The sequence below is a fragment of the Myxine glutinosa genome, chromosome 12 (genome assembly GCF_964187855.1).
Source record: "Myxine glutinosa chromosome 12, kmMyxGlut1.1, whole genome shotgun sequence".
Taxonomy (NCBI): Eukaryota; Metazoa; Chordata; class Myxini; order Myxiniformes; family Myxinidae; genus Myxine; species Myxine glutinosa.
In genome coordinates, this window is record NC_136272.1 from 69,209,065 (window position 1) to 69,492,755 (window position 283,691).

At 46.9% G+C, this 283,691-nt stretch overlaps 2 protein-coding genes across 5 annotated transcripts; both read left to right on the forward strand.

The window, feature by feature from the left end:
- Positions 1 to 14,946: 14,946 nt before the first annotated feature.
- Positions 14,947 to 25,737, forward strand: LOC137437502 (ATP synthase F(0) complex subunit C2, mitochondrial). Of its 2 annotated transcripts, none has more exons than XM_068131872.2 (5): positions 14,947 to 15,014; positions 15,225 to 15,302; positions 17,091 to 17,168; positions 19,346 to 19,536; positions 25,497 to 25,737. In XM_068131872.2, the coding sequence occupies exons 2-5, from the start codon at positions 15,264 to 15,266 to the stop codon at positions 25,609 to 25,611; spliced, it is 423 nt and encodes a 140-aa protein (XP_067987973.1). In that variant the 5' UTR covers positions 14,947 to 15,014; positions 15,225 to 15,263; the 3' UTR covers positions 25,612 to 25,737. The 2 variants fall into 2 exon arrangements, with proteins under 2 accessions (XP_067987973.1, XP_078622120.1); XM_078765994.1 differs by having other exon boundaries at positions 15,014 to 15,070.
- Positions 25,738 to 65,470: 39,733 nt separating this feature from the next.
- On the forward strand, positions 65,471 to 237,964 carry LOC137437184 (cyclic AMP-dependent transcription factor ATF-7-like). Of its 3 annotated transcripts, none has more exons than XM_078765995.1 (13): positions 65,471 to 65,817; positions 68,314 to 68,420; positions 71,827 to 71,923; positions 143,186 to 143,301; positions 145,733 to 145,855; positions 159,802 to 159,980; positions 169,044 to 169,164; positions 172,751 to 172,876; positions 188,562 to 188,657; positions 189,484 to 189,531; positions 206,606 to 206,818; positions 211,244 to 211,349; positions 237,176 to 237,964. In XM_078765995.1, the coding sequence occupies exons 2-13, from the start codon at positions 68,373 to 68,375 to the stop codon at positions 237,400 to 237,402; spliced, it is 1,500 nt and encodes a 499-aa protein (XP_078622121.1). In that variant the 5' UTR covers positions 65,471 to 65,817; positions 68,314 to 68,372; the 3' UTR covers positions 237,403 to 237,964. The 3 variants fall into 3 exon arrangements, with proteins under 3 accessions (XP_078622121.1, XP_078622122.1, XP_078622123.1); XM_078765996.1 differs by having other exon boundaries at positions 145,736 to 145,855; XM_078765997.1 differs by lacking the exon at positions 188,562 to 188,657.
- Positions 237,965 to 283,691: the final 45,727 nt, after the last annotated feature.

Below are 283,691 nucleotides of genomic sequence, written 5' to 3' on the forward strand. Positions count from 1 at the left end.
AGAGTATGATATCCAGCACGGACGTCGGGACGTTTTGATTTGGTTGGACAGTTCAATGGTTTGGCTGAACGTTCCTGGCATAAAGCACAAAGACTCCAGTCAATAGGTTCATTTGTGGCCGCAGGTGATCTTAATGTCTCTCTATGAACAAGCTTGCACTTCTTGCGTGTCGACATGATTTCAGTCACTTCTGTTCAGTCACCTACAACGAAAAAAACATTAATATTATAACGACAATAACCTATTTCGTTTTCCCACACCTAATTACTACAAGATCCTGCAAGGCACGATGGACAATCTAAGCCAAACGATGATGCAATGAGGTGAGGGTATCATTGTATTCCTCCTGTTTGGAAGGACATATTCATACGATATACATATTTTGGGGAAGATATGACACTCGGTATGGGTGCCGCATGACACAAATCACAACCATGTTATTGTTTTTTTTATTGATGGTGCGACTGTGGCTGAAATATGTATACTGTCTTGATATGTATATATGTATATAATGTATATATGTATATAAATATGTATATAAAATACACTTCATCCATGGTGTGATATGAATTACTGTGTATAATATGACATTTGCTAGATATCGACAAATCGAATGGTGGCGATCTTGAATTTCAACCTGAAATTGACCATTATATTGATTTATATGCATTTTTCAAAGCAAATAATGGTTCCATTGGATTCGTCATGTACAGAAACATACAAAAAGACACTTCATTCAGGTTTCTGCGTTGACTATTCATAAAGATATGACAATTAACAGATATTTCGAATCGGCCGGCGGCCATTTTGGATTTTTCCACTTTATGGGCTTCTCGGAAAAAAATCCTGCTTGGTACTATATCTAAAATCAATTAGTAGGTCCTTAACATCATATATGCCAATTTTGGTGCTTTTACCACAAAACCCACAATCCTTATGGATATTTACACAAACCTGCCCCACTATGGAGGAGAGGAAGAAGGTATTTGGAAAACATGCATTGAAGATGAGTATGGAGAAGATGGACGTGATGTGGGATGGACAGCAGAGAAAAGACATGAATATCAGGTAAGAGGGGAAGGAGATCAGACAAGTAAATAGGTTTTAATATTCGGGTGGAACAGTGACTGGGGATGGTAAGTCAGAGGCAGAGATGCGGAGGAGAATTCAGGTGTGGGTGAATGCATGGAGGGTGTAATGGCAGACAGAAAGATATTGTTACGGACACGACTTTGATGTTATGGTGGGCCGAGCGGAATGGCCGCCGTGTCCGCACAAGTTACCCGATTATACTCGAACCTTGGCCGAGTCGCGCTACGCTAGATCAATGAAGGAAAAGACACAACGGCTGGGTTAAAAATGATACGACACCAGGGGTACGGTTCTCAAGACCTCCGGATGAGGTTATAATATTGCGGAAGGTTAGATTACAGGGATGAGAGGGACAGCATAGTAAGGTAGGCACTTAATTACGGTCTTATAGTAGCGCCGACAGACGACAGATAAACAGGACAAAACTGACTCACACGGGGATTGATGGCAAGGAAAGCGGGTAGTCGATGGCTCAAGGTGCACTCTTGGCTCAGGGACAGAATCGACCCGGTCCGGTCCAGAGATGCGGGAGGTCTCACTCAGCGCTCGGAGGTGGCGACTGGCTCTTCTTCAAGCTCGGGGCGCATCTCGCGTCACGTCCGGTAAGTCGCTGCGTATATCCGGCGGGGAGTGACACGCCCTCGGCTAGTTAGCTCCGCCCCAGATGGAATCGGTCCGCCCTTCTTATTGGGTGCGGGGGGGTTACCGGCTCCGCCCCTGACGAGGAGCTGACAGCCAGCCCCTTTGTGGTAACCCCGTGGAGCGCATGGGCAATGGCGGCTAACCACGCCGGAGTGAGGACGCACACTCCCCGCGCCGCACCGCCCCCAATCTCCTCTGTTGTTGTAGTTGTTGTTGTTGTTGTTGTTGTTTCATGGGGAAGATGGGAGGAGGTAAGGGGAGGTCCTAAACTCACTACTGGTGCCATACAATCACATTCTGGTGCAACGAAGAGTCAGAATTAATGGAAACGAGTCCTTAACTGACATAGACTAAGAATAACTAGCAAGATGTCCGAAAGTTGTCTACGTGAGATGCGGTGGACCTGGGCACGACATTTAATGGGGGAAAAAGGGGAAGGTCGGTTCTACAGAGTGTTATTTACAGGCAATGGGACTAGGGAATGGGGGATTGGGGATAGTTGGGGAGTATTGGGGAAATAGGGGAATATTTACAAGCGGATATGGAGGCCAAATGCCATATCCGCAACATTGCACCCTTCTCTACCCTCGGGGCGTCCCGACCCGATAAATTTTTACCTATTTTAGTGTGGCACTCAGATGTAGTTCCCTCTACTATTAACTCTACCCTGAGTGCGACAGTTTTACAGATATTCACAAATGAGTAAATATGTCCCCCTGCGACGTTGAACCCTTGTCCTCACAGAAACACGCCCACAGGATAACCGAATCGCGGAAAGAATTCGCAAACTAAACATACAGCCGGTAGGGAGCATCATTTACAAGACTACGCTGATATTTACACTACGATCCAGGACCTGTTTTTGGAGGAACACATGCAGATGTTATGCATAGAGAGAGAGCACGCATGCCAGCATCGATACACCAACCCACGAGTGCTCTGTGGCCTTACGGCCTTTAATAATGTGCAGAGCACCCCTTCCAAGCACCAAAAGCACCACCCCATCACACAGTCAGCACCATCCGGTGCAGTCACCATTGTTCAATGAATAAAAATAAATTCAACAACCCCTAACCCTGCAGGTGTCTCTTGCTCTTCGTGTGGTGCACTTGGCCTTCTGGCTTCTTTCAAAAATAAAGAAAGGCGCCAACCGCGTCCATTTCTGTATTGTGGCCTTCAGTGGTGTCAACTAAAAGTGGTTCACCTGTATGGCATAGGTGCCACGTTGACCCATAGGTCCATCCACGGGTGGTGCTTGGCCGCAAAAGAACTGCGGTCCATTGTGGGTGGCCACAAACATTGCGGTCCATATGGTGTATCGATCCAGGCAGCAAGCAGCGAAAGTGCAGGCCCACAACTGCGGAGCCAGCACCTCTCTCTCCTCTCTCTCTGCCCCAAAACCAGATCCTCGGAGGTGGGAGACAAAAGAAGAAAACAAGTGAGTAAGGTGGTAAGGGCGCAAAAGTGCACGCAATATAAGATGATGCACACTGGGGGCACATGGGAACCAGGTGAGACAGGTACGTTCCTACTGTACGCCCCCCCCCCCCACCAGGTAACCTACATGGCCCCTCCCTTACCCCTTACTGTGTCCAGACAACACAACACTACCCATAAACATCTACTTTACAAATCAACAAACGTCCCTACTGTCTTCCCCGTTCCTCCCATAAACCAAATTCGTCATCTCTCCCTCCTAACCAATCAAATTTGCCATTTTCAACTCTCATCAAAATTTGCCATCTCCAACTCAACATCATAATTTGCTATCACCAATTCATCATCAGTCCCTCCTAGGGAGGGAGAGATGGAATCACCCCAATGTCTCATCCACGTCGTGATGCGTCTCACAATCCAAAACATTTGCATCAAAAATAATTAAACATGGCATGGTGCGGAGTACCTGTCACCTCAGGTGAGTGGATGCAGATGGTGCGAGGAGACTTCATCCTAACTACTTTCTAAATGACTTTAACACACTTTACACTACCCGGGGTCTCTCCCTGCCAATCCATTGGCCAACTTACACTATGGGTTCTAAAAACCAATTCCCATTGACCAAACTGTGGTGCTTCTCAATTTGGGGTCTCACTCCCCCGATTCATCTCCCGGTGCCCTCGCACAATTTCTGGGCTGTGGCGTGTACCTCTCCCAGTGGGTCTACCCACCTGCACACCTCCACCACTGCAGTTGCCTCCGAGCTTACCTGCTCCTTACCCTAACCTAACTACCTGGGGAAGGCCCTCTGGCGCTCTCCCCACTCGGTGCCCTCTCTGGCACTGGGCTACCCGATCCACACCCGGGATCCTCAGGCACCCACTGACACTAACGGCTCCCAGAGCCCACCTGCGGCCTCACCTGGCCGACATCCTCACAGTGGTGGAGTGCCCAACCAACTACACACACTAACAGGCTACACGCCCAGCCATTTCCACAACACTAATGCACCCATCCACAACACCATTCTGCAACCGCACCACAGATGCCAATATCCAACCACAATTTACCTATACCCTCTACCTAACACTTACACTACCCGCCCCGGGTACTCGTGAAAGGGGTCCACTCTTCCCCCATCCACACCTTCGCACCATGCACACCACTCCGTACCACTTACTCCAACTCTCTCCACACACCTGTACCTGCACACCTGTGCTCTCACACCTGGTGCCACCTGCACCCTTCTCTCCAACAAGCGCATTTGCGCTGATCCACACACTCACTACTCACACACTGCTCCACACACCTGTCCAGTTGCACACCTGTGCAATCACGCCTGTTCAATCACACCTGTTCAATCACACCTGTTCAATTCTCACACACACGGCATCATCTCAGCTAACTACTCCCTTCTGAAACTTGCGCTTCCCAGTCGTCCCTTTAAACTATTGTGCTCCCACGTCATTATAATCCACACTAATCTACCTGCGTCCCCACTACAGGTATCAGTCACTAACTAAACTTAACGTTACCTAATGTCATCTCTTCTAGATCCCTACAATATAACCTAACCCACCCGGGCTAGTTTTCACTGCCATACACCCCATAAGCTATTGCGCATTTGCCCCACCTATGGGAAGGGTGGCAGGGATGCCACCCTTACCCACCGGGCCCATCGCTCACTACCAATTTTGCACATCAAATTTCAACAAATCCAAAATTTGCCAATCACTACCCATCATCTGCCAATCACTACTGCCAATCCCTTGCCAATCATCAAATTTTGTTTTTCTCTAATTTTGGGGCCAAAACACTAACCTCATCACCCAGTCTACTCACTAATGCCTCTCGGTGCGCCAATCCCTGTCCAAAGCCCGGCTTCGTAAAGCCAAGCCATGAATGCGGGTTGTTTGGTGCCAGCGGCTGGATACGTCCCGCACTCGGTGCAGGAACGGAGGTTTACCCGGGCCGAGATCCCACGCACCATCTCGGCGTGGAGCCATCCAATGTCCCGATCTCGACCTGCCGGACTGCCTCAACAAAAAGTGGTCGCCATGACGACCCTTTCTATCGGGCTGCCCGCTCCGCCTAGTGGAGCACGGACGCGGCCGTTCAAAGCGAGGCCCAGCACGCACCGAGGGCCCGATTCGGCTAAAAGTCGCTCTAACCGCTAACCCGTTTAACGTCGATGCTTCACCTGCACGCTTACACCCCGCAGCCCGTTCCTTGCTCACACATCCAGCCGTTTCCATGCTCCTCGTACCTTTCCTTACACACCCAGGTACACCCATTCCACTCACAGCCTTGGTCACACACCTGACCACCGAACACTTTGGCACACATTCGTTGGTCGCACACCTCACCAACACACCTCTTCGCGCCCCCTCCTCGGTCACCTCCTCTGTGACAATCACAGGTGTGCTCTCATTCGCACACCCAACCACGTGCCTCACTACCAACTCCAGCGTGCATTCCCACTCACGCTCTACCATTCCAGGTGTGCATCCTTCCATCCCAGGTGTACATCCTCGCTCACCTGTCACAACCAACTCACTCTCCTTGTCACTCTCACTACTCTCACCTCCATTCTTGACAGCGCACTCACCCTTACTCTTGACAGCGCACTCTTTCCTCATGCACCCGTCCGTTACACACCTTTCTCACGCACACTCTCCCGTTACACCCTCTGTAACACTCACCACAGGTGTGCATTCTTCCTTGCCTTTGACAGCGCACTCTTTCCCCATGCACCCGTCCGTCACACACCTTTCTCGCGCACACTCTTGCGCACACTCTCCCGTCACACCCTCTGTAACACTTACCACACCGCGCTTCCATGTGCTCCCTCGCACACGCGCTACGACCGACTCATTCTCGCCAGCACCCTCACTCCTTGGCACGCACTTTTTCCTCACACACCCCAGAGTCGGACTTTCTTGCACACCTCCTTTTTCGCACACCAGACCTGTCGCACACTTCACCAACGGCCTCTCACGAACATCCGGGTCTATCTCGACCCCCAAGCTTATTAAATCCCCTGGCGCATCATACGCACGACCATATTGGTCACCACTTACACCGGGTCCTCTTCCTCTTCGCTTCTCCTCCATCACCTGCGAATCCCTCATCCGGTTAATGAGCACATCATCACGATCCGAACACAGACTTTGGACCAATTCTTTTACCTCCTCCTTTATCTCTTTCTTATCCTCTCTCCATCGCTTCTTAATTTCGCTCACCCCTTCTTCCACTTCTTCTAATTTCTGCTTCACCTCTTTTATTCCCCGGTACGTCTCCTCAAGCTCGTCCTCCAAGGCTACCTTGACCGTTTCCATGTGCGTCCTCACCTGCCGGTCCTTCGTCTCCATTACCTCTATCACCTCGTCCAGCCTCGTTGTCAGTCCCTCACGTACCATCTGACATTCCCTCTTCGTCGCTACCAAGTCATCTTTTAGTTCTTTCTGTGTCGCTTTTAAACCTCCTAATACCGCAGTGTTCCTTTGAACCTGCTCCACTAACTCCGTCTGTCCCACCGTCAGCTGCTCCACCTCCTGCGTCAGGTCCTCTATGCCCCCTTGTAACTTTACAGTCCCCTTTCTCACCTCCTTCTCCATGTGCTCCTTACAGTGCCTCACCTCCTCGCGCACTCCTCCGACCTCCTCACTCACTCCTCTTCTGATCTCCTCTCCCATCACTTGCATCTCCTGCCCAGATGCCACCCTCATCTGCTCCATTTCCTCCCTGTGAGCATCCAGTTTGGTTTCTACCCCCATTCTGACCCCCTCTATCTGCTGCCCCATTTGGTTAACTTCCCTTTCCGCTTGGTCCCTCATGTCCCTCAATATGCCTTCCATCCTGTTTTCTAACCCCTCTAACCCATTTTTCACTCCCTCTATCTGATTCTCCTGGGCAGCCATTCTATTTTCTACCCCCATTAACCCATTTTTCACCTCTTTTATCCCGTTGTCTAACCCCTCACCGGTACCCCTCGCTTCGTCCCTCATTACCCCCATTTGGTTTCCCATTACCCCCATTTGGTTTCCCAACCGCTCACTATCAGCCCTCATTCCCACAATTTGGTCTCCCATTCGTTCCATAAGGGCCCTCATTTGCAACATAAAAAGGTTCGGATCCACCAGGGGCGCTGCCACGGTCGCGGGCGCGGTCGTCGTGACCAGCGAGGCGCCATTTTGCGCGCCCGCAACGTCGGGCGCAACGACGCTATTTTGTGCGTCTGCTACCCTCACTGCTTCGCTCTCCTCACGTCCCTCAATTTGGTCCTGGACCGACCCTGCCTCACTCTCCTCTACCGGAACCCAGCCGACTTGGTCTGCCGTAGCGCGACTTTCAAAATTCGGGTTTTTACTTTCGTAAAACAAAATCAAATTTCGCCGTTATAATTTCGAGCGCGGGAAACGCGCTCCGGATCGAAATCTACTTCCCAACACCAAAATGTTACCCTAATGGTACACTTGGTGTTCCAAAATTTGGGCCTAATAAATTTAGTCCCAGGTCCGAATTCCACTCCTCGACACCAATTGTTATGGACACGACTTTGATGTTATGGTGGGCCGAGCGGAATGGCCGCCGTGTCCGCACAAGTTACCCGATTATACTCGAACCTTGGCCGAGTCGCGCTACGCTAGATCAATGAAGGAAAAGACACAACGGCTGGGTTAAAAATGATACGACACCAGGGGTACGGTTCTCAAGACCTCCGGAGGAGGTTATAATATTGCGGAAGGTTAGATTACAGGGATGAGAGGGACAGCATAGTAAGGTAGGCACTTAATTACGGTCTTATAGTAGCCCCGACAGACGACAGATAAACAGGACAAAACTGACTCACACGGGGATTGATGGCAAGGAAAGCGGGTAGTCGATGGCTCAAGGTGCACTCTTGGCTCAGGGACAGAATCGACCCGGTCCGGTCCAGAGATGCGGGAGGTCTCACTCAGCGCTCGGAGGTGGCGACTGGCTCTTCTTCAAGCTCGGGGCGCATCTCGCGTCACGTCCGGTAAGTCGCTGCGTATATCCGGCGGGGAGTGACACGCCCTCGGCTAGTTAGCTCCGCCCCAAATGGAATCGGTCCGCCCTTCTTATTGGGTGCGGGGGGGTTACCGGCTCCGCCCCTGACGAGGAGCTGACAGCCAGCCCCTTCGTGGTAACCCCGTGGAGCGCATGGGCAATGGCGGCTAACCACGCCGGAGTGAGGACGCACACTCCCCGCGCCGCGCCGCCCCCAATCTCCTCTGTTGTTGTAGTTGTTGTTGTTGTTGTTGTTGTTGTTTCATGGGGACGATGGGAGGAGGTAAGGGGAGGTCCTAAACTCACTACTGGTGCCATACAATCACATTCTGGTGCAACGAAGAGTCAGAATTAATGGAAACGAGTCCTTAACTGACATAGACTAAGAATAACTAGCAAGATGTCCGAAAGTTGTCTACGTGAGATGCGGTGGACCTGGGCACGACATTTAATGGGGGAAAAAGGGGAAGGTCGGTTCTACAGAGTGTTATTTACAGGCAATGGGACTAGGGAATGGGGGATTGGGGATAGTTGGGGAGTATTGGGGAAATAGGGGAATATTTACAAGCGGATATGGAGGCCAAATGCCATATCTGCAACAATATCATGGAAATTAAAAGGGAAGGTTCTGATGTCGTGTGTAACACTGGCCTACCTTTACCATCTGGAGACGGTGGCACTGACAGAGACACCAACAGAGGCTGCACGTGTGCGAGAACAACTGGCTCAGGCGGATTGCGGGAGTGAAGATGGTGGGTAAAAGGAGGATGGATGAAATGGAGAAGGAGATTGGTGTGCAGATCGTTTTGATGGGGAGATTGGTGAAATGCCGGCTGAGATGGGCTGGATATTTGGTGTGGATTGGGGAAGAGAGAATGGCAAAGAGAGCGGATAGGTTGAGGGAATAAGGTAGGAGGAAAAGAGGAAGACCACGGTTGAGATGGGAGGATTGTGTGAGGAGGGATATCAGTAAGGTGCGGATGGTTGCACAGTGGAGAGAGTTGGCTGAGGTCAAAGTGGAGGAGTCTCATGGTCAAGGCAGGGCAGAAGCTTGGTGCCATTGGACCTACCCCTTATGAAGGGAAGAGGAGGAGAGGAAGAGATGTTGGACCTTTTTAGACCCATTTAGACAGATTAGTCCTTTTAGATCCCTTAAAACCCTTTTAGACTCCTTAAGACCTTTTTTGGGGAGTTTGGGGTTTGAGAGGGGTAAGAGCAGTACACGGAGAGTGACAAATGGAGTTTTATATGTACAGCACAACTCCGCCGCCAGGACGGGGTTCAGATCGATCAACCCGGAGGAGACAACAGCCAGGGAGAGACACTAAGAATTCAGGGACGTCCTGTGAGAAGGAGTCGGTTAACCAGACGATGTCCGGCAGCAGCCTGGATTGAGAGATCTGTCAGGTTGGAATGGAGGCCTCGGATGATTGAAGTTTTAAGACCCATTTTAAACCCCTTAGACCCCAAGAGAGATTTAATTTTACCCCTTTGACCATTAGACCTTCAGACACATTGGACCCATTTAGACCCTAACAGCCTAAACTGCTATTAGAAAATACCCATTTGATCTTTAGATTCCTTAAGGCCCTTATAGACCCCCCTATAGATCCTTTGGACCACCACTTATACCCTTAGACATTTACACCCCTTTGACATCTTATTGTGGCGGACACGAAAGCTCACTGGCGCGAGGGCATCATTCCGCGCACCAAGTGGGTGGCGGCCACGCCCGAGGGGTAGGCGTGGCCGCGGGATATACACAGGGCGCGCAGCCCGGAACGCTCCAGTGTTACAGTGGAGCTCTTGAATAAAGACTCTTACAACTTACCGCGTTGTCTGCTTCCTCCTTGCTTACAAGCAGCGCGCGTAACACCGCGCTTCATTGGTGACCTCCGACGTTCTGGTCAGCCGTCACTGACCACCCGAACCCGCCACAGCCATGGCAACCAACGCGGTAGCGATAAAGCTCCCCGAGTTCTGGGAAGCTCAGGCGGAGATCTGGTTCCTGCAGGCCGAAGCCCAGTTCAGGCTTCGACGCATCACGGCGGACGAGACACGCTACTGCCACGTGGTCGCCTTCCTCGGGGCCGGCGCGGCCGCCCGCGTCGTGTCGGTCCTGAGGAACCCACCGGCCGACGACAGGTACGAGGCGATCAAGCGTCTCCTCGCCACGTTCGGCCTCACGGTGGACGCATGGGCCGATCGCCTCTTGGACCTCCCCGAGCTCGGTGACACGCGACCGTCAGTCCGAATGGACCATATGCTGTCGCTCATGGGCGACGACACCCCGAACGCTCTATTCCGGGCGTTATTTCGACGCCAGCTGCCGGCACGAGTACGCCTCGCGTTGGCCGGTTCCGCGACAATGGAACCCCGTGCGTTTGCGGCCGAGGCCGACAAGTTTTACGTGGCTTTGGACACGCAGGCGAGTTTCGGTGCGGCCGTAGCGGCTCCCGAGCCCGAAACTGCTGCGGGTGCCCACCCCTACTACGCGACGCACCGCGTAGCCGCTGAACCTCCTGCGGGTGCCCACCCCTGCTCCGAGGGGCGCCTTGTGGTGGCCGCCACGCCCCGCCCACCACCACCGCGGAAACCGCGGCCTCCGGCTTCGCCGCAAACCTGGTGCCATTTCCACGCTAGGTTCGGCCACGAGGCTCGGCAATGTCGCCCGCCGTGCTCATTCGGCAGGTCGGGAAACGCCCGGGCCGGCCCTCGGTAGTGGCACTGAGCGCCGGCCGATTAAACAGCCTCCTGTACATAACGGACACCTTATCCGGGTGCCGTTACCTGTGCGACACGGGAGTGCAGTTGAGTGTCGTTCCTGCCGGTACGTCCGACAAGGCCGGGGCCCCGCGCTGCTTGCTGCCAACGGTACGCCCATTCGCACATATGGAAAACGCTGCCTTTCTCTGCGGTTCGGAGGGCAGGTTTTCCGATGGTCGTTCGTGACTGCCGACGTGCCTATGGCACTGCTCGGCGCGGACTTCCTCTGTGCCAATGGCCTGTTGGTCGACGTCAAGCACAGAAGGCTTGTCCAGGCTGAGACGTTCAGCTCGCTCGCTTGCGCGCAGCCCGCCTCGTTGAGCAGCTCACGGAGCGGCTCATCAAGCGGCTCGCCGAGCGGCTTGCTGAGCAGTTCGGTTCCGGCCAGGTTCATCTGCACGCTTCCGGCAGCGGATGAATTCACCCGCCTCCTCGCCCGTTTCCCGGCCCTCACGAGGCCCACCTTCTCGGCAGGGACCGTCAAGCACGGGGTGGAACATCACATACCCACCGCCGGGCCACCGGTCTACGCCCGGGCACGCCGCCTCGAGCCGACGAAGCTCGCGGTAGCTAAAGCGGAGTTTGCTACGCTGGAGCGGCTCGGCATCGTGCGGCGCTCCGAGAGCGCTTGGGCGTCGCCGCTCCACATCGTGCCCAAGCCCGGCGGGGGATGGCGACCGTGCGGGGACTACCGCCGTCTCAACGTCACCACCACCCCCGACCGCTACCCCGTCCCCCATATTCAGGACTTTTCTGCCCGCTTGGCGAATATGTCATTCTTCTCGAAGGTGGACCACATACGCGGTTACCACCAGGTCCCCGTCAGGCCGGAGGACATCCCGAAGACGGCTGTCATCACGCCGTTCGGGCTTTTCAAATTTCTTCGGATGCCCTTCGGTTTGAAGAATGGGGCTCAGGCATTCCAGCGCCTCATGGACAGCGTCTTGCGCGACTTAGATTTCATCTACGTCTATCTGGATGACATCCTCGTCGCAAGCGCATCCCGCGAAGAGCACCTACACCATCTCCGCACGCTCTTCGAATGTCTGGGCCAGCACAGCCTGATCGTGAACCCCGCCAAGTGCCGGTTCGGTGTCTCTGAAATCGACTTTTTGGGGCACCGCGTCACCAGGCACGGGGCCGTCCCCCTACAGGCCAAGGTGGAGGCGGTGAAGGGGTTTCCGCGCCCCCCCATGATCAGGGGGCTCCAGGAGTTCCTGGGCATGGTAAACTTTTACCACCGTTTCCTGCCCCGCATCGCCCAGCTCCTGCGCCCCTTGCACGAGGCCCTCCGAGGGAAGCTGGGCAAAGGTGACGTCACCTGGACCGAGCAGATGGACGCGGCATTCGTGGGCGCGAAGCTCGCCTTGGCTAACGCCACCATGCTCGAGCACCCGGCGCCCGATGCACCGATCGCCCTCACCACCGACGCCTCGGACTACGCGGTGGGCGCGGTGCACGAGCAATGGGTGCGTGGAGCTTGGCAACTGCTGGCGTTCTTCAGCCGGCAGCTTCGCCCGCCCGAACGCCGGTACAGTACCTTCGACCGCGAGTTGCTCGGGCTCCACTTGGCGGTCAGGCACTTCTGCCATCTGCTCGAGGGCCGTGCGTTCACGGCCTTCGTCGACCACAAGCCACTGGTGTTCGCGATGGGTAAGGTCGCCGAGCCGTGGTCGGCCCGGCAGCAGCGTCACTTCTCGGCCGTGTCCGAATACACGACGGACATCCGGCACGTCGTGGGGAAGGACAACCCGGTGGCAGATTGCCTTTCCCGGTACGTTGCCCACGTGGTCCACCTCAGCATCGACTATGCCCGGATGGCGGCGGACCAGGCCGCCGACCCCGACGTCCAGGCCTTGCGGACCGCCGTTACGGGCCTCCGCGTCACCGAGGTGCCATTCAATGGCGCAGGCATGGCCCTCTGGTGCGACGTCTCCCTCGGGCTGCCTCGCCCCATCGTGCCCGCGGGCTGGCAGCGCCGGATTTTCGACTCCATCCACGGCCTGTCCCACCCGGGCACGAGGGCCTCCCAGAGGTTGATCGCCGACAAGTTTGTCTGGCATGGCCTCCGGAAGGCCGTCCGCGGCTGGGCCAGGACGTGCCTCGCGTGCCAGCGCGCGAAGGTGCACCGACACACCCAGGCCCCATTGGCCCCGTTTGCGGTGCCGGAACATCGGTTTGACCACGTTCACGTGGACCTGGTGGGACCTCTGCCCCCCCTCGTGGGGTTTCACCCACATCCTGACCATGATGGACCGCACCACCCGGTGGCCGGAGGCCGTGCCTTTGGCGTCAACGATGGCGGCGGACGTCGCGCAGGCGTTCATCGCCACCTGGGTCGCCCGGTTCAGTGCCCCCAGGGACATCTCGTCCGACCGCGGTCCCCAGTTCACCTCGGAGCTCTGGGGGGCGGTCGCGCGGGGGCTTGGGGTCCAGCTGCACCGCACAACGGCCTACCACCCCCAGGCTAACGGCCTGTGTGAGCGGTTCCACCGCTCGTTGAAGGCCGCGCTCCTGGCGACCCTCCGCGACGGCGGCTGGGTCGACAGGCTCCCCTGGGTGCTGCTGGGCCTCCGGACGGCGCCCAAGGATGACCTGCGCGCATCCGCGGTGGAGTTGGTCTTCGGGCAACCACTGCGGGTGCCGGGCGAGTTCCTACCCGACTCCACGGCATCATGGTCCGCGGCGCAGGAGCGCTCCGCGCTGCAGGAGACCGCCCAGAGGTTCGCCCCGGTGCCCACGGCGCACCACGAGCACCCACCTACGCACGTCGCCCCGGAGCTTCGCACCGCGGAGTACGTCTTCATCCGGCACAACGCCCACCGGACACCACTGCGGCCCCCGTACGACGGGCCTTTCCGCATGCTGGAGACCGGGGTGAAACATTTCACCTTGGACATCGGCGGCACTCCTGACCGGGTCTCCATAGACCGCCTCAAGCCGGCCCACCTCGACGTGGACCACCCACCGCCGGTGGCTCAGCCCCCGCGTCGGGGCTGCCCCCCGGCGGGCGGACCCCCAGCACCACCCGGCCCCGCCGGCACGCCGCCCCCCGAGCCTGCACCCATCCCGGGTGCAGCCGGAGGCATCCCAGCTGGCATCCCTGCACCCCGGACGCCGCCAGTCGCCAGAGGGCGTTTCGGCCGGGTCATCCGTTTGCCCCGCAAACTGGCCCTCCAGGTGCGCGGGAATTCTGGGGGGGGGGGTGGGGGGGGGGGGAGGGGTGCGTGTGGCGGACACGAAAGCTCACTGGCGCGAGGGCATCAATCCGCTTACCAAGTGGCGGCGGCCACGCCCGAAGTGTAGGCGTGGCCGCGGGATATACACCGGGCGCGCAGCCCGGAACGCTCCAGTGTTGTAGTGGAGCTCTTGAATAAAGACTCTTACAACTTATCGCGTTGTCCGCTTCCTCCTTGCTTACAAGCAGCGCGCGTAACACCGCGCTTCACTATACTTTTTTCAGGATTTTTTTTTTATACATCGTCATGGTCAAGGCTCGTGGAAGAGCTCGGCCACGGAACAGATCAGGACACAACATAATGGAGTAAGGGGAACAGCAACATCAGGGCGGAGGGAGAAGGTAGTCGGCGACGGACAACCAAGGGTTGCAGGTAAAGATGAGTAGGGAGAACACAAGCGGTGGACAATATGGACATATAAACAAGATTTTTGAGAGGGGTGGTGGTGGCTTAACGGGTGTAGGAAAGATCATGATTTTGTATGGGGAAGATGACATCACTGCTCGTAGTTTAAATAATTATCTGTTGTTCTTGTCGTCATTCAGAAAATTAGGGTGTATTGGTGTATTCCGTACGGCGAGGCTGGCTTTTTCGCTCTTTAGTTTCCTTATACCGGACATATAACAATTCCAAGATAAAATTTTAGCTAATTTAATTTAAACTCAGGGTGAATTTTAGTTTACAAACTTTTAATTTATCTAAGAGACGGATTTAGCGAATTATATTTCCTCCCGTTTTACTCGTTCCTCGTCACGCAGGAGTAAAGTTTGCGCATGCGCAAAGTCAAATATCCTCTAGACGTCTGTGGTAAGTCATGCAGGCCTAAGCTCGGTATTTTCGTGGAATCTTTTGCATCTGCTTTGGTAACCGATTCGAGCACGTTTTCCAAAGCGTTTTCCTAATGTTTGCTGTTCTGCCGCTCGCAAAGCGCATGCATTGTTTTGTTTGTAATGAACGTGCCGATCGCTTCTGAAAGGCGAGACCGCTGAATGACCTCCATGTTCCTTTGCATTGCAGCAATTCGGAGCTTTGTTCCGTGTAATTCGGCATCTCAACATGATCTCCTGCGCCAAGTTCGTCTCCACACCCGTGTTGGTTCGTGCCCTTTTCTCCCTTTGGTGGTTTATCATGAGGGGGTCGAACGTGTTTTGTATTAATTGCATTAGCAGATTCATATAAATATTCACTTGAAATACAGTTGTGTAGATTTGCAATCTGGAAACGAGTTTAAATTTCTGCAGCTGCTGAAACAGAATTGTTGATTATTATACTTGACATGCGGAGTTTTGTGGCGGTTGACAGGACGGACACCTTTGCTTGTTTTAACCACTCGTATGTGCGGTGTCCGCCCAGCCGTGGTTTTTCAACCACCTTAGTTCTGTTTAGTTGATGTTTTAAAATGAGTTGGGTTCGGGAGGATAGGGGGTCGACGAAGATTAGAGGGGGGTTTGTGCGTGGGCGGCGGCGGAGGGGGGTTTGTGCGTGGGCGGTGGCGGAGGGGGGTTTGTGCGTGGGCGGCGGCGGAGGGGGGGTTTGTGCGTGGGCGGCGGCGGAGGGGGGGTTTGTGCGTGGGCGGCGACGGAGGGAGGTTTGTGCGTGGGCGGTGGCGGATGGGGGTTTGTGCGTGGGCGGTGGCGGAGGGGGGGGGTTTGTGCGTGGGCGGCGGCGGAGGGGGGGTTTGTGCGTGGGCGGCGGCGGAGGGGGGGGTTTGTGCGTGGGCGGCGGCGGAGGGGGGTTTCTGCGTGGGCTGCGGCGGAGGGGGAGGGGGGTTTGTGCGTGGGTGGCGGCGGAGGGGGGTTTCTGCGTGGGCGGCGGCGGCGGAGGGGGGTTTCTGCGTGGGCGGCGGCGGAGGGGGGTTTCTGCGTGGGCGGCGGCGGAGGGGGGTTTCTGCGTGGGCGGCGGCGGAGGGGGGTTTCTGCGTGGGCGGCGGCGGAGGGGGGTTTCTGCGTGGGCGGCGGCGGAGGGGGGTTTCTGCGTGGGCGGCGGCGGAGGGGGGTTTCTGCGTGGGCGGCGGCGGAGGGGGGTTTCTGCGTGGGCGGCGGCGGAGGGGGGTTTCTGCGTGGGCGGCGGCGGAGGGGGGTTTCTGCGTGGGCGGCGGCGGAGGGGGGTTTCTGCGTGGTCGGCGGCGTAGGAAGGTTTCTGCGTGGGTGGCGGCAGAGGGGGGTTTCTGCGTGGTCGGCGGCGTAGGAGGGTTTCTGTGTGGTCGGCAGTGAAAGAGGGTCTTGGCATGGGCGGCGGCGGAAGAGGAGCTCGGCGTGGTCGGCGGCGGAAGAGGTGGTCGGCGGCGGAGGAGGGGCTCGGAGTGGTCGGCAATGGAATAGGGGCTCGGCGTGGTCGACAATGGAATAGGGGCTCGGCGTGGTCGGTGGCGGAAGAGGGGCTCGGCGTGGTCGGCGGCGGAAGAGGCTCGGCGTGGTCGGCGGCGGAGGAGGGGCTCGGCGTGGTCGGCAATGGAATAGGGGCTCGGCGTGGGCGGTGGCTGAGGTAGGTCAGGGTGGTTTGCTTGTGCACATATCCTGGAAAGGCTTCAGGACTCATTCAAAACAGCTCGGCGACCCAACTTTGGGTCACGACCCAGAGTTTAAGAAACGCTGATCTCGTCACAACCTCTTGTGCTCGCTCCTTCAGAATAGCATTTTCTGGACTTCTTTCTGGTTACCATCTCGCACCTCCACCCATCTCGTGATGTGGCTGGTTGTGTAAACAACTGGATTGGAAACTGGATTAGTGATTGGAAAACAGATTGGCTGTGAGTGGGAGGTTGTAAGTTGTGGGATACTTTGGGGATCAGATGGGACTGTTATTATTTCAAATATACATAAATGGTTAATCATTGATCAAATGAAATTGTTGGTTTGAAACAAACATCACTTTCTCACTTAGGTACGCTGTGCGTCTCGAGCACTCCTACGACCCATTTCGGCCACGACTTTCGGTCAAGGCGAGGTCGAAAGCAAACAGGTGAGTTGCACCGAAGGTTGTTCAAAATTCCCACTCTATTTTGGCTGAATTGGTGGAAGGCTGTTTACATTCATTTGTCACACGTACATGCAGGGTTTACCCTCTGGAATGAGATTTTGGCATTTTCGTGCTCTTGGGAAAGAAAACGTTTGACTTCTTTGGCAATAATTTTTATTGATGGGTGAATATTCATTGAGAAACATTCAACAAAGAAAATCGATTTGTCTTGATAGCGAGCACAATATGAAGATGACCCCTGACCTTGTCATGGTCATTGTTTTCTGCTCGGTTTCCATTAGTGCACTTTACCCATGTCCATGTGTTCAGACTGGAATATTACTCCGAGCTTATTGATCAATCAGTGGGACAACACAGACAATAGTAAACATTTCAAACACTTCCAAATCCACTTTTACCATTTTTTTTTGTCATTGCTGTTCTTTGCACCCATTAGGAGCCTTTTTGGATTTATTTTTTTTAGCCGCGTCGCAGACGCTGGTCATAGAGTGTCCTCTGCTGTTGTTGTTGTTCTTCTTCTTGTTCTTGCAGAGAAGACAAAACCTCAAAGCTCCACCCATTCTGGGAACCATAGCTCCACCCATTCTGGGAGAGCCTTCATATAAACAAATATCCACCATTTTATTAACTCGCATAGCTTTGAGGCCTGTTTTGTAGGCCCGTGGTGTCTTCCTCTCACACAGTTTTATTTCAAATCAAATTCGATATATCATTTCATTTTTCACAGTCGCTAACATAGTTTTAGACTCGGTTGAAAAAAAACGGGAAGGAAATCCGATGAAAGTTGCCCTTTATAGAACTAAATGAATTCTCAAAGGCCTGTAACTTCAAGTCCATTGAGATATATCTTTTTTAAATCGCGGCATGGTCAGTCATACACCGCCTGAAATAACAGACGGGAAAATGCCGAGATATATTAAAAATTCGTCCATTTGATGACAATCGTCACGATGAAATATTTAATTTATACGTTGTCACAATAATGTGGAGAGAGGAGCATAGCTTCGTTCACGTGTCGCCACACACGGGAAATTGCCGAGATATAGTTTTTTTTTCAATCGCGGCATGGTCAGTCATACACCGCCTGCAATAACAGATGGGAAAATGCCGAGATATATTAAAAATTCGTCGCCACACACTGGAAATTGCCGAGATATATTTTCACTTTGCACAAAAATAACATCAAGTAATCGAATCAATAGGAATGTCCTGTGCCTATAACATCGAGGTTATAGGCACAGCTGCATCTAGGCATTGTGTAACATCGATGCGGCTTTTGTTTTAATTAAAACTTTTTGTACTTGTTTTTTTTTGTATACAAGATCGAGCGAGGCTCGTGAAAGAGCTAACATTAATCACACAGAAAGACAAACCGACACATAAAACATATAACATGGGGAGCGGTAGACAAGATGGGGAGAAAGGGGGAAGGACACAAACACAACATTTGAGAGCAGGGACATCGAGAGATCTGTGGGAGGGAGAGGGCTTTGGGGGGGGGGGGGGCATGTGAAGGTGGGGTGGGAGAGGTTTAAAACATATGGACACTGCCAGGACTTCCAGGAAAGAAGTTGGAATTTCAAACAAGGTGGATCTGGGGTGAATTAGCGGGGGTAGAAAAGATCAAGGTTTTGGATGGGGGAAGATAAGAGATGGTGGTGAGCACCTGGAGGGAGGAGTGGGATTGATGGGATTGATGGGAGTGTGGGAGTTTGTTCCAGGAGTTTGATCCTGGAGTTTGATCCATGACACGAGAATGATCCAAGACCCGATCTACTTTGAATATTGTAAATAAAACATAAAAATAAGAAAATGTGTAATTTACAGTGTATGGGTTTGATATCACTTCAGTTTTTCGGAACGCATCCAACGTAAATCATCGACTTGCTTTTATACACATCGTTTAAAGTAGATAAAGACGGATGTTTTCAGCAAGCACGAGGCGTTAGAAAACTACTGTTGCTGAACTGAAGTGTTTCTTATCGGTCATTGTTCTGTAATGTGTCCTCACATTTATGGAATCGTTATAACCATGAGAATTCTGAAGTATAATTTGAGATTATAAGCAGATTTAAATTATGCTGTTTGTTAATTTTACTACATCCGGCTTGTTGCCCCCTCTTGATCGCTCTTTGTTTATCTTTTGGCCCTGACTGCAGATTGAATCGTGTTTACCGGTAGCCAGTGGTCACTTCTTGCCGTTCGCCCGCCGTATCCAGACCAGCGCGTGCACGCGCGATATCGACACGGCCGCAAAGTTCATCGGCGCTGGCGCTGCAACCGTGGGAGTCGCTGGTTCTGGTGCTGGAATTGGCACCGTTTTTGGGAGTCTCATCATCGGTTATGCACGGTACATTACGCTTGTCATTAACATTCGATTTTGAGTTCGGTTCACCATTTCGCGAGAGTAGGAGCGGTACCTGAGCAGTAGCAAATGTCCGTTTCGGTGTGAGGTGTCAAATTGACCGTACAAGCTTAGAAACTGAAATTTTGTCCATTTGATTTTGATTCCACCCCGTTGACATTACAAACTTTATATAAACCTGAGGCCAGAGGGACTCGGATTTCACATGTAATCGCTTGGTGCGGAATGACAAGATGCATAAAGATAATTTGGTTATCGTCGTCACCATCACAAAATGATTTCAAAACCTTGATCTGCCATCATTTTGTATTCCCTCTACCTCCTCCACTGAAGGTGGACGGAGGTTATGGTTTCACGTCTGTCTGTTGTCTTTGAGCAGGATATCTCAAAGTTGTGGGCAGATTCAGTCAACACTTAGTGGCGAGGTTGGCAATGTGATGAGGACACATTGACTAGATTTTGGTGAAGTTCCGGTCCAGATTCTGGAAATTTTAAAAGTGATTCTTCATTGAGAGATGGCGCCAAAAACAAAATGAAGCATGATATTTCCAAAAGGTATGGACAGGACGGAGTTGGACAAAACTTGGTGGATGAGTTGGTTGACAAGAACAAGCCGATTTGATTTTGGTTCAGTTTCAGTTTCAGATCCAGCCTATCAGTAGGATACAAAACAAACTGTTCAGCCAGGTGGAGGTATATGCTGTACCGAGTGCCGTTCTATGTTGTTATTATTATTATTATTTTTACTGTTTTGAAAATGTATTTTCACTAGTCAGGAGACGACGATGGTTCAGGAGCCAGCGGTATTCAATGACAAAGGACAGACTATAACCGAAACAGGCCCAGACTGTCGGCCCCCGACATGCGGTGTACATGCCTATTTACAAAGGGTCCCAATGCGCTGCGTGCGCAGGCCTTTAAGAGCCAGCTGTACGTAATTGTGTGTGGTGCTGGCCTGGAAATATCAAAACGAAGGTTACTGACCTTGAAATGAGATAGAAAATAATGTATAATCAGTTATGAGGTTAGTTAGCTACACAATACCGAAAATTCGGTTCGATTCCGACAACTTTGAAAATTTGACCTTTGTGACCTTCAAAGGTCGAAGATTCTGAAATTTGTTGGAAAACTTTTATTTCATGATGTATGTGATAATATAAGATCATGTACGACATTTCACCCTATCAGGAAGCGAACAATATAATAAAACCATCAAAAATCGACTTTTCTAAATTTTGTGACCTTATGACCTTGACCTTGGGGCGAAAATGAAAAATCGAGCTCCGTGGGGCTAGGCACAAGACATTGGCCTAACCAACTATCAAAACCCCTGACAGATTCCACCAACTCCCTCGGAGAAGATGTAGCTTGAACTCGATTACCCCATAAAAAGACATCTTTTCCGGGCGTGGCTCCGCCCACAATGGGCACAATACGCCCACTCAAGGCAGGACACAACCAGATCATGATATCAACCTCCCACGCAAGTTTCATCAAGATCGGATTATATCATCGGGTAGTTATGCTGCGGACAGACAGCGACACAGACACACGCCCATGACGAATATAGTGGTCACTCTGTTTGATAACACGTGAAACAATATTCCTTTGTTCAGCCATTGCACTCATTTCAACTAAAGTGAAACAAGTCAGATTTGAACCCTGGGCATTTCTATATCTGATCTGGTTTTTACTCTATTTTCCTATCAAAAACCACTAATCTGTGAATGTGACTTAGTGGAATTGGAGTCAACAAGTTGTAAACATCTCCCTGATGTGTGTGCACTGATGCAACTGCTGGCGTGGGGGGCCTGATGTCATTTTGCATTCATCAATTTTGAATTGTCTGGTTAGTTGCAAATGTGATGTTTCTGTAATTCGACCATAATTTGCATCTTTTTAAAAAAAACTTGCACAAAACTCTTTCCATTTAGTGTTGCACTGGCAAATGTACCCGGCTAATAATTAATTGTTTTATGACTGGAATATGAAGAGAGGGGGGGATGAGAGGGGAAGAGAAGAGAAGAGAAGAGAAGAGAAGGGGAAGGGGAGGGGGAGGAAGGGGAGGGGGAGGAAGGGGAAGAGGAGGAAGGGGAGAGGGAGGGAATGGGAGGAGAAGGGAAAAGGGGAGGAGGAAGGAAAGGGAGAGCGGTAAGGGAAGGGAGGGAAACGGTGAGAAGGGAGGGGGAGGAAAGGAAAGGGAGTGGAGGGAGGAGAGAAGGGAGGGGGAAAGGGGAAGACAGGAGGGAGGGGAGTGGGAAGGAGGGTGGAGCAAGGAAGTGGGGGGGGGGGGGGGGGGGGAGGGGGAGGAAGCAGAGAGTGACTATATCGCACAAAAATGTTAGTCGATGAAAAAATGGGTACGTAAAAATAAAAAGGGAGCTCTGTCTACTGTAACGCCATGGCTCACAAAAGCAGCCTGAATAGCATTCACCAAGTGGTGGGTCACCTCGTTAATCATATTCAAAAAGGGTATTGTCTCACACACACAAACTTCCCCGGCCTTGTGACTAATTAATTAAGCACACAGGCATTTCTCACTTAATTTGCAGAGCATTCACAAAGCAGCTTAAGCACTCCAGCAAGCGTTCCAACAAAATGGATGATGAGGAACGGCTGGCTTAGCAAGCTGATTGCTTCTGGTTGAAATGGCCGAAAATATTTGGGACACCAACTCTTAAATTAATACAATGAAAGTATATCGCACAAAAATGTCAGTCAATAAAAAATGGGTACTTAAAAACAAAAAGGGAGCTCTGTCTACTGTAACACCATGGCTTGCAAAAGCAGCCTGAATAGCATTCAAGTGGTGGTTAATCATATTCAAAAACATATGCAATGTGGGTCCATCATCTGGAGGGAAATTTAAAAACCTGTCAAATTGTCGTCCCTCGTAACTACCCATAAGGTGTGTGTGTGTGTGTGTGTGTGTGTGTGTGTGTGTGTGTGTGTGTGTGTGTGTGTGTGTGTGTGTGTGTGTGTGTGTGTGTGTGTGTGTGTGTGTGTGTGTGCGTGCGTGCGTGCGTGCGTGCGTGCGTGCGCGTGCCAGGGCTGTAACCTTTTACCATTTGAGTTGTGTCATCAAATTTTCTCAAAAGCATTTATTATGAGAATATGGAGAAGGCAAATTAATAATTTTGTCAAAATGTCAGCATCACCAAAAATCATCAATTTTCATGCGATTGACCTGACATTTTAAGAATTTACATATTGGGTCAATTAATTTGTTCACCAATCAATAGCTAGAAGCAGATTGTTTTTTTTTTAGATCTAAAGCTCAAATGTCAAGGTTGCATTAAATTGTCAATTAATTTTTTTACTGTTTTTGTTATTTTGAGCATACGGAAGAAGAAGAAGATGTCTGAATACAAACGGACGTGGACGGGCTTTGCATTTTCAGATGCATTCTGGGTTTAGCAGTTGGAACTGCTGTTTAGCTCGATTCCGCTCTTTGGATTTCGAGGTTCGCGTTGGGAGTTTGTGGAACGCGTTGCATTTTGGTTTTAAAACGTTGTGCGGAAATAAGTTAAGGCACGAGCACTGCCATGTCAGGACTCTATGTACACTGTACAGGGACCGACATCCTCTTACCCCCACCCCCCCCCCCACCACTCCATCCTCATACAACTCTCCCTCCATCCCCTCTTCCCACTCCTCCCTCCACCCCCATACAACACTCCGGACTTCACGGGGTGGTGTTCGTACATTTATTTCATTTTCACACACGGTTGAGAGCTGAAATGCAATGCGCTCTACGGGCTCTTGATCTGAACCGATTTTCAAGGTTTGAACTGCGGAGTTAAGCTTAACAGCGGTTCCGACGACTAAAACAAGTGTTCATTTGCTAAAAATATTTCATTAAAACAATGCGTCTCCAGGCAGTGGGTGTTTGGCTGACCAGAAGTGTACCCCCCCCCCCGCCCCCCAAAGTGCCGCTCGGGGCGGCCGCCACCTTCCCACTACCTTCGCTATGCCAGTGCAGTGGAGTCGCACCCTATCCGATGGAAGTATGAATGAAGTTAAAAATTATCAAGTTAAATTTTTTAAAAACTAACCCCAGAAGGAGAGTGGCAGCCTCGCTTAAAAACAAACAAAAAAAACACCTTTAGAGGCCATTTCCCCCCGCAAAGCAGGGGTTGGCCTTTTTCGGGCACCATGGTCCCCTTTTTGAAGCAATGTTTTACGGTCGGATGCCCTTCCTGTCACCTTTTACGACAAACAGGGAATTACCAGTGAACTGGTACTCAATTTGCCGACCTCGGAAGGATGACAGGCTGAGTCAACCCCCCGGCGTTAATTCAGCGATCGACCGGGATTCGAACCCAGGATCCTAGGATCCTAAGCTGGCACCCTAGCCGCTAAGCCAACACCAGGCTCGCTGTGCGAGCACCAGTGGCAGCCTCGCTTAAATAAATGAATATATACACTTGGTTATCGGAATCACTAGATATGGTAAATTTTATCAGATTTCACTCCAGATTTGGACATTTATTTCGTCTACAGGATCCAATCCTCATACCCGATTTTGATTATAGCCGGCGAAGCCGGTGTTGTCAATAAACGCGTACGTATTATGTCGAAAACCAGATTATGCTGTATCCCTTGGCTTGAGATTTCCGAAGCGCAATGGAGGCCGCCATCTTGCGGATGCGGAAGTATGCATAACAAATTGAAAAACGTTCAATAGGAGTTTCACCCGTCGTTGTTTGATTCACAATCTTATGCACCTCTAATATATAATTAAAATACTTTAAGACCAACCTCGGCCCGCACGGGCCTGGTTATCTTCAACGAAAAGCGTCACCAAACACCGGAACCAATGAGATTCGAGCATTTGAAAAAATATTTCTAAAACCAAATCACGCAATGGAGGCCGCCATCGACCAGATGCGGAAGTTTGCATAAAACAATTGCGAAAAAGTTCAAAAGGAGTTTGTTTCACCCGTCGTTGTTTGATTCACAATCTAATGCACCTCTAATTTGTAATTAAAATACGTTGACCAACCTCGTTATCTTCAACGAAAATCGTCACCAAACACCGGAACCAATGAGATTCGAGCATTTGAAAAATATTTTTAAAAAGCTTATTACGCGTTTCGGAGGGTGAAAACAGCAGCAAATATTCTAAAATTGACGAAGAATTATTTTTTAGAAATCTCGCGGCCATAGGGGATAGTTTTTCATGGCCGGAAATATCCGAAGTTGAGACGGAATTCACCGAATTCATCAAGAAGTAAATTTTATCAATTTTAATCTCATCCAGAATGCAAATGGTACCTACTACACCTACTACACCGACGGTACCTACTACACCTACCTACTACCAAATACCTAACCTACTGATGCCACAGTGATGGGTAAAATAGTGGCAAGAGGCTTTGGCTTCGCCGGCTCATTGCGGCTTTGCAGTCGGGTACTAGTACACTTCAATAATTATGTAATGATATAATAGATCATGTTTCCAATGCAAGGCACGTTTGAATAGGCTGAAATAAAATGGCGGCTTAAGAACCCAGTGAGTGGCAGTGGGCTGACCAAGATGGCGGGCCGCCATATTGGTTAGGCTTTTTCGGGTTTTTTCTTAGCACCTCGTTAATCGTCTTCAAAAAGGGTGTTATAACACACCCAGTTTTCATCATTGCAATCTGTTGGAGGTACAGGTGTATGCATGGAAAGTTTGGGGCCGCTAGGTTTCATTGTTTTGGAGTTATGGAGGAGACGGACGGACACTGCCTTTTATTATTATAGATAACGGGGACAAAATTATCTTCTCCCCTCCTAAGTTGCTCCATTCTGTGTTAAGGAAATGGTTTGTGACATCACAAGGTCCCTGAAGATTGTTATGACGACCGATGAGTTTATAAGACGATTTGTCATTTTGGTGGTTTTTTTTGGCTTTGTTATTTTCACTACAAACCAAACCTGTTTGATCGTTGTCTTTACAGGAACCCATCGCTAAAACAGCAGTTGTTTTCGTATGCCATCCTGGGCTTTGCACTCTCCGAAGCCATGGGGTTGTTCTGCCTCATGGTGGCATTCCTCATTCTGTTTGCCATGTGAAGTGAAATCTCAACTTGCTGCCAACTTCGTTATGCCTTCCTTTTTGTTGTACAGCTGATCACCCTGAACAGCGAAATGTTTGCTCATTTCTAGATCTGTCACCAATAAATGTTTAATTTCTCCTGATCATTTGCTGTGCTGTTTTGATTTTCGTTTTGGTTTTTAAGTCTTGCACTCGCACCTTTGCACCTCCCTTGAACAACTCTGAAGTCTTTAATCTTTTTGGACTTGTACTCTCATTTCCCAAGTTTGTTCATTGTGTTCAAATTATGTTTAACTTTGAATGGATAACTGTTCGGTGGTAATCGAGAGAACCCTTCGGAATTAAAAAAAAAAAGAAAAAAAAAAGATGGAGTCTTGCTCATGAAGGGTAGTAGTTGTCGGACATGTAGAACAATGGATGGAATCAACAGACCATTGGTCAAAGTACGATAACTACCGTGGGAAGCAAGACAGAGTTTTCGGGCGTTAACCCTTTGTTGAAGCTGAACCAAAAAGGGGAGCCTGCCTGGAGCTGATCTTGTAACTATAAGAGAGATGTTTGTCTGTCTGTCGCCATTTTTCAGACTGTCGAACGGATCTTAGTCAAATTGAGGTTCATCAGTGAGGGTCTTGGGAGGGTTTTAAGCGAAAAAACACTTTGAAAGAAAAGTTTGATTTTCTTCTTTTGTTTTTCAATTGCTCTATAGTTCTTAAACCTTTGTATTTATGTGAAAGGTAATATTAAATGATCCCTGGCCCCATTATTTAGTGGGTGTACTGAAGTGTTTTCGACCCCCCACAAAAATAGCAAAGAAAACCAATTTGATTTATTTAAAATGCCAACAGGATAGCTCGCCTTCTCTTCATGGACACTGTGGGATATTTAACATCCACCAACTAATGCTTCCAGACGAGTGCCCGTTTAATGACGGCACACACCCTGCCGGTGAAAGCCTGGGATGACAGTTTATATCTGGGCCAAATTCAAACCCAGGTTGGACAACTTAGAGGTGAGTGTGTGTACCTTTTAGGCCATACTGCGACCCTTTTTGTCAGCCATCATTGCTGCTTATATATGGGGCTCCAAAAAAATAAAATAATCACTTCTGCTTCACTGGAAAAGACATGTTGGATTATTTGTTTTGAACCTCTGCTTAAAATGATTGAAATGAAACGTTCTGTAAATATCGAATTATTCTCACTCAGATGTCAACACCATAATGCATATTTAGTAATCGTTTAAACCTTATGAAAGAAGATGATTTGTAATACCAGATGCCACTGGGTGGCGCTGTATGATACACATTTACATAGAGAATTGGGGTCTTCCACCTTACCTTGAAACCCCTACGCCATATATTCTACCCAAACAGAAACCATACTTGGAGACTGGGGTAACCTCAGCAACATGCAAAATTCTGTTGGATATGGTTCAGTATATATATACATTTATATATATTTTTGTAGTTTTTGAAGCATATATAAACAAATTAACATTTATCGTAAAGATTTATATATAAATGTGAATGTGTGTGTCTCTCTCTCTCGCTCCTCTCTCTTTCCTCTCTCTCTCCTCTCTCTCTCTTTCCTCTCTCTTTCCTCTCTCTTTCCTCTCTCTTTCCTCTCTCTTTCCTATCTCTTTCCTCTCTCTTTCCTCTCTCTCTCTCTCTCTCTCTCTCTCTCTCTCTCTTCCTCTCTCGCTCTTTCCTCTCTCGCTCTTTCCTCTCTCTTTCCTCTTTCCTCTCTCTCTCTCTCTCTCTCTCTCTCTCTCTCTCTCTCTCTCTCTCTCTCTCTCTCTCTCTCTCTCTCTTTTTCCTCTCTGTCTGTTATGCATGGCTATTAATGCTACAATCTCCATATTAGTGTTGTTGAGGAGGGGGGATTATGCACATTACCTGAATCTGAGTACCCCCAGCAAAAATGCAAAATTTGGTGGAGAGGGGTGTGGAATTGTATAAAAACAAAGAAATAGGTATCACACAAACACATCCACACACCTCGCTTATATATATATATATATCTATATATATATATATATATATATATATATATATATATATATATATATATATATATACTACTGTGTTCAAAAAGTATCCGACCTTTATTTTTCGTGCGTAAAAAAAAAAGAAGCTCGGGAGGCGTTGATTGGTGCACGTATGTAGGCGATCCTAATGCGCACGCGTGAATTTTTTCCCACCTGCAGAAGCTGTCATTCGACGGCAGACCGCCGATGAGTGAGGACATGTAAGCGAGCGCCATCGGATTTTCGTTTTTGACAAAATGACGGAAAAACTTGAACAACGCTACTGCATCAAATTTTGTGTAAAGCTTGGCGATTCCCAAGTGGAAACGATCCGCAAGATTTAACACCGTTCATTCCATTATGAAGGAGGATTTGGGCTTCAGGAGAATCTCAGCGAAGTTCGTACCAAAGCTGCTAACGATTGAGCAGAAGCAACTCAGTTTGGAGATCGCACAGGACATGCTGGAGACTGAACAGCGATCCCAGCTTCCTCAACACAGTGATCACTGGCGATGAGTCCTGGGTTTATGGGTACGACCCAGAAACCAAGTTGCAGTCATCACAATGGAAGCATCCAACATCCCGAGGCCAAAAAAAGCAAGGCAGGTCCGCAGCAATGTCAAAGTCATGCTGACCGTCTTCTTCGACTCCAGAGAAGACATCATGCGGAATGCGACGGACCAGCTGCGCGCCATCCCAAAAGAGGCGTTCCAGCGCTGCTTCCGACAGTGGCAGAACCGTTGGGAGAAGTGTGGCAGCCTAAGGGGACTACTTTGAAGGAGATTATTATAAAAATTTTTTTATCTGGATACGAGTATCTTTTATGAACAAAGGTCGGCTAATTTTTGAACACACCTCGTGTGTGTGTGTGTATATATATATATATCTATATATATATATATATATATATATATCTATATCTATATATATATATATATATATATATATATATATATATATATATATATATATGTATATACAGTATATATGTATATATGTATATATGTATATATATATATATATATATGTATATATATATATATATATATATTATATATGTATATACAGTATATATGTATATATGTATATATGTATATATATATATATATATATGTATATATATATATATATATATATTATATATATATATATAATATATATATATATATATATATATATATATATATATATATATATATATATATATATATATTGTAACGGTTTTGAGAAGTGTAACGAATTTGAGAAGTGTAACGGTTTTTGAGAAGTGTAACAATTTTGGAGGAAGTGTAACGAATGTGAAAAGTATGGTTTTGTTATGTGTAACACCCTCGTAATGTAAATAATGGTCGCAGCCGTCCTCCTAGTTAATTCCATGAAACTTACACGCAGGCCACGATATATCTTTTTAAATAGTGTATTTCCTTATTCTATGTAGGCTAAATATGTGTTTCCCACTAGATTGACTTTGCATTGTATCAAACAAAATAAGCGTAGGCCCTTTCAATTTCCCCAAACATCTCCGCTCTCCAAAGTTCCTTTCAAAAGGGGTGCGAGTGGTGTTCACTCCCGCAAGCCGCCATTGCCCATGTGCTAATCTCGGAGAAGAAAGGCGTGTCCTCCACCTCGTCATAGAGGGGAGGAGTGAGCCAACCCCACTTGGCCAACCAGCACCAGCGGTTAGCGACCCGGTAGGCGTGCCCTCGCAGCCGGCGGCTTGATTCCGCCCGGAGTAATAAAAGGGGCTGGAAGGGACTGCTTCACTAGATCAGATGACCTGGGAGATTGAGCGAAGAGGCGGCACCAAGAGGAGCGGTGAGATGCGAAACGCTCCAAGCCAAAGAGGAGAGGTACTCGGAAAGGAAACCAGCTTTGGAGAGACGCGCTGAAAGGAGGGAGACGGCTCCACCAGAAGGAGAGGAGCAGGTGTGCCCGAGCCAGCGCGTGACGTCTAAAGCATCGGCAGCGGATACGCGACGAAGGGTTTTCCCGCCAAAAACCGCGAGGAATTGAGAGCTGCTGCCTCCGACCCTCCTCCCTCTCCAGCAATCCACCTCAAGCCCTACCTGCAATATCCCCCGTGTAAGTGTGAACGTCGTCTGTCCTACTCGTTGTCTTGGGGTTAAGTAAAATGAATAGAATAAGCTAACGATGCACTGTGTGACTGCTTTCTCCATCCATTGCTTGTAAATAATTTTGGTCGTTCTTTCTTTTTGCTTGTGTGTGTATAATAAATCTGTTCTTCCTCCGTACTCTGTCTTCTTCTCTTTTCCTTCTCTTTCGGTCGCTTTAGAGGTTTCCCGATTGAATATCTGCGGTGCGATCTGGTCAACGTCGGGTGGAATCGGGTTCTAATCGGGGAGTAACTGTTCGGACGCGGTAATACCAACCGCTCGGTAAAATAACATCTTTAACCGCGTCTGTAACAATATATATATATATATATATATATATATATATATATATATATATATATATATATATATATATATATATATATTGTTGCGGATCTCCGACGTCGGCTCTCCCCTTATGAAGAGGGGGTTAATCCCCTTGTCTCTTATCTGGCCGACGCAATCCTGGGGGTTATAACGTCCTTCCCGGGCAGCGTTAGGTAGGGTTTTTATGCCGAGGGATTCGCTACTACCTAAGTACTAACGCTGACCGGAAACGAGGGAATAACTCCCGCTCGAATCACGGATATTGATGGAAACGCCGAGCGGATAGCGATCCGCGATCCGAGCTGTTAACAAGTGACGACCCGATTCTAAGCGGTTCCTAATCGTGCCACGTTTACCCAATGGAGAAAAGACTAGGACGATCGGATTAAGGAGAAACCAGAAAGAACAAGGAATTTATTAACAATGTACAAATAAGAAGAGGAAACGAAAGAATGTACAAGAAAGAAAGAGGAAGGAAAAGTACACAGGGCAGCCTTAGACAGTCTTATTCTATTCCCTTGGACTCGGGCCCGCTCGCTCTCAGATTCGGTCTCAGACTCAAGACTCACGCGGGGATGTAGATGGTAGGGTGGAAGGTCCGGCGATTGTGTCCAGGCTCCGGTCCGGCTCTGGTCCTCGACCTGTACCAGCAGACGAAACCCGGCAGGCAGCTCTCCACGTAGTGTAGCGTGAGCGGACAATTATGATGGGGAAAGGTAAGCTGAGCTATTGGCGTACGTAATATGCGTACCGGTGCTTTTGTACTCGCGCTACCGGTCTTACTCGCTCCAAGCGCCCCCTCCCCAATGTCCTTCGGCACGCTGCAGTTCTCAGCAATGCGTGCCGCGCGCTCGCCCCGTCAGCCCTCTCCTGAAGTGCAATTCCTTCAAGTCCTTTCACCATCAAAATTCCCCCAGTGAGTCCTTTGTAATACCAATGCTTGGCTTCAGTCTTTGGGAATGAGCACTGCTCCGTAGGTCCTCAAGTTCTCACTTGGTAATCGCATTAGTCCTCTCGAAGGGCTTTGCGTGCGCGCTTTTATCAGCCAAGCCAGCGAACGCTCTGAAAGCCCAAACCACGCCTGTCAGGCGATCTCACTCCAGCCCTGGTTGGCTGGTTATGGCTTACCAGATGCCAGACAACGGTGAATGGTGAACTGTGAATTGAGAAATGTGTTTTGTGTATTGTGCATTGCTGTGCTTTCTCTCCCCTCCAATCTTCTTTCCACAAAGAACAGGTCCTGGGTTATAGAAATGTAAATAATTAGGTTTTGTGGTTGTAAATAAGATGCTACCCACCGGCTTTATGTGTAGTTTGAAATTAATTCCGCAATTCGGTTAATTGTGGGTGCGAGTCTGTTAGAGTTAGTTACACAATGCAGTAGGTGGGACATATCTAGTGTTGTAAAACTGTCACAAACACGGGTTGGAGTAAATGTTAGGGGGAACCACATCTAAGTGTCACACGTAATTAAAAGCTAGTCCCAAGTCTTGCTCAAAACCGGTCGTTCCCACTGGGGTAGGTTCGACTCGGGGACGAGTCTGACGAGGGAGGGTGGCAGTGCTATGGTTTTGAGGTTTGTAAAGTGAGCTCAATAAAGGTTAACGGTTTCCCCCCATGGATAGTCACACAAGCAACATGTAGCCTCGTTTGTATTATAGTTATGTCTTAGTCTGTGTGAGAGTAGGCCCTTTCCAGTGTTAATTATGCGTTGTGTAAAGACAAGAGAATAGGTCCTACTTCTGCAAACCATTCTACCTCTATAGGCGATCCATTTTGCTACCCTTTGCTTGCTCACTAGTCGAGTTAACACGAGGTAGGCCTAGGAAGGTGGAGGCGGCGTTGAGGTCAGAGCGGCAGAGGCGATGACGGTAAGCATGGGCCGCCAATCAGAGCTCAGAGGTGGTTGCATCAGAGGGCGTGGTGAGAAGAGTTTGGTGAGTTCCAACAGGTTTGCGGGGCGGGCCTATATAATCCGATGTGCAAAGCCCTCAAGAGGACTTGCAGAGGGAAGAGAGGACTTGCAGACGGAAGGGAGGACTTGCAGAGGAGAGAGGGGGCTGCGGCGTTGTAAAGGACTTGCGACACAGGACTTGATGAGAGAACTCGCATTGTACCGCTTGATGAACTTGACTATCGCATGAGAACGCGTGCGCTAACCAACACCAAGGCATTGAGGAAGAAGAGTTGGTCGTTAGATATACGCGGGCGCAGCCAGGCGCGTTTATAACGAACTTGCGCCTTTCAGCCAAGCGAGTGAGCGAGGCTGAGTAACCGCCCTTTGCCGTAAAAGCCGTCCCGCCTTTGCCGTAAAAGTCCTCCCTACCGTTCGCCCCGATATATCGCCTTTGCTCAAGAGACGCGCTACGTGGCCCTGCCTTCGCCAATCACCATGTTCGCGTACGTGCCGGGGACCGTGGAGAGCTGGACGAGAACCATCCTTGGACGCGCTGGGGAACACCTGCCCATCTGCAATACCCCGTGTGAGTGTGTGAGACGGGCCAGTTGTCTCTGGGATAATTAAGACTGTATAAGGATTTCTCTGTGTCTTCGTCCTTGAGCTGTATATACGTCTAATAGTAATTAAACCAATCTGTTCTTTCTTGATTCAATCGTCTTTGTGGTTTCATCATTGACTAAGCGTGGCACGAATAAGATCGCTTAAATCGGGGCCCATTAATTATAACTGCACGGATCACGTGTACGCAAACCGCTCGGCGTATTCCAACCTCACGTGGTTCGTGCGAGGCTTGTTTCCTCGCTTCCAGGGCAGCGCGAGTACTTATGTAGGTACGAGCGAGAATTTGGTCCCGAAACCCTATTTGGCACTGTACGGAAGGACGTTGCAAGCCCCGGTTCTGCCAGGCCCAGTAAAGACAAGGGGATTAATCTCCCCTTGATAAGGGGAGAAGGCCGGCGGGAGAACCGCAAAAAAAAAAAAAAAAAAAAATATTTAGATGGATATATAGATAGATAGATATATACACAAAATATTATATATTGTAACGAATTTGAGAAGTGTAATGGTTTTGGAGAAGTGTAACAATTTTGGAGAAAGTGTAACGAATGTGAAAAGTATGGTTTTGTTGTGTGTAACACCCTCGTAATGTAAATAATGGTCGCAGCCGTCCTCCTAGTTAATTCCATGAAACTTACACACAGGCCACGATATATCTTTTCAAATAGTTTATTTCCTTATTCTATGTAGGCTAAATATGTGTTTCCCACTAGATTGACTCTGCATTGTATCAAACGAAATAAGCGTAGGCCCCTTTCAATTTCCCCAATCATCTCCGCTCCGCAAAGTTCCTTTCAAAAGCGGTGCGAGTGGTGTTCAATCCCGCAAGCCGCCATTGCCCATGTGCTCATCTCGGAGAAGAGGGGGGTAGGAGCCGCCAACTCACAGGCGTGGCACGTCGTCATGATCAAAGGAGGAATCGGACAGCCCTAACAGCCAACCAGCACCGCGGTTAGCGACCCGGTAGGCGTGCCCTCGCAGCCGGCGGCTTGATTCCGCCCCGAGTAATAAAAGCGACTGGAAGGGACTGCTTCAGGAGATGACATGAGAGAGGACATGAGAGATGAGCTGTGAGCTGTGAGATGAGAGACGCTCTAAACCAAAAAGGAGAGATACTTGGAGAGGAAACAAGCTTTGGAGAGACGCGCTGAGAGGAGGGAGACGGCTCCACCAGAAGGAGAGGAGCAGGTGTGACCGAGCCAGCGCGTGACGTCTACAGCATCAGCAGCGTCGACGCGACCGAGGGTTTTCCCGCCAAAAACGCGAAGAATTGGGAGCTGCTACCTCCAGCCCTGCCGGTTGCAGGGACCTGACCCTGCCGCCCTCTCCAGCAACCCACCTCCGCCATTCCTGCCTGCAATTTCCCCCGTGTAAGTGTGAACGTCGTCTGTCTTGAATGTTGTCCTGGGGTTAAGTAAATTGAATAGTATAAGCTAACGATTCACTGTGTGACTGCTTCTTCCATTCATTGCTTGTAAATAACTTTGGTCGCTCCTTCTTTTTGCTTGTGTGTGTATAATAAATCTGGTCTTCCTCCGCACTCTGTCTTCTTCTCTTTTCCTTCTCTTTCGGTCGCTTTAGAGGTTTCCCGATTGAATATCTGTGGTGCGATCTGGTCAACGTTGGGGGAGTCGGGCCAATTGGGGATCCTGTAACGGTCGCGGTTGGACCATCCGCTCGGCCCATCATAACATCTAAACCGCGATCCGTAACAATTGGTGTCTGGGGGTGAGATACGGACCCGAAGCGCGCTTAACGCGCTCAAAATTACAAGCTGCCGAAATTTGTTTTGTTTTAAAGAAAAAACCCGAATTTTGAAATCGCGCCATGGACAATCAAGGCGATCGGATGTCGGTGGGGGAGATAGACGGGTTAGGGGTAACCCAGGACTTAGGGGAAGAAAGGGAGGAGGAGAGCAATGAGGTGGTTGAGGGTGTATCAGGTGCACAAAATGGCGGCCTCGCGCACATGGTTATTGTGGCGCCAAATTTAGCCACGCCAGTGACCGTAGCAGCGCCGCCGATGGATTGGGGCCTATTTATGGAACAAATAAAGGCCTTTCTGGTTAAGTCGGGTGAAGAAATGAAGGACGAGATGAGGGCAAAGTCAGCAATTGGGAAACCAAATTGTGGGATTGAGGGCTGATAGTGAGCGATTAGAGGGCCAAATGAGGGACGAAGCGAGGAGTACCGGTGAGGGGTTAGACAAGAAATTTGGGAAGTTAGACAATAATTTTGAGGGGTTAGACAACGGGATAAAAGAGGTGAAAAATGGGTTAATGGGGTTAGAAAATAGGATGGAAGACAAATTGCGGGAAATAGGGGAACAATCTGCCAGGGAAATCAAACGAATGGGGAACCAGATAGAGGAGGTGCAAATCGGGTTAGAAAGTAAACTGGATGCTCAGAGGGATGAATTGGGACAGATGAGGGTGGCATCTACAAAAGAGATTGAGGAGATGAAAGAGGGGATACGACGAGGTGTAAGTGAGGAGGTTTCGGGGCTACGCGAGGAGGTAAAGCGAGGTGAGAAGCGTATGGAGAAAGAGGTGAGGAATAATACGGCTAGGTTACAGGGGGGAATAGAGGATCTGACGAAGGGAGTAGAACAGCTGACAGTCGGACAAAGGGAACTAGCGGACCAAGTGGAAAAGAACACTGCAATCATCGGGGGTTTAAAAGCGACACAAAAGGACATTAAAAACGAATTAATAGCAACACAAAAGGAATGTCATATGGTACATGAGGGGTTGACGAAGAAGTTGGAGGAGGTGACAGAAGTAATGGAGACGAAGGACCGAGAGGTGAGGACGCACATAGAAACGGTTAAGGTGGCGTTAGAGGAAGAGATAGAGGGGGCGCACCGGGAGATGAAGGAGGTAAAGGAAAAATTAGAGGAGGTGGAAGAGGGGGTGAGTGAAATTAAGAAGAGACGGAGGGAAACTAAGAGGGAGATAAAGGAGGAAGTCATGGAATATGTACAAGGTCTGTGTTCAAATCATGATGAGGTGCTCACTAACCAAATAAAAAGTTTGCAGGTGGCAGAGGAGGTGTGACGACGAGGTACGGAGGTGAGTGGCAATGTATATGATGTGAGGGGAGATTCAGTCGGCTTGGGGGGTGGTGTAGACCCGGGTGTTCGTGAGGGACCAATGGTAAGATGTATGACTGGTCCGGAGTGGATGGACAGGGGAGGTGTGCAAGGAGGTTTGGCTATGGGGAGTGAGGGGGGTGCTGGTGAGCAAGGATGTGGGGGTATGGCGTGGGTAGCGGGTTGCGGAGGGGCGACCCAGGCATCGACACCAGGAGGGGTAGTGTTTGGAGGGACGGGGGACGCGCGGGAGCCCCCCGGGAATAGCGTACTGTGGGAGCCCGAACGGGCTGGTCCCGCGTTGATCCCGCAAGGAGTGACGCGCGGGGTCCGACCTTCGGGCGCCCACAAGGTCCCACTCGCGCCGTATGACGGCAAGAGTGATTTGAGGGCGTACCTGGCGCAGTTTGAGTACGTGTGTAAAGGCAACGGTTGGAATCCGGACGAAGGTGGAGTACACCTGGTGGGGGCACTGCGCGGTGCGGCGGCGGAGGTGCTGACGGCTTTACCACCAGGTGCTCTCACCCTGTCAGCTCTCCGTGCGGCATTAATTAATCGGTTCGGCATTGAACAGCAAAGCGAGCTTGTTAAAGCCCAACTTGCGCAGCGAAAACGCAAGCCCCAGGAGACCATCGGGGAACTTGCTCACGATATTCGCCGCGCGGTCGGGATTGCACACGCGGACATGGCAGCGAGTTCCCAGGAAAGCCTGGCTCTGGATCACTTTATTCAGGCCCTTCCGGATCTGGAGCTCCGGCAACAGCTCGCCATGTGGCGCCCGCAAACCATGAGTCAGGCGGCCGACGCTGCAGCCCGTTGGGAAGCAGCGAGGCCCCTGGCCCGGGGAGGCGAGCGCCACGCAGTGGCGGTGCGTCAGATGGGGCCTGTGATGGGGGGCGGCCCCCCAAGGGGGCCCGCCCCCGACGGGGGCCCTGACCTGGAGAGCATGGTCCGGAGGTTAGTGGATCGGCGCCTGGCGGGACCTGGACCATGGCAGGCGGCCCCAGCGGTGGCACCCGGTAGTCCCCGACAGAGTACCCCAATTCGGACATACAGGGGGGGGGGGGGGAATTTGGAATACCGGAGGCAAGCACCTTACCAGGTGAGGTGCTATAATTGTGCTCGGATGGGTCACCGTGCATGGGAGTGTCGAGCTCCGCGCCGGGACGTTTCCCGCCAACCGATGCCCTCAACTCCGCCCCGTATAGATCGGCCTAGACGACCTCAGACACCCCCCCCCCCCCCCCCCGCCAGAGCCCGGGAAACTAGAACGTGCCGGGCATGCAGGGCGGTGTTCGGCAGTAGGGGATGGAGAGAAGCCCTCGTTGACGCGACAGGTCATTCATTGTGGCCGAATTGGGATGGGTAGTTTGACAATTCGGTGCAAAATTGCCGGCGTGGGGGTAGACGCCGTGGTGGACACGGGAGCCAGCGCCACGATCATCAGCCCCGTGGTCCTTAATTCGAGTGCAGACGGCTGGGGTAAAATCCAGCGTCTGGAAAATCATAGTTTGCAGTTGGCTACCGGGGCAACGGCTCCGATCATAGGGCGTGGTTTTGTGACCCTCAAGTTGGGATCGGTAAAGCAAGAGATAGAGGTTTGGGTGGTGGAGGTGTGCGACCCATGCTTAATAGGGTTGGATTTGTTGACTGCCAGCGGTTGTAAAATCGACTTGAGTCGGGGGATCCTGCGATGGGGAGTGGAAGAGCTACCATTGGAGGGGGTGAGCACGGCCGAGAGGGTGGAGCTGGAGGCTCCTGAGGCCGTGACCATCCCTCCGGGGGCCGAGGCCATAGTGCCGGCCCGATGGTCAGCTCGCCCGACATGGCAGGAATCCTGCGGCCTGGTCGAACCGGTGGCAGCGCTATCCATACCTGGTTTAATCGTGGGCCGTACCCTTGTAAAAACGGACGGGCCGGTGGTGGCCGTCCGAGTAATTAATATTAGCACAGAACCACGCACTATAGTGAGGGGCACGAAGGTAGCTGGCTGCACCCCAGTTAGAGAAGTCGCGTCAGTGAGGGGCGAGAACGTCCAGCCGAGCCGGCCCCAGGGGGAGCCTTCAATAAGTTCTAGGAATTGGCCCGATCCCATTTGCGAGATGGTAAATCGTAGTAGTGTAGAGTTGGGAGGTACCCAGAGGGAGGCCTTACACAAACTGGTTAGGTCCCATTTGGACCTCTTCTCCTTGTCCACCGAGGATATTGGACGTACGGGCCTGGTGAAACATCAGATCCACACCGGTGAGGCCCGGCCTATTCGTCAGGCCGCCCGACGGCTCCCTTGGAGCAAGAGAGCGGAAGCTGACGAGCAGGTTGAAAAAATGCTCGACGCAGGTGTGATCGAGCCCTCGGGAAGTCCTTGGATGTCACCTGTTGTGCTGGTCAAAAAGAAGGATGGGACCACGCGGTTCTGCGTGGACTATCGCCAGCTAAACAACGTGACACTCAAGGACTCATATCCCCTGCCAAGGATTGATGACACCCTCGATGCCGTTGCGGGCTCAAATTGGTTCTCAACTTTGGACCTCAAGAGTGGGTATTGGCAGGTGGAGATGGATAGGGCAGGGAAGGAGAAAACGGCATTTTCCACAGGTAAGGGACTGTATCAGTTTACTGTGATGCCGTTTGGGTTGTGCAACGCCCCCGCCACCTTTGAAAGATTGATGGAACATGTACTAGGCGGCATGCCATGGCAATCATGCCTGGTGTACCTGGATGACGTCCTAGTACATGCCAAAACGTTCCCCCAGGCAGTAGCTAATTTGGACCAGGTGTTCGGGTGCCTCAGACAGGCAGGGTTGAAGCTGAACCCGAGTAAGTGCACTTTGTTAGCAAGAGAGTTGGCCTATCTAGGTCACGTGATCGGCCGCGAGGGGGTAAAAACGGACCCAGACAAAATTAAAGCGGTAGAGGAGTGGCCCGCACCACGTACCATCAAGGAGGTGCGGGGATTTTTGGGACTCTGCTCCTACTACCGGCGCTTTGTGGCGAAATTTGCGGAGTTGGCCCGTCCCCTCCACCGGCTTACGGAGAAGGGGACGCGATTTAATTGGACACGGGAGTGCCACGAGGCCTTCCAAAAATTGAAGGGGTGTCTAACATCCGCACCCCTTCTAGCTTACCCCACTAGCAACGGGGCATTTACCCTGGACACGGATGCGAGCCAGGAAGGATTGGGCGCAGTTTTGTCTCAGACACAGGAGGGCGTGGAGAGAGTGATTGGTTACTATAGTCGGGCCTTAAGTAGGCCCGAGCGAAATTATTGTGTCACTCGCAAAGAGTTATTGGCTATGCTGGCTGCCATGAACCATTTCCACCCAGGCGGAAATTTTTGGTTAGAACTGACCATTCCTCCTTGCAATGGCTCCTTCGGTTCAAGGAACCGGAGGGCCAAATTGCAAGGTGGTTGGAAAAGTTGCAGCAGTACGATTTTGATGTGGCCCATAGGGCCGGGAAGGCCCATGGTAATGCGGACGCACTCTGTCGGCGTCCTTGTCTGGGGGAAAACTGTAAAATTTTGTGCGAGACACGAGGAGAGGGAGCAATTGGGCGATTCCGCCCCGATTCTCATCGTCCGGGCAACCCGGGTGAGAGGGCCAATTTTGCCACTAACCGCGGACGAGGAATTTGGAGAGTTGGCTTGGAGCACGGCCCAGCAGGAGGATCCTGTTCTGGGGCCGGTGTTCCAATGGGTCAAATTGGGGCAAAGACCAAAGGGGGAAGAGGTCACCCCCCTCGGGGCGCAAACAAAGGCGTATTGGGCTCAGTGGCAGACCCTGGAATTGAAAGGCAACATCTTGTATCGCAAGTGGGTGGAGGTTCCCTCTGATAGAACTTCCTGGCTGGTGATAGTCCCTGACAAATTCAAGAACGTCATATTGCAACAGGTGCATGGTACCCGCTCCGGCGGCCATTTGGGCAGGACAAAGACAATATCTCGGGTCCGCCGGAGGTTCTATTGGGTGAATATGGGGCGCGACATACAGGACTGGTGTCGGAGATGCGACGCCTGTTCTGCCAAAAAGGGACCAGCACGGAGGATGAGGGCCCCCCTCCAATTACATCAGGTGGGGGCCCCCCTTGAGCGGGTGGCTATGGATATTCTAGGACCGCTGCCCTGCACCCGCCAAGGTAATAAGTATATCCTCGTTGTAATGGACTATTTCACCAAGTGGCCGGAGGCCTATGCCCTCCCCAACCAAGAAGCAGGGGTGGTAGCACAGGCCTTCGTAGAAGGATTTGTATGTCGGCACGGGATTCCACAGGAGCTGCACACCGATCAGGGTCGAAATTTTGAAAGTCAATTGCTAAAAGATGTGTGCAGACTCCTGTCAATTCGGAAAACCAGGACCACGCCCTTGCGGCCACAATCTGACGGGATGGTGGAAAGATTCAACCGAACTTTAATCCAACAACTGGCACTGTTCACCGCCACCCGTCAGGATGACTGGGACGAACATCTCCCTTATTTGCTCATGGCCTACCGAACTAGCCAGCACGGGGCCACCGCATGCAGTCCAGCGTTGCTTATGTATGGGCGGGAGTTACGGGCTCCCGCCGACTTGCTATGCGGTCCCGTGCCAGACACCACGGATACACCGCCGAGGGAGGGTTACGCACGTCACCTGGAGGAAGGCATGGAGTGGGTCCATGCCTTCGCCCGCCGCCAGCTCCATCTGGCGGGGGCCAAGATGAAGCGTAGGTACGACGACCGGAGCCAGGGGAGTCAATACGCTCCGGGGATGAAGATTTGGTTCTTTAATCCCCGGAGGCGGAAGGGCAGGCCCAAAACTCACCTCCCCCTGGCAAGGCCCGGGAGTCGTCCTGTCGCAAATCTGTGACGTGGTCATTAAAATCAAAATGGGGCCACGGGCCCCCCCTCGGATCGTCCATGCCGACCGGATAAGACCTTATGCCGGCGAGCAGGCGCCCTCATGGATCGCCTCGGCTCTAGATGCCGAGGCAGGACCCAGTACCTCTTGCGACGGGGGCTCGTAGCGTCAGAGGACTGGGGGGGATGATAGTGGGAACGCCCCCCATGTGGTGGGATGGCAACTCTGTCATCCCTCACAGGGGGGGGCAAAGGAGCACTAGGTTTATGGGGTTGATGGCAGTGAAAACTAGCCCGGGTGGGTTAGGATATATCGTGTGTAGGGATCTAGCGAAGATGACATTAGGTAACGTTAAGGTTAGTTAGTGACCGATACCTGTAGTGGGGACGCAGGTAGATTAGTGTGGATAATAATGACGTGGTATGTGCTTAGTTTAAAGGGAAGACGGGGAGCACTAAGTTAGCAGGGTAACAGTTAGATGAGATGATGCCATGTGTGTGAGGATTGAACAGGTGTGATTGCACAGGTGTGCAACTGAACAGATGGATGGAGCAGTGTATGAGTGAGTGATGGTGATGTGTATTGTGATGACCAAATGGTCCAGGAAGAAAGGAGGGTGCAGGTGGCACCAGGTGTGAGGGCAAAGGTGTGCAACAACAGGTATGGAGAATGGTAGTGTGGAATAAATGGAGTATTGGAATGAGTGGTGTGGAGAGAGTTGGGGTAAGTGGTACGGAGTGGTGTGCATGGTGCGAAGGTGTGGATGGGGGAAGAGTGGACCCCTTTCACGAGTACCCGGGGCGGGTAGAGTAAGTGTTAGGTAGAGGGTACAGGTAAATAGTGGTTGGATATTGGCATCTGTGGTGCAGGTGAAAGAATGGTCTTTGGATGGGTGCATTAGTGTTGTGGAAATGGCTGGGCGTGTAGCCTGTTAGTGTGTGTAGTTGGTTTGGGCACTCCACCACTGTGAGGATGTCGGCCAGGTGAGGCCGCAGGTGGGCTCTGGGAGCCAGTAGTTGTGGATGGGGCCTGAGGATCCGGAGGACGGACCCGGGTAGCCCAGTGCCAGAGGGCACCAAGGGGTGACAGAGCCAGGAGGGGTCTTCCCCAGTTAGTTAGGTTAGGGTGAGGAGCAAGGTAAGCTCGGGTGGCAACTACCGTGGTGGAGGTGTGCAGGTGGGTAGACCTGCTGGGAGAGCTACACGTCACAGCCCAGAAATTGTGCAAGGGCACCGGGAGATGAATCGGGGGAGTGAGACCCCAAATTGAGAAGCACCACAGTTTGGTCAATGGGAATTGGTTTTTAGAACCCATAGTGTAAGTGGCCAATGGATTGGCAGGGAAAGACCCCGGGTAGTGTAAAGTGTGTTAAAATCATTTAGAGGATAGTTAGGATGAAGGATCTCCTCGCACCATCTGCATCCACTCACCTGAGGTGACAGGTACTCCGCACCATGCCATGTTTAATTATTTTTGATGATGCAAATGTTTTGGATTGTGAGACGCATCATGACGTGGGTGTGACATTGTGCGTAATTCCATCTCTCCCTCCTTATGAGGATTGATGATGAATTGGTGATGGCAAATTTTGAAGTAGAGGGATTGGAGACGAATTTGGTGTAGAAGGGAAAGATGGGGAAGACAAGACGTAGTGACAAATTTGTAAAGGTGTCAATTCTTGTAAATATGGGGTAAGGGCAAGGGTAGTGTAGGTGACAGGGGGGATGACGTACGGTAGGGACGAGTTTTTCTCACTTCGCTCTCCGTACGCACTTCACCCTGCATTGCATTTATTGACGTGTACCCTTGTGACCTTACCCCTCGCTCATTTGTCTTCCCCCCTTTTGTCTCCCACTTGAGGACCTGTGCGCCATTGGGCGCCGAGGGGAGCGTGCGTGAGGTGGCCATTGTGCGCACGAGATTCCCAGAACCAGCATGCATTGCGTTGATGTACCACTTTATGGACCGCTGTTCTGCGGCCAAGTACCACTTGATGGACCCCAGGTTCTGGGGCAGGGCACCTCTGTTGGAGACCGGCCATAGTGGCCAGGGAATCTTGCTTGCGGACCTCGGTAAGGTGGCACCTATGCCAAACAGGTGGACCACCCTTAGTTGGCCCCTGAGGCCCTAAATAAAAATGAACACAAGTTGTGCTTTTTATTATTTCCAAGTAGGCCGCATGAAGCCAGAAGACGTCGGGAAGAACATCGGCCCAGCAGAGAAAGAGAAGACCACCACCAGTTGTTTTGTTGTGTTTATTATGAACCATGGTGACTGTGCACCGAGTGGTGCTTTGTGGTGCTTTTGGGTGCTTTGGTGGTATTGGTACTGGTGCATCGATGCAATGCGTGCTGTCTCCTCCCTCCCAACAGGAATTTCTTTTTCTTGTTCCCTAAAAAGAAAAAAAAAACACAGGTCCTGGGTTGCATTGTAAATAAGAAATAACGTCATTGTAAATAATGCTCCCCACCGTAAATGTATAGTTTGAGAACAATTCCGTAATTCGGTTCGCTGTGGGCTTGAGTCTGTTAGACAGGGTGCAATGCAATAGGGGGACATACTTATTTGTGTTTTAAGATTGTCACACTCAGGGTCAGGTTAATTGTAGAGGGAATTACACCTACGTGTCACACTAAGTTAAAGTTTTGTAGGCCCGAGTACGGGCCTGAAGAAAGGAGGGTGCAGTGTAACGAATTTGAGAAGTGTAACGGTTTTGGAGAAGTGTAACAATTTTGGAGAAAGTGTAACGAATGTGAAAAGTATGGTTTTGTTGTGTGTAACACCCTCATAATGTAAATAATGGTCGCAGCCGTCCTCCTAGTTAATTCCATGAAACTTACACACAGGCCACGATATATCTTTTCAAATAGTTTATTTCCTTATTCTATGTAGGCTAAATATGTGTTTCCCACTAGATTGACTCTGCATTGTATCAAACGAAATAAGCGTAGGCCCCTTTCAATTTCCCCAATCATCTCCGCTCCCCAAAGTTCCTTTCAAAAGCGGTGCGAGTGGTGTTCAATCCCGCAAGCCGCCATTGCCCATGTGCTCATCTCGGAGAAGAGGGGGGTAGGAGCCGCCAACTCACAGGCGTGGCACGTCGTCATGATCAAAGGAGGAATCGGACAGCCCTAACAGCCAACCAGCACCGCGGTTAGCGACCCGGTAGGCGTGCCCTCGCAGCCGGCGGCTTGATTCCGCCCCGAGTAATAAAAGCGACTGGAAGGGACTGCTTCAGGAGATGACATGAGAGATGAGCTGTGAGCTGTGAGATGAGAGACGCTCTAAACCAAAAAGGAGAGATACTTGGAGAGGAAACAAGCTTTGGAGAGACGCGCTGAGAGGAGGGAGACGGCTCCACCAGAAGGAGAGGAGCAGGTGTGACCGAGCCAGCGCGTGACGTCTACAGCATCAGCAGCGTCGATGCGACCGAGGGTTTTCCCGCCAAAAACGCGAAGAATTGGGAGCTGCTACCTCCAGCCCTGCCGGTTGCAGGGACCTGACCCTGCCGCCCTCTCCAGCAACCCACCTCCGCCATTCCTGCCTGCAATTTCCCCCGTGTAAGTGTGAACGTCGTCTGTCTTGAATGTTGTCCTGGGGTTAAGTAAATTGAATAGTATAAGCTAACGATTCACTGTGTGACTGCTTCTTCCATTCATTGCTTGTAAATAACTTTGGTCGCTCCTTCTTTTTGCTTGTGTGTGTATAATAAATCTGGTCTTCCTCCGCACTCTGTCTTCTTCTCTTTTCCTTCTCTTTCGGTCGCTTTAGAGGTTTCCCGATTGAATATCTGTGGTGCGATCTGGTCAACGTTGGGGGAGTCGGGCCAATTGGGGATCCTGTAACGGTCGCGGTTGGACCATCCGCTCGGCCCATCATAACATCTAAACCGCGATCCGTAACAATATGTATATAAAATATTATATTGACGAGGATAAATGTCTTGATGTCCATTAAAAAAGCGTTTGTATGGGCAAAAAGGACCGCTTGGAGTTTGTAAAAAAGCACCTAAAGGACTCTCAGACTGAGAAACAAGATTCTGTGGGCTTTCATGTGTCTCACTGAGGAGAGGTTTCCGTCTGGCCACTCTGCCATGGAGCCAGGATCGGTGGGGTGTTGCAGTGATGGTTGTCCTTCTGGAAGTTTCTCCCATCACACAGGATCTCTGGAGCTCAGCCAGAGTGACCATCAGGTTCTTGGTCACCTCTTACCAAGGCCCTTCTCCCCTGATTGCTCAGTTTGGCCGGGCGGCCAGCTCTAGGAAGAGTCCTGGTTCCAAACTTCTTCCATTTAAGAATTATGGAGGCCACTGTGCTTTTGGGAACCTTCATAGCAGCAGCATTTTTTTTTTTTTTGTAGGCTTCCCCAGATCTGTGCCTCGACACAATCCTGTCTCTGAGCTCTGCAGGCAGTTCCTTCGACCTCATGGCTTGGTTTTTGCTCTGATATGCATTGCCAGCTGTGAGACCTTACATAGACAGATGTGTGCCTTTCTAAATCATGACCAATCAATTGAATTTACCACAGGTGGACTCCAATCAAGGTGCAGAAACATCTCAAAGATGATCAAGAGAAATGGGAGGCACCTGAGCTAAATTTCAAGTGTCATAGCAAGGGGTCTGAATACTTATGTCAATGTGATTGTTCAGTTTTTTCTTTTTAATAAATTTGCAAAACTTTCTAAAATCCTGTTTTCTCTTTGTCATTATGGGTGATTGAGTGTAGATTGATGAGGGAAAAAGTGAATTTAAACGATTTCAGCATAAGGCTGCAACATAACAAAATGTGAAAAAGTGAAGGGGTCTGAATACTTTCTGAATGCACTGCACCCTTATATAAAGGGGCCTTTTCTATGCCCCTGGAATTTTACCTAAGAATTACTGTAGGCAAGCACTTCCTGTAGCCATGAATGAGCTTCCTACACCTCTCTAATGGCAGTTTGGCCACTACATGTGCAAACTGCTCCAGTTCTCCCAGATTTGAAGGGTGCCTTCTTACAACTGCTGTTTTCAGATCTCTCCACAGGTGTTCAATGGGATTTAGATCTGGACTCATTGCTGGGCACTTCAGAACAGTCCAGTATTTTGTCTTGAACCATTCCTGGGTGCTTTTTGAAGTGTGTTTGGGGTCATTGTCCTGCTGCAAGTCCCATCAACTTTGACGGAGACCCAGCTTTCTCACACTGGGTTGAACATTGCACTCAAAAATGCCTTGGTAATCTCATTTCATGATGCCATGCACATATTCAAGGCACCCATTGCCAGAGGCAGCACAGCAACCCCAAAGCATCACTGAACCTCCTCCATGTTTGACTGTAGGGAAGGTGTTCTTTTCTTTGAAGGCTTCATTTTGTTTTCTGTAAACATAGAGATGATGTGCTTTACCAAAAAGCTCTAATTTGGTCTCATCTGTCCACGACATTCTCCCAGAAGGATTTTGGCTTGTTCAGGTGTGTTTTGGAAAACTCCACAGTCTGGATTTCTTCGGTCGCTCTCTCAGCAGTGGGGTCCTCCTGGGTCTCCTGTCATAGAACCCCCTTTCATTGAGTTGGTGACGGATGGTGCGAGTTTAAACTGTTGTACCTTGTGTCTGAAGATCAGCTTGAATCTGTTTGGCAGTTGATTGTTGTGCTTTCTCCACCATTCAAACAATCCTTTGCTGCAATCTTCGATCAAGTTTTCTCTTGCGGCCCCGTCCAGGGAGGTTGGCTACAGTGCAATGGGCCTTAAACTTCATGATAACATTGCGTATGGTGGAGACGAACATCAAGGTCTCTGGAAATGGACTTGGAGCTTGGAGATTGTCCATTCATAGCTACAATATTGTGTCTGACCTACTCAGACAATTCTCTGGTTTTCTGTCTTTTGTCCATGCTCATTGTGGTACACACAGTGACACAAAACAGCATAATGACTCCTTTTCTCTATTCAAACTGGTTGAATGAGTGATTTTTATATTGCAGGCACCTGCAACTTACCACAGGTGAGTTCAATTCCAAAGTAAAGGAGAATCACCTGCTTGAAATCTAATTATTTCTAACTCATAATAAAAGGTGCCAATATTGTCCAGGCCATTTTAGGATTTCTGTGCGGAATAAGCATGGATTTTGTAATTTTTTCACCTTTTTTGTTTTGCTTCACTGCAAACAAAGTAATACATATGTGGATACCAAAATATTTTTTTATTTCAACAATTTTCTGGTAGAAATGGTGCATTATTTGAAAAAAGTGCAAGGGTGCCAATATTTTTGGCCATGACTGTACATTGTGCAAATTTATGTCAAATCCTTAAATACATTAAATACTGAGATGATAAATTAATACTGCAACGAGCGAGTTCGACATAGCTGGTTTACCTGGACCAGAAAATGCTGCACGTTATCGTTTGCTATGTGTGCATTTCCAATTCCTCTTGTCTTGTAGAACGCTAAGTTTGGTATCAAACTTGACCCGATACTATGGGGTTGGAAGAAAGTTAATGAACAACTGCAACCAGTTATAACCGACATGAGTCCACCACCACACCACTCCCCCCATACATTGCAAAACATGATCAGTTGCACTCATAAAACTGATGTGGATGAACCATGTGTTACTCGATGTATGCTGTTATTACGACCGCCACAGAAGGTGGACAGAGGTTATGTTTTCACCCGTTTGCCTGTCTGTTTTTGAGCAGGATATCTCAAAAGTTATGGATGGATTCCAGACGAAACTTGGTGGACATGGTGGGTGTGTGACAAGGAAGAATTAATTCCATTTTGGTGAAGTTCTAGATGCGAGATTTTCACTTTTTTTCCAAGTCATTTTTCACCACTGAGAGACAGGGCCAAAAACGCTATCTAGCACGATATAAAAAAACAACGCATATCATGATATTAAAAACTATAGTTTGCATGATATCAAAAATAATATATAGCACGATGTAAAAACGATATATAGCACAATATCAAAAATGCTATATAGCATGATATCAAAAGCTATTGTTGCGTTTGTGGGGGTATATCATGGACAACCATAGTACAGGCAGGAATGTATCGGTATAGCATGAACCGTGGACGAGTCGGAGACATCTCGATGTATTTAAGCAGGGAATATGGAGCTTAAGATTGTATGTCTTCACACGGGGGTGGGGGGTGAAGCTGTGTTAAGTAGATTGGGGTTAAGATTAGTTTCCACAAGTATGTGATTGCCCCCTTGTGGCTTCCCCCCCCTTCCAGGTTTTTACAAACTACAACAAGACCGGCCATAAAACCATCCATAAAAACTCATGTTTTTAACAATCTGGCAAGTCAGGCAAAGCCGTTGGGCAACTAAGCCCCGCCTCTAGTAAGAGCAGAGCCGGCAGGACAAGCCCCAAAGTTCGTCATTGGTCAAGCAAGACCATGCAGTGTTTCGAGAGAGCTTGGCCATTGGTCGGTGTGACGTCAGAGAGCGAGAAGGGTCCAAATTTTATAGTTAATCGATGTCGGGAAGAACGCAAAAACAACGCATTGTCAAATTTAAGAGCTTTTTTTTTTCTGAGGTAAATAAGATTCGCGAGTGGCAAAAGCTGCTCTGCACATAATGGCGGATGTGCACGAAATGGCAGAGCGGCTGGAAGGAGGTGAAGTGGAAGAAAGCGAGTTGCTGTTTGATGTCCAACCAGGTCTTGTTTCAATTATTAATGTAACAAATGAATGCTCAAAGTGAAAAAATGGAAGGTAGGATGAATTAACAAATTAATGAATTGAAGGGAAAAGTGAAGGGAATGAATGAACAATTGGAAAACAAAATTGATGGAATGGAAAACAAAATTAATGGATTGAAGGGAGAATTAAAAGAGGGAATGAACGAATTAAAAGAGGAAATAACAACAGTGAACAATTGAATGGACAAATTGGTGGATTGGAGGGCAAAATTGATGGAATGAATGAACAAAATGAGGGAGATTAATGAACAATTGGAAGGAAAAATTGAGGGGAAAATAAAAGACATTATTGATCAAATGAACGAAATTAAGGAGGGAATAACACAGGAACTGGGGGTACAAATGGATAGCATAGAGGAAAGAGTGGAATTCCAAATGAAAGACAGACTGGGAGAATTGGAGACTAAATTTGAGACTCAATTTGGGGAAATGGTGAAAGAATTGGCGTTAGAATTTGAATTAAAACGGGAAGAAATGGCATTGAAAAGAGATGAGGGTAAAACCCAGGCTGTTTGAATGGGGGAAAAGTTGGAAGAAAAAATTGGGTCAACAAATGGTATGTAAAATAATTGAAAAGTAAATAAGGACCTGGAGGGCTATTGCACCTGTTTGGATGCCAGAATGCAACAACAGGTAGAGGAATGGGGGATTTGTGAAGCACCAGGGTGGTGGTTTGGCAGAGGAGGTGAAATAATTGGAAGCCCGTGTAATAGAACAAGAGCGGGTGTTTATTGATGAAGGCCTGTGGTGGCCACAATTGACTGGCGAAAGGATGGATTAGATGTTATAGGAGCGGCTGAACACTTTGGACAATACCATCAAGGGTGAGGTTTCTCGAGTCCAACAGAGTCTGCTGGACGAGGTGAGTCAGTCCGTTAAGCATCTCCAGGATGAGATTAAAGTGACCCAGGTGACCCTCACCACGAGCCACATTTTGGCACCGGAGCCTCCAAAATTGAATACCCAGCTGGAGGAGTGTTTTGGCCATGAGCTAGATTTGGACATTGGGGAGTCAGGGGGAAGAGCCTTAGGAAAAGCGATCCCCCTAGTAAATTTGGAACAGCTGCAGGTAGGGGCAGAAAAGCCCGAAAAAGGGGTTTTAACATGCAGCTGCGGTTGGACATGCGAGGCCAAATTTTTTAAAATAAAATTTAAAATTAAACTAATTTATATGGGAATTTAATTTGACGCAGCCTTGGAGGGAGTTGGTCCTTGGGCTGCAGAATTCAGACCAGTGGATACTAAAGGGGCCGGCCTCGTGGTACATTGCCCCACTGGGAAATTGAGTAGTGCCAGGCAGCTGGGAGATTTGGACATGGGGTCCGACCACGGGTGGTGTGGCACGACCCGGGCCCCACGGGGAGTCTGGTGGACTGTGGCATCCCTGGTCCATCGGGGCGCCGGCCGAGCGGGTGTCTTGGGCCGGCAGGGTCGCTGGACCCTGGAGGGGGTTGAGACTTCCGGGGGGTCCGAGGTGGTCTCTCATGGGCATCTACCATCGTGCATCATGAGGACCATCGTACATCATGACAGTCTCTCCCTGAGACTATGGGACAGCCAGCATGTGATGACCTGCCATGCTGTGCTGGTCTGTGGACGTGGGTGAAGGCATGATAATTAGGTAGGGTCTAAGGGTAGTTCTCCCAGTATGTGATTGCCTCCTGTGATTTCACCTATGTTCTTACAATTATAACAAGCCGGCCATAAAAACCCACATCTTTACAATTACAATAACAACAATAACGAGCGCTCTATTAAACAACAACTACTGGCATAAATTCAGACAGAAATCCGGACATTCCCGATCGGGTTGACCCCAGCCATACCATCGACGACAGGATCCGAACATTACGATCAACAAATAAACCACGCCTCGAAGGAATCGTAATTGGCAACTAAGCCCTGCCCAGTAGAGACGGAGAATCGGTGGGTGGTCAAGAGGGCCTTGAGCCCCCGCCCCCGAGGTGCATGATTGGTCAGGGTGACATCATTGAGAGACTTCGAGACAAAGGAGAAAGACTCACTCTCTCCCTCTCTCTCTCTCTCTCTGTCGCTGGCTGTCCGTGCGTTGGGTGTGGCGTCATGGCGGCTGTGTGCTGAGCTGTGAGTACGGTGCTGTGTTGGCATCCTTCCCATCCCTATTTCGCTCCCTTTGTGTCTTGTACGTGTTTGTGGAGTTTTCCCCATGTTTTCCTCTCTTTGTTGAGACAAGAGAGAGAGCGAGAGCAGCTATTTGGAGGCATTGGCGGTAGGCCTTTCCCTGTTCTGGGCGTTGGTTATCGCGATTAAAATTTGGTTTCGTTTTTTTTGTCTGTCGTTAATCCGGCATTTTGCCGGAGTATCGACGTTCCACTTTAAATCATATTTATTTTCTTTCGTTTGGTTTAATTATTACTACCTTTCCTTTTTTTCTTTTCAATCTCCTCAACCCGAGTTGTTCGGGTAAAACGGAGTTCTTTTGTTTTAGTTATGGCGACGACTCGTTCGCAGCAAGACGCTGCATTCGAATCGTTAACCCGCAAACATGCTCTGGTTTGTGCCCCTCCTGAAGGGATTCCGACCGAAGAGATCGTCTTGGCGGTTGGAGAGGTTATCGGAATCGAACATGTACGTGCTGCATCACGTATGAACCAGAAGGTTGTGGTCTTCGTTGCGGATGAGCATCTAGTTCACGATGTCGTGAGTTCTGGGTTAACCACAGAGAGTGGTCACTTTGTTATGGTCTCCCCGATGGATGTCCCTGCAATGAAAATAATCGTTTCAAATTGTCCTCCTTTCGTGTCCAATGAAAAACTCGTGTCTGTGTTGTCTCAATATGGTTCAATCGTTTCGAGAATCTCGATGATCCCCCTCGGGTGCCGCCATGAAAAAGCGAAGCACGTGATGAGCTTTCGACGCAGCTTCACATGGTTCTTCCAGACCGTGGGGATGATACGGGTTTAAAGATTTCATTTAAGATTAAAATTGATGACAGTGATTATCAAATATACGCTTCATCAGCGACCTTAACATGTTTTCTTTATGGGGCTTTTGGGCCCCACCCAAAATCACGTTGATCAAGATTGTAAAACAGTTAACAACCCACTACCTCGTGTGGTGGAGGAGGTGACACCCAGCGTCTCAAATGTTTCCGCTGACACTGTGTCCTTACTGAGTTAGGAGGGTTTTGTGACTGGCAAAAAAACGTAGAGCCTCCGCTCCTCGTGGCTCCACTAGTGCCCCCAAAGTAGTTGTACTGGATACGAGTGGTGCAGTCACTAAGGAACCTCAAGGTAGTGAGAAAAAAGATGGATTACCTTCCAATGATGGAATTTTAATCCAAAGTGCACGAGGTGGTACGGTTCCATCAAATATTTGTACAAATGAAGGGTCTATTATTATAGATCATCACCATCATCATCATCATCATCACCACCACTACCTGAGCCTCAACAAAATAGTGCGTCAATCCTTCCTTATGTTCCCATTGCAACAAATGATCAGAATACAGGTTGTGTGGCCCCGACGGAGGTGCCCAACGTAGTTGTACAAGAGGGTGGTGCAACAGCCCCATCTCTCATGTCGAAGTAGACCCCCCTAGGTCCCCCCAGACCCAAGACCAGTCCATAAACGAGTTGGTAAAGGTCCAAACTGAAATTTACGAACCTGGTGTAATGCTATCTGGGCTGTCTGCTTCAGATGATGACATGGAGGTGACTGAGCCGTCACAGTTGTCATCTGAGCAGTTACAAATACCCCCCGAGGTTATTGTGACCTTTCTAAACGAGACATTTAGGCAGCGAAAGGTCATGATTCAAAAACATTTTCCTGACTTGCTTTTCTTCATGCAGATTGCAAAATGTATAGTTAGAAATTCTAAAGATTTTGAAGCAACAAAAGCACAAATACATCGACTGAGGAAATTCATTACAAAAGCAAGGTTGGAACTGTCTCAACAGCAGCTAAACCCCCCTTGATAAGGCATGAAAAGGAAGGAAGTGCTGTTTGGCACCTTAAACATAAATGGCGGTGGTGCTAACCATTTACGTCAGCTCCAAGTTAAAAACCTATTGTTTCAGAAACATATCGATATATGTTTATTGCAGGAAACACACATAACAGAGACTTCACAGCCTGACTGGCTTCGCCTTAATACTGGGCAGTGCTTCTTCAGCAATCTGTCCTCTGTTTCTGCGGGAATTGCTTTCTTGATTCGTCCGGGGTTTGTTCCTGACTCTTGTAATTTTAATGAAATAGTTATAGGACACTTAGCATCCTTAGAGGTGGTCTATCAAGGTTTTCACCTCACCCTACTCAATGTATATGCTCCGAGTAGCAGCTGAGCTCGTAAAGATTTTTTCACACGTCTGGCCAATTACCTTCACACAGTAGCCTTTGATCATTGTATCTGTATAGGAGGAGATTTCAATTGCACCTTTGAACCTAGTTTAGATAGAAATACACCAGAACCACATCCAGAATCTCATAAAGATTTATTGAATTGTTTCTTATCACTTGGTCTACTTGACGCATGGCGTATACAGCACCCTACAACATCTCAGTACACATGGTGCCGTTGTGCTTGTGGGTTAATAACACTTGCAAGGCTTGATAGATGGTATATTAATTCCACTTTTTGAAACGTACTCGTGTCTTGTAATCATTTCCCTTCTACTTTCTCTGATCACCACCTGGTTGTACTTGGTCTATCCTTTTCTCAGTCAACTCATAAAAGTGCGTATTGGACTTTCAATACCAGCTTGTTGGAGGATTGCTGTTTTAAGGATGCTTTTCGTAGTTTTTGGGAAACACTCATCCAAAGAAAACCTTGTTACTCTTCTGTTCAGTTATGGTGGGATAACGTGAAAGCCCAGATTCGCGTCTTTTGTCAATATTTTAAGTCCCTTTCCACAAGCAAGAGTAAGATTGCCGTTTCGCTCTTAGAAACTGAAATTTTACACTTGGAGGAATACTTGGCTAAGTCTCAAAATGGCAGGAAACTTCAATTATTATTGGAGAAAAAAGCTTATTTAAGAGAACTGATTCATGAAAAAGTAATGGGGATGTCAGTTAGACTCAGAATTCAAAATGTGAAGTTCTCTGACACCCCAAACAAAAGTTTTTTCCAGTTAGAAGGGGTTAAGAAGTCCCAAAGGCAAATGTTTTCCTTGCTAGATGCTAAGGGGAATATTACACAAAATGAAAGTGATGTTAAGATGCTTGTGAAAAGGTTTTTTTCTGGCTTATTTGCAGAGAAAGCTGTGTGTAAAGATATGGTTGATGATATGACGAATTACCTGCCTTCGTTGAGTTGTGACCAGTGTCAAGGTCTTGAAGAGCCGTTTACTATGGAGGAGCTAAGCACAGCTCTGCGTAGCTTTGAACACGGAAAAGCCCCTGGGATCGACGGCCTTCCAGTGGAATCTTTTGCAGCGTTTTGGGATATTTTAGGTCCAGAAGTACTGCTGGTGCTACAAGAAAGCCTACACTCTGGCATACTACCCCTCAGCTGTAGAAGAGCAGTTGTATGCCTTCTGTATGACAAGCCGTGTAAAGTTGGACTTTGCTTTTTTTTCCATAACAGGAAGGCTGCCACAGTTTGAGGCCAAATGGTATGTGAAAGAAGTCATTTGTAAAATCTTGGAGAAACGTTTATTGTTTTGTGAAATGTTTTGTGCATAATTTTACTGTATTAATATTTTTTGGTTTGTTTTTCTCCTTGAAATGAGAATGTGACCCCTATTTGGGGGTTTTCTTTTCTATTTTTATAATAAAAACATACAAAAGTCAAAGTCTTTCTCTCTCTCTCTCTCTCTCTCTCTGGCTTCGTGGCGGGCGGTCGCATTTCTTGTGTGCGCTTTTTGTGAAAACATTTCGGAGCTTTGTGGAGCCTTTGCTATGTGGAAGGAGGGGGTGTTGTTTGATTCGGTGCTCTTCGGGGGAGCTGGGGACCGTGTTGTGCTGGCTGGCCCGGGATCGAGCGGGTGACGTTTGGCTGCCTGCTGCACGGCTCGGTGTGCTGGCGCGATTGACTGGCGCCATTGTTTGGGCGCTTTGACACGTGGTCCTCTCGTCGACCGACCCCACCAAAGTGTTTGTCGAAACCAGAGCTGAGTGCCGGGAAAAAGGGGGGATTTTCTTTTATTTCCTTTAATCATTCCCCTATCAGTTTTCATGTCTGAGTAGAAACGTCTCAGATTAGGAAATATTCAATTTACCTCACCGTTTATTTTTATTCTTTGCTTTATTTCATCAAATTCCTCACTGTGAATTTTCTGTTGTGTCTTGTTTTCATGGTCTTGGGTCCGAGGATAAACCCGTGTGGCTTTCGTCCGTGCAGGTAAGCACCCCGTTGCCTTTTGTCCCACGCGCCAAAAAAGTACCGCCAATTTTCAGCTTGACCGCCTTGGAGTAAAGACTGACCGAACGGCCTCGGAGTAAAGTCTTCATTGGTCGCAGACGTGACAATATTGTGATGGAAAGATGAACTGATTAGATTTCGGTAGCAAAGGTCATGTCAGGTAAAAATGTGATGCTTGAGAACCGCTGAAGGGATTTAAAGCAAACTATGCGAAATGATGTAATAATGTGGGCGGAGGCATAGGCAAAAACGTCACGACATCCAGGAGCGACGCCACGACGTCCAAGAGTGGTGGCGTTCAGGTCATTTTTAAATTTTCTATTCCTGTAACTAATTATGTTTGGGTTCCGGCTTCCGGTCCCTCGAGCGATGAGGCTTGCTTCGATCTCTCCACGGCATCAAAGTTTGAGTGTTTTCCCGTTTGTGTCTTTGTCAAATTTCTGCTGGGTATTTTGTTGTGGATGTGTTATTGTGTGTTTCTATTTGGTTTTGGTTTTGTAGTTGCAAATTTGTGTGTAATTAGTCGTTTTTTTGTTCGCGCCTCGTGCGTGGCCTGGTCTCTCCGGGCTCCCTCCCCCCCGTCAGTGTTTTGTGAATAAGGGTTCTTTCCTTCATAGTATTAGCTTGTTTCTTTGATTTTCTTTTCTCAGTCTTTGCAACAACCAAGAGGGCTCCCTCATGGCCTTTTGATCTGTCACGAACCGAAGAGGTGGAGGTCACGGATTCAGAGAGTTATTATTGGTGATGCCCGGTCAGCTGGTGGGGGCTGGACACCTAGACAGCAGGCCGAATGGCCATTTTTATCCCATCGATCAACGAGGACGTAACAAAGCCGCAATTTGACGTTCCATTTTAAAGCCGCTCATATGTACGTGTATTGTGTACATGTCCGGTTCGTTTGGCTGTGCCCGTCTTGCGATGACCCCCACTGCCCATCTACGCAATATCCATTGTCCATTGTTGGTTGGCATTGCAAATGGTTGTCTGAAAGGGTGCCGAAAACGACGATTATTTGTGAAACGTTCCTCGATAACTGATTGTTTTGTGCATTGTAGAACTCCGTTTGCTTTGTTACCTCATACATTTACCCTTGCATTTGTTACCCCTCAGGACCCTGCCTCTGCAGCATTACCGCATTCGAGGCCGGCCACCTTGCCCTTGCCTCGGCCAGGGACTCTCCCACTGTACTTGTCAGGCTATAGTCCTGGTGTGGTTGTTCAACAAGCTTTTCCTTCACCTTCCTCTCCGTCGGTCATCACACAAGCGCCGTCATCCAATCGGCATCTCACGTGAGTTTTTGAGGATGGAGATGTTTTGGTGGTCTTTTTGATCGAGACCCAATCACTGAGATACTTGCAAAAGTTTTCTTCCATCTTGTATTTGAAATTCGCTAAGACTGCGTACCGTATCCCTGCGTGTCGTAAGAGACGACTAAGAGGGTTGGCGTCAGGAAGGGCATCCGGCCATAAAAAACATTGCCTCAAAAAGAGAACCATGACAATTACAACTACATATTGGCAGGGTGCAGCCCGAAGTGGAGATCGGTTTCTGAGGTTTGGGACATGGAATGTAGGTACAATAATAATAATAATAATAATGCATTTATTTTATATAACGCTTTTCAGGAAGCCCAAAGACGCTTTGACAGAGTGCAAAACATAATGCATAGCAAAACATAAAAACAATTGCAAAAAAGAAGAATCAATAGGGAAATATTCAAAGCACAAAGGAGGGAGAAGGAGAGGAGATAGTCAGGGGTTAGATGCTGTGGGTTAAATGTTGAATGCAGTGTTGAACAGGTGGGTCTTGAGTGATGTTTTGAATGTGGTGAGTGAGGAGGAGTCTCTGATGGTGTGAGGTAGCGAGTTCCAGAGGGTGGGAGCAGCGATGGAGAAGACCCTGTCCCCCCAGGATCTAAATTTGGTCCGGATGGGGGGGGGGGGGGGGGGTCAGGAGGTTGGTACCAGCAGAGCGGAGGTTGCGGGTGGGAGTGTGTCTGGAAAGGAGGTCAGCCAGGTAGGATGGGGCCAGGTTATGGAGGGCTTTGTAGGTCAAGAGGAGGATTTTGTACTGGATTCTCTGGGAGATGGGGAGCCAGTGAAGCTTGTAAAGGACGGGGGTGATGTGGTCACGGGTCCGGGAATGGGTGAGTAGACGGGCAGCGGAGTTCTGAATGTATTGGAGTTTATTGGTGATTGTTGAGGGTGAACCATAAAGGAGGCTATTGCAGTAGTCCAGACGGGAAGTGATGAAGGCGTGGATGAGGGTTTCTGCAGCCACGGAGGAGAGGGATGGACGGAGACGGGCGATGTTTTTCAGGTGAAAGAAGGCTGTCTTTGTGATCTGTTTAGTGTATTTGTCGAAGGAGAGGGTTTGGTCAAAGATGATGCCAAGATTCCGGATGTGAGGGGAGGTGGATACTGGGAAACCGTCGATGTTGAGGGCAAAGTTATGGGTGGACTTGGTGAGCGTTTTTGGGCCAATGATGATTATTTCAGATTTATCACAGTTAAGTTTGAGGAAGTTGATTTGAAGCCAGGATTTTATTTCAGTGATGCAGTTTGTCAGGATAGAGTGGGTGGCGGTGGAGATGGACTTGGTGGAGATGAAAAGCTGGATGTCATCGGCGAAGCAGTGGAATTGGAGACCATGACGGCGGATTAAGTGACCGAGGGGGACAGGTAAAGGATGAAGAGGAGGGGGCCAAGAACTGAACCTTGGGGGACACCTTGGGGGAGGGGAGCAGTGGGGGATTTGCAGTTATTGATGGAGATGAACTGACGTCTGTCAGAGAGGTATGATTCACAATGACAGGGAGATCAGGAGAAGTGGTGGAAGTATTGGTCAGAAGAAGAGTGGACATATGTTGTGTGCAAGAGACGAGATGGAAGGGAAGTGGTGTGAGAATGGTGAAGGGTAGGCAGGGACAGAAATACAAGTTTGTGTGGCAAGGGTGCCCGGAGAGCGTGAATGGTGTTGGTGTCCTGTTTTCTGAGGAGTTTGTACACAGTGTGGTGAGTGTGACTAGAGTGAGTGATAGGTTGATGATGGTGAAAATGATGATTGGAAAGCTCTTGGTGAACGTCAGGTTGGTCGAAGCGATGAAGAGAAGGACAAGTTCTGGTGTGTGATGGAGAAGCTGATGGAAAACGTGAAAGATGAAGAAGTTGTTGTGGTCGGAGGAGACCTAAATGGACATGTGGGAAGGAGTATGGATGGTTTTGTGGGAGTTCATGGGGGTTACGGATATGGTGTGAGAAATGGAGAAGGTGAAAGGATTTTGGAGTTTGCTGATGGAGCTGATTTAGTCAGGTTCACTATGTCAATAAATTATATTTCGTTCAAAATCATGGTAGATTAGCAAACCTATACATTTTTGGAAAGGTTATAGCATAAGGAAACTAATAATCAATGTTTACATTTGGAGAGATACCTGTATGGCGGCCATTTTGGATTTTCAAAATGGCCACTGTAAAATACATATTTTGTTCTATTTCTGCCTCTAATTACCCTAAAAACTTTTAAAAATATACTAAACCTATATTTTCAGGGACAAGGAATCCAATGAACGTATCAAATTAGTGCTATGGGGAATGGTAAGACACGAATCAAAGGTTTTCAATTGCAAAATACTGTCTTTATATTCGTGATAAGTTGCATAATCAAATACATGTTATCATTTTGTACAGGCAGTTAATAACATCAAAATGTGTCACAATAATTCATATCACCAAACATACACAGGCAGTCAGCAAAATCATATATACACATGCAGTCAGTATAACTTCACATCTACACAGGCAGTCAATGACAAAATATACACAGGCAGTCAATGGCATCAAACATACACGATTACAGAATATGCCATTTAGAGTTCGTCATCACTGTCCTGTGTGTCGTATCCGACAATATAGTCCGCATCGTTTTCACAGTCCGTTCCACACAAGCAAAGGTCGGTCAATTTGATTGGCAAATCGAATTGGTCGAATGGTCGATCGAATCGAATTTGATGAATCGAATCGAATCGATCGAATTGGTCGAATGGTCGATCGATGCGATTGGTCGAATTGGTCGAATGGAATTGGTCGATTTGGTCGAATTGGTCGAATCAAATTGGTCGGAATTGGCAAATGTAAACATTGATTTTCAGATTTTCCATGTAATAACGTTTCCAAAAATGTATAGGTTTGCTAATCTACCATGATTTTGAACGAAAAAACATAGTGAACCTGACTAATTTGTTGATTTGTAATACTCAGTTCCAGAAAGAGGATAACAAGCTTGTTACATACACGTCAGGTGGGTCGACGACAACCGTTGACTACCTGATGGTGCGTAGGCGAAATAGGGCGAACCTCTGGGACACAAAGGTGATCCCAGGGGAGGAGGCTGTTTCACAGCACCACTTGGTTGTCTGCGACATAAGGGTGAAAGGTGCGAGGAGAGCTCGTCGGGTGAAGTACCAACCGAGAATGAAGGTGTGGAGGTTGAAAGAGGTGACAGTAAGGGAGGCATTAAAAGAGAGGGTGAGTAGGGTCGAGGATGATGTGGTTGAGCTTGAAAGTGGTTGGATGTCAATGAAAGCTAGTCTGTTGGGAGCCGTTGGTGAGGTATGTGGATGGACAAAAGGACCACCGAGGCACTCGGAAGCATGGTGGTGGGATGATGAAGTTGGAAAGGGGCTTGACGAGAAGAGGAAGAAGTTCAAGGAGTGGCAGAAGGCGAAGGGTACGGGAGCAGAAACAGCAGAGCATGAAAGTTAGAAGGCAGCCAGGAAGGCTGCAAAGAAAGAGGTAGCAAAGGCGCAGGAGGCATGGAGGAAAATGTTTGGAGAACGCTTGGATTCGGAAGAGGGTCAGAAAGCAGTATTCAGGATTGCAAAGCAGATAGCGAAAGAGAGGTGTGATGTGATGGGGGTGAGTTGCTTGAAGGATGAAGTGGGACAAATCGTTGTCGACCCAGATGGAATTAAAGGAAGATGGAAAAGATATATGGAAATGCTGTTGAATAGAGAGAATGAATGGGATGGCAACATAGAGAGTAACCCAGTTTTAGGACCGGCAGAGAAGATAACTGAGAAGGAAGGAAGTTGAGGAAGCGATAAAAGCAATGAAGATTAGAAAAGCGGGAGGGCCGACGGGAGTTGTGGGAGATATGTTGAAGGCAGCAGGAAGTTGGGGTGTGAAGAGAATGACAGAGATCTGTAATCTGGTGGTGAAAGAAGGCCGCATTCCAGTGGATTGGGAACTGAGTACCCTCATCCCTCTATACAAGGGGAAAGGTGACCCTCGGGAGTGTGGCTCGTACCGAGCGATAAAGTTATTGGAGCATGGAATGAAGGTATTGGAAAGGGTGCTGGAGAGGAGGATAAGGAAGAAAGTGAAGATCGACGAAATGCAGTTTGGATTTATGCCAGGAAGAGGAACGACAGACGCGCTTTTCATTGTGAGGCAGTTGCAGGAGAAGTACATGGAGAAGAGGAAGAAGTTGTTTCTTGGGTTTGTTGATCTGGAGAAAGCATTCGATTGGGTTCCAAGCAAAGTATTGACATGGGCAATGAGGAAGTTAGGAGTGGAGGAATGGTTGATCAGAGTAGTGATGGCAATGTACAAAAGAGCACACACTGCTGTAAGGACGAAGGACGGGAACAGTGGTGAGTTTGAGGTGAAGGTGGGAGTGCATCAGGGGTCGGTACTAAGTCCACTACTATTTGTAGCTGTGATGGAGGTGCTGGCTCAGAACGTAAAGGAGGGTTTACCGTGGGAGTTGTTGTATGCAGATGATCTGGTGTTGATTGCGGAAAGTATGGATGGACTGAAGGAAAAGATGAACAAGTGGAAGGAATGTATGGAGACAAAAGGTCTGAAGGTGAATATCGGAAAGATGAAGGTGATGGCAAGTGGTAAAGCATGTGGTGAGGTGGAAAGAACTGGGAAGTGGCCCTGTGCTGTGTGTAGGAAGGGTGTCGGAGTGAACTCGATTCAATGTACAATGTGCGCTGAGTGGGTTCATCAAAAATGTAGTGGTCTGAGAGGGTCATTAACCAGTGTGGCAGCTACATTCCAATGTAAGGTGTGCACAGAGGGAGCTGCAGATGGAGGAAATGTTGAGTTGGATCTTGGAGACGGCATGAAGCTGGAAGGTGTGAAAACATTTTGCTACCTCGGAGACATGCTGAATGGAGAAGGTGGATCAGACTCGGCAACGGTTGCTGGAGTGAGATGTGCATGGAAGAAGTTTCGGGAACTGAGTGGCGTGCTGATGATGAGGGGAGTGTCGTTGAAGCTGAAGGGAAAGGTGTATGCTGTATGTGTGAGAAGTGTTATGATTTTTGGGAGAGAGACATGGGTAATGAACGTAGAGCAGCAACGAAGGCTGGAAAGGGTGGAAATGCGAATGGTTTGGTGGGTGTGCGGAGTATCGTTGAGAGAGAGGAAGACAAATGATGAATTGCGAAAGATGATGGGAATAGAGCCTGTGATTGATGCTGTGAAGAGGAACAGGTTGAGATGGTTTGGTCATGTGTTGAGGAAGGATGAAATTGACTGGTTGAGAAGAGTGATGGAAATGAATGTCGAAGGAAGTAGAGGATGGGTAAGACCGAGAAAGACTTGGCTAAAGATGCTGGAAGAAGAAATGCGGGCAAGGGGGTTAACAAGGGGAGATGTAGAAAATAGGGCAAAATGGAGAAGATTGTCATGGGGACCGCAAGGCTAACCCCCGCTCTCGTAAGGAAAATGGCCTTAAAATGCATGTTGTTGTTGTTGTGTTGTAAGTATTTATGTTTCCTACCTTATCGATCATGTTTATCACTATCAGTTCCTCCATTTTAGGTTCTCGACCCCGTTGTTACCTAAAAATGGTCTAATTACCCTTGCCAGAGGAGAGGGTATTGCATTTGAGTCCGTTTTTTGTTACTTGCTGGAAAAGATCCCGGTAAGTAAGGTTGTTTGGTTTGTTTGTCTGTCCGCCTGTTTGTGCGCAGTACGACGTCTACATCGTTGCACATAGTATCGCCATACTTTACACACATATTTGTCTTGCCCTGGAATAGAATGTGCCCAATTTTTAACTCTCTAGGCCCAAGGTCAAGCTCAAGGTCACCAACAACGTGAAATCAGGGGGGTCGAATTTTCATTTAAAATACATTTCAAACCACGATAACTCTAAAAGTGCAAGAGATATGCATACACTTACTCAGTTACCTTCCATTATTTAGCTTAGCGAGGGGGGGGGGCCTGGGTGGAGGGAGGGGGGTGAGGGGGGCACAATCCTACACGGGTTTACATTCCGGCACAGCCAATGCCCATCATGAAAACACTGAACCCTTTTTACCCCCGAAATGATTCCCTTTTTTTATAGACACAAAACCACGCTGTGAACACCATTCATCCAATCACCATTCAAGTTGACATCTATCGATATATAACAAGAGGCTATAACTTTGTCCTCATATATTATATTTACTTTCCCGTTCTTTGAAGGATCATAAAACTTCCACTTTGCTTTAAATCGTTTTCCCAATAACCTGTACTTATTTTGAATTCCTTTCACGAAAGTTTTATTTTACCTTTGCAGCTTTACTCCTTCGGGTACGACAACCAATGTCTTCCCGCTAAACCTCCACACGACGTCATAACCTTCTTTCAGTATCTCTTACCGACACCAACCGTGGGTGGGATGGAGTACGATCATTTCTGCCAAATGAAGAATCTATATTTACGACATTTGTCGTTTTGTGTTCTCTCAAAATTCATTCCTCTTCCTACAAATGGCAAATCTCCGTCCTACCCACGGCCGCCTGCTGCTCACCCCCATCCCCAATCCTCGGCAAAGTTCGCCCCCACCCACTGCTCCCCATGCCACACCCCCGCCTGCGGCTTGCCCCCATGCACTGCTCGCACACTCGTCGCCGCCTCCTGCTGCTTGCCCACATTCCCACTCCTTGCTTAAGCCCGCCCACAACCTTCGTCAAAGTCCGCCATTTGCTCCTCGCCTCCACCCCTCGGCTGGGTCCGCCGCTCCGCCCCCCACCCAGTGCTCATCCCGAGAGTCCATACAGGGCCTCTACTCATCCCCACCCCTACCCCTCACCCAAGCTTGCCCCATCCTCAATCCCCTGCTAGGTCCACCCCCACCCGCTGCTCACCCCACCCCCCCCCTAGCTTGCCCCACCCTCAATCCCCTGCTAGGTCCACCCCCACCCGCTGCTCACCCCCACCCTCCCCCTACCTTGCCCCACCCTCAATCCCCTGCTGGGTCCACCCCCACCCGCTGCTCACCCCCACCCCTCGTCTAAGCTTTCCCCACCCTCAATCCCCTGCTGCGTCCGCCCCCACCCGCTGCTCACTCCCACCCTCCCCCTAGATTGCCCCACCCTCAATCCCCTGCTGGGTCCGCCCCCACCCCTCCCCCTAGCTTTCCCCACCCTCAATCCCCTGCTGGGTCCGCCCCCACCCGCTGCTCACCCCCACCCCTCCCCCTAGCTTTCCCCACCCTCAATCCCCTGCTGGGTCCGCCCCCACACGCTGCTCACCCCCACCCCTCGCCCTAGCTTGCCCCAACCTCAAGCCCCTGCTGGGTCCGCCCCCACCCGCTGCTCACCCCCACCCCTCGCCCTAGCTTGCCCCAACCTCAAGCCCCTGCTGGGTCCGCCCCCACCCGCTGCTCACCCCCACCCCTCCCCCTAGCTTGCCCCAACCTCAAGCCCCTGCTGGGTCCGCCCCCACCCGCTGCTCACCCCCACCCCTCGCCCTAGCTTGTCCCAACCTCAAGCCCCTGCTGGGTCCGCCCCCACCCGCTGCTCACCCCCACCCCTCGCCCTAGCTTGCCCCAACCTCAAGCCCCTGCTGGGTCCGCCCCCACCCGCTGCTCACCCCCACCCCTCGCCCTAGCTTGTCCCAACCTCAAGCCCCTGCTGGGTCCGCCCCCACCCATTTCTAAGTGCTAACTCACCCCCACACCTCCACACCTCCACCCCTTACGTAAGCCCGCCCACAACCGTCTCCAGGGTCCGCCGCTCACTCCTCGGCCTCACCCAAGTAACCATTGCACCTTCCCGCGCTCACTCCTCGCCCTCACCCAAGTAACCAACGCACCTTCCCGCGCTCACTCCTCGCCCTCACCCAAGTAACCAACGCACCTTCCCGCGCTCACCCCTCGCCCTCACCCAAGTAACCAATGCACCTTCCAGCGCTCACCCCTCGCCCTCACCCAAGTAACCAACGCACCTTCCCTCGCTCACTCCTCGCCCTCACCCAAGTAACCAACGCACCTTCCCGCGCTCACCCCTCGCCCTCACCCAAGTAACCAATGCACCTTCCCTCGCTCACTCCTCGCCCTCACCCAAGTAACCAACGCACCTTCCCTCGCCCTCACCCAAGTAACCAACGCACCTTCCCGCGCTCACTCCTCGCCCTCACCCAAGTAACCAACGCGCCTTCCCTCGCTCAGACGCTCACTCCTCGCCTTCACCCAAGTAACCAACGCACCTTCCCTCGCTCACTCCTCGGCCTCACCCAAGTAACTAACGCACCTTCCCGCGCTCACTCCTCGCCCTCACCCAAGTAACTAACGCACCTTCCCGCGCTCACTCCTCGCCCTCACCCAAGTAACCAACGCACCTTCCCGCGCTCACTCCTTGCCCTCACCCAAGTAACTAACGCACCTTCCCGCGCTCACTCCTCGCCCTCACCCAAGTAACCAACGCACCTTCCCGCGCTCACTCCTCGCCCTCACCCAAGTAACCAACGCACCTTCCCGCGCTCACTCCTCGCCCTCACCCAAGTAACCAACGCACCTTCCTACGCTCACTCCTCGCCCTCACCCAAGTAACTAACGCACCTTCCCTCGCTCACTCCTCGCCCTCACCCAAGTAACTAACGCACCTTCCCGCGCTCACTCCTCGCCCTCACCCAAGTAACCAACGCACCTTCCCGCGCTCACTCCTCGCCCTCACCCAAGTAACCAACGCACCTTCCTGCGCTCACTCCTCGCCCTCACCCAAGTAACCAACGCACCTTCCCTCGCTCACTCCTCGCCCAAGTAACCAACGCACCTTCCCGCGCTCACTCCTCGGCCTCACCCAAGTAACCAACGCACCTTCCCGCGCTCACTCCTCGCCCTCACCCAAGTAACCAACGCACCTTCCCTCGCTCACTCCTCGCCCTCACCCAAGTAACCAACGCACCTTCCCGCGCTCACTCCTCGCCCTCATCCAAGTAACCAACGCACCTTCCCTCGCTCACTCCTCGCCCTCACCCAAGTAACCAACGCACCTTCCCGCCCTCACTCCTCGCCCTCACCCAAGTAACCAACGCACCTTCCCGGCTCCCGCGCTCACTCCCAGTTCACACTCCTCGACCTCCACTTGCATTTGACGTTCTTCACATCCGTTAACAAACGAATTAGTATTGTGTGCAGTTTGCAAATGATTCATCCTCCGTTACCTTTTACAAAGTGGCGGTTCCGTTCCCTCCACCTTTCGATCAACCTTTGGTGTGAAATTTTCCCATTTCACCCCAAACAAGATCATCCTCTATTCCCCCTTTGCCCCAATACCTCACAAATCGATTACAGTCGGTTTCTGTAACCTAATCCTTATTATTCGATGGACTCCCTCGTTTTGACTAATTAATTCCCCATTCCCAAGCACCTTTTGCATGAGGGTCGAACACCAATCGCGTAAGCATCGGTCTTCCCAGCGGAATAACTTGTGGCGAAATTATTCCAGAAATTTCAAAGCATTGCAAGTTTGGATTTGGATCAAAAATGGCTCCCAAAACACGTGTCACCATATTGACCAATCGGAGCACGGCAGGGATGTGCGAAGGATGACCATTCAGCGATCGAGCTGTTTCGGTCATCCTCCCTGAGGCAAATTATCGCGATAGTTGAGCGCGCGAGCGGGACTCGCGTTTTGCATTCCAGTTTTCCAGTGCAGTGGGTTGTGGCTGTGGGAGTGTGGGTGGATTCAGTGTGCGATCGCGACGTTAGGGGAGGGAGGGGTTCATGCCGTGTGCGCTGTCTTTTCAACCCCGAACCCCACACTCACTTTTTATCACTATTCGCACGCTCCTGGTTTGTGTTTTACTCCACCCACTTCACCCCCACCCTCCCCTAACCCCTCACCTCCCCTCTCGCCCCTCGCTCGCCACGCGGCCCGATTGAGTTGAGTCTCCTCAAGTTGCAGCGACCCCACCTCGGGTGGACGGACAATCTCGGTTTCCTGCGAGGTCTGATTCCCGCATCGTGGTGGAGCGACCGCGACCGGCGGACTGAACCAGGTATTCAACCCGAACTCCTTCACCGTTACGAGGATCTTTGGATTTGGCGTGGGTGCGTTGAAGGAAGTTTATTGTACTGTTAGTTACTGTTACTGTACTGGATTCCGCTATTTCACTCAGGCTTGGGAGGAGGAAGGGAGACTTGGTGATTGGGAGCGGTGTGTGTGTGTGTGTGTGTGTGTGTGTGTGTGTGTGTGTGTGTGTGTGTGTGTGTGTGTGTGTGTGTGTGTGTGTGTGTGTGTGTGTGTGTGTGTGTGTGTGTGTGTGTGTGTGTTTTTGTGTGTGTACGTGTATGTGTGTGTCCGTCCGTCCGTGCCCAGCTGATGATCCATGCAGTCGGGAAACTAGTCAGTTGCTTACGGGTTAAGGTTCTTGCTTTAGGTGGAGAAACTATGTTTGAGGTTTACAATTTAAATAAAGTTGAATATGGGATGTTATGAAATTAACATCATTTACAGTAATCCTTTAAATTATTTAAGTTTAGGAACAACCGATACTGTACACGTGTGTGTGTTTGTGTGTGTGCCTTGTGCCTGTGGGGAGGGGGGGGGGGGGGTGTTTTGTGTTTTTGGGTGGGGGTAGTGAGGGTGTGGTGTGTGTTTTTGCGGGGCGGGGCGGGGTGTGTGTGTGTGTTTTTTTGGGGGGCGGGGCGGGGTGTGTGTGTGTGTGTGGTTTTGCGGGGCGGGTGTGTGTGTGTGTGGTTTTGGGGGACGGGGCGGGTGTGTGTGTGTGGTTTTGCGGGGTGGGGCGGGGAGTGTGTGTGGTTTTGGGGGGCGGGGCGGGGTGTGTGTGTGTGTGTTTTTGCGGGGCGGGGTGTGTGTGTGTGTGTTTGTTACAATTAATTAAATGCATTTTAAAATAAGAATTGAAAAAGGGAAATTAGAGTTGAAAATCATATTTGATAGAATTGTGAGAAACAAAAATATGAAAAAACAAGGTGTGTGTGTGTGTGTGTGTGTGTGTGTGTGTGTGTGTGTGTGTGTGTGTGTGTGTGTGTGTGTGTGTGTGTGTGTGTGTGTGTGTGTGTGTGTGTGTGTGTGTGTGTGTGTGTGTGTGTGTGTGTGTGTGTGTGTGTGTGTACACGTGTGCGTTTTGGGGAGGGAGTGGGATGCGGGGTAGTTAGTGAGTGTAGATCTTTGGGGGAGGTGGGGGGGAAGTGGAGTCGGTGCTTTGGGGGTAGGGTGTGGAGAGTTTGCATGAGTCTGGGAGGGAGGGGGTGTGGGTGGGGATGGGGGAAGCCATGGAGTTTGGGTTAGTTTGGGCTCTTTTGGTGTGGGTGGGTGGGAAGCATGGGCCCTTGTGGGGTCGGTGGGTGGGGAGAGTGGGCCCTTTTGTGGTGGGTGGGTTGTTTAGTGTTGGCCGTTGTGGGTTTGATGGGTGGGGAGAGTGGGTGTTTTTGTGGTAGATGGGTGGGGAGCATGGGCCATTTTGGGGTAGGTCGGTGGAGAGAGAGAGGGCTCTTTTGGTGTGGATGTGGGTTTGGGTGGGGAAGCATGGGCCCTTTTGGGGTGGGTGGGTGTGGAGAGTTGCTGCTTTTGGGTGTGAGAGTGTTCCGAGGGAGTGTGGGTGGAATTGGCGTGTTTGTGAGAGTGGAGTTTTTGTCTCTGAGCTTGTACGCGACTCGGACGTGATTCACGGGCCGAGATCCTCATGAGGAAGTGTCTTCGGGATGATGGTTCAGAGAGTGTGGAGTTGTTTGAAGTGTCCTCAATTAACGGGGCACTGTTTCGGGCTGCACCCTCAGAAACCTTAAGCTTGAGCTAAAGTTACACGGATGGGACTAAATCCGTCCTGGACGGAGTTAAAACACCAGGGCAGTGTGGCCTGGATCGCTCGCTCCCGTTCTCTCTCCATTCGCTCGGTCCGGTTTTCTCACCCCATGTTGACCAACACCACATGTTCGATCCGGTTTTCTCACCCCATGTTGACCTACACATCACATGTTCGATCCGGTTTTCTCACCCCATGTTGACCTACACATCACATGTTCGATCCGGTTTTCTCACCCCATGTTGACCGACACATCACATGTTCGATCCGGTTTTCTCACCCCATGTTGACCAACACATCACATGTTCGATCCGGTTTTCTCACCCCATGTTGACCTACACATCACATGTTCGATCCGGTTTTCTCACCCCATGTTGACCAACACATCACATGTTCGATCCGGTTTTCTCACCCCATGTTGACCTACACATCACATGTTCGATCCGGTTTTCTCACCCCATGTTGACCAACACATTACATGTTCGATCCGGTTTTCTCACCCCATGTTGACCTACACATCACATGTTCGATCCGGTTTTCTCACCCCATGTTGACCTACACATCACATGTTCGATCCGGTTTTCTCACCCCATGTTGACCAACACATCACATGTTCGATCCGGTTTTCTCACCCCATGTTGACCTACACATCACATGTTCGATCCGGTTTTCTCACCCCATGTTGACCTACACATCACATGTTCGATTTTCTTCGTTTACACGCAGGGAGGTTCATCGGTAACGAATCGGAACTTTGAATTCCACGACCATCCAGCGCGGCGAACATGAACGATGAGAAGTCGTACACGTGCAGCGCGGCGGGCTGTGGACAGGTATTGTTACCTTCGCAAAAGCGGAAGGTTATGTTTTGATCGCTGTGTATTTATTTGTATGTCTGTGTGTGTGTGTGTATGTTATTCGCATAACTCAAAAAGTATTCAACCGAATTGCATGAAATTTGGTGGGATGATTGGTTATTATACGGGACACATTTGATTAGATTTTGGGAGCAATCGGGTCAAAGGTCAAGGTCAAGGTCACGAAAAGGTCAAAATCGTATTTTTACCAAGTACAGAACAGTAGCTGCGGCGAAGGTATGCGCTCTACCGAGTGCCCGTTCTAGTTTATTGTGTGATTTACATCATAATATCTCTGTAAACTGCATTCTGAACACAGTTGTGTTCCGAATATTTGAATAAATCTTTATGATCAACTTTTCTGAACTTTTGTGAACTCATGTAACTAATAAGTTTGCCCGTTGCTCTCTACCCCCATTACCCTCTACCCCCGTTGCCCTCTACCCCCGTTGCCCTCTACCCCCGTTGCCCTCTACCCCCGTTGCCCTCTACCCCCGTTGCCCTCTTCCCCCGTTGCCCTCTTCCCCCGTTGCCCTCTTCCCCCGTTGCCCTCTTCCTCCGTTGCCCTCTTCCCCCGTTGCCCTCTTCCCCCGTTGCCCTCTTCCCCCATTGCCCTCTACCCCCGTTGCCCTCTATCCCCATTGCCCTCTTACCCCCTGCCCCCTGCCGGCCTGCCCTCTACCCCTTGCCCTCTACCCCCTGCCCTCTACCCTCTGCCCTCTCCTCCCTGCCCTCTACCCCCTCCCCTCTACCCGCTCCCCTCTACCCGATGCCCTCTACCCGCTGCCCTCTACCCGCTGCCCTCTACTCGCTGCCCTCTACTCGCTGCCCTCTACTCGCTGCCCTCTACTCGCTCCCCTCTACCCGCTGCCGTCTACCCGCTGCCGTCTACCCGCTGCCCTCTACTCGCTGCCCTCTACTCGCTGCCCTCTACTCGCTGCCCTCTACTCGCTGCCCTCTACCCGCTGCCGTCTACCCGCTGCCCTCTACTCGCTGCCCTCTACTCGCTGCCCTCTACTCGCTCCCCTCTACTCGCTCCCCTCTACTCGCTCCCCTCTACCCCGCTGCCCTCTACCCCGCTGCCCTATACCCCGCTGCCCTATACCCCGCTGCCCTATACCCCGCTGCCCTATACCCCCCTGCCCTATACCCCCCTGCCCTATACCCCGCTGCCCTATACCCCGCTGCCCTATAACCCGCTGCCCTATAACCCGCTGCCCTATAACCCGCTGCCCTTTACGTGCACAGGTGAATTGGATGTCTATTTGTAAGTGTGGTCTGTCTGTCCGTGCACATTGTGCTTGTACTGATCTCATGGAAGGTGTGCGTCACTATGAAATCCATTCTTCTCTTGCATAGTTTACACTGCAGACGTTTTCAATTAGTGATTATTTTTCCAAAGTATGTCAACGGGATTGCAGGAGGATCTGTTTTTTTCATGAAGTCTGCATGCACGTCCTGGTGCATGTCGCAGATGTGTTCAGAGCAGTTGATTGCTTTAATATAGCACACTCGCAGAAGTACCCGGCATTGCCGGGCGGGTAGGGGAACGGGGGGGAGGGGAACGGGGGGGAGGGGAGGGGAGGGGAACGGGGGGGGAGGGGGTGGGAGGGGGAAAAGGGAAGGGGTGGGAGTGGGAGGGGGAGGGGGAAAAGGGAGGGGAGGGGGAAAAGGGAGGAGGAGGGGGAAAATGGAGGGGAGGGGAGAAGGGGAGGGTTAGGGTGGAGGGGGAAGGGAAGGGGGATGGAAGGGGATGGCCAGTCAACAACGACGTTGCAGTTCTCATGGTCGGAGAGCAGCACAACAATCGGACATAGTCCTGCATATTCGCAACAGCACGAAGCGGATTTTGGAAGCTCACTCGGACAAAAACCTCGCACAAATTACACCGTGAAGGCCCAATGGTCATGTCTATGCCACAAATCACGGGCGCACTGAATTGAAAATACTAGGGCATGCCCGTACTATATCTATATCTAAAATTATATCCCCCCCCTCTATTTACATGAAATGGTTTGGTCCAAAGCGAACGGCTTGCGAGTGGTGACAATCCCCCCCCTCTATTTACATGCAATGGTTTGGTCCAAAGCGAACGGCTTCCGGAGTTTGGTAAAGCAATCGCCATCGCGTGCACAAACGCGCAGGAAAGCGAATGAATCGCAAATTCGTTTTTATTAGTTGTAAAACATAGTTTAACGCCAACATAGTTTGCAAACGTGAAATAAATGAATACGCTGTCAAATGTGCCATCCGAGGCAGAGTGTGCCCGCCACGTTCGGCACACGCGATCGTTCGCTGCTCTCTGATTGGTTGAATCGTTTTTTGGACATAGCTCGGTAAGTAATTGTCCGATTAATATGAAACCTTGAAAAGGCACATCCTCGGGTCCCCAGCAATATACCTGGCAAGTTAAAAGTATATCGGACCCGTGGTTGTCGAGAAACAGCGGTCACAGACAAACAAACAAACGTACAGACGTACAGACGTACAGACAGAGATTACTGGAATTATAGATAGATATAGAACGCTCATACTCCGTGAAAAGTGAAGCCGCCGTGTCGCCATCTTGGTCAGCACGACTCGACCAACTCGCTTCGCGGATCTCGTTTTGTGCGGCAAGAAACTGCTCCAATCGGTTACGGAAGGGTTGTGGAAAGACGTTTCACAGCTGTTTCAAAGACGTCTTTAATTCATATCGCACAAAATCGATACAAAACACGATCGCATAAAAGGTGAAGTGACGTGTGACGGGATGGAACATCACGTGATCGCTCTGAGCGGTGGGAATGGAACATCATGTGATCGCTCTGAGCGAATCAGCGAGCTGCTCTGGAACCGGCTGAGATTAGCGGGTACTTCGCTGAAATGCGCTGAGGTAAATATGAATAAAAAATATGGATCGTCAAATATTTTGAGTTCGGCCATGTTCCTCAGACGCTCAATGGCCATGTCTATGTCAAATATCAAGCACGTAAGCCTCTCCGTTTAGGAGTCTATCGGTAACATTACACACACACACACACACACACGCACACACACACACACACACACACACACACACACACACACACACACACACACACGCACAAACTGTGTTTTATATATATAGATTAACTGTTTGTTCCATTATTTTCAGATTCCTCTGTTCGTTCATGTTTTTGCCGTAAACCTGGTGCGGGGCGTTTATTCGTAACGGTTTAAAACGCTCACTCCCTCTTTCCTTCCTGCCTTTTTCCTCCCACCTTGCTCGATTCCCCATAATTCAGGACTTGAGTCCCATCACCATGAGGTTTTTCAACAATGCAAGTCTGTTTTGTTTTCTCGTTTACCTGCCTGGTGTGGAATCACGTTTGCCGTTCTGTCCTCCATGCACATCCCCCAGTGCTTCGTCAGCGCGGACCACCTTGCAGTTCATCGGCACAAGCATGAGATGACGCTCAAGTTTCCACCCCTCAGGAACGACTCTGTTATTGTGGCAGGTTTGTCCCGGTGAACTCTGGCTCCTTGTTATAACAGATCTTATTTTGGGGGTAATCCCTAAGAAGATGGAAACTGTGTGATTTCCAAATGACTGAATGGGCATCAGTTGAAACTTTGTCTTGGTATGACTTGGATTTCAATTGGTAGAGCGGTTGTGCCACTTTGTTGGTGGATTACGGTGCCAGTAGGAAAGTATTTGCGCTCATTTTGTTTTAGAAGCTGTTCAAAGTGTTGGTTTCTTGGCAGCAAACTGTCGCTGTTTGCTTATTTGTTTTGGTTTGCCTTTGGGTCTTTTGCATGAAATGGGTCTCACTCCCTAGAAATGCATTCCCCAACAGTGTAACCACGCCACGTGCTCCAGTGCAGTCTATTTTATCCACTTCCAATTTACTTGATCTGTGCTTCTTTTCCTTCACATAGTCGCTTTCACTTAAGGTATTTTGTGCATTGTGTATGGGGTTTTGCAAACATTTGTCTGTCTGTCACATAGAAATAAGCCTTATCCGCCCATCAGCTGCAGCGCTGAGAGACGGTCAGGTTTTTTGTTTTTTTCTTCACTTCCGTGTTTCTTATTTGTTTATAACCATTCGAACCTCAGCGTGTCTGTCCAGGGCATAACTTTTTACTATTTGAGCTTTAGTCATCAAATTTTTGACAAACTTTTCTTATGAAAGGATGGACAGCACTAATAAGACTAGCAAGTTGCCCGGGCCTGCATGGGATTCTAAACGGGGTAGGGATAGAGACGGCGAAAATGCAAACGCCATCTTCTGTCATCGAGCCTGCAAGCTGGGATCACCAATTCACATTTATTGGCGCATCTGATGCAATTTAAATGCTCTAGTGTGGTTGAGGTGCCCCATTTGAAACTGTTTGTTTGATATACACATAGCTTTTTGTGGCCGAGCGTCCGTAATAAAAAATTGTATTGGCCTCACAACCAGTGACCAATTACAATGAATAAAGGATAAAATAAAGAATTTATCGCCAGGCTTTTTGAAAAAAAAAATGGGGAATATTGTAATCCACTCCATCTGTCTGTCTATTTGTCTGTCTTTCTATTTGTGTCGTTATGTCCTCCTAAACGGTTTGCGGAAATTTGCCAAACTTGGTAGTTGTGATAATCGTCACATGGTAAGAAGTTGCAAGAGCAGTATCACTTTTGGCCACACCCCCTGGGGCTCTGGGGAAGGGTCAATAGGTCAAATTCCGTAAAATGCAATGAGCGGCACATTTTAAACCATTTTTAAATGAAATGTATATACAATCAACATTAGGGGACGCATCACATATATGTAATGTTTTTTTTTTATTTGACCCCCGGTTCATGCCTGAACTTTGCTTCAGGTGGGAAGCGTGGGGATTTGCGATGAGCTTCATCGACTTCGCGTGAGTTCTTTTTGTGTCGGGATCATGGAGTAGCTTGCCCATTTATCAGGTACAAGACAGAGCAAGTTGACGCAGTACAAGGGATTTTAATCTGGGACCTGAGCATAGTGAGCTCGGATCGGAATGCAAAACATGTGCGATACTACTTTGTTCAGTCTTTCTTGCAAAGTGGATTGGTCAGAAAGTTTTACCAAATCGATCCCATTCGGGGATGATGTGATTCGGCGTCCATGTTCATCTCGGGAATGAACTGGTTGACTCGGGGATAGAATCTTGCCACAATTTTGTAAAAAATAAATTAATTAATGAAAAAACGCAGTCGTATTGCAATCGAGCCTGTCTGTGTCTATCTGTCCATGTTTGTCTCCTCCCAAACGGATGTGCATAAATTCATCAAACTTGGTTGTTATAATCACATGGCAAGAAGGTGCGATAGCAGTATCAATTTTTGCCCCTGCCCCTGGTACACAGGGGGCAGGGTCAAAAGTTCAAATACCAAAACAATGCAATTGCAGGCACATTCGAAAGCATTTTAACCTCTGCCACCGAAGGTTTATTTATTTATTTATTTATTTTCAATTTTTTATTTTTTATTATTATTAATTAATTTTTTCAACTTTACCATGACTTCTAAAACCAGGCATGTTCCTTCATCGGAGGTTGTTGGGCTGTAGCACCCTTCCCCCTGCCCCCATTTGTTTCTACATAGTCTTTACACACACACACACACACACACACACATACACACACCTACATAAAAGCAATTGACTGGTTTCCTGGCCACACGGTTCATCAGCTGGCAACACGATTCTTCCTTGGGGTTTCGATCCTTTCAGCATAGAACCAGCCTCTCCAAACAGTGGATCCACATCAGTGGATTATCTACACTAGAGAAATACCCGTGCTACGCACGGGTGGGAGGCCAGAAGCAAACAGGCAATGCAGATACGGTGAATGCTAAAGCATGAACCCAATAAATTCCACATTCCTGTGGCACCTTCAGTCGCACGTCAGACATGGACAGCAAGTTTGTGAAGGACTTCCATGAAAAACGTACCCGTTCGCAAACAAACGGGTACGTTCACGTAGAGAAACATCGATCGTGGGTCCGTGGCGAATCTGGATATGGCGATGGGAAAATATCAGAAATTGAAGGCTTTTTTATTTTAAACGATTCATATAAACATTCGTTGAATCGTATCACACGCAAATCATCAAAATCTAAACGGTATCTTTAGAATTTCAATAAAAGCCACATCACTGTTCATATCGGTAAATATTATTCCATCGTGTTTCAAATCGTGATCGATACACTATAATGGTGATGATCGTGATCGTGAATCGTGATCGATAATCGTGTTCACAATCGCTATGTCGTATGTACTCCCGATACGTGTACCAAATTCCCGATATGTGCAACTGTACCAAATCAACAGTTACAAGGATTTTGAGCCGATAGGTGTTACGGCCTTGGCAAGATCGATGGAGACAGCGATCTGTTAGATCTGATCCTCCTTCATGCTGAAGTGCAGATCCTCCTTCATGCCACATCTGATCGATGCAGTCGTGCAGCGATCGGTGCAGTCGTTTGTGCGGCACACGGTGCAGCGATCGGTGCAAACGTGGACTCCCACACTGCCACATCCTGCTGATACTTGCTCCCGCATGACGTTATTTTCCCGGGTGCCGCACAAACGACCACCGATCGAGATTTAACGGATGTTTATATAAATCGTTAAAAGAAAAAAAACCATCAATTTCCGATATTTAGCCTTTTCATTTGGGCCTCCCAATTGAAGCCCCGCCCTTAGGGCGGGTACCGTTGCTCGATGTAAGAAGACGTCACAATGAACGTCATGCAAACGCGAATGTTATGCGGGAGTCCAAACCTGAGAATACTGGAGACTAAAGCTGAAATTGGGAAAACTAAATAGCCTATTTTACTCCTGGGGATCCCAGGATTATCCACCAAAAATATCTTTGCGATCGGTTCAGCAGTTCTTACAGTACCTTCGAATGGACGGACAGACATTTGGTGAATTATAGTAAGACTTGTGGGGTCACCCGTGGGAATCCCACGGGCATGGACGTGTGTGACATTTCGACATATTGAGTTCGATGCTGCAGCGGCACATTCAGTTTCACAAAATGGTTACTGGCAATTTATCAGATGCACAAATGATGTAATCTACACAATGTATTTACTTCTGATAACATGTGAATGCATGTGCGTGCACACCCACACACACATACACACATATACACACACAAACACATGTACACCCACACACATATATACACATACACACACACACACATATATATGCACATATGCATGCACGCACACACACACACACACACACACACACACACACACACACACACACACACACACACACACACACACACGTACACACACACGTACACACACACACACACACACACACGGACACACATACACACATACACCTACACATGTCCCACGGCACATGTATATATCCCACATCCCACATGTATATACATGTTTAAAGTGTACGTGCGCCTCCCTCCTCCCTCCTCCATCCCCCGCCCGGCAACGCCGGGTACTTCTGCACGTAACTAATAAAATAAAAACGAAGAAATATCTCTCAGCAATTTCCTGTCTGTTAATTTATATATTTTACAAATGTGAATTACACGTCCATGCACACGTGAAATGGAGTTTGTTTTTTCACACGTGAAATGAACACGTGAACCTTTACTTCCGGATAATAATGTTGAATGAAATAAGAACGAAGAAATATATGTCGGCATCAATGTTGACGTTTTTGTGACGACAAAAGTAATATATCTTAACAGAAAAGAAAAAGCGAATTTTTAATATATGTCGTCATTTTCCCCGACTGTTATTTTAGGCTGTGTATTTTCGTGTCATCATGGCGCGATTTTAAAAAATATATCTCTGCATTTTCCCGTGTGTGCGTGAATGTTCTCAATTATTTCTGACACCGAGTCTAAAACCATCGATAAAAATTAAATCAGATGGTGAATTCGATATAAAATCGTGAGGGTGACTCAATGAATGGGCTTTATTTTACAGGCCTTTGATAATTCATTTCGTTCTATAAACGGAAACTTTCATCGGATTTTCTTCCCGTTTTTTTTCAACCGAGTCTAAAACTATGTTAGCGACTGTTAAAAATGAAATGATATATCGAATTTGAGTTGAAATAAACCTGTGTGAGAGAGAAAGACAGCACGGGCCTAACTAAACAGGCCTCAAAGTTATTCGAGTTAATAAAATGGTGGATATTTGTTTACATGAAGCCTCCAAGAATGGGTGGAGCTATGGGTGGACCTACTCTGCAAATGGAGTAAGCCACACCCTGGACAGACAGACAGACAGAAGCACCTTCGCCTATTATAATAATAATAATAATAATAATAATAATAATACATTTATTTTATATAACGCTTTTCAAGAAGCCCAAAGACGCTTTGACAGAGTACAAAAAAACAAGTGCAAAAAGACAAAAATCAACAGGTAAATAATCAAAGCAAAAGGAAGGAGAAGGAGAAGGAGAAGAGATAGTCAGGGGTTAAATGCTGTGGGTTAAATGTTGAATGCAGTGTTGAACAGGTGGGTCTTGAGTGATGTTTTGAATGTGGTGAGTGAGAAGGAGTCACTGATGGTGTAAGGTAGTGAGTTCCAGAGGGAGGGAGCAGCGATGGAGAAGGCCCTGTCCCCCCAGGATCTGAATTTGGTCCGCATGGGGGGGGGGGGGGGGGTCAGGAGGTTGGTACCAGCAGAGTGGAGGTTGCGGGTGGGAGTGTGTCTGGAGAGGAGGTCAGTCAGGTAGGATGGGGCCAGGTTATGGAGGGCTTTGTCAGTCAAGAGGAGGATTTTGTACTGGATTCTCTGGGGGATGGGAAGCCAGTGAAGCTTGTAAAGGACGGGGGTGATGTGGTCACGGGTCCGGGAATGGGTGAGTAGACGGGCAGCGGAGTTCTGAATGTATTGGAGTTTATTGATGATTATTGAGGGTGAACCATAGAGGAGGCTGTTGCAGTAGTCCAGACGGGAGGTGATGAAGGCGTGGATGAGGGTTTCTGCAGCCGTGGAGGAGAGGGATGGACGGAGACGGGCGATGTTTTTCAGGTGAAAGAAGGCTGTCTTTGTGATCTGTTTAGTGTATTTGTCAAAGGAGAGGGTTTGGTCAAAGATGATGCCAAGATTCCGGATGTGAGGGGAGGTGGATACTGGGAAACCATCGATGTTGAGTGCAAAGTTATGGGTGGATTTGGTGTGCGTTTTTGGGCCAATGATGATTATTTCAGATTTATCATAGTTAAGTTTGAGGAAGTTGATTTGAAGCCAGGATTTTATTTCAGTGATGCAGTTTGTCAGGATAGAGTGGGTGGCGGTGGAGATGGACTTGGTGGAGATGAAAAGCTGGATGTCATCGGCGAAGCAGTGGAATTGGAGACCATGATGGCGGATTAAGTGACCAAGGGGGGACAGGTACAGGATGAAGAGGAGGGGGCCAATAACTGAACCTTGGGGAACACCTTGGGGGAGGGGAGCAGTGGGGGATTTGCAGTTATTGATGGAGATGAACTGGCGTCTGTCGGAGAGGTATGATTTGATCCAAGAGAGGGCAGTGCCGGTAATGTTAAAGGTGGTTTCAAGTCCGGTGAGGAGGATGGTGTGATTGATGGTGTCAAAGGCAGCGCTGAGGTCGAGGAGGATGAGAATGTTGAGGTTGCCAGCGTCAGAGGAGAGGAGAAGGTCTTTGGTGATTTTGAGGAGAGCAGTTTCAGTACTGTGGTTGGAGCGGAATCTGGATTGGAATGTTTCATACAGGTTATTGGCAGAGAGGTGATGTTTAAGTTGAGTGGCTACAGCGCGTTCCAAAACTTTTGACAGAAAGGGTAGGTTGGAGATGGGTCTGAAGTTGTTTTGAGTGTCAGGGTTGAGTCCAGGTTTTTTCAGAATGGGGGTAACAGCAGCAATTTTGAGGGATGGTGGGACGATGCCTGTAGACAGGGAGGAGAGATGATAAGTGGAGAGAGAGCAGGAAGGGAGGCCTTGACAAAGCTGGAGGGGATGGGGTCAAGAGTGCAGGTGGCAGTTTTCATTCCTATGAGGAGTTCAGAGAGGTCAGTAGGGGAGACTGGGGAGAACTGAGACAGGGGTTGGCAGGATAAGGGCGGGCAGGTGGTTTGAGGGGGAGCAGGTGCGGTGGTGGTTAAGCTGCTGTAGATGTTGTCAATTTTGCTTTGGAAGAATGAAAGGAAGGAGATGCAGTTGTCTACTGTGAATGACTGGGTGGTGGTGTCCAGGGGGCTGAGGAGTTTGTTTATTGTAGAGAAGAGTGCTTTTGGGTTTCCAGAGCCAGAGTGGATAATTTGAGAGTAGTAGGCGGAGCGGGTGTGGGAGAGGGCATCTCTGTAGTGTTGTAGGTGGTCCTTGTAGGCTTGGGAGTGAATTGTGAGACCTGTTTTATTGCGGAGTCTTTCAAGTTGGCGAGCACGAGTTTTCATCAGGCGGAGTTCAGGGGTAAACCAGGGAGCAGAATGGGTGAAAGAAACTGTTTTGGTTTTTATAGGCGCAAGCTGGTCAAGGCAGGAGGAGAGAGTGTGTTTGTAGTAGTCAGTGAGGTCAGAAGGGGTGTGGAGGTCAACGAAGGGAGAAGTGGACATTTTTTCAGAGAGGGTGGATGAGAATGAGGTAGGTGAAAGAGCGTTTAGCTTACGGAAGTTGATAGTGCGATAATGCCTTGGTGCTGGGGTGGGGATGTTGATGTTGATGTTGATGTTGATGTTGATGTTGATGGTCATAGTGATGGCGAAGTGGTCAGAGAGGGTGAGGTCGGAGCCAGAGAGATGGTGCAAAATTAATCCAGTAGAGCAGACAAGGTCCAGAATGTGCCCACGGTTATGGGTAGGAAAGTTGACATGTTGAGTGAGGTTAAAGCAGGTGAGTAAATCAGTGAAGTCGGTGGTTATTGTGGAGTCAGTGGAGTCCATGTGGAAATTGAAATCACCGATGAGGAGGATTGAGGGGGAGAGGGAACAGAGCTGGGTCAGAAAGTAGGAGAAGTCAGACAGGAATGATGGTGTGGTTTGGGAGGGCGGTAGACGACAGCCATGACTGACTGTGTGTGACCAGAGAGTTTAAAAGCCAGGTGTTCTAATGATGGAGCAGATGAGATGGAGATGAGGCTGGTCTTGATGTCCTGTTGGTGAATTACGGCAATTCCACCACCTCGGCCCTCCGAGCGTGGTTTATTGATGTAAGAATATCCATTGGGTGTAGTGAGGTTGAGTGAGAAGTAGTCCAGAGGTTGTTGCCAGGTTTCAGTGAGACAGAGAAAGTCCAGTTTATTTTCCAGAATGTAGTCGTTCAGGATGAGGCTTTTGTTGTTGAGGGACCGGGTATTGAACAGGGTGAGCTTGATGTTGCTTTGTACGGTGGGGATGAACTCAGGCGATTTAGCCAGGGTTTGCAGACAGGAGTGCGATCGTGTGCGTTGCTGTGCGCTAGGTGCGCTGGGATGATGAGTAGGAGTGCGCTGAGCCGACCAGAGTACGGGAATGAAGTGACCTGTTTGTAAATAAACAAACTTACGAACGGAGCCTCGATGAATGTATCTGGGTCGTCGCAGGAGTCCGTGGGATTTGATTGCAGAGATGCATGATGGGGTGGAGTGAGTATTGAGCAGAAGAAGCCTTGCGGCGGAGTACCTTAGAGCCATGCCAGGCAGGAGCGAAGGGACGAGTGAGAGGCCAAGGTTGAGGAGGACGAGTAGGCCTTGCCGCAGCGGCAAACGACCGCAGCCGCTAATCAAGACAGCAAAGGCCGCAGCGGCAAACGACCGCAGCCGCTAATCAAGCAAACCACGACCGCAGCGGCAAACTGCCACAGCCGCAAACAACGGGAGCGGGCCTGAGGAAACAGTGGAAGAGCCGGGCAGGCGGAGCCAGGGGCAGAGCCGGGGCCGAGCAGAGGGCAGACCCAACGGCCAAAAAGCCGCCACGACCACCAGAAAAGCAGACTATATACAATGACTGTTACGTGGTCCTCCCGGTAACTACCTGGTCTTGGTGACCCCCGGACCGTGGGAGGACCCCGCCAGAAAGATATCTGATTTATACGCTTTCGTAGCGCAATCAATATGAAAGACACAATAATTCAAGTCAATAAGAAACCCCACACCAAGGATCCGGATTACTTAATAATATATTCTCCATCCATCATCAGCAATCAACAATCCATCAACAATCTTACTAAGATGGCCATCTCATAAATTTCCCCCCTTTCCCCACTCATGACCCCTCAATGGTCACTGTCCCTCACAATGTCTCTGGGCCCCTCCAGACCAAGGTGAAGGTCGACTTCTCCGCACACGGGCGGTTGAACGAACCCCTGGCTGACGTGTTCCAAACGTGCACGTCGCGTACCGGGAACAGCTGCTGCAGCGCACACCTCCTTGCAAAGCAAAGCGGGCAAAGCAAAGCGCGGCTTGCAAAGCGCGCGAGGCCCAAGGTGCGACCCGTACGCGTCCTTGAAGACGTTGAGGCGAACTGTGCCGGACGCTTGGTTCCGTGCACGAACCCACGGCAACTTGACGTGTAATCGGTAATTACCCCGCGCAGGTAACTCCTTTCGCCAGATGGGCTTTCAAACGCAGCGTCCCCCACGCTGCTCAATATTGACACCGCTCGCGTCGGAGCTGGGCGAGGAAGAAGAAGATCGCCGCTTCTCCCGGACCTCGTATCTTTTTCTTCTTCCGGTTCACTATCCCGTTTCCGGTCTCCTGTTATCCGGAGCCTCTCTAACCCTTTAACCACAACAACCTTTAATAGAATAAACATTAATAAGCAATGACATGAATAGTAACTCCTCTAAATCCTGGATCCGTAACATGACCCAGTCGGAGAAGCGGCGAACAAGTAACGCCAGCGTCCTCTCCAGACCGGACCGGAAGCGGAAGATGTACATTATTATAATATAGATAAGTAGATCCATAACCTCAGTTGCGTCCAGTCAGTCAACCCATCAATGCAATGTCACAAACTAAACTTTAATCACTAGAGGATTTGATGTATTATCACATATTTACAACTCTCATCACACTTCCCATTATATGATAACACATGAAATGATGTACATCTTACCATAACTATATTTCCATGACCCAGCAGGTACACCCACTCACCTCTGAATCAGTATTACTCAAATATTCAAATGGTTATTTATAACCTGCTTTCTTACATGCTGCCTTGTCTCCTAGCAACCACTGGAAATGGTTAAAAAAAAGAATATAAAGATAGTGTGTGTATATATATATATATATATATATATATATATATATAGTGTGTATAGTGTATATATATATATATATATATATATATATATATATATATATGTATATATATATATATATATATATATATATATATATATATATATATATATATATATATATATATATATATATATATATATATATATATATATATTGTTACTGATCGCGGTTTAGATGGTATGATGGGCCGAGCGGATGGTCCAACCGCGACCGAACAGTTATTCCCCGATTAGAACCCGATTCCACCCAAACGTTGGCCGGATCACATCGCAGCTATTCAATAGGGAAAAGACAAAGGCGACACGGATGTGAAGAAGAAGAAGAAGAAGACAAAAAGGTTGGAAATACTACTAAATTTATTTCTACTATTTACATGCTCAAAGTAACCAAGGAGAAGGAAAGATAATAAAATAATATACAGAAGAATCAGAGACACAGTGCAATTATTAACTTATACAAGCTTAATTAACCCCAGGGACAAGACACACAGAACAAACTCACGTACACAAGAAGGGTGGAAAGGCAGGAGGTGGATGGCTGGAGGGAGAGGAAGGTCCAAGGGGGTCCTGCAGCACAACCGGCGCGTTTAGCAGCCGCCGTTCCTTCACGGCCCTGCTCCAAACCGCCGTTCAGGCCCCCAAGCTGCTGTTGTGGCTGCTGTGGACGTCGCGTGCTTTGCCAGGCCTTGTCCGACTCGTCTGGTCCAAACCCTCAACTCTTTCTTGGTCCACTCACTCTTTACCACTGACTCCTCACCGCAACCAACGCAACCAACTGACCACCACCACCGACTCCTCACCGCAACCAACGCAACCAACTGACCACCGACTCCACTGACTGACTCCTCACGACTCTCTCCCTTGCTTCTTGCGTGCGCGCCTTTTATAGCGCCTCCAGCGATCAAGCCGCCGGCCTTCAGGACACGCCCATCGGTGTGCTCACCTCGGCCCTGGTTGGTCACGCGACCCTCTCGCTCCGCCCTTGATGACGACGGGCGGGCACGCCCCTCTTCCCCTCTATGACGAGGTGGAGACACGCCTTTCTTCTCCGACCCTGCCTCGTGGTCAATGGCGGTTATTGGAGGGGAGGTAATTGGCAATCGAGGGTTGGCAATCACCAGAGGGGATGTAAAAGGGAATGGAGATTTTGGGGATGGGAATGAAAGGGGATCTATTCTTTTTCACTGGTGCAATGGAGTACTTTAATTAATGGGAGACACAGCCTTACCCTAAAACACAGAATAAGAGATAACTATCAAACAGGGGTATTCTATTATTTGGCTGACGTGTATGCTTGTGGACTAATTATGGGATGCCCTTTCACCTTTACACAGCTCCGGAGGTAGGGGGGCGCAGAATAAACAATAATAATAATAATACAGCACACAATCAAAAAAATACAGTCCTCATCTCCGCAACACTGCACCCTCCTCCTCTTAGGCACGGCCCGGGCCTACAACTTTTATTTAGTGTGACACGTAGGTGTAGTTCCCTCTACTTTTAACCTGACCCTGAGTGCGACAGTTTTAAAACATAAATAAATGTGTCCCGCTGCTCCATTGCACCCTGCCTAACAGACTTACGCCCACAGTTAACCGAATTGCGGAATGGTCTTCAAACTACACACTGACGGTGGGAAGCATTATTTACAAGGACGCTATTTTTATTTACAAAACTAACCCAGGACCTGTGATTGTTCTTTCTGGGGGGGAAACAGTCTGCTCTGCATCGACGCACCATTAAAGCACCTAAAAACGCACCAATAAACACCCAAGCACCAATCGGTGCAGTCACCACAGTTCAACAATGTTCAATAATAAAAAATAAATCAACAACCCCTAACCCTGCAGGTGATCTCTTGCTCTTCGGCTCCCTCTGCTGGTTATTATTATTTGGTCTTCCAGTTGTTGTCATTCCTTTGCTTTGCTTACTGGCGGCCTATTTGCAATAAAGTGTGCCCAATGTGTCCTTTTTATTTTCTTTATTTATGGCCCACAGGGCCGACTAGTGTGGTTCACCTGTGGGGCATCGGTGCCCTGTGGCCAAGGTCCGCCAGCAAGATTTCGGGCCCTCATGGCCGGTTCCAGCAGAGGGGCCATGCCCCAACCCATGGGGTCCATCAGTGGTGCTCGGCCACAGGCATGTGGTCCATAATGTGGTGCATCGATGCAGACAGCTGGTTCTGGGAATTTCGGGTGCACAATGGCCGACCCACGCACGCTCCCCTCGGCGCCCAATGGCGCACAGGTCATGTGGGAGACAAAAAAAAGAGACAATTGAGCGAGGGGTAAGGTCACAAGGGTACACATCAATAAGGCAATGCAAGGCGAAATGCGTACGGAGGGCGAAGTGAGAAAGCTCGTCCCTACCGTACGTCACCCCCCTGTCACCTACACTACCCTTGCCCTTACCCCATATTTACAAAATCTACCCATTTACAAATTCGTCACTACTGTCACGTCTTCCCCATATTTCTCCTATACCAAATTCGTCTCCACAATCCCTCTACTTCAAAATTTGCCATCACCAATTCATCATCAATCCTCATAAGGAGGAAGAGATGGAACATCAAAGCACAATGTCACAGTTGTCACACCCACGTCATGATGCGTCTCACAATCCAAACATTTGCACAGTAAAAAATAATCAAAACATGGCATGGTGTGGAGTTCCTGTCACCTCAGGTGAGTGGATGCAGATGGTGCGAGGAGACTTCATCCTAACTACTTTCTAAATGACATTAACACACTTTACACTACCCGGGGTCTTTCCCTGCCAATCCATTGGCCAACTTACACTATGGGTTCTAAAAACCAATTCCCATTGACCAAACTGTGGTGCTTCTCAATTTGGGGTCTCACTCCCCCGATTCATCTCCCGGTGCCCTCGCACAATTTCTGGGCTGCGACGTGTAGCTCTCCCAGCAGGTCTACCCACCTGCACACCTCCACCACTGCAGTTGCCACCCGAGCTTACCTAGCTCCTCACCCTAACCTAACTAACTGGGGAAAGCCCCTCCTGGCTCTGTCACCCCACTCGGTGCCCTCCGGCACTCGGCTACCCGGGTCCGTCCTCCGGATCCTCGGGCCTCATCCACAACAACTACTACCGGCTCCCAGAGCCCACCTGCGGCCTCACCTGGCCGACATCCTCACAGTGGTGGAGCGCCCAACCAACTACACACACTAACAGGCTACACGCCCAGCCATTTCCACAACACTAATGCACCCATCCAAAGACCATTCTTTCACCCGCACCACAGATGCCAATATCCAACCACAATTTACCTGTACCCTCTACCTAACACTTACACTACCCGCCCCGGGTATCCGTGATGGGGGTCCACTCTTCCCCCATTCACACCTTCGCACCATCCACTCCACTCCACAATTTCCACCATACTCACTCCACGACCATCCATTCCTATACTCCATTTATTCCACGCTCCATGTATTTCACACAACCATTCTCCATACACCTGTCGTTGCACACCTGTGCAATCATACCTGGTGCCACCTGCACCCTCCTTTCTTCCTGGACCATTTGGTCAGCACAATACACAATCACCTTCACTCACTCATACACTGCTCCACACACCTGTTCAGTTGCACACCTGTGCAATCACACCTGTTCAATCCTCACACACACGGCATCATCTCATCTAACTACTCCCCTCTGAAACTTGCGCTTCCCAGTCGTCCCTTTAAACTATTGCGCTCCCACGTCATTATCATCCACACTAAACTACCTGCGTCCCCACTACAGGTATCCTTGTCACTAACTAACCTTAACGTTACCTAATGTCATCTTCGCTAGATCCCTACACACATATCCTAACCCACCCGGGCTAGTTTTCACTGCCATACACCCCATAAACTATAGCGCATTTGCCCCCACCTGTGAGGGATGGTGGATTTGCCATCCCACCACATCGGGGAGGTCCTATCAATTTCGCTTGGTGTCCAAATCCAACAAATCAAAAATTTGTCATTTACTGCTAATCACCGTACCAATCATCAAATTTAGCTTCTTTTTTATAATTTCGGGGCCAAAACACTATCCTCATCACCCGTCTACTTATTACATCCTCTCGGTGCGCCAATTCCCTTCTAAAGCTCGGCTTCGTACAGCCGAGCAATGAACGCGGGTTCTTTGGTGCCGGCGGCTGGATGCGTCCGGCACTCGGTGCAGGGACGGGGGCTTACCCGTGCCGAGATCCCACGCACCACCTCGGCGCGTAGCCATCCAATTTCCCGATCTCGACCTGCCGGCACGTATCAACAAAAAGTGGTCGCCCTGACGACCCTTCCTATCGGGCTGCCCGTTCCGCCTAGCGGAGCACGGACGCGGCCGTTCGAAACGCGGCCCAGCGTGGATCACGTACGGCGGTCCTTTCGAACCCGCCGTGGCTCGGATCCCCGCTGGTTCTCGCGGCACGCGAAGCCCGGCACGCACCGAGGGCCCGATTCGGCTATAAGTCGCCCTAACCGCTAACCCGGTTACCGTCGATGCCTCACCTGGATGCTTACATGCATACGCTACCCCTTTCTTGCTCATACCTCCAGCTGTTCCCATGCTCTTCGTACCTTTCCTTACACACCTCGGTACACTCATTCCGCTCACAGACTTGGTCACACACCTGACCACCGAACACCTTGGCACACATTCGTCGCTCGCACACCTCACCAACACACCTCTTCGCGCCCCTTCCTCGGTCACCTCCTCTGTGACCATCACAGGTGTGCTTTCACTCGTACACCCAACCACGTGCCTCATGACCAACTCAAGTGTGCATTCCCACACACGCTCTACCATTCCAGGTGTGCATCCTTCCATTCCAGGTGTACATCCTCGCTCACCTGTCACAACCAACTCATGCTCCGTGTCACTCTCACTACTTTCACCTCCATTCTTGACAGCGCACTCACCCTTACTCTCGACAGCACACTCTTTCCTCATGCACCCGTCCGTTACACACCTTTCTCACGCACACTCTTGCGCACACTCTCCCGTTACACCCCCTGTAACACTCACCACAGGCGTGCATTCTCCCTTACTCTTGACAGCATGCGCTTTCCCCATGCACCCGTCCGTTACACACCTTTCTCGCGCATCCTCTTGCGCACACTTTTTCGTTACTTCCTCCGTAACACTCCCCACACCGCGCTTCCATGTGCTCCCTCGCACACGCGCTACTACCAACTCACTCTTGACGGCACACTCACTCCTCGGCGTGCACTTTTTCCTCACACACCCATGGTCGGACATTCTCGCACACCTCTTTTTTTGCACACCAGACCTGTCGCACACTTCACCAACGGCCTCTCACGAACACCCGGATCCAAACCAATCCCCAAGCCGACTGAAGCTTTCCTCACATCATGTACATTTCCGATTATATCGCCACTCACCTTGGCACCTCGTCTCCGCACCTCCTTTGCCACCTGCAAACTCTTTATTTGGTTAGTGAGCAGCACATCACGATTCGAGCACAGACCTTGTACCAATTCCATTACTTCCTCCTTTATCTCCCTCTTAGTTTCTGTCCGTCCCTTCTTAATTTCACTCACCTCTTCTTCCACTTCCTCTAATTTTTGCTTCACCTCTTTTATTCCCCGGTGCATCTCCTCAAGTTCGTCCTCTAAGGCTACCGTGACCGTCTCTATGTGCATCCTCACCTCTCGGTCCTTCGTCTCCATTATCTCTGTCACCTCGTCCACCCTCATTGTCAGTTCCTCACGTACCATCTGACATTGGCTCTGTGTCGCTATTAATTCGTTTTTAATTTCTTTTTGTGTCGCCTTTAACCCTCCTAGTACCGCAGTGTTCTTTTGAACCTGCTCCACTAACTCCGTCTGTCCCTCTGTCAGCTGTTCCACCTCCTCCGTCAGATCTTCTATTCCCCCTTGTAACTTCGCCGTATTATTTCTCACCTCTTTCTCCATACGCTTCTCACCTCGGTTTACCTCCTCGCGTAGCCCCGAAACCTCCTCACTTACACCTCGTCGTATCTCCTCCATCTCTTTTGTAGATGCCACTCTCATCTGTCCCAATTCATCCCTCTGAGCATCCAATTTGGTTTCTACCCCGATTTTCACCTCCTCTATCTGCTCTCCCATTCGTTTGATTTCCCTGGCAGATTGTTCCCCTATTTCCCGCAATTTGTCCTCCATCCTATTTTCTAACCCCATTAACCCATTTTTCACCTCTTTTATCCCGTTGTCTAACCCCTCAAAATTATTGTCTAACTTCTCACCGGTACCCCTTACTTCGTCCCTCATTACCCCCATCATTCTGCTTTCCATTTTCTCACTATCAGCCCTTGCTTCGTCCCTCATTTTGTCCATAAGGGCCCCGATTTGTAGCAACAAAAGGTCCGAATCCAACGGCGGCGCTGCTACTGTCGCGGGCGTGGCAAAATTTGGTGCCGCTACACCCACGTGCGCGAGGACGCCATTTTGCGCGCCTGATACTCCCTCAACCGCCTCCTCATTGCTCCCCTCCATTTGATCCTGGGTTACTCCTAACCCCTCTATCTCTCCCACCGGCATCCCGTCGCCTTGACCAGCCATGGCGCGATTTCAAAGTTCAGGTTTTGTAAAACAAAACAAATTTCGGCCGCTCCAAATTTTGACCAAATTTTTTTTTTAGATGTTTTAAAAATTTGGTTCGGGCCCCGAATCTCACTCCCAGACACCAATTGTTACTGATCGCGGTTTAGATGGTATGATGGGCCGAGCGGATGGTCCAACCGCGACCGAACAGTTATTCCCCGATTAGAACCCGATTCCACCCAAACGTTGGCCGGATCGCACCGCAGCTATTCAATAGGGAAAAGACAAAGGCGACACGGATGTGAAGAAGAAGAAGAAGAAGACAAAAAGGTTGGAAATACTACTAAATTTATTTCTACTATTTACATGCTCAAAGTAACCAAGGAGAAGGAAAGATAATAAAATAATATACAGAAGAATCAGAGACACAGTGCAATTATTAACTTATACAAGCTTAATTAACCCCAGGGACAAGACACACAGAACAAACTCACGTGCACAAGAAGGGTGGAAAGGCAGGAGGTGGATGGCTGGAGGGAGAGGAAGGTCCAAGGGGTCCTGCAGCACAACCGGCGCGTTTAGCAGCCGCCGTTCCTTCACGGCCCTGCTCCAAACCGCCGTTCAGGCCCCCAAGCTGCTGTTGTGGCTGCTGTGGACGTCGCGTGCTTTGCCAGGCCTTGTCCGACTCGTCTGGTCCAAACCCTCAACTCTTTCTTGGTCCACTCACTCTTTACCACCGACTCCTCACCGCAACCAACGCAACCAACTGACCACCACCACCGACTCCTCACCGCAACCAACGCAACCAACTGACCACCGACTCCACTGACTGACTCCTCACGACTCTCTCCCTTGCTTCTTGCGTGCGCGCCTTTTATAGCGCCTCCAGCGATCAAGCCGCCGGCCTTCAGGACACGCCCATCGGTGTGCTCACCTCGGCCCTGGTTGGTCACGCGACCCTCTCGCTCCGCCCTTGATGACGACGGGCGGGCACGCCCCTCTTCCCCTCTATGACGAGGTGGAGACACGCCTTTCTTCTCCGACCCTGCCTCGTGGTCAATGGCGGTTATTGGAGGGGAGGTAATTGGCAATCGAGGGTTGGCAATCACCAGAGGGGATGTAAAAGGGAATGGAGATTTTGGGGATGGGAATGAAAGGGGATCTATTCTTTTTCACTGGTGCAATGGAGTACTTTAATTAATGGGAGACACAGCCTTACCCTAAAACACAGAATAAGAGATAACTATCAAACAGGGGTATTCTATTATTTGGCTGACGTGTATGCTTGTGGACTAATTATGGGATGCCCTTTCACCTTTACACAGCTCCGGAGGTAGGGGGGCGCAGAATAAACAATAATAATAATAATACAGCACACAATCAAAAAAATACAGTCCTCATCTCCGCAACTATATATATATATATATATATATATATATATATACGTATATATATATATATATATATATATATATATATATATATATATATATATATATATATATATATATATTGTTGCGAATATGGAATTTGGCCTCCATATCCGCTTGTAAATATTCCCCTATTTCCCCAATACTCCCCAACTATCCCCAATCCCCCATTCCCTAGTCCCATTGTCTGTAAACAACAATCAGTAGAGCCGACCTTCCCCTTTTTCCCCCATTAAATGTCGTGCCCAGGTCCACCGCACCACACGTAGACAACTTTCGGACATCTTGCTAGTTATTCTTAGTCTATGTCAGTTAAGGACTCGTTTCCATTAATTATGACTCTTCGTTGCACCAGAATGTGATTATATGGCACCAGTAGTGAGTTTAGGACCTTTCCCATACCTCCTCCCATCTTCTTCCCCAAACAACAACAATAACAACAACTACAACAACAATTACAACTACAACTACGACTACAACAACAGAGGGGCGGGGAGTGTGCGTCCTCACACCGGCTCGGTTACCCGCCATGACCATGCGCTCCACGGCGTTACCCCGAAGGGGCTGGCTGTCAGCTCCTCGTCAGGGGCGGAGCCAGTAACCCCCCCACGCACCCAATGAGAAGCAACGTGCCGATTCCATCTGGGGCGGAGCTAACGAGCCGAGGGCGTGTCACTCCCCGCCGGATATACGCGGCCACGTACCGGACGTGACGTCAGATGCGCCCCCAGCCTGGAGAGAGAAGTTGCCACGTACGAGCGCTGAATACCTCCCCGCATCTCTGGACCGGACCGAGTCGATTCTGACCTTTGAGCCCAGGTGCACCTGGAGCCATCGATCCTGCCTTTCCTAGCCATCAATCCCCGTGTGAGTCAGCCTTTTGTCCCGTTTATCTGTCGTCTGTTGGGGTTAATATAAGATTGTGTCTAAGTGCTTGTCTTTCTATGCTGTACCTCTCGTCCCTGTAATCTGACCTTCCGCCCTAATATAATCTCCTCCGGAGGTCTTGAGAACCGTATCCCTGGTGTCGCGTCAATTTAATCCCAGCCGTGTGTCTTTTCCTTCATTGACCTAGCGTAGCGCGATTAGTCAACGTTCGGGTATAATCGGGTAACTTGTGCAGACGTGGTCATACCAAAACCGCTCGGTAAATAACATCTAAGCCACGTCGGTAACAATTGGTGTCGAGGAGTGGAATTCGAACCCGGGACTAAATTTATTAGGCCCAAATTGGTAATAGAATCGATTCGGAGCGCGTTTCCCGCGCGAAATTATAACGGCGAAATTTGAATTTGTTTTACGAAAATAAAAACCCGAATTTTGAAAGTCGCGCTATGGCAGACCAAGACAGCTGGGGTCCGGTAGGGGAGAGTGAGGCAGGGTCGGTCCAGGACCAAATTGAGGGACGCGAGGAGAGCGAAGCAGCGAGGGTAGCAGACGCACAAAATGGCGCCTCGCTGGTCACCGCGCCCGCGACCGTGGTAGCGCCGCCGATGGATTGGGGCCTATTTATGGAACAAATAAAGGCCTTTATGGTTAAGTCGGGTGAAGAAATGAAGGACGAGATGAGGGCTAATAGTCAGCAATTGGGAAACCAAATTGTGGGATTGAGGGCTGATAGTGAGCGATTAGAGGGCCAAATGGGGGTAATGAGGGACGAAGCGAGGGGTACTGGTGAGGGATTAGACAATAATTTTAAGGGATTAGACAATAATTTTAAGGGATTAGACAATAATTTTAGGGGATTAGACAATAATTTTAAGGGATTAGACGAGAAATTTGGGAAATTAGACAATAGATTAGGGGAAATACAGGAGGGGTTAATGGGGGTAGAAAACAGAATGGCCGCTCAAGAGAATCAAATGGAAGGGATGCAAAAGGGGTTAGAGGGGGTAGAAAATAGAATGGCTGCCCAGGAGAATCAGATAGAGGGAGTGAAAAATGGGTTAGAGGGGTTAGAAAACAGTATGGAAGGCAAATTGAGGGACATGAGGGGCCAAGCGGAAAGGGAAGTTAACCAAATGGGGCAGCAGATAGAGGGGGTCAGAATGGGAGTAGAAGCCAAACTGGATGCTCACAGGGAGGAAATGGAGCAGATGAGGGTGGCATCTGGGCAGGAGATGCAAGTGATGGGAGAGGAGATCAGAGGAGGAGTGAGTGAGGAGGTCGGAGGAGTGCGCGAGGAGGTGAGGCACTGTAAGGAGCACATGGAGAAGGAGGTGAGAAAGGGGACTGTAAAGTTACAAGGGGGCATAGAGGACCTGACGCAGGAGGTGGAGCAGCTGACGGTGGGACAGACGGAGTTAGTGGAGCAGGTTCAAAGGAACACTGCGGTATTAGGAGGTTTAAAAGTGACACAGAAAGAACTAAAAGACGACTTGATAGCGACGAAGAGGGAATGTCAGATGGTACGTGAGGGACTGACAACGAGGTTGGACGAGGTGATAGAGGTAATGGAGACGAAGGACCGGCAGGTGAGGACGCACATGGAAACGGTCAAGGTAGCCTTGGAGGATGAGCTTGAGGAGACGTACCGGGGAATAAAAGAGGTGAAGCAGAAATTAGAAGAAGTGGAAGAAGGGATGAGCGAAATTAAGAAGCGACGGAGAGGGGATAAGAAAGAGATAAAAGAGGAGATAAAAGAATTGGTCCAAAGTCTGTGTTTGGATCGTGATGATGTGCTCATTAACCGGATGAGGGATTCGCAGGTGATGGAGGAGAAGCGAAGAGGAAGAGGACTCGGTGTAAGTGGTGACCAATATGGTCGTGCGTATGATGCGCCAGGGGATTTAATAAGCTTGGGGGTCGAGATAGACCCGGGTGTTCGTGAGAGGCCGTTGGTGAAGTGTGCGACAGGTCTGGTGTGCGAAAGAGGAGGTGTGCGAGAAAGTCCGACTCTGGGGTGTGTGAGGAAAAAGTGCACGCCAAGGAGTGAGTGTGCTGGCGAGAGTGAGTCGGTCGTAGCGCGTGTGCGAGGGAGCGCATGGAAGCGCGGTGTGGTAAGTGTTACAGAGGGTGTGACGGGAGAGTGTGCGCGAGAAAGGTGTGTGACGGACAGGTGCATGGGGAAAGAGTGCGCTGTCAAAAGTAAGGAAGAATGCACACCTGTGGTGAGTGTTACAGAGGGTGTAACGGGAGAGTGTGCGCGAGAAAGGTGTGTAACGGACAGGTGCATGAGGAAAGAGTGCGCTGTCAAGAGTAAGGGTGAGTGCGCTGTCAAGAATGGAGGTGAGAGTAGTAAGAGTGACACGGAGCGTGAGTTGGTTGTGACAGGTGAGCGAGGATGTACACCTGGGATGGAAGGATGCACACCTGGAATGGTAGAGCGTGAGTGGGAATGCACGCTGGAGTTGGTGGTGAGGCACGTGGTTGGGTGTGCGAATGAGAGCACACCTGTGATTGTCACAGAGGAGGGGGCGCGAAGAGGTGTATTGGTGAGGTGTGCGACCAACGAATGTGTGCCAAAGTGTTCGGTGGTCAGGTGTGTGACCAAGGCTGTGAGTGGAATGAGAGTACCGAGGTGTGTAAGGAAAGGTACGAGGAGCATGGAGACGGCTGGATGTGTGAGCAAGGAACGGGCTGCGGGGTGTAAGAATCCAGGTGAAGCATCGACGGTAACCAGGTTAGAGGTTAGGTCGACTTTTAGCCGAAGCGGGCCCTCGGTGCGTGCCGGGCCTCGCTTTGAACGGCCGCGTCCGTGCTCCACTAGGTGGAGCGGGCAGCTGGATAGGAAGGGTCGTCATGGCGACCACGTTTTGTTGAGACGTGCCGGCAGGTCGAGATCGGGACATTGGATGGCTCCACGCCGAGGTGGTGCGTGGGATCTCGGCCCGGGTAAGCCCCCGTCCCTGCCCCGAATGCCGGACGCATCCAGCCGCCGGCACAAAACAACCAGCATCCATTGCTTGGCTTTACGAAGCCGGGCTTTGGACAGGAATTGGCGCACCGAGAGGCATTAGTGAGTAGACTGGGTGATGAGGTTAGTGTTTTGGCCCCAAAATTAGAGAAAAACAAAATTTGATGATTGGCAAAGGATTGGCAGAGTGATGATTGGTAATGGTACAGTGATTGGCAAATTTTTAACTTGTTGAAATTTGATGTGCAAAATTGGTAGTGAGAGACCCCCGATGGGGTGGGCTGGCATCCCTGCCGCCCTTCCCATAGTGGGGGCAAATGCGCAATAGCTTATGGGGTTGATGGCAGTGGAAACTAGCCCGGGTGGGTTAGGTTATTAGTAGGGATCTAGAAGAGATTGACATTAGGTAACGTTAAGTTTAGTTAGTGACTGATACCTGTAGTGGGGACGCAGGTAGATGAGTGTGGATGATAATGACGAGGGAGCGCAATAGTTTAAAGCGACGACTGGGAAGCGCAAGTTTCAGAAGGGAGTAGTTAGCTGAGATGATGCCGTGTGTGTGAGAATTGAACAGGTGTGATTGCACAGGTGTGCAACTGGACAGGTGTGTGGAGCAGTGTGTGAGTAGTGAGTGTTGTAGATCAGCGCGAATGCGCTTGGGGAGAGAAGGGTGCAGGTGGCACCAGGTGTGAGAGCACAGGTGTGCAAGTACAGGTGTGTGGAGAGAGTTGGAGTAAGTGGTACGGAGTGGTGTGCATGGTGCGAAGGTGTGGATGGGGGAAGAGTGGACCCTTTTCACGAGTACCCGGGGCGGGTAGTGTAAGTGTTAGGTAGAGGGTACAGGTAAATTGTGGTTGGATATTGGCATCTGTGGTGCGGTTGCAGAATGGTGTTGTGGATGGGTGCATTAGTGTTGTGGAAATGGCTGGGCGTGTAGCCTGTTAGTGTGTGTAGTTGGTTGGGCACTCCACCACTGTGAGGATGTCGGCCAGGTGAGGCCGCAGGTGGGCTCTGGGAGCCGGTAGTTGTGAGTGGGTGCCTGAGGATCCCGGGTGTGGATCGGGTAGCCCAGTGCCAGAGAGGGCACCGAGTGGGGAGAGCGCCAGAGGGCCTGCCCCAGTTAGTTAGGTTAGGGTGAGGAGCTAGGTAAGCTCGGGTGGCAACTGCAGTGGTGGAGGTGTGCAGGTGGGTAGACCCGCTGGGAGAGGTACACGCCACAGCCCGGAAATTGTGCGAGGGCACCGGGAGATGAATCGGGGGAGTGAGACCCCAAATTGAAAAGCACCACAGTTTGGCCAATGGGAATTGGTTTTTAGAACCCATAGTGTAAGAGGGCCAATGGTTTGGCCGGAGAGAGACCCCGGGTAGTGTAAAGTTGTTAAAGTCATTTAGGAAATAGTTAGGATTGATGAACCTGTCGCACCACACGCAGCCACTTACCTGTGGTGATGATGATGACTCCACACCTGTGTTTTCTTTGTTTTGTTGCAGGAAATGAAATTGCTGTGTGGATTGTGAGACGCATCACGACGTGGATGAGACATTGGGGTGATTCCATCTCTCCCTCCCTAGGAGGGACTGATGATGAATTGGTAATGGCAAATTATGATGTTGAGTTGAAAATGGCAAATTTGATTGGTTAGGAGGGAGAGAAGACGAATTTGGTTTATGGGAGGAACGGGGAAGACAGTAGGGATGTTTGTTGATTTGTAAAGTAGATGTTTATGGGTAGTGTTGTGTTGTGTGGATACAGTAAGGGGTAAGGGAGGGGCCATGAAGGTTACCTGGTGGGGGGGGGGGGCGTACGATAGAAACGTACCTGTCTCACCTGGTTCCCATGTGCCCCCAGTGTGCATCATCTTACATTGCGTGCACTTTTGCGCCCTTACCACCTTACTCACTTGTCTTTTCTTTTGTCTCCCACCTCCGAGGATCTGGCTTTGGGGTAGAGAGAGAGGAGAGAGAGGTGCTGGCTACGCAGTTGTGGGCCTGCACTTTCGCTGCTTGCTGCTTGGATCGATACACCATATGGACCGCAATGTTTGTGGCCACCCACCATGGACCGCAGCTCTTTTGCGGCCAAGCACCACCCGTGGATGGACCTATGGGTCAACGTGGCACCTATGCCATGCAGGTGAACCACTTTTAGTTGACACCACTGAAGGCCACAATATAGAAATGGACGCGGTTGGCGCCTTTCTTTATTTTTTGAAAGAGGCAAGAAGGCCAAGTGCACCACACGAAGGCAAGACCAGCGGCAGAACATCGGCCGGCTGCGACACCACCGGTGATTTATAGACACTTTATTGGTGCACCGGATGGTGCTCACTGTGTGATGGGGTGGTGCTTGATGCTTGGAAGGGGTGCTCTGCACATTATTAAAGGCCGTAGGCCACAGAGCACTCGTGGGTTGGTGTATCGATGCTAGCATGCGTGCTCTCTCTATGCATAACATCTGCATGTGTTCCTCCAAAAACAGGTCCTGGATCGTAGTGTAAAAATCAGCGTAGTCTTGTGTAAATAATGCTCCCTACCGGCTGTATGTTTAGTTTGAGGATTCTTTCCGGATTCGGTTATCCTGTGGGTGTGTTTCTGTGAGGAGAAGGGTGCAACGTCGCAGGGGGACATATTTACTCATTTGTGAATATCTGTAAAACTGTCGCACTCAGGGTAGAGTTAATAGTAGAGGGAACTACATTGCGTGCCACACTAAAGTAGGTAAAAATTTATCGGGTCGGGACGCCCCGAGGGTAGAGAAGGGTGCAATGTTGCGAATATGGAATTTGGCCTCCATATCCGCTTGTAAATATTCCCCTATTTCCCCAATACTCCCCAACTATCCCCAATCCCCCATTCCCTAGTCCCATTGTCTGTAAACAACAATCAGTAGAGCCGACCTTCCCCTTTTTCCCCCATTAAATGTCGTGCCCAGGTCCACCGCACCACACGTAGACAACTTTCGGACATCTTGCTAGTTATTCTTAGTCTATGTCAGTTAAGGACTCGTTTCCATTAATTTATGACTCTTCGTTGCACCAGAATGTGATTATATGGCACCAGTAGTGAGTTTAGGACCTTTCCCATACCTCCTCCCATCTTCTTCCCCAAACAACAACAATAACAACAACTACAACAACAATTACAACTACAACTACGACTACAACAACAGAGGGGCGGGGAGTGTGCGTCCTCACACCGGCTCGGTTACCCGCCATGACCATGCGCTCCACGGCGTTACCCCGAAGGGGCTGGCTGTCAGCTCCTCGTCAGGGGCGGAGCCAGTAACCCCCCCACGCACCCAATGAGAAGCAACGTGCCGATTCCATCTGGGGCGGAGCTAACGAGCCGAGGGCGTGTCACTCCCCGCCGGATATACGCGGCCACGTACCGGACGTGACGTCAGATGCGCCCCCAGCCTGGAGAGAGAAGTTGCCACGTACGAGCGCTGAATACCTCCCCGCATCTCTGGACCGGACCGAGTCGATTCTGACCTTTGAGCCCAGGTGCACCTGGAGCCATCGATCCTGCCTTTCCTAGCCATCAATCCCCGTGTGAGTCAGCCTTTTGTCCCGTTTATCTGTCGTCTGTTGGGGTTAATATAAGATTGTGTCTAAGTGCTTGTCTTTCTATGCTGTACCTCTCGTCCCTGTAATCTGACCTTCCGCCCTAATATAATCTCCTCCGGAGGTCTTGAGAACCGTATCCCTGGTGTCGCGTCAATTTAATCCCAGCCGTGTGTCTTTTCCTTCATTGACCTAGCGTAGCGCGATTAGTCAACGTTCGGGTATAATCGGGTAACTTGTGCAGACGTGGTCATACCAAAACCGCTCGGTAAATAACATCTAAGCCACGTCTGTAACAATATATATATATATATATATATATATATATATATATATATATATATATATATATATATATATATATATATATATATATATATATACATATATATACATATATATATATATATATATATATATATATATATATATATATATATATATATATATATATATATATATATATATACATACACACACACACACACACACACACACACACACACACACACACACACACACACACATATATATATATATATATATATATATATATATACGTATATATATACACACACACACACACACACACACACACACACACACACACACACACACACATACAGTGGAACCTTGACTTACGAGTTTAATTCGTTCTGTGACCGAGCTCGTAACTCAATTTGCTCGTTTCTCAAATCAAATTTCCCCATTGAAATGCTATTAATCCGTTCCAGCCCGCCAAAAACCACAACAATTTTTTTTTAAATATACAGTATATATAAAAAATATCTCGCGCTTTATATTTCACCTGTATGCAGCATACAAGTTGGCAGGATGGCCTGGACTGGAGGTACGCACACTTGACTCTAAACTGTCCAGCCTGGGTTTGAATCCCGACCCAGCTATAACCTGTCATGTCGGTGTTTCACAGGCAGGGTGATTCATCAATGTGTGTACCGCTAAACTGGGCACCCCGTTTGCGTCCCATTAGTTGTTGGATGTTGAGGATCTCACCGTGTCTTCCACAAAGAGAAGGCGAGCTATCGCCGGCACTCTGAACAAGTTGTGGCCTGGCATGCTCTTCTCCTCTGCCGTTATATACGTCCTCCTCGGCATCTTTTTCCAGAAGAGCCCTGTCTCGTCACAGTTGAAGATTTGCTGGGGGATGTATCGTTCGGCTTCTATCAGTTCGGCAAAAGTTATAATAAAATCTTCAGCTGCCTTCACATCCGCCTCACAAAGTCGACAACACGCACACCTCGCTCATGTTTTTCGACGATTGCGTGTTTTATATCCAAGCACATCATCCTCTTCTTCTTCTCAGTACTGCCTTGGCACTCAATTTCTTAGGACCCATGGTTAAAACTAAGAAAATTTTCCAAAATAACCAAAATGCGAAAACAAAACAGCAGCGATATACGGCAGAGATGCTTGCACGGCAAGATAACCACGTGACCAGAACCCACCTGGTGGCGTAAGCTCCAAAATAACCAAAATGCGAAAACAAAACAGCAGCGATATGCGGCAGAGATGCTTGCACGGCAAGATAACCACGTGACCAGAACCCACCTGGTGGCGTAAGCTCCAAAATAACCAAAATGCGAAAACAAAACAGCAGCGATATACGGCAGAGATGCTTGCACGGCAAGATAACCACGTGACCAGAACCCACCTGGTGGCGTAAGCTCCAAAATAACCAAAATGCGAAAACAAAACAGCAGCGATATACGGCAGAGATGCTTGCACGGCAAGATAACCACGTGACCAGAACCCACCTGGTGGCGTAAGCTCCAAAATAACCAAAATGCGAAAACAAAACAGCAGCGATATATGGCAGAGATGCTTGCACGGCAAGATAACCACGTGACCAGAACCCACCTGGTGGCGTAAGCTCCAAAATAACCAAAATGCGAAAACAAAACAGCAGCGATATACGGCAGAGATGCTTGCACGGCAAGATAACCACGTGACCAGAACCCACCTGGTGGCGTAAGCTCCAAAATAACCAAAATGCGAAAACAAAACAGCAGCGATATACGGCAGAGATGCTTGCACGGCAAGATAACCACGTGACCGGAAACCACTTGGTGGCGTAAGCTCCAAAATAACCAAAATGCGAAAACAAAACAGCAGCGATATACGGCAGAGATGCTTGCACGGCAAGATAACCACGTGACCGGAACCCACTTGGTGGCGTAAGCTCCAAAATAACCAAAATGCGAAAACAAAACAGCAGCGATATACGGCAGAGATGCTTGCACGGCAAGATAACCACGTGACCGGAACCCACTTGGTGGCGGGTGGCATAAGCTCGTAACTCAGATCTCGGCTCGCATCTCAAAGCAATAAACCGCCCGAGCGACGGCTCGTATCTCGGAAAACTCGTAAGTTGGTGCACTCGTAAGTCAAGGTTCCACTGTGTGTATGTATATATATATATATATATATATATATATATATATATATATATATATAATATATATATATATTGTTACGGATCTTAACGTCGGCCTTTTTACCCCCCCTTAAGAAGGGGGGATTAATCCCGATTAATCCCCTTGTGTGCGACTGACCGACGTGAGTCCTGAAGTTGCGCAGCTCCCTCGGAGAGGCAGGTGAGCAACCTCGTTCGTGACATTGACCTCCTTTTTCTCTTCTTGTTTTCCCACTTATTCTCAATAAATAAGGCCATATTTGGGACGGAAATTTAAGGAAACAATATCAGCCTTGGCTCCCCCATTTTCTCTGTTGCAACGGACACCAAGCGTTATGTGCGAATCTTGTTTTTCTGGCGGACCTACAACGCATTGGAAACTTGACTGTTGAACACAAAACATGATCAACACATAGTAGTGACATCCAGTTTTATTTAAGATTAACTACATTGAAAATAATCAACAGGAACGACACATGCAATGAGAAAAACATTTTAAAGAGCACAAATGTAACATTTCTTTTTATTATAAAGGCCATTTTTTGACATACTTATATTCATATTATAAAAATCATAATTAAATCATTTGTATTGCTGGTTTCTCCAGGTCCACCAAGGTGTCTGCCTTCACATCTGACAATTAGTTTTGTATCTAGGCACCTCATTTTTATTTTCTGGGGGAATTCTTGCAAGCATAGTAAGTGTACCCACTATCTGAGCCATGCACCTATACATTATCCTAACCCTCCTGGCTAGTTTTCACTGCCAAACCCCATAAACCTATAGCTCATGTGCCCCATTGTGAGGGATGGCAAAGTTGCCATCCCACCACATCGGGCATCTTCTACTATCAATTTGGCCCATCCAATTTCCAGCCAATCAAAATTTTTCCAATCACTGCCAATCCTTCTACCAATCCCATTCACTTATTCCAAAATTTCGAATCCAAAACACTATCATCATCACAGTCCACTATATCTGAGCCTCGGTGCGTCGTTACCTCATTAAAACTCGGCTTCGCAAAGCCGAGCAATGAATTCGGGTGTTTGGTCGCCTGCAGGTTGAATCCGTCCGGCATTCGATTCAGGGGGGGGCGGTTTGGTCGGGCCGAGATTCCACGCACCATCTCGGCGCGGATCCTTGCGGCCTCCGGCCCGATGGCTCAATCTCGCCCGGTCGGGACCCCGCCCCCACAAGGGGGTGAAGGTCCGACCTGGCCCCCCTCCCCCGGAATCGTGCCGATCGCCGCTCTGACGCGGCACCGACCATTCAGTGCGGGACCCGGCCCGAATCGCGCACGACGCTCCGAAGAGCGACGCGCTTACAGTCCCGGCGGTCCTCGCTGCAAACAAAGCGTACGCGCACGGAGTGCTCGCCTCGGCTATCCGTCGCCCTAACTGCTAACCCGGTTAACGTCGATGCCTTACTCGCATGCTCACACGCACACACTACCCTTTTCACGCTCACCAAACCTGGCGTTCCAACGCCGCCCATACATTCCACACACTCCGTCCATTTCACCACCGCAGTCCCTGTTACACACCACACCTCTCATGCACACTCGTCGTTCGCACACTTCCTTAACACACCTCGTGCACCGTCTTGCGCACTCTCCCTTGGTACGTACTCCGTACGACTTATGGGGGTGCACTCTTGCATCCACCCACTCACGCGCTTCAATGGGCTCTCCCACACCCGCGCCACAACCAACTCAGGTGTGCTTTCTCGCACACTCTCGCCGTCCATTCCAGGTGTGCATTCTCGCACCCGCTCCACCACCAACTCACTCTCCGTGTCACTCTCACCCTCGCATGTACACTCCGTATCGCTCTCACTCTCTGTGTCACACTCCGTACACCTTATAACACGCTCACTCTTTGATGCACACTTTTTCCTCACAAGCGCGCCATTTCCACTCGCAGGGGACCCATCACCAACGCCCGGATGCTTTCTCGATCCCAAGCGCGCGAAAATTATTTTGTCGCCAAACATCCTCCTGCAAAATCTCCCTGCACAATACACAGCACGACTCACCTGGGCGCTTCTTCTTCTTCGCTCCAACACCTGCAAACTTTCATTTGGGTTAAGCACAGCATCGTGATGTGAACATGGACTTTGTACAGGCTCCATTTCTCCCTTCAATTCCTGGGCTATCTCCGTCGTCTTTTCAAGTTCAATTTCAACTATACCCATTATTTTTTCTTTACTCACCTCGACCACCGCTGGCTGTATTAAAATTCCCGCTACCTCAGCGGTCGCCGGCTGCCCCATACCCCGGGTCGCGATCTCTATACCCGTCATTTTACCCGCGCTTTCCTCCGCCTCGCTCAACCAGCGCTTCTCGATCCGCGTTACCTCGTCGTGCACCCTTGGGACCCTCTCGCTCAACATGCGATCCATGGTCTCCCCACATTTTTGTGCGCTCTCCCCACATTTTTGGATCTGGCTTCCCATATCATTCCTCAATTCCCCTATTTGATTTTCTAATCCCCCAAATTTACTGTCCAACTTCCCAATTTGGGCGCTGGTACCCCGCGTTTCGTTCCTCATTGCTCCCATTTGGCCTCCCAATCGCTCACTATCAGCCCTCAATCCTGCCCTTAATTTGTTCCCCTCTATTCTCAGCATCGCGGTGAATTGCGCCACGAAGTCCCCCACATCAAAGCCCGCTGCTGCGGTCACGTGCGCCGCGCCATTTGGTGCTGCTGCCAACTCGTGCGCGAGGGCGCCATTTTGTGCGCCTGAACCCTCTGCATCCACATCCTCACTGCTCTCCTCCTCCATCATTACTCCCACCTCCTCCCTGGGGTCCTGGGTCGACTCTACCCCCCCTTCTAACTCTAACTCACCCACCAGCACCCGATCGCCTTGACTATCCATGGCACGATTTTAAATTTGGATGTTAAATAACATAAAATCTTGGGCCACTCGTAATTTTGAGTGCGCTAAGCGCACTTCGGGTCCGAATCTCGCTCCTGACACCAATTGTTACGGATCTCAACGTCAGCCTTTTTTTTTCCCCTTAAGAAGGGAGTATTAATCCCCTTGTGTGCGACTGACCGACGTGAGTCCTGAAGTTGCGCAGCTCCCTCCGGAGAGGCAGGTGAGCAACCTCGTTCGGGACCGCGGACAAGATGTTAATTGCCGAGCGGATTAGCAGCCGCGGCACGAACCATTAGTAAGTAACTAGACCCGATTCTGAAACGTTGGCCAAATCGTGCCACAAGTATCCAATGGGGAAATCACGAAAACGAAACGGATGTAAAGGAAAGAAGGCAAGGTAGGAAGAACAAATATAATTTATTACTAATATTTACACAATCAAAGGAACCAAGGAGAAGGAAAGATACGAAAATAAAGACAGAAGGATGGAAGGATCAGAAGACACAGTGCAATTTCTAGCTTATCTAAACAGGCTTAACTTATACCCCAGGACAACACAGAAGACGGACGACAATCAGACTTACACAAATGGGGGAGGAAGGCAGGAACGAATGGCTGGAAGGAGAGGAAGGTTCAGGTGGGACTGCAGAACGGCCGGGCCGGGAGCGAGCAGCCGCCGACTTTCCACACTCGGGTCCACACGGCCGGGATGCTCGCAGCAACACGTCGGAGCTTGTCTTGGCAAGGCTGGTTGGAACAGCGTCTCCTTTCCCAGAGCTCTCTATTCGGGCTCCTTCAACTCTCTGGCTTCCTCAATGACTTCGTCCTTCACCTCTTTCACCAAGCAGTCCCTCCACTGAACTCTTGCGCGCATCTCTCTCCCTCAATCATCTCCGGTGGGGGCGTCGCGCCACGGGTTATATGACACGCCCTACCAAGCCATACCCACTGATTTCTGGTTGGGTGCAAGGGCTTCCTGGCTCCACCTCCTGAAGACGATGGGTCGGCCACGCCCTTCTCCCCCGAGTTGACCGCGTGCGTAATGGAGTCTTGGGGTGAAGAAAACCGCCCAAAGCAGTCGTGGCGAACGCCGCAGAAAACCGCCCAATGCAACGGCGGCGAAGAGATGAGTTGGGGGAAACTTGAAAAGGGAACTATCTTATGTCATTTGGTGCAATGCAGTCAATTAATGGGAAACACAACCTTAAACTACATAGAATAAAGAAATAACTATTTAGAAGGGAATATGGTGGCCTACGTGCATGTATATGGACTAACTAAGAGGACGACCTTTGACCTTTACACTACGAAGGTATTTACAAGGAATCATTACACTTAGAGGGTGATATTTACAACAATTACACAGGATTCTCAGATCCGCAACACTATATATATATATATATATATCTATATATATATATATATATATATATATATATATATATACACATATCTCAAATGAATCCATTTTAAGTTCTCCAACCTTTAATGAGCAAATAAACAACTGCTCGACGTTTTGATCAGCAACACGGACAAACGTGCATCCACTGACCTTTCTCAAGATGAAGACCAATGGCTACCTGGACAGATTATTACCAAAAAGGGATGCGATCTTGGCGAAGCCTCGCAACAGGTCTTTCACACAGGTACAACCAAAAGGTTATTGTGTTTTGCCTTTTGTGCCGGGGGTGTTCCAAAGGATTGGCAGAGTGTTAAAATTGGCAGGTGTGAGGGTAAGTTACAAACCTATGTTCACCATGAAACAGGCACTAATGCATGTTAAGGATAAGCTTCCAAGGAATGACCGGGCAGGGGTGGTATACAGGGTTCCCTGTGTTTGTGGGGCTGAATATATTGGTGGGACAGGGAGAACATTAAGACAACGTGTCAATGAGCACCGCAAGGCCTTCGAGTGCAACTATCCAAAGAGATCTGCCATTGCCAAACATGGTCTGAAGGCTGGCCATGTTCTGCAATGGGATAATGCCAGCATTTTGGGGGCAACCCCCAGTAAACGAAGGAGGATTTTGGAGGCATGGCATGTGGAGGAGTCTGTGGTGTCGCTCACAGAGGAGGTGTTGGATTTACCACTAGCTTTTGGCCCCGCTCTCGCAGGGAAAATGGCCTTTAAAATGCATGTTGTGTTGTTGTTGTGTTTTGGCCCTCTCATGCAGAAACATACCAGGGAAACTGTGTCACTGTAGCGACCCATGGGTCCCCCAAGCGAGACCAGCAGCAGAATCTCCTTGCTCCAGCCGGTGACGTCACCGGCGGACAACCTCGGTGTCGGGGTGGCTGGTCACGTGACCACCAAAGCGTGCCGCGCGTGCGGTTACCATCCTTTGCACCTGTCGGTCACGTGTCCACCGAAACACGCCTCGCCTGAGAGGCGTGGCTTTCGGTTTCGGTTGTGCTTTCTGGTTGTGATATATATGCAGCCCGATAAACGGGCTTTACAGAGTTCCCGAGTTGGTTTTTACAATAAACATCTTCTCGGACGAGTTTGTGTCTTGCCCGTCACTTTGTCCGTCTCAAGCAAGAGCCCGGCTCTTCACTGGTGACCTACCGGCGTGATCTGAACACGCAACCCCGACTGCCCCCGCACGGATGCGGGGGCTGCGAGCGGACACGGAAAGCGCGCCCTAGCCAGGGAAGCCACCTAGGCTGGTGACGCCGGCTTCTCCCGCACGGCTTCGGGCGCAGTTTCGACCGCGGTTTCGACATGCCGGAGTTTCAGTAACGACGACGGCCATGACTATGAGGTTCGCGCACCGCGCTCGGCTCCTCCTCTACGACCGGAGGGGCGAACCTATTCCAAGACCCTCCGAAGGCACGGCTGCTTCGTCACCTTCGCGCGCACTGACGTTGGTGGAACGGCTGCTTCGTCACCTTCGCGCGCACTGACTTCGGTGGGTGGGTGGGTGGGTGGGTGGGTGGGGGGGGGGGGGGGGAGTTTAATTAGTGTGTGCACTAAGGGCCCATCTAAGTGTCTGTAAGAGTGCATTGCCATAAGGGACTCAGGTATGTTCACAGAGAGAACGACCCACAATGCAGTTAGCATATTCCCTAATTCTAGTAACCAAGCCCCGCCCCCTCGTGGCGGGGACACTGATACGCAGCTTACTCCGAAATACGGGCTGCAGGTCCTCTACCTATTTACATCGAGGTGGTTCTAGCTACCCACGACAGACGAAGCATGATACCTACTCAGATCTACCTAAATCTATGTATGTCTACCCTAAAATTCATAACAATATATATATATATATATACAGTATATATATATATATATATATATATATATATATATATATATATATATATATATATATATATATATATATATATATATATATATATATATATACATATACATATATATATATATATATATATATATATATATATATATATATATATACATACATACATACATACATACATACATACATACATACATACATACATACATACATACATACATACATACATACATAATCATCAGCACAACATACTGCAAATTGTTTATTTGTGACCAATCTAAGCCATTAATATACACAGATTGAACCCCCTAACTTGACTAGGAAGCAAGGCACAGATTGAGTCTCACCCCAGCAATTGCTGCCAACCTGTCAGCAACAAGTGTTGCCTGCCACGCTGACTCATTGTCTCTGCCCTGCTCACAACGGTTAGGAGGTTTGCAGTCAGAAACATTACATTTAACTAAGGAAGCACACTAACCCTATGACATGACGCTGACAAACAATTTGCAGTATGTTGTCCTGATGAACCCAGAGTGAGGGCGAAATCGAGATCGACATCTCTGCCTTTGTCTATTTGTGACCATAGAGCTTTTGTCTCAGTCTGCAAAGACTTGAGTACTGTACCACGTGGATGCCTCCTAGTTTGGAGGTGATGTGTTGGTATAATTTATGCACACGATGTCAGCGTCATGTCATAGGGTCAGTGCGCTTCCTTCGTTAAATATATATATATATATATATATATATATGGACCAGCAGTTGCAGAGAAAAAATATTCTTACTGATCAGATCAAGCGTTGTGCTTGTCGAATTATGACGTCATAATGAAGGCACCGATGACATCATCATTAACATATATTTATTCCCTTCGGGATTACTTGACAATGAGCCATGTCTCAATTTTTTTCCATGAGCGGTTTCGAAGATATCGAGGTGCAACGGTTTTCCAAGATCGTGTCTGTACCACGTGATCTATGACGTCATAATTGTGAATAAAAATTCTACAGGCGGATGCGCTCCTATGGTGAAAATTTAGTGTTAATCGGACCAACGGTTGTCGAGAAAATGAATTTTAAAAATGCAGACGCACATACGCCACACGTACACATGCAGCCGATTGCTTAACCCTGCTTTTCGCTTTGCGAGCGCAGGGTAATAAAGTTTCCTTACTTGTGCAAAGTGATGCTTTTTGTCACTTTCAACTCCCGGGAATGCTTGTGATTGCAGCTGAAAGCACAACACTGAACATGAACACCATGCTTTTAACTGAAACCAGTGAGCTGAATAGCCTACCTGGGCGATGGTAATCCAAGATGGAGGTAATGACTAATCGCTGGTGCTACTCTCTGCCTACGTATGACCACAGCGGGATTTGCTCCTGTTATAGATTCAGCTCAGTCCGTGTGTTCCATTACAAAACAGCTTGTAGAGCGCTTGCTTAAGCACTCAAGCTAACACTCCAACAAAACAGTTAAGGGAAGTTGATTGGTAATGGGACACACCTGGATCCGATTTTTGTGCTAGTTTGTTTTTGCCCGGTATGTTAGGTGAGATTAATCATTATGATTATGAGGCTGCTGTTATCATAATCTCACAAAATAATTTACAATATATCCAGGGGAGTGGTAGGGGAGGGAGTTGTCAGGGGGGGGGGGGGGGGGGTTGTGGAGGGGATCACTTTATTATTTTTAATACTGCCAATTATTGTACTATTATTTTAATGCACCATTTGAAGTGGCTGTAGAAAAATGCCACAATGTGGAACGATACTCAAGCTGCTATATATGCACCCATAAGTACTTATTGTTATGCCGGTGGGGTAGGTGGTGATTACCTTGGACCAAGTAGATTTGTATAGGTAGGTGCTCCGAATGTCATGTCAGAACCACCATGTAATAAGTACTTATTTATTTTCTTTCTCATCTGGGCAATATCTCAGGCACCTTTTGAGCTCGAAATGAAAGCGTGTTGGTCATTTGTTCCAAACCATGGGATGTCCTTCCTATATCTGTAGGACAGACACACTGCTCTCCAGAGCTTCAAGGCCACAACCTGCCGTATCTCATAAAAAAAATTAAAAAAAACACATTTAGAGGCCATTTTTCCCCGCAAAGCGGGGGTTGGCCTTTTTCGAGGACCGTGGTTGTTGTTGTTTTTTTCGTCCCCTTTTTGAAGCAATGTTTTACCGCCGGATGCCCTTGCTGCCGCCAACCCTTTTTGTCGCCTTTTTTTTTACGACAAGCAGGGAATTACCAGTGAACTGGTACTCAATTAGCCGACCTCGGAAGGATGACAGGCTGAGTCAACCCCCCTGGCATTAATATAGCGATCGACCGGGATTCGAACCCAGGATCCTGGGATCCTAAGCTGGCACCCTATCTCATTCCTATCCACAATTGCCTTCACCCCTGCCAATCCTCCTCTCTGTGTACGCACCTTTGTGTTCCATCGTATTTTATCATATATGATATTTTATCATGTTTTATCTGTACATTCGTCCATATTTCCCCCCTCATAATTTTTTTTGTCTGTTCTCTGAGCCGTGACTCGATGGGGGTAAATAAAATGACCTCAATGTGTTTACAGTTATGGAAACAGAAAGGCAGAAGGTTTTAAAAGGCAATTGATATCTGACTGTGTGTGACCCCTTCATCACATGAAGATGAGCTGCACCATGTACAGTCCAGAGTTGATGGTTTGCACTGTGATTTGTTGTTATCCAGTGTGTCTGTGCAACGCTGGGATAAAGATTATAAAAGTACAGGCTGTCATCCAATGTGAAGGACTCACAATGGGAAGCTGTACAAAATGACCTGAAGAGCATGCACAAGGTTTGAACACTGTTACAGGGGAAGTGGAGGGTGATCGCAAAAACTCTCCAAAAGAGAATGCCAATATGAAGGCGTCTCAAGTACTTTGTAAATTAATGGCCGAACGCACATCTTGCTGCTGTTCTCACTGCTAGTTCATGTTTACATGCTATTTGATGTGTAGTTTAACATTAAAATGGTGTTGGATGTGGAACTGCTTGAAAAATAACGACTGAGAAGAGCGAGGGGTAATCAAGTTGAGCTGTTTTCAGATTTTTCAAAAATAGCAAGAACTGGTGTCAGCTCGGTTAATTTCTGGATGTGTTCCTCATGGTATTTGAAGTGAGATGTTGACCCAGTACTTCCTGCCACATGGTTGGGTTGTCGGCTACTAAACCGACACCCTTCACTTGCTTTTCCAGTGGGGAGGATGACTGTGACACCCTGCGAGGACTAAAAACAACACCTGACAAAGGGCAGATGCCATCCATTAAGAGATGGTGTCTCCGAAAAAACACCCATCCGGATAGGACCAGTTTGAGTCATTCCAATTTTTTTGGGTTTTCCTCCGCTTCCCTTTATATGGGGTGAGGTCTGATAGCACCGAGCTCCTGCCTTGTCCTGACCACAATCCTCCTCCACTCCCCTCTGCTATCGGCTAACACTTTCCACTCTCCAACTACCCTCGCCTTACTGATATCCCTCTTCACACAATCCTCCCATCTCAACCAGCATTTCGTCTTCATACCACCCACCATATTCATTCCTGCAATCCTCCTGACCTAGTTGTTACCACAAACCTGCAGTCGCTTGTCTCACTGTCAGAGCCACTGTCTGCAGACCGTAAAGGTAGGCCGGCGTTACACATGCCATTGGAACCTGTCCTTTCAATCTCATTGAAATCTTTGTCTGCCATTACACCCTCCACCCTCCATGCATTCACATCAACATAAATCCTCCACCTACCTCACCTCTGCCTCTGGCTTACCACCCCCAGTCACTGTTCCACCCAGATACTCAAACCTATTTCCTTGTCTGATCTCCTTCCCCTCGAACCTGATATTCATTTATTTTCTCTGCTGCCAAACCCACATCATCTCCATCTCCTCCATGCTCATTTTTAGCCCATGTTTCCTAAATGCCTCCTTCCACTTCCCCAATACTTCCTGCATCTTCCGTCCACTCTCCAACACAACAACCACATCGTCTGCATACAATATCCTCCCCATACTACCCCTCATGTTAAGTTTACCTTCCTGCTTACCAGCTCCATCACATTGATAAGCAGGAGTGGGCTGAGAGCGCTTCCCTGCCTCAAACCGATGTTCACATTGAAATCGTCCGACATCCCAGGACGAAAAAAACAACTCTTCCCTTCATTCTCTTGTACATCCCTTCCACCAACCTAACTTTGGCTTCCGGCACTCCCAACCATCTTAGTGTCGCCATCACCATCTCTCTCGGGAGAGTGTCGTAGGCATTTTCCAAATCCACAAATCCCAATGCCATTTCATCTTGCACCTCCAACCTCTTCTCCACGAGCTGTCTCAGGGCGAACATCCCATATGTCATGTCATAACGCTACCCTTTCTAAACCCCAGCTGCTCTTCTCCGATCTCCTTCTCCACATTCTTCCTTATCCTCTCAACCAGAACCCTCTCCAGCTCCTTTCACACTTCAACTGAGGAGAGTAATAACCTTGTACTTCCCTGGATCTTGAACATCCCCCAACCTCTTCCATATGAGCGCAATTATCCCTGTTCTCCACTCCTCTGGAATTCACCCATCTCTCATACATGCATTCAACAACTTCTACGTCCACCTGACTCCAACTTCTCCCACAAATCACAACTCACCCAATCACCATCAAACCTTTTGTCCGCCCCATCCTTCCCTTTCTCAGAGCTATTCTGAAATTTCTGACACACCTTCAACAGCTCTCCCTACCTCTTCCTCCTCTTCCACATCTTACCCAACCCCTCCTCCCCCCTGTTCTGTATCCGATGCTCCCCCTTCCTCTTCATTAACGGTGTGGACCTCAAACATCCGGGGCCTTCGTTCAAACTTAACTGATCTCTCCATACAGGTTGCTTCTGACAAACCAGATGTGATCTGTTTAACAGAAACTTTCCTCCTTCATGATGTCTCTGATTCCTTAGTATCTCTCGCGGGTTACTCCCTCCTCCGGTATGATAGACCTGAGCCTCGTCCTGGAGGTGGGGTTGCTATCTTTATCAAAAACTCTCTTCCTCACTCGCCCTGCACTGCCCTCTCTCCAGCTCACCCCCAGAAATACCTCTGGCTACGGCTTCCCCTTCGCTCCCACCTCTTGTTCATATGTGTGCTGTACCGTCCACCAAACAGTGATGACTCCATCTACATCTCACTGTCTGATAATATGGACCAACGTCTATCTACTCATTCCAACTCGCTCTTCCTCATATGTGGTGATTTCAATTGTCACCATGCCAGTTGGCTGGGTGTGGGTACCTCTCCCACCAGCCATGGCTCCTCAGCAAAGGACTTCTGCGACTCACTGGGACTGACACAATCTGTCAATATCCCGACCCGGATCTCAGTCAACGGAGCATCTTCTCTTCTGGACTTGGTTATGACTAACTTCCCTGAAAATGTCTGCTGCTCTTCTTCTGCTCCAATCGGCTCATCTGATCATGTGCTTGTTAAAGTGGACATCTCTCTGACCATTCTCAGGGAGCCTCCTCAGCGTCGTCGAGTCTGGCATTTCACTCAGGCCAACTGGCACGGTCTTCAAGCAGCCATCAATCATCTGGACTGGTCTCCCATCTCTACCACCTCTGACATCAACTCATCCTGGGAATTATTCCAAAGTAAATTGCTCTCTCTCATGCACAGATTTATCCCATCTCGTCTTCAGTTGTCATACCCTTCCTCCCATCCATGGTACACGGAATCTTGTGGTGAGGCTGTTGCCTAGAAACAACTTGCCTTCGTCTCCTGGAAAGCAAATCCAACGGAAGGAAATCTCATTTCCTTTCACAAAGCCCGAAACAAGTGTGTGTCCACCCTCAGGAGAGCCAGGAAACAATATCTCTCCGTTCTCAAGACCGAACTCTTTTATCTGTCTCCCTCTTCCAAATCCTGGTGGCATCTGGTCAAATATGTTTCTGGTGTTTGTTCCCCCTCCATCCCCTCCCTTACCTCAAACGGCTACACAGCTGACTCCACACGTGAAAAAGCTGAATGCCTCAACTCTGTGTTTGCCTCTAAATCTTGTGTCCCAAACCCATCCCTCTCTGTACCCACCGTACCCACCGTACCCAGTCGTACCCAGCTGCTCCTGGACTCTGTGTCCTTTCCTCCTGACAAGGTGGAAAAGTTTCTGTCAACCCTCGACTGATTCTGCAATTGGACCTGACGGCATCAGCCCACGGGTCCTAAAATCCTGTTCTTCCGCTCTTTCACTCACTCTCTCTGTTCTCTTCACCCTCTCTTTTGCTCAAGGTCAACTGCCATCTGCTTGGAAATTAGCCAACATCACCGCTTTCCACAAAAAATGTGCAAAAACAGATCCTAGCAACTACAGACCAATCAGCCTTCTCCCAATTATCAGCAAAGTCGTGGAATCCATCATTGCTTCAGATATGAAATCTTTCCTCTTCTTCAATGGCTTGATCTCTGATCATCAATTTGGTTTCAGACCAGGTCACTCTACTCTGGACATGCTGCTTCTGCTGTCTCAACAATGGATGGAGGTCCTCAATGCCAAACAGGAAATTAGAGCTGTCTCCCTCGACATATCACGTGCCTTCAATACGGTCTGGCACCCCGCTCTGCTCACCAAACTCTCCTCCTTTGGTATCCATGGAAATCTCCACGCATGGCTGGCGGACTTCCTCTCTAGTCGTAGTCAACGTGTGGCCCTGATATGAATGGGGTTCTCTCATCTCCTTTTCCTGTTCAGGCTGGAGTTCCCCAAGGCAGTGTTCTGGGCCCTGTGCTTTTTCTGGTCTTCATCAATGATCTCTCCGACTCTCTTGAAAATCCTCTCTATCTCTTTGCTGATGACTCCACTCTCTGCCGCTCTATTCCTCATCCCTCAGATCGGCAGTCTGCAGTCTCCTCACTCTCTGCAGACTTGGACAAAATCACTGACTGGGCAAACAAGTGGAACATGTCTTTCAATCCTGACAAATCTCACACTCTTACGATGTCTCTCCGAAAAGACCGACTCGACAACCCTCCCATCCACTTTCTGAATAATCCTCTCCAAGAAGTTCTGTCACTCAAGCTTTTGGGTCTCACTATCTGCCATGATCTTTCCTGGGAAAACCACATTTCAAATCTGGCCTCCAAAGCCAGTCGCCGACTGGGCATCCTCCGTCGTGCGAAGTCCTTCATTGGCACACTTGAGCTCCTCACCACATACAAGGCTTTCATCCGCAGCTCTATGGAATACTGCTCTCCCCTCTGGGCTGGTGCTCCTGTCTCACACCTAGCTCGTCTTCATGCTGTTGAAACCAAAGCGTTCAGAATCATTGGAATCTCCCGTGATGAAGCTACCTCCGAGGGCCTTTCACTTACTCACTGCAGGCAGGTTGGTGGTCTTTCTGTCTTCTACCGACTCCTCTCCGGCCTTGCTCCTCCAGCTCTCTTTGGGCTCTGTCCCCCAAATATTCCTGAAGGTCGCACAAGATCTGCCTGCAACCCTCTTATGGTTAAACTGCCAAAATCAAGACTCTCTGCTCACCTTCACTCTTTCATTCCCCTTTTCTCCCGCCTCTGGAACAAACTCCCCCACTCCCTTCAATCCCACTCCTCCCTCCAGGTCTTTAAAACAGCTGTTCACCACCATCTCTTATCTTCCCCCATCCAAAACCTTGATCTTTTCTACCCCTGCTAATTTCACCCCAAATCCTCTTTTTTGAAATACCAACTTCTTTCCCGGAAATCCTTGGTGTCCTTGTGTTTATACTTCTCCCACCCCCCCTCCCCCCCTTTCCCACGCCGCCTCCCCCCAAGCCCTCTCCCTCCCACACATTCCCGATGTCCCTCACAAATGTTGTCTTTATGTGCTTCCTCTTCTCTCCCAATCTTGTCTACCGCTCCCCTTTTTATATACTTTGGTTGTTTGTCTGTTTGATTTGATTGTGTGATAAATGTTAGCTCTTTCACGAGCCTCGATTCATTATGTATACAAAAAAAAAAATAATAAAAAACTGTAATAATCATCTCTGTAGACACCTCATCAATGCCTGGCACCCTTCCCTTTTTCATCCTCTTCAATGCCGTCAGCACTTCCTTGTCCCTGATCTCCACCAACTCCACTTTTCCTTCAACATATCCCGGTAGCTCCAGCTCGCCATTGCAGGCTTCCCTGTTCAACAGCCGTTTGAAATATCCTTGCCACACCTTCAATACTGCACCCTGCTCGGTCACTAGCCGCCCGCCACCATCCTTAATCACGCCCCCCCCCCCCCCCCTGCCTCTTCCCCCCATTCATGCCCTTGCTATCCTCATCCCTGTCACGAGCAAATTTATTCATCATTTTCTTCACACCATCCTCTTCCAACCTGTACACCTCATCTTCCATATTATTCTTTGCCTTATCCACAGCTCTCCTTGCTGCTTTATTCTTCTGCCCATGCAGGTGGAGCAACCCTGTATCTGGCTGCCTCCCTCTATCCTTGATTTTCTTTGGCCTCTTCCTAACCTCCTTTTCACCAACTGCCTTTACTACTTTCTCTTTCCACCATACCTGGTTTCTATCCCTCAACGATGCACCCTTTCCTGACATCCTTCCACACAACACTTCTGCAATTTCCCTAAATTCCTCTCGGCACTTCTTCCACTTCTTCTCCAAATCTTCAACTTCTTCGCTAAGTTGCTCATACAGGGTGATTCACATACGATGTACTATTTTGTTTTTGAATAAGTCTGTGTTGCGTGAACCGATTTATTTGTAATTTGCAGCACTTGTAGACAAATCTTCCCCATTTATAATGTGAAAATTTCATTAAAAAATAATTGATACAAATTTAGTTATGGGTCTCGATATGGCGCCGTCATTTTCGATCACTCGGAACAGTCTCTGCTTGTATTCGAGCATGGTTTTCTGCCGCATTTCATCAGTGATCTCCCAGGAGGCATTCCTGATGCGGTGCTTGAGTTCCAGCAAGTCTCTTGGTCGAGTCGTGTACACTTTGGACATTGCTTGGCAGCACCCAGCTTTGACCAAACTCCGTTCGAAGACGTCGTTTCACTTCGATTAAGCTTTTTGTGGCCTCATACCAGGTTTTAGCTTTTGCACGCTCCTGACTGTTGTAACTTGCCATTCTTGCTGATTTTCTCTTTACATTATGCTGCTAAAAAGTCTAAAGCTGACTAAGACTGGTTCCATAATTATCAACGTTTAAGAGCAATTTAATCGACATGTTAATCGACATGTCATGTCATGTCAAGAGGTCAGGCTAAGAGGTCAGGCTGTTTCCCATCATCAAAAATGACGGCCGCCATATCGAGGCCAATAACTAAATTTATATCAATTATTTTTAAAGGAAATTTTCACATAATAAATGGGGAACATTTGTCTATAAGTGCTGCAAATTACAAGTAAATCGGTTCACACAACACAGAGTTATTCAAAAACAAACTAGTACGTCGTATGTGAATCACCATGTACTTGGCCCTCACCCTCTCATTGTACTCTACAGCAACGTTTCCCCGGCACTTCCCCCACCTAATAACCTGCCGATCCTTGCTCTTAACCTCCCTCATTTTCTTCATCCTCAACACAAACAACACAGGCTTGTGCTGGGTGGTAACATGCTCTCCCGCCACTGCCTTGCAATCCTCAACCCTCTACAACTGTCGCTTCTTTACCAACACCAAATCCAGTTCTATTCTATGCTGTCCACTCCTATAGATAATCTTGGGACTTTTCCGCTTTTGGAAGAATGAACCAGCTATGGTATTTGGTATTTGCTTTCTTCTCAGAAACTGTACATACAATTCCGAGGAAACTTGCCAACAATGTTCCGTTTATCTGGTGTGATACTCTTTGATATCTTTGAAATAGCTTTATTCGGAGTAGTATACTGCTTTATTCGACCAGGGAGTGCCCAGGGGTATTGCCCCAATTTTTCATTTAGTTTGACTGCCATGCCAGACATGCAGACAGATAAAAAATATTATCTCACTCTTCTCTGCACATGTGCAATTGGTGAACCAATTCAGTGACCTAATATGCAAATTCGAAAAATTTCAGGCCAATCGGGTGAAAATTTCTGATGTTACACAACCTTGACCTTTGACCTTTTGATCGAAAAAATAATCACCTACCTTTTGATTGCTGAACCAATTCAGTGACCCAATATGCAAATTCGAAAAATTTCAGGTAAATTGGATGAAAATTGACGATTTTACGTGATGCTAACCTTTAACCTTTTGACCAAATTATTAATTTATCCTCTCCATATTATCAAAATTAAGCTTTGTTGAAAGTTTGATGACAAAATTCAAATGATACATGGAAATTTCAGGTCAATTGGTTGAAAATTGATGATTTTATGTGACGCTGACCTTTGACCGTTCAACAAAATTATAAATTTGCCTTCTCTATTTATCATAATATAGCTTTTGTGAAAATTTGATGATATTGGCTCGAATGGTAAAAAAAAAAGTTATGGCCCAGACAGACACACGCTTGCTCACTCACACTCACTCACTCACTCACTCACACACACTCTCTCCGAGAGTTAATAGCGACTGAAGTTGTCCAGAAGCAGTCCCGAACTCCATCCTTACACACCACCCCTTTCAACCTTCATTTAAGTTGAAGTACTGTACTGCAAAAGTGGAGGTTCATGTGAGTATTATGACAGACGATTTGTGTACAACAGTCTTCATGTATATAAAAAAAACACAAAAAAAAACACCTTTAGAGGCCATTTTTCCCCGCAAAGCGGGGGTTGGCCTTTTTCGGGCACCGTGGTTGTTGTTTTTGATGGTCCCCTTTTTGAAGCAATGCTTTACGGCCGGATGCCCTTCCTGCCGCCAACCCTGTTTGTCGCCTTTTTACGACAAACAGGGAATTACCAGTGAACTGGTACTCAATTAGCCGACCTCGGAAGGATGACAGGCTGAGTCAACCCCCCTGGCGTTAATTCAGCGATCGACCGGGATTCGAACCCAGGATCATCGGATCCTAAGCTGGCACCATAGCCGCTACACCAACACCATCTTCATGTATATAATTAAATTTAAATAAAATAAAGATTTAAAAAGTAGGATAAATAGGTTAATTCTGTCTAAGTACTGAGGTCTGTTCATTTACCCAACAGTTATCTAGTGGTTGCCAAGCCAGCTGTTCCTTATCAACGGTTTTGAGTGGAGTGCTTGCTTGGGTGCTTGAGCCATTTGGCGAGTGCTCTACAAGAAACTTGGTAACTAAACGCACCTCCGCAAAACTAGAGGTTCTTGGAAGTATGATGAAGGCGTTTTGTGTTATAAAGTGTTCAATATACAATTCAATTTAAACAAGCATTCTGAGTATTGCGCTGCAATACATGTCCCCTACCAAAGTTCAAAGTGCCATAACTTTGTCAAAAATGATCGAATATGCAAATTTATGCACGGTTGATGCTGGTTTTCAAACTTGATCTGAGGTATGCTGAGACACATGTGTGTCACGCCTCGCCTCGTTGATAAGCCCGCAAGGTCGCTCCGTGGAGCGGCCTGCACGTATTGCACTGTGTGAATTATATAATTACCAACTCACGGTCTGAGGTACTAGCGATTCAAGAGATATCCATTAAAAAAAAATAAAAAAATTCGTTTAATTAACGATATCTGCCAAACCACGTGCCCTATCGCAAATTCCAAAAGGACATTTTAGTAGACTGACATGCTGAACAGATCTGTGAAGTTTCCCCTCTATTGGATCAAAAATGAGGGAGGGGCTCGGTTTTAAAGGTTCATGCTTAAAAACGTCATAACTCTGAAACCATGTGACGCATGGCGTCATGCTCGTTGACTTTTTTGTTCGTCATGGGTATGCGATTCTGCCTGCAAAGTTTGGCCTCGATCTGTTCAGCGGTTGCAGAGAAAAAGGGGTTTTCGTGGTTTCACGAAAAACAATATGGTGGCCGAACCACGTGACCTGTGACGTCATCATTACCATTAAAATACTCTACAGACCGAGTCCCCCCTACGGTGAAAATTTGATCTCAATCGGTCCTATTATTGCAGAGAAAATCTTTTTAAAATGAAATTAAAACTTAAAATGGCACCGAGTTAAGGATCATCAGAATTATCAGAATCATCAGAATTATCAGAATTCCCAAAGTTCAAAGTGCCATAACTTTGTCAAAAATGATCGAAACGTCGTGAAGTTCGAACTTGATCTGTAACTTATCATGAGGAAACCATGTGCCAAGTTTGAAATCATTAGCATTAAGAGTTTAGAAAAAAAGTCCGGAAAACTGTTCTTTGCATGATGGACTGACGGACTGACTGACGGACGGACTGATGGACGGACTGACTGACGGACGGACTGACTGACGGACTGACGGACGGACTGACTGACTGACTGACGGACGGACGGACTGACTGACTGACGGACGGACTGACGGACTGACTGACTGACTGACTGACTGACTGACTGACGGACTGACGGACTGACTGACTGATGGACTGACTGATGGACGGACTGATGGACTGACGGACTGACGGACTGATGGACTGACTGACGGACTGACGGACTGACGGACTGATGGACTGATGGACTGACGGACTGATGGACTGACGGACTGACGGACTGACTGACTGACGGACGGACTGACTGACGGACTGACGGACTGATGGACTGACGGACTGACGGACTGATGGACTGACTGATGGACTGACGGACTGATGGACTGACGGACTGATGGACTGGTGGACTGACTGATGGACTGACTGATGGACTGACTGATGGACTGACTGATGGACTGACTGACGGACTGACTGACTGACTGACTGACTGACGGACTGACGGACTGACTGACGGACTGACGGACGGACGGACGGACTGACTGATGGACTGACGGACTGACAGACTGACTGATGGACTGACGGACTGACTGACTGACGGATGGACTGACGGACTGACTGACTGACGGACGGACTGACGGACTGACTGACTGACTGACTGACGGACTGACGGACTGACTGATGGACTGACGGACTGACTGACTGACGGACGGACTGACGGACTGACTGACTGACTGACTGACGGACTGACTGACTGACGGACTGACTGACTGACGGACTGACGGACTGACTGACTGACGGACTGACTGACTGACGGACTGACTGACTGACGGACTGACTGACGGACTGACTGACTGACAGACTGACTGACTGACTGATGGACTGATGGACTGACTGACTGACTGACTGACGGACTGACTGACTGACTGACGGACTGACTGACGGACGGACTGACGGACTGACTGACTGACTGACTGACGGACGGACTGACGGACTGACTGACTGACTGACTGACTGACGGACTGACTGACTGACGGACTGACTGATGGACTGACTGACTGACTGACTGACTGACTGACGGACTGACGGACTGACTGACGGACTGACGGACGGACTGACTGACGGACTGACTGACGGACTGACTGACTGACTGACTGACTGACTGACTGACTGACGGACTGACTGACTGACTGACGGACTGACTGACTGACTGACTGACTGACTGACGGACTGACTGACGGACTGACTGACTGACTGACTGACGGACTGACTGACGGACGGACTGACGGACTGACGGACTGACTGACTGACTGACGGACTGACTGACTGACTGACTGACTGACTGACTGACTGACGGACTGACGGACTGATGGACTGACGGACTGATGGACTGACGGACTGATGGACTGACGGACTGACTGACTGACGGACTGACTGACGGACGGAGGGATGGCCTGCAAACCTATAGTCCCCTCCGGTGTACACCGGTAGGGGACTAATAAAGGTTTAAAGAGGTGTAAAGGCGTTTAACTAAAAAAATTCCATGTTTTACCGCTATTTACCTCATCTTGCATGTATTACACCATGCTATCTAACAAGTTACATGAGTTATTCGTTCCTGTTATTTATGTCCTTTGCAACGTCCTTAAAAACTAATTGTTCTGTTGGGAATGATTTTTAGATCATCTCATCTCGATTCTTGAAGAGATTAACGTATAAAATGGGTCGTGATATCTGGATGTCTTTTCGTCCGGTCATCCGTCTGTCCATGAACGTTTTGTTATTTTTGCTACTCCTCCCTCATCACCCAGGTGATTTTTCTGACACTTGACACAAATACAAGACAGTGGCCTACACAATCGCTCAGGCTTTATTTTCCTCCACCTGCAGACCGATCCGATTTCGGATCCCTCACTTACCAACGGATTGCCCTGAAACCACATCCAGCCCATCTATTCAATGGTCCTAACAATTGCTTGGTCTTATATTTCCCAGTTTTGTACATTTCAAATTCGGATCATGGGGATTCCCAGGAGAGGTTACCCCCAAAACTTCGGATACCTAATCGACTCATTTTTTTTAAAATCAACTGATTGCTTTGAAACCTGATCCAGCCCTTCTACTTGATGGTCTGCAGGATCACCCCTTCTTAGATGTTTTGATTTCTTATCAGGGGGCACCCAGGGGAGACCCTCCCCGCCCCCCCCCAAATCAGCAGTGGTCAGAACTACAACTCAAGAGATGACCTTCAGCCCACTCAGGGCTATTTTTCATTTTGTTTTACTACTAGACAGGCATGGAGTAAAACTCTCCAAAACTCTCCAAAACAGGTCACTGAATTCAACCCCCAACTATTTTTGAGGCCAACATCGGCCAAAAGGTAAACATAGGCTAGATTTCTAAAGGCCTCAATTTTCATCCGATTGACTTGAAATTTTAAGAGAATTTGCATACCAGCTCACTGAATTCAACCACCAATTATTTTTGAGGTCATCGAAGACCAACAACTTATTTCGGGATGCACGACATATTTCTTGTTTGTCTGAACAGGATATCTCAAAACGTTGTGGACCGATTTGGATAAAATCTGGTGGAGTGGTTGGGTATGTGACACAAACATATTATTAGCTTTTGGTGAAGATCCGGATGCGAGAATTTTCACCATCGAGAGATAGGGCAAGAAACAATACGTACCAAGATATCTAAAAGAAAAATGTGGATGGATTCGGACGGAACTTGGCGGAAAACTTGGGTGTGTGACGAGGATGAATCGATTCGATTTTGGTGAAGATCCGAATCCAGATCCGGATATGATAATTTTTTTAAATGATTAAGTGGTTCTTCACCGTTGGGAGATGGGGCAAAAATGGCATATATGTACTTGTATAGCATGGTATTTCAAAAAGTTGTGGACGACTTGGTGGATGATTTCGGTAGGTGCCAAGAACAAGCCGAATAGCTATTGGTTTGGGTCTGAATCCAGATCCCGACCTATCAGTGGGATACAAAGCGTAAACTGTTCAGCCTGGCGGAGGTATGCGCTGTACTGAGTGCCCTTCTAGTTTCTCTCTGTGCATGTGTGTTCGCCATGAATTCTAAGCCAAGGTACAGTACATTAAACAACAAACCTATCTTGTTATTCATTTTCCATGTTGTGTTCAAAATATAACTTTAGATTAAAATACTCTGTTCCTCGATCACAAACTGACGATCATAAACTGATAAGATGGATGGACAAATGGACAGATGCACATGAACCAAATGCTTATCCCCGCTTTTCGCTTCGCAGGCGCAAGCGGGCGAAAATGTGAAGAATCAAATTATTGGGTCTTCTATTTAGCCATGTGGCAAGGCTGTGGATGGATGTGGCAAGGCATGTGGTGTGGCAAGGCAAGGCATGTGGCAAGTGGCAAGGCATGTGGCAAGGCAAGCCATGTGGCAAGTGGCAAGGCATGTGGCAAGGCAAGCCATGTGGCAAGGCTAACGTGAGGAGAGGAACTCTTTCTGACCTCAGAATACATTTTCAAGCCACTGGATCAACAAGAGATGTGCCAAAAAGTGAACGTCACAAGATAGCGACTTGCGCTCAGGACCAATACAGCCGCCACAACCCATGGGGAATTTATGTTGAAAAATGTAGGTATTATTTTTTGTGGATTTTCATTTTTGGAGGGAGTTTGAATGTTGGGGAGTGGGGCTCTCTGTAATGGCTTGAGTGATCACCACAAAACTTGGTAGGGATAGTGTCGGCCACATTGGGGGTTAATGATGAAGAATGATCTGGTTATTAGCTTTCATAGAGTTTGAGATTTAAGTGGGAGGGGTGGGGAGACGGGGGTTGGAATAGGGGAAGGGTAATCGATATGACAACTTTAATTGTGACAAAACTTTTCAAGGATCTGTGTAGTAGGCCCCAGGTTTGGGAAAGGGGGTAGGGGTTCATTGTTTTTGTTGTTTCGATAACCGTGGGTGCATAGCACGTGTCTTCCCCCCTCCCCCCCCCCCCCTTTCTTCCCCCTAGCACTTGGCACTTGTTTGACATTTTCTTGGCCTGTCCAGGCTAGGCCCTTCTGTAGGTCACCCATGTTGCCAGAACAGGAATGCACAAGGTAGCCGTTGTGGTGCTTTAAGTGGGAGGGTGACCAAGGTGCTTGTCTGACTCGTCTCTTTTAAAATATATTTATAGTGGTTTTTATTTTTTTCTGTCCGCACGTTTCACCTGTTTTTGGCTCACCTGCAACGAAGTTCATGGTAGCTTGTGTGATGGCGCGTCGTCCATCCGTCAGTCCGTCGGTCCGTAAAAACTTGAAACTTCTTCAACGAAACCGCTGAAGGGATTGCAACCAAATTTGGCACAAATGATATTTGTTGTGTTGCGACTAAAGTTTCTTCACGGCATTAAAAAAATCTGGCTCGAAGGGGGTCTACCGGGGGTCTACCAGGGGTCAAAGTGGATCCAGGTTTGACCCTCCAAAATCGGTATTTGGTTTCCTTCTCTGAAACTACACACACCATTTCGATGAAACTTGACCACAATCTTAATCACCCGTGTTGTACCAAAGTTTGTTCCTGGCATTTAAAAAATCGGGGTCTAAGGTGGTCTATGGGGGGGCTTGCCCCCCCAAAATAGGTATTTGCTTTTTTTCTCAGCACTTACACACACAATTTTGATGAAACTTCACCATAACCTTCATCATCCGTGATGTACCAATGTTTGTTCAAGGAATTGGATTAATTGGTCTGGGGGAGGAGGGGGGCAAAATAGGTATTTGTTTGTTTGTTTAATGTCTTGTGATTATGTTGGTATGATTGTACATGCTGCCCTGTATTCTGGCAACCATTGAAATTGATTTAAAATACCTTTAGTCAGTGCAGAGTACTGTTTATTCTACCAGGTGAGCACCAGGGGTATTGCCCCCATGTTTATTATTCCCTTGCTGACTATGTGGTCTGTTAAGGTGCAAGTTTGAAATGTTTGGTTGGGATTGCTGCGACCACGGTGTGATCAGTTATTTCATTCAGTTTCCCTTCTTCGCTTGATCCTCGTTTTTCCTCCCTTTTAGATTGCATAATCAAATCTTGCTGTTGTGGAAGTAATTCCTGCACATTCCTCTCTCGTGTTCGTCAAACTAGAAGGGGATTAGCTCTAGTTTGGATAAAATAGTCGGACAAAGTGTGAGGCTTTCATTTAAATCTCTTGAGCTTTCTTTCTTTCTCACAGGCAAGTATTCACTCGTGAGGTTATTAGTCCCCTACCGGTGTACACCGGAGGGGACTATAGGTTTGCACGCCGTCCCTCCGTCTGTCCGTCTGTCAGTCCATCATGCAAAGAACAGTTTTCCTTACTTCATTTTTTCTAAACTCTTAATGCTAATGATTTCAAACTTGGTACATGGTTTCCTCATGATAAGTTACAGATCAAGTTCGAACTTCATGACGTTTTGATCATTTTTGACAAGGTTATGGCACTTTGAGCTTTGGTAATTTCCCCAACAGTTTTCCGGACTATAATTTGGAGTGCGGTAAGTCAAAGCTGTTAATATTCCTTGTTTTAACTCCAATTTACATTCTGTTTCCACTTTTAGTGAGAAGTAGGGGTCTGTGCAACCATTCATAAACTTTATTTGGTGCAAATTAGATAATTTTTAGCCGAGTTACCTCAGACCGTGAGTTGGTAATTATATAATTCACACATAGTGCAATACGTGCAGGCTGCTCCACGGAGCGACCTTGCGGGCTTATTAGTCCCCTATCGGTGTTTTCCGGATGACAGACTGCTGGTAGGGGACATGTATTGCAGGGCAATACTCAGAATGCTTGTTTCTCTAAAAATAACCTCGTAAAGTTAATAATAGGTGTGGCTGAAACAGCCGAATCCAGTAATTAGAAGGGGTGTCCATATACTTTTGGCAACGTAATGTATGTCTGTGTAATGTTGTAATGGACTCACAATTGACTTTTGACTTAGAACTGCACGATTATTATTATTTTGTAATGTAAGTGAAGTTCGTAGTGAAATGAACTCCAGTCCCCCCCCCCCCCCCCCAGTCCCTTCCTCACCCTCCTTCCCCCTTCCCTTCCTCTTCTCTACCCTTCCCTTCCTCTCTCTTCCTGGTGGTCTTTATAGTGTGGTTTAAACCTCCAACAGTGAAACCAGACAAAGACTTGCAAAGTCTTGTGCCTTATGTTGCCTTGCAAAGTCTTGTGTTGCCTCAAAATCTTGTGTCCCAAACCCATCTCTTTCTGTTCCCACCTTTCCCAGTCGAACCCAACTGCTCCTGGACTCTGTGTCCTTCTCTCCTGACAAGGTGGAGAAGTTTTTGTCAAACCTCGACTCTGATTCTGCAACTGGACCAGACGGCATCAGCCCACGGGTCCTAAAATCCTGCTCTGTCGCTCTATCTCACCCTCTCTGTTCTTTTCACCCTCTCTTTTGCTCAAGGTCATCTACCAGCATCTTGGAAATCAGCAAACATTACCGCTTCACACAAAAAAGGTGCAAAAACAGATCCTTGCAACTACAGACCAATCAGCCTGCTTCCAATTATCAGCAAAGTCATGGAATTCATCATTGCTTCGGATATCAAATCCTTCCTCTTCTCCAATGGCTTGGTCTCTGATCATCAATTTGGATTCAGACCAGGTCATTCTACTCTGGACATGCTGCTTCTGCTGTCTCAACAATGGATGGAGGTCCTCAATGCCAAACAGGAAATCAGAGCTGTCTCACTTGACATATCACGTGCCTTCGATACGGCCTGGCACCCAGCTCTGCTCACCAAACTCTCCTCCTATGGTATCCATGGAAATCTCCACGCATGGCTTGTGGACTTCCTCCCTGGTCGTAGTCAACATGTGGCCCTGAATGGATTTCTCTCATCTCCCCTTCCTGTTCTGGCTGGAGTTCCCCAAGGTAGTGTTCTGGGCCCTGTGCTTTTTCTGGTCTTCATCAATGATCTCTCCGACTCTCTGGAAAATCCTCTCTATCTCTTTGCTGATGACTCCACTCTCTGCAGCTCCATTCCTCATCCCTCAGATCGGCAGTCTGCAGCCTCCTCACACTCTGCAGACCTGGACAAAATCAGACTGGTCAAACAAGTGGAACATGTCTTTCAATCCTGACAAATCTCACACTCTTACTATGTCTCTCTGAAAAGACCGACTGGACAACCCTCCCATCTACTTTCTGAACAATCCTCTGCAAGAAGTTCTGTTGCTCAAGCTTTTGGGTCTCACAATCTGCCATGATCTTTCCTGGGAAAACCACATTTCCAAGCTGGCCTCCAAAGCCAGTCGCCAACTGGGCATCCTCCGTCGTGCGAAGTCCTTCCTTGGCACACCTGAGCTCCTCACCAGATACAAGGCTTTCATCCACAGCTCAATGGAATACTGTTCCCCCCTCTGGGTCGGTGCTCCTGCCTCACACCTAGCTCATCTTCACGCTGTTGAAACCAAAGCTTTCAGCATCATTGGAATCTCCTGCGATGAAGCTAACTCTGAGGCCCTTTCACTTACTCACCGCAGGCAGGTTGGTGGTCTTTCTGTCTTCTTCCGACTCCTCTCCGGCCTTGCTCCCCCAGCTCTCTCTGTGCTCTGTCCCCCAAATATTCCTACAGGTTGCACAAGATCTGCCAGCAACCCTCTTATGGTTAAACTGCCAAAATCTAGACTCTCTGCTCACCTTCACTCCTCTTTTCTCCTGCCTCTGGAACAAACTCCCCCACTCCCTTCAATCCCTCTCCTCCCTCCAGGTCTTTAAAACGGCTGTTCACCACCATCTCTTATCTTCCCCCATCCAAAACCTTGATCTTTTCTACCCCCGCTAATTCACCCCAGATACACTTTTTTGAAATTCCAACTTCTTTCCTGGATGTCCTTGCATTGTCCATATGTTTTATACCTCTCCCACCTACCCCCAAGCCCTCTCCCTCCCACAGTTCTCCCGATGTCTCTGCTCTCAAATGTTGTGTTTGTGTCCTTCCCCCTCACCCCATCTTGTCTACCACTCCCCTTATTTTGTGTTTTATGTGTCGGTTTGACTTTTTGCGTGATTAATGTTTGCTCTTTCACGAACCTCGATCTTGTATACAAAAGAAGAAGAAGTGTTTTCGACGTGTTCAAGTGATGAGGTGTACAAGTCACCTGTACACAGCCTCAGCATAATACCTTCTTCAATACAAAAGGAGGGAACAGGTTCATTGTTCATATTGAGCAGAGCAGATATGTTTGAAAAATATAAATGTTTAAGAAAAGGTCCAAAACCAAACTGTTGTAAGACTTGAGACAAATATTTATGAGAAACGTAATCAAAAGCCTTCTTCTGATCGAGGAAAACAAGGCTATCACTTTCATCATAGATGTCAAACATCAATCAAATCACGAATAACAGAAATGTTTTCATGGATATTACGACCAGGAACACAATCGGTTTGATGCATGCTTACAATGTCCCTTTGGAAGGGAGAAAATCGCAAGGCAATAGCGCTGGAAAAGATCTTGTAATATCAGTACATGGTAATGATACCGGCCTCCACTGGGAAATGAGTGAAGGATCACCTTCCTTGGGAAGGAAGGTAAGTACAGCTCTGCTCTTCTGCAGCTCAACGGGAGTTCATTCCTTCCCAGGCTTTCTTGGAAGACTGAGAGCAATTCAGGGCCAATTAGGTGCCAGAAAAGTTCAAATACCTGTCGGCAATTTGTAAAGGCCAGGTGATTTTCCTTTTCCAAGGCTGAAGTGCGATGGAGAGTTCTTTAAAGTGTGAGTGGTTTCTCCAGGCTCCACCTCTGCTCTGGGGTTAACGTGGAAATACTGTCAAACAACTGGGAGACACCGTTTAAATCAACCTCGGGTGTTTCATGGCGGTAATTTTAAAATGATACATATATTTGGTAATCGTGATTTTTGACACAAAATGTTACAGAGAAAGAGAAAAAGACACAGACAGATAGAGAGAGACAGAGAGACACAGACAGACAGACACAGAGAGAGAGAGAGAGACAGACAGACAGACAGAGAGGAAGACAGAGAGATGGAGGTGGGGAGGGCAGAGATAAATTTGTGAAGAGAGAGAGAACCTTGAGGGGGAGAGGGGAGGTGGGGAGTAGAGGTGGGAAGAGAGATAAAGGTGGACGGGAAAGGGGGGGGAGGCAGAGGGTGGGGGGAGGTTGGGAGGGAGAAAAGTGTGTGGGGGACGGTGGGTGGAATAAACAGGAAAAAGAACTGACATCGACAGACAGGGCTACAGGTGAACTCGAGTTACAGTACGGAGGCAAGAAGATGAACGAAGGTACACACCAGGGGAGAGATGTTGGTGCAGTGGCGTTGCATCACTCTTGGGAATGGGACGGGGGATTCTTACTGTGAGACAAGGACACTCAAGGCTGAGCAGCGCTTCAGCTTCAGTGCTGACCAACTTTGATACTTGGAGCATTCTTGGTTTGTTGTGCATTGTTTCTAGAAAGCTTGTGACCCTGTTTCTAGAAAGCTTGTGACCCTTTTCTAGAAGGCCTGTGACCCTGTTTCTAGAAGGCTTGTGACTGTGTTTCTAGAAGGCTTATGAACCTGTTTCTAGAAGGCTTGTGACCATTTTCTAGAAGGCTTATGACTCTGTTTCTAGAAGGCTTATGAACCTGTTTCTAGAAGGCTTATGAACCTGTTTCTAGAAGGCATATGAACCTGTTTCTAGAAGGCTTGTGCCCTTGTTTCTAGAAGGCTTGTGACCCTGTTTCTGGAAGGTGTATGACCCTGTTTCTAGAAGGCTTATGACCCTGTTTCTAGAAGGCGTATGACCCTGTTTCTAGAAGGCTTATGACCCATGTTTCTAGAAGGCTTGTGTCCCTGTTTTTAGAAGGCTTGTGCCCCTGTTTCTAGAAGGCTTGTGTCCCTGTTTCTAGAAGGCTTGTGCCCCTGTTTCTAGAAGGCTTGTGTCCCTGTTTCTAGAAGGCTTGTGCCCCTGTTTCTAGAAGGCTTGTGACCCTGTTTCTAGAAGGCTTGTGCCCCTGTTTCTAGAAGGCTTGTGCCCCTGTTTCTAGAAGGCTTGTGCCCCTGTTTCTAGAAGGCTTGTGCCCCTGTTTCTAGAAGGCTTGTGCCCCTGTTTCTAGAAGGCTTGTGTCCCTGTTTCTAGAAGGCTTGTGCCCCTGTTTCTAGAAGGCTTGTGCCCCTGTTTCTAGAAGGCTTGTGCCCCTGTTTCTAGAAGGCTTGTGCCCCTGTTTCTAGAAGGCTTGTGCCCCTGTTTCTAGAAGGCTTGTGCCCCTGTTTCTAGAAGGCTTGTGCCCCTGTTTCTAGAAGGCTTGTGCCCCTGTTTCTAGAAGGCTTGTGCCCCTGTTTCTAGAAGGCTTGTGCCCCTGTTTCTAGAAGGCTTGTGCCCCTGTTTCTAGAAGGCTTGTGCCCCTGTTTCTAGAAGGCTTGTGCCCCTGTTTCTAGAAGGCTTGTGCCCCTGTTTCTAGAAGGCTTGCGCCCCTGTTTCTAGAAGGCTTGCGCCCCTGTTTCTAGAAGGCTTGCGCCCCTGTTTCTAGAAGGCTTGCGCCCCTGTTTCTAGAAGGCTTGTGCCCCTGTTTCTAGAAGGCTTGTGCCCCTGTTTCTAGAAGGCTTGTGCCCCTGTTTCTAGAAGGCTTGTGCCCCTGTTTCTAGAAGGCTTGTGTCCCTGTTTCTAGAAGGCTTGTGCCCCTGTTTCTAGAAGGCTTGTGCCCCTGTTTCTAGAAGGCTTGTGCCCCTGTTTCTAGAAGGCTTGTGCCCCTGTTTCTAGAAGGCTTGTGCCCCTGTTTCTAGAAGGCTTGTGCCCCTGTTTCTAGAAGGCTTGTGCCCCTGTTTCTAGAAGGCTTGTGCCCCTGTTTCTAGAAGGCTTGTGCCCCTGTTTCTAGAAGGCTTGTGCCCCTGTTTCTAGAAGGCTTGTGTCCCTGTTTCTAGAAGGCTTGTGCCCCCTGTTTCTAGAAGGCTTCTGTCCCTGTTTCTAGAAGGCTTGTGCCCCTGTTTCTAGAAGGCTTGTGCCCCTGTTTCTAGAAGGCTTGTGCCCCTGTTTCTAGAAGGCTTGTGCCCCTGTTTCTAGAAGGCTTATGACCCTGTTTCTAGAAGGCTTGTGCCCCTGTTTATAGAAGGCTTGTGAGCCTGTTTCTAGAAGGCGTATGACCCTGTTTCTAGAAGGATTGTGCCCTTGTTTCTAGAAGGCTTGTGACCCTGTTTCTGGAAGGCGTATGACCCTGTTTCGAGAAGGCTTGTGACCCTGTTTCTAGAAGGCTTATGACCCTGTTTCTAGAAGGCCTGTGAACCGTGTTTCTAGAAGGCTTGTGAACCGTGTTTCTAGAAGGCTTGTGTCCCTGTTTCTCGAAGGCTTGTGCCCCTGTTTCTAGAAGGCTTGTGCCCCTGTTTCTAGAAGGCTTGTGCCCTTGTTTCTAGAAGGCTTGTGACCCTGTTTCTGGAAGGCGTATGACCCTGTTTCGAGAAAGCTTATGACCCTGTTTCTAGAAGGCTTGTGAACCGTGTTTCTCGAAGGCTTGTGAACCGTGTTTCTAGAAGGCTTGTGTCCCTGTTTCTAGAAGGCTTGTGTCCCTGTTTCTAGAAGGCTTGTGCCCCTGTTTCTAGAAGGCTTGTGCCCCTGTTTCTAGAAGGCTTGTGACCCTGTTTCTAGAAGGCTTATTACCCTGTTTCTAGAAGGCTTGTGACCCTGTTTCTCGAAGGCTTGTGACCCTGTTTCTAGTAGGCTTATGACCCTGTTTCTAGAAGGCTTGTGAACCGTGTTTCTCGAAGGCTTGTGAACCGTGTTTCTAGAAGGCTTGTGTCCCTGTTTCTAGAAGGCTTGTGCCCCTGTTTCTAGAAGGCATGTGCCCCTGTTTCTAGAAGGCTTGTGCCCCTGTTTCTAGAAGGCTTGTGACCCTGTTTCTAGAAGGCTTATTACCCTGTTTCTAGAAGGCTTGTGACCCTGTTTCTCGAAGGCTTGTGACCCTGTTTCTAGTAGGCTTGTGACCCTGTTTCTAGAAGGCTTGTGCCCCTGTTTCTAGAAGGCTTATGACCCTCTTTCGAGAAGGCTTATGACCCTGTTTCTAGAAGGCTTGTGACCATGTTTCTGGAAGGCTTGTGATCCTGTTTCTGGAAGGCTTGTGATCCTGTTTCTAGAAGGCTTATGACCATGTTTCTGGAAGGCTTGTGATCCTGTTTCTGGAAGGCTTGTGATCCTGTTTCTGGAAGGCTTGTGATCCTGTTTCTGGAAGGCTTGTGATCCTGTTTCTAGAAGGCTTATGACCATGTTTCTGGAAGGCTTGTGATCCTGTTTCTAGAAGGCTTGTGCCCCTGTTTCTAGAAGGCTTGTGCCCCTGTTTCTAGAAGGCATGTGCCCCTGTTTCTAGAAGGCTTGTGCCCCTGTTTCTAGAAGGCTTGTGACCCTGTTTCTAGAAGGCTTATTACCCTGTTTCTAGAAGGCTTGTGACCCTGTTTCTAGTAGGCTTGTGACCCTGTTTCTAGAAGGCTTGTGCCCCTGTTTCTAGAAGGCTTGTGCCCCTGTTTCTAGAAGGCTTATGACCCTCTTTCTAGAAGGCTTATGACCCTGTTTCTAGAAGGCTTGTGACCATGTTTCTGGAAGGCTTGTGATCCTGTTTCTGGAAGGCTTGTGATCCTGTTTCTAGAAGGCTTATGACCATGTTTCTGGAAGGCTTGTGATCCTGTTTCTGGAAGGCTTGTGATCCTGTTTCTGGAAGGCCCTGTGACCCTGTTTCTAGAAGGCTTGTGACCCTGTTTCTCAGAAGGCTTATGACCCTGTTTCTAGAAGGCTTATGACCCTGTTTCTAGAAGGCTTATGACACTGTTTCTAGAAGGCTTATGACCCTGTTTCTAGAAGGCTTATGACCATGTTTCTGGAAGGCTTGTGATCCTGTTTCTGGAAGGCTTGTGATTCTATTTCTGGAAGGCTTGTGATCCTGTTTCTAGAAGGTTTATGACCCTGTTTCTGGAAGGCTTGTGTCCCTGTTTCTAGAAGGCTTGTGCCCCTGTTTCTAGAAGGCTTGTGCCCCTGTTTCTAGAAGGCTTGTGCCCCTGTTTCTAGAAGGCTTGTGCCCCTGTTTCTAGAAGGCTTGTGCCCCTGTTTCTAGAAGGCTTGTGCCCCTGTTTCTAGAAGGCATGTGCCCCTGTTTCTAGAAGGCTTGTGCCCCTGTTTCTAGAAGGCTTGTGACCCTGTTTCTGGAAGGCTTGTGATCCTGTTTCTAGAAGGCTTGTGCCCCTGTTTCTAGAAGGCTTGTGCCCCTGTTTCTAGAAGGCTTGTGCCCCTGTTTCTAGAAGGCTTGTGCCCCTGTTTCTAGAAGGCTTGTGCCCCTGTTTCTAGAAGGCTTGTGCCCCTGTTTCTAGAAGGCATGTGCCCCTGTTTCTAGAAGGCTTGTGCCCCTGTTTCTAGAAGGCTTGTGCCCCTGTTTCTAGAAGGCTTGTGCCCCTGTTTCTAGAAGGCTTGTGCCCCTGTTTCTAGAAGGCTTGTGCCCCTGTTTCTAGAAGGCTTGTGCCCCTGTTTCTAGAAGGCTTGTGCCCCTGTTTCTAGAAGGCTTGTGCCCCTGTTTCTAGAAGGCATGTGCCCCTGTTTCTAGAAGGCTTGTGCCCCTGTTTCTAGAAGGCTTGTGACCATGTTTCTGGAAGGCTTGTGATCCTGTTTCTGGAAGGCTTGTGATTCTATTTCTGGAAGGCTTGTGACCATGTTTCTAGAAGGCTTATGACCCTGTTTCTGGAAGGCTTGTGATTCTGTTTCTGGAAGGCTTGTGATCCTGTTTCTAGAAGGCTTATGACCCTGTTTCTGGAAGGCTTATGACCCTGTTTCTGTAAGGCTTGTGATCCTGTTTCTGGAAGGCTTATGACCCTGTTTCTGGAAGGCTTGTGACCTTGTTTCTCGAAGGCTTATGACCCATTTTCTAGAAGGCTTGTGTTGTGTGTGTGGGCTTTCATCATGCTCGTGATTTCTAGCAACAAGGTAGAAAGTGTTCCCCACTGTGAAGGTGCAACCTTTTATATAATAAATGCAACCTTTTATTTTTTGAACAGAGATGTTAAACAAAGCACTGTTTATTTGCATCATTGCACTACATGGAACTAGTATCAACTACTTACTTCTGCTATTGCTTTGTCCACAATTCCCTTTTTGTTAAATTAGTTGCAACTGCCACTACATCTCAATGGCACCATCAAGTCATTCATCCCATGCTTGGTATGTTTCAAGTCTCAACAAACAAACTGCTTCCCTGGTTTCAGAATTCAGAGATTGTGAGATTGTTCTCATTACTTCACGTCAAATTCAATTTTCTTGTTTTGTTTTGTTGTAAAACGTGCAGTATGCTTATCTGCCACATAAGGAAATGCTGTCACAGAAGCAATTTAGCACCTAATCCTCAGTTGGAAAGATCATGGCTATGATCTTTTTTTTTTCTGGAATGTTTTTTTTTCTGGAATCTTGCCAATTCACCTGGTTTCCTTCACACCTCTCAGTGCGGACATGTTGGGGAGTTTTTCTGTGACCAACAAAGCAGATCACTAATTACAGATAACTAATTAATGAGGATGCTCTTTTCCTATTTGTTCATCTCCGTGTTTACTGTATCCAAATGTTTCCCGCTTTCCAACTGCCCAGTTATCATTTTGCTGAACCTTTTACCCTTTCACCTCGCTCTTTCATGAGCCTCTATCTTTAGGGGATTTTTTTTGTTCCGATCACAGAGGAATATTGCACCAGCCTCGTTCAAAAGGTGCTGCCATCTATCAAGGATAAATGGTGGTGTGTGCTGACCAAAAAGTGTGCTCTTTCACCGCAATGGTAACCATGATCTCAGATCGTCCCCATCCAAAATCATGATCTTTTCTACCCCCGTTAACCGTTCTCAAACGCACCTCTTTCCAAATTTCCTGTTTTTTTGTCCTCCCCTCGCCCTAATCTCACGTCCCTTATTTATCCAAGTCTCCCTCTATTTTGTCCCTCATCCCTGGTGTTGGTGTGTCTTCCCCTCCTCTTTCTACTGTTCCTTTTGTTTTGTTACGTCCTGATCCGTTTGATGTTCTTACTACTCTACGAGCCTCAACAATGTATACAAAAAAAATAAGTGCTTGTACTTGAGGCCTGTGTTCCTCAGACTGCCTTTTGTAACTGTGTTTTCTGTTAACTCAATCACCCTCTATACATCTCAGATCTGGCCTCCAGTGGTTACTCTCTGTTTTGACATTTGACGTCATACCTGTACTGCCGCCGATTCAATGACAGTGCCGAGCTGGTTGAAGGAGCAATTTGAAATCGATTTGCACCCACAGACAGTGTGAATGACAAATGGAGAAAGTGCATGGAAATCAAGGGATTCTAAAATGCTAAAAAAAAGTAGAAAAAGTTGGTGTGTCTTTGATTATTGTGAGCATCTCGTTCTTGAAACCTTTTGACTGCTCCTCCATAACCTCTGTGCAACATCTCCTCCCGGTCCTGTACAGATCTGACCGTGCCAGTGATCAAAGCCAGAATGAGGATCCTCATATCATTGCACTCATTTGTGGCCTTTATGCAAATATATATATATTGTTACGGTCCGCGGTTAAGGATGTTATGTTTGCCGAGCGGAGGCACCGCGGCCGAACAGTTTCCCCGATTCACCCGATTCACCCGAACGTTGGCCGTATCGCGCCACAGATATTCAATATGGAAAACTCTAAAGCGACCGAATGTAAAGAAGAAGAAGACGTACAGAAGAGTAACGGGATTTATTATTTACACACACAAGCAAAAGGAGCAGTCACGGTTATGTACAGGGAACATTGAAAAAGCAGGTGACACAGTGAAAATTACTAGCTTATCCTATGCAGACTTAATTTATTCCCAGGGACAAAACAAACAGAACAAACTCACATACATGAATGGGGAAATTGCAGGCAGGATGGGCTGGAAGGAGGTGTGTGGCTGGAGTTTGATCCCGCACGGGACGTCGGGCTGGACCTCGACGGCCGCTGATGCCACCGATCCTGTCGTGTGCGTGGGATCACGGGTCGGAGCTGCTTGGTGGAGCCGACGCGCTGGTGGGGGGTCCGTCTGGCGTGACGGGTTCTCTCCTCTCTCTTTCTTGGTCCAACCACTCTTTCTCTCTCTCTTGGTCCAACTCTTCCTCTTGGTTCAATCCCTCCTCACCACTGACAACTCAACGCAACCACTGACCACTCAACACAACCACTGACCACCACTGACGACCAACCCAGCTCTTTCCCAAAACCACACAACTCAGCTCTGCTCTTGTCATGGACCTCCTCGCAACTTCTTGCGCGCGCGCCTTTATAGCGCCTCCGGCGATTAAGCCGCCGGCTTTTAGGACACGCCCATCGGTGTGCTCACCTCGGCCCTGGTTGGTCGCGCGACCCTCTGGCTCTGCCCTTGATGACGACGGGCGAGCACGCCTTTCTTCCCCAACCCGAGCACATGTTCAATGGCGGCTTTGGGGCGAAAACAACCCACAGCTGTAACAAACTGGCCAACTGCCCAGTGCAGTTGGCAATGGAGACTTGGAGGGGATGTAATTGGCAGATTGAGGCTTGGCCATGACGAAAGGGGAAATGGAGGTTTTTTGGAATGGGAATGAAGAATGAAGGGAATCTATCTTTTTCACTTGGTGCAATGGAGTGTCATTTTAATGGAAGACAAGGCCTTACCCTAAAACACATAATAAGGATATAAACTACTGAACAGGGATATTATAGTGTCCTTCAATGTATGCTTTATGGAATTAACTACCGGGACGCCCTTTTGACCTTTATACACACTGGAGCAAGGAGGGCTCAGAATAAAGCAATGATGATAATACACACAATAAAAAAACACAATCCTCATTTCCGCAACAATATATATATTGTATTTTTTGAGACCGACATATTGTGGGATGTACGGTGAAGGGACTGTTGAGTATGTTGTGTCGAGGAGGAAAACAAAGTGCTGTTTTTACTTTTGACCTTGCAGTCACAGCAAACATATAACAGTTTGAAGAATTGGACAATGGATTTTGATCATTTTGATTAGTTTCTGCGTGTGGGGTTTGTAGATTTTAATAAAATGCATATTTGGTCTTTATGAGTAATGTTTGGATAAATGTGCGCAATTGGTTAAGGTTATTTGAAAATATGTTTAAAGCTTGTGAAATGAACAGGGCAAGTTACCAAGTAATTGCGCAAAGACCAGCAGCCGGATAATGTACCCATCAGTACAGGCTAGTTGTCATGCTGTTTGTACGTTAGCCCCTTCATACATACCATTCTCGGGCTAAAAAAGTAGCAAGCTAGTGTGCCCTTGTGTTTTGTGATTAGTGACTTTGTGACCCATCATGTGCAAAGAGGTAACCTGACCCATCATGTTTTGCGAAGAGATGATCTCCTGACCCATCATGTTGTGCAAAGAGGTGACCTAACCCATCATGTTGTACAAAGAGGTGATCTGACCTGACCCATCATGTTGTGCAAAGAGGTGACCTGACCCATCATGTTGTACAAAGAGGTGATCTGACCCATCATGTTCTGCAAAGAGGTGACCTGACCCATCATGTGCAAAGATGTGATCTAACTCATCATTTGCAAAGAGGTGACCTGGACCCACCATGTTGTGCAAGAGGTGACCTCCTGACCTATCATGTTGTGTGAAGAGGTGACCTGGACCCACCATGTGCAAAGAAGTGACCTGGACCCACCATGTGCAAAGAGGTGACCTGGACCCACCATGTGCAAAGAGGTGACCTGGACCCACCATGTGCAAAGAGGTGACCTGGACCCACCATGTGCAAAGTGGTGACCTGGACCCACCATGTGCAAAGAGGTGACCTGGACCCACCATGTGCAAAGAAGTGACCTGGACCCACCATGTGCAAAGAGGTGACCTGGACCCACCATGTGCAAAGAGGTGACCTGGACCCACCATGTGCAAAGAGGTGATCTGGACCCACCATGTGCAAAGAGGTGACCTGGACCCACCATGTGCAAAGAGGTGACCTGGACCCACCATGTGCAAAGAGGTGACCCCCTGACCCATCATGTTGTACAAAGAGGTGACCTCCTGACCCATCATGTGCAAAGAGGTGACCTGACTCATGTACAAAGAGGTGACCTCCTGACCCGTCATGTTGCAGCAATGCCACAATGCCCTAGAAAAGCTTATTTTTATTTTTTAGTAAATGAATAATGCAAATTTGAATGGTTGAGTAATACAACAACTTCATCTGGCAAAGTACCAAACCAAGTTGGAATTTCATTGCTTAATAGATATGCCAGATTTATATTTAGCCAGCAAATACGTAGCAGGAAACAGGGTTAAGCAATTGGTTCACTTTGTCTGTCTGTCTACAAACGTCAGTTTATGATCGAGGAACAGCTTGATTTCAATTGAATGTGACCTTTTTAACACAAATCGGAAGATCAATCTGAATACATACCTGTAGTTTAGCATTACCTGAGTTCTAAATTTGTCTCGATCGATCGCACATGTGAGATGATTGTTTTACTCTGTCTGTGTGCCAAACAAAATTGAAAATTACTTCGAACACGAAACTTAATGTTTATAAAGGACACAAACGGGCACAAAAATAACGAATGTAATGTGTTAAATAACGTAGTGTAAAATACACTGTGTTAATGTCGGTAAACTTGGGAAAACAATTTTCAACAACCTTTAAAATCTTTATTTTATCAGCCCCTGTTGGACTTCGTCCAAAACGGGGGTTTGTGGATTGGGTCTCGTCCGTGTGTCTGTCCGCAGCCATATCCTGGTCATGTATGGACAAATTTTGTTTAAACTTGGCACAAACACGATACATGATGGTATACATATGCACATCATGTTGTTTCACGATGCGATAAAAGATGGGCGATTGGCAGCCATTTTAGTTGTTTAAAAAAAAAATGCGATGTTGAACACATCCTCAACCATTTCTCGGACCTCAAGTTCAAACTTGGCACACAAATAAAGAATTATGGCTAACGTATGCACGTCACTTCTTACGAGATCAGGTCCAAGATGGCTGACTGGCGGCCATTTTGTTACTTAAATGCGTCTCCAACCATTTCTAGCACATGCATTGTCCGATTTTGTTCAAACCTGGCACAAGCACAGCACATGATGCCACGTGCTCCTCTCTTTATCTTACGATCTGATCAAAGATGGCCGACTGGTGGACTGGCGGCCATTTTAGTTGTAAAAAAAACAACAACTCGGTATTGGACATGTCCTCAGCCATTTATCGGACCTACATGACCAATTTTTTTCAGACTTGGCACAAAGACTATACATGAGAGTATACATATGCGGAATATTTTGTTTTGTAACCTGACTAAAGTAATAGAAAGTATAATCTTGTAAATATGGTCTGGCCTTTTAACTCCATACAGCAAACTTACTGAAACCACAGGGCAGGGGCTATGACATTTTATGTCTTTTCTCCTTGTTTCAATTGAATGATGTACTCGAACACTGAATAACACAAACCACCTTTTTGGCACTTTCAAACCCCTTCCCTTTATCAGTGTTTGGACAAAATATTACAGCATTTTACGTCATCACGACCAATCAAATTTGCCGCTCGCAGACGCATGTCTTTTTTTCTCTCTCAAGACTGTGGGGTAAGGTGTTCTACTTTCGAGTTGTTTGAGTTTTCTACTTTAGTTGGTATATAATTTTTTGAAGAAGTGCTCTGTGTCCAAATTCGGGACGTCGTTCACCAAATGATATCACCATTTTGGATCTTGATGGGATTGGTCATTGTGCTTTGGGTTGGTTTTTTTTGTTGTGCTTTAAAATAAATATTAAACAAGACCAAAAGTCTAACAGCGGCATAGCCGGGCTTGTAAAATATTATAAACCACAAACACGTATTATTAGCATTTCAAACAGTCGTTAATGCTGCTTATAACATTAAACAAAGAAATTTGGAGGAATCTCGACATCCATGAGGTAAGTTTTACTTGCAGAACTGAGGGAAGATCTACTGTAATCTATATACCCCACAAGGTTTGGAGGTGTGCTCATTTACCAAGCAGCTAGCTAGCGCTTGCTAAGTCAGCCGTTTCTTAACGGTTTTGAATGGCGTGCTTGCTCGAATGCTCAAACCACTTGGCGATCTCTCCACAATAAACTTGGTAAATGAACACACCCAATGTTCTTGAAACCCGACCATAGATCGACTGTACTCTATATACCCCAAATATGAATGACCATTTCTGCAGCTTCCGTAGTGAGCGGGTGTCGGCCTACTTGTAAATTAAAATGTCGGTCGGTGGAGCAGCCGTTGTAATGACATCATAGACATAATGACATCATAGACGTAATGACATAATGGACACAAAACTACTGCTTCTTTAATATGTAGAACATGATATATTTTAACTTCCAGTACGTTTGCAGTCACTATGAAGGGATTAGTGTTGTGATTAGATTTTCTTTAATATTAAGGTTATGTTATCATTATTTCGAAAATGATATTAATATAAAAAAACCTAGGCGAATTCCTTACTTCCTCGGATATTAATATTAGTGCCGAACAACGCTCATCACTGATCATGAACCATACACCGCTTCAATCCATTGACCTTCCATTCAAGACATTGGGATTAAAGTATAATGGTTATATTTACTATATCATTATTATTAATATTACGAAAACGATACTACTGAAACACGATACACTCCTGTATTAAGAAACCTGGGCTTAATTTGTCCGAAGCAGTCTGCAGGTGAGACATAACGCCTATGGCCTATACGTACCGTACTGTTTTGTTGCAAGAGACGTAACACCAATGCGTTCAATATTTCATGGTCATTTTAACAATCGGTTTGTTTGTGTTTCACACTGAATGAAAAACGTAAAGGTAAAGCATAGCGATTGTGATATATGACAGGTTCGACAATATGTTTGGCATGAACGAAATTGGAATCAAAATGGCGGTGTGCAGAATCAGCCGCCATACTGCCTTAATGACATCAGACGTAATTACATCACCCTGTCATGTGACCAGATTATCAGCTCTGATTGGTATACTTTTGAAGGGACATACATACATACATACATACATACATACAGTCACGTGAAAAAGTAAGTACACCCCATGTAAAGTTTTGACTCTTTCAACATATTTCAACATACAGCTATTTGATCTTCATTTCAACAATATTGATAGATAAAGGTGATATAATATAACAAATATCATGAAGCATTTACATTTTGTCGTCCATTGTATAATTTAAATAAACATAAATGCAAATTTCTCATGTGGAAAAAGTAAGTACACCCTTGGCTCTAATAGGTGGTATTGCCCCCTTTGGCAGAAACAACCTCAAGTAGGCGTTTCTTATAACTGTCTACCAGTCTCTGACATCGACTGGGAGAAATTTTTGCCCACTCCTCCATGCAGAATTCTTTCAGCTGTGCGATGTTTCAGGGGTTTCTTGCATGCACAGCTCGTTTCAAATCCCCCCACAACATCTCAATGGGATTTAGCTTTACAGTTGGTATCAGGTTCTTGTGGTCAAATGCTGTCTTTGGTTTTCGCCAAACATGTCTTCTGGTACTGTGGCCAAATAGCTCTACCGTTGACTCATCTGTCCAAAGCACATTGTTCCAGAAGTGCTGGTCTTTGCCGAGGTGTTCATTGGCAAACTTTAGTCTTACCCTGATGTTCTTTCTGGACAGCAAAGGTTTCCTCCTGGCAAACCTCCCATGTAGATCAAATTTTTGCAGCCTCTTTCTAATGGTAGACTCGTGCACTTTGACATCAACAGTGGCAATAGCTACCTGTAGGTCCCGTGATGACATTCTGGGCTTCTTAGAGACTTCTTTCAGCATCTTGCGGTCTGCTCTCGGGCTGAACTTGCTGGGGCGGCCTGGCCTGAACAAATGATCGATTTCAAATTGTTTGGAGATCTTTTTAAATCCCTTACCAGACTCGTAGGCACCTCTAACCTTCTTTCTGAAGGCCTCAGAGAGCTCTTTTGATCTGGGCATGGTGATGCCGCACACTTCAACAACAAAGAGCAAACCAAACTAAATGTCTGAGGTTTAAATAAGACAGGTTCCTCCAAGTTCCTCTCTAACGATGTTCTAATCATTTGCACCTGAGTTGGTGCACCTGATTCTAATTTTAGGTATTTGAAGTAGTGATAAATGTAGGGGTGTACTTACTTTTTCCACATGCGAAATTTGCATTTATGTTTATTTAAATTATACAATGGACTACAAAATGTAAATGTTTCATGATATTTGTTATATTATATTACCTTTATCTATCAGTATTGTTGAAATGAAGATCAAATAGCTGTATGTTGAAATATGTTGAAAAGTCAAAACTTTACATGGGGTGTACTTACTTTTTCACGTGACTGTACATACAGACGGACAAACACTGTTCAAGATGGCTCTGCCCAATGGGCTACGCCGTAAAAAAAAAAATTTGGCATAGTACGCAGTGGTACCTGAGGTTATTGGTCTCATTGAGGTGGATGTTGTGATCGGAACAACCTTATCCTGGATAGCAGCAAGCTTCCTTAGTCTTGTTTTGGATGATTCCTCAGGTGAGTGGTGAATATTTCATCACAATCTTCACCTGTGCCTTGTAGTTCATGGAGAGGAGATGGAGAGGAGTTCATTGATAGGAGTTCATGGAGACCCACTCCAAATGAGCTTTTTGGCAAATATACAACGATGATAAATTAATCAGATTCAACTGTTCTTAATATTTTACGATCGACAGTTTAAGCCTTGTTTTGTTGCTTTGCACTGTAAAGGATGTTTGTACCTGTGATTGTTACCTCCGTTACCGAAGGTGGATGGAGGTTATGTTTTCACCCCTGTCTGTCTGTCTGTGAAGAAGATATCTCAAAAAGTTGTGGATGGATTCGAACGAAATTTGTCAAAGAGGTAGCGTATGTGATAAGGGTGAAATTATTAGAGTTTGGTGAAGATCCATATCCGGTTTTTGGGGAAGATTAAGTGATTCTTCACCATTGAGAGATGGGGCGAAAAATGATGTATAACGTGATGTTAAAAAATTATGGACGAGTTATGACTGTACTTGGTGGACGAGTTGGTTAGGTGACGAGAACAAGCCGATTAGATTTTGGTTCAGGTCCGAATCCAGATCCGGCCTATCAGTGGATACAAAACGTAAACTGTTCAGTCTGGCGGAGGTTTGCGCTCATCCAAATGTCGTTCTAGTTATTGCTGCAGTCAACAAGTCGGGGCATTTGAGCATTGGATGAAAACTGTACTTCCATAACAAAATCTCTCTCTAGAAGTCACTAAAACCAAGGTGTTTTGATTGATCGATGTCTAGCCGGAAGTCAGGCAAAGTCCAAGTTTTATTGAAAGGGTAAACACAAAGCAACACGTCGACATGACTTGACACTGGACAAAGCAAATGATGACTAGCGCTTCCTGCCGCTGTGTCCTCTCTCTGCTTTGCCACTTGTATACTATGCTCATCAACATTCCCGAGAGCCCCTCCACCAAGAATATGAGAGAGTTTTATTTCCCGACATTTCCATAAAGTTCTTGTTACTATGAGATGTCCCTGTATCTGGAAGTAGCCCCCGATGCTACGAATGTTTCAACATGATGTTAAGTCCAACTTTAACATCGCACTTGCCACCTTTTTACCCGACTCTACATTTACAATCATTGTCTGGCGTCAACACGCCTAAAAAAGTATTATTAGTCCCCTACCGGTGTACACCGGAGGGGACTATAGGTTTGCACGCCGTCCCTCCATCTGTCAGTCCGTCAGTCCGTCAGTCTGTCAGTCCGTCAGTCCGTCACGCAAAGAACAGTTTTTCGGACTTTTTTCTAAACGCTTAATGCTAATGATTTCAAACTTGGCACATGGGTTCCTCATGATAAGTTACAGGTCAAGTTCGAACTTCACGACGTTTCGATCATTTTTAACAAAGTTATGGCACTTTGAACTTTGGTAATTCTGATAATTCTGATCATCCTTAACTCAGTGCCATTTTAAGTTTTAATTTCCTTTAAAAACCTATTTCTCTGCAATAATAGGACCGATTGAGATAAAATTTCACCATATGATGGACTCGGTCTGTAGAATATTTTAATGGTAATTATGACGTCACAGGTCACGTGGTTCGGCCGCCATATTGTTTTTCGTGAAAACACGAAAACCCCTTTTTCTCCAACGGCTGAACACATCGAGGCCAAACTTTGCAGGCAGAAGCACATACCCATGACGAACAAAAAAAGTCAGCGAGCATGACGTCATGCGTCACATGGTTTCAGTTATGACGTTTTTAAGCATGAACCTTTAAAACCGAGCTCCTCCCTCATTTTTGATCCAATCGAGGGGAAACTTCACAGATCTGTTCAGCCCTAAAATATCCTTTTGGAATTTGCGATAGGGCACGTGGTTTGGCAGATATCGTTAATTAAACGAAAATATTTAAAAAAAAAAATGGATATCTCTTGTTTATTCTCGAGTTCTCCTCAAGCCGCACTGTGCGTCCTCAGCCTCGTCTCGCAAACGTCAACAGCGCACGCTTTTGAGAGGGACGGAGCCAAGCCGAGCAACATATATATACACATCGATCATTGATCGTGAACCAAAAAATATAATAAATTACTGATGGTTTCAGAGTTATGATGTTTCAGAGTTATGATGTCAAAGCATGAACCTTTAAAACCGAGCCCCTCCCTCATTTTTTATCCAATCGAGGGGAAACTTCACAAATCTGTTCAGCATATCAGTCTACTAAAATGTCCTTTTGGAATTTGCGATAGGGCACGTGGTTTGGCAGATATCGTTAATTAAACGAAAATATTTTTTAAAAATGGATATACCTTGAATCGCTAGTACCTCAGACCGTGAGTTGGTAATTATATAATTCACACAGTGCAATACGTGCAGGCTGCTCCACGGAGCGCCTTGCGGGCTTTTCAACGAGGCGAGGCGTGACACACGTGTCTCAGCATACCTCAGATCAAGTTTGAAAACCAGCATCAACCGTGCATAAATTTGCATATTCGATCATTTTTGACAAAGTTATGGCACTTTGAACTTTGGTAGGGGACATGTATTGCAGCGCAATACTCAGAATGCTTGTTTAATAAGTCAATTAATTCCATATGAAATATGAGTTGTACAAATTGTAATAATGCACAGATCACAACAGGCTGTCTAACCGGCACGAGTAAAGCATTGTGACCTTTGCAGATTGGAAAACAAGCATGCATCGTGGCATTCTGAATTGTCTTGCAGACCAAACACCCACACCAACACGCTTCCTGAAAAGCTGCGAAGAAGTGGGACTCTTCAATGAGCTGGATAGCCCCCTGGAGCAGGATATGAAGAAGCCTAAGGATGATGAAGGAAAAGTATGTTGAAATTAGTGTCGTTGGAATTGTTTTTTTTTTTTGGCAACCATATAAATGCTTGCTGGTTATATTTATTTATTTATTTATTTTGATCTGCTAAGTGTTGGGTTTATCAGCAAATGTTTTTTTTTTTTTTTTGCATTAGCAGGACTTTACAAATTGATGATGTTGCACAATCTAAAAATAGGTATGCAAATATTTTTCAGGTAACCCATCAGGGTCCAAGGGAAGTTTATCGTTTTTAGCTCACTAGGAACATAGTTCAGGTGAGGTATTATCATCGTCCCTTGTCTGTCAGTTATTACCCTGCGCTTGCGAAGCAAAAAGCGGGGTTAAGCAATCGGGTGCATATGTGTGCTGTACGTGTGCCCGTGTCTGCATTTAAAAAATTCATTTTCTCGGCAACTGTTGGTCCGATTGATATGACATTTTACCGTAGGAGTGCCTCCGCCTGTACATTCTTTTTGATGATAACTATGACGTCATAGGTCACATGGTATGGACGCCACCTTGGAAAAACGTTACACCTCTATATCTCCCAAACCGCTTAATGGAAAAAATTGAAAGATGGCTTATTGTCAAGTATAGCCCATGGGGAATAAGATATGTTAATGATGATGTCATAGGTGCCTCCATTATGACGGCATAATTCGACAAGTACAACGTTTGATCTGATCAGTATGGAATTTTTTTTTTCCTCTGCAACTGTTAGTCCGATGAACACGAAATTTTCAGAATATGAGCGGCTCCTCCTGTGGAATTGTTCTAATAATAATAATTATGATGTCATTGGTCATGTGGTACAGGCACCATCTTGAAAAAATCGAAAAAAGTTGCACCTCTATATCTTCGAAACCACTCCATGGGAAAAATATGAAATATGGCTCAATGTCAAGCACTCCCCTTTGGGAATTAGATATGTTAATGATGATGTCATCAGTACCGTAATAATGATGGCATAATTCGGCAAGTACAATGCTTGATTCGATCAGTATGAATTTTTTCTCTGCAATTGTTTGACTTATTGACACGAAATTTTCACCATAGGAGCGCCTTCTCCTGTAGAATATTTTAATGATAATTATGATGTCATAGTTTAGTGGTAAAGGCACTATTTTGCGAAAACCAAAATATTTGACCCTCTACATCTCCGACCCCGCTCCATGGGAAAAATTGAAACGTGGCTCATTGTCAAGTACTCCCCTTGGGGAATAAGATATGTTAATGATGTCATCGGTACCTTCATTACGTCATAATTCGACCAGTACAACACTTGATTCGATCAGTATGAATTTTTTTCTCTGTAATTATTGGTCCGATTGCCACAAATTCTTCACCATAGGAGCGCCTCCTCATGGTGAATATTTTAATGATAATCATGACGTCATAGGTCATGTGGTACAGGCGTCATCTTGGAAAAACAGAAAAACTTTGCACCTCTATCTCCAAAACCCCTTCACGGAAAAAATTGAAATGTGGCTCATTGTAAAGAACTCCATATGGGGAATAGGTGTTGTTAACGATGATGTTATTGGTGCCGTAATTATGATGTCATAATTCATCAGGGACAACGCTTAGTCTGATCAGTTTGAAATTTATTGAGCGTGATCTATGCAACAATTATATTAGAGAATATAAATTTATGATGTCATCGCTTACGTGGTCTGGCAGCCATATTGGATCAAAGAAAAAAATAAACGTTAAAAAACAGACGAGTTGGCTCGCACCAAGTTGACTGCGCAGGGTAAGTATTCTATAAATAGCATCTAGTTGAGTATGTAAACGCTCGGGTATTCTCAGAAATTACACACATGACTTTGATGAAAATTGACCCCAACCTTCATCACCTGTGACGTAGTGTGTTTGCGGCAGTGAAAAAAATCAGGGTCCAAGGGGCGTTTGGTGGTTGGGTGGAGGAGAGTGAGAGGGAGGGGGGAAGGTGGGGGGAACAGGTTTATCCCTCAAAATAGGTGTTTGCTTTCTTTACTGAAACTACACACAATTTCGATTTAACTTAACCACAACCTTCATCACCCCTGATGCTAAAAGTAATAGTCCTATATTTACCAAACTTTGTATAACTTCTGAGGACCAAGGCTCCCTGATGCCTTGCAAATCCCATCAAAAAATTGCATATTAAGTAGGTCAATTTAAAGGTCATTACGATTCTGGGATCGCTATTTTTGACCTTTTTTCAAACAGTATTTACCCGATTTAGATGTAACTTGGTAGGAATCATCTCTGCATTCACAAGTTTGTTCAACCCATTGGCTAAGATACATATTCCGTGGGTCATCCATGCCTACTTGGGGTTCCCTGGTTCTACCAGGTGAGTACAGGGGCATTGCTCCTATTTTTGTGAAGAAGCGGTGAATGGTTGGTGCTTTTCAGCAGGACGACAAGATTCAAAGCTAATGGTTGTTCTCTCCAGCAGCACGCCCTGGATTTGCGTGTAACTGGGACACCAGATGGGAGTCGGACTCGGCTTGATAGGGACGAGGCTCGCAGCCGGATCTATGGACGGAGCAGCCCCAGGCTTTCTGACAAAGACAAGGTGAGGTTTCCAAATGGTGTCTGCTATTGGTCTGTTTGGAGCTTCTTCACCACTGTTGAGTTCTGCTTCACCACTGTTTTGTTTTGTTTTGTTTTGTTTTGTTTTGGATACAAAGTCGAGGTTTTTGGAAGGGACAGAACACAATGGATCAGGAAACAACAAAACAATAAGGAACATGAGAAAGAGGGGGAATCCATCAGCAGGGTTTAGGGACAAAACAGGAGGAGAGCTGGACAAACAAGGTGTGTGTGGAGGAACGGGGAGCAGGGGAGGATGCATGGGGTGGACAAGATTGATACTGAAGGAAATACTGGAAATTTGGATTGAGGTGTGCTTGGAGTGAGGTTGGTGGGGAGGGATGGAATGGGGTAGGTTAATGGGGTTAGATAGTATCATGGTATTTCGATTGGGGATGATCTGAGCTGGTGGTGAACAGCTGTATTGAAGACCTGGAGCGAAGAATGACATTGAAGAGAATGTAGAAGTTGTTTCCATAGTTGAGGTGAACAGAGGAATGAATGAGTGCAGGTGAGCAGTGATTCTGGATTTTAGTAGCTTCACCAGAAGGGGATTGAGTGGGAAATGTGTGCGCCCTGCAGAAACCCAAGTGGGACAAAGCACAGAAAAAGCAAAGAATGTAAGACCAGAAAGTAGGCGGGAGAAGACAGGCCATCGACTTGTCTGTAATGGGAAAGTGATAGGCCCATAGACTCAGCTTAATTGCTGGAGATTCCATTTATAATGGAGGCCTTAGTTTCCATGGTGGCAAGCAGAGCAAGGCTTTAAACAGGGGCATCAGCCCAGAGGGAAGAGAAGTACTCCATCAAGCTGTGAACGAAGGCCTTGTAGGTGGATAGGAGTTCAAGCGTGCCAAGGGTGGACTTTCTTTGATGAAGGATTCCTAATGGGAGACTGGCTTTGGAGTCCAGCTTTGAAATGTGGTTTGCCCAAGAAAGATCATGGCGGATAGTGAGACCCAGGAGTTTGCGTGACTCAACTTCAAGAGGATTTATTTTTTTTTGTATACATAATCGAGTCTCGTGTAGGAGCTAACACATCAAACATGAAAACATCCACAGACACATAAAACATACAATGAAGGGAGCGGGAGACAAGAGGGGGAGGGATAGGGAAGCACACAAGCACAACAACAGTGGAGAACAGGGATGTCGGTAGATCTGTGGAAGAGGGATGGCGAGGGAGGAGGGAGGGGTACACGGTATAAAGCAAATGAACACTTCTAGGAATTTCACGACTAGGAATTTCAGTAAAGAAGTTGGGGATTGAAAGAGGTGGATTTGGGGTGTTTTAACGGGGGCAGAAAAGATCAAGGTTTTGGATGGGGTAAGATAAGAGATGGTGGTGAACAGCTGTTTTAAAGTCCTGGAGGGAGGAGTGGGATTGAAGCGAGTGAGGGAGTTTGTTCCAGAGGCGGGAGAAAAGAGGAATGAAAGAGTGAAGGTGAATAGAGAGACTTGGTTTTGGCAGTTTCACCGGAAGAGGGTTGCTGGCAGATCTTGTGCGACCTGCAGGAATATTTGGGGGACAGAGCACAAACAGGGCAGGTGGAGCAGGGCCAGAGAGGAGTTGGTAGACCGAAAGACCACCTACCTGCCTGCGGTGAGTGAGTGAAATGCCCTCGGAGTTAGCTTCATCGTGGGAGATTCCAATGATTCTGAATGCTTTGGTTTCAACGCGTGAAGCCAAGCTAGGTGTGAGGCAGGAGCACAGAGGGGAGAGCAGTACTCCATTGAGCTGCGGATGAAAGCTTTATATGTGGTGAGGAGCTCAGAAGTGCCCAGAAAGGTCTTTGCATGACGGAGGATGCCCAGTCGGTGACTCGTTTTGGAGGCCAGATTGGAAATGTCGTTTTCCCAGGAAAGATCATGGCAGATAGTGAGACCCAAAAGCTTGAGTGACAGAACTTCTTCAAGAGGATTATTCACAAAGTAGATGGGAAGGTTGTCCAGTCGGTCTTTTCAGAGAGACAAAGTAAGAGTGTGAGATTTGTCAGAATTGAAAGACATGTTCCACTTGTTTGACCAGTTTATGATTTTGTCCATGTCTGCAGAGAGTGAAGAGGCTGCTGCCTGCTGGATTGTAAATTGATAAATATTAATAAAGTAGTTGCGAAATATAAATAATATTAACAAGTAACCCAAAAGCTTGAGTGACAGAACTTCTTCAAGAGGATCGCAAATAAAGTAGATGGGAGGGTTCCCCACATGGTCCTTATAGAAATAGATAGATATAGATTTGTCAGGTTTTTAAAACATATTCCAAGTGTTTGAGCAGCTTGTGATCCAATAAAGGTTTATTGTGATTCTATCAAGAGGGAAGAGGCTGCAGCCTGCTTATCTGAAGGATGAATGATGTCACAGCAGAGGATGAAGTCATCAGCAAATCGATAAAGATAATTTTCCAGGGAATTAGAGAGATCATTGATTAAGACGAGGAATGGGACTGTGCCCAGAACACTGCCTTGGGGAACTCCAATCTTGACAGCGAGAGTAGATGAAAGGATTCTGTTGAAAGCCGCACGCTGGATATGAGAGTAGAGGAAGTCAGTAAGTCATGTGTGAAGCTGAGATGTGGGGAGTCGCTGCTGGTGCTATTTGGGGAGCGGGAAGGGATGGAGGTGGAGCATACTCCAGACGGACTTAATAAGGCACCACCAGGTTTTAGATGAGGGAGACAAGTTTGAAAGTTCAATCTTGAGGTTTGACAGATGTTTTTTGACTCCTGAGGGAGACGAGTTTTCTGATGAAGGCAAAGCTTTGTGATGGTGGGGTGAGGTGGAGGCTTTGAGTCGGTGGGGTGAAGGGGAAGCTTTGAGAGGGTGGGGTGAGGGGATGCAGCAAGAGGGGGGCATGAAGCTTTGATGTTGTGTGTCGAGGAGGGGATGCAGAAAGAGGGGACATGAAGTGGAGGGATGCTGTAGAGGCGGACACGTAGAAGGGGTGGGGATTGGATGGACGCCGGCATGTTGGAGATGTTGGGGAAGGTCATGACACAGAGGGTCATGACACCATTGAAAGAAATGAAGCAGATTTGATTGTCTTAAGCAGATAACCTCTGGAAAGTGGACTGCTCAAGAATTACAAACAGGACTTTCTGAGACAAAGCTCATGGGATGTGTGGAAATAATTTTTATTGAAGGTATGGAGAAAGGTGGTGCTGCAGGGTACTGGAGGAGGGTTGATGGACCAAATAAATAGGTGAGTGACAAATGTGAGAAATAATCCTTGCAATGTAGAAGAAGAGGAATAGATCATCATGATGAAGAAGAAGAAGAAGAAGAGGAATAACATGGGTACTCATGACAGAGCAATAAGGAAAGAGGCATTTTAAAATATTTTTTAAAGCTTTTAAAAGAAGAAGGAAGAAGCGTTTCATTCAATGAAGATTCATCTTCAATGAAGTTATTGAGAAAAGGGGAGAGATAAATGATGAAGTACAGGAAATTCAGGGAGATTGAGATTGTTTTTGGAGTGAATTTTTTTCTCACTGTGCTCTTGATGATGATGGAGCTCACTGTGCTCTTGGTAACTTTGAACACTCGAGAAATTGTTTTATACCCTTCCTCAGATTTTTGCCTCCTCATAATTCTATCTCTATCATACCCTATTCTATTATACCCTATCATAGGAAGCGAACAATGTAATAAAACCATCAAAAATCGACTTTTCTAAATTTTGTGACCTTGTGACCTTGACCTTGGGGCGAAAATGAAAAATCGAGCTCCGTGGGGCTAGACACATGACATTGGCCTAACCAAATACCGAAACCCCTGTCAGATTCCACCAACTCCCTCGGAGAAGATGTAGCTTGAACTCGATTACCCCCTAAAAAGACATCTTTTTCGGGCGTCGCTCCGCCCACAATGGGCGCAACACGCCCACTCTAGGCAGGACACAACTAGATCATGATATCAACCTCCAACCCAAGTTTCATCAAGATCGGATGATATCATCGGGTAGTTATGCTGCGGACAGACAGACAGACAGACAGACACACACCTATGACGAATATCGTGGTCACTGTTTGATAACTCGTGAACCAAAATTATGTGGTCGAGAAGGGACGTATGATTTTGTGCCTATATCAGGTACGAGCACTTCAATAGTTAAAATCTTTGATATGGTCAGTGTCATTTCATATGATGTGTTGGTGTATTTTTTTTCCCAGCATTTGTAAAGTATCTCATTAAAGCTATTTGTGATGGCCACGCAGAATTTGTGTGACAACGGCCAAAGCACGGATTCTCGCCAGTGCTGGAACAGCTGTAAGATGGTGCTGGGAGACATCTTGCGTGTTGCATTTTACATTTATCGTCACTCATTTACCGTGCTCTAGCGGTTTCTTGGTTACAGTTACAGCCTCAAATTGGTCACCATTCTGACGCAGGATACTGGACCGAGTGTGCAGGAATTTGGAATGTGATCAGGATGCTGGCAATAGCTCTCCTACTCTTCACAAAGAACACCATGAGATTTTTAACGTCTACCAACTAATGCTGGCAGACTGGACACCTGACTTAACGTCCACCTGAGGGACGACAACCAATTGATGCCTCGTCCTGTATGCGAAATACCAGGAAGACATATTATAGCTGGGTTGGGATTCAAACCCAATGTGCATACCTCGAGGTTAATTGGCCAGCCCTACTTTATACCCACACTTTTCACATTTTAAAATCTTTGTGTACGTACATGAATCTGCATCTTTGGTTTGTTTCTTCTCGGTTGCCTCGTTGACATTGCTTTTGCTTTCCAGTAGGTTACGCGGATCGTTTTATTTTATCTTTAACATCTGCAACCACTTTGAGTGCGTTTTACACATTCGGCATAAAAATATCCTTGGCACGCAAAAAGTGTAATTCCACCAGAGGCGATGACTTGACCTCCTTTCTGAAAGTGAAGAGTTATTCACACATCCTCTTGACACCCTCAGCCCCAGACATTTGGCATGACTTTGTCTTGGGACGAGTACAGCCAAAAACAGAATTGTACGCAGCAGCGACGATTGTTCAATGCCTTCACTTGCCATCCCCTTCCCACGGCTGTGTACCATTAATCTCATTAATTTACGCTTTCCCCATCAGTTTGACTGTTGGGGTTGTAATGAATATATGAGAGTTAAATTATTTGTCCCGGTAGTTTTGGTTCTCCCAATTTGCCTTCAACCTTGAACAAAAGGGTTTATTATCGCATTAGCACCGTAATCTCACAATGGGTCAAGTAGTTTGTCCTGTTTTTGTAACTGTCTACAAGGGTTGGACAAGTCTGAGGCCTTACAAAAACCTAATAATTGACATTCACCAATTATCTTTTATACAGTGCTTACAGAAAGTCTACACTCTTTCAAAATTTTCACCTTTTGTTTCCTTATATCCTGGAATTAAAATGCATTAAATCAGACGTTTCCCACCTTTATTTACACATTGTAACCCACAAATTCCAAATGAAAAACAAATCTTACTATAATTCACCAAATGTCCGTCCGTCTGTCCGTCTGTCTGTCTGTCTGTTCAAAGGTACCATAAAAACTGCTGAACCAATCGCAACGATATTTTGGGTGGGTAATCCTGGGATCCCCAGGAGTAAAATAGGCTATTTAGTTTTCCCAATTTCAGCTTTGGTCTCCAGCATTCTCAGGTTTGGACTCCCGCATAACATTCGCGTTCACATAATGTTCATTGTGACGATGTTTTCATTGTGACGATGTTATTTTCCCGGGTGCCGCACAAACGGCTGCACCGATCGCTGCACGGCTGCACCGATCGCTGCACAGCTGCACCGATCGAACTCGGTGATGTCGGACAAAGATCTTTTATAAGGACACGGGTTGAATCCCTGCTTGAGAGAATTCCATCCCCCTCCCCGCCATCACGGCCGTCTCTCCAACTTACAATCCCACGAGATATGCGGAAAGGGCGACCCAAAACCAATGTAAACATCATTAAACATCATTCGTTTATAAACATCATTAAAAGTAAATAATGACCTCGGCCAAAGTTCAAACGACATTTAATCTCTACATGAAAGAATACCACATAGCTATTTGGGCGGTGAATACGCTAACAGATCGCTGCCTCCATCGATCTTGCCAAGGCCGTAACACCTATCGGCTCAAAATCCTCTTAACTATTGATTTGGTAGTTTTTACAATGAAGGAAACATTAACAATGTTGTTAAAAGTTTATTTTGTGATTAATTGGAGTTATGTTGTTTGGAATGAAAAAAAGAGATATCGAGTTCAAGTGAATGACGACATGCCGTGATGGTTTCTACTTTCTGAACGTGAACTTGCGAATCGCCATATGCAGATTCGCTACGGTTCCACGATCAATGTTTCTATACGTGAACGTACCCGTTTGTTTGCGAACGGGTACGTTTTTCATGGAAGTCCTTCAGAAACTTGCTGTCCATGTCTGACGTGCGACTGAAGGTGCTACAGGAATATGGAATTTATTGGTTTCATGCTTTCGCATTCGCCGTATCTGCATTGACTTTTTGCTACTGGCCTCCCACCCGTGTGTAGCACGGGTATCTCCCGAGTTCTATATATTTCAGAAAATTAATTTAAAACACAAAACTTGAATATCTTGGTTGGATAAGTGTCCACCCCCCTTATTATAGGAATTGTAAATTAGCTCAGGTGTCACTAATCACCTTCAAAATCACACACCAAGTTAATTGGCTTCCACCTTTTTTTTTTTCTTTTTTTTTTTTTCACCTGTGTTAAATTGTAGTGATTCTGATTATTTCAGAATAAAATCAGCCGTTTCTGTAGGTTTCCTCTGCTGGGTAGTGCATTTTACAGCAAAGACTCAACCATGAGCACCTCTGACCTCTGGGATAAAGTTGTGGAAAGGCACAGATCAGGGGATGGGTATAGAATATTTCAAAAGCCTTGACTATCCCTTGGAGCACAGTCAAGACAATCATTAAGAAGTGGAAGGTGTATGGTACCACCAAGTCCCAGCCTAGATCAGGCCATCCTTCCAAACTGGATGACCAAACAAGGAGGAGACTGATCAGAGAGGACACCAAGAGGGCAATGCCAACTTTGAAAGAGCTACAGGCCTTTATGGCAAAGACTGGTCACTGTGTGCATGTCACAACAATATTCCAAGCACTCCACAAGTCTGGCCTGTATGGGAGGGTGGCAAGAAGGAAGCCATGACTCAAAAAAGCATACCTCGAGTCCTGTTTAAGGTATTCTAAAAAAAAAAAAAAAGTCCACAGATTCAGAAGCCATGTGGCAAAAAGGTTTTGTGGTCTGACGAAACCAAAATGGAAGTTTTTGGCCTAAATGCAAAACGTTACGTTTGGCAGAAACCCAACACAGCACATCGCCCAAAGAACACTATACCTAATGTGAAGCATGGTGGTGGCAGCATCATGTTATGGGGATGTTTCTCATCGGCAGGGACTGGGGCAGTTGGCAGGATTGAAGGGAAAATGGATTGAGCAAAATACAGAAAAATCCTTGTGGAAAATGCAAGAAAGCTGAAATTGGGATGGAAGTTCACCTTTCAGCTTGACAATGACCCAAAGCACACAGCCAACGCTACACTGGAGTGGCTACAACAAACAACAACATGCATTTTAAAGGCCATTTTCCCTACTAGAGCGGGGGTTAGCCTTGCGGTCCCCATGACAATCTTCTCCATTTTGCCCTATTTTCTGCATCTCTCCTTGTTAACCCCCTTGCCCGCATTTCTTCTTCCACCATCTTTAGCCAAGTCTTTCTCGGTCTTCCCCGTCCTCTACTTCCTTCTACATTCATTTCCATCACTCTTCTCAACAAGTCACTTTCATCCTTCCTCAACACATGTCCAAACCATCTCAACCTGTTCCTCTTCACAGCATCAATCACAGGCTCTATTCCAATTATCTTTCGCAATTCATCATTTGTCTTCCTCTCTCTCAACGATACTCCGCACATCCATCGAACCATTCGCATTTCCACCCTTTCCAACCTTCGTTGCTGCTCTACGTTCATTACCCATGTCTCGCTCCCATAAATCATAACACTTCTCACACATGCAGCATACACCTTTCCCTTCAGCATCAACGACACTCCCCTCATCATCAACACGCCACTCAGTTCCCAAAACTTCTTCCATGCACATATCACTCTGGCAACCGTTGCCGAGTCTGATCCACCTTCTCCATTCAGCATGTCTCCGAGGTAGCAAAATGTTTTCACATCTTCCAGCTTCACGCCGTCTCCAAGATCCAACTCAACATTTCCTCCATCTGCAGCTCCCTCTGTGCACACCTTACATTTGAATGTAGCTGCCACACTGGTTAATGACCCTCTCAGACCACTACATTTTTGATGAACCCACTCAGCGCACATTGTATATTGAATGGAGTTCACTCCGACACCCTTCCTACACACAGCACATGGCCACTTCCCAGTTCTTTCCACCTCACCACATGCTTTACCACTTGCCATCACCTTCAGACCTTTTGTCTCCATACATTCCTTCCACTTGTTCATCTTTTCCTTCAGTCCATCCATACTTTCCGCAATCAACACCAGATCATCTGCATACAACAACTCCCACGGTAAACCCTCCTTTACGTTCTGAGCCAGCACCTCCATCACAGCTACAAATAGTAGTGGACTTGGTACCGACCCCTGATGCACTCCCACCTTCACCTCAAACTCACCACTGTTCCCGTCCTTCGTCCTTACAGCTGTGCGTGCTCTTTTGTACATTGCCATCACTACTCTGATCAACCATTCCTCCACTCCTAACTTCCTCAATGCCCATGTCAATACTTTGAGGCTGAGGCTGAGGAACAAAAAGATAAACGTCCTTGAGTAACCCAGTCAGAACCCCGACCTTAATGCAATTGAAAATCCGTGGCATGACTTGAAGATTGCTGTCCATCAACGCTCCCCACGCAACTTGACTGAGCTTGAACAGGTTTGTACAGAAGAATGGGCAAATATTGCCCAATCAAGGTGTGCAAAGTTGGTAGAGACCTATCTCAACAGACTCTCAGCTGTAATTGCTGTCAAAGGTGCTTCCACCAAGCATTAACTCAGGGGGAGGGTGGGTGGGGGGGGGGGGGATTGGGCACTTATCCAACCAAGATAGTCTAGTTTTGTGTTTTAAATTAATTTTCTGAAATTTGTAGAATTTGTTTTTCACTTGGAAGTTGTTGGTTATGATGTGTAAATAAAGGTGGAAAAGTCTGATTTGATGCAATTTAATTCGAGGATATAAGGAAACAAAAGGTGAAAATTTTGAAAGAGTGTGGACTTTCTGTAAGCACTGTATAAAAGATAAATTGGTGAATGTCAATCATTAGGTTTTTGTTAAGGTGACAAATTAAAGTTAAGGTTAAGGTGACATAAGGTGACAAAAGGTGAAAATTTTGAAAGGGGGTGTAGTATTTCTATAGGGACTTTATTTTTTGGTTTCGGCTATTTACAGCAATCCAAACAGGAATTCATTTTCATATTTCTAATTCAATGTTGGACCACACACTTATCCATCAACACTCCCATGCAGATGTTCATCCACTATGAATGAATGAATGAATGATCGTTTTTAGGCCATTTTCCCCGCTAGAGCAGGGGTTAGCCTTGCAGGCCCCATGGCAATCATGGTTCCCTGTTTGAGGAAATGTTTTTATGGCCGGATGCCCTTCCTGGTGCCAACCCTTAGTCGCCTCTTACGATGTGCAGGGATACGGTGTACCTACTCTAAACCGGGGTACACACCGTGATCATTCATCCCAGCAAGCTGGTACTCAATTTGCCGACCTTGGAAGGATGACAGGCTGAGTCAACCCCCCTGGTGTTAATTTAGCGATCGACCGGGATTCGATCCTAGGATTCGAAGCCGGCACCCTAACTGCTAAGCCAACATCAGGCTTGTCCATCCACTATGATGCGTTATTACCCGAGGGTTAAAGTTGATTGCATAATTTTCATTTTTGGATAAGAAAATTGGCTCAAGGTGTGGACCGAAGATTGAAAAGAGTTGTGGAGGGATGGTTGGGGGTATAGTCGGAGCGGAATGTGGGGTTTTGCTTGTATGCTTAGCTTTAGGATTACAGGGAGGGTTGTTGATAGGATTCATTTAAATGGTCGAAGAGAACAATGCATCAGTGTTTTTGTTGGAACAGCTGAGAAAGGCAAAGACTAGTCAAGAAAGGCAAGAAAGGCACCAACTAATGACAAACCAATTACGGTTGGATGCCTCTCAAGATTTGCTTTGTTGTACTTGTCGTTCTCTTGGCAAGGCTCTGTAATCGTGGCTTGATTTTTCTACCCGGGTTTCTTATTGGTATTTATCTCATCCATTTGTTTCAATGACCTCTGTCCACTTGTTTTCTCTCCATTTCCTTATTTCTATCCATTTTTTTTGTCTCTTGTCCATTTTGTCTATGTACATTGTCTTGTCCATTTTCCAAGTTGTCCATTTTGTCACTGTCCATTTCTTTCTTACTGTTGTTCATTTTGTCTTTATTGTCCATTCTGTCTTTGTCCATTTGTTTCTCACTGTGGTCCATTTGTTTAATCTGTCCATTTCCTTATTTCTACCAATTTTTACCTGCGACGTGTTGCAGGTCTACAAGGGCGCTGCATGATTGTTGTTGCTGCTGTTGTTGGGGGTTGTTTTTTGAAATGTGCACCCATTGGTCGGACAGCTGGCGGACCCCACCCACATTTGACTTGACTCGCATCTTGACTTGACTCAATCCACAATGTCACCCAAACAAACAAAAAAATGTCCGCCATCTTGGTTTTCTTGTGGGCCGAAGACATAAGGCCTGTTGGCCTCTGCTGATTATACACTGCCCGGGTTTGTTGCGTCAGATTTTCCATTGTCTTTGGTTGGATCATGTTACTCACGATGAGGTACCCCCAAAAAATCTAATCGATGTCGAATAAAAAATATTTGTTGGCATCACATACTTTTTGAATGGCCCCTCATTGGGGTTAAACGATTCGTGACCGTGCGACGAATGAGCTTGTTCTGATATAACCGTGGTGGAGGCTGACATGGATAAGAGGTGTCTTGTTAATTTATTTAATAGTGCATTAAATGTGTTTTCCAATCGCCCCGTTGGCGGATTTTGTCGCATATTGTGACCACAGTGCGGTCATTCTTCTTTCATCTTTGTTGTCCATTGTTCATTTATTCTCTGTCCCTTTGCTTCTCACGGTTATCCCTTTGTTTGTCTGTCTCCTTTATCTGTTTAACCCTCCATCCCATTAAACAAAAATCGATTTATCTTTAATCATGTGTCTGTTTATCGCTCTTTATCAGTCTCTGCAGTGTGGGCCAGCTTTACCTGGTGCAAGATAAGCATTTCCATTCTGACTATCTGGCCTAACTTATGCTTGAAAGATGCAACCCTCGAGTTGGGGTCAAGCCGGACCAAACCAGGAGGCTAAATGCCACCTGACGTCACTTGACCCTCATGTCTTCCTCCTCATCTGACAGCATCTATAAGGGTGATGATTGTGCTGCCTAAGGAAAATAAAAATGTGGGAGCAGCACTTCTTGGAAGAAAGGATAGACAATTATGCTGTATTTAACATTGTTGTTGGACAATGGCTGGTGCGTTCGGACACAAGATGGTGGGATTTTCCGATATTTGACGCAGGCCTTGGATACTACTGTTTGCAATGTCGGATGGCTGTGGATTGTGAAAGCAGACTTGTAATCTCAGCAGTTTGTTTACATTTGCAGGAATAATGTGGGGTCTGTAAATAAATGAAGTGAGCAAACGACGTTCAAACCGTACTCTGTTGTTGTCGGGCAGTGCGATTTGCTAACTTCAAATAATCCAGTCTGCCGTTACAAAACTTACAGATCACATATAACTGGCCGTGCTTTTACGTGCGGATATAAAATGTACCTACGAGTACAAGGTGAGTGAATGCTTGGTTCGGTTTGATGCCCTTTACGGTGCTGATTGGTACGGTCTCGGCACGGAGTTGTAAAGGCACAGGTATTCAAACGTGTTAATGAAGCAGTTTACAATCTTAGCGAATTTTATCAACTGAAAGGTGATAGGAGTAAGTGGACCGCTATGGGAAATGAGGTGCAGTTGAAATTTCTAACATTAACCCTTCGTTGGAAGGAAATGCAAGGAACAATGATTGAATTCTGAGCCACACCTAATTTCCCACAGCGGTTAACATGTCGTTATCGGCCTTCGGTTAACAAAATCATTTGTTTGTTATTCACCGAGGCAGACGCACTATGGCATTTACAGAGACGACTAGCAACCCATTGTGGTTCCATTTTGAGTTCTGCATACCTGACATGAGGATAGAGACATGTGTGGTTGAGATGTTCACACTTAAAATGACAAGCTGCAGAAAGCTTAACATCTTTAAAAAAAAAAGAAATAAAAAAGTTTCTTTATTCACAGGCCAGAAATGGGGACAAATGTGGGTTTGTCTGAGTCTTTATCGCGAAAGGACGGTGGGTGTCTACAGAGAGAAACATTGCGTGAAATGATGTGCAAATGAGATGGTTGCTGTTTGAACAAGAATGGCGAGAAGTGGAAAATTGCTCACAGTCAAACAGGTATACAGTAATGAATAAAAACACCGTGAACACAGAAATGGGAATTAATTAATTAATACAGTTGTTACCTGTCACATACATTCAGGAGCCAGGTGCAGTAACCGAGCGAACAAGGAAACCTACTCCAAGAGCCACCCTCTCGTGAGGGTCCTATTGTAAATCTTGGACAAGTCACTTATTTAAATTGGCCTAAGCTAGCTGCCGACATCCTCCGTCGTGCAAGCTCTTTTCTTGGCAAATCTAACATTATGGAATGTGCAAAAATATTTCCATTTAAACCAGACTCGGTATGTAATAGTTAGAGCTTGTGCTCTGAGTCTGGGAGGTCAGAGGTTCAAATCCCGGCTGAGTCGTACCAAAGACTTAAAAAATGGTACGTGCTGCTTCATTGCTTGATGCTCAACATTTAAAAGGAGAGAGAGAACAGATAGTCACCATAGGTTGGCATCCATAGGGAGGAAGGCATTCCGCAAAGTAGCACCATTGTGACGTCGCTGCTATTCGGAGTGCCACGAGGAAATGACGACACTTTCCTCAACCTCTGTGGCTGTTTCGCTCATCTGTGTGTGTGTGTGTGTGTGTGTTTTAGGTGTGTGTCTGTGTTTTAGGTGTGCGGGGTGTGTGAGTGGCTACTCCATTACAAGCCTTAGACCTTTAAATCCAAAAAGCAATTAATGTCTCATTTTTATTTATTTATTTCTTTTCCAAAAATGCAAAGCGCCATGAAAGATGGACGAGATGTATTGGTCGGAATTTTTTACTCTGGGAGGGAGAGAAGTCAGACTGAAGAGAGTCCATTTCTCAAAAATCGGGGTTCAATCCACCATCTTGGTTTCCAGATGCTGTTTGCAATACCAGCTGATCAGGCGGCACCAACGCTTCTCGTAAAAACCTGCTGCATACCAACCTGCTTTGCAACAACCAAGAGGGCTCCCTCATGGCCTTTTGATCTGTCACGAACCGAAGAGGTGGAGGTCACGGATTCAGAGAGTAATTATTGGTGATGCCCGGTCAGCTGGTGGGGGCTGGACACCTAGACAGCAGGCCGAATGGCCATTTTTATCCCATCGATCAACGAGGACGTAACAAAGCCGCAATTTGACGTTCCATTTTAAAGCCACTCATATGTACGTGTATTGTGTACGTGTCCGGTTCGTTTGGCTGTGCCCGTCTTGCGATGACCCCCACTGCCCATCTACGCAATATCCATTGTCCATTGTTGGTTGGCATTGCAAATGGTTGTCTGAAAGGGTGCCGAAAACGACGATTATTTGTGAAACGTTCCTCGATAACTGATTGTTTTGTGCATTGTAGAACTCCGTTTGCTTTGTTACCTCATACATTTACCCTTGCATTTGTTACCCCTCAGGACCCTGCCTCTGCAGCATTACCGCATTCGAGGCCGGCCACCTTGCCCTTGCCTCGGCCAGGGACTCTCCCACTGTACTTGTCAGGCTATAGTCCTGGTGTGGTTGTTCAACAAGCTTTTCCTTCACCTTCCTCTCCGTCGGTCATCACACAAGCGCCGTCATCCAATCGGCATCTCACGTGAGTTTTTGAGGATGGAGATGTTTTGGTGGTCTTTTTGATCGAGACCCAATCACTGAGATACTTGCATAAGTTTTCTTCCATCTTGTATTTGAAATTCAATCTAGAATTTTGTCTTTTGGGACAAAACCACTCGACCGAGGACTTGAAAGACTATTTGTAATTTGGACTTTTACTGTGTGACACTTTAAAAAAAAAAAAATACAGAGTCGAGACTCATGGAGGAGTGAGAACACAGAACTCACCAGGACATAAAATAATGGAAAGAGGGGCAGGGTGAGGGAGTTCGGGGGAGGAAGGTCTACACAGCAACACTGGGATGGAGGGACAACGTACAGTGAGACTTGGATCTTGGATGAAGACAAGACATGCAGGAGGAATGAGAGCAAGTGGAGGGGAAGGAAACACAAGGGTAAACTTTGGTATATAGACATAAACTCTCAATCATAGAAGCGGAAGAGAAAACTGAGAAGCAGGGGTTCAACAACAACAACCAACAACAACAACATAAAAAACAAGAGGAGGGAGTGGGAGAAGTTATGGTGGTGGAGAGAGCCTGATAACATGGAAACCTGGCAAGAGTTGGGCTTCAGAAGTGTTAATTATGGTCGATAAGATCATTGGTGTGGATTGGGGATTATCTGTATGGATGAAAAAAACCACCGTTTAGAGGCCATTTTTCCCCGCAAGGCGGGGGTTGGCCTTTTTTCGGGGACCGTGGTTGTTGTTGTTTTTTGGTCCCCTTTTTGAAGCAATGTTTTACGGCCGGATGCCCTTCCTGCCGCCGACCTGTTTGTCGCCTTTTTACGACACACAGGGAATTACCAGTGAACTGGTACTCAATTAGCCGACCTCGGAAGGATGACAGGCTGAGTCAACCCCCCTGGTGTTAATTCAGTGATCGACCGGGATTCGAACCCAGGATCCTAGGATCCTAAGCTGGCACCCTAGCCGCTAGCCCAACACCAGGATTATCTGTATGGATGGAAAGATGGAAAGGGCTGAGGGTGCTAGATCAGAAACGAGGTGGTGGAATACAGTGACACGACCATCCTGTTTGCGCTGTGACATTAATTGGCTCAGATACTCGGCTTCATCGTGGGAGATACCAATGGTTTTGAAGGCCTCCTTTTCCACGGTGTCAAGCTGAGTAAAGTGTGAGACGGGGAGTCAGCCCAAATGGGAGAGCAGTACTACATCGAGCTGTGGATGAAGGCCTTGTAAGTAGATAAAAGTTTAGATTTGCCAATAAAAGATCTTGCACGATGGAGGATGCCCAGTCGGCAGCTAGCTTAGGCCAATTTATATATATGATTTGCCCAAGAAAGATCACTCTGATGCCTATTTTTTTTCAGTGGAGGGGGAAGTGCTGTCATTATTCTTGGGTGGGGGTATTTACAGTGGGGTCCCTCACGAGAGGGTGTCTCTTGGGGTAGGTTTCCTTGCTCTTTCGGTGACTGCACCTGGCTCCTAAATGTATGTGACAGGCAACCATTGTATTAATTAATTAATTCCCCATTTCTGGGTTTATGGTGTTTTTATTGGGTGGTTTAACAAGTGGTGTGGGGAGGTGGTGAGCCCCAAAAGTCTCAGTGACTGCATTTCTTCAAGAGGTTTGTTAAGGAAGTAGATGGGAGGGTTCACCAAACAGTCCTTTCGGAGAGATAGAGCGAGAGTATGAGGCCCTAAACGGCAACTCGTTGATTCCTCTAGGTATTTTCGTTTTCAGTGAGATCTCAATATTCCATTAACATTAACATATTGAATCATCAAAGTGCTGAACTGCCTTGCTATCGTAACAAACGACACGCATGTGCATGTGCTCCGAATGTGGTGTGGAATTTTTCACACTCCGACAGTGGTGACCCTGTAGCTTGTGATCTTAAAATAAATAAGAGCAATGCCCATATTCTTCATCATCATCATCGTGGCTTTTCCTGAGCACTTTTCTGGGACGTTCCCTGTGGTGTCTGTGTGTCTGTGTCTGTCTCTAGGCACTGCTGTTTTTATATAGAAAAATTTATTTTTAGTTGTGCTGGTGTTGGATCTGCATCACTCCCAACCAGTTCTAACAGTGAGGCCTAAGGTGTTTGTTCATACCTCTTTATCCTTTAACATGTTTCTCCTCGTAACCTATTTTGTTCTTTATTTGCGGCGGTAAAATAATGAGGTATTGGTTGGTAGTTAGATTGTTGAATGTTTCTAATGTTTAGCTCATCTTAGTTGCTCATTGTTAGCATTTGCAGAACAAGCTTTTACCATTTGGCCTCTTCGGACTTGTATCTTCTCTGCTATACATTGCTTCCATTTATACCTGCTGCATGCAAATGAAGTTGATCAATGATCATGTGACTGGAGGGTTTTCAAATGTGGTTTGTAGGAGACGCAGCAGCAGCAACCTCACACAGCCTGCCAGAGTTCATTTTGTAAATTCATTCATTCATTCATTCTATTCGGTTTATTATAAATAATTAAACATTGGACAAGGCAGTTCGAAGACTGAAATTTGTCAAGTTTACAATAATAAAAGTTTTACACAAAACTTACAAATGTATATTGAAATAATAATAAAAATATTAAAATTACATTAATCAAAATATCAAAATAAGTATAAGCAATAAACAAACATACATAATCAAACAACAATAAAAAATATAACAAATTCTACCAACAAAATAACAACAAAACAACAACAACATGCATTTTGAAGGCCATTTTCCCTGCTAGAGCGGGGGTTAGCCTTGCGGTCCCCATGACAATGTTCTCCATTTTGCCCTATTTTCTGCATCTCCCCTTGTTAACCCCCTTGCCCGCATTTCTTCTTCGACCATCTTTAGCCAAGTCTTTCTCGGTCTTCCCCGTCCTCTACTTCCTTCTACATTCATTTCCATCACTCTTTTCAACCAGTCACTTTCATCCTTCCTCAACACATGACCAAACCATCTCAACCTGTTTCTCTTCACAGCATCCATCACAGGCTCTATTCCAATCATCTTTCGCAATTCATCATTTGTCTTCCTCTCTCTTGACGATACTCCACACATCCACCGAACCATTAAAGTGATAATAATGTCCCCTATTTGCCAATGAAGTTAAAACAATAACACGTAAACTGATACGACTTCAATTGATCGTTGATTGTATTATAAAACCTAAAATCTGAAACATGGGGTCAACCGAGCCCTCTGTCTATTAATTACATAATACTAGCCACAGTACCCGCCCTATGGGCGGGGCTTCTATTGGGAAGCCCAAATGAAAAGGTAAAATATCAGAAATTGAAGGCTTTTTTATTTTAAACGATTCATATAAACATCCGTTAAATCATATCACACGCAAATCATCAAAATCTAAAGAGTACATGGCTAAACAGTACATGGACAATCACGTACCACGTACGTCTCGCGCCTCGCCTCTCGCTTGCTCTCATGTTGTCCCGATAATGAATGATCCTTCCGCAGGTTCACCTACGGAAACCTTGTTACGAATTTTACTTCCTCTAGTCTAGACTTAGGAGTCCCTGGTGTTGGGCTAGCGGCTAGGGTGCCGGCTTAGGATCCTAGGATCCTGGGTTCGAATCCCGGTCAATCGCTGAATTAACGCCAGGGGGGTTGACTCAGCCTGTCATCCTTCCGAGGTCGGCTAATTGAGTACCAGTTCACTGGTAATTCCCTGCTTGTCGTTAAAGGCGGCAAAAAGGGTTGGCGTCAGGAAGGGCATCTGGCCGTAAAACATTGCTTCAAAAAGGGGACCGAAAAACAACAACAACCACGGTTCCCGAAAAAGGCCAACCCCCGCTTGCGGGGAAAAATGGCCTCTAAAGGTGTTTTTTTTTTTTTTTTAGTCTAGACAGTCAAGTTCGCTCATCTTTTCGGTGCACCGGCACGAGCCGAGAACGGCCCGTGCAGGGGCTGATCCGAGGATCTCATCAAACCGTCCGATCGGTAGTAGCGACGGGCGGTGTGTACAAAGGGCATGGACTTAATCAACGCGAGCTGATGACTCGCGCTTACTGGGAATTCCTCGTTCATGGGACACTGTCTCAAGCCCCAGTCCCCATCACGGATGGGGCTCAGCGGTTTACCCGAGCCTGACGGCGAAGGGCAAGGTACACACTGGCCCGTCCAGTGTAGCGCGCATGCGGCCCCGGACATCGAAGGGCATTAAAAGTTCATTAAACATTAAACGTTCATTAAAGGATTACGAAACGAAAAACATTACGAAATTACGTTCACACCGTCACGTCAAACACTACCGTGAACACATACATCGTCACAATGAGAACATCGTCACAATGAACGTTATGCGAACGCGAATGTTATGCGTGAGTCCAAACCTGAGAATGCTGGAGACAAAAGCTGAAATTGGGAAAACTAAATAGCCTATTTTACTCCTGGAGATCCCAGGATTATCCACCCAAAATATCGTTGAGATCGGTTCAGCAGTTTTTGCGGTACCTTCGGACAGACAGACAGACGGACATTTGGTGAATTATAGTAAGATCGTCACAATGAGAACATCGTCACAATGAACGTTATGCGAACGCGAATGTTATGCGGGAGTCCAAACCTGAGAATGCTGGAGATCAAATCTGAAATTGGGAAAACTAAATAGCCTATTTTACTCCCAGGGGTCCCAGGATTACCCACCCAAAATATCTTTGCGATCGGTTCAGCAGTTTTTACTGTACCTTCGAACAGACAGACGGACATTTGGTGAATTATAGTAAGATTGCACTATGACTTGGTCTATTAATTACATAATATTGGAATGTGTGTACGTCTATTAATAACATACTATTGAATGTGAGAGGCTGACGAGATGGCCTGGAGGTTTGGCATCGGGCTTGGGTTTGAATCCTGACCCATCTACGAACTGTTATCCCAGGGTTTCATATGCATGGTAATTCATCAATATGTCTACCGTCCTTCGGGTGGATGTTAAATGAGCGTCCCATCTGCTGACATTGGTTGTTGGATGTCAAAATCCCTTGGTCTCCTTCATGAAGAGTAGGTGGGCTACTGCTAACACCCTGAACAAATTCCTGCCTTAACTACTGTGAGAGCATGACCCCTGGCCAAGAAATTGCTTTGGTACAACCAACGCTCTGGAACGAACCTGTTGTCAATGCCTGACGTTCGACTGAAGGTGGCACAGGAATGCGGAATATATTAGTTCATCTTTGGCCATTTGCCTTTTTTTTTTTTTTACCCTAGTCATTCACGAACCAGCTGTCCATGTCTGAAGGCAAAAAAAATTTTAAGTACTTGTATTCTTTGCTTAACTACTAATTGATATCCCCAAGTAGGTCATCCTATCCTCTCGACTAAAGTATCAAACAAGCCCGCATCCGCATTTCATCCGCAACTCAATGGAATAATGCTCTCCCCTCTGGGCTGGTGCTCCTGTCTCACACCTAGCTCGGCTTCAGCGTTTGAAACCAAAGCTTTCAGAATCATTGGAATCTCCCGCGATGAAGCTGATTCTGAGGGCCTTTCTCTCTCTCACCGCAGGCAGGTAGGTGGTCTTTCTGTCTTCTACCGACTCCTCTCCGGCCTTGCTCCCCCTGCTCTGTCTGTGCTCTGTCCCCCAAATATTCCTGCAGAACACACAAGATCTGCCAGCAACCTTCTTCTGGTGAAACTGCCAAAATCAAGACTCTCTGCTCACCTTCACGGTTTCATTCCTCTTTTTTTTCCCGCCTCTGGAACAAACTCTCACACTCTCTTCAATCCCTCTCCTCCCTCTAGGTATTTAAAACAGCTGTTCACCACCTTCTCTTATCTTCCCCCATCCAAAACATTGATCTTTTCTACCCCCGTTAAAACACCCCAAATCCACCTCTTTAAATCCCCAACTTCTTTCCTGAAATTCCTAGAAGTGTTAATTTGCTTTATTTCGTGTACCCCTCCCCCAGCCCTCCCCCTTCCACAGATCTACCAACGTCCCTGTTCTCTTCAGTTGTGCTTGTGTACTTCCCTCTCTTCCCCTCTTGTCTCCTGCTCCCTTCATTGCATGTTTTATTTGTCTGTACATCTTTTCATGTTCAATGTGTTGGCTCTTACACTAGCCTCGATTCTGTATTTAAAAAAATAATAAAAGCCCGGCTATGCTGTTGTTAGACTACTAGTCTTATTTTACAGCTGGTGCCGGTCTCATCTACATTGAAGACCTGCAATGGGCCGGTAGCCCTTCTCATTGATCAGCTGCACGAGTTGAGCAGGGAACGTTTTGGCCACATCATGGTCCGCGGAGGCATGCTCGCCCGCCACGTTGTGGAGACCATACCTTTCGTTGAATCGGTGAAACCATCTCCTGCTCGTTGCACATGAACTGAGGCTGCTCATACCGCATCACTCAGTGCATCACTCGTGTTCGTGCTACCCTCGCCAGCCAGATGCGTGTAAATAAGCCTCGCATTTGGGCGAATGAGAGGTCCCCCCAAAGGCATGTTCTTCTGCACGTTGTCTTCTATCCATATGCTGAGAGCCTTCTCCATCCTTTCTATGTGGATGCCTGGGGTGACCACCTTGGTGCTCAGTACAGCGCTCGCTGCAACACTTACTCGGATTGTCTTCTCATTTTTCCATATGTAGCGAATGGTGGATACGTTCACGCCGTAATGCCTGCCCACGAGGCCGCACTCTCTCCTTCCGAAAGCCGGTCCAGCATCTCCACTTTCTGGCTCGGGCTCACCACCTTCTTCTGCCTCTTGGCAGTTGACGCATCTCCGGCACTGGTCTTGCACTTGGAAGCCATGATTGAATGATGAGCAGAGTGAGAGGCAAAACCACAGGTCGAAGCAATGGGACGAGAAGAATGATTGAGATCCAGGACATGGTGGACATAAGTAGGCTGCAGGAGGGTTGAGTAGTCTGCCCATTGTTTGTGGAGGATGTTAGTGGGTGATGCCTTATTCAGCAGCTGGTAATAGATGCGGTGAAGCATTTTCATTGTGTACAGTAAGTTGCGTGGAATGATTTTTTTACGCAGCTGCTGGGACATGTTGCAAAGCTATGTTTATAGTGTGAGTAGTGGGACATGCCACACAGCTTGCTTATAGCCGGCTACAATTATTTTTTTTATGCGGCCGCGGAAAGCTGTGCAAATGCGAAGCACAGGGCCATGAATGTAGAAGCATGTCATGCTCGCGGCTCGTGGAAGATTTGCATTTGCGTACGTCCAGCTGCTTTGTGCGTGGCTGGTGGAAGATACGTTTTAGAACTGTTATGATCGTGGCTCATGGGAAAAAAAAATTGTCTGCGAAAAACCACAAACACACCGGATACAGGGTTGCGAATGTAGAAGCAGATCACATTTTATCAACTGCGAATACACGGGGTTCGCGAATGTTGGGATCCGACTATATTTACATATTGGTTATTTAGTTAGTTGAATTGTTAGTTAATTAATTATTTAATGGTCAGCAATTGATTAATGACCTTCAGATTTTCGGTTTTATTATCGAGACACAGGACATACTTTTTCAGCAAATGGTACTCAATCAATACTCAAACTCAATGTAAACTGCCCGTGAACAATATTTTGTACAAGAAAATTTGCGCTCATCTCCATCTCTAGACGTTGAATTCCATTGAAGCACCTGAAAATAGATTGACCACTTCATCCAAAGACGTCACAATTCATTAAAGATGACAACATTTGGAAAAAAAGTTGTTGAAAGGTTTACCTGTTTATGATTGGAGCAAGTGATTTAATTGAATGAATTTTAATTGCAGTATTGATTATTTTTCGTTGATATGAAACCGGTTTGTACCGGTTTCCCAGTGTGTACCCCGGTTTAGAATAGGTACACCGTATCCCTGCGCATCGTAAGAGGCGACTAAGGGTTGGCGTCAGGACGGGCATCCGGCCATAAAAACATTGCCTCAAACAGGGAACCATGATTGTCATGGGGCCCGCAAGGCTAACCCCCGCTCTAGCGGGGAAAATGGCCTTAAAACGATCATTCATTCATTCATTCATTCATTCAATATGACCAACGGTTGACTATTCACTCGACCCTGCTTGGTTGGTCGAGCTATCTTGACTGTTGGTGAGGATTTTATAGTGTCGTTCATGTTCTTTCTGAATTTCCTTGGGGTAGGAAAATATTCCAGACTGTGAAAGAATGGTTGGAGTGTCCACTTTGAATCTGGGAGCTCGGTTGTTTGATTCTGATCCTAGCCATGTCGTATCAAAGACTTACCGACACCATAGATTAGCATCCATGGAGAGGAGCTCCCGCTGACTGGCGAATAAGTGACGACGTATGGAAGCCAGTGGTATTCAGAGTGCCCGGGAAGTTGTATCCCCCACGCTCTGCAGCTGTGTTTGGCTATTTAAAGTCAAGTCCGGTGTTCTCATGTACTGTATTTGTCTACCCGTCTGTGCGTGATTTGTTTAACGACTCCTCCATGAGCTGTAGGCCCTGTTTGAAAAAGAAGAAAATGAGGTTAAAGGTTGCACCCTCTGCCCAAATTCTCACCATTTGTTTGCTTAATCTGACATTGCCAACTTGTAGATGTCGATGTGAATTTGCAATAAATTTCTTTGCAATGCATTCTCAAAATAGCGATCACATGTACGTTGCACATGCAAAGGGTTGATGGTGGGATTGAATCGAATGTGAAACATTTGAGAAACGAAAGGAGAATCGTAGGGAAGAAACTGAGGAGATTGGGAGCATATTATGAGTGAAGGGAGGGAAGGTACGGCGTGAGTGGTGCAAAAGTCGGTGAGTGGGTGGAAGGCTGACTTCTTTGCAAAATTTATTGTACATCATCTGGAGTATCCCACCCCCACCCCACCTCCTCCCTCCCCAAATGCTTGTAATGTCATTGACAGAAAACCTTTGGCAAATATATGTACATCATGCTGAAAGAGCCTGGTTGTACCCATGATATTTTCCAACGTAGCACATGAAGAGCATGCGCGCATTCGTCAGTCTCTTAGCATCTGATGCTTTAAAGCATGTGTACGAAATCTGGATTAAAAACACACCTGACTGATTTATGTCAATGGTTTACCTTCTTCATTTTGTTTCTGATGTGCCCTAAACAGGCCTCTTCCTGGACATGTACCGCTGTTGTTTCATTTGCCAAATGGGCAAACGATGCCTCTGGGTACCGTGACCAGCCCCACCATGCCTATCCCAACAGCGTTGTCACTGCCTCTCAGCACAGTGAGTCTCGTACGAGCTCGTGGCATTTGCATCGGCCCACGTTGTGGCCTATCTTGACAGCATGAGAGCACTCTGCATTGTGGTCTTGTCTAATTGGTGTTTCCACACTCACTGGCTGACAGATCTGGCCTGCTTTCCACACTTTTGACTCTTTTCCTTCACTCATGCTTTTTTGTTTCTCACTGATAGACTCCACCTCCGACATTGCTATTTTATGAACTAGCAACGGTACCTGCCCCACGGGCGGGCTTCAATTGTGAGGCCCAAATGAAAAGGCAAAATATCAGAAATTGAAGGCTTTTTTATTTTAAACGATTCATATAAACATCCATTAAATCATATCTTACGTATTCCTCCCCGCCCTCCTGGTCGCGGTATACCTCCGAACACCGGGAGGGGCCACGGCAGAAAAATATATTATTCCGTGTCAAAATCAATAAGGAAACCACACCAATGGTTATGAACAAACCAATAATATATTATAAATCACACAGGAATAACATTACCACAAATGACAATTAATAGTGCACTCTCTATTCCATCAGCTGGCATGCATAAGGTAACTCACAGTGTTCCAAGTGAGTGGAAAGAACCTTCCCCAATGTCTCTATATTCCCGTCTTCGAGCTCAGAGTTGGTCCCCTCCAGTGATCAACGGAACAATGTCGACTCTAAACCAGAATCTCGTTCCGAGGGCAGGCACAGACACGCCGCCCAAAACGGCACCAAGGCGCACGCGGCCCAAAGCGGAGAAAAGGGTCACGTGGTTAAAGTGGCACAAAGGCGCACTCACGGCGACTGGGAAATCCAAAGGCCCCCTCCAGGTACGAACTTTCACTGTTCACGGTCGGCGAGCCGCAAAGTAATCGTCAGAAGCCTCGGTGCACACACACACCACAGATACGTCTGAACGCGGTGGAAACGGTTGACGAAGCAAGGAAAGCTTGCTCGACGCGCGAAGCGCACGAGTCAAAATGGCGGACGGCTCGTACTTGAGACGTAATCACACGGCGATGGTTCCTCCGAATCCAACGCCAACCTGACACGGAGGTTTGATCAGTCACAGCGATAACAACTCTATCGCGGAATCCCTTTCCAGGAAACCCAAAGTTCACTCGTGTCTCTTGCTCGACCACGTTCGATCCAGAACGCAAAGCAACCAGCTTCTCCGACTTTTCTCACCGCCTCCTCTTCTTCTCCACCCCATTGTCTTCCGGTTCGGGTTCCTGTATCATTTTAAGTTAACCTTTTTAACTTTTAATAACTGTTCATAAACAATAAACCTTTGGAAGACAATAATAGTACATAGAATCAGAAATCTTTCAAGTGGAGGAAAACCACAACAGCGGAAGTGACGAATCCGTAACACATATCACATGCAAATAATCAAAATCGAAACAGTTTTTTTTAGAATTTCAATAAAAGAGCCACATCACTGTTCATATCGGTAAATCTTATTCCATCGTGTTTGGAAAAACTGGAAAATTTGGAAATTGGGAAAATTGGAAAAACAATATAGCATATTTTACTCCAGGGGGTCCCATGATTACCCACCCAAAATATTGTTGCGATCGGTTCAGCCGTTTTTGCGGTACCTGGGAAGAGACAGACAGACAGACATTTGGTGAATTATAGTAAGATTGCATCCACAATGGAGTGCTCTCCGATAAATCAATTCATCCCAGCTCTCCGACACCTGTCTTGCTTAGCAAGCACGAACCGGTCATTTGCCTGAAGCTGTAACTTTTGATTATTTGCTCACTACCTCACATCTTCCTTGTGCCTTTCTTCAAAAAGTGTCGAGACCATGGAGGAATAACTACTAATTTTACAACTACTATAACGGCTACGACTTTAGGGTCAGCCTCTTGTAGGGTCAGCCAGGGAATGTTTTTGGCCCAAATCTTTTCACGAACTAGCTGCCGACAAAGATGTTAGTGGTGGGTGCAATAGCAGAATGGATAGGAGGAGGTGGATGGGGGTTGCTTATGATGAATGGACCCATGTGACTGCACACCTGGTAAGACTGTTTTGATCTCTGTATTCCAAAATAGACAAGACCGCTGCACACATCACTACAGGTGAGAAGAGTGTTGTTTTTGCGTGCTTTCAGGCAGGCTATACTGCATGTAGATTGCTGGTAGTTGTGGCTAGATCTATTTATTTCCTAGAAAGGCAGAAGAAGAAACATGAGTGAGCATCGTGAGAAGTTGGCAATGGTAATCTAGTGTCTAGCAATCTAGTAATCTTCTAGTAATCGTATATATACGATAACTATCGCAGGAATGACGGCACGTGCACAGAGTGCAACAACTTTGTTCCATATGTAAAACACACAGCCATGCAGTTTGTCATGGACTTATCATCATTGAAACGTGACAAACATTACATACAATTAATTGGTGAGTAAAAATGGTAAATACTTTTTTTTTTAAAGTACAGAAACAAGTAAAAAAACATTGTTTAATGTAAAAGGATATACGGCTGATGTGCCAAAAAGTGTGTTAACAAGGTAGAGATGGTGACAAATTATCATGTGAAACCATCACGACATGCGTGTGCTTGTGCGTGCTTGTGCGTGTGGAAGTTTGTTGTTGTTGACTGCTATCTACACGTGGGTGGGTTTCAGGAGACGGAACGGAGACCGACCAAGCTCATAGTATTCAGCTCGTGTGTGTGTGTGTGTGTGTGTGTGTGTGTGTGTGTGTGTGTGTGTGTGTGTGTGTGTGTGTGTGTGTGTGTGTGTGTGTGTGTGTGTGTGTGTGTGTGTGTGTGTGTGTGTGTGTGCGTGTGTGTGCGTGCGTGCGTGCGTCAACCTGTGTGTCCGCTTCTATATATTTTTGCTTTTAAAATGTTATTTTCTACAACCGCTTGTCTGATCAATGTGAAACTTTAAACATAGGAGGGACTCCCCTTGGAGAATATTTTATTGCTAACTCTGACATCATAGTTTACATGCTATGGCAGCCATATTTGATTAAATGTAAATAATTTGGACATCTTATTCTATGAAACTTCTCAACAGAAAAAATTTAAACTTGGCATATGTCAACTCCCTCTGGTGTATATAGAGTGATAATGATGATGTCATCGGTGAAGTGGTAATCCAGAGATAATTGGTTGAATTGAAATCTTTATCCAAAAATCTGAAACTTCATATATCTGATGTATGACCTGATTGATGTGTGTGAAGAATTAAACTTATGATGTAAATAACCTATGCCAAGAAACTCGCATAATACGGTGCATGGGTGATATGGGTATATGGCCCAAGATAGCAGTGGGCCTTGATTGTAGCGTTCAGTTAACGATGGTATTTTTGTTCAGAATGCGAGACTATGCGCTCTACAAGTGCCGTTCTTGTTTTAAATTGTTTTACCACGACCCAATTATTTTGCGACAACCTTTCACCTGCACTCGTACGGTTTATTTCCATGCGGCCCTCTTATCCAAACATTTTAATAAACAGTGCTGTGGTCAGGTTGAAATGATAAGGAAGAAGTTGGGTAAGAGAAAATAGAATGAAATGGGAAATTCTCCCTCATTCTTAAGAAGCATACACCTTTCCTTTAATCTCTGCCTTTCAGATCCCCAGCCCTGTGGCCATGATCCCTAGCCCAGTAGGGATGATTCCACACATCCCTGGCATCCCTGGCCCACACATGTTTAGTGCTCTGCCATCGCAGCTTCCATCGCCACCTGAACCCAAGATGGTAAGAAAAAATTGTAGTGATGATCTGAATGCTGTGGATTTGTCCGATGTTGGTTCTCATGATTTTCATTAAGAAGACCTTAGGACTTTTGTACAGTTGTAGTATTACTTTGTTTTTGAAGGTGTGAACTATTTTCCTTCATTAGTAATATCTGCTCCCTCGGGGAAGAATATATGGTGTCAATACCCCATCCCTCCGGCAGTGCACAATGGTTACACCACTTCCACTATGCCATGTTTACAGGCTAAAAAGACAAGTTGTATACCTAGCCTCGCAGGGAGGTGAGAGGGGGTTGGGGTGGGGTGGGGGGAGAGGGTATTGATTTGGTGCCCATGACCTGACTCTGGGTACTCTGAGCAGGTGTGCAAAATTTAAGGGAAATTGGCCCAGCAGTTTTCGATTCTTAAAGAGTTCTGACATACCTACCCACATACGTAGGATTGTTGATCACCTCCGCCACAGAGTGCAAGATCAAAAAGGAGGCGGTAGAATAGAGAGCCAATTAATCTGTCTGTGATGTGAAAGTAACAGGTGTGGACACAGCCGGAGATGCCAATGATTTTGAAAGCCATGCGTTCCACGGCATCATTAATAAGGGCAAGGTGTAAGGCAGGGCTGTAAGCCCAAAGGGAAGGGCAGTACTCCATGTAGCTGCAAATGAAGGTCTTCTGGTTTCTCAAATGTTCCGATTGGCCAAGAAAAAACATTGCACGATAGAGGATGCCCAGTCGGCAGCTGGCGTTGGAGACCATCTTGGAAATACCGTTGGTCCAAAACAGATCATGGCTGATGGTGAGGCCCAAAACTTTGAATGACAACCTTTTCAAGTGGTTTGTTTCGGAAAGATAATGGAGTGTTTACCAGACAGTCCTTTCTGAGAGACGGGGATGAGTGTGTGGAATTTGTCAGGGTTGATAGACATTTAGTACAGGTAGTGAGGCTTTTGGAAGAGGATTAACAACAGGGTGCAAAGTTATAGATTGACTGAATATGACCCACATGTCAACCTGAACTTTGGTTGGCTGAAGAGGTGAGATTGTTGGGGAAGCAAGACCAGAATAGCCAGGAAAATATTGCTGGGACACGAACCTGCATGCAGCGAACAGCAAGTAAAGCGTGAAACTCGGAGTTTGCTTCTGACATACCATTGATGGGAAGAGCCTGGTACTCCATGGCCTTTATTTAAGCGGGTTAAGATAGGGAACAACAGCACCAGCCCATTAAGGGGGGGGGGGGGGGGTGGACTACATTCTCTACCACTTTGGATGATCGTCTTGTACACCATTATACGCTTCTTTTTTTTTTCTTTGTTTTGTATACATAATCAAGGCTCGTGAAAGAGCTAACATTTATCACACAAACAAATCAAACAGACAAACAAAGAAAGTTTCTAAAAAGGGGAGCGGTAGACAAGATGGGGAGAGAAGGGGAAGCACATAAACACAACATTTGTGAAGGACCGGGAATGTGTGGGAGGGAGAGGGCTTGGGGGGAGGCGGCGAGGGAAGGGGGTGGGGGGGGGGGGGTGGGAGAAGTATAAACACAATGACACCAAGGACTTAAGAAGTTGGTATTTCAAAAAAGAGGATTTGGGGTGAAATTAGCGGGGGTAGAACAGATCAAGGTTTTGGATGGGGGAAGATAAGAGATGGTGGTGAACAGCTGTTTTAAAGAACTGGAGGGAGGAGTGGGATTGAAGGGAGTGGGGGAGTTTGTTCCAGAGGCGGGAGAAAAGAGGAATGAAAGAGTGAAGGTGAGCAGAGAGTCTTGATTTTGGCAGTTTAACCATAAGAGGGTTGCAGGCAGATCTTGTGCGACCTTTAGGAATATTTGGGGGACAGAGCCCAGAGAGAGCTGGAGGAGCAAGGCCGGAGAGGAGTCGGTAGAAGACAGAAAGACCACCAACCTGCCTGCGGTGAGTAAGTGAAAGGCCCTCGGAGGTAGCTTCATCACGGGAGATTCCAATGATTCTGAAAAGGACACGCTGAGGACAAAGAAGGATTTGGGCCTGTGCAGAATTCAGAGGTGGCTGCCTACTGGCTTTGTAGGCCAGCTTGGAGATATGATTTGTCGATAATAGGTAATTGCTGCTCCATGTTGAGGCCCAAGAGCCGAAACTTTGACCGCAGAAATAATAATTTTTGTTTATTTTGTTTGGTTCATTCGCTGCATTGTCGTGGCCTAATCATTGCCAAAAGACCGTACATTGCTGTCTTCTGTTATTCTAAGGCACTCCACAAAGGCGGCACTAAACTCCATCGTTGTGCCTTTCTCTGGAGGCCTGCCATTTATATGTTGTGGATTAACAATGGTAATTTTGTCACAGGTTGTCACTTGTGCATTCACTGGTCCTGCCAAACAATGTTGCGTCTGCTTGTTTTGTTCATGTCTGGAAATGGAACATATGGACATTATTTAGCATTCGTTAACTGTGCAGTTGAAGTTGCAATACCAATTACTTTGCAGGTGGACGTGATTGCATTTATTTTTGTTTTCGTTTTTCATCTTTTAAAACCCGGTTTCATCATTTTCAGGCATGCCCTGTTGTTTCTGAGAAGGTCTCCATGAGTAAGGGGTCAAAGGTGGCATCCATGATAGAGGCCAAGTGCATATAGGGAGGGAAGAAGACAACTGTATAACAGCAGCGCAATTGGAGGCCCAGGTCACAGGTGTTCATTCATTTCCGACAATTTCCGATTGCAGTCTTTCAAGGCTGTTTTGTCAACGGCAGATGCAATGTTGCTCAACAACGAGAACGAAAAGCCACTGTGCAAAAAGTTGACCCTTCAAGGAATTCAAGAGGAGGAAAGACAAACGCTGTTAATACACCTTTGCTTCTGACAACTAGATGTGGTTGGTGAGGGCGTTTTAGCATTCAAACATTTCCCTCTCTTACTGCCTCCTCCCCCACCCCCTATGCCCCCCTTTCTACTTCTCATCAATTCGAGGGCTACATGAAACTACAGACCGCCTTGTATTTCGTTGCACCTGCTTCCGCATCCACAGTGTTTTCAGATTAACCATTTTCGTGGTAAGTTGTAAAGTTTGTGCAATTAGAAAATACGAATTTTATTGCAGAAATAAAAAAATCGCTTCAAGTGACAAAATACATATATATTTTATCCCACGCACGAAGTGAAAAGTGGGGTGCAGCAATTGGTTCACTTTGTATGTTTGTATGCATGTATGTGTGCATGTATGTATGCATGTCTACAAACGTCAGTTTATGATCGAAGAAGTGTCCCAGCAGTGTTCATCTTGTTTATCCCGTGTACCCCGCCTCAGCCCTCCCTCTTCCACAGATCTCCTGATGTCCATGTTCTTGCCCCCTTTCATGCCCTCTCTTGTCTCCCGCTCCCATTTTTATATGTTTGATGTGTTAGCTCTTAGACGAGCCTCAACTAAGTTTAGAAAAAAAAAAGCAATATAATTTAAATTGAATGATCTATTTTGACCACGAATCGTTACACGAATCATAAAAGGAACCTGTAGTTTAGCAGTAATTTGGCTCTAAAATTGCCAAATTGTACGGAATCTCATCCCGATCAACACGCACACACAGTAAGGCATAGGTTCTTAAGCAGGGGTACCTGTACCCCCTGGGGGTATGAAACCTCCAAGCTGGGGGTACGAGACACGCTGCCTCAAAATAAATTTCAATTAAAAAATAAGGGTATTTTTTTTTTTTTTTTGGGATACTGAATCGAGGCTCGTGAAAAAGCTAACATTTACTTCACAAACAAATCAACCAGACAAACAAAATATATAAAAAGAGGGAGCGGAAAACAAGATGGGGAGAGAAGGGGAAGCACACAAACACAACATTTGAGAGCAGGGAGATGTGTGGAAGGGAGAGGGCTTGGGGGGAGGAGGCGTGGGAAGGGGGAGGGAGAAGTATAAAACACAAGGACACCAAGGACTTCCAGGACAGAAGTTGGTATTTCAAAAAAGTGGAATTGGGGTGAAATTAGTGGGGGTAGAAAAGATCAAGGTTTTGGATGGGGGAAGATAAGAGATGGTGGTGAACAGCTGTTTTAAAGACCTGGAGGGTGGAGTGGGATTGAAGAGAGTGAGGGAGTTTGTTCCAGAGGCGGGAGAAAAGAGGAATGAAGGAGTGAAGGTGGGCAGAGAGTCTTGATTTTGGCAGTTTGACCATAAGAGGGTTGCAGGCAGATCTTGTGCGACCTGTAGGAATATTTGCGGGACAGAGCCCAGAGAGAGCTGGGGGGGCAAGGCCAGAGAGGAGTCGGTAGAAGACGGAAAGACCACCAACCTGCCTGCGGTGAGTGAGTGAGAGGCCCTTGGAGTTAGCTTCATCGCGGGAGATTCCAATGATTCTGAATGCTTTGGTTTCAACAGCGTGAAGACGAGCTAGGTGTGAGGCAGGAGCACCAGCCCAGAGGGGAGAGCAGTATTCCATTGAGCTGCAGATGAAAGCCTTGTATGTGGTGAGGAGCTCAGGTGTGCCAAGGAAGGACTTCGCACGACGGAGGATGCCCAGTCGGCGACTGGCTTTGGAGGCCAGATTTGAAATGTGGTTTTCCCAGGAAAGATCATGGCAGATAGTGAGACCCAAAAGCTTGAGTGACAGAACTTCTTGGAGAGGATTATTCAGAAAGTGGATGGGAGGGTTGTCCAGTCGGTCTTTTCGGAGAGACATCGTAAGAGTGTGAGATTTGTCAGGATTGAAAGACATGTTCCACTTGTTTGCCCAGTCTGTGATTTTGTCCAGGTCTGCAGAGAGTGAGGAGGCTGCAGACTGCCGATCTGAGGGATGAAGAATGGAGCGACAGAGAGTAGAGTCATCAGCAAAGAGATACAGAGGATTTTCAGGAGAGTTAGAGAGATCATTGATGAAGACCAGAAAAAGCACAGGGCCCAGAACACTGCCTTGTGGAACTCCAGCCTGAACAGGAAGAGGAGATGAGAGAAACCCATTCAGGGCCACACGTTGACTACGACTAGAGAGGAAGTCCGCCAGCCATGCGTGGAGATTTCCATGGATACCAAAAGAGGAGAGTTTGGTGAGCAGAGGGGGTGCCAGACCGTATCGAAGGCACGTGATATGTCAAGGGAGACTGCTCTAATTTCCTGTTTGGCATTGAGGACCTCCATCCATTGTTGAGAAAGCAGATGCAGCATGTCCAGAGTAGAGTGTCCAGGTCTGAAACCAAATTGATGATCAGAGATCAAGCCATTGGAGAAGAGGAAAGATTTTATATCTGAAGCAATGATGGATTCCATGACTTTGCTGATAATTGGGAGAAGGCTGATTGGTCTGTAGTTGCTGGGATCTGTTTTTGCACCTTTTTTGTGCAAAGCGGTGATGTTGGCAGATTTCCAAGCAGATGGAAGATGACCTTGAGCAAAATAGAGGGTGAAGAGAACAGAGAGATGGAGTGAAAGAGCGGAAGAACAGGATTTTAGGACCCGTGGGCTGATGCCGTCAGGTCCAGTTGCAGAATCCGAGTCGAGGGTTGACAGAAACTTTTCCACCTTGTCAGGAGGAAAGGACACAGAGTCCAGGAGCAGCTGGGTACGACTGGGTACGGTGGGTACAGAGAGGGATGGGTTTGGGACACAAGATTTAGAGGCAAACACAGAGTTGAGGCATTCAGCTTTTTCACGTGCGGAGTCAGCCGTGTGGCCATTTGAGGTGAGGGAGGGGATGGAGGGGGAACAAACACCAGAAACAGATTTGACCAGACGCCACCAGGATTTGGAAGAGGGAGACAGATAAGAGAGTTCGGTCCTGAGAACGGAGAGATATTGTTTCCTGGCTCTCCTGAGGGTGGACACACACTTGTTTTGGGCTTTGTGAAAGGAAATGAGATTTCCTTCCGTTGGATTTGCTTTCCAGGAGACGAAAGCAAGTTGTTTCTGGGCAATAGCCTCACCACAAGATTCCGTGTACCATGGACGGGAGGAAGGGTATGACAACAGAAGACGAGATGGGATAAATCTGTGCATGAGAGAGAGCAGTTTGCTTTGGAAGAATTCCCAGGAAGAATTTATGTCAGAGGCAGTAGAGATGGGAGACCAGTCCAGATGATTGATGGCTGCTTGAAGACCGTGCCAGTTGGCCTGAGTGAAATGCCAGACTCTTCGACGCTGTGGAGGCTCTCTGAGAATGGTCAGAGAGATGTCCACTTTAACAAGCACATGATCAGAAGAGCCGATTGGAGCAGAAGAAGAGCAGCAGACATTTTCAGGGAAGTTAGACATAACCAAGTCCAGAAGAGAAGATGCTCCGTTGACTGAAATCCGGGTCGGGAAATTCACAGATTGTGTCAGTCCCAGTGAGTCACAGAAGTCCTTTGCTGAAGAGCAATGGCTGGTGAGAGAGGAACCCACACCCAGCCAACTGGCATGGTGACAGTTGAAATCACTACATATGAGGAAGAGAGAGTTGGGATGGGTAGATGGGATGGGTAGAAGAGAGAGTTGGTTGGGATGGGATGGGTAGATGGGTAGATGTATAACACTATTTAAGGAAAAAAAGAAGGGTTAAAATGTTTTTGTTAAAAAATGAGAAGGGTTTGGGTTTTTTAAAATAATAATTTAGAACTTTAGGTGTTCATAATTATTTTATCTTTTAAATATATTTTTATTCAATTATAAGCAAATATTATGTCATCAAAAGATATGAATGCTTCAATAAAAGCTATTTTCTAATTTCTAATTCTATTAAGAATCTAATTTCTTATAAGCTTACAATAAAAAAAATGACCATGTATTGTTTTCTGAAATAATAACCAATAATCTGAAGTAATAATCAATAAGGATATAATTTCTAATAATAAGCTTACAATAAAAAAATGACAACATGTGTTATTTTCTGAAGTAATAACCATCAGTGTTGCTAATTTTAATTTTGTCTTTTTTTATGTCTTTTTATATGGAATCAAATCTGACTTGCCATGTCCAAGAAACGCAAGTGGAATGATGGCTACGTTCGTTACGGTTTCACCTGTCTGACGGAAAAAGATGGAATTCAGCGACCGCAGTGCATACTGTGCAACACGGTATTTCCAAATGCAAATCTCAAACCTTCAAGACGTAATGAGCATTTCAACATTCGGCATGGAGGTACAAATTCTGGGCATGACTTCAACAGCTTGGTGATCAAGAGGGAATGATTTGATCGTGGCGGTGCCCTGCCAATGCAAGGATTCGTGCCGATTGAGAAGCCATTGTTGTAAGTTGCAAGCAATGTTGCATTGTTGCAAGCATCTTATCAAGTTGCTTTCTTGTGTGAAAAAAAAAAAAGAAGCCTCATACAATTGCTGAAGAACTGGTGAAACCTTGTGCACTAGAAATGGCAAAAGTAGTGTTGGGGACCGAGGCACAAAATAAACTTCAACAGGTACCCTTTTCAAACGTCATTATCCGTTCCAGGATTGGTGACATGAGTGGAGATATCTTGCAGCAGGTGATCGCAAACATCAAAGCTAGTCCTGTCAAAGTGAGTCTTCAGTTAGATGAGTCAACTGACGTCAGTCTTTGTAGTCAGTTGTTGGTATTTGTGCGGTACGTGAAGGAGAAAGAAGTGATGGACGAATTCTCGTTTTGTGAACCGCTGACAACAACCACAAAAGCAATCGATGTGTTCAATCTCGTGAAAGATTTCTTCTTGAAGCATTGGATGACTCTCAACGTGTGTGGGTCACTTTGCACTGATGGAGCTCCCGCCATGCCAGGGAACAAATCGGGCTTAGCTGCCCTTGTGAAGAAGGAGATGCCCCATGTCACTGTCACGCACTGTGTGTTGCATCGTCATGCACTTGCCATGAAGACGCTGCCAGAACACCTGAAGAATGTTTTGTCAATTGCTGTGCGTGCAGTAAATTTTATCAGAGGGCGAGCCCTGAACCACCGTCTCTTCAATGTTTTTTGTGAAGAAATTGGAGCTGAACATGGTGTTCTTCTTTTCCACATGGAAGTGAGATAGCTTTTCCGTGGCCGGGTGCTTACTCGTGTCTTCGAACTGCACGAAGAAATCAGGCAGTTTCTTAGAAAGCAAGACAGCTGACCACTTTGAAAACAGGGAGTTTTTTTTTTTTTTTTTGGATACAGAGTCGAGGCTCGTGAAAGAGCTAACAATTATCAAACAAAGAAATCAAACAAACAAGCAAACAAAGTGTATAAAAAGGGGAGCGGTCGACAAGATGGGGAGAGAAGGGGAGGAAGCACACAAACACAACATTTGAGAGCAGGGACATCGGGAGATGTGTGGGAGGGAGAGGGCCTGGGGGGAGGCAGGATAGGTATAAAACGCAAGGACACCAAGGACTTCCACGAAAGAAGTCGGCACCTCAAAAAGTGGATTTGGGGTGAAATTAGCGGGGGTAGAAAAGATCAAGGTTTTGGATTGGGGAAGATAAGAGATGGTGGTGAACAGCCGTTTTAAAGGCCTGGAGGGAGGAGTGGGATTGAAGAGAGTGAGGGAGTTTGTTCCAGAGGTGGGAGAAAAGAGGAATGAAGGAGTGAAGGTGAGCAGAGTTTTGATTTTGGCAGTTTAACCATAAGAGGGTTGCAGGCAGATATTGTGCGGCCTGTAGGAATATTTGGGGGACAGAGCCCAGAGAGAGCTGGGGGAGCAAGGCCGGAGAGGAGTCGGTAGAAGACGGAGTTCATTTTGTCCCTGGCATACCTGGAATATATTCACACACCAACGATTTGAACACCTGCATCCAAGGAATAGGGATGAACATGATCACTGCCAAGGAAAAGGTGTCTGCCTTCACCCAAAAACTTCCAATTTGGATGCAGCGCATTGAGAATGGAAATGTTGCACAAACTTTCCTAAACTTGATGAGGCTGCTAATGCGGAAAAAGAACTATCCATCGTGACTGAAGTGAAAGAACATTTGCAGGTGCTGATTCAGTCCTTCCAAGGATACTTTCACAATGGAGAGGTTTATATTGCACAGAGATGGATACGGGATCCATTTCTTTTCAACCTGGATTCCATGGATGATAGTGATGTAATGAATGATGATCTTGTTGAGCTGGAGGCCAATGAAAAAATCCGCATGGAGTTTGAATGAATGCAGCGAGACATCTTCTGGTGTGCACAACTCAAAACGTTCCCACAGTTAGCAGGTGGAGCTCTGGAGATCCTCGTGCCATTTGCGACCACAAATTTTTTTTTCAACACTCCTACACATCAAAACATAGGCCAGGAACCGTTTGGATGCAAGTGACAAAATGCGTGTGGCTATTTCAAAGAAAGAACCTCGTTTCAGCATCATCATTGATGAAAAACAGTAACAAAAGAGCCACTAGAAATGTGTCTGTGTGTGCTGTGTAGTATGTTTTTCTACAAAAGTTGTTATTGTACTGTAATCTACTTCAACAAAGGGACTTTTCAGGAAACACTATGCATTATGATTATTGTTTCCATAAATGTGTTTTTTTAATGTGAAAACAAAGAAACTTTATTAATCCATTATTGTAGTTTTGAGTCATTTTTGACAGGGGGTACGGGAAAAAATTATGAAAACTCAAGGGGGTACGGGCACTTAAAAAGGTTAAGAACCACTGTAAGTAAGATAATTTTATTTCATTCTGTCTGCTTGTCTGGCACTCAAACAACATTTAGAATAATTTCATACAGGGAACTTTGTTTCTTAGGACGTCATAAAGGACACAAACACCAGGCATGAATAGCAAATTTAACGTGTTAAATAAGGTGGTGTAAAAGACGCTGCATCAACGGTGGTAAACCTTTTTACGCCTCCGGAGGCATTATGTTTTCGGGTTGTCCGTCCGTACTGGCTGATCCTCGTTTTTCTCAGCAACCATATGTGCGATTGAGACGAAACTTTCAGGGTAGGAGTGACACCCATGCAGAATGTTTTTATGATGATTGTGACGTCATAGGTCACGTGGTATGCCAGCCATCTTGGATTTAAAGCAAAAAAAAATAAATTATTTCTCGGAAACAGCTGAATGGAAAAATTCGAAACTTGGCACATTGTCAGGTACTCCCAACGGGGAACAAAAGCATCATAATGATGATATCATAGGTGAAGTGGTATACCAGCCAAAAATGTTTCAATCTTATTCCTTATCCTAAAAATCTCAAATTGCATGCACATGATCTATGACCCATTTGTATTGAAATATGAAATTTATGACGTCATAGGTCACATGGTTTGGCAGCCATATTGGATTGAAAGGAAAAAATAAATAATTATATCTCTGAAACCGCTCACCCTTTTGATGCGAAATTTTTTGGTACCCAGAGTGCCCATGAAGTGACGGCACTTCCCCCAAGCTCAGTGGCTTTTTTGGTCTCGTCTAATACTCCTGTGTTGTCTCGTGTACTCATCTATATGTCAATGTGTATGAGATGTGTACGAGTCCACTTCATGAGCCTTTTTTTTTTTTTTTTTTTTTTTTTTTTGTATACAAGGTCGAGGCTCGTGAAAGAGCGAACATTAATCACACAGAAAGACAAACCGACACATAAAACATATAACATAGGGAGCGGTAGACAAGATGGGGAGAGAGGGGGAAGGACACAAACACAACATTTGAGAGCAGGGACCGAGAGACATGGAGACATCGAGAGATCTGAGAGAGGGCGAGGGCTTTGGGGGGGGGGGGGGGCGTGGGAAGGGGGCGGTGGGAGAGGTATAAAACATATGGACACTGCCAGGACTTCCAGGAAAGAAGTTGGAATTCCAAACAAGGTGGATCTGGGGTGAATTAGCGGGGGTAGAAAAGATCAAGGTTTTGGATGGGGGAAGATAAGAGATGGTGGTGAACAGCTGTTTTAAAGACCTGGAGGGAGGAGTGGGATTGAAGGGAGTGAGGGAGTTTGTTCCAGAGGCGGGAGAAAAGAGGAATGAAAGAGTGAAGGTGAGCAGAGAGCCGAGATTTCGGCAGTTTAACCATCAGAGGGTTGCTGGCAGATCTTGTGCGACCTGTAGGAATATTTGGGGGACAGAGCACAGAGAGAGCTGGGGGTGCAAGGCCGGAGAGGAGTCGGTAGAAGACAGAAAGACCACCTACCTGCCTGCGGTGAGTGAGTGAAAGGCCCTCAGAGATAGCTTCATCGCGGGAGATTCCAATAATTCTGAAAGCTTTGGTTTCAACAGCGTGAAGCCGAGCTAGGTGTGAGGCAGGAGCACCGGCCCATAGGGGAGAACAGTATTCCATTGAGCTGCGGATGAAAGCCTTGTATGTGGTGAGGAGCTCAGGTGTGCCGAGGAAGGACTTCGCACGACGGAGGATGCCCAGTCGGCGACTGGCTTTGGAGGCCAGCTTGGAAATGTGGTTTTCCCAAGAAAGATCATGGCAGATAGTGAGACCCAAAATCTTGAGCGACAGAACTTCTTGGAGAGGATTGTTGAGAAAGTAGATGGGAGGGTTGTCCAGTCGATCTTTTCGGAGAGACATAGTAAGAGTGTGAGATTTGTCAGGATTGAAAGACATGTTCCACTTGTTTGACCAGTCTGTGATTTTGTCCAGGTCTTCAGAGAGTGAGGAGGCAGCAGACTGCCGATCTGAGGGAAGAGGAATGGAGCGGCAGAGAGTGGAGTCATCAGCAAAGAGATAGAGAGGATTTTCGAGAGAGTCAGAGAGATCATTGATGAAGACCAGAAAAAGCACGGGGCCCAGAACACTGCCTTGGGGAACTCCAGCCTGAACAGGAAGAGGAGATGAGAGAAACCCATTCAGGGCCACACGTTGACGACGACTAGAGAGGAAGTCCGCCAGCCATGCGTGGAGATTTCCATGGATACCAAAGGAGGAGAGTTTGGTGAGCAGAGCGGGGTGCCAGACCGTGTCGAAGGCACGTGATATGTCGAGGGAGACAGCTCTAATTTCCTGTTTGGCATTGAGGACCTCCATCCATTGTTGAGACAGCAGAAGCAGCATGTCCAGAGTAGAGTGACCTGGTCTGAAACCAAATTGATGATCAGAGATCAAGCCATTGGAGAAGAGGAAAGATTTCATATCCGAAGCAATGATGGATTCCATGACTTTGCTGATAACTGGGAGAAGGCTGATTGGTCTGTAGTTGCTAGGATCTGTTTTTGCACCTTTTTTGTGCAAAGCGGTGATGTTGGCTGATTTCCAAGCAGATGGCAGTTGACCTTGAGCAAAAGAGAGGGTGAAGAGAACAGAGAGAGGGTGAGATAGAGCAGCAGAGCAGGATTTTAGGACCCGTGGGCTGATGCCGTCGGGTCCAGTTGCAGAATCAGAGTCGAGGGTTGACAGAAGCTTTTCCACCTTGTCAGGAGGAAAGGACACGGAGTCCAGGAGCAGCAGGGTACGACTGGGTATGGTGGGTACAGAGAGGGATGGGTTTGGGACACAAGATTTAGAGGCAAACACAGAGTTGAGGCATTCAGCTTTTTCACGTGCGGAGTCAGCTGTGTAGCCGTTTGAGGTAAGGGAGGGGATGGAGGGGGAACAAACACCAGAAACGGATTTGACCAGACGCCACCAGGATTTGGAAGAGGGAGACAGATAAGAGAGTTCGGTCTTGAGAACGGAGAGATATTGTTTCCTGGCTCTCCTGAGGGTGGACACACACTTGTTTCGGGCTTTGTGAAAGGAAATGAGATTTCCTTCCGTTGGATTTGCTTTCCAGGAGACGAAGGCAAGTTGTTTCTGGGCAACAGCCTCACCACAAGATTCCGTGTACCATGGACGGGAGGAAGGGTATGACAACTGAAGACGAGATGGGATAAATCTGTGCATGAGAGAGAGCAATTTACTTTGGAAGAATTCCCAGGATGAGTTGATGTCAGAGGTGGTAGAGATGGGAGACCAGTCCAGATGATTGATGGCTGCTTGAAGACCGTGCCAGTTGGCCTGAGTGAAATGCCAGACTCGTCGACGCTGAGCAGGCTCCCTGAGGATGGTCAGAGAGATGTCCACTTTAACAAGGACATGATCAGATGATCCGATCGGAGCAGAAGAAGAGCAGCAGACATTTTCAGGGAAGTTAGTCATAACCAAGTCCAGAAGAGAAGATGTTCCGTTGACTGAGATCCGGGTCGGGAAATTGACAGATTGTATCAGTCCCAGTGAGTCGCAGAAGTCCTTTGCTGAGGAGCCATGGCTGGTGAGAGAGGTACCCACACCCAGCCAACTGGCATGATGACAGTTGAAATCACCACATATGAGGAAGAGAGAGTTGGGATGAGTAGATAGAAGTTGGTCCATATCATCAGACAGCGAGATGTAGATGGAGTCATCACTGTTTGGTGGACGGTACAACACACATATGAACAAGAGGTGGGAGCGAAGGGGAAGCCGTAGCCAGAGGTATTCCTGGGGGTGAGGTGGAGAGAGTGCAGTGCAGGGCGAGTGAGGAAGAGAGTTTTTGATAAAGATAGCAACCCCGCCTCCAGGACGAGGCTCAGGTCTATCATACCGGAGGAGGGAGTAGCCCAGGAGAGATACTATGGAATCAGAGACATCATAAAGGAGGAAAGTTTCTGTTAAGCAGATCACGTCTGGTTTGACAGAAGCAACCTGTATGGAGAGATCAGTTAAGTTTGAACGAAGGCCCCGGATGTTTGAGGTCCATACCGTTAATGAAGAGGAAGGGGGAGCATCAGATACAGAACAGGGGGGAGGAGGGGTAGGGTAAGATGTGGAGGAGGTGGAAGAGGTAGGGAGAGCTGTTGAAGGTGTGTCAGAGATTTCAGAATAGCTCGGAGAAAGGGAAGGATGGGGCGGACAAAAGGTTTGATGGTGATTGGGTGAGCCACAATGAGGTGTTATTTGAGGAGGGGGAAGAGCGAGGCAGAAGGTTGGGGGAGATGGAGGTGAGAGTTTGAAGGGGGAAGAAGCGGGGAGGACGCTTTGAGGAGGGGGAGTGAGAGGGGGGAAATTGAGAAGCAATGAGGGTGGGGAGATTTGAAGGGGAGGGGTGAGGGGGGAGTTTGGGAGGGAAGGGGCAAGGGGAGGGATTTGAAAGGGATGGGATATGGGGGAGATTTGGAGGGGAGGGGTGAGGCAGGAGTCTCGGAGGGGAGGGGCGAGGCGGCGTCTTGGCGGGGAGGGGTGAGGGGGTAGTTTAGGAGGGAGGGGGCAAGGGGGGAGATTTGAAAGGGATGGGTGATGGGGAAGATTTGGAGGGGAGGGGTGATGGGGAAGATTTGGAGGGGAGGGGTTATGGGGAAGATTTGGAGGGGAGGGGTGAGATTGGATTTTTGAAAGTGTACGATTTATGGGAAACGAACATTTATTGCAAAATGAGTTTCTTGTGACCTTCGAGTTAAAAATACGTTTAAGGACGCTGGATGGAGGATGGAGTGCAGGAGAGTTTAGGGAATGTAGAAAAAAGGCACTATAGGAGATGGATATTTTTTTTGGGATGAATTGATTTGGTGAGCAAGTCGAAAGCAGCCTTTTAAAGAAGAAGAAGAAAAAGGTGTTATAAAATATGACGGAATACATAACTTGAGGGGAAAGTGTAAACATTGAAGGTTAATGAGTGAAAACTATCTGGGGAAATGGGGGAGAAACACGTGGTCGAAGAACGAACGAACGAATAAGAATGAATAAACGAATGAGAACAGAGAAGGGAATTTTTTTTTGTTTTTTTTTTGAGTTGAGATTTACACAAGGAAGTAGGCTCTGGGTGAAAAGCCTGGGAATACAGAGAACGAAAGTTATTGGATCACAAAAGACGGACCGCTGAGAGAAAAACAAAGCCTCAAGGTTGTACAGTGCACACTGTACAAGGCCTCAAGACACGACACGGCAAACAGACGATCAATTTATGAAAGATAAACACCGAGAAACAACCAAAGTTGCACACAATAACTTAACACACCGAAAGATAAATACAGTTTCGACAAAATACAATTGTGAACAGACTTAACTTCGAAAACAGGGGTCAGTTTTGATCATCAAACAAAAAACAGGGGTCAGTGGTTAAATCATTTGCACTATTCTCCATATACAGGCGAAATCTGAAGTGGTTTCCCCCATTTTCGCCGGAGGTGGAGTTTAAACAACTGAGGGGGAGATATTTTGTGACCATGGCCTGACCCTGGGTACCCCGAGCACGTACGCAAAATTTGGTTGAGAAAGCTATTTTCGATTCTATAATGATCAGACATACACATACATGCATTCAGAGAATTGCCTTATTCTAGTATAACATACAACAGAGCGGAACACGAAACAAACCACTGATTATCATGAGAGTTCTATGGACGCACTGCTCAAGCCTCTTCCCTCATTGTTGCGGTTCAAAGGTGGTTCAAATACGAATCTGGACGGTAAATGCAAGGTGAACACTGAAATAGACTGTCCAATCATTGTGAACCAATGTACAGACAGATTATATTTAAAAGTTCAATTTTTTGGTTTTTGAAAGTCAAATTTCCCTGAATCCCCCATTGCTTTGTACTTGCAAGGTAACGGAGGACTACATTTTCAAACCTGACCTTTAGGTAAGTATTCAGCCTAAATCAACATGGCAACTTGTTTTTCTTTTAAATTTGCATTCACGGAGCTTATATTTTCCTTGTTTGAGGGCCTGTGCATACATCGCACGCATTTAAAAAATACACCTGTCTCTGTGTGTACATGTCTGTGTGACTGTGTCTGTGTGAGTTCATATTTATTTGTGAAACTGAACTGACCCTTCACTCTTCCTTGCGTCCTTCCTCCCATTGGCTCCTCTTATTCTTTCTTCCCCCAGCGACTAAAAATGATCTTGTCAGAGCACCAGGATAGTCGTTCTGCCGATGAAGGATCATCTCAGCATGAGAAGGCAATAAAAGAGGAGAGGCCCCAGGTGTGCACTCGTCATGCTGCCCACGACCATACGGCAATAAAACGCCTTCATGTTGTTGTCACACGTGATTGCCTGTAAGGAAGTTTTCAGGGCAAGTTGCGCATGCGTCGAGGAGCGTCACTCGGCGCGTTGTTGTCTAAAAGGGTTTGTGAAGTGAAAGAGCTCATTGTTGAACGTGGCAGTATATTCAATGCTCCCATAATTGGACCATAAACACCCCTCGATCGTACTCGGATCCATTGCCCTGCGCTGCGGAGTTTGTAACCGATGTAGAACTGTAGGCCCGGGCTTTCGACGTGGCATTTCCAGGACGTGGTTAGTTCAGTTATTGGCATGCGGCTTTTGTTAATCATCATGTGGGAGGACTGGTGCATCATGGGAGAAGTCGGCTCGTGGGTTTACGATGATTATTCCCTCCAAGTTTCTTCTCTTGAGCTCGCCTCTCCCTTATGCCCTGGATGGTGTGGGCAGAAAAATGTCACAGCTGCCTGATTGGCAGTTCACACTAACTCGTGGCAAATACAAATTCTGTTTGCCTGTGTCCTAGTTAAAAAGTCATCCACAGACTAATTAAAGTGGATTTGACACCATTTTACAAACTGTGGGCTTGTGTGATTTCGTTTGTTCCATATGCAGAATGCCATGACAGCGTGTTGAGTAATTATCAGGATGTACTTTATCGCCAGAGAGATGTCACTTCTCCCACAGGTGCTGAGTCGGCTATTTGTAACCGCTCATGCTCGGGGATCCGTGTGACATTAGATGTAACTCTACCATTCCCCCACCCCCACTCCCTCACTTCCCTTCCGATATTTTCTTTGAACAGATGGAGCATCGACCGTGGGAGAAATCATCACATGACATTTGCATAAAGGTAGAATGAAAATTTGGGGTACTTTGTTTCATTTGTTTGTTTATCCTTCATCCGCTCTACAATGACAAGTGTTTTAATTATTTTAATTTGTTCATACCATCGGCATTATTATTTTTACTGCATTTTTGATATTGACATTAAAGTTTACGACAGGTCGAAAAAAAACTTCCTGCGTTGCGACAAACTTCTCCGAATCGTGCACAAGCAGGAACTATGGTGTCAATAGTTCCTGCCCGTGTACAATAATTTAGCTCTTACACGAGCCTCGATCTTGTATACGAAAAAAAAAAAAAAAACTAGCTCCTCTTAGTCTGCGCACTGCTGATGTTGATGTTAAAGGGAAAGGAAAAGTGAACTTGAAGAACGTCAAAGTTTTGCTATTCTAATTCCTTGTGGCTGAAGCACGTCGACTATCGGGATTGGCTCGTGAAGGAGCCTGTTCACAAGGCCAGATGCAGGGTCTGTTGGAAGACTTTCGACATTGGGAATATGGGGGAAAGCGAATTTCGGAGTCACGTGAGAGACGCCAAGCACCAAAGCATGGCGTCACATACGATTGCAAATGACCGGTCTTGTATAATGGAATTTTTTTGACTCCAGGACAGGTATTTATACTTCATTTATATTTCGTTTGCATTTTCCTGTTTTCCCAAATATAATCCAAACATTTTTACAGTAAACCCCTATTTTACGTGTGCTTTGTTTACCGACTTTCCGTGGTTTCGCCTTTATGTATATACCGACTTTCCGTGGTTTCACCTTTATGTATATGTGTGTGTGTGTGTGTGTGTGTGTGTGTGTGTGTGTGTGTGTGTGTGTGTGTGTGTGTGTGTGTGTGTGTGTGTGTGTGTGTGTGTGTGTGTACGTATATATATATGTATGTATGTATATATATATATATATATATATATATATATATATATATATATATATATATATATATATATATATATATATATAGATATATATATAGATATATATATAAAAAATTTTTTTTACATACATTCAAAATATAAAATATAATTTTCTGTAAACTGTTCTGTTTTTTTTTTCTGTAAATTATCCATCCCTCTTTTACACGGTATTATTTTTTATAGTATATTGAAAGGATACAATGATGAATTTTTTTGAAGACATATGTTTTATAGGATGATGTCCCTGACCGATTAGCACAAAAACACGACCGAAAGTTTAGCAGCGGCGTAGCCGGGCTTGTTCGATACTTTAGTTGAAGAGGATAGTATGACCTGGGTGGAGATACCAGTTAGTAAATAATGTAAGTATTTAATTATTTTGAAGTACTCTACGTCTCTAAGCTGTCTGTCGCCATGGAAATAAAGAGATTGCATTGAGGAACTGGTTTATTCTATATGTTTTGAGTCATCAATGAACCAACCATACACCGCTTCAATCCAGTAACTTTGCAGTCACAGCAAAGGGATCAAAGTGTTATGATTATATTTACTATATTATTATTATTTACGTTATTATTATTATTATTATCATTATTATTATTACGAAAACGATACTATGTATGTATATGAGTAATTATCAGGATAATTTGGCCAAAGAAACCTGGGATAATCTGGCCAAAGCGGCATGAAGGCCTAAGACTAAGGCTGATACGTATTGTGTCGTTAGAAGACCCGTAACGCCGATGCTTTCGATATTTTATGGTCACTTTAACAATCGGGTTGTTTGTGTTTCACACTGAATGAAAAACGTAAAGGCAGAACATGACGATTGTGACATATGACAGGATCGACGATATGTTCGGCCTGAATGGCATAGAAATCAAATTGGCGGTGTGAGAAGTCAACCGTCGTATGCTGTAATGGCATCACAGACTTGATCACATCGCATCACTCCTGTCATGTGACCAGATCTTCAGCTCTGATTGGTGTACGTTTGTGAGGGACATACACTACTGGTCAAAAGTTTTAGAACACCTCAATTTTTCCAGTTTTTAATGATATTTACGCAGTTTAATGTCTCAATGTACTCTGAAATTAAGCATAGAACAAATAAACAATTGGAGAAAAAAAGAAATCATAGGATCATTTTGTTTAACAAAATTTCATTAAAGTTTTTGACTCGGCAAAGTAGCCACCTTTTGCAGATATAACTGCTGAACACACTTGTGGCATTCTTTCTACCATGGAAATGAAATATTGTTCAGGAAGTTCTTACCAACACTGTTGCAGAAGTTCCCACAAATGTGTTGCACTTGTCGGTTGCTTTGCTTTCACCCTTCTGTCCAGTTCATCCCAAACCAGCTCGATGGGGTTTAAGTCTGGAGACTGTGCTCGCCATTCCATGATAAGGTAGTTTTCACATAGCCTGGTGGTGTGTTTAGGGTCATTATCTTGCTGTACGATGAACCCCTGACCAACTAGGCGTATACCAGAGGGTATTGCATGGCGCTGCAAAATGCTGTGGTAGCCCTCTTGGTTCAGGGTGCCAGTCACTCTGTGCAAGTCGCCGACTGGATCCAGCAAAAGAGTGCCAGACCATCACGCTTCCTCCTCCATGTTTGACAGTTGGTGTCACACACTGAGGAACAATCCTTTCGCCTACTTGACGGCATACAAAAACCCTGCGTGATGAACCAAAGATTTCAAATTTTGATTAATCGGTCCATAAGACCTTCTTCCAGTCTTCATTAGTCCACTTGCGGTGCTTCATGGCCCAGGCAAGCCTCTTTTTCTTATTTTGCCATCTTAGCAATGGCTTTCTTACTGCCACTCGACCTGTCAAACCTGCAGCTCGAAGTCTTCTCTTCACAGTTGAAACTGAGACTTGCTTACTTCAACCAGTGTTAAGCTGTGCTTGAAGCTGTTGTCCGCCTATGACGCAAGCTGTTGACTCAGAAACTTGTCTTCTGATTCTGTTGTGGCTTGGGGTCTGCCAGACCTCTTCCTTTCAGAGTTTCCTCCAGTTTCCAATATACTACTTCCTGCAGTGCAATATTGTCCAAATAATGCTTCAGAGGGTGTAATAACAGTCTGTTCCAATACTGCTTTTATACAGACAGGGGGTTTGTAATCAAGTAATCAGCAGAGGTTGGGACAACTGTAGGAATTGTTTGCATCAACTTTCAAGGCTTAATTTACTTACATTGCTGCAGAACAGCTGGAAGTTGTTAATCCATTACATGTTCCCTGAAGAAGGCCTTTTTTTACAATATAACTGTGCAATTTACATTATTTTCCCATTTTTGCTAAACTAAACTTTTTTTTTTTAACCTCGAGCAGTTTACTGTTTACCTTTGGACAATTTCAGTTTATTCACTGGACATTTAACTGCATAAATTTCAATAAAAACTGGAAAAATTGAGGTGTTCTAAAACTTTTGACCGGTAGTGTACATACATACATACATACATACATACATACATACATACAGACAAAGACTGCTTTGCACTCTAGGCTAAGCCGTAAAAAACATTTTTGGGAGTATGATAAGCTGGATAATCGTGTTTTTAAATCGGAGTTTTTCACTTTGGGGTAGGTTCCCACCTACCAATCTTAGTTTCATGCATACGAGTTACTTACGTCGATTCGCGTGATGTTTTGGGGGCACGACTCGATGACGGACGTGTTCATCTGGGTTTTATGACAGGTTATTCTAGCGTTCAAAATGCTGATGTGCCAAGCTTTTAACTGTTTGAATCCTCAAGAAATTTTCCCACAGAACTCAGAAGTCGTTTTTTTGCATCCCTGACCCACAAAAATATCGTCAACGATTGTGTGCATTGAGGTTGAAAAACCGAGGAACAACCAAATTCAACATCAAAACGTATGCTCATTCAAAATATCGTGTTGTTTACGAAGACCACTTTTGGTCATAAGCGTTTGTATTTGATCAACAGGCTCACGACCTGGGACTCTAGCCTCGGTACGGGATCCTGTTGCAGCAATTTCCAACAGTTACTTGGTGAGAGTTGCGTTTTGATTTAAAGCCAGGCCCATGTGACCCAAGTTCAGAGCTAGTCCTCAAGTAGTAATCTATCTTACAGAGCCTACCTGTCGCTTCGCTGATGTACCAATTGGTCATCCTGTTTTCCAAAAATTGGTATATTGGTTCACTGTGTCTGTATCGAGTCCGTAGATCACAATAAACTCGACCAGCATACGTAGTGTGTTCAAAAAGTATCCGACCTTTATTTTTCGTGCGTAAAAAAAAAGAAGCTAGGGAGGCGTTGATTGGTGCACGTATGTAGGCGATCCTAATGCGCACGCATGAATTTTTTCCCACCTGCAGAAGCTGTCATTCGATGGCAGACCGCCGATGAGTGAGGACATGTAAGTGAGCGCCGTCGGATTTTCGTTTTTGACAAAATGACGGAAAAACTTGAACAACGCTACTGCATCAAATTTTGTGTTTTTTGGCCTCGGGGATGTTGGATGCTTCCATTGTGATGACTGCAACTTGGTTTCTGGGTCGTACCCATAAACCCAGGACTCATCGCCAGTGATCACTGTGTTGAGGAAGCTGGGATCGCTGTTCACAGTCTCCAGCATGTCCTGTGCGATCTCCAAACGGAGTTGCTTCTGCTCAGTCGTTAGCAGCTTTGGTACGAACTTCGCTGAGATTCTCCTGAAGCCCAAATCCTCCTTCAGAATGGAATGAACGGTGTTGAATCTTGCGGATCGTTTCCACTTGGGAATCGCCAAGCTTTACACAAAATTTGATGCAGTAGCGTTGTTCAAGTTTTTCCGTCATTTTGTCAAAAACGAAAATCCGACGGCGCTCACTTACATGTCCTCACTCATCGGCGGTCTGCCGTCGAATGACAGCTTCTGTAGGTGGGAAAAAATTCACGCGTGCGCATTAGGATCGCCTACATACGTGCACCAATCAACGCCTCCCTAGCTTCTTTTTTTTTACGCACGAAAAATAAAGGTCGGATACTTTTTGAACACAGTAGTATGAGTATATTTCGTCGGTTTATGAAGTGCCCTGAGGTCGATTATTGGTCGGTGGCCCATTCCAGTCGAGAGGAGAGTGTCAGTCGAGGCGTCAGTCGAGGTGAGTGTCAGTCGAGGCAAGAGTGCACGTTATCACTGAGAGGACACTAAAAAAGTACCCCATTTACAAAGCCTCTTGAAACACAAAGTAGACAGCAAATGTGTGGACCTATTTGCCGAGTCACTGAACAAAGTAATTCAAAAGAAACTAGAACGGCACTCAGTAGAGAGTATACCTCCACCTGTTTGGCCATATCACTCAATGGTGAAGAAACACATAAAAAATTAAATAATTCTCATATCCGAATCCATATTCAGACCTTCACCAAAATCGAATCTATTTGTCCTTGTCAGACACCCAACCTGTCCACCAGGTTTTGTCCAAATCCATCCATAACTGTTTGAAATATCCTGCTATGTATCATTTTTAGCCCAATCTCCCGATGGTGAAGAATCACTTTTAAAAATTATAGGAGCCGGATCAGAGTCCGGATCTCACCAAAATCTAATTATTTCGTCCTTGTGACATACGCCACATCTCTGCCAAATTTCGTCTGAATCCGACCACAACTTTTTGAGATATTTTGTTCACCAACAAGCAAACAGACATACAGACTAGAAATCGGTCAGAGCCGAGGACCTGCCGGAATGTACTTTTTTTCAGGGGTGTTGGTTAGAAATATATTTTCAATGAAAACTTGGCCCCCTGACCTTTGACCCCGAAAATAATTAAAACTAAGCATTTTTGACCATTTTATGCCACATGTTATTTTTCGGGAATTGAAAAATGAACATTTTGGTGTTTAGTTGTTTAGAAGGGAATCGGATGATGTTTGACAGAGTTATTAGTAAAAAAAAAAAACAACAATTTTTGACCTTGAGTTTGGCCTTTCAAGGTCACTCAAGGTCATGGTGCCAAATGAAATGACGTATGTGACTTCCTATATGTCAGTAACAGTAAGTGTATGCATATCTCTTGTACTTTTAGAGTTATCGTGGTTTGAAATATATTTTAAATGAAAACTCGACCCCCCTGATTTCATGTTTTGAGTGACTTTGAGCTTGACCTTGGGCCGAGAGAGTTAAAAATTGGGCACAGTCTATTCCAGCGCAAGGCAAATATGTGTGTAAAGTATGGCGATGCTATGTGCAACGATGTAGACGTAGTACTGCACACAAACAAACAGACAAACAGACAGACAGACAGACAGACAAACCAACCAACCGACCAACATACTTGCCGGAATCTTTTCCGGCAAGTAACAAACAGACAGGGGTGAAAACATAACCTCCATCCACCTTTGGTGGTGGAGGTAACAACGAGCCTTCCACATAATGCTGTGGGAAAATGACAAAGTTAAGTCCAGATATCTTGATTCCAAGTTTGTTGGGTGCTGCACATCCTGAAGACATGCACGCTGAATTTCATTCAGTTTTGGAAGGCTTGAATCCGATAAATCTTGTTTGTCAACTGGAAGTTTCATAAGCGTGTACTACGTGAAATGAAAATGAACTATGGCATGTCACTGTTACATGTGCTGTTACCTGCATATTCTTCATGGTGCATTCCAAACAGCTGTGGAAAACTCTGCTCTTGGTATTGCCAAGCTCACGTGTATTGTGACTCACCTCAATGGAATATGGAATAACAGAAAACAAACAAGGTTTCATTCTTATTCTTGTGGTTTATTCTAGTCACTTTTTACATCAAACATTTGCATTAAAAGTCCTGCAAAACAACTTTTTTCTCCTGGAAACTGTTGGAAATTTTAGTCTTTCAAGGCCGTGTGAATCTTGGCAAGACTTGCATAAATCTGATTTCAGAAATTGCATACAGGGCCTTCAGAAAGTATTCATACCCCTCGACTTTTTCACATTTTGTTGTGTTACAGCCTAAATTGAAAAGGGATTAAATTTACTTCTTTTTTTTTATCAAAGATCTACACAGACACCCCATAATGTCAAAGTGGAATTTTTCTTCAATAATTATTGAATTCACAAAATAATTAAAAATGAAAAGCTGAAATGACTCGAGTCAATAAATATTCAACTCCTTTGCTATGACACTCCAAATTGAGATCAGGTGCATCCAATTTCCTTTGATCATCCTTGAGATATTTCTAGAACTTGATTGGAGTCCACCTGAGCCTTATTCAATTGATTGGACATGATTTAGAAAGAAACACACCTTTCTATACAAGGTCCCACAATTGCCAGTTCATGTCAGAGCAGAAACTCCACCATGAAGTCCAAGAAACTGTCTGTAGAACTCAGAGATAGAATTGTGAGGATTAGATCTGGGGAAGGATATAAAACAATTTCTAGAGTGTTGAAAGTTCCCAAGAGCACAGTGAGCTCCATCATTAGGAAATTGAAAGAATATGGAACTACCCAGACTCTTCCTCCAGCTGACCATCCGACCAAACTGAGTATCCAGGCAAGAATGGCCTTGGTCATGGAGGTGACCAATACCTCAATGACCACTCCGACAGAACTACAGAGTTCCTTGGCTGCAATGGGAGAACCTTCTGGAAGGAAAACAGTCTCTGCAGCACTTCACAAATCTTGGCTTTATGGGACAGCAGCCAGACGGAAGCTACTCCTGAGAAAATAGCACATGACAGCATGCCTGGAGCTTGCGAAAAGGTATGTGAAAGACTTGTGAAAGCATGAGGCAAAAGATTATGTGGTCTGAGGATATGAAAATTGATCTCTTTGGCCTGAATGCAAAATGCTACGTCTGGTGGAAACTCAGCACAGCTCATCACCCATCTGAGACCATCTCTACAGTGAAGCATGGTGTTGGCAGCATCATGGTATGGGGATGCCTTTCAGTGGCACGGACTGTAAGACTTGTGAGGGTAGAGGGAACAATGAATGGAGCCAAATACAGGTAAATCCTTGAGGAGAACCTGCTTCATAGTGTAAAAGACCTTGGACTGCGGTGAAGATTTACATTCCAACAGGACAATGACCCCAAACATACAGCCAAAGCAACACTGGAATGGCTTCAGAACAAGAATGTGAAAGTCATCGAGTGACCCAGCCAAAGCCCAGACTTGAATCCCATTGAGCATCTGTGGAAAGACTTGAAGATTGCTTTTCACTGATGCTCCCCATCCAACATGACGGAGCTTGAGCCAATGAACAAGGAAGAATGGGAGAGACTCCCCAAATCCAGACGTGCAAAGCTGATAGACATACCCAAGAAGACTCGAAGCTGTAATCTCTGCCAATGGATCTCGTATAAGAGCTAACACATATAACATGTAATAAAGGGACCGGGAGACTTGAGTGAGAGAGAGAGATAGAGAAGGAAGCACAAAAACAGTAGGGAACAGGGATAACAGGAGATCTGTGGAAGAAAGGGGGCTGAGGCGGGGTACATGGGATAAACCAGATGGACACTGCAAGGACTTTCAGGAAAGACAACGAAATTTGAAGGAAGTGGATTTGGGGTGGATTAACAGGGGTAGAAAAGATCAAGTTTTAATGGGTGTAGATATAAGATGGTGTTGAATAGTTGTTTTGAAGAACTGGGCGGAGTAGGATTGAAGAGAGTGTGGGAGTTTGTTCTGGAGGTGGGGAAAAAATAGGAATGAAAGAGTGAAGGTGAGCAGAGAGTCTTGATTTTAGAAATTTCACCAGAAGAGGGTTTCTGTCAGATCTTGTGTGTCATGCAGGAATATTTGGGAGACATAGCACAGACAGAGCAGGATGTGCAAGGCCAGAGAGGAGCCGCTGGAAGATAAAAAAAAATACCGCCACCCTGCCTGCGGTGAGAGAATGAAAGGTCCGCAGAATCAGCTTCATCGCGGGAGATTCCAATGATCCGAAAAGCCTTGGTTTCTACAACGTGAAGCCGAGCTAGGTGTGAGGCAGGAGCACCAGCCCAGATGGGAGAGCAGTATTCCATCAAGCTGCAGATGAAAGCTTTGTAAGTGACGAGGAGCTCAGGGGATGCCAAGAAAGGACCAAATTCGTTTGGTCGTTCCCAGATGGATTTGACATTTATTTCATTCTGTACACATAACATAAGATCTCGATACTAAACTTGGGGCTAGTGTACAGGTGCAAGGTTTGTTAATTTGGGTAACCTATTTTTTTCAGCCTTTGATGTGAACTCTTCATTTCTGTTTTGAGATACAAATACTGTACCTTTGTTTAGGTGTTTATATATATTTGATTGTACAAACGTAATTATTACCCTGAATCAAATTTCTATCTCCCTTCTGAAAATGGATGATATGAGTGCGATTCTGTTTTTCTATCAATAATCTTTGGAGGCAAAAACGTGGTTTTGATTCTGATATCATCGTGAAACACCCACCTCAAGAGAAACATGACTCGTCTGTAAACTGCGTAGTAAAGACAATGTCTGTACTGCGTTTTGCTGCCACATGACCATTCCTTCACTTTGAGGGAAGGGCTATTGATTTATCACAATGTGTTTCATATCTTATGTATAACTAGAATGACACTCTTTGATGTCATGACGTCGACTGATATGCCTCCGCCCACATTATTACATCATTATAATACTTGTACCAAGTTTGCTTTAAATCCATTCAGCTGTTCTCATGTTATCACATTTTTACCTGGCATGACCTTTGATCTCTTGACCCCAACATTTAATCAGTACATGTTTACATCATTATACATATCTGTACCAAGTTTGAATTTGATCCCTTTAGCCGTACTCAGGTTATAGACCGATTATGGACTTTGACCTTTGACCTTTTGACTCTAAAATCTAATCGGTTAATCTTTACATCTTTATACATATGTGTACCAAGTTTGAATTGGATCACTTCAGCCATTCTCAAGTTATCGACCTATTACAGACTTTAACCTTTGACCCCAAAGTCTAATGAATTAATCTTTACATCATTATACTCGTACATACCTGTACCAAGTTTGAATTTGATCACTTCAGCCGTTCTTAAGTTATAGATCTACTAGCAGACGTACCCGGCATTGCTGGGCGGGGGAGGGGAACGGGGGGGAGGGGGAAGGGGAACGGGGGGGAGGGGAGGAGAGGGGGGAGGGGAAGGAGGAGGGGGGAGAGGAGAGGGGGAGGGAAGAAGGGGAAGGGATAGGGGGGAAGTGGAAGGGGTAGGGGGGAGGGGAGAGGGAATGGGAGGGGAAGGGGAGGGGAAGGAGTGGAGGGGAAGGAGGGAAGGGGAGGGGGGAGGACGGAGAGGGGAGGGGAAGGAGGGAAGGGGAGGGGGGAGGGGGAGGGAAGGGGAGGGCCAGTCAACAATGACGCTGCAGTTCTCATGGTAGGAGAGCAGCACAACAATCGCGACATCGTCCTGCATCTTCGCAACAACAGCACGAAGCGGATTTTGGAGACTCACCGATCCTGTGACGCCCTCCAGTACCGGCGTTGCCTGGCTGGGGAAGGGAGACCCCCGTACATTCGCCCTCTCGACTCAAGCTCACTCGGACAAAAGCCTCGCACAAATTACACCGTGAAGGCCCAATGGCCATGTCTATGCCACAAATCAAGTACGTGAGTGAGCCTGGCGCACTGAATTGAAAATATATAGAACGCTCATACTCCGTGAAAAGTGTAGCCGCCGTGTCACCATCTTGGTTAGCACGACTCGACCAACTCGCTTCGCGGATCTCGTTTGTTTTGAATGTGTCCCAGATTTTAAAAGCCAGACAACTGTTAAAATGCCATTTTGAGCAGCAATAAACTGCTCCAATCGGTTACGGAAGGGTTGTGGAAAAACGTTTCACAGCTGTTTCAAAGACGTTTAATTCATATCGCACAAAATCGACAAAAACCGACACAAAACACGATCGCATAAAAGGTGAAAAAACAATCGCTTTTCGCTCTGAATTACGTGCAAACGTGTGACGGAAATCACCATCGCCCAGCATCGAGTGCCAACCAAGATGGCGCCCGGTAGCTGCATCTCCACCTATGTGGTGTGAATGGCAATGGTCATTCTATATATTTTCAGTTCAATGGTCTGGCGGCGGGGATGGAACATCACGTGATCGCTCTGAGCGAATCAGCGAGCTGCTCTGGCACCGGATGAGAATCCATGTATAATGTTCCTCGCTGAAATGCGCTGAGGTAAATATGAATAAAAAATATGGATCTCGTCAAATATTTTTAGGTAGGCCATGTTCTTCCCAGGCTCAATGGCCATGTCTATGCCAAATATAAAGCACGTGAGCCTCTCCGTTTAGGAGTCTATCGGTAACATTACACACACACACACACAAACTGTGTTTTATAGATATATAAGATAACAGACTTTGACCTTTGACCTCTTGGCCCCAATTTATAATCGATTAATCTTTACATCATTATATACACCTGTACCAAGTTTGAATTAGATCACTTCAGCTGTTTTCAAGTTATAGACCTATTACAGGCTTTGACCTTTGACCTCTTCACCCCAAAATCTAATCAGTTAATCTTTACATCATTATATATGCCTGTACCAAGTTTGAATTAGATCACTTCAGCTATTCTCAAGTTATAGACCTCTTACAGGCTTTGACCTTTGACCTCTTCACCCCAAAATCTAATCAGTTAATCTTTACATCATTCTACACAATTGTACCAAATTTGGTCGGAATCCCATCACTGGTTCACAAGTTATCGCGCTAACAGGATTTTTTTTTTTTTTTTTTTCCTGAATCGAGGCTCGTGAAAGAGCTAACATTTACTTCACAAACAAATCAACCAGACAAACAAAATATATAAAAATAGGGAGCGGAAGACAAGATGGGGAGAGAAGGGGAAGCACACAAACACAACATTTGAGAGCAGGGAGATGTGTGGAAGCGAGAGGGCTTGGGGGGAGGAGGCGTGGGAAAGGGGGGTGGGGGGGGGAGAGAAGTATAAAACACAAGGACACCAAGGACTTCCAGGACAGACGTTGGTATTTCAAAAAAGTGGAATTGGGGTGAAATTAGCGGGGGTAGAAAAGATCAAGGTTTTGGATGGGGGAAGATAAGAGATGGTGGTGAACAGCTGTTTTAAAGACCTGGAGGGTGGAGTGGGATTGAAGAGAGTGAGGGAGTTTGTTCCAGAGGCGGGAGAAAAGAGGAGTGAAGGTGAGCAGAGAGTCTTGATTTTGGCAGTTTAACCATAGGAGGGTTGCAGGCAGATCTTGTGCGACCTGTAGGAATATTTGCGGGACAGCCCAGGGAGAGCTGGGGGGGGAAAGGCCAGAGAGGAGTCGGTAGAAGACGGAAAGACCACCAACCTGCCTGCGGTGAGTGAGTGAGAGGCCCTTGGAGTTATCTTCATCGCGGGAGATTCCAATGATTCTGAATGCTTTGGTTTCAACAGCGTGAAGACGAGCTAGGTGTGAGGCAGGAGCACCAGCCCAGAGGGGAGAGCAGTATTCCATTGAGCTGTGGATGAATGCCTTGTATGTGGTGAGGAGCTCAGGTGTGCCAAGGAAGGACTTCGCACGACGGAGGATGCCCAGTCGGCGACTGGCTTTGGAGGCCAGATTTGAAATGTGGTTTTCCCAGGAAAGATCATGGCAGATAGTGAGACCCAAAAGCTTGAGTGACAGAACTTCTTGGAGAGGATTATTCAGAAAGCGGATGGGAGGGTTGTCCAGTCGGTCTTTTCGGAGAGACATCGTAAGAGTGTGAGATTTGTCAGGATTGAAAGACATGTTCCACTTGTTTGCCCAGTCTGTGATTTTGTCCAGGTTTGCAGAGAGTGAGGAGGCTGCAGACTGCCGATCTGAGGGATGAAGAATGGAGCGACAGAGAGTAGAGTCATCAGCAAAGAGATAGAGAGGATTTTCAAGAGAGTCAGAGAGATCATTGATGAAGACCAGAAAAAGCACAGGGCCCAGAACACTGCCTTGGGGAACTCCAGCCTGAACAGGAAGAGGAGATGAGAGAAACCCATTCAGGGCCACACGTTGACTACGACGAGAGAGAAAGTCCGCCAGCCATGCGTGGCGATTTCCCTGGATACCAAAAGAGGAGAGTTTGGTGAGCAGAGCGGGGTGCCAGACCGTATCGAAGGCACGTGATATGTCAAGGGAGACTGCTCTAATTTCCTGTTTGGCATTGAGGACCTCCATCCATTGTTGAGAAAGCAGAAGCAGCATGTCCAGAGGAGAGTGTCCAGGTCTGAAACCAAATTGATGATCAGAGATCAAGCCATTGGAGAAGAGGAAAGATTTCATATCTGAAGCAATGATGGATTCCATGACTTTGCTGATAATTGGGAGAAGGCTGATTGGTCTGTAGTTGCTGGGATCTGTTTTTGCACCTTTTTTGTGCAAAGCGGTGATGTTGGCAGATTTCCAAGCAGATGGAAGATGACCTTGAGCAAAAGAGAAGGTGAAGAGAACAGAGAGAGGGAGTGAAAGAGCGGAAGAACATGATTTTAGGACCCGTGTGCTGATGCCGTCAGGTCCAGTTGCAGAATCAGAGTCGAGGGTTGACAAAAACTTTTCCGCCTTGTCAGGAGGAAAGGACACAGAGTCCAGGAGCAGCTGGGTACGACTGGGTACGGTGGGTACAGAGAGGGATGGGTTTGGGACACAAGATTTAGAGGCAAACACAGAGTTGAGGCATTCAGCTTTTTCACGTGCGGAGTCAGCCGTGTGGCCATTTGAGGTGAGGGAGGGGATGGAGGGGGAACAAACAGCAGAAACAGATTTGACCAGACGCCACCAGGATTTGGAAGAGGGAGACAGATAAGAGAGTTCGGTCCTGAGAACGGAGAGATGTTGTTTCCTGGCTCTCCTGAGGGTGGACACACTTGTTTCGGGCTTTGTGAAAGGAAATGAGATTTCCTTCCGTTGGATTTGCTTTCCAGGAGACGAAAGCAAGTTGTTTCTGGGCAATAGCTTCACCACAATATTCCGTGTACCATGGACGGGAGGAAGGGTATGACAACTGAAGACGAGATGGGATAAATCTGTGCATGAGAGAGAGCAATTTACTTTGGAAGAATTCCCAGGATGAGTTGATGTCAGAGGCGGTAGAGATGGGAGACCAGTCCAGATGATTGATGGCTGCTTGAAGACCGTGCCAGTTGGCCTGAGTGAAATGCCAGACTCGTCGACGCTGAGGAGGCTCTCTGAGAATGGTCAGAGAGATGTCCACTTCAACAAGCACATGATCAGAAGAGCCGATTGGAGCAGAAGAGCAGCAGACATTTTCAGGGAAGTTAGTCATAACCAAGTCTAGAAGAGAAGATGCTCCGTTGACTGAGATCCAGGTCTGGAAATTGACAGATTGTGTCAGTCCCAGTGAGTCACAGAAGTCCTTTGCTGAAGAGCCATGGCTGGTGAGAGAGGTACCCACACCCAGCCAACTGGCATGGTGACAGTTGAAATCACCACATATGAGGAAGAGAGAGTTGGGATGGGTAGATAGAAGTTGGTCCATATTATCAGACAGCGAGATGTAGATGGAGTCATCACTGTTTGGTGGACGATACAACACACATATGAACAAAAGGTGGGAGCGAAGGGGAAGCTGTAGCCAAAGGTATTCCTGGGGGTGAGGTGGAGAAAGGGCAGTGCAGGGCGAGTGAGGAAAAGAGTTTTTGATAAAGATAGCAACCCCACCTACAGGATGAGGCTCAGGTCTATCATACCGGAGGAGGGAGTAACCTGGGAGAGATACCAAGGAATCAGAGACATCATGAAGGAGGAAAGTTGCTGTGAAGCAGATCACGTCCGATTTGTCAGAAGCAACCTGTATGGAGAGATCTGTCAAGTTTGAGCGAAGGCCCCGGATGTTTGAGGTCCATACTGTTAAAGAAGAGGAAGGGGGAGCATCGGATACAGAACAGGGGGGGGGGGGGGGAGCGGTAGGGTAAGATGCGGAAGAGGAGGAAGAGGTAGGGAGAGCTGTTGAAGGTGTGTCAGAGATTTCAGAATAGCTTGGAGAAAGGTAAGAATGGGGCGGACAAAAGGTTTGATGGTGATTGGGTGAGGCGCAGTGAGGTGTTATTTGAGGAGGGGGAAGAGTGAGGCAGAAGGTTGAGGGAGATGAAGGTGAAAGTTGGAAGGGGGAAGAAGCGGGGAGGACGCTTTGAGGAGGAGGGGTGAGAGGGGAGTCTAGGAGGGGAGGAGCGAGGGAGAGTCTCGGAGGGGAGGGGTGTGTGGGGAGTTTAGGAGGGAAGGGGCAAGGGGGGAGATTTGAAAGGGATGGGTGATGGGGAAGATTTGGAGGGGAGGGGCAAGTGGGAAGATTTGAAAGATGGGTGATGGGGATGATTTGGAGGGGAGGGGCATTGGGGTAGATTTAGAGGGGAGGGGTGATGGGGAAGTTTTGGAGGGGAGGGGTGATGGGGAAGTTTTTGAGGGAAGGGGTGATGGGGAAGATTGAGGGGAGGGGCAAGGGGGAAGATTCGAAAGAGATGGGTGATGGGGAAGATTTGGAGGGGAGGGGCAAGGGGGTAGATTTGGAGGGGAGGGGTGATGGGGAAGTTTTGAAGGGGAGGGGTGATGGGGAAGATTTGGAGGGAAGGGGTGATGGGGAAGATTTGGAGGGAACGGGTGATGGGGAAGTTTTGGAGGGAAGGGGTGATGGGGAAGATTTGGAGGGGAGGGGTGAGATTGGATTTTGAAAAGTGCACGATTAATGGGAAACGAACATTTATTGCAAAATGAGTTTCTTGAGACATTTGAGTCAAAAATACGTTTGAGGACACTGTAGGATGGGTGGAGTTCTGGAGAGTTTAGGGAATGTATGAAAGAGGCACTGTAAGAGATGGAATTTTTTTTTGGAATGAATAGATTTGGTGAGCAAGTTGAAAGCGTCCTTTTATAGAAGAAGAAGAAAAAGGTGTTATAGAATACGACAGAATACAGTTCTTCAGGGGACAAAAAAAAAAAAAACCACCTTTAGAGGCCATTTTTCCCCGCAAAGCGGGGGTTGGCCTTTTTCGGGGACCGTGGTTGTTGTTGTTTTTCGGTCCCCTTTTTGAAGCAATGTTTTACGGCCGGATGCCCTTCCTGACGCCAACCCTTTTTGCCGCCTTTAACGACAAGCAGGGAAGTTTAGTCTTCAGGGGACAGATGAAACATTTTTTTTAAATGTGATCACGTGATCACGAACAACGTGGTCGAAGAACGAACGAACAAATAAGAACGAACAAACGGATAAGAACAGAAAAGGAAATATTTTTCTTGGTTTTTTTTTTGAGAAGATTTTAAAACAAGGAAGTATGGGGTGAAAAGACCCGGAAAACCAGAGACCGAAAGTAATTGCAGCGCGATCGAAGAACCGCTGAGACAAAAACAAAGCCTCAAGCCAAGGTCAGACACGGTAGCCTACTACACTCGGCCTCAGAATATGCGACACGAAATAACCGACGATTCTGTACACAGGTATGAAAAACCAACACCGAGAATCCTATTAAAGACACCCCAATAGGTACATACATAATAGGTACAAATAGAGAAAGATACAGTTTCGACAAAAACACAATTGTGAAAAATTACTTAACTTCGAAAGCGTGCGTGCATGGAAGCTTTGAAGAGACGTGACCTCCAATCTTGCGTATCCAAGGATTTTTACCTAACATGACCTCTGACCTTTGGCCTTTGACCTCGTGACCCCAAAATCTAATCCGTTCATCTTTACCTCATTATACATACCTGCACCAAATTTGACTAAGATCTCTTCAGCCGTTCTGAAGTTATCGTGGTAACGAAAACGTATCATGGACGGCTGGACGGACGGACGGACAGACTACCAGACGGATAACCTGAAAACGTAATGCCTCCGGCGACGAGGTCGAAGTCGCCGGAGGCATAAAAATTCCATTTCCCAACAATTCATGATAGTCAAGTGGACATTTGCATGTAGTGTGTAAATTGGGGGGTCCCTCTGCCTACCTGCATTTGAGTGAGGGTGTTACCTGTATTATCATACTCCATGCTTCCTTGGGAAGTTATGAATGCTATTTTGATCACCATTCTGTTGATTTGTTGAATGCGAAGTTTGTGCAAGGTCATTGCAATCTCTGAATTCACTAGACAAACCTTCTTTATCTCTGGAAGAGCATGAGTCCATTTTTGTGGCAAAGGGAGTTCTGTGATTACTGAATGAATATTATGGACTGCATTTTCATTCCATTGCAGGAGGTCAGAATGCCAGGTCATGCTCATGGATTTGGAGGGTCCGGGCTTACTCGGCGGCGGCGCTGCGCTATTGAAGACCCAGAAGAGCGTCGGCGGCGGTTCTTGGAGCGTAACCGAGCTGCGGCCACTCGTTGTCGTCTGAAGCGCAAGGCCTGGGTTTTCTCTTTGGAGAAGAAAGCAGAAGAACTAACAGAGACGAATACGCAGTTGCAGGCACGATTGTGTGCAGTGGATGTATGTTTGATATGAGATTCCATGGGAGTGTCGTTAAATATTTAACAAAATCTGCATGGTCTAACTTTGTTTTTCTTCAGCACTAAATTGATGGAGTAGTTTTTTTGTTGTCAGTGCATATAACATCGGTGCGTGTGTTTGTGAACGTGGGTGCGTGTGTGTGCAAATGCCGATGTGTGTGCACACGCACCCGTGGTCGTGCAGACACATGCACCCACATTCATGCACCTACGTCTGCGCAGAGGCAAATTAAGAATTTTGTCAAAAGGTCAAAGGTCAACATCACATAAAATCATCAGTTTTCATCCAATTGACCTGAAATTTCAATTTACCTTTTGAGTTTTGTCATCAGATTCTCAACAAAGGTTTATTATGAGAACATGGAGAAGGCAAATTAATAATTTTGTCAAAAGGTTAAAGGTCAGCTTCACATAAAATCATCAGTTTTCATTCAATTGACCTGAAATTTCAATTTACCTTTTGAGTTTTGTCATCAGATTCTCAACAACGGTTTATTATGAGAATATGGAGAAGGCAAATTAATAATTTTGTCAAAAGGTTTAAGGTCGGCTTCACCTAAAATCATCAGTTTTCATCCAATTGACCTGAAATTTCAATTTGCCTTTTGAGTTTTGTCATCGGATTCTCAACAAAGGTTTATTATGAGAACATGGAGAAGGCAAATTAATAATCTTGTCAAAAGGTTAAAGGTCAGCATCACCTAAAATCGTCAATTTTCATCCAATTGACCTGAAATTTCAATTTACCTTTTGAGTTTTGTCATCATATTCTCAACAAAGGTTTATTATGAGAATATGGAGAAGGCAAATTAATAATCTTGTCAAAAGGTTAAAGGTCAGCATCACCTAAAATCATCAGTTTTCATCCAATTGACCTGAAATTTCAATTTGCCTTTTGAGTTTTGTCATCGAATTCTCAACAAAGGTTTATTATGAGAACATGGAGAAGGCAAATTAATAATTTTGTCAAAAGGTTAAAGGTCATCTTCACATAAAATCGTCAATTTTCATTCAATTGACCTGAAATTTCAATTTACCTTTTGAGTTTTGTCATCAGATTCTCAACAAAGGTTTATTATGAGAACATGGAGAAGGCAAATTAATAATCTTGTCAAAAGGTTAAAGGTCAGCTTCACATAAAATCATCAATTTTCATCCAATTGACCTGAAATTTCAATCTACCTTTTGAGTTTTGTCATCAGATTCTCAACAAAGGTTTATTATGAGAATATGGAGAAGGCAAATTAATAATCTTGTCAAAAGGTTAAAGGTCAGCTTCACATAAAATCATCAGTTTTCATTCAATTGACCTGAAATTTCAATTTACCTTTTGAGTTTTGTCATATTCTCAACAAAGGTTTATTATGAGAACATGGAGAAGGCAAATTAATAATCTTGTCAAAAGGTTAAAGGTCAGCTTCACATAAAATCAGCTTCACAGCTAAAGGTTTACTATGAGAACATGGAGAAGGCAAATTAATAATCTTGTCAAAAGGTTAAAGGTCAGCTTCACATAAAATCGTCAATTTTCATTCAATTGACCTCAAATTTCAATTTACCTTTTGAGTTTTGTCATCATATTCTCAACAAAGGTTTATTATGAGAATATGGAGAAGGCAAATTAATAATCTTGTCAAAAGGTTAAAGGTCAGCATCACCTAAAATCGTCAATTTTCATTCAATTGATCTGAAATTTCAATTTGCCTTTTGAGTTTTGTCATCGGATTCTCAACAAAGGTTTATTATGAGAATATGGAGAAGGCAAATTAATAATTTTGTCAAAAGGTTAAAGGTCAGCATCACCTAAAATCATCAATTTTCATCCAATTGACCTGAAATTTCAATTTGCCTTTTGAGTTTTGTCATCAGATTCTCAACAAAGGTTTATTATGAGAATATGGAGAAGGCAAATTAATAATTTTGTCAAAAGGTTAAAGGTCAGCATCACCTAAAATCGTCAATTTTCATCCAATTGACCTGATATTTTAAGAATTTGCATATTGGGTCACTGAATTGGTTCACCAATCAAAAGGTAGAAACTGATTATTTTTTTACATCTAAAGCTCAAAGGTCAAGGGTCCATAAAATCATAAATTTTCATTCTGCATTTTTTAAAAACTGTTTTTGTTAAAATTGTATTTTGAGCATCCAGAAGAAGACGTCTGAATACAAACAGACGCGGACGGGCTTTGCATTTTCAGATGCTTTCTCGTTATGATTGAGATTATCACCCCTGTTGTGATGTGTTTATGAGCATTATTATGGTTATACTTATGTCTTATGGCTATGAAACTGGCAGAAGTAGCAATTCAGATGTTGTAGAGTCTGTCAATTCAACCATATTAACTCACAAGGTCTTCAATCAGTTCCTGCACTCATTGACTGGTCTGTCTCCTCCTCCATATCTGATATTGATTCAACCTGGGAATGATTTACGCTAATACTTGCTCTCTCGTACCTGGGCTCATTCAAAGTCACTTGCAGCTTGTTCATCTTCTCGGCCTCTACATGGAGGCTTGTGATGAGGGAGTTGCTTCCAAGCAGCTTGTCTTCTCGACTCGGAAGAAAATTATGACTGAGAGAAACCTAAGTTTGCCCTGCAAGGCCTACAAAATTGTCTTTCGACAGGCAGGACAAAACTTAATCTGAGGCCCATCTCAAAGCTGAAAACTTTCCAACTTGTCTTCTTCCAAGACCTGGTGGTGGCTGATTAGGTCAGTGTGAAATGTATGGTTTCCTTTTTTCTTTTTAGTGATGGCTCCACAGCAGACTCTGCACACATGACAGAATGTCTGAACTCGTAAAGGTAAAATTGCTTCATAAAAGAGAGTCTCCAACCCATCTCTCCCAGTCACCTTCTTGTCCTCCCTTACCCACTGTCACTTGGACACTGAGTTTCCACCTGAGGGAGAAGTTTCTGTATCGGTGTGCATCTCTGCCCGCATTAGCGGCTCTGTCTGCATCAGTGTGTCTGCCAGTTTAGTGAAATAATCACCTGTTAATTTAGTTTCAGCCTCAGTCACCAAATTCTGGATGTTTTGCTTTTCTTCACAACAATGAATGAAAGCTTTGAATCAGATACAGACCAGGTTTGTCACTGGGTACAGTACATCATGTGCCTTTGACATTGGGTCACACCCAGCTCTGCTCGTCCAGCTTGTGTCTCTGCCTGGTTGACCGACTTCCTGCTTGCATGGAAATAGTGTGTTGCTTTTGATTGGTTCTCAACACTTGTTCTACTTATGGAGATTGCTGTGCAGCATACTTGGCCTACTTCTCTTCTTGGTTTTCATTAATAACCTGTTTTCTTGAAAAGCTACCTTTGCCTCTTTTTCCAGATGATTCGGTTGTCAAATATGTATCCATGACAGTGGCAGTGGCTGCATACATCACAGTTGACCTTGAAAATTGGTGGCATACGTGGAGCAAGGCTTTCAATCCAGCGAAGGCTAAGTTCCACATTTTCACAATGTCCCTGTCAGAACTATCCCGCAAGCCCAAATATCTACTTGTGTAATCAACCTCTAGAAGAGGTTCAGTCTCTCCAACAATTGGGCCTCACCATTAGTCCTGACCTTTCTTTGGCCAAACACATTTCCAAGATGGCTACTGAAGCCAGGCGGACTGGCCATTGCACCAGGCAAAGTCCTTCATCGGTTTTGCAGAGTTCATGGCCTCGAAAGCATATTTTTTAATACATCACAGAATGCTGTTCTTGCCTGTGGGATGGTTCATCTCACCACGTTCCTAGAAGCCGTGGAGGATAAAATCTGAAAATCTTTGGCGTCACGAATCAAGAGGCTGTTGCACAGGGCCTGCTGCTCCCTCACTGTAGACTGGTTGACGGTCTTTGAATTTTCATCTTTCTCTACCAGTCTTGCTCCCCTTTGCTCAATCAACATTCCCCCTCACTCCTCTCCCTTTCTGGCAATACCAGGGCAGGTTTGTTCATCCAACAACTACTACCTTGTCATCTTTTCAAAGTCACTTTGCTTGCTTAATTTGATAGCAAAACTTTGCTCTCAACTCAAATTCTGTATCGCTCTGTGTTTCCTCTCTGGAAATTTAATTTCCTCGGTCCAGTACTTCAAAGTAGCAGCTCCAGTACTTCCTCCCTACTTTTCTTCCTCTTCATACATAACTCATGATCTTTTGTACCGTCTGGTGTTTCTTTGTTTATTTAAGTGTCTCTAAAGTCGACTTGATGGTCTTATCAATTGTTGTTCTTATCCTTTAGCCTCAACATGCTTTGTGATAAAGATTCCTTTCCAAAGTTTGTTTGTTTGGATCCCTTGTTGTTTTCCCCCTTCTTTGTGCTACTTTCTTACTGAACGTTGGCCCGTCCATTAACAAAGTATTGCCACGTGATGCGATTGTGCCACAGAGTGAAGTGACTTTGTTACGGAGAGAGGTTGCCCATCTCAAGCAGCTACTGCTTGCACACAAGGACTGCCCTGTAACAGCCATGCAGAAGAAACAGGCGTACATTGGTGAGTATTGTACTCCAGACACTCAACAAATACAGGCTAATTTGGAGTCGTTGGATCTATCGAGGATCAAAATGTAATGTAGAAAACTAACAAGCATGCTGCAAACATATTGGAGGCCGACCTTTCCCCCCATATTTTAGTGGGCGTTTAATATATCATACAGTATTATAGTGTCTCAATCATACTACCTTGTATATGTCTAACTGCACACATTCCCAATAATAATAACCATTCCTTTCATGTCGTGAGTAAAATCCTGGACGGGTCGCTACTCCGACCAAGGATACTTGAATGGCTTATTACCCCAGTTAGGGTAGCATTCTTTTTGCTGACCTCAGAAGTATGACTGGCTGAGTCGACCTACCTGGTGTTATTTCAATGGCACGACAGGGGCTCAAACTCAAGACCCTAAGGTCTTAAGATAACCACCTTAACTGTTAAGCCAACATCAGGCTTCACCTTCCTGAAAATTATGCAATCTGTTTCCTCCCTGCCCCAACCCCCTCACCACCACCTCACCCTCACCTCTTCCCCCACCCAATTATAACCAGCTGGAGTAGAAAACAGGAACTGTGACCTAAACATTGAGCTATTAATCTTGCTTTGATGTAAGAACATTTATTATATCATTCAGGTGAGATGAGGGTTCATGAGGGGCATAGTGGGTTCCTGAGAGTGGGGGGGGGGGGGGGGGGGGGTGGTTTGTGGATGGGTTACACCTCCTCCAGCTTTGATCTCCAAAAGCTTGAAATTCCTCTTTCCCAACCTTCGTGAGCTCTTTTTATTTCTCACACATTCTCATTATTCTTCCACTTCTGGTATAAAAAAAAAATTCGGCTTCTCGCTTCGTTGTACCATCCACCTATCTTTCAGACATCTTTGCCAACCTGTCCTCCATCCTCCTTTCTCCAGGAATTTTCAAGTTCAGCAGACAATACACCCCAAAATATTTCGGGTTTAGCTAACGTGTCTTCGACCATTCGTGGGCAACTTCTCTGTGTACTTATTTAGTTATCGCGGGTCTTAATCTCAACCATTGATGGTATTTAGCTGAGTTGTGAGTCATTGTTTGCATCCATTGGAATGTTTATCTGCACCAGAAGCTTTTCGTAGTTTCTCATACACTGTTAATTAATAATAAACAAATCTACTGTGATGTGAGCTCCTTTTATAAACCCCAAAAACCTGAGGCAAATGTTTCTGCAACTGCTCCCCAAAATAGATAAATCACAGAAGGGTCATGTTTTATCATCTTCTGAATGTTTTATCTGCTTCAAAGAAGCAGGAGACTTTCGTGCAGCATGTTATTCTGGCACATCCCTTTATTTTGGTGGTTTACAGGCAACAGACCACTGCTTCAATCTCTCCTGAAAAAAAAACCTGGGTTATGCGCATGAAGCAAAAACGTGTACTGCTCAAACACTTAACAACACATTCAGCACACAATGTAAAGAACGCCAAAGATTTTATCAACCGAATCAGAAATGTCCGCATCGAGAGTGATGAAATAATGATTTCATTCGACATGGTTTCATTATTTACATCCGTACCCGTCGAATTAGCAATGCAGACCTTAGAACAATAAATCAACAACGACCAAGTAGTAGCGAGCAACAGCCGCCTCAGCTCTGGTCATCTCACGACACTCTTCCAGCTCTGCCTCAAATCAACGTACTTTGTATTCGACAGCACCATATATCATCAACATGAAGGAACCCCGATGGGCTCACCCATCTCCGGGCTCATCACCGAATTGGTGATGCAACGCTTTGAAGATCTAACACAACATGCTGATCCTTCTCCGAGGTTGTGACTGCGGTACATTGATGACACATTCGTGATCATAAATCACGGATGTTGATCGTTTCCACATAAAGATAAATTCAATATGGCCAGCAATACAAATCACATGTGAAGTAGAAGAGGCTGGGTCTCTACCATTCCTGGATGTACATCTTTCCAGGGACGGAAACGGCAAGCTACACACGCAGGTGTACCGTAAACCAACTAACACAGACAAAGTATTGGATTACCGTAGTAGTCATTCCACCTGCCACAAAAGAAGTTGTGTTCGCAGATTAGTAGATCGTGCAAAAACACACAACAGTGACCATGAGCAACGCCGGATAGAAATGCTGCACGTCACTCTACTGCTGGAAAACCACCACCCAAATCCGTTCATCAAATCTTGGCGCCGGAAATCCAACGACAACAACAACAATCCAACCACATCTCCACACACGGTGGCACTTCCGTACAACACAACGTACCTTCTGGTGGCACAACGTACCTTCTCCATACAACACATTTCCGAAACCACAAGCCGCATTCTACGTGAATACAACGTAAACATCACCCACAAACCACAAACATCTTTAGCCAAAAGCTGTCAAAGACAGCTGTCAAAGCCAAAAGACCAGGTGAACAAATTTGACCAAAAGAATGTCATCTACAACATACTGTCGTGCGAATACCCTCCGGTTAATACCAGGGCTCGCGAATGACCGAACGGCTTTAATTGAGGCGACGACCAACTCGGATTCGGCTATAAACCGCGGGAAGAAGAAGTGAAGAGGAAGAGGCGGAAGCGCTTACCTATAGCGATCCAACCGCAGCTCCGATCCTGCAGGGGAATTCATTCAACGAACACAAGATTTTGAATGGAAAGGGAAAATAATACAAGGGTTTATTTTACAAGAGATATCAGGACAGGAAAATATGTGCCGGTATTAAAATGTGCTAAATCGGGATCCCGCACACCTCACCTCAGAGACGAGACAAAGGAAAATGAATTGCAAAAATAACTGTCCATCGTGTAATGGTTCGTGGGTGCGAGCTTATCTGTCTGCAGTCTTGTCCACCATCCAAAGCGGCTCCAAGCTCCGGCGGGAGGAAGCTTTCCGTCCGCTTCGCCCACGCTCTGCTCGGCCCCGAGCCAACGCCCCACTCCAGGCTCCTCGTCGACCGCCCACGAGGTCCATTCGCTCACAGCACCAAAAGCACTGAGAAGATGGCGAACCCACAACCTCCAGGACCTCTCAAGACGAAGAGCCAAGAGCCAAGGACGAACAACGACAAGCGAAGGGCCAGCACAACTCAATACCAAGCGCCAAGTCTCAGCACGACGCAATACCAAGCGCGAACCGTCAGCACGACTCAATCCCCCAGAGCGAAGCGTCCAGAATCCCGCCAGCGAGTCCTTTTGTAACTTGGCATCTGACGTCAGTTTTGGCACGCCACCAACCAGAGCCTCGTAGCTTCCCACCATCTGCCGAACCTCCTCGCGCCTTCCGCGCCGATTCGCTCAAGGTTCGCGCCTTCCGCGCCAACCAATCACAGTCCTCCTGGGCGTGGTTCCCAGCCTGCCCGGTGTCTGATGCTCACGCCGGTGTTGTACGCGGCCGTTGCCTGTTTGTCTTCCACAGTCTTTGTAAGGGAAGGGAATTTAATTACTGTTGCGCACTAAGGACCTATCTAAGTGTTTATATGAGTGCGTTGCCATGAGGGACACAGGTTGGATGACAGAGGGGACGACGAACAAAGGAATCTTATCCATAATCCCTGCACTATTTAGCACGCCCTGCTCCCTCATAGCGGGGTCACCAATACAGCTTATCCCGACAAAACGGACTAAACATAGAACTTATTACAGGTAGATTCCCTATCGCGACAGTCGGATACCTACCTATACAGATCTATCTGGCTCTAGATATTCCTCTACCCAAATTCATAACGATACAATGTGAAGATTGTGAAGCCAATTATGTGGGCCAAACGTCCAAAAGCTTAATCACAAGGCTAACTGAACACCAACGTGCTGTAAGACGACAAGACAGGTCATCATTGGTTGCGACATACATACACACACACACACCAACACACATTCTCATGGAATCAGACCACGATCCTTGGCACACGATCTTTGAGAGTAAACTGCGAGATTATCGAGGCCTGATAAAAAAAACCAAAAAAAAAAACCCACCTTTAGAGGCCAGTTTTTCCCCGCAAGCCGGGGTTGGCCTTTTTCGGGGACCGTGGTTGTTGTTGTTTTTCGGTCCCCTTTTTGAAGCAATGTTTTACGGCCGGATGCCCTTCCTGCCGCCAACCCTTTTTGTCACCTTTTATGACAAGCAGGGAATTACCAGTGAACTGGTACTCAATTAGCCGACCTCGGAAGGATGACAGGCTGAGTCAACCCCCCTGGCGTTAATTCAGCGATCGACCGGGATTCGAACCCAGGATCCTAGGATCCTAAGCTGGCACCCTAGCCGCTAGCCCAACACCAGGGACTAATACTCTGATGAAAACTCCATCAACCGCAGAGTCATTTGAATGCAGGGAAGCCCTGTGATTGGCAAGGACTTGGACCAATCCATCACGTGAACCGTCCCCAACGGAACCTAACGGTTATCACCACACTCAACGCCTCTGAGAAAGAGAACTAGTTTGTTCTTGAAACGTCAGGCTATTGAATGAATGAATTAATGAATGGATGATCGTTTTAAGGCCATTTTTCCCCGCTAGAGCGGGGGTTAGCCTTGCGGGCCCCATGACAATCATGACTCCTTGTTTGAGGCAATGTTTTTATGGCCGGATGCCCTTCCTGATGCCAACCCGTAGTCACCTCTTACAATGTGTAGGGATACGGTGTACCTATTCTAAATTGGGGTACACATCGGGATCATTCATCCCAGCAAGCTGGTACTCAATTTGCCGACCTCGGAAGGATGACAGGCTGAGTCAACCCCCCTGGCGTTAATTCAGCGATTGACCGGGATTTGAACTCAGGATCCCAAGATCCCAAGCCTGCACCCTAACTGCTAAGCCAACAGCAGGCTTCACATCAGGCTATTAATAAAGAATTTTTAGTTATTTTTACTCAGTGTGCTATTTACAATATGAATCCTGAGCTACAAATCTTTAGACATGTACGTACGTGTATGTATGTATGTATGTATATATATATATATATATATATATATATATATATATATATATATATATATATATATATATATATATATATATATATATATATATATATCTGTGAGAAATAATAATAATTCATTTATTTTGTATAGCGCTTTTCCAGAAGCCCAAAGGCGCTTTAATAGTAGAAATAGTAGTAGAAATAATATTATAGTAGTAGTAAAATAGTAGTAGTAGAGGTAAATCGTAGTAGTAGAAGTAGAAGTATAGTAGTAGTAGAAGTAGAAATAGTATAGTAGTAGAAGTAAATAGTAGTAGAAATAGTAGAAACTCCACAGTACGAGCAGGGCGTCTCATTTGCATTAAATAAATAATCGGGAGGTTAAATCAGACGCGGATGTAGCTTCAGGACGTGGATCTTTAATTTGACAAGCTTTCGACCAACAAAGGTCTTCTTCTTAGTCGTCCCCAAGTTCAACGGAAGATATATATATATATATATATATATATATATATATATATATATATATATATATATATATATATATATATATATATATATATATATATATATATATAATTTTATAAACAGGAATCAAATTCCTGCGAGGGGCTAAGTGTGAAAAAATTCTGACTCAATGCGGGGCTCGAACCACGGACCTCCGTTGATAGCGCGTCAACAGCCCACTGCGCTATTGAGCCAGCCGCAATCTCCTCAGAACCTTTCCACACTTAATCTACAACAGCTTGACCACCGCCGCACCCGCTCCCCCTCCAACCACCTGCCCCCCCCTTATCCTGCCTTCCCCTGTCTCAATTCTCCCCGGTCTCCCCTACTGACCTCTCTGAACTCCTCATAGGAATGAAAACTGCCACCTGCACTCTTCACCCCATCCCCTCCAGCTTTGTCAAGGCCTCCCTCCCTGCTCTCTCTCCACTTATCATTGCAACAATAAACTCCTCCCTGTCTACAGGCATCGTCCCACCATCCCTCAAAATTACTGCTGTTACCCCCATTCTAAAAAAACCTGGTCTAAACCCTGACACCCTAAACAACTTCAGACCCATCTCCAACCTACCCTTTCTGTCGAAAGTTTTGGAACGCGCTGTAGCCACTCAACTCAAACATCACCTCTCTGCCAATAACCTGTATGAAACATTCCAATCCGGCTTCCGCTCCAACCACAGTACTGAAACTGCTCTCCTCAAAATCACCAACAACCTTCTCCTCTCCTCTGACGCTGGCAACCTCAACATTCTCGTCCTCCTTGACCTCAGCGCCGCCTTTGACACCATCGATCACACCATCCTCCTCACCCGACTTGAATCCACCTTTAACGTTACTGGCACTGCCTTCTCTTGGATTAAATCATACCTCTCTGACAGACGCCAGTTCATCTCCATCAATAACTGCAAATCCCCCACTGCTCCCCTCCCCCAAGGTGTCCCCCAAGGTTCAGTTCTTGGCCCCCTCCTCTTCATCCTTTACCTGTCCCCCCTCGGTCACTTAATCCGCCGTCATGGTCTCCAATTCCACTGCTTCGCCGATGACATCCAGCTTTTCATCTCCACCACGTCCGTCTCCACCGACACCCACTCTATCCTGACAAACTGCATCTCTGAAATAAAATCCTGGCTTCAAATCAACTTCCTCAAACTTAACTGTGATAAATCTGAAATAATCATCATTGGCCCAAAAACGCTAACAAAATCCACCCATAACTTTGCCCTCAACATCGACAGTATCCCAGTATCCACCTCCCCTCTCATCCGGAATCTTGGCGTCATCTTTGACCAAACCCTCTCCTTCGACAAATACACTAAACAGATCACAAAGACAGCCTTCTTTCACCTGAAAAACATCGCCCGTCTCCGCTCATCCCTCTCCTCCACGGCTGCAGAAACCCTCATCCACGCCTTCATCACCTCCCGTCTGGACTACTGCAATAGCCTCCTCTATGGTTCACCCTCAACAATCACCAATAAACTCCAATACATTCAGAACTCCGCTGCCCGTCTACTCACCCATTCCCGGACCCGTGACCACATCACCCCCGTCCTTTACAAGCTTCACTGGCTCCCCATCTCCCAGAGAATCCAGTACAAAATCCTCCTCTTGACCTACAAAGCCCTCCATAACCTGGCCCCATCCTACCTGGCTGACCTCCTCTCCAGACACACTCCCACCCGCAACCTCCGCTCTGCTGGTACCAACCTCCTGACCCCCCCCCCCCCCCCATCCGGACCAAATTCAGATCCTGGGGGGACAGGGCCTTCTCCATCGCTGCTCCCACCCTCTGGAACTCACTACCTCACACCATCAGAGACTCCTCCTCACTCACCACATTCAAAACATCACTCAAGACCCACCTGTTCAGCACTGCATTCAACATTCAACCCACAGCATTTAACCCCTGACTATCACTTCTCCTTCTCCCTCCTTTTGCTTTAAATATTTCCCTATTGATTCTTGTCTTTTTGCAATTGTTGTTTTCATGTTTTGTTATGCATTATGTTTTGCACTCTGTCAAAGCGCCTTTGGGCTTCATGAAAAGCGCTATACAAAATAAATGAATTATTATTATTATTATAACACTGCGAGCTTTATCATGGCCGATGTCTGACGTGCCTGCTAGGCAGACCCCGAATGTTAGCGTAAGTATATGCATGTGTATGTATGTGTGAATAAGTAGAAATGCATTGAAGATTAATTCAAATACAATTTTATAAACAGGAATCAAATTCCTGTGAGGGGCTAAGTGTGAAAAAATTCTGACTCAATGCGGGGCTCGAACCACGGACCTCAGTTGATAACGCGTCAACAGCCCACTGCGCTATTGAGCCAGCCGCAATCTCCTCAGAACTTTTCCACACTTAACACTGCGAGCTTTATCATGGCCGATGTCTTACGTGCCTGCTAGGCAGACCCCGAATGTTAGCGTAAGTATATGCATGCGTATGCATGTGTGAATAAGTAGAAATGAAGATTAATTCAAATACAATTTTATAAACAGGAATCAAATTCCTGCGAGGGGCTTAGTGTGAAAAAATTCTGACTCAATGCGGGGCTCGAACCACGGACCTCCGTTGATAACGCGTCAACAGCCCACTGCGCTATTGAGCCAGCCGCAATCTCCTCAGAACTTTTCCACACTTAACACTGCGAGCTTTATCATGGCCGATGTCTTACGAGCCTGCTAGGCAGACCCCGAATGTTAGCGTAAGTATATGCATGCGTATGTATGTGTGAGTAAGTAGAAATGAAGATTAATTAAAATACAATTTTATAAACAGGAATCAAATTCCTGCGAGGGGCTAAGTGTGAAAAAATTCTGACTCAATGCGGGGCTCGAACCACGGACCTCCGTTGATAACGCGTCAACAGCCCACTGCGCTATTGAGCCAACGCATATATATATATAACTGAGAAATAGTAGAAACTCCACAGTACAAGCAGGGCGTCTCATTTGTATTAAATAAATAATCGGGAGATTAAATAAGACGCGGACGTAGCTTCAGGACGGTCGATCTTTAACTCTCGACAAGCTTTCGACCACCAAAGGTCTTCTTCTTAGTCTATCGAAACAACAGGCATGTATATCAGACAAGTATGTATAATGACATGTGTAGAAGATGTGTGATATGTGTAGAAGATGCATACAAAAAGAAGAGCCACGCCAAAGCTCACTCACCATCCCCAAATTCAGCGGAAGTGAAGCGCAGCTTACAGTTACCGTTCATGTTACAGTTTGTGCACGTGCATATCCGAATATATTGTCGTGCGGACCCTTTGGTTAACACCAGGGACTGCGGAAGATCAGAACGGCTTTAATGGAGGCGACGACCAAACGCGGATTTTGCTCTGAAACGCGGGGAGGAAGAAGTGAAGAGGAAGAAGCGGGAGCGCGTAACTGTGGAAGGCGAACGAACTCAACCGGACACAAGATTTGTGGGGAATGGAAAATAATACAAGGATTTATTGTAATGAAAGGTAGGGACAGCAAAGCGCGATACTAAATCAAAGTCCTAAATTGGGATCCCACACACCAGACTTCAAATACGCCACACAGGAAGATGAATAACCAAAAGAAAAACGTTTATTATGTAATGTAAATGTAATGTAGTGTGCAGTCTTATCTGTCCGTAGTCTTGCAGTGTAACACGGCCCCGCTCGGCCCCGCTCGCGTGCCACAAGGCCCCGCTCCAAGCCTCTCGCCGCTCACGAGGTCCGTGCACCACGCATCCAATGCACCAAAAGCACCACGCGTCCAACGCAGGCCAGCAAGCTCCACACGAGGTCGATCTCCAACACGAGCACTGTTGTGAAAATCAACCAGATCCACAACTTGTCCCATAGGTAGGTTTAATCTCAATTAGATCTTTGACATCATCCTGTAAAATACAATCATGCAATAGATATCAGGATCTTGGTATCATACTGAGCAGACCGATAATAATAGACAAAGCAAGCGAGTCTAGCATATATGTGCGAGTCTAGCATATACGTACCATTCAAGACTACATGTAAAGTAAATGTCACAGGTGTGGCTCCGCGTCGCGGACGTCCCAGGTTTTATAGACGCCCTTCAGTGGCCGAAGCGAGTAACTCTCCTGGGTTCAACTTTGGTATAATTTCACTACATTCTCCCCGCCGTTAGAACTATACTGCCGCTAGGCAGATCGCAAGCGTGCGTCAGCATTAATTGATTAGGGTACGTCATTCCATGTCAGTCGGTCCACCCGTAGCGGTCGGGGCGGCGAACCCTCCTGCCAGCCCGCGTCCGGAAACTACCGGGTGCAGCATCCCCAAGCCCGGAGTCCCCATCGGAGTAGCCGCTGGAGGCAGGTGTCGGAGGGGGAACCTCAGAGCCTTCAGGCAGGGGTGTAGGTGATGAGAGGGGTGATGGCAAAGGTTCCATAGAGTAAGCTTCGGTAGAGTCCATAGACTCGTAGATCGGTTCGTCGATATCCCGATAAGGGTCGATGACCCCACAAGGGGCGAGATGGCGTACGGAGACAGTGGACTCGCGTCCATCTGCCGTCAGCACACGAGCATGCTCGGGATTAGCCTGGAGTACCTGCACCTTATCCACAAAGGGGTCGTACTTGCTCGTGCGCACCGCTCGTTTGAGATAAGCCGGCCCCGGCTCAGCGAGCAAGCTGGGTAAAGATCGGATTCTACCCGAGCTTCTAGGGTGGTGGAACAGTCGCTCGTGAGGAGTCTGGTTGGTGGCCGTACATAGGAGAGCCCGGATCGAGTTCAGAGCCGCAGATAGCGACCAAGCCCATTTATCGAGACCCCGGCCGAGGGTCTGGAGGCTTAGAGTGACGGCCCTCCATATAATCCCATTGAAGCGTTCGATCTGCCCATTCGCCTGGGGTCTGTACGGTGTGGTGTAACTCGAAGCAACATTATTTTGGAGCAAATAACCCCTCACCTCCTGCGACAGGAACACCGCACCCCGATCGGTATGCACGTAGGCCGGATACCCAAACATAGAAAACAAATTCTGCAGGCATCGTATGACCGTGGCAGCCGTCATATCCCCGCATGTATAAGCAAAAGGGAATCGCGAGTACTCATCAACGATAGTGAGCAGATAACGAGAGTTGCTCAACACCGGCAGCGGTCCTTTGAAATCCATCGCCAATCTCTCCCACTGTCTAGTAGCCCTAACCAGCGACCCCATGGGAGGGTTGTAAAAACGCGGTTTGAGTTCCGCACATATAGCGCAGTCACGGCAGATCCGGCGGATGTCCTCAACCGAGTACGGCAGATTACTACTACGCACAAAATGAGCGAAACGCGTCACCCCCGGATGACACATAGTGTCGTGCAGAGTGCGCAGCCCCTCCAAAGTTACGATCCCCGCGCACGTAGCCGGCCTCGATAAGGCGTCGGCGACCAGGTTATCCTTCCCCGGGCGGTATTTGATGGTGTAGCAGAAGTCGGCGAGTTCGATACGCCAGCGAGTGATTTTCTCATTCTTAATACATTGAGCATGCAAGGTGTCGTACATGAATGCAACGCTTTGTTGGTCCGTGATGATTTGGAAGCATCGCCCGAGTAAGTACGGTCGCCACCGCCGAATCGACTCGACGATTGCGTACGCTTCCTTTTCGACAGACGAATGCCTCCGCTCAGCGGAGGTGAGAGTCAGCGAAAAGAAAGCCACTGGACGCCCCCCTTGGGAGAGAGTCGCCGCTATCGCATGATCCGAGGCATCACTTTCTACGACGAAAGATTCGCTCTCGTCGATTGTCGCCACAGCGGCGCCAGCGATGTCGGCCTTAAGGCCCCCGAAGGCCGCCAAGGCGGCCGGGCTCATGGGGAACGTGTCGCAGGCCATGAGGGGGCGGAGCTTCGCGGATAAATTTTGCACCCACTTCGAATAGTGGGCGAACAGCCCGAGAGCACGCTTCAGCGAAGCTCGATCGCCGGGCGGGGCCATATCGAGCAAAGGTCGCAGACGCTCCTTATCCGGAGAGACAGAGCCATGGGTCACGGTGTACCCCAGAAGATCTATCGTGCGTTGAAAGTAACGACACTTAGCCTCATTCATGGTTAGGCGATACCTATGCGCGACCTCGAGGAAGCGCCTCAGATTAGCATCGTGATGCTCCTGGTCATACCCACAAACCGTAAGATTGTCCAGATAGACGAAGACATCTGTCAAGTTCTCCTTAGTAACGAGGTCGTCCATAGCCCTCTGAAAACAGGCGACCCCGTTCGTTACCCCAAAAGGTAATCGGGTGAACTGGTATAACCTTTGACCCGATTCAAAGGCGGTGTAGATGCGATCAGCCCTAGAGATGGGGATCTGATGATACGCACTACGCAGATCGAGAGTGCTGTAGACGGAGTACTGGGCCACCAGTCGTACTCGCGCGTCCATCCCCGGTAAGGGGTAGGCGTCCAGCTGTGTAAAGCGATTAACCGTCTGTGAGTAGTCGATTAACATGCGCCGGTGATGGGCCTCACTTCGCACCACTAAGACCTGGGCCCGCCACGGCGACCGGCTAGGTTCGATAACACCGTCCTTTAAGAGTTGGGCCATTTCTTCCGCAATGAATTGCGCGTCCGCGCGTGAGTAGCGCCGCGATTTTACTGCTACAGGAGCGCAGTCAGTGGTCAGGTTGGGGAACAGCGAAAGAGGCTCAATTTCCATTTTCGCTAGTGCACACACAGCAAGCGTGTCCGTCCCACCGAATTCAATTTCCAAACGTCCATGTCGCTTAAGGAAATCGTGTCCAAACAGGATGTCGGCACATAAGGCAGGCAAGACCATGAGATGTACATCGGAAAACATGCGTCCCTTTATCACAAGTTTTAATCGACATTCCCCCTTCGTGCTTAGCCGAAGTCCCTGGGAGGCCATGAAGATCCGTCGTGTAGTCCCGATGAGCGGCCAACCATGTTGACGCACCAGCCGCTGATCGATGAAACTATCCGTAGATCCTGTGTCGATTAGGGCCCGTGCAAAAATGCCTTCGACCAAGAGAGGGATAATGGCCTGGTCAAGGCCAGAAGATCCGGCAGGTATTGCGCCGTCCGAGCGAGAAGATCGCGCCTCACGCGTGGATCCCACACCGGCTGCAGTTTTCCGGTCGTCGAAGGAGCCTCCGGAGGGCCCCCATGCCAAACGCATAGTTGGACGTGCCGATCCAAGAGCGTGTAATTCGTACGAGCCGCCATCAGAGGGCGCTCGTGTCACGTTCGTAAGATCGCAGTGAATTGTACTTTCACTGCCGTCAGATGGCGCATGCGCAAGCACATCAGTAGGAGCTTTCAAAGCCGGAACTTTTTGTTTGTTTGAGGAAGGCGTTCGAACGCCAGTCAAGGTCGATCGGTCCGCGGCCGGTCGCGTTCGCGACATTTGTTGTGGCGGCCCGATGTATTTCACCAAGGACATACGTGCAGCCAGGGGCCCGGGAGGAGGAGGACAGCTCATCAAGGCCGGGTGAGGCGCCCTGCTCCGTGCTCGGTCCGCTGGCTCGGCGATTAGCCCGTTCAAGGTCGCACGTGCTCGAGTGCCCCGCGCGGCCTTCTTGCAGACTTTAGCAAAGTGTCCTTTTGTAGAACACAAATGGCATATGGCTTCCCGAGCCGGACATGCTGACCTGGGATGCTGCCGATTGCCACAATAGTAACGCGTCGCGTTCCGGTCAGGCCTGGGCCTGGCTGCTGTAGCTGCTGCTAGGCCGGAATCTGAGTCCACCTCGCGAGCGGCCAGGGGCTCGGCCACAGCCGAGCCCGCACCCGTATCCTCGGCGGTAGCTCTCTCCGGTCGCGCGAGTTGAGTAGTCCCCGCAACGATCCGAGAGTGGTCATAAGCGGTGGATTGTTTCCGGGCCTCAGTGTAAACGTTGGCCACCCGTAGAGCCTCTGCGAACGTTAGGTCAGCCGTCTCCAGGAGCCTGAGTCTTAGATCTGTAGAGCTGATTCCGGAGACGAAAGCGTCTCGGACAAGATCGTCTTGGACTTGCTCGTGTGTCCGAACCTCTTGAGTACTGTCCGCGCGGAGGTGCCGCAGCTCCTGAGCGAAGCGGTCGATCGACTCGGTTGGCTGTTGACGTCGCGTGGCGAGCAAATGCCGGTTGTACACCACGCTCCGCTTCTTAATGTAGAGTCGCTTTAGCTCTTCCACGGCGGCATCGTACGTCGTACATCGAACGATGCTCCTGTAAACGCTGTGGTCGACTTTGGTCTGTAGCACAGACAGCTTCGTTTCAGCGGTGGGTACGGCATCCTGGGCGCCGAACTGGTTCTCCAGCGTTTTGAGCCAGTGAGCGAACACCGAGCCCGACTCCTCAGCTTGTGGGTCGGAGCCGAGTATCGGTACGTTGATCATCTTGTGTCCCGCCATTTCCGTAGATCTTAATTGAGATTAAGTGTTGTGAAAATCGTCCAGATCCACAACTTGTCCCATAGGTAGGTTTAATCTCAATTAGATCTTTGACATCATCCTGTAAAATACAATCATGCAATAGATATCAGGATCTTGGTATCATACTGAGCAGACTGATAATAATAGACAAAGCAAGCGAGTCTAGCATATATGTGCGAGTCTAGCATATACGTACCATTCAAGACTACATGTAAAGTAAATGTCACAGGTGTGGCTCCGCGTCGCGGACGTCCCAGGTTTTATAGACGCCCTTCAGTGGCCAAAGCGAGTAACTCTCCTGGGTTCACCTTTGGTATAATTTCACTACAAGCATGAACTCAGAACCAAGAAGAACGGAAACAAGGGGAGAGGGCGCAAGTGCGACTGCATGCTATGAGCCAAGCCCAAGTTCGCTCTCCCTCCGAGCCAAGCGCGTCCTTTTTATAACCTTGCTGCGGTGACATCAGCCTTGGCGCACCACCCAATCAGTGCTCTCCACCGACTCGTTGGCTGGAGGTTTGTGCCTACCGCACCAACCCAACACTCGTTCCCTGCAGCGTGGTCATAGCGCATGGCACTCGATGTGGCTAGGCCTGTCGGAGGTGTAACTGGCGGCGGCCATCATCGGCGGTATCCTGGCCTGGTTTCCTGTCCGTTCCTTCCGAAGTCACTGTCAGGGAAGGGAATTATTTAGTGTTGTGCTAGGGACCTAACTAAGTGTCTACAGGTGTGCATTGCCATAAGGGACAAAGGTTTGGCTACCAGGTTTGACACACAGGGGCTGTTATCTTTAATCCCTACTCTATCTAACACTTGAACATCCTGGTATGTTCACAGGTATACTCTTACCCGACAAACTGCCTAAACACAGCCTTATTACAGGGAGATTCCCTATCACGACAGTCGGATAGCTACCTACACAGATCTATCTGGCTCTAGATATTGTGCTACCCCTAGACATAACAATATATATACATACACACATAAACACACAAGCATATATTCATATGCCATTTATATTTATATAAGTATGAATACACTACCTACATTTGTAAATGACATATAAAGGTAGAATGAATGAATGAGTGAATGTGTGAATGAATGGGTTACGGTTAATGATTTGATTGGGTTGATGTTGAAACATTCTTCAATCATCAAAATTTATGCCATGAGGGATTTTTGTCCGAAGTTTATGTATCCAAAAGGACTCACGTTTCAGAATCGTGGTGTGTGATCGATTTGTAAATGATTCAATGGCAGAGATTTGAATGTCATTTACAGGCAGTCCCCTGGTTACGAACGAGTTCCGTTTTTAAGTCTGTCTGTAAGTCGAATTTGTATGTAAGTCGGAACAGTTGCGTACGGTTCACAACTCGCGTCAATTAGTCAAATGTTTGTCGAAGTATATCGTATATATTTTACCTAAAACATATATGGGTATAAAAAACATGAAATAAATATTTCTTAAACTGTTTAGATAGAAAAGAAAAGATAATGATTAAAGGTTACTCTCGTTCCAATTGATGTCTTGCAAACCTTGAAATGATCATACCTTGATATATCTCTCCGAGATGATGGGCCTGGTGTTGGAGAGGATGGACCTGGTGCTGGTCAATTTTCTTAAAGTAAACATCAAGGGTGGCTTGAACAGAGCTTTTCTCATATTTCGCTTGTCTACCGCTCCCCTTATTATATACTTTGTGTGTCTTTGATTTTTTTCTCTGTGTGATAAATGTTAGCTCTTTCACGAGCCTCGATTCTGTAAACAACAATATATATATATATATATATATATATATATATATATATATATATATATATATATATATATATATATATATATATATATATATATATACATATATATATATATATATATATATATATATATATATATATATATATATATATATATATATATATATATATATATATATATATATATATATATATATCTATTGTTGCGAATATGGAATTTGGCCTCCATATCCGCTTGTAAATATTCCCCTATTTCCCCAATACTCCCCAACTATCCCCAATCCCCCATTCCCTAGTCCCATTGTCTGTAAACAACACTCTGTAGAACTGACCTTCCCCTTTTTCCCCCATTAAATGTCGTGCCCAGGTCCACCGCATCTCACGTAGACAACTTTCGGACATCTTGCTAGTTATTCTTAGTCTATGTCAGTTAAGGACTCGTTTCCATTAATTCTGACTCTTCGTTGCACCAGAATGTGATTATATGGCACCAGTAGTGAGTTTAGGACCTTCCCATACCTCCTCCCATCTTCTTCCCCAAACAACAACAACAACAACTACAGCTACAACAACAACTACAACAACGGCGCGCGGGGGGAGTGTGCGTCCTCACACCGGCTCGGTTAGCCGCCATGACCATGCGCTCCACGGGGTTACCACGAAGGGGCTCCCTGTCAGCCCCTCGTCAAGGGCGGAGCCGGTAACCCCCCCGCACGCACCCAATGAGAAGCAACGAGCCGATTCCATCTGGGGCGGAGCTAACGAGCCGAGGGCGTGTCACTCCCCGCCGGATATACGCGGCGACTTACCGGATGTGAGGTAAGATGCGCCTGAACTACGGAGAGCAGAGGAAGCCACCGCCACCCCCAGCGCGACGATACCTCCCCGCATCTTTGGACCGGACCGAACCGGGTCGATTCTGCCCTGAGCCCAGGTGCACCTGGAGCCATCGATCCTGCCTTTCCTTGCCATCAATCCCCGTGTGAGTCAGTTTTTGTCCCGTTTATCTGTCGTCTGTTGGGGTTAATATAAGAGTGTGTCTAAGTGCTTGTCTTTCTATGCTGTCCCTCTTGTAGTTGTAATCTAACCTTCCGCCATAATATAACCTCCTCCGGAGGTCTTGAGAACTGAACCCTTGGTGTCGTGTCATTTGAACCCCAGCCGTTGTGTCTTTTTCCTTCATTGACCTAGCGTAGCGCGACTCGTCAACGTTCGAGCATAATCGGGTAAACTGTGCAGACGTGGTCATACCAAACCGCTCGGTAAACTAACATCCACAACCGCGTCTGTAACAATTGGTGTCGAGGAGTGGAATTCGGACCCGGGACTAAATTTGTTAGGCCCAAACTTTGAGGAGGTAGAATCGACCCGGAGCGCGTTTCCCGCGCTCGACGAAATTATAACGGCGAAATTTGATTTTGTTATACGGAAATAAAAACCCGAATTTTGAAAGTCGCGCTATGGCAGACCAAGTCGGCTGGGGTCCGGTAGTGGAGAGTGAGGCAGGGTCGGTCCAGGACCAAATTGAGGGACGCGAGGAGAGCGAAGCAGCGAGGGTAGCAGACGCACAAAATAGCGTCGTTGTGCCCGACATTGCGGGAGCGCAAAATGGCGCCTCGCTGGTCACCGCGCCCGCGACCGTGGCAGCGCCCCTGGTGGATTTGAACCTTTTTTTTCTACAAATGAAGGCCCTTATGGACAAGAATAGCGAAGAAATGGGAAACCAAATGGGGGTAATGGGGAACCGGATGGATGCTCAGAGTGAGCGATTGGAGGGCCAATTGGGGGTAATGGGAAACCAAATGGGGGTAATGAGGGACGAAGCGAGGGGTACCAGTGAGGGGTTAGACAATAATTTTAAGGGATTAGACAAGAAATTTGGGAAGTTAGACAATAATTTTGAGGAGTTAGACAAGAAATTTGGGAAGTTAGACAATAATTTTGAGGAGTTAGACAAGAAATTTGGGAAGTTAGACAATAATTTTGAGGGGTTAGACAACGGGATAAAAGAGGTGAGGAATGGGTTAATAGGGTTAGAAAACAGTATGGAAGGCAAGTTGAGGGACATGAGGGACCAAGCGGAAAGGGAAGTTAAACAAATGGAGCAGCAGATAGAGGGGGTCAGAATGGGGGTAGAAACCAAACTGGATGCTCACAGGGAGGAAATGGAGCAGATGAGGGTGGCATCTGGGGAGGAGATGCAAGTGATGGGAGAGGAGATCAGAAGAGGAGTGAGTGAGGAGGTCGGAGGAGTGCGCGAGGAGGTGAGGCACTGTAAGGAGCACATGGAGAAGGAGGTGAGAAAGGGGACTGTAAAATTGCAAGGGGGCATAGAGGACCTGACGCAGGAGGTGGAACAGCTGACGGAGGGGCAAAAAGAACTAATGGACCAGGTAAAGAAGAACACAGCGGTAATAGGAGGGTTAAAAGCGACACAAAATGACCTAAAAAACGACTTGGTAGCGACGAAGAGGGAATGTCAGATGGTACGTGAGGGACTGACAACGAGGTTGGACGAGGTGATAGAGGTAATGGAGACGAAGGACCGGCAGGTGAGGACGCACATGGAAACGGTCAAGGTAGCCTTAGAGGACGAGCTTGAGGAGACGTACCGGGGAATAAAAGAGGTGAAGCAGAAATTAGAAGAAGTGGAAGAAGGGGTGAGCGAAATTAAGAAGCGACGGAGAGGGGATAACAAAGAGGTAAAAGAATTGGTCCAAAGTCTGTGTTTGGATCGTGATGATGTGCTCATTAACCGGATGAGGGATTCGCAGGTGATGGAGGAGAAGCGAAGAGGAAGAGGACCCGGTGTAAGTGGTGACCAATATGGTCGTGCGTATGATGCGCCAGGGGATTTAAGAAGCTTGGGGGTCGAGATGGACCCGGGTGTTCGTGAGAGGCCGTTGGTGAAGTGTGCGACAGGTCTGGTGTGCGAAAGAGGAGGTGTGCGAGAAAGTCCGACTCTGGGGTGTGTGAGGAAAAAGTGCGTGCCAAGGAGTGAGGGTGCTGGCGAGAGTGAGTCGGTCGTAGCGTGTGTGCGAGGGAGCACATGGAAGCGCGGTGTGGTAAGTGTTACAGAGGGTGTGACGGGAGAGTGTGCGCGAGAAAGGTGTGTGACGGACAGGTGCATGGGGAAAGAGTGCGCTGTCAAAAGTAAGGAAGAATGCACACATGTGGTGAGTGTTACAGAGGGGGTAACGGGAGAGTGTGCGCGAGAAAGGTGTGTAACGGACAGGTGCATGGGGAAAGAGTGCGCTGTCAAGAGTAAGGGTGAGTGCGTTGTCAAGAGTGGTGGTGAGAGTAGTGAGAGTGACAAGGAGAGTGAGTTGGTTGTGACAGGTGAGCGAGGATGTACACCTGGAATGGAAGGATGCACACCTGGAATGGTAGAGCGTGAGTGGGAATGCACGCTGGAGTTGGTGGTGAGGCACGTGGTTGGGTGTGCGAATGAGAGCACACCTGTGATTGTCACAGAGGAGGTGACCGAGGAGGGGGTGCGAAGAGATGTGTTGGTGAGGTGTGCTACCAACGAATGTGTGCCAAAGTGTTCGGTGGTCAGGTGTGTGACCAAGGCTGTGAGTGGAATGGGTGTACCTGGGTGTGTAAGGAAAGGTAGCATGGGAACGGCTGGATGTGTGAGCAAGGAACGGGCTGCGGGGTGTAAGAATCCAGGTGAAGCATCGACGTTAGACGGGTTAGAGGTTAGAGCGACTTTTAGCCGAAGCGGGCCCTCGGTGCGTGCTGGGCCTCGCGTGGAACGGCCGCGTCCGGGCTCCACTAGGCGGAGCGGGCAGCCCAATAGGAAGGGTCGTCATGGCGACCACTTTTTGTTGAGGCATTCCGGCAGGTCGAGATCGGGCCATGGGATGGCTCCGTGCCAAGATGGTGCGTGGGATCTCGGCCCGGGTAAACCTCCTTCCCTGCACCGAATGCGGGACGTATCCAGCCGCTGGCACCAAACAACCCGCATTCATTGCTCGGCTTTACGAAGCCGGGCTTTGGACGGGAATTGGCGCACCGAGAGGCATTAGTGAGTAGACGGGTGATGAGGTTAGTGTTTTGGACCCAAAATTAGAGAAAAACCAAATTTGATGATTGGCAAAAGATTGGCAGTAGTGATTGGCAGATGATGGGTAGTGATTGGCAAATTTTTGATTTGTTGAAATTTGATGTGCAAAATTGGTAGTGAGCGATGGGCCCGGTGGGTAAGGGTGGCATCCCTGCCACCCTTCCCATGGTGGGGCAAATGCGCAATAGTTTATGGGGTGTATGGCAGTGAAAACTAGCCCGGGTGGGTTAGGATATTATATTGATAGGGATCTAGAAGAGATTGACATTAGGTAACGTTAAGGTTTAGATAGTGACTGATACCTGTAGTGGGGACGCAGGTAGATTAGAGTGGATGATAATGACGTGGGAGCGCAATAGTTTAAAGGGACGACTGGGAAGCGCAAGTTTCAGAGGGGAGTAGTTAGCTGAGATGATGCCGTGTGTGTGAGGATTGAACAGGTGCGATTGAACAGGTGTGATTGCACAGGTGTGCAACTGAACAGGTGTATGGAGCAGTGAGTGTTGTGGATCAGCGCGAATGCGCTTGGGGAGAGAAGGGTGCAGGTGGCACCAGGTGTGAGAGCACAGGTGTGCAAGTACAGGTGTGTGGAGAGAGTTGGAGTAAGTGGTACGGAGTGGTGTGCATGGTGCGAAGGTGTGGATGGGGGAAGAGTGGACCCCTTTCACGAGTACCCGGGGCGGGTAGTGTAAGTGTTAGCTAGAGGGTATAGGTAAATTGTGGTTGGATATTGGCATTTGTGGTGCGGTCGCAGAATGGTATTGTGGATGGGTGCATTAGTGTTGTGGAAATGGCTGGGCGTGTAGCCTGTTAGTGTGTGTAGTTGGTTTGGGCACTCCACCACTGTGAGGATGTCGGCCAGGTGAGGCCGCAGGTGGGCTCTGGGAGCCGGTAGTAGTTGTTGTGGATGGGGCCCGAGGATCCGGAGGACGGACCCGGGTAGCCCAGTGCCAGAGGGCACCGAGTGGGGTGACAGAGCCAGGAGGGGCCTGCCCCAGTTAGATAGGTTAGGGTGAGGAGCTAGGTAAGCTCGGGTGGCAACTACAGTGGTGGAGGTGTGCAGGTGGGTAGACCTGCTGGGAGAGCTACACGTCGCAGCCCAGAAATTGTGCGAGGGCACCGGGAGATGAATCGGGGGAGTGAGACCCCAAATTGAGAAGCACCACAGTTTGGTCAATGGGAATTGGTTTTTAGAACCCATAGAGTAAGTTGGCCAATGGATTGGCAGGGAAAGACCCCGGGTAATGTAAAGTTGTTAAAGTCATTTAGGAAATAGTTAGGATTGATGAACCTGTCGCACCATACACAGCCACTTACCTGAGGTGAAGGTGATGACTCCACACCTGTGTTTTCTTTGTTCTGTGTGCAGGAAGTGAGAATTGCTGTTTGGATTTGTGAGACGCATCACGACGTGGATGAGACATTGGGGTGATTCCATCTCTCCCTCCTTAGGAGGGACTGATGATGAATTGGTGATGGCAAATTTTGCTGTTGAGTTGGAGATGGCAAATTGTGATGAGAGTTGGAAATGGCAAATTTGATTGGTTAGGAGGGAGAGAAGACGAATTTGGTTTATGGGAGGAACGGGGAAGACAGTAGGGACGTTTGTTGATTTGTAAAGTAGATGTTTATGGGTAGTGTTGTGTTTTGTGGATACAGTAAGGGGTAAGGGAGGGGCCATGTAGGTTACCTGGTGGGGGGGGGGGGCGTACGGTAGGAACGTACCTGTCTCACCTGGTTCCCATGTGCCCCCAGTGTGCATTACCTTACATTGCGTGCACTTTTGCGCCCTTACCACCTTACTCACTTGTCTTTTCTTTTGTCTCCCACCTCCGAGGATCTGGCTTTGGGGCAGAGAGAGAGGAGAGAGAGGTGCTGGCTCCGCAGTTGTGGGCCTGCACTTTCGCTGCTTGCTGCCTGGATCGATACACCATATGGACCGCAATTTTGGTGGCCACCCACAATGGACCGCAGTTCTTTTGCGGCCAAGCACCACCCGTGGAAGGACCTATGGGTCAACGTGGCACCTATGCCATACAGGTGAACCACTAATAGTTGGCCCCCTGACGGCCACAATATAGAAATGGACGCGGTTGGTGCCTTTCTTTATTTTTTGAAAGAAGCCAGAAGGCCAAGTGCACCACATGAAGGCAAGACCAGCGGCAGAACATCGGCCGGCTGCGACACCACCGGTGACTATAAACACTTTATTGGTGCACCGGATGGTGCTGGCTGTACATGATGGGGTGGTGCTTTTGGTGCTTGGAAGGGGTGCTCTGCACATTATTAAAGGCCGTAAGGCCACAGAGCACTCGTGGGTTGGTGTATCGATGCTGGCATGCGTGCTCTCTCTATGCATAACATCTGCATGTGTTCCTCCAAAAACAGGTCCTGGATCGTAGTGTAAATATCAGCGTAGTCTTGTAAATAATGCTCCCTACCGGCTGTATGTTTAGTTTGCGAATTCTTTCCGCGATTCGGTTATCCTGTGTGTGTGTTTCTGTGAGGAGAAGGGTGCAACGTCGCAGGGGGACATATTTACTCATTTGTGAATATCTGTAAAACTGTCGCACTCAGGGTAGAGTTAATAGTAGAGGGAACTACATCTGAGTGCCACACTAAAATAGGTAAAAATTTATCGGGTCGGGACGCCCCGAGGGTAGAGAAGGGTGCAATGTTGCGGATATGGAATTTGGCCTCCATATCCGCTTGTAAATATTCCCCTATTTCCCCAATACTCCCCAACTATCCCCAATCCCCCATTCCCTAGTCCCATTGTCTGTAAACAACACTCAGTAGAACCGACCTTCCCCTTTTTCCCCCATTAAATGTCGTGCCCAGGTTCACCGCATCTCACGTAGACAACTTTCGGACATCTTGCTAGTTATTCTTAGTCTATGTCAGTTAAGGACTCGTTTCCATTAATTCTGACTCTTCGTTGCACCAGAATGTGATTGTATGGCACCAGTAGTGAGTTTAGGACCTCCCAATACCTCCCCACAACCTCATCTCCGCATCCTCCCATCATCTCATACAACAACAACAACTACAACAGCAGAGGGGGGCGGCGCGGCGACGGCGCGGGGAGTGGGCGTCCTCAGTCCGGCTTGGTTAGCCGCCATTGCCCATGTGCTCGACGGGGTTACCAAATAGGGGCTCCCTGTCGGCCCCTCGTCAAGGGCGGAGCCCGGTAACCCCCGCACCCAATAAGAAGCAACGGGCCGATTCCATCTGGGGCGGAGCTAACGAGCCGAGGGCGTGTCACTCCCCGCCGGATACGCAGCGACTTACCGGACGTGAGATGAGATGCGCCCCCAGCTTGGAGAGAGAAGTCGCCACCTCCAAGCGCTGAATACCTCCCCGCATCTCTGGACTGGACCGAGCTGTATCCTGTCCCTGAGCCAAGGTGCACCTTGAGCCATCGACTACCTGCCCCTCCTTGCCATCAATCCCCGTGTGAGTCAGTTTTGTCCCGTTTATCTGTGGTCTGTCGGGAATAAGATAAGTGTGTCTAAGTGCCTACCTTCCTATGCTGTCTCTCTCATCCCTGTAATCTAAACGTTCCGAACTAATATAACCTCCTCCGGAGGTCTTGAGAACTGTACCCCTGGTGTCGTGTCATTTAACCTAGCCGTTGTGTCCTTTCCTTCATTGATCTAGCGTAGCGCGACTCGGCCAACGTTCGAGTGTAATCGGGTAAACTGTGCAGTCGTGGTCATACCAAACCGCTCGGTAAACCAACATCCACAACCGCGTCTGTAACAATATATATATATATATATATATATATATATATATATATATATATATATATATATATAAGCATACATACATTAACACACAAGCATATATTCATGTACCATTTATAGGCCTATTTATATAAGTATGAATACACTGCCTACATTTGTAAATGACATAGAAAGGTAGAATGAGTGAATCAATGGGTTACGGTTAATGATTTGATTGGGTTGATGTTGAAACATTCTTTAATCATCAAAATTTATGCCATGAGGGATTTTTGTCTGAAGTTTATGTATCCAAAAGGACTCACTCATATATATCTATCTATCGGTTTCCTTTCAAGCTGTCCCTCTACTTTCTTCCATGCTACTGCCCTAGCACATTCATAGACAATGGACACAAACATATGGTGTATGAGATTTGAACGTGGATTCCCAGCATCACAAGACGGGAACACTAAACTTGTGAAACCAAATTATTTTCCAATACTTTTCCTCAACATTGTCGGTTGCAATGTTAAGTCGTTATGGACTCGACACTTCCTGAAGTTATTCCAGATATATCTGACTCAATATTGATGATAAACCTCCTAGTATATCTCAAAAAGATGGAGGTGGGAGTTGTTTGATGAATTAATCCCTATTCCTTCTGGGCACAAAGCCTAAACAGGATATGACGCATAAAAACGATGCAGCAAACTTATCCTACTTCATGGCCGCAAGTGGTACATGGCAGAGGATAGGTTTATTGATTGCATATGCGACTTGACAGGGTTGTTGAGAAACTCAGGTTTAAAGATTGGAAGGGATATGAGATGGCACATGAACGCAATGCCACCAATCAGTGGGTTGTAGAAGTGAAGCCATCCTTGCACTTTCATCCCTGCTTTAAGATACTATACCTTTGGTGATTCTGTCCTTAAACTATCTCTAGGAGTACAATATGAGATGCACCAGCACTAGCCATGAATATGTGACCCATATTTTGTGGCACTGGATGAATACATTGCAAGATGACTTCACTGAAACATCTTTGTTTCTGCCGACGAAGTCAACGGAGGCATTATGTTTTCGGGTTGTCCGTCCGTCCATCCGTCTGTGATAGGTTTTTGTTACCGTGATAGCTTGAGAGTGGCTCAAGGGAACTAAGTTGAACTTGGTACAAGTATGTATAATGATGTAAAGATAAACAGATTACATGATAGGGGTTCAAAGGTTAAAGGTCAGAGATCTCTTTAGGTAAAAATGAATTTACTGTGTGAACCAGTGATGAGATTTTGACCAAACTTGTTATATGTACTGTATATACATCTACATATTAGCCTGGTGTTGTGCTAAGTGGTTAGGGTGCGGCTTGGGATCCTAGGATCCTGGGTTTGAATCCCGGTCGATCGCTGAATTAACGTCAGGGGGGTTGACTCAGCCTGTCATCCTTCTGAGGTCGGCAAATTGAGCACCAGCTCACTGGTAATTCCCTGTGTGTCGCAAGAGGCGACTAACTGCAAGGACTTTTCTCCCGCCTCTGGAACAAACTACCCCACTCTCTTCAATCCCACTCCTCCCTCCAAGTCTTTAATACAGCTGTTCACCACCATCTCTTATCTTCCCCCATCCAAAACCTTGATCTTTCCTACCCCCGCTAATTCACCCCAGATCCACTTTTTTGAAATAGCAACTTCTTTCATGGAAGTCCTTGCAGTGTCCATATGTTTTATACTTCTCGCACCCCCCCCCCCCTTCCCACGCATCCTCCCCCCAAACCCTCTCCCTCCCACATCTCCCGATGTCCCTGCTCTCAAATGTTGTGTTTGTGTGCTTCCCTTTCTCTCCCCATTTTGTCTACTGCTCCCCTTATTATATGTTTTGTGTGTCTGTTTGATTTTTTTGTGTGATAAATGTTAGCTCTTTCACGAGCCTCGATCCTGTGTACAAAAACAAATACAAAAACAGGGTTGGCGGCAGGAAGGGCATCCGGCCATAAAACATTGCTTCAAAAAGGGGACCACGGTGCCCGAAAAAGGCCAACCCCTGCTCTGCGGGGAAAAATGGCCTCTAAAGGTGTTTCTTACGTCTACATATTATAATGCAAAGATGAACTGATTCGATTTCTGCGTCAGAGGTCATGTCAGGTAAAAATGTGATGCTTGAGAACAGCTGATGGGATGTAAATCAAACTTGGTACAAGTATGTATTATTTATGATATGATGTAATAATGTAGGCGGAGGCCATATCGGTCGACGTCAAATGGTGTCGTTCTAGTTCTGAATGTCTTAGATTTTTCGGTGTGCAGTCCCGATGTGCTGTTTTTTTTAAATTACTTTTTGTACATGAAGGTTTATAAAGAATGTTTGACTATTGCAAATGAAGTGCTTGTAAGAAATGTAGTTGCAGTACTACTAAATCGAACCACTGAGGTGCAGCGCTTGTTTTCCCATCCACAGGGTGCGACGAAATTGGACGTCACACGACGATCGCCACCCGCTTGTCGTCGAAGCCGGCAGCCCTGCTCGGCCCGTTTGAAGAAGAATCCGGCCATTCGGAGGCGACGCGCGCAGCCCTCCTGTCGTCTCATGAGATGCGGACGAGCGAGAGCAGAGACGTTTCATTCGGGAAAGCAGGCCAGTCTCCCGTCATAATGCCGACAAAACCCCTTCCTGTTAGCCGATGATAGGAAAGTTGCCTTGAGGATGACCCGGAGAACGACATGGCTTTCCATGAAGCGACGAGCGCCCAAGGAGAGGTCAAGCTTGTTTGTCTTGTCGTGCCACATGTTTGTTTCCATGTTTTGGACCGTTTATACATTTCCTTTCCATGTTCTGGTGCTGTGAAAGTGATTCACACTTTGTTTTTATCACTATCGTCTTTTTTTCCTGAAACAAAACCAACCTTTGTCTTCTGTCATTGTACGGTGAACACAATGCTGGTAATTAACCGATAACAAATCGATGGCTTTATTTTCATTACATTAACCTTATTTTCACCAAATGCTTGTACATTACACGAGCCTTTTTAAAATGTAACTGATTATCCTGCCCTCAGTATTGTCCCAGCACATCTGTCATTTTTTTTAAATGCCATGAACGTGTCAGCCATTTTTAGGTCATCTCTTCTCTAATGTCGAAGAGATGAACTTGTAAAATATGTTGTGATGTCTGGATGTCCGTCTGTCCGTCCGTTAAGTTTTTACTATTTTTGCTACTCCTCCATTATCACCCGCTGATCGTTCTGAATCGTTTGGGGATGGGGGTCCCAGGGGGGGGGGGGGGTTACCCCCTGATACCTTGGATCCTTACTCGAAACCCGATGCAGCCCTTCTACTCAATGGCCTGCAGGATAGCTCGGTCGTATAGTTTTCAATTACAGATCAAGGAGAGGTAGGGGGTGGGGGGGGGGGGGGGGAGCGAGGTCCCCCAAAGCGGATGTCTGAACTACAATCTCAACACATAACTGTTAGCCCACTCGGGGCTATTTTTATTTTTTTTCTGAAAATAGTTTTTACCTTTGCACCACACAGGGAAATGCTCTGCTCATTTTCCTGTTGTCTCGATCACGTCACGTTGTCGATTCATGCCCAGGTGACTTCTTCACTGCACAAACCACTTAGGACACGTAAGCTGTAGATAAGCAAAAATAAAGCACTTTTTATTGTATTAAGATGGTGGTTCAAGCTTGAAATGGACTTTTAAATGTAGAACATTAAATTATTTGCTTAGTCCTGAAATTTCGTGCAATGACTTTGTGTACCATGTGCAAGCTATTCAGTAAGTGACATCAAAGCATTCTGGGTAAAACCGAGATGGTAGCCATCGTAGCCATTCGTGCTGTGGCTCAGAGATGTATGATTAAGTTATTTGTGAAGGAGAATGTCGAAGCAGTTGAAATTCACAGAAGACTGCACACAGTGATGCATCTCCCAAGTAGTTGTGTTTCTGTAGTAAAGAGAGTTAAAAAGAAATCCTCTGGATTGGTAGTTGCGATAATTCTCACGGAGAAAGAAAGGCATGGTTCGGCCATCAACTGGAAATCCTACAGCAACGTATTATATGGTGTTTTTAGGATTTTAACAGTTTAATTCACTTGGAGTTTCTTGAACATGGAAGAACCATCAATGCACAGTTGTACTCGTGACACGTTTGAAGTGAGTTGAGCCATACCTAGACAACCGCCAGGTATTCTCCCAAAGCAAGACTTCATTGCACGATAATGCTCGGCCTCACACAGCAATCTTGACCACTACAACTCTACGGAGAGACGTTGGCAAGTTCCCAAATCATCCCATCGTACAGTCCAGACTTGGGACCTTGTGACTTTAATCTCTGTGGACCTTTTTTGTATGCAAGTAAAGGCTTTTTGAAGAGCTAGAAGACAGAATGGATCAGGATGCAACAGAACGAAGGAGTCGTGGAAAGAGAGAGGGGGAAACACCAACAGCAGGGTTTGAGGATACAATGGAGGAGATTTGGACAAATAACGGACGTGGGGACAAATGAGCAGTAGGGGAGGGCCAGATGGATACAGAAGCAACAGGAGGGAAAAACTGGAAATCAGGAGAGAGGTATGCTTGGGGGGGGGGGGGGGGGGTGGGGGAAGGATGTTTGCCCCGGGAAGGATGGGTACAAAGAGTAAGGGGTTGGAGACACAATATTTGGAAGCAACCACAGAATTGAGGCTTCTCACAAGCGGAGTCGGCTGCGGTGCCATTTGAAATGAGGGAAGGGTTGGAAGGGGGGAGCATTCTCCAGAGACAGATTTAACAAGGAGCCATCACGATTTAGAGGGGAGACAAGTTTGAAAGTTCATTTTTGAGGTTGGACAGATGTTGTGTTCTGGTTCTCCTGAGAGTGGACATACACTTGTTGTCCTTGTACACTTGTTGGCTTTGTGGAATAATCTGAGATTGCCTTCAGTCAGGTTTGCCTTCAGGAAGGTTTTGCTTCCAGGTAGAGAAAGCAAGTTGCTTCAGAGCAGCTGCCTCACAAGAGGATTCATTGGGTGGGAAGAGGGGTAGGATAATTGAAGATGAGATGGAATGAATCTGTGCGTGACAGAGCGGGTTTCCGTGGAACAATTCCCAGGCTTGACATCAGGGGCAGTAGATACGAATAACGATGGCTTCTTGCAGTCCCTGCCAATCTACTTGAGTGAAACGCTACTCGCTGCTGTTTTTAAAGAACATCTGGATTTTTTGTTTAAGAATTGGGAAGACTTCAAATCTCACTGCCTACTTATCCCAAAACCTTCCACATTGATTAGACAAGTTTGTACATATAGCATAGTGAGGTTTCATTAATATTCCCATCTATGCCTTTTGATTTTATAGAACGAAGAGTCCAAATCAACCTTGAAGTTCCCTCGTAAAAGGAAAAATGATTTATTTCTGCTTCCCGTTTATGAATTGCACCATGCAGGTTTTGTATTTGTTTCCACAAATGTTTCTGTGATTGTTACCACGAAGGCAGAACCCTCATCTGAGGATGTTCTGTGAGTGCTTTTTCCTGTTTGTTTGATTTTTTGTTTTTTTACTGTCCTCGCTCTTGTTGTCCCTTCTTCCTTTACCTGGATAGTATAAACCCATTCATAACTGCCTCACACAGGTGAAGTGCAGTCTTCCACAAAACATTCAGGAACCCTGCTTTTCACGTTAGCCACAATATAGTATCTCCACACTACCAATATCAGTATTAACTAGAACGGCACTCAGTAGAGAGCATACCTCCCTCCACCAGGTGAACAGTTTACGTTTTGTATCTCAGAGTAGACCAGAAATTCACAATGCAGAATCACATTTAATCGAAATCATCCATCAATAACTTTTTGAGATATCCTGCTATGTATCGTTTTTTGCCCGATCTCCCAATGGTGAAGAATCACTTTAAAAATTCTACTAGCTGGATCCGAATCAGGATCTTCACCAAAATCTAATCATTTTGTCCTTGCAAATCAGGATTTGCATACGCTACATCTCTGCCAAATTTCGTCCAAATCCATCAATAACTTTTGAGATATCCCGCTATGTACCGTTTTTTGCCCAATCTGCCAATGGTGAAGAATCACTTTAAAAATTCTACTAGCCGGATCCGAATCGGCATCTTCACCAAAATCTAATCATTTTGTTCTTGCCAGATACGCTACATCTCTGCCAAATTTCGTCTAAATCCATCAAAAACTTTTTGAGATATCCTGATATGTATCGTTTTTGGCCCGATCTGCCAATGGTGAAGAATCACTTAAAAAATTCGAGTGGCCAGATCCGGATCCGGATCTTCACCAAAATCTAATCATTTCGTCCTTGTCACATGTGCTACATCTCTGCCAAATTTCGTCCAAATCCGTCCACAACTTTTTGAGATATTTTGTTCACAAACAAACAAACAGACAGGGGTGAAAACATAACCTCCATCCACTTTTGGTGGAGGAGGTAACAAACACATACTTGTAAATGCAAACAAACATGTCCACTCTTCCCTCTCAAACCCTCCAGGGTTTCTTTCCTTCCTATTAAGCTCTTACCCCTCCCATCACTCCACAATGCCTCTCCCAGATAAGCACAATTCAAACCTCCCCACAAACATCAGAGGCATCTGCTCTATTCTCGTTGATGGCTGCCTCACCCTCTCATGTAACTTCGCAGGATAACCCCGACTCCCTCGTCTCATTTCCTCGTTAGGCTTTGCATTGCTTTGCCCACCCCATCCTTGTTCTGCTGATCCTGGTAGTCTGGTGGTGTACTTCCCAAGCTTCATTTTACATGGCCCTTGCCCTCTTCTCCCCCTAGCCCAAAGGAATATCTCTGGATCACTGTCCTTCTCTAAGCAGTTTATTAATGTGGTCTGCTGTCCTTTCGGCCGTGCTAATGACGACTCTCCGTCATGAGACTCTCTCAGCTTCGACGCCCTCTTCACCTACCACACCAATCTATATAATAATAGCGTAAGGACTCGACTTTGTTATCCCTTTTACGCCGCACCCAGTGACCCGATGCCCACGGCACTAATGGATTTACGATCTACGAACCGCGCTCTTTGTTTATCACGTACAGGCATACTCGAAAAATCTGAATTAGCCGACGTTGGGGCCCAAAAGCATCCGATTAACTGCCGATACGACGCCATCTTACGACGCCATCGTATTGGCGTCTGCTGGGCGAAGGCGAAGCAAGCCGTCCGCTGATTGGACATTCGAAGGCGACAGCAAGCTGTCCACTGAGTGGACAATCCCAGAGTGGTGCTATGCCGATTCCTATTACGAATCCATTCATTTTTCAAAAGTATATCGTAGCGTTGTCATTTAAGTAGATTGCAATAAATACGTTGTTCATATACGCACTCTTCATTCTCATCTTTCTTCCTAACTCTTACTCGGACAAGCAAATCCCCTATGCCATCCATAATGGTACACTCTGTCCATACACCACATCCTCCCTTCCGTGGATGTTCCACGGGTTTCGGCTAGTTATCTGTATTTCTCATCTGCAGTGACTTGAACTTCCGCCATTCCAGGTGGTTTGGCTTTGTTCCTCACACTACTGCTCGTTGTATTGTATCCAAGGCCTTCGGTGAAGACTCCAGCCTTGTGAAATTGCTTCGATACCCAACTGATATTTCCTCTGGTGGCTCCCACTCTATCACACTATCATGTTCAACTTGTCCTGCGCCATTTCCTGCTAATTCTTAGTTCTCTCAAGGTCCTCAGATAAGGTATTTTTCAAAGTGTCCATCTCTGGCAGTTCTTTGGGGAAACCATAAGTGCGGATCGAACCATGTCTGGCAGTTTAATTTGAGCAGAGTATTGTTACAGACGTGGCTTGGATGTTATTTACCGAGCGGTTTTATGGTATGACCACGTCTGCACAAGTTACCCGATTGTGCCCGAACGTTGACTAGTCGCGCTATGCTAGACCAATGAAGGAAAAAGAAGACACACGGCTGGAATTAATACGACACGACACCAGGGATACGGTTCTCAAAGGTTGTTATTACAATAATGCGGAAGGTTTAGATTACAGGGACAAGAGGGAAACATAGGAAGGTGGGCACTTAAACACACTTATATTAACCCCAACGGACGACAGATAAACGGGACAAGGCTCACTCACACGGGGTTTGATGGCAAAGAAAGCGGGTAGCGATCGCTCCAGGTGCACCTGGGCTCAGGGCAGGATCACGTACGGTCCAGTTTAAGAGATGCGGTGGAGGTATTGCAGCGCTCGAGGGGTGGCGACTTCTCTCTCCAGGCTGGGGGCGCATCGCTCGTCACATCCGGCGCGGGGCCGCGTATATCCGGCGGGGAGTGACACGCCCTCGGCTCGTTAGCTCCGCCTCGTGGAATCGGCACGTTGCTTCTCATTGGGTGCGTGGGGGGGTTACTGGCTCCGCCCCTGACGAGGAGCTGACAGCCAGCCCCTTCGGGGTAACGCCGTGGAGCGTATGGTCATGGCGGGTAACCGAGCCGGTGTGAGGACGCACACTCCCCGCCCCTCTGTTGTTGTAGTCGTAGTTGTAGTTGTAATTGTTGTTGTAGTTGTTGTTATTGTTGTTGTTTGGGGAAGAAGATGGGAGGAGGTATGGGAAAGGTCCTAAACTCACTACTGATGCCATATAATCACATTCTGGTGCAACGAAGAGTCATAATTAATGGAAACGAGGCCTTAACTGACATAGATTAAGAATAACTAGGAAGATGTCCGAAAGTTGTCTACGTGTGGTGCGGTGGACCTGGGCACGACATTTAATGGGGGAATAAGGGGAAGGTCGGCTCTACTGATTGTTATTTACATGCAATGGGACTAGGGAATGGGGGATCGGGGAAAGTTGGGGAGTATTGGAGAAAATAGGGGAATATTTACAAGCGGATATGGAGGCCAAATTCCATATTCGCAACATTGCACCCTTCTCTACCCTCGGGGCGTCCCGACCCGATAAATTTTTACCTACTTTAGTGTGGCACGCAATGTAGTTCCCTCTACTATTAACTCTACCCTGAGTGCGACAGTTTTACAGATATTCACAAATGAGTAAATATGTCCCCCTGCGACGTTGCACCCTTCTCCTCACAGAAACACACCCACAGGATAACCGAATCCGGAAAGAATTCTCAAACTAAACATACAGCCGGTAGGGAGCATTATTTACAAGACTACGCTGCTATTTACACTACGATCCAGGACCTGTTTTTGGAGGAACACATGCAGATGTTATGCATAGAGAGAGCGCGCTTGCCAACATCGATACACCAACCCACGAGTGCTCTGTGGCCGACGGCCTTTAATAACGTGCAGAGCACCCTTCCCGAGCATCAAAAGCACCACCCCACCACCAATCGGTGCAGTCACCATTGTTCATTGGAATAAAAATAAATTCGACAACCCCTAACCCTGCAGGTGTCTCTTGCTCTTCTTGTGGCCTTCAGTGGTGTTAATTAACAGTGGTTCACCTTTATGGCATAGGTGCCACGTTGACCCATAGGTCCATCCCCGGGTGGTGCTTGGCCGCAAACGAACTGCGGTCCATTGTGGGTGGCCACAAACATTGCGGTCCATATGGTGTATCGATCCCGGCAGCAAACAGCGAAAGTGCAGGCCCACAACTGCGCAGCCAGCACCTCTCTCTCCTCTCTCTCTACCCCAAAGCCAGATCCTCGGAGGTGGGAGACAAAAGAAGCAGACAAGTGAGTAAGGTGGTAAGGGCGCAAAAGTGCACGCAATGTAAGGTGATGCACACTGGGGGCACATGGGAACCAGGTGAGACAGGTACGTTCCTATCGTACGCCCCCCCCCACCAGGTAACCTACATGGCCCCTCCCTTACCCCTTACTGCATCCACAAAACACAACACTACCCATAAACATCTACTTTACAAATCGACAAACATCCCTACTGTCTTCCCCGTTCCTCCCATAAACCAAATTCGTCTTCTCTCCCTCCTAACCAATCAAATTTGCCATTTTCAACTCTCATCAAAATTTGCCATCTCCAACTGCACATCAAAATTTGCCATCACCAATTCATCATCAGTCCCTCCTAAGGAGGGAGAGATGGAATCACCCCAATGTCTCATCCACGTCGTGATGCGTCTCACAAATCCACAGCAATCTCATTTCCTGCACACAGAACAAAGAAAACACAGGTGTGGAGTCATCATCATCACCACAGGTAAGTGGCTGCGTATGGTGCGACAGGTTCATCAATCCTAACTATTTCCTAAATGACTTTAACAACTTTACACTACCCGGGGTCTTTCTCCGGCCAAACCATTGGCCCTCTTACACTATGGGTTCTAAAAACCAATTCCCATTGGCCAAACTGTGGTGCTCTTCAATTTGGGGTCTCACTCCCCCGATTCATCTCCCGGTGCCCTCGCACAATTTCTGGGCTGTGGCGTGTACCTCTCCCAGTGGGTCTACCCACCTGCACACCTCCACCACTGCAGTTGCCTCCGAGCTTACCTGCTCCTTGCCCTAACCTAACTACCTGGGGAAGGCCCTCTGGCACTCTCCCCACTCCGTGCCCTCTCTGGCACTGGGCTGCCCGATCCACACCCGGGATCCTCAGGCACCCACTCACAACTACCGGCTCCCAGAGCCCACCTGCGGCCTCACCTGGCCGACATCCTCACAGTGGTGGAGTGCCCAACCAACTACACACACTAACAGGCTACACGCCCAGCCATTTCCACAACACTAATGCACCCATTCACAACACCATTCTGCAACCGCACCACAAATGCCAATATCCAACCACAATTTACCTGCACCCTCTACCTAACACTTACACTACCCGCCCCGGGTGCTCGTGAAAGGGGTCCACTCTTCCCCCATCCACACCTTCGCACCATGCACACCACTCCGTACCACTCGCTCCAACTCTCTCCACACACCTGTACCTGCACACCTGTGCTCTCACACCTGGTGCCACCTGCACCCTTCTCTCCCCAGGCGCATTCGCGCTGATCCACAACACTCATTACTCACACACTGCTCCACACACCTGTCCAGTTGCACACCTGTGCAATCACACCTGTACAATCCTCACACACACGGCATCATCTCAGCTAACTACTCCCTTCTGAAACTTGCGCTTCCCAGTCGTCCCTTTAAACTATTGCGCTCCCACGTCATTATCATCCACACTAAACTACCTGCGTCCCCACTACAGGTATCAGTCACTAACTAAACTTAACGTTACCTAAGGTCATCTTCTCTAGATCCCTGCACACAATATCCTAACCCACCCAGGCTAGTTTTCACTGCCATACACCCCATAATCTATTGCTCCTTTGCCCCCCCCTGTGAGGGATGGTGGATTTGCCATCCCACCACATCGGGGGTCTCTCACTACCAATTTTGCACATCAAATTTCAACAAATCAAAAATTTGCCAATCATCTGCCAATCACTGTACCATTACCAATCATCACTCTGCCAATCCTCTGCCAATCATCAAATTTTGCTTTTCTCTAATTTTGGGTCCAAAACACTAACCTCATCACCCAGTCGACTCACTAATACCTCTCGGTGCGCCAATTCCTGTCCAAAGCCAGGCTTCGTAAAGCCAAGCCATGAATGCTGGTTGTTCTGTGCCAGCGGCTGGGTGCGTCCCGCATTCGGTGCAGGGAAGGAGGTTTACCCGGGCCGAGATCCCACGCACCATCTCGGCACGGAGCCATCCAATGCCCCGATCTCGACCTGCCGGCGCGTCTCAACAAAACGTGGTCGCCATGACGACCCTTCCTATCCAGCTGCCCGCTCCACCTAGTGGAGCACGGACGCGGCCGTTCAAAGCGAGGCCCGGCACGCACCGAGGGCCCGCTTCGGCTAAAAGTCGACCTAACCTCTAACCTGGTTACCGTCGATGCTTCACCTGCATGCTTACACCCCGCAGCCCGTTCCTTGCTCACACATCCAGCTGTGCCCATGCTCCTCGTACCCTTCCTTACACACCAAGGTACCCTCATTCCACTCACAGCCTTGGTCACACACCTGACCACCGAACACTTTGGCACACATTCGTTGCTCGCACACCTCACCAATACACCGCTTCGCGCCCCCTCCTCGGTCACCTCCTCTGTGACAATCACAGGTGTGCTCTCATTCGCACACCCAACCACGTGCCTCACCACCAACTCCAGCGTGCATTCCCACTCACGCTCTACCATTCCAGGTGTGCATCCTTCCATCCCAGGTGTACATCCTCGCTCACCTGTCACAACTAACTCACTCTCCTTGTCACTCTCACTACTTTCACCTCCATTCCTGACAGCGCACTCACCCTTACTCTTGACAGCGCACTCTTTCCCCATGCACCTGCCCATCACACACCTTTCTCGCGCACACTCTCCCGTTACACCCTCTGTAACACTCACCACCGGTGGACACTCTTCCTTACTTCTGACAGCGCACTCTTTCCTCATGCACCTGTCCGTCACACACCTTTCTCGCGCACACTCCTGCGCACACTCTCCCGTCACACCCTCTGTAACACTCACCACACCGCGCTCCCATGTGCTCCCTCGCACACACGCTACGACCGACTCACTCTCGCCAGCACACTCACTCCTTGGTACACACTTTTTCCTCACACACCCCAGAGTCGGACTTTCTTGCACACCCCCTTTTTCGCACACCAGACCTTTCGCACACTTCACCAGTGGCCTCTCACGAACACCCGGGTCCATCTCGACCCCCAAGCTCATTAAATCCCCTGGCGCATCATACGCACGACCATATTGGTCACCACTTACACCAGGTCCTCTTCCTCTTCGCTTCTCCTCCATCACCTGCGAATCCCTCATCCGGTTAACGAGCACATCACGATCCAAACACAGACTTTGGACCAATTCTTTTATCTCCTCTTTTATCTCTTTCTTATCCCCTCTCCGTCGCTTCTTAATTTCGCTCATCCCTTCTTCCACTTCTTCTAATTTGTGCTTCACCTCTTTTATTCCCCGGTACGTCTCCTCAAGCTCATCCTCCAAGGCTACCTTGACCGTTTCCATGTGCGTCCTCACCTGCCGGTCCTTCGTCTCCATTACCTCTACCACCTCGTCCAACCTCGTTGTCAGTCCCTCACGTACCATCTGACATTCCCTCTTCGTCGCTATCAAGTCGTCTTTTAGTTCTCTCTGTGTCGCTTTTAAACCTCCTAATACCGCAGTGTTCCTTTGAACCTGCTCCACTAACTCCGTTTGTCCCACCGTCAGCTGCTCCACCTCCTGCGTCAGGTCCTCTATGCCCCCCTGTAACTTTACAGTCCCCTTTCTCACCTCCTTCTCCATGTGCTCCTCACAGTGCCTCACCTCCTCGCGCACTCCTCCGACCTCCTCACTCACTCCTCTTCTGATCTCCTCTCCCATCACTTGCATCTCCTGCCCAGATGCCACCCTCATCTGCTCCATTTCCTCCCTGTGAGCATCCAGTTTGGTTTCTACCCCCATTCTGACCCCCTCTATCTGCTGCCCCATTTGGTTAACTTCCCTTTCCGCTTGGTCCCTCATGTCCCTCAATTTGCCTTCCATACTGTTTTCTAACCCCTCTAACCCATTTTTCACTCCCTCTATCTGATTCTCCTGGGCAGCCATTCTATTTTCTACCCCCATTAACCCATTTTTCACTTCTTTTATCCCGTTGTCTAACCCCTCAAAATTATTGTCTAACTTCCCAAATTTCTTGTCTAACCCCTCACTGGTACCCCTCGCTTCGTCCCTCATTACCCCCATTTGGTTTTCCAATCGCTCACTATTCTTTTCCATAAGGGCCGTCATTTGTATAAAAAAAAGTTCCAATCTTCCCAGCGGCGCTACTTCGGTCGCGGGCACGGTGACCAGCGAGGCGCCATTTTGCGCGCCCGCTTCTTCGTGCGTGACGGCGCTATTTTGCGAACCTGCCGCCCTCACTGCTTCGCTCTCCTCCTGTCCCTCATTTTGGTCCTGGATCGACCCTGCTTCACTCTCCCCTACCGGACCCCAGCCGTCTTGACCCGCCATAGCGCGACTTTCAAAATTCGGGTTTTTATTTTTATTTTTTTGTAAAACACAATCAAATTTCGCTGTTATAATTTCGAGCGCGTAAACGCGCTCCGGGTCCAATCTCACTCCTCGACACCAATTGTTACAGACGTGGCTTGGATGTTATTTACCGAGCGGTTTTATGGTATGACCACGTCTGCACAAGTTACCCGATTGTGCCCGAACGTTGACTAGTCGCGCTATGCTAGACCAATGAAGGAAAAAGAAGACACACGGCTGGAATTAATACGACACGACACCAGGGATACGGTTCTCAAAGGTTGTTATTACAATAATGCGGAAGGTTTAGATTACAGGGACAAGAGGGAAACATAGGAAGGTGGGCACTTAAACACACTTATATTAACCCCAACGGACGACAGATAAACGGGACAAGGCTCACTCACACGGGGTTTGATGGCAAAGAAAGCGGGTAGCGATCGCTCCAGGTGCACCTGGGCTCAGGGCAGGATCACGTACGGTCCAGTTTAAGAGATGCGGTGGAGGTATTGCAGCGCTCGAGGGGTGGCGACTTCTCTCTCCAGGCTGGGGGCGCATCTCTCGTCACATCCGGCGCGGGGCCGCGTATATCCGGCGGGGAGTGACACGCCCTCGGCTCGTTAGCTCCGCCTCGTGGAATCGGCACGTTGCTTCTCATTGGGTGCGTGGGGGGGTTACTGGCTCCGCCCCTGACGAGGAGCTGACAGCCAGCCCCTTCGGGGTAACGCCGTGGAGCGTATGGTCATGGCGGGTAACCGAGCCGGTGTGAGGACGCACACTCCCCGCCCCTCTGTTGTTGTAGTCGTAGTTGTAGTTGTAATTGTTGTTGTAGTTGTTGTTATTGTTGTTGTTTGGGGAAGAAGATGGGAGGAGGTATGGGAAAGGTCCTAAACTCACTACTGATGCCATATAATCACATTCTGGTGCAACGAAGAGTCATAATTAATGGAAACGAGGCCTTAACTGACATAGATTAAGAATAACTAGGAAGATGTCCGAAAGTTGTCTACGTGTGGTGCGGTGGACCTGGGCACGACATTTAATGGGGGAATAAGGGGAAGGTCGGCTCTACTGATTGTTATTTACATGCAATGGGACTAGGGAATGGGGGATCGGGGAAAGTTGGGGAGTATTGGAGAAAATAGGGGAATATTTACAAGCGGATATGGAGGCCAAATTCCATATTCGCAACAGTATTTTGGATTGCAGCCACCATCTCTTTCACTGATTGGTTCACTATTTTCATGCCTCCAGCTCTCCTGCCAAACATCCCGTTCCTGGTACGATTCCTGCTATGAGGCAATGCCAGGAAGCACCTTGCCTTTTCCTCCTTGAAGCCAATTCCCATCTCATGAAAATACCTGCAGTCTCCTTGTCATGCTAGTGATTATTGTTTCGGTCCTCAAACTGGATTCTGTGACATCTAAACCTCAACAGCATTGGAATCTCTGAAGATGAGGCAGAAGCGCAGGTCTGTGCTCTCTGTTTTCTATTACAAATAGTAGGCAGGTCTGTGGTCTCTGTTTTCTACCATCTATTCTCTGATATTTCTCCCTCTGTTCGCTCAGTCCTCCAAACCTTCCCAGCGACTCCAGGGTGCGGATGTTCTTCAAATAACCATCTCCTGGTTAAACTCCCAAAATCCAGACTGACTGCACACATCTACTCTCTTATTCCTCGATTCTCCCATATAACCATCATATGGAAGCATCTTCCAGAGGCCGTTCTTTTCACATTCTTCCATCCAAGGCTTCAAACAGGAAGTGAACAATCGCTTTGTGTCATCCCCCATCATGACCCATGACCCAGATCTCTTTATTACCCAATTTTACCCTTCCTAACAACCCCCTCACTTTCTGATTTCAGTGCTTCCTCCTTTTCTTCCTCTCTTCCTGTTTGTTCATTACCTTGCTGTTTGTGCCCAATTGTTGCCCTGCTACCCCACTTTCAATTGAACCTTGGTCTTTCATGAGCCTCTCTTGCAGAGAAGAAAAACATCCCAGAATTCAACACAAGGCTCAACAGAGGTCAGAACTCTCATCATCAACAAAAAAATTCACAATTGGTCATTTACTTGTTTGGTACATGTTGCTCATCTGCCGTTTCACTTAAGGACATAATCACAATGGGCATTGCAGATGCTAAGACCAATTGTCTTAACTGTGTTTGCAGAAGAGTCCCAAATCGCTTTCCTCCAGTCGTACCACTTCCTCCCCTCCCACCCTCTCTACAATACTCTCTCCAGCATCTAAACCTCCCTCGTGTGAAATTCCTCACTACTCTTGTGCCCTCCACCATTGTTCAACATGGCTACATCAGTGCTGTAATTCACAAAGACTTGTTCACCTGTTCTTCTAACTTCTTTTTTCTGCCCTTTTACATGTATTTATCTGAGGACCACCTGTAAAGTTGCCATTATTAACCCATTCATAAGAAGGTTGTCAAAACTGACCCTTTCAACCACAGATTGGTTGGCCTTCTCCCCATCATCAGCAATGTAGTAGCAGGTTGATGCAGCAGATCTCAAGAATCATCTCGTCTCTAACTCCCTGCTGTCGGCTAATGTTTGGCGTCTGCGGCGTCTGCCCAGGCCATTCTTCCCTGCACGTGCTGCCGCTTATTTTGCCTTCGGTCTCAAACACAAGGGGAGTGAGCTATCTTGCTGGACATTTGCGCATTTGCTTCTGGTGGGCACACTGCCATGTTTTACTTACTATCGGCTAATAGTACGCAAGGTCCTGGAGTGGCGATCGGACTTCGTCCATGCTCACAAGCAGCAGGTTGCTTTGTATGGTGTTCTGTCCCGTGATCTCCCTCTTGAGGCCAAAATCTCTTGAAGCAGAATTCTGTGCTAATTTCTTGCTTTAGATTAATAACCTCTTTGTTATTGGAAATTGCATCTAACTTCACTCTGTGCATGACTGTTCCTCATTGCTCCACCAGGCAGGCTGTGACGGCTTAAGAAAACAAGCATCCGACCATATGCATGGAACGTGCATGGAACTGCATGGAACTCTCATACTCTATCCCTCCATAGGGACTGGCTATCAAATCCCTAATTTATTTCTGTGGTCTACCTCTGTGAGAGATGCATTCTCTGGAGTTCCTGGGTCTCACCATAGATTTATCTTTTGCCCAAATAATATCTGCAAGGCCTCAAAAGGTGGCAATAGCTTCTCAATTGTCTGCAGGGCCAATCCTTGCTCTGCTTAAAAGGATGTACAAGGCTTTCGTTTGAACCTGCTCTTGCCTCGAAGTGCTCAAACCAGGAAACGTTGCTTCGCCTCCTTTCTAATGGTGGTTAGCGTACCTCTGTCACCATTGAGTTCAGAACATTTGATGTCCTTGTTTTTTTGCCTACGTAGACCAATTCTCGTCCTTGTAAGGACAAGTTTTCCATTGTTTCAACCAAAATTCCATGAATGTATTGCTCCTCCCATCTATTGGCTGGTGGTGCTGTTTCTCATATCACATCCTCCCCTTGAGGCCGTGGAGTCTCACGCCCTCTGTGTCATTGGAATATTGTGACACGAGGCCTTCTCGTGGTCTACATTTTGCTCACCACAGACAAGTTCGTGGCCTTCCAATACTATCCTGATCCTATTTTTGTTTTTGCTTCTCTCAACCTGTCATCCCCCTCCCTCACTGTCCCCCCCTTTCCTTTACCCCTTCCCCAGGCTGTACACATTTCACTAGAAACTTTTACTTTGTTACCCTTTCCACATCCAAGCCTAATGCTCACTTACATTCATCCACTCCTCAATCCCCCAACCCCCATACCTCCAACACCAACTTATTTTGATATGTGGAGTCATCTTGATATTTTTATGCCTCCACATCCGAACGTGGCCGGAGGAATTATGTTTTCGGGTTGTCCATTCGTACGGGCTAAACCTCGTTTTTCTTAGCAACCATATGTCCGATTGAGACGAAACCATCAGGGTATGAGTGACACCCATGCAGAATGTTTTATGATAATTTTGACGTCATAGGTCACGTGGTATGGCAGCCATTTTGGATTAAACGCAAATAATTGAAGTATTTCTCCGAAACCGCTGAATGGAAAAATTTGAAGCTTGGCACATTGTCAAGTACTCCCAATGGGGAACAAAAGCATGATAATGATGACATCATTGGTGAAGTGGTATACCAGCCAAAAATGTTTTAATCACATTCCTTATCCTAAAAATCTTAAATTACATTCATATGATCTATGACACAATTGTATTGAAATATTAAATTTATGACATCAGATGTCATGGTTTGGCAGCCATATTGGATTTAACCTAAAACCTTAAAAAAACCCGTTCTCCCAAACCACCAAATCAATTGACTCGGCATGGCGATTAAAAGATGATCACAAAAACACCATTGGTCACATGGTGTGGCAGCCATATTGGATTGAAGGAAAATATTAAATAATTATATCTCTGAAACCGCTTCCCCTATCGATGCGAAATTTTACAAATATCATTGAACACCATTGTTGCATATAGTTTGAAAATGATGTCGTAAGTCATGTGGCTTGGCAGCCATCGTGGATAGAAAAAGGAACCTTATCCGATCAACACGAAACTTCACAAACGTGATCCCCTACCCATAAATATGCAGAGCGTACATTTTTTAAGGTCATATGTCATGTGGTGTGGCAGCCATGTTAGCTTGAAAGCCGATATTTAAAAAAATCCCTTCTCTGAAACTGCTTCACTGATCGATGTGAAACCTGTCATGGCTGGTGAAAATATGATACTTGAAAACAGCTGAAGGGATTTAAATCAAACTTGTTTATTTTTAGGACAGTGAACGAGGGCATCTACCCGTTGTGGGGCTATGCAGAGGCACATTGGCGACACAGTCGCATTGTTCTAGTTATCTCATGCTCTTCCCTTTTGGCCTTCAAGTCTTCTGCCCACAACCATCTCTTGGGCCCAGTAGCTAGAAGCCCGGATAAGCCTATCCTGTGGATAAATCACATATGCAGCGCATTAAATGTATCCACTGGATAGATTCTAGCAAACGGGCCGTGGCCTATCTCATTTATACCTATCTGTGTAGTTTGCAACATAAACCAAGCCACCTTTCACCTGCAACCGTTGTTGGTGCCCCACTGTCAGTATACCGTCTTTTTGTTCTCCATCACCGTTATGTTAGTTCTCCATAACACAACTAACTCCTCTGCCATGGTGCAAGGTGCATGCACTGCGTTCTCATCCATCTGTTTCCACTGTCTTCCTGCCCCTTTTCCCCATGTTCCTATGTTCCACGAGCCTTGTGACACCTGTATATTATAAAAAGTCAATATGGCCCACACAGCACGGCAAAGTGAGAGGCCAGAGCACGTCTTGGATAGATGTCCTCCACCGATCCTGGTCGTTTGGCTGTCTGTGCATTTGAGTTATTGGAGATAAAAAGCAAACACTATGGATTTTCTTATTAATGCAAACACCAGTGTTAGGTGCATCTTGACAATCATTATTCATTGTATAGAACAAAGCTATAATTTGAGGTGTATTATGGACCTGTCACTAATAGATATGACATTGTATTCTTTTTGTTTTATTTTTCACTATTCAGTCCTTCCTCCATGGTCGGTCTGCACTGCAAAGTGATTTTTTAAAAGTATATATGTGTGTTTACATGTGTGTGTGTATATATATATATGTATATATATATATATATATATATATATATATATATATATATATATATATATATATATATGTATATATGTATATGTATACATATATGTATACATAATATTTGTAAGTATAGAAACTTTCTCTTACCCTCATATTTAACACGTGGCTGTCCCTGAAACGCACTGTTCAACGTGAACCTTCCACGGAACAAATAGTTTCCACGAATATATTTTTTAAGCCATCCTTTGGTATACCCCACCTTCGTATACAGCTTTGTATACTGTTCGAGTGTGTGCATGCAAGGTGATTTCTGTATTTGACAAGCCAAGCTGGAACCATTGGCTTTAAGTGACGGTGCACTTTGTAAAGATTGTGGGTCTTCTTCTTCCCTGATTGTGAGGTGGGGAGGGAGGAGGGGGGGGGGATTTATTTAAGCTTGAGTACCCATTCACCCTCATTTACATATTAAAGTATATTATATGTTTTGTTTACATTGATTCCCACGAGTGATGCTGGATGTATAATGATGGAGCTGCCCTTCGAGCAGTTCGTCGTTGAATGTCTCTTCAGGCTGCCTTTAGATGTGCTATATTTGCGAAAGATTGTTTGAGAACTTTTTATAAACATTACTAGCAGTGTAATATAGTAAATTTATAGTTTTATTACCTCCTGTAAACCCAGTTATTCTTGTATTAAAAAAAAATTGTTGTGCAAGAGTGCTCTTGGTTTTTTGACCAAAATGTTATCTTGGCCATTGATGAAAAGCTTGCTTTGATATGTTCATGGAGTCCATGAGAGAGTGATATGAGTTCCCTTTTAGAGCACCTGCTCTGAGTCTGGGAGATCGGTGGCTCGAACCCTGGCCGAGTCATCCAAAGACAAAAAAATGGTACATGCTGCTTCCTTGATTGACGCTCTACATTCTCAAAAGATGGAGTATGGACAAACTGAGCTGTGATTTGCTTCTGCTTCTGCTCTAGTAAAATCTGCAAGTCGAATCGTCTTTTTACATAATGTTCAGCATTTAAACAAAAGAATCACAATCTTAGGGTGGTTAACCGTAATTGTTGTGTTCCTGGATGCAAATCGGACTCTCAAATATATAGAAATACGTGAAATATCAGTGGATGAGAGGTGTCGAGTCCCTACCATCTCCTGTTAATAGAAGCGAGTGACGGCAGTGGATATAACACACACACACACACACACACACACACACACACACACACACACACACACACACGGGCCCTTCTGCTTTTAACAATAGATGCAAAAATCGAGTATAATTTCACTTGTGGCCCTGAAACCAAACACATTATATTTATAACAGCCTTCACAGCTCCCCCTCCTCTACCCCCACATTATTATAGTAAATATCATTTTAGAAGTTGATTTTAAACTTACCCTGTTCATTCACAAGCCCTGGATACGGCCTTCCCATCTCGGTGTTCAGAAGAATCCAAACTAGATACGGTATCTCACTCATGGAAGTCTACCTTGTGCAACTCGCACCCACATATATAATAGATGACACAACCTTTGTGTATTTTCAGGTCGTGAAGATGTTCTTTGTCAAAGGGTTGGTAGCCATTACTTTGTTCGTAATGACGCATGGCATAGTCTTTCCAATTGCAGATATCCATTAAATAAATTGCCAAGCCTTCTATATTCACAGGAGGCACTCTGGAAGGTTCAACGTCCATTCACTGGTAGCAATCTGTCGGGGGTTTGGGAAGCACATGTCCATCCACTCGGGCCTTGCACCAGCCCACTTGGTCGAGACTTGCAGTATGGGCAGCTGCCCTGTTGACGAGCTGAGAAAGTTCTCCAACTCTTTTGTTGTGCAAAGGCACAGCCCTTTCTCTCAGGTACTTTCCAAGTATTTTCAGCTTATTTTCGAAGCTTTGTGAGCCATTTTAGGTAACAATCCTTATCTCTCACAGATGTGGTATACTTTTGCATGCCCTGGACACTGCTGTTTCTAGGAACTTCTGCAAATGCAGGCTGGGCATTCTGCAGTGGATTACATCATCTCTAAAGTCCCGCATTGCACATGTTTGATGGCCGAATGGCCTCCTGTGTTGAAGTTCATTGTTGGGTATTTCTCAACCCAAGGCTTGCAGGCAAAATGTTGACCACCGGAACCTCACCATGTTACCCAATGCCCTGGTAAGTAATATATTAAAAATTCTGATCCATAAAAAACATGTTCTTCGTTAATATCAAATCAGACCCATAAATAAGCCTCTCACCACCCAAAAATCAGGGTTTGACTGTGAGGCAATTTATGAAATCAAATGCTTTTACTGGTTTGAAGGTCATAATACCTATTCCTGTCTCAACCCCATCATGTCGTGAGTGTTCTGGGGATTTATTTTTCATTGGAGAAAAATACGTCTTAATTACTATTGAATGCAAGACTTGGCCTCCAGAATATAAACGACCGAAGTCGATGGCGTGCCATCTCAAATCTCCACACTTCCCACCTAAAGCAAGGTTGAACAAGAAAAGGAGCAATCAGAGATTGCAAACCCTCGCCAGGATGTATTTTCAGTGGTTTTTCAGGCTTTTGTGTTAAAACAAATATGGCGGCCGAACCACGTGACCGATGACGTCATTTTTTTTTTCTACAAATTTATTCCTAGATTATGCTCATTAAATTTAATCTTGATCGGATGAAGTTTTGTACTTTTCGAATTATGACGTCATAATGGAGGCACCTATGACATCATCATTAACATTTTATTCCCCTTGGAGAGTTCTTTACAATGAGCCATGTCTCAATTTTTTCGATGCAGCGCTTTCGGGGATATCGAGGTGCAACGTTTTTCGATTTTTTCCCAAGATGGCGTCTGTACCACGTGACCTATGACGTTATAATTATCATTAAAAATTCTACAGGAGGACCTGCATATATTCTGAAAATTTCGTGTCTATCGGTCTAACAGTTACAGAGGAATTTTTGTTTTATTCATACTGATCAGATCAAGCGTTGTACTTGTCAAATTATGACGTCATAATTAAGGCATCGATGACATCAACATATCTTATTCCCCATGGTGAGTACTTGACAATGAGCCATGTTTCAATTTTTGCCATTGAGTGGTTTGGGAGATATAGAGGTGTAACTTTTTTCCAAGATGGCGTTCGTACCACGTGTCCTATGACGTCATAATTATAAATAAAAAAATTATACAGAGACGCGCAGACGCATTTTTCTATGGTCAAATTTCATGTCAATCGGAATAACGGTTGCCGAGAAAATGGATTTTTCAAATGCAGACACGTACGGCACACGGCACACGTACGCAGGTGAATGCTTAACCCCGCTTTTCGCTTCGCGAGTGCAGGGTCATGACAATGATCTGTGGGGGTACGACAAAGCTCAGGTTGTGAAACATCGCATGGCATCTTTTGATGAACTGAAATAATGCAGTCAGGAAGCATTTGGCACCATAACACATGGTATTTTTGCAACATAACATATGGTATTTTTGCAACATAACACATGGTATTTGGGCAACATAACATATGGTATTTGGGCAACATAACACATGGTATTTGGGCAACATAACACATGGTATTTGGGTACCATAATACATGGTATTTTGGCACCATAACACGTGGTATTTGGGCAACATAACACATGGTATTTTAGCACCATAAGACATGGTATTTTAGCACCATAACACATGGTATTTGCGTGCCATAACACATGGTATTTTAGCACCATGACACATGGTATTTGGGCAACATAACATATGGTATTTGGGCACCATAACACATGGTATTTGGGCACCATAATTACGTATTTTGCATTTGTTTTCACACCACACGTGGAAAAACATTTTCTTGTGCCATGACAATGGCGATGTCGTACAGATGCATTTAATGTCTCAGGAGGTATTGTAATTTTTATATTGCTGTAATCTGTTATTATTAGCCCACCGCCTACACAGCAGGAGGCTGGGTTTTGTAATCACTTCTGTGTCTGTGTGTCTGTGTGTGTGTGTGTGTGTGTGTGTGTGTGTGTGTGTGTGTGTGTGTGTGTGTGTGTGTGTCCGTCCGTGTCCAGGCCATAACTTTTTTACCATTTGAGTTTTGTCATCACATTTTCAATGAGGCTTTATTATGAGATCTAGTGAGATACCCTTGCTACGCACGAGTGATAGGCCAGAAGCAAACAGGCAATGCAGATACGGCGAATGCTAAAGCATGAAACCAATAAATTCCACATTCCTGTAGCACTTTCAGTCGCACGTCAGACATGGGCAGCAAGTTTGTGAAGGACTTCCATGAAAAACGTACCCGCTCGCAAACAAACGGGTACGTTCACATATAGAAACATCGATCGTGGGTCCGTGGCGAATCTGCATATGGCGATCCACGAAGTTCACGTTTAGAAAGTAGAAACCATCACGGCATGTCGTCATTCACTTTTTTTTTTCTTTTTTTTTTTTGTATACAAGATCGAGGCTCGTGAAAGAGCGAAAACACTTGAACTCGATATCTCTTTTTTCATTCCAAACAACATAACTCCAATCAGAAATTAATCACAAAATAAATTTTTAACAACATTGTTAATGTTTCCTTCATTGTAAAAACTACCAACTCAACAGTTAAAAGGATTTTGAGCCGACAGGTGTTATGGCCTTTGCAAGATCGATGGAGACAGCGATCTGTTAGCTTATACACCGCCCAAATAGCTATGTGGAATTCTCTCATGTGGAGATGAAACTCACGTCGTTTGAACTTTTGCCGAGGTCATTATTTACTTTTAATGATGTTTATATACGAATCAAAAAGAATATAATTGGTTTTGGGTCGTCCTTTCCGGATATCTCGTGGGATTGTGAGTTGGAGAGTCGACCGTGATGGCGGGAGGGGGTTGGCATTCCCTCGAGCAGGGATTCAACCCATGTCCTAAAAGGTCTTTGTCCGAGGTCACCGAGTCCGAGGCTAACCCCCGCTCTTGCAGGGAAAATGGCCTTAAAATGCCTGTTGTTGTTGTTGTGTCACCGAGTCCGATCGGTGCAGCTGATCAGTGCAGCTGTGCAGCGATTGGTGCAGCCGTTTGTGCGGTACCCGGGAAAATAATGTTATGCGGGAGTCCAAACCTGAAAATGCTGGAGGCCAAAGCTGAAATTGGAAAACAATATAGCCTATTTTACTCCAGGGGATCCCAAGATTACCCAACCAAAATATCGTTGTGAACGGTTCAGCCGTTTTTGCGGTGCCTTCGAACGGACTGACGGACAGACATACAGACGGACGGACATCTGGTGAATTATAGTAAGACATGGCGAAGACAAATTAAGAATTTCGTCAAAAGGTCAAAGGTCAGCGTCACAGAAAATCATCCATTTTAATCCGATTGACCTGAAATTTTAAGAATTTGCATATTGGATCACTGAATTGGTTAACCAATCAAAAGCTAGACGCTGATTGTTTTTTTAGATCAAAAGGTCAAGGTTGCGTAAAATCACCAATTTAATCCGATTGATCTGAAATTTTAAGAATTTGCATATTGGATCACTGAATTGGTTGACCAATCAAAAGCTAGACGCTGATTGTTTTTTTAGATCAAAAGGTCAAGGTTGCGTAAAATCACCAATTTAATCCGATTGACCTGAAATTTTAATAATTTGCATATTGGATCACTGAATTGGTTGACGAATCAAAAGCTAGACGCTGATTGTTTTTTTTAGATCAAAAGGTCAAGGTTGCGTAAAATCACCAATTTAATCCGATTGACCTGAAATTTTAATAATTTGCATATTGGATCACTGAATTGGTTGACCAATCAAAAGCTAGACGCTGATTGTTTTTTTTAGATCAAAGGTCAAGGTTGCGTAAAATCACCAATTTTCACCAGCGTCACCTGAAATTTTAAGAATTTGCATATCAGGTCACTGCATTGGTTCACCAATCAAAAGCTAGAAACTGATATTTATTTTTTTAATATCAATAGCTCAAAGGTCAAGGCTGCATAAAATATATTTTCATTTCGAAATTTTTAAAAACTGTTTTCGTTATTTTGAGCATACAGAAGGAAAATAAGACGGAGAGAAAAAGAAGACATCTGAATACAAACGGACACGGACGGGCTTTGCATTTTCAGATGCTTTCTAGTTACTCCTGTTATTACTCCTTGGATTTATGACTCACCCTGCATTTTCCTTGTGTGTATTCATAGTCTACAGTATTGTTCACCAAGTTTGTTTCTTACAGTTTTCACGGTTTTTTTTTTTTTTTTTTTTTTTTGTTTTTTGCACGATGGAGGAGGCCCAGTTGGTGGCTGACGTGTTGGAGGTAAATTTAACTATGTGGCTTGCGCTAGAAAGATCACGGATGCTAGTGAGACCCAAAATATTTTGTGACTGAACCTCTTCAATTGGTTTGTTGAGGAAGTAGATGGGAGGCTTCGTCAGACATTCTTTCTGGAGAGACATAGTGAGAGTGTGAGATTTGACAGAATTGAATGACATATTCCAAGTGTAGGACCAGGACCAGCTCGTGATTCAATCACGCTATGCAGATGGGGAAGAGGCTGGTGCCAGCCTATCTGAAGGATGAGGGTTGCTATGGCAGAAGGTGGACTCATCAGCAAAGAGATGAAGAGGATTTTCATTTTCTAGAGTCAGAAAGATCGTTAAAGAAAATTAGGAACAGGATTGGACTCAGGACACTGTCTCTGGACACTCCAGCCTTGACAGGGAGAGGAAATGAGATAATCCCATTGTGTAGAGGTGGCCTTGGGTTCCATATGCAGATTGTTTGGAGAGCAAGGCGGTGTGCCAGACTATATGAAATGCTCGAGGTATGTCCAGAGAGACGACCCTGGTCTCGTGTCTAAGATTGAGGACATCCATCCTATTTGGGATTTTTCTCTCTTTTTTGTATACAAGATCGAGGCTCGTGTAAGAGCTAACATTAATCACAAAAAGACAAACCGACACATAAAACATACCATAAAGGGAGCGGTAGACAAGATGGAGAGAGAGAGGGAAGCACACAAGTACAACAGTGGAGAACAGGGACATCGGGAGATCTGTGGGAGGAAGAGGGCTTGGGGAGGAGGAGGCATGGGAAGGTGGGGGGGGGGGGGGGTGGGAGAGGTATAAAACACATGGACACTGCGAGGACTTCCAGAAAAAGTCGGAATTTCAAAAAAGTGGATCTGGGGTGAATTAACGGGGTTAGAAAAGATCAAGGTTTTGGATGGGGGAACATAAGAGATGGTGGTGAACAGCTGTTTTAAAGACCCGGAGGGAGCATAAATAGTATGTTAAGGGTGGAATGATCATGTCTGAATCTGAACTGAGTTTGAGATCAGTCCGTTGGAGAAAAAGAAGGACTTGATGTAACTGCGATGATCGATTCCATCACCTTGCTGATGAATGGAAGAAGGCTAATAGGTCTGTAGTTAAGAGGATCGCGTTTTGTACCATTCTTAAGTAATGCAGTGATGTTGGCTGACTGATTCCGTCGGGCAGATTACAAGGTGAAAAGGGGGAAAAAAAGATAAAGTGCAAGAGCAGCAGAGGAGGATTTTAGGACACGTGAGCTGATGCCTTCTGGTCCAGTAGCACAATCAGATTTGAGGGTTGAAAGAACGTTCTCCACCTTCTCAGGTGCAAAAGACACAGGGTCCAGGAGCAGTTGGTTGTGACTGAGGAGGGTAGTTACAAAGTGTGAGGGGGTTAGGGACACAAGTGTGAAAGTTTAGTCTTGTGCTGGCCAGATGTTGTTATAGATTGGTCTTCATGGATCGGCAGATTTTTATTGGCCTGCGTATGGTGATGTTTGTGGGGAATGGTGATGTTTGTGCGGATTGGCGATGTTTGTGCGGATTGGCGATGTTTGTGCGGATTGGCAACGTTTGTGCGGAATGGTGATGTGTGTGCGGAATGGTGATGTTTGTGTGGAATAGCGATGTTTGTGCAGATTGGCATTGTTTGTGCGGAATGGTGATGTTTGTGCGGAATGGTGATTGTGGGGAATGGCGATGTTTGTGCGGATTGGCGATGTTTGTGTGGAATGGTGATGTTTGTGTGGAATGGGGATGTTTGTGGGGAATGGTGATGCTTGTGCGGATTGGCGATGTTTGTGTGGAATGGTGATGTTTGTGCTGATTGGCGATGTTTGTGCGGAATGGTGATGTTTGTGCGGAATGGTGATTGTGGGGAATGGCGATGTTTGTGCGGGTTGGCGATGTTTGTGCGGAATGGTGATTGTGGGGAATGGTGATGTTTGTGCGGAATGGTGATGTTTGTGCTGATTGGCGATGTTTGTGCGGAATGGTGATGTTTGTGCGGAATGGTGATTGTGGGGAATGGCGATGTTTGTGTGGAATGGTGATTGTGGGGAATGGTGATGTTTGTGCGGAATGGTGATTGTGGGGAATGGTGATGTTTGTGCGGAATGGTGATGTTTATGCGGAATGGTGATTGTGGGGAATGGCAATGTTTGTGCAGATTGGCGATGTTTGTGCGGAATGGCGATGTTTGTGTGGAATGGCGATGTTTGTGTGGAATGGTAATGTTTGTGTGGAATGGTGATTGTGGGGAATGGCGATGTTTGTGTGGATTGGCGATGTTTGTGCAGAATGGTGTTGTTTGTGGGGAATGGTGATGTTTGTGCGGAATGGTGATGTTTGTGCGGAATGGTGATTGTGGGGAATGGCGATGTTTGTGCGGATTGGCGATGTTTGTGCAGAATGGTGATGTTTGTGGGGAATGGTCATGTTTGTGGGGAATGGTGATGTTTGTGCGGGTTGGCGATGTTTGTGCGGAATGGTGATTGTGGGGAATGGTGATGTTTGTGCGGAATGGTGATGTTTGTGCTGATTGGCGATGTTTGTGCGGAATGGTGATGTTTGTGCGGAATGGTGATTGTGGGGAATGGCGATGTTTGTGTGGAATGGTGATTGTGGGGAATGGTGATGTTTGTGCGGAATGGTGATTGTGGGGAATGGTGATGTTTGTGCGGAATGGTGATGTTTATGCGGAATGGTGATTGTGGGGAATGGCAATGTTTGTGCAGATTGGCGATGTTTGTGCAGAATGATGATGTTTGTGGGGAATGGTCATGTTTGTGGGGAATGCCGATGTTTGTGCGGAATGGTGATGTTTGTGGGGAATGGTGATGTTTGTGCGGATTGGCTATGTTTGTGCAGAATGGTGATGTTTGTGGGGAATGGTGATGTTTGTGGGGAATGGTGATGTTTGTGCGGATTGGCGATGTTTGTGTGGAATGGTGATGTTTGTGCGGAATGGTGATTGTGGAGAATGGCGATGTTTGTGCCGATTGGCGATGTTTGTGCGGAATGGTGATTGTGGAGAATGGCGATGTTTGTGCCGATTGGCGATGTTTGTGCGGAATGGTGATGTTTGTGCGGAATGGTGATTGTGGGGAATGGTGATGTTTGTGCGGAATGGCAATGTTTGTGCGGAATGGCGATGTTTGTGCGGATTGGCGATGTTTGTGCAGAATGGTGATTATGGGGAATGGCGATGTTTGTGCGGATTGGCGATGTTTGTGCGGAATGGTGATGTTTTTGGGGAATGGCGATGTTTGTGCAGAATGGCGATGTTTGTGCAGAATGGCGATGTTTGTGCAGAATGGTGATGTTTGTGTGGAATGGTGATGTTTGTGCGGATTGGCTATGTTTGTGCGGAATGGTGATGTTTGTGCGGAATGGTGATGTTTTTGGGGAATGGCGATGTTTGTGCAGAATGGCGATGTTTGTGCAGAATGGCGATGTTTGTGCAGAATGGTGATGTTTGTGCGGAATGGTGATGTTTGTGCGGATTGGCTATGTTTGTGCGGAATGGTGATGTTTGTGCGGAATGGTGATTGTGGGGAATGGCGATGTTTGTGCAGATTGGCAATGTTTGTGCGGAATGGTGATTGTGGGGAATGGTGATGTTTGTGCAGAATGGTGATGTTTGTGCGGAATGGTGATTGTGGGGAATGGTGATGTTTGTGCGGAATGGTGATGTTTGTGGGGAATGGTGATGTTTGTGGGGAATGGCTATGTTTGTGCGGAATGGCTATGTTTGTGGTGAATGGTGATGTTTGTGCGGATTGGCGATGTTTGTGCGGAATGGTGATGTTTGTGCGGAATGGTGATTGTGGAGAATGGCGATGTTTGTGCCGATTGGCGATGTTTGTGTGGAATGGTGATGTTTGTGTGGAATGGTGATTGTGGGGAATGGTGATGTTTGTGCGGAATGGCGATGTTTGTGTGGATTGGCGATGTTTGTGCAGAATGGTGATTGTGGGGAATGGCGATGTTTGTGCGGATTGGCGATGTTTGTGCGGAATGTTGATTGTGGGGAATGGTGTTGTTTGTGCGGATTGGCGATGTTTGTGCGGAATGGCGATGTTTGTGGGGAATGGTGATGTTTGTGCGGAATGGTGATGTTTGTGGGGAATGGTGATGTTTTTGGGGAATGGCGATGTTTGTGCAGAATGGTGATGTTTGTGCAAAATGGTGATTGTGGGGAATGGTGATGTTTGTGCGGATTGGCGATGTTTGTGCGGAATGGCGATGTTTGTGGGGAATGGTGATGTGAGTGCGGATTGGCGATGTTTGTGTGGAATGGTGATGTTTGTGCGGAATGGTGATGTTTGTGTGGAATGGTGATGTTTGTGCGGAATGGTGATTGTGGGGAATGGCGATGTTTGTGCCGATTGGCGATGTTTGTGCGGAATGGTGATGTTTGTGTGGAATGGTGATGTTTGTGCCGAATGGTGATTGTGGGGAATGGTGATGTTTGTGCGGAATGGTGATGTTTGTGGGGAATGGTGATGTTTGTGGGGAATGGTGATGTTTGTGGGTAATGGCTATGTTTGTGCAGAATGGCTATGTTTGTGGTGAATGGTGATGTTTGTGCGGATTGGCGATGTTTGTGCGGAATGGTGATGTTTGTGTGGAATGGTGATTGTGGGGAATGGCGATGTTTGTGCGGATTGGTGATGTTTGTGCAGATTGGCGATGTTTGTGGGGAATGGTGATGTTTGTGGGGAATGGTGATGTTTGTGGGGAATGGTGATGTTTGTGCGGAATGGCGATGTTTGTGGGGATTGGTGATGTTTGTGGGGAATGGTGATGTTTGTGGGGAATGGTGATGTTTGTGCGGAATGGCGATGTTTGTGGGGATTGGTGATGTTTGTGGGGAATGGTGATGTTTGTGGGGAATGGCGATGTTTGTGGGGAATGGCGATGTTTGTGTGGATTGGCGATGTTTGTGTGGAATGGCGATGTTTGTGCGGATTGGCGATGTTTGTGGGGAATGGCGATGTTTGTGGGGAATGGTGATGTTTTTGGGGAATGGTGATGTTTGTGCGGATTGGCGATGTTTGTGCGGATTGGCGATGTTTGTGCGGATTGGCGATGTTTGTGGGGAATGGTGATGTTTGTGGGGAATGGTGATGTTTTTGGGGAATGGTGATGTTTGTACGGAATGGTGATGTTTGTGCGGATTGGCGATGTTTGTGTGGAATGGTGATGTTTGTGTGGAATGGCGATGTTTGTGCGGATTGGCGATGTTTGTGCGGAATGGTGATGTTTGTGCAGATTGGCGATGTTTGTGGGGAATGGTGATGTTTGTGGGGAATGGTGATGATTGTGGGGAATGGTGATGTTTGTGCGGAATGGCGATGTTTGTGGGGATTGGTGATGTTTGTGGGGAATGGTGATGTTTGTGGGGAATGGTGATGTTTGTGCGGAATGGCGATGTTTGTGGGGATTGGTGATGTTTGTGGGGAATGGTGATGTTTGTGGGGAATGGCGATGTTTGTGGGGAATGGCGATGTTTGTGTGGATTGGCGATGTTTGTGCGGAATGGCGATGTTTGTGGGGAATAGTGATGTTTGTGCAGATTGGCTATGTTTGTGTGGAATGGTGGTGTTTGTGCGGAATGGTGATTGTGGGGAATGGTGATGTTTGTGCGGATTGGCGATGTTTGTGCGGAATGGCGATGTTTGTGTGGATTGGCTATGTTTGTGCGGAATGGTGGTGTTTGTGGGGAATGGTGATTGTGGGGAATGGCAATGTTTGTGCAGATTGGCGATGTTTGTGCGGAATGGCGATGTTTGTGCGGAATGGTGATTGTGGGGAATGGCGATGTTTGTGCGGAATGGCGATGTTTGTGCGGAATGGTGATTGTGGGGAATGGTGATGTTTGTGCGGATTGGCGATGTTTGTGCGGAATGGTGATGTTTGTGGGGAATGGTGATGTTTGTGCGGAATGGTGATGTTTGTGGGGAATGGTGATGTTTTTGGGGATGGCGATGTTTGTGCAGAATGGTGATGTTTGTGCAAAATGGTGATTGTGGGGAATGGTGATGTTTGTGCGGATTGGCGATGTTTGTGCGGAATGGTGATGTTTGTGGGGAATGGTGATGTTTGTGTGGAATGGCGATGTTTGTGGGGAATGGTGATGTGAGTGTGGATTGGCGATGTTTGTGTGGAATGGTGATGTTTGTGCGGAATGGTGATGTTTGTGCGGAATTGTGATTGTGGGGAATGGCGATGTTTGTGCCGTTTGGCGATGTTTGTGCAGAATGGTGATGTTTGTGCGGAATGGTGATGTTTGTGCCGAATGGTGATTGTGGGGAATGGTGATGTTTGTGCGGAATGGCGATGTTTGTGCGGAATGGCGATGTTTGTGCGGAATGGTGATGTTTGTGCAGATTGGTGATGTTTGTGTGGAATGGTGATGTTTGTGCGGATTGGCTATGTTTGTGTGGAATGGTGATGTTTGTGCGGAATGGTGATTGTGGGGAATGGCGATGTTTGTGCAGATTGGCAATGTTTGTGCGGAATGGTGATTGTGGGGAATGGTGATGTTTGTGCGGAATGGTGACGTTTGTGGGGAATGGTGATGTTTGTGCGGAATGGTGATGTTTGTGGGGAATGGTGATGTTTGTGGGGAATGGTGATGTTTGTGGGGAATGGCTATGTTTGTGCGGAATGGTTATGTTTGTGCGGATTGGCGATGTTTGTGTGGATTGGCGATGTTTGTGTGGATTGGCGATGTTTGTGTGGATTGGCGATGTTTGTGTGGAATGGTGATTGTGGGGAATGGTGATGCTTGTGCGGATTGGCGATGTCTGTGCGGCATGGCGATGTTTGTGCGGCATGGCGATGTTTGTGCGGAATGGTGATGTTTGTGCGGAATGGTGATGTTTGTGCGGATTGGTGATGTTTGTGGGGAATGGTGATGTTTGTGGGGAATGGTGATGTTTGTGCGGATTGGCGATGTTTGTGCGGATTGGCGATGTTTGTGCGGATTGGCGATGTTTGTGGGGAATGGTGATGTTTGTGGGGAATGGTGATGTTTGTGGGGAATGGTGATGTTTTTGGGGAATGGTGATGTTTGTACGGAATGGTGATGTTTGTGCGGATTGGCGATGTTTGTGTGGAATGGTGATGTTTGTGGGGAATGGTGATGTTTGTGTGGAATGGCGATGTTTGTGCGGATTGGCGATGTTTGTGCGGAATGGTGATGTTTGTGCAGATTGGCGATGTTTGTGGGGAATGGTGATGTTTGTGGGGAATGGTGATGTTTGTGCGGATTGGGGATGTTTGTGGGGAATGGTGATGTTTGTGCGGAATGGTGATGTTTGTGTGGAATGGTGATGTTTGTGGGGAATGGTGATGTTTGTGTGGAATGGTTATGTTTGTGTGGAATGGTGATGTTTGTGTGGAATGGTGATGTTTGTGGGGAATGGTGATGTTTGTGGGGAATGGTGATGTTTGTGCGGAATGGCGATGTTTGTGGGGAATGGTGATGTTTGTGCCGAATGGTCACGTTTGTGCGGAATTGGTCACGTTCGTGCGGAATGGTGATGTTTGTGGGGAATGGCGATGTTTGTGGGGATTGGTGATGTTTGTGGGGAATGGTGATGTTTGTGGGGAATGGCGATGTTTGTGCGGATTGGCGATGTTTGTGCGGAATGGCGATGTTTGTGGGGAATGGTGATGTTTGTGGGGAATGGTGATGTTTGTGCGGAATGGCGATGTTTGTGGGGATTGGTGATGTTTGTGGGGAATGGTGATGTTTGTGGGGAATGGCGATGTTTGTGGGGAATGGCGATGTTTGTGTGGATTGGCGATGTTTGTGCGGAATGGCGATGTTTGTGCGGATTGGCGATGTTTGTGGGGAATGGCGATGTTTGTGGGGAATGTTGATGTTTTTGGGGAATGGTGATGTTTGTGCGGATTGGCGATGTTTGTGCGGATTGGCGATGTTTGTGCGGATTGGCGATGTTTGTGGGGAATGGTGATGTTTGTGGGGAATGGTGATGTTTTTGGGGAATGGTGATGTTTGTACGGAATGGTGATGTTTGTGCGGATTGGCGATGTTTGTGTGGAATGGTGATGTTTGTGTGGAATGGCGATGTTTGTGCGGATTGGCGATGTTTGTGCGGAATGGTGATGTTTGTGCAGATTGGCGATGTTTGTGGGGAATGGTGATGTTTGTGGGGAATGGTGATGTTTGTGGGGAATGGTGATGTTTGTGCGGAATGGCGATGTTTGTGGGGATTGGTGATGTTTGTGGGGAATGGTGATGTTTGTGGGGAATGGTGATGTTTGTGCGGAATGGCGATGTTTGTGGGGATTGGTGATGTTTGTGGGGAATGGTGATGTTTGTGGGGAATGGCGATGTTTGTGTGGATTGGCGATGTTTGTGCGGAATGGCGATGTTTGTAGGGAATAGTGATGTTTGTGCAGATTGGCTATGTTTGTGCGGAATGGTGGTGTTTGTGTGGAATGGTGATTGTGGGGAATGGTGATGTTTGTGCGGATTGGCGATGTTTGTGCGGAATGGCGATGTTTGTGTGGATTGGCTATGTTTGTGCGGAATGGTGGTGTTTGTGGGGAATGGTGATTGTGGGGAATGGCAATGTTTGTGCAGATTGGCGATGTTTGTGCGGAATGGCGATGTTTGTGCGGAATGGTGATTGTGGGGAATGGCGATGTTTGTGCGGATTGGCGATGTTTGTGCGGAATGGTGATTGTGGGGAATGGTGATGTTTGTGCGGATTGGCGATGTTTGTGCGGAATGGTGATGTTTGTGGGGAATGGTGATGTTTGTGCGGAATGGTGATGTTTGTGGGGAATGGTGATGTTTTTGGGGAATGGCGATGTTTGTGCAGAATGGTGATGTTTGTGCAAAATGGTGATTGTGGGGAATGGTGATGTTTGTGCGGATTGGCGATGTTTGTGCGGAATGGTGATGTTTGTGGGGAATGGTGATGTTTGTGTGGAATGGCGATGTTTGTGGGGAATGGTGATGTGAGTGTGGATTGGCGATGTTTGTGTGGAATGGTGATGTTTGTGCGGAATGGTGATGTTTGTGCGGAATTGTGATTGTGGGGAATGGCGATGTTTGTGCCGTTTGGCGATGTTTGTGCAGAATGGTGATGTTTGTGCGGAATGGTGATGTTTGTGCCGAATGGTGATTGTGGGGAATGGTGATGTTTGTGCGGAATGGCGATGTTTGTGCGGAATGGCGATGTTTGTGCGGAATGGTGATGTTTGTGCGGAATGGTGATGTTTGTGCGGATTGGTGATGTTTGTGTGGAATGGTGATGTTTGTGCGGATTGGCTATGTTTGTGTGGAATAGTGATGTTTGTGCGGAATGGTGATTGTGGGGAATGGCGATGTTTGTGCAGATTGGCAATGTTTGTGCGGAATGGTGATTGTGGGGAATGGTGATGTTTGTGCGGAATGGTGACGTTTGTGCGGAATGGTGATTGTGGGGAATGGTGATGTTTGTGCGGAATGGTGATGTTTGTGGGGAATGGTGATGTTTGTGGGGAATGGTGATGTTTGTGGGGAATGGCTATGTTTGTGCGGAATGGCTATGTTTGTGCGGAATGGCTATGTTTGTGGTGAATGGTGATGTTTGTGCGGATTGGCGATGTTTGTGCGGAATGGTGATGTTTGTGCGGAATGGTGATTGTGGGGAATGGCGATGTTTGTGCGGATTGGCGATGTTTGTGTGGATTGGCGATGTTTGTGTGGATTGGCGATGTTTGTGTGGATTGGCGATGTTTGTGTGGAATGGTGATTGTGGGGAATGGTGATGCTTGTGTGGATTGGCGATGTCTGTGCGGCATGGCGATGTTTGTGCGGCATGGCGATGTTTGTGCGGAATGGTGATGTTTGTGCGGAATGGTGATGTTTGTGCGGATTGGTGATGTTTGTGGGGAATGGTGATGTTTGTGGGGAATGGTGATGTTTGTGCGGATTGGCGATGTTTGTGCGGATTGGCGATGTTTGTGCGGATTGGCGATGTTTGTGGGGAATGGTGATGTTTGTGGGGAATGGTGATGTTTTTGGGGAATGGTGATGTTTGTACGGAATGGTGATGTTTGTGCGGATTGGCGATGTTTGTGTGGAATGGTGATGTTTGTGGGGAATGGTGATGTTTGTGTGGAATGGCGATGTTTGTGCGGATTGGCGATGTTTGTGCGGAATGGCGATGTTTGTGCAGATTGGCGATGTTTGTGGGGAATGGTGATGTTTGTGGGGAATGGTGATGTTTGTGCGGATTGGGGATGTTTGTGGGGAATGGTGATGTTTGTGCGGAATGGTGATGTTTGTGTGGAATGGTGATGTTTGTGGGGAATGGTGATGTTTGTGTGGAATGGTTATGTTTGTGTGGAATGGTGATGTTTGTGTGGAATGGTGATGTTTGTGGGGAATGGTGATGTTTGTGGGGAATGGTGATGTTTGTGCGGAATGGCGATGTTTGTGGGGAATGGTGATGTTTGTGCCGAATGGTCACGTTTGTGCGGAATTGGTCACGTTCGTGCGGAATGGTGATGTTTTTGTGGGGAATGGCGATGTTTGTGGGGATTGGTGATGTTTGTGGGGAATGGTGATGTTTGTGGGGAATGGCGATGTTTGTGCGGATTGGCGATGTTTGTGCGGAATGGCGATGTTTGTGGGGAATGGCGATGTTTGTGCGGAATGGCGATGTTTGTGTGGAATGGCGATGTTTGTGGGGAATGGTGATGTTTGTGCGGATTGGCGATGTTTGTGTGGAATGGTGATGTTTGTGCGGATTGGCTCTGTTTGTGCGGAATGGTGGTGTTTGTGCGGAATGGTGATTGTGGGGAATGGTGATGTTTGTGCGGATTGGCGTTGTTTGTGCGGAATGGTGATGTTTGTGTGGATTGGCTATGATTGTGCGGAATGGTGGTGTTTGTGCGGAATGGTGATTGTGGGGAATGGCAATGTTTGTGCAGATTGGCGATGTTTGTGCGGAATGGTGATTGTGGGGAATGGCGATGTTTGTGCGGATTGGCGATGTTTGTGCGGAATGGTGATGTTTGTGGGGAATGGTGATGTTTGTGCGGAATGGTGATGTTTGTGGGGAATGGTGATGTTTTTGGGGAATGGCGATGTTTGTGCAGAATGGTGATGTTTGTGCGAAATGGTGATTGTGGGGAATGGTGATGTTTGTGCAGATTGGCGATGTTTGTGCGGATTGGCGATGTTTGTGCGGAATGGTGATTGTGGGGAATGGCGATGTTTGTGCGGATTGGCAATGTTTGTGCGGAATGCTGATTGTGGGGGAATGGTGATGTTTGTGCTGATTGGCGATGTTTGTGTGGAATGGTGATGTTTGTGGGGAATGGTGATGTTTGTGCGGAATGGTGATGTTTGTGGGGAATGGTGATGTTTTTGGGGAATGGCGATGTTTGTGCAGAATGGTGATGTTTGTGCAGAATGGTGATGTTTGTGTGGAATGGTGATGTTTGTGCGGATTGGCTATGTTTGTGCGGAATGGTGATGTTTGTGCGGAATGGTGATTGTGGGGAATGGCGATGTTTGTGCAGATTGGCAATGTTTGTGCGGAATGGTGATTGTGGGGAATGGTGATGTTTGTGCGGAATGGTGATGTTTGTGCGGAATGGTGATTGTGGGGAATGGTGATGTTTGTGCGGAATGGTGATGTTTGAGGAGAATGGTGATGTTTGTGGGGAATGGCTATGTTTGTGCGGAATGGCTATGTTTGTGGTGAATGGTGATGTTTGTGCGGATTGGCGATGTTTGTGCGGAATGGTGATGTTTGTGCGGAATGGTGATTGTGGAGAATGGCGATGTTTGTGCCGATTGGCGATGTTTGTGTGGAATGGTGATGTTTGTGTGGAATGGTGATTGTGGGGAATGGTGATGTTTGTGCGGAATGGCGATGTTTGTGCGGATTGGCGATGTTTGTGCAGAATGGTGATTGTGGGGAATGGCGATGTTTGTGCGGATTGGCGATGTTTGTGCGGAATGGTGATTGTGGGGAATGGTGTTGTTTGTGCGGATTGGCGATGTTTGTGCGGAATGGCGATGTTTGTGGGGAATGGTGATGTTTGTGCGGAATGGTGATGTTTGTGGGGAATGGTGATGTTTTTGGGGAATGGCGATGTTTGTGCAGAATGGTGATGTTTGTGCAAAATGGTGATTGTGGGGAATGGTATTGTTTGTGCGGATTGGCGATGTTTGTGCGGAATGGTGATGTTTGTGGGGAATGGTGATGTTTGTGTGGAATGGCGATGTTTGTGGGGAATGGTGATGTGAGTGCGGATTGGCGATGTTTGTGTGGAATGGTGATGTTTGTGCGGAATGGTGATGTTTGTGTGGAATGGTGATGTTTGTGTGGAATGGTGATGTTTGTGCGGAATGGTGATTGTGGGGAATGGCGATGTTTGTGCCAATTGGCGATGTTTGTGCAGAATGGTGATGTTTGTGTGGAATGGTGATGTTTGTGCCGAATGGTGATTGTGGGGAATGGTGATGTTTGTGCGGAATGGCGATGTTTGTGCGGAATGGCGATGTTTGTGCGGAATGGTGATGTTTGTGCGGATTAGTGATGTTTGTGCGGAATGGTGATGTTTGTGCGGATGGGCTATGTTTGTGTGGAATGGTGATGTTTGTGCGGAATGGTGATTGTGGGGAATGGCGATGTTTGTGCAGATTGGCAATGTTTGTGCGGAATGGTGATTGTGGGGAATGGTGATGTTTGTGCGGAATGGTGATTGTGGGGAATGGTGATGTTTGTGCGGAATGGTGACGTTTGTGCGGAATGGTGATTGTGGGGAATGGTGATATTTGTGCGGAATGGTGATGTTTGTGGGGAATGGTGATGTTTGTGGGGAATGGCTATGTTTGTGCAGAATGGCTATGTTTGTGGTGAATGGTGATGATTGTGCGGATTGGCGATGTTTGTGCGGAATGGTGATGTTTGTGCGGAATGGTGATTGTGGGGAATGGCGATGTTTGTGCGGATTGGCGATGTTTGTGTGGAATGGTGATTGTGGGGAATGGTGATGCTTGTGCGGATTGGCGATGTCTGTGCGGCATGGCGATGTTTGTGCGGCATGGCGATGTTTGTGCGGCATGGCGATGTTTGTGCGGAATGGCGATGTTTGTGCGAAATGGCGATGTTTGTGCAGATTGGTGATGTCTGTGGGGAATGGTGATGTTTGTGCGGATTGGCGATGTTTGTGCGGATTGGCGATGTTTGTGGGGAATGGTGATGTTTGTGGGGAATGGTGATGTTTTTGGGGAATGGTGATGTTTGTACGGAATGGTGATGTTTGTGCGGATTGGCGATGTTTGTGTGGAATGGTGATGTTTGTGGGGAATGGTGATGTTTGTGTGAAATGGCGATGTTTGTGCGGATTGGCGATGTTTGTGCGGAATGGTGATGTTTGTGCAGATTGGCGATGTTTGTGGGGAATGGTGATGTTTGTGGGGAATGGTGATGTTTGTGGGGAATGGTGATGTTTGTGCGGAATGGCGATGTTTGTGCGGCATGGCGATGTTTGTGCGGCATGGCGATGTTTGTGCGGAATGGCGATGTTTGTGCGAAATGGCGATGTTTGTGCAGATTGGTGATGTCTGTGGGGAATGGTGATGTTTGTGCGGATTGGCGATGTTTGTGCGGATTGGCGATGTTTGTGCGGATTGGCGATGTTTGTGGGGAATGGTGATGTTTGTGGGGAATGGTGATGTTTTTGGGGAATGGTGATGTTTGTACGGAATGGTGATGTTTGTGCGGATTGGCGATGTTTGTGTGGAATGGTGATGTTTGTGGGGAATGGTGATGTTTGTGTGAAATGGCGATGTTTGTGCGGATTGGCGATGTTTGTGCGGAATGGTGATGTTTGTGCAGATTGGCGATGTTTGTGGGGAATGGTGATGTTTGTGGGGAATGGTGATGTTTGTGGGGAATGGTGATGTTTGTGCGGAATGGCGATGTTTGTGGGGATTGGTGATGTTTGTGGGGAATGGTGATGTTTGTGGGGAATGGCGATGTTTGTGGGGAATGGCGATGTTTGTGCGGATTGGCGATGTTTGTGCGGAATGGCGATGTTTGTGGGGAATAGTGATGTTTGTGCAGATTGGCTATGTTTGTGTGGAATGGTGGTGTTTGTGCGGAATGGTGATTGTGGGGAATGGTGATGTTTGTGCGGATTGGCGATGTTTGTGCGGAATGGCGATGTTTGTGTGGATTGGCTATGTTTGTGCGGAATGGTGGTGTTTGTGGGGAATGGTGATTGTGGGGAATGGCAATGTTTGTGCAGATTGGCGATGTTTGTGCGGATTGGCGATGTTTGTGCGGAATGGTGATTGTGGGGAATGGCGATGTTTGTGCGGATTGGCGATGTTTGTGCGGAATGGTGATTGTGGGGAATGGTGATGTTTGTGCGGATTGGCGATGTTTGTGCAGAATGGTGATGTTTGTGGGGAATGGTGATGTTTGTGTGGAATGGTGATGTTTGTGGGGAATGGTGATGTTTTTGGGGAATGGCGATGTTTGTGCAGAATGGTGATGTTTGTGCAAAATGGTGATTGTGGGGAATGGTGATGTTTGTGTGGATTGGCGATGTTTGTGCGGAATGGTGATGTTTGTGGGGAATGGTGATGTTTGTGTGGAATGGCGATGTTTGTGGGGAATGGTGATGTGAGTGCGGATTGGCGATGTTTGTGTGGAATGGTGATGTTTGTGCGGAATGGTGATGTTTGTGTGGAATGGTGATGTTTGTGTGGAATGGTGATGTTTGTGCGGAATGGTGATTGTGGGGAATGGCGATGTTTGTGCCGATTGGCGATGTTTGTGCGGAATGGCGATGTTTGTGCGGAATGGTGATGTTTGTGCGGAATGGTGATGTTTGTGCGGATTAGTGATGTTTGTGTGGAATGGTGATGTTTGTGCGGATTGGCTATGTTTGTGTGGAATGGTGATGTTTGTGCGGAATGGTGATTGTGGGGAATGGCGATGTTTGTGCAGATTGGCAATGTTTGTGCGGAATGGTGATTGTGGGGAATGGTTATGTTTGTGCGGAATGGTGACGTTTGTGCGGAATGGTGATTGTGGGGAATGGTGATGTTTGTGCGGAATGGTGATGTTTATGCGGAATGGTGATTGTGAGGAATGGCAATGTTTGTGCAGATTGGCGATGTTTGTGCGGAATGGCGATGTTTGTGCGGAATGGCGATGTTTGTGTGGAATGGTGATGTTTGTGCGGAATGGTGATGTTTGTGCGGATTAGTGATGTTTGTGTGGAATGGTGATGTTTGTGCGGATTGGCTATGTTTGTGTGGAATGGTGATGTTTGTGCGGAATGGTGATTGTGGGGAATGGCGATGTTTGTGCAGATTGGCAATGTTTGTGCGGAATGGTGATTGTGGGGAATGGTTATGTTTGTGCGGAATGGTGACGTTTGTGCGGAATGGTGATTGTGGGGAATGGTGATGTTTGTGCGGAATGGTGATGTTTGTGGGGAATGGTGATGTTTGTGGGGAATGGTGATGTTTGTAGGGAATGGCTATGTTTGTGCGGAATGGCTATGTTTGTGGTGAATGGTGATGTTTGTGCGGATTGGCGATGTTTGTGCGGAATGGTGATGTTTGTGCGGAATGGTGATTGTGGGGAATGGCGATGTTTGTGCGGATTGGCGATGTTTGTGTGGATTGGCGATGTTTGTGTGGATTAGCGATGTTTGTGCGGATTGGCGATGTTTGTGTGGAATGGTGATTGTGGGGAATGGTGATGCTTGTGCGGATTGGCGATGTCTGTGCGGCATGGCGATGTTTGTGCGGCATGGCGATGTTTGTGCGGAATGGCGATGTTTGTGCGGAATGGTGATGTTTGTGCAGATTGGTGATGTTTGTGGGGAATGGTGATGTTTGTGGGGAATGGTGATGTTTGTGCGGATTGGCGATGTTTGTGCGGATTGGCGATGTTTGTGCGGATTGGCGATGTTTGTGGGGAATGGTGATGTTTGTGGGGAATGGTGATGTTTTTGGGGAATGGTGATGTTTGTACGGAATGGTGATGTTTGTGCGGATTGGCGATGTTTGTGTGGAATGGTGATGTTTGTGGGGAATGGTGATGTTTGTGGGGAATGGCGATGTTTGTGTGGAATGGCGATGTTTGTGCGGATTGGCGATGTTTGTGCGGAATGGTGATGTTTGTGCAGATTGGCGATGTTTGTGGGGAATGGTGATGTTTGTGGGGAATGGTGATGTTTGTGCGGATTGGGGATGTTTGTGGGGAATGGTGATGTTTGTGCGGAATGGTGATGTTTGTGCGGAATGGTGATGTTTGTGTGGAATGGTGATGTTTGTGTGGAATGGTGATGTTTGTGGGGAATGGTGATGTTTGTGTGGAATGGTGATGTTTGTGTGGAATGGTGATGTTTGTGTGGAATGGTGATGTTTGTGTGGAATGGTGATGTTTGTGGGGAATGGTGATGTTTGTGGGGAATGGTGATGTTTGTGCGGAATGGCGATGTTTGTGGGGAATGGTTATGTTTGTGCCGAATGGTCACGTTTGTGCGGAATGGTCACGTTTGTGCGGAATGGTGATGTTTGTGGGGAATGGCGATGTTTGTGGGGATTGGTGATGTTTGTGGGGAATGGTGATGTTTGTGGGGAATGGCGATGTTTGTGCGGATTGGCGATGTTTGTGCGGAATGGCGATGTTTGTGGGGAATAGCGATGTTTGTGCGGAATGGCGATGTTTGTGTGGAATGGCGATGTTTGTGGGGAATGGTGATGTTTGTGCGGATTGGCGATGTTTGTGTGGAATGGTGATGTTTGTGCGGAATGGTGATTGTGGGGAATGGTGATGTTTGTGCGGATTGGCGATGTTTGTGCGGAATGGCGATGTTTGTGCGGATTGGCTATGTTTGTGCGGAATGGTGGTGTTTGTGCGGAATGGTGATTGTGGGGAATGGCAATGTTTGTGCAGATTGGCGATGTTTGTGCGGATTGGCGATGTTTGTGCGGAATGGTGATGTTTGTGGGGAATGGTGATGTTTGTGCGGAATGGTGATGTTTGTGGGGAATGGTGATGTTTTTGGGGAATGGCGATGTTTGTGCAGAATGGTGATGTTTGTGCGAAATGGTGATTGTGGGGAATGGTGATGTTTGTGCAGATTGGCGATGTTTGTGCAGATTGGCGATGTTTGTGCGGATTGGTGATTGTGGGGAATGGCGATGTTTGTGCGGATTGGCAATGTTTGTGCGGAATGGTGATTGTGGGGAATGGTGATGTTTGTGCGGATTGGCGATGTTTGTGCGGAATGGTGATGTTTGTGGGGAATGGTGATGTTTGTGCGGAATGGTGATGTTTGTGGGGAATGGTGATGTTTTTGGGGAATGGCGATGTTTGTGCAGAATGGTGATGTTTGTGCGAAGTGGTGATTGTGGGGAATGGTGATGTTTGTGCAGATTGGCGATGTTTGTGGGGAAGGGTGATGTTTGTGTGGATTGGCGATGTTTGTGTGGAATGGTGATGTTTGTGTGGATTGGCTATGTTTGTGCGGAATGGTGATGTTTGTGCGGAATGGTGGTTGTGGGGAATGGTGATGTTTGTACCGATTGGCGATGTTTGTGTGGAATGGTGATGTTTGTGCGGAATGGTGATGTTTGTGCGGAATGATGATTGTGGGGAATGGTGATGTTTGTGCCGAATGGCGATGTTTGTGTGGAATGGTGATGCTTGTGCGGATTGGCTATGTTTGTGTGGAATGGTGATGTTTGTGCGGAATGGTGATTGTGGGGAATGGCGATGTTTGTGCAGATTGGCAATGTTTGTGGGGAATGGTGATGTTTGTGCAGAATGGTGATGTTTGTGCGGAATGGTGATTGTGGGGAATGGTGATGTTTGTGCGGAATGGTGATGTTTGTGCGGAATGGTGGTTGTGGGGAATGGTGATGTTTGTACCGATTGGCGATGTTTGTGTGGAATGGTGATGTTTGTGCGGAATGGTGATGTTTGTGCGGAATGATGATTGTGGGGAATGGTGATGTTTGTGCCGAATGGCGATGTTTGTGTGGAATGGTGATGCTCGTGCGAATTGGCTATGTTTGTGTGGAATGGTGATGTTTGTGCGGAATGGTGATTGTGGGGAATGGCGATGTTTGTGCAGATTGGCAATGTTTGTGCGGAATGGTGATTGTGGGGAATGGTGATGTTTGTGCAGAATGGTGATGTTTGTGCGGAATGGTGATTGTGGGGAATGGTGATGTTTGTGCGGAATGGTGATGTTTGTGCGGAATGGCTATGTTTGTGGTGAATGGTGATGTTTGTGCGGATTGGCGATGTTTGTGCGGAATGCTGATGTTTGTGCGGAATGGTGATTGTGGGGAATGGCGATGTTTGTGCGGATTGGCGATGTTTGTGCGGAATGGTGATTGTGGGGAATGGTGATGTTTGTGCGGATTGGCGATGTTTGTGCGGAATGGTGATGTTTTTGCGGAATGGTGATTGTGGGGAATGGTGATGTTTGTGCAGATTGGCGGTGTTTGTGTGGAATGGTGATGTTTGTGCGGAATGGTGATTGTGGGGAATGGCGATTGATGTTTGTGCAGAATGCTGTCTTACTCACAGATATCTGATGAAGGAATCGTTGAGAGCACAGGGAACTAAGGTAAGGGTGTTGTTTTTAGTGTCCCAGTAATAGTTCGTGATACAGAATTTCGGATAGGATGCAGGTGTTTGAGTTTAGCTGCACTTTGTCCATGCGGAGGCACAGTACTCTGCACTATATTATACCAGGCCCAGGGTAGCAGGACAGACGATATCTGCATCCATCACCCAGCTGATGCCTCTAGGTTTCTGGATACCATTGGCCTGTGTCTTTATCTTTTCACAAATCTTCCTTCAATGTCATTAAGTCGAGCTGCAGGGAAATGCAAATATAGTTTGTGTGGGCCTTATTCTGAACTTCTTTACCACAGAATATGTCATCGAGGTCAGCACTTGTCAGCTTGTTCAAGTTGAAAAAAATTCCCTTGGTTTTTGAGGGGTGTCGATGGAGTTTTCAGTTTAGGAAGTACTCTTCTTTTACTTTTAGTTCCTTGGAAGGTGTACAGCCCATCTCTTTAAGGCTAGATCCTTGTGCAGCGAGAACAAGGTCATCTACATCAGCAAATTTCCATGATACTACAGACTTGGCATTTAATATGGAATATATATTTTTTCTTGACGGGTTTACTTTCTGAACTCAGTATATCAATCTGGTGAGTTTTTTTTACCCTTCGGTGATGTCTTTGTTGAAAGAACCATGTCACTGAATGTCTTTCGCAGCAAGAAGTCAATAACAGGATTATATCACAGGTGGCGTGACAAAATGTAAGGGCAGGTACATTTGATGATTGGCTTCACAATCGGGTATACAAGGGTTGTTGCGTTCTGTATTAGTGGAAAACAACTGCTGCACGTCTACAAAAGTTATTGCCGCTTCCTCTGGAGATGGTCCGTCAACTTGACAATGCTGTTTGTCATGGAGTGGTGGCTTTACGAAATTCTGGCATGAAACAGCGTGCTATTGCTCGGCAGTATGGCATCACTCAAGGTCAGGTGTCAAAGATCCTGAAACGAAATGCTCAGAGGGGTGTCCCTACTCCAATACCGAGGCCAGGACGTCCACGCAGAACCACAAGGAGAGATGATCGCCAGCTGCACCGGTTAGTCTGCAATGGCCGTACCAAGTCAGCTAATCGGCGTAGGGCTGAGTGGCATCAACTGACAAATGTGCCTGTATCCAGAAGGCTAGTCAACCAACGATTGGTTCAAGCAGGCTATCGTGTCAGGCGTCCCCTGAGAAAGCCACGCCTGACCAGACAACACAGCCAGCGCCGATTGCAGTGGGCCAGAGAGCACCGTCAATGGCAGCCAGGACACTGGAATCACGTGACCTTCAGTGACGAGTCTAGATTTCTGGTCTATCGTCAAGATGGCCGCGTTCGAGTGCGCAGACAAGTGCATGAAGCCCACAACGAAGATTGTATAGTGCCAAGAGTCCAAGCTGGAGGTGGTGGGGTGACCGTTTGGGCTGCTTTTCATGCAGGGGGCAAAACTGACCTGGTTGTTCTGAATGGAAACCTGAACCAGTTCAAGTACAGGGTCATTCTGGAAGAAACATTGCTTCCATTTTCTCGTGCAGCCTTTCGAAGAAACTTTGTCTTCCAAGATGACAATGCATGGCCTCATCGTGCTCGCATGATCCAACACTTTCTTGTTGAACGTGGTGTAGAGCATATGGAGTGGCCTGCCATGTCCCCGGATATGAATCCGATAGAGAACTTGTGGGCAGAATTAACGCATCAAATCGACAACTTGGACCAGCAGCCGACCTCTGTGCGTGAATTGCAGCAGACTATTGTCACTGCATGGCAAGCGATTCCTGTCCAAACCTTGGCAAATCTCGTGAACAGCATGCCTCAACGTATATGTGCTCGCCTGAATGCTCGTGGGGGTTACACGAAGTACTGAACTGTAATTTTACTGTCCGTAATCCCAGTCATAATTTAGCTTTTGTTTTTGTTGAAATTTTTTTGGGATAATGTGCAAAATAAAGAGATACTTCTGGAAAACGTACAGAAGTTTAACACAGTACTGGCCGTGAATTGAGTTCGATATCAGTTTACATCACTTTCGAGGATCAATTTATTTGCTTCGAAATGTCAAATGTGGTTTTTGTTTCTTTTAAACGTCACATTAACAAAATCTAGAATAATTTCAACATAATTCCAATGAACTTTTGGTTCTAAGTCATCTTGAAAAGTAAGTTCACCCCCACAAAAAAAATATTCCATATTAAATGCCAAGTCTGTAGTTCACCCGGTCACTACAGGAGGGGCAGGAAGGGTCATTCCTCTTTTGGGTATATAGATTACAATCGATCTATGGTAGGGTCTCAACAACATTGGGTGTTCATTTACCAAGTTTCTTGTGGAGAGATCGCCAAGTGGTTTAAGCATTCGAGCAAGGACGCCATTCAAAACCGTTAAGGGACGGCTGGCTTGGCAAGCGCTAGCTAGCTAGCTGCTTGGTAAATGAGTACAACCCAAGCTTCTCCCTTTCAGTTTCTTGTTAAACAAAAGGAGCGAGTTTCAAAAGTTCGCCACGAAAAACGCCACGTTCGTGCCAGAAAGTGTCATGTTATTAACCCAAACTTTGTGGGGTGTATAGAGTACAGTAGATCTTCGCTCAGTTCTGTAAGTAAAATTTACCACACATGCCGGGATTCCTCCAAATTTCTTCATTTAGTGTTATAAACAGCAACAGCGACTGTTTAAAAAGCTAATCATACGTGTTTGTGGTTCAGAGCCGGCGAGGCCGGTGTTGTGAATAAACGCGTACGTATTATGTAGAAAACCAGATTATGCTGGATCCCTTGGCTTGAGAATTCCGAAGCTGTGACACACCAAATCGCTCAATGGAGGCCGCCATCTTCCGGATGCGGAAGTATGCATAAAAAATTGCGAAAAAGTTCAATAGGAGTTTGTTTCACCCGTCTTTGTTTGATTCACAATCGTATGCACCTCTAATTTGTAATTAAAATACTTTAAGACCAACCTCGTTATCTTCAACGAAAATCGTCACCAAACACCGGAACCAATGAGATTCGAGCATTTGAAAAAATATTTTTTAAAAGTTTATTACGCGTTTCGGAGGGTGAAAACGGCGTCAAATATTCTAAAATTGACGAAGAATTATTTTTTAGAAATCTCGCGGCCGTAGGGGATAGTTTTTCACGGCTGGAAATATCCGAAGTTGAGACGGAATTCACCGAATTAATCAAGAAGTAAATTTTATCAATTTTAATCTCATCCAGAAGGCAAATGGTACCTACTACACCTACTATACCTACAGTACCTACTACACATACCTACTACCAACTACCTAACCTACTGATGCCATAGTGATGGGTAAAATAGTGGCAAGAGGCTTTGGCTTCGCCGGCTCATTGCGGCTTTGCAGTCGGGTCATATTAATATTCATTAATGTTCACTACTTCTGGTCGAGGCCGTTGCTCCCACGGAAACGCCATGATTCGCTATTTATATACATTGACTCTCCGGAAAACCCCCTTGGGGAGGTGGGATATTATTTGTATTAATATTGTTTTGTAATAACATTAATATTATGCTATTATCGTTAGTTTTGTTATTCGAAGCGGCCTTGGAAAAACGCCACGATAAAGCTAACTTAATATGGCTATACACCTCAATATGCAACCCCATTGATGGTAATGGTGGGGAAAACCCGCTCGGGGGGGAAACCCGCTCAGGGGAGAAAACCCCCTTGGGGATGGGGGGGGGGGGGGGAATGAATGCGCTTCAACCTTCATTATGTAACCGTTCATCATCCTGTCAAGTTTGGTTGAGATTGCATAAGTAATGACGGAATGTAATGGGGTCAAGTCTCTGAAGAAACTTCAATAACCTCTGTGGAGTGTCGAAACAAGCGCCGGTAAGATTGGAGAGCTTGCAGCAAACTTTCAAGCACAGGAGTGACATTAGTCGCTTGAGGTATCGACAACTGGTTTCCCTGAATGAGGAAGGATTGAGGATGGCAATTGCCTCACACACGGTGACAGCAGAATACCACCTTTGGAGACCATTTTTCCCCACAGAGCGGGGGTTGGCCTTTTTTGGGCACCGTGGTCCCCTTTTTGAAGCAATGTTTTATGGCCGGATGCCCTTCCTGCCCCCAACCCTGTTAGTCGCTTCTTGCGACACAGGGAATTACCAGTGAACTGCTACTGAATTTGTCTACCTTGGAAGGATGACAGGCCGAGTCAACCCCCCTGGCGTTAATTCAGCGATGGACCTGGATTTGAACCCAGGATCCTAGGATCCCAAGCCGGCACTCTAACCGCTAAGCCAATACCAGGCAGGTGACAGCAGAATAATGCACGAAATCACCAAGACATTGATTGGCGAATGCTGGGAAGCAAGGAGAAGCCGATGTTCCGGGTGTTGACCCTCTTATTTT

Bases quoted from the DNA above. Each gene is read 5' to 3' on its own strand.
- LOC137437502 (XM_068131872.2), top strand. From the start codon at position 15,264: ATGATCTCCTGCGCCAAGTTCGTCTCCACACCCGTGTTG. The intron at 15,303-17,090 runs GTTCGTGCCCTT...TTTCTCACTTAG, and splicing joins TCGTCTCCACACCCGTGTTG to GTACGCTGTGCGTCTCGAGC. The intron at 19,537-25,496 runs GTACATTACGCT...TTGTCTTTACAG, and splicing joins CTCATCATCGGTTATGCACG to GAACCCATCGCTAAAACAGC.
- LOC137437184 (XM_078765995.1), top strand. From the start codon at position 68,373: ATGAACGATGAGAAGTCGTACACGTGCAGCGCGGCGGGCTGTGGACAG. The intron at 159,981-169,043 runs GTGAGTTTTTGA...TGCCCTAAACAG, and splicing joins TCATCCAATCGGCATCTCAC to GCCTCTTCCTGGACATGTAC. The intron at 172,877-188,561 runs GTAAGAAAAAAT...TTCTTCCCCCAG, and splicing joins CGCCACCTGAACCCAAGATG to CGACTAAAAATGATCTTGTC.